The sequence below is a fragment of the Apostichopus japonicus genome, chromosome 13 (assembly GCF_037975245.1).
Source record: "Apostichopus japonicus isolate 1M-3 chromosome 13, ASM3797524v1, whole genome shotgun sequence".
Taxonomy (NCBI): domain Eukaryota; kingdom Metazoa; phylum Echinodermata; class Holothuroidea; order Aspidochirotida; family Stichopodidae; genus Apostichopus; species Apostichopus japonicus.
The window spans coordinates 23580013-23815153 of record NC_092573.1 but is presented as its reverse complement, the minus strand read 5'-3'; the positions used below and the strand labels follow the sequence as shown (position 1 = coordinate 23815153).

At 37.6% G+C, this 235141-nt stretch overlaps 15 protein-coding genes and 2 long non-coding RNA genes across 28 annotated transcripts; 5 read left to right on the top strand and 12 right to left on the bottom strand.

The window, feature by feature from the left end:
• The first annotated feature begins 664 nt into the window (after nucleotides 1–664).
• On the top strand, nucleotides 665–18113 carry LOC139978199 (uncharacterized). The gene is made up of 2 exons (XM_071988137.1): nucleotides 665–677; nucleotides 11751–18113. Exon 2 carries the CDS (start codon nucleotides 12266–12268, stop codon nucleotides 13742–13744), a length of 1479 nt encoding a protein of 492 aa, XP_071844238.1. The 5' UTR covers nucleotides 665–677; nucleotides 11751–12265; the 3' UTR covers nucleotides 13745–18113.
• On the top strand, nucleotides 5395–10980 carry LOC139979126 (uncharacterized). Its single transcript, XM_071989821.1, has one exon. The coding sequence runs from the start codon at nucleotides 5915–5917 to the stop codon at nucleotides 7391–7393; it is 1479 nt and encodes a 492-aa protein (XP_071845922.1). The 5' UTR covers nucleotides 5395–5914; the 3' UTR covers nucleotides 7394–10980.
• An 8-nt stretch (nucleotides 18114–18121) lies between the features above and the next one.
• LOC139978201 (uncharacterized) lies at nucleotides 18122–20379 on the top strand. The gene has a single exon (XM_071988139.1). The coding sequence runs from the start codon at nucleotides 18630–18632 to the stop codon at nucleotides 20106–20108; it is 1479 nt and encodes a 492-aa protein (XP_071844240.1). The 5' UTR covers nucleotides 18122–18629; the 3' UTR covers nucleotides 20109–20379.
• A 56-nt stretch (nucleotides 20380–20435) lies between these two features.
• LOC139978200 (uncharacterized) lies at nucleotides 20436–30334 on the bottom strand. Its single transcript, XM_071988138.1, has one exon. It carries the CDS (start codon nucleotides 30310–30312, stop codon nucleotides 28834–28836), a length of 1479 nt encoding a protein of 492 aa, XP_071844239.1. The 5' UTR covers nucleotides 30313–30334; the 3' UTR covers nucleotides 20436–28833.
• A 2368-nt stretch (nucleotides 30335–32702) lies between these two features.
• Nucleotides 32703–35286, bottom strand: LOC139978202 (uncharacterized). The gene has a single exon (XM_071988140.1). It carries the CDS (start codon nucleotides 34410–34412, stop codon nucleotides 32934–32936), a length of 1479 nt encoding a protein of 492 aa, XP_071844241.1. The 5' UTR covers nucleotides 34413–35286; the 3' UTR covers nucleotides 32703–32933.
• Nucleotides 35287–35961: 675 nt separating this feature from the next.
• Nucleotides 35962–55638, top strand: LOC139978203 (UDP-glucose 6-dehydrogenase-like). Of its 2 annotated transcripts, none has more exons than XM_071988141.1 (11): nucleotides 35962–36121; nucleotides 44179–44369; nucleotides 44884–45021; nucleotides 46530–46694; nucleotides 47599–47796; nucleotides 48396–48543; nucleotides 48849–48943; nucleotides 49945–50075; nucleotides 53544–53680; nucleotides 54593–54684; nucleotides 54884–55638. In XM_071988141.1, exons 2-11 carry the CDS (start codon nucleotides 44205–44207, stop codon nucleotides 55031–55033), a joined length of 1419 nt encoding a protein of 472 aa, XP_071844242.1. In that variant the 5' UTR covers nucleotides 35962–36121; nucleotides 44179–44204; the 3' UTR covers nucleotides 55034–55638. The 2 variants fall into 2 exon arrangements, with proteins under 2 accessions (XP_071844242.1, XP_071844243.1); XM_071988142.1 differs by lacking the exon at nucleotides 35962–36121 and adding an exon at nucleotides 41132–43595.
• A 2948-nt stretch (nucleotides 55639–58586) lies between these two features.
• Nucleotides 58587–73149, bottom strand: LOC139978198 (translation initiation factor eIF2B subunit epsilon-like). The gene is made up of 15 exons (XM_071988136.1): nucleotides 72952–73149; nucleotides 72087–72211; nucleotides 71154–71342; nucleotides 70165–70336; nucleotides 69307–69462; nucleotides 68491–68576; nucleotides 67388–67501; nucleotides 65946–66046; nucleotides 64590–64735; nucleotides 63806–64049; nucleotides 62917–63024; nucleotides 61886–62094; nucleotides 61227–61307; nucleotides 60742–60882; nucleotides 58587–60525 (listed from the first exon to the last, which is right to left on the bottom strand). The coding sequence occupies exons 1-15, from the start codon at nucleotides 73078–73080 to the stop codon at nucleotides 60463–60465; spliced, it is 2064 nt and encodes a 687-aa protein (XP_071844237.1). The 5' UTR covers nucleotides 73081–73149; the 3' UTR covers nucleotides 58587–60462.
• A 2404-nt stretch (nucleotides 73150–75553) lies between these two features.
• LOC139978375 (epithelial sodium channel subunit beta-2-like) lies at nucleotides 75554–86047 on the top strand. 3 transcript variants are annotated; one of them, XM_071988531.1, is made up of 13 exons: nucleotides 75554–75920; nucleotides 76607–77365; nucleotides 77600–77680; nucleotides 78463–78572; nucleotides 79651–79754; nucleotides 80091–80254; nucleotides 80859–80969; nucleotides 81279–81393; nucleotides 81898–81967; nucleotides 83143–83200; nucleotides 83627–83703; nucleotides 84081–84156; nucleotides 84585–86047. In XM_071988531.1, the coding sequence occupies exons 2-13, from the start codon at nucleotides 76769–76771 to the stop codon at nucleotides 84834–84836; spliced, it is 1815 nt and encodes a 604-aa protein (XP_071844632.1). In that variant the 5' UTR covers nucleotides 75554–75920; nucleotides 76607–76768; the 3' UTR covers nucleotides 84837–86047. The 3 variants fall into 3 exon arrangements, with proteins under 3 accessions (XP_071844632.1, XP_071844629.1, XP_071844630.1); XM_071988528.1 differs by having other exon boundaries at nucleotides 75557–75920; nucleotides 81895–81967; XM_071988529.1 differs by having other exon boundaries at nucleotides 75557–75920; nucleotides 76548–77365; nucleotides 81895–81967.
• On the bottom strand, nucleotides 85811–136322 carry LOC139978374 (laminin subunit alpha-2-like). Of its 4 annotated transcripts, none has more exons than XM_071988525.1 (52): nucleotides 136301–136322; nucleotides 134420–134804; nucleotides 130303–130536; nucleotides 129341–129454; nucleotides 128918–129137; nucleotides 128269–128400; nucleotides 127851–128017; nucleotides 125716–125821; nucleotides 124755–125013; nucleotides 123727–123862; nucleotides 122969–123265; nucleotides 122252–122361; nucleotides 121140–121360; nucleotides 120012–120148; nucleotides 119410–119628; nucleotides 119132–119272; nucleotides 117345–117524; nucleotides 116854–117047; nucleotides 116188–116314; nucleotides 115584–115725; nucleotides 114879–115059; nucleotides 114435–114628; nucleotides 113862–114149; nucleotides 113041–113193; nucleotides 112361–112617; nucleotides 111364–111684; nucleotides 110248–110397; nucleotides 109604–109796; nucleotides 108412–108556; nucleotides 107651–107714; nucleotides 107036–107216; nucleotides 106544–106669; nucleotides 105371–105559; nucleotides 104076–104511; nucleotides 103760–103910; nucleotides 103118–103147; nucleotides 98559–98750; nucleotides 97564–97681; nucleotides 96869–96975; nucleotides 95419–95585; nucleotides 94665–94812; nucleotides 94178–94327; nucleotides 93270–93418; nucleotides 92806–93006; nucleotides 91993–92253; nucleotides 91346–91550; nucleotides 90439–90612; nucleotides 89390–89469; nucleotides 88911–89002; nucleotides 88061–88191; nucleotides 87240–87462; nucleotides 85811–86602 (listed from the first exon to the last, which is right to left on the bottom strand). In XM_071988525.1, the coding sequence occupies exons 2-52, from the start codon at nucleotides 134795–134797 to the stop codon at nucleotides 86451–86453; spliced, it is 9123 nt and encodes a 3040-aa protein (XP_071844626.1). In that variant the 5' UTR covers nucleotides 134798–134804; nucleotides 136301–136322; the 3' UTR covers nucleotides 85811–86450. The 4 variants fall into 4 exon arrangements, with proteins under 4 accessions (XP_071844626.1, XP_071844625.1, XP_071844627.1 ...); XM_071988524.1 differs by lacking the exon at nucleotides 136301–136322 and adding an exon at nucleotides 136039–136254; XM_071988526.1 differs by lacking the exon at nucleotides 136301–136322 and adding an exon at nucleotides 136039–136254 and having other exon boundaries at nucleotides 121140–121357.
• Nucleotides 136323–143642: 7320 nt separating this feature from the next.
• On the bottom strand, nucleotides 143643–148907 carry LOC139978241 (uncharacterized). 3 transcript variants are annotated; one of them, XM_071988245.1, is made up of 5 exons: nucleotides 148763–148865; nucleotides 147450–147499; nucleotides 146672–146721; nucleotides 145406–145532; nucleotides 143643–145061 (listed from the first exon to the last, which is right to left on the bottom strand). In XM_071988245.1, exons 3-5 carry the CDS (start codon nucleotides 146701–146703, stop codon nucleotides 144891–144893), a joined length of 330 nt encoding a protein of 109 aa, XP_071844346.1. In that variant the 5' UTR covers nucleotides 146704–146721; nucleotides 147450–147499; nucleotides 148763–148865; the 3' UTR covers nucleotides 143643–144890. The 3 variants fall into 3 exon arrangements, with proteins under 3 accessions (XP_071844346.1, XP_071844345.1, XP_071844344.1); XM_071988244.1 differs by lacking the exon at nucleotides 147450–147499 and having other exon boundaries at nucleotides 148763–148907; XM_071988243.1 differs by lacking the exons at nucleotides 147450–147499; nucleotides 148763–148865 and adding an exon at nucleotides 147165–147271.
• A 5111-nt stretch (nucleotides 148908–154018) lies between these two features.
• Nucleotides 154019–158223, bottom strand: LOC139978240 (uncharacterized). Its single transcript, XM_071988241.1, has 4 exons — nucleotides 158027–158223; nucleotides 156255–156304; nucleotides 155006–155132; nucleotides 154019–154687 (listed from the first exon to the last, which is right to left on the bottom strand). The coding sequence occupies exons 2-4, from the start codon at nucleotides 156284–156286 to the stop codon at nucleotides 154475–154477; spliced, it is 372 nt and encodes a 123-aa protein (XP_071844342.1). The 5' UTR covers nucleotides 156287–156304; nucleotides 158027–158223; the 3' UTR covers nucleotides 154019–154474.
• Nucleotides 158224–167252: 9029 nt separating this feature from the next.
• Nucleotides 167253–174391, bottom strand: LOC139978242 (uncharacterized). 2 transcript variants are annotated; one of them, XM_071988246.1, is made up of 4 exons: nucleotides 174200–174387; nucleotides 170862–170911; nucleotides 169347–169473; nucleotides 167253–168610 (listed from the first exon to the last, which is right to left on the bottom strand). In XM_071988246.1, the coding sequence occupies exons 2-4, from the start codon at nucleotides 170891–170893 to the stop codon at nucleotides 168440–168442; spliced, it is 330 nt and encodes a 109-aa protein (XP_071844347.1). In that variant the 5' UTR covers nucleotides 170894–170911; nucleotides 174200–174387; the 3' UTR covers nucleotides 167253–168439. The 2 variants fall into 2 exon arrangements, 1 of the variants encoding a protein (XP_071844347.1); XR_011796930.1 differs by lacking the exon at nucleotides 170862–170911 and having other exon boundaries at nucleotides 174200–174391.
• A 3512-nt stretch (nucleotides 174392–177903) lies between these two features.
• On the bottom strand, nucleotides 177904–186092 carry LOC139978244 (uncharacterized). The gene is made up of 4 exons (XR_011796932.1): nucleotides 185936–186092; nucleotides 182322–182496; nucleotides 180408–180503; nucleotides 177904–179231 (listed from the first exon to the last, which is right to left on the bottom strand). It is a non-coding gene; the product is annotated as an uncharacterized lncRNA (long non-coding RNA).
• A 1109-nt stretch (nucleotides 186093–187201) lies between these two features.
• Nucleotides 187202–194665, bottom strand: LOC139978243 (uncharacterized). Its single transcript, XR_011796931.1, has 4 exons — nucleotides 194408–194665; nucleotides 190921–190970; nucleotides 189668–189794; nucleotides 187202–189349 (listed from the first exon to the last, which is right to left on the bottom strand). It is a non-coding gene; the product is annotated as an uncharacterized lncRNA (long non-coding RNA).
• A 2030-nt stretch (nucleotides 194666–196695) lies between these two features.
• LOC139978778 (SKA complex subunit 1-like) lies at nucleotides 196696–205919 on the bottom strand. 3 transcript variants are annotated; one of them, XM_071989267.1, is made up of 7 exons: nucleotides 205773–205919; nucleotides 204710–204801; nucleotides 203266–203405; nucleotides 202262–202374; nucleotides 201344–201469; nucleotides 200159–200328; nucleotides 196696–199187 (listed from the first exon to the last, which is right to left on the bottom strand). In XM_071989267.1, the coding sequence occupies exons 2-7, from the start codon at nucleotides 204795–204797 to the stop codon at nucleotides 199036–199038; spliced, it is 789 nt and encodes a 262-aa protein (XP_071845368.1). In that variant the 5' UTR covers nucleotides 204798–204801; nucleotides 205773–205919; the 3' UTR covers nucleotides 196696–199035. The 3 variants fall into 3 exon arrangements, with proteins under 3 accessions (XP_071845368.1, XP_071845369.1, XP_071845370.1); XM_071989268.1 differs by lacking the exon at nucleotides 205773–205919 and adding an exon at nucleotides 205699–205757; XM_071989269.1 differs by lacking the exon at nucleotides 205773–205919 and adding an exon at nucleotides 205735–205752.
• Nucleotides 205920–206527: 608 nt separating this feature from the next.
• On the bottom strand, nucleotides 206528–222697 carry LOC139978777 (complement factor H-like). The gene is made up of 15 exons (XM_071989266.1): nucleotides 222543–222697; nucleotides 222029–222061; nucleotides 219610–219792; nucleotides 216900–217085; nucleotides 216098–216274; nucleotides 215304–215480; nucleotides 214933–215109; nucleotides 214152–214313; nucleotides 213347–213520; nucleotides 211597–211764; nucleotides 210757–210947; nucleotides 209814–210205; nucleotides 209418–209526; nucleotides 208585–208768; nucleotides 206528–207921 (listed from the first exon to the last, which is right to left on the bottom strand). The coding sequence occupies exons 1-15, from the start codon at nucleotides 222586–222588 to the stop codon at nucleotides 207734–207736; spliced, it is 2547 nt and encodes an 848-aa protein (XP_071845367.1). The 5' UTR covers nucleotides 222589–222697; the 3' UTR covers nucleotides 206528–207733.
• A 1968-nt stretch (nucleotides 222698–224665) lies between these two features.
• LOC139978234 (RIIa domain-containing protein 1-like) lies at nucleotides 224666–234070 on the bottom strand. The gene is made up of 3 exons (XM_071988234.1): nucleotides 233152–234070; nucleotides 231455–231531; nucleotides 224666–227486 (listed from the first exon to the last, which is right to left on the bottom strand). The coding sequence occupies exons 1-3, from the start codon at nucleotides 233245–233247 to the stop codon at nucleotides 227342–227344; spliced, it is 318 nt and encodes a 105-aa protein (XP_071844335.1). The 5' UTR covers nucleotides 233248–234070; the 3' UTR covers nucleotides 224666–227341.
• Between the last annotated feature and the right edge of the window lie 1071 nt (nucleotides 234071–235141).

Sequence of the window (235141 nt, the reverse complement as noted above, 5' to 3'; positions counted from 1 at the left end):
TGTTAACGTATAGGCAATATGATGAAATGCCATCAGGATGTAAAAGTTTAGGCTATAGTTTAGGCTATGAGTGGCTATTATCTAACTCTCTAGCTTTTTTTAGGGGGCGCTGTACTGGTGACATGTTTTTGCCAAAAACTCAGAAGATAAGAGTTAAGATATAAATTCCACGATTTAGATTGTGACAATCTGAGAAGGAAAACTTGTTGACAAAGCAATAAGATTGCGAAGAAGAAGAATAATATGCGATATATATATATATATATATTCGCCGGGCTATAGCCTAACAAATGTAACATATTGACAGAGTACACTGTTATATCTGTATCGACAAAGTTTAACAACTTGACCTAACTACACAAATCTGACAAACGTTTCCTATTTGTTAAATGCATATCCTACATGTCTCTCTCTAGGGCTGAAGAAGAATATGCGATATATTTATATTTCGCCGGGCTATAGCCTAACAAATCTAACATATTGACAGAATACACTGTTATATCTGTATAGACAAAGATTCACAACTTGACCTAACTATACAGATCGGACAAACGTTTCCTATTTGTTAAATGCATTTACTACACGTCTCTCTCTCTTCATGTTACATGATTATTAGCAGACCTGGTGACTCGACCATGGACGACTGTACAAACATCCTGAACAGGAATACCCTGGAGGTGAGTTCGATTCAAAATCAGTTCACACAAAAATTATGCTTTGACAACATTTTTGTCATTGTCTGAGCAATTTATTGATATGCAGTTTAACCTTGGGGAAATGCCAAAGAAAAAAAAAGGAGGGACAAATAGGTCATATGCATATATAGGGAAAAACTATATAAAATGACACCAAATTACAACATTTTTTGAGAAATAAATGTCGCATATATACTTGACCTGACATAGGCTATATGAATAAAAATTTCAGAATTTCTTGCATTATCAGATTATGATGATCAGATGTTGTGAAGTAGATTTATCAGATAAATCACTTCATTTTTCTCACTCATATTCAAAGCCTTTCAATGTAATAAGTATTTTCTATCAATTCTGAAACTGGTATCTCAATTTAGGAACAAACGGAAATGAAGTTCGAAAGGTTTCCAAATTTTCCAAGTTTTCTTCTTCTAATAGTTTATGCATATGACGACTGTATATGCTAAGTATATACCTCGTCAGCTCTTAAAGTATGGTACCACTCAATGGATGATTTGCATGGGCTACGTATATGCATTGACCATACAGAAATACACGATAGAATACTAACATGTCTTCAACAGGGGCACAGCTGCGTTTTAGTCCCGCCCTCAAAGAAAAATCATTGGGGAAGGGTGGGGGGGGGGAGCCCACTTACTCCCCTAGGACAGTATATTTCCAAAAATGTACAGTGCCAACTACATGGTATTCAAATTCTTCAACTTTGTTTACAAACGTTATAGCACCATTTTCCATCTCAAGTTACCCAATTTTCTCAAATGGGAGGGGACACCACTCCCTTTAGACCCATCCCATCGACGACATAACACATAAGCCCTCCCAATTATACAAAAATGTTGGTTGTGCCCCCAGAATAAAACCATGACGGAGTAGGAGTAGTTGAGGGGGGTGGGGGTGGGTTCACCACTTTTCCTCACTGAACTGACAGATAAAACATAACAAATATACCTTAGGTGTTCCGTACAGGAAATTAATACGTTACTAAACTTGTGCGGCACAACCTACGCAGCAAAACAACCTACAACAACATGGTTTCTAAAGTATCAAAATATAGTACCAGTTTGTATCCAAGAGGGAGGGGAAACTAGTTCCATTAGACCTCTCCCATTAATATGACTTCTACTCCCCCTCCCCGACCCTCACACCCTTCTCCTGTACACAAATGTTAGTTGCTCCACTGATCTCACACAATATGGATGTAAGGTAATGGCGCTACACATCTTTGTGACCGAAGGCAACGTGAATAAGGCAACGTGAATATAACGTTTACAGACGGGCAAGGTACGTACCACGAGCACATTTTCAGTGACCCGCGAGTAGGTTTGCAACACTTTTCCAATGAAGGGGCCCGTAGAAAGTCATAGCAAGGGGAAACAATTACTTTGTGTAAGGTATAGCTTTTCATAATATATTTCAACATCTCTGATCTTTTATACCCTTTTCTTTTATATATGTGGAGTGGATCTGTGGAGTGGAGTGGATCTTTTATATATGTGGAGTGTTAGCTCAGTGGTTAACACCGGTGCCTTTCAATCATAAGGTCCCCGGTTCGAGTCACTCCCAGATTAATGTATGTCGTCCAGTTACAGAGTTGTTGACAATTAACAATTCATAATCATGGACGTTAAATATGAATGTGAGAGACTGACTTCGGTCAGCTTGCGGCTTTGATAAGCCAATTAGGCTTCTTCGCGAGTTCCTGCTTGCAGGAGGATCTAATATACATACATACCCCATTTTATGTCGTGTATCCGTTTTCGTCACAGACGTGGATTGGGTACTGTTTCACCCGTGGCCCGTTAGATCATTTTCGTGCCCCCTGGTTTACTAGTACCGTAGTAGCTTCGTATGACAACTGTACGATATATGCTACATCATTAGGCTGCCATGAATCATAATGCCAGTCAAGCCAACAGACACGCACACACGCACATACACACATATATATATATAGAGAGGGGGGGGGGGGGGGTGGAGAGAGAGAGAGTTGTCTGATGATCGCTCAACGCGTGAAACTCAGAGTAACAACTAATAGTATAGTCTCACTAGTCTCAAATAATTCTCGCCTATATATATATATATATATATATATATATATATATATAGGCCTATATATATATAGGCCTATATATATATATATAGGCCTATATATATATATATATATATATATATATATATATATATATATATATATATATATATACTGCCGTTTACCTTCTATCCATGCCTGGTGACGAACATGCACTTACATTAGACATTATAAAAATAAAATAATTGAAAACATTTCAATAGTTCAATTCAGTGGGCTATATATACTGCTTCTACCATTCAAATTATGGGTGAGTTAATGTGTGAAGTAAAATAAACTATTACGGGAAACTGATAGTGAGGACCTAACATTCAAACACCAACATGTTTAAACTTTAAGCTGTTCAGAATACTAGGGAGCTTAAGACTGTCGCTGAAAGTCTCAATTTTATTTACAGGGGATTTCCTCGATTTGTGCGTATGCACAAACCAATAGATGACTGAGAGAGTAACAGTTATAAAACTTAAAAGTCATTGTAGGGGCGTCCATTCGGTGATGTGATCAGCCACCCCCTTCCCTTCCCCACGTCCCGCCTCCCTGATAGTGGTTAAAGGTGGAGCAGCGATCTACATTGTGTGCTGTTTGGAATTTTGGTTCAGAGAAAATGGATATTCTGTCCTTCAGTGTTGCAAAATATCGAGTTTTAGCATCTAATTATAAACAGACCTAAGAAAGAATGACTTTTGTTTTTTATTATGATAACGAATGATTTAATCGGAGGCAAATAATTTGTGATGAAAAAACTCATTATCACTCGAGTTTTACTGCTTTATAAATGAAGCATCTTTTGTTGCAATATAAAAATCCTTCATATCTTGAAGGATTCGATAATGACGACCTTGGGTATAAGCCTATAGGTTATCTGATCTGTCGCGAATACCACATTATCTGATCACTTAGAACGAACGTAAAAAGAGCCTCATTAATTTCTGCTTTCACTACAATAGATAAGGGTTATTACCCCATCTGTCCAACCTAAATTTAAATTGGTTAATGTGAAGTGTCGTCCGTTATTTGTGAAGATGTGAGAAGGGTCGGTTGGTCAGAAGTCGACCAATAAGCGTTCTAGGTGGCGTGCGTGATCCGTGCCTATATGGCCAGACAGCCGAAACACTCTCTGCGACCGGCATGTATAAATCCCATTTCCACTACCAGACGTGGCGCTATTCTTCTAAAATGTGTACAAACGGAAGCTCACAAGTGCCATCTTAATATTTAATGTATTTACGAAACTATCACTTAACAAAAGATCCCTTTTGTCATTTCTCAAACCAAAACATATCTCTCTGTTAAAGAATTAAGAAAACTGTTACTATAGAAAGGGCCGTTTTGATGCAAAATTTAAAAACAAAAACAAATAAAGTGTCGTTTTGTTGAAAAACATTGCAATACTGGCTTATTGGGTACATAATGCACAGAGGACCAGTTTTTTTCGGGGCGTTCTGCGGTAATTTTGCTCATCCCCCTTCGAGTCGGCCTCCTGTCGCAGTCGGATCGTAGGCTAGAAATAACATAGAAAATATTTGCAAGGCAATGGATACAAGAACGAGGCCCACAGGGAGCACACCAGGGCATTATAAAAGAGCTACAGGTGCCCATCTAAAGTGTAGATGAAAACGTAATCACAGCATATTGTGTTGTAATTTTATCACATATTGTTAGGTTGGTATAGTTGATATATATGCCTACCAAGGTTAGGGACAATAACATTACATCTCTCGAGGTAAGCGCTAGCTTTTAAGTTCTTATTACTGTAATGCCGATGACTGGCGTCATACATCAGACAGGGCACATATCGCCAACAGTTTCAAAAGTTGAATCTACTGCTCATCAGTCCACATGGGGGTCGCCATTTTGACTTACAACCGTCACCTGATTTCAAAACGTTTCCTCATTGGCTATTCATTAGAATCCGATCGGAAACGTGTCATTAACAGCTGCATACTGCCAAGACTCGACTCAACTTCGACACAAAACCCCCGATGCCACAAACGAATATCAAACTGTTATATATGCCCGAAGCAAACTTTCCCGCAAACTGGACCAGTGTGCACCTGCCTTTAGAGCATGGGCCTATGTGTATATAATTTTCATCGTTAGTATACGGTAGAATATAGAGAATATGTTCTATATTCAAACTTATGCTCATTAACCTGTCTGTATTCTCTGTGTGTTTTTGTCCCTTCTGTTACTGTTACATGTCATTTAGACTTTGAAGCAAGGATCGAAACGTCAGGCCAACTTACGTTTACACAAACATACTGCCTATCAGACTGCGTCGAAGCTGCTTCATAATTTTAATCCATGTAGCAAAATCTTTCATATGTTTCCCAATTACCTATTCTCAACAGAGATGTCATTTTATAATGAAAATGTGTTTTCGTAAATGATACAAGCAGAAGCTGTACAGCTGGTTATTTGCTATCTAATTGAGACATCATGCAGGGCCAATTAAAATAAATAAGATATATAATATTTTTTTCTTAGTTTTGTTTTGTATCATAATGTGGATTGCAAAAATTAAAAATCTTCACACCTGCCCCACAGTCTTCAATATATGTATTGAAGTGAATTGTTTTTTCAGAATATTCTCAGATCGGTCCTAACTGGTTAGATGCCATCTTGTTTTACAGTGGGAGAAACGACTCTGTTTTGTCAAAGAGGATGAACTTGTTAAATCTATCTCATTACCTTTTGACGCTCGTCCAGAGCGGGACGCATTTACGATCGGAACTGCGATTTCATTTTGACCTGTTCTTCGTGATCATAAATAGTTGATAACTTTCTCTATATCTAATTACATGATCGTCGTTGGTGACTTTAACTTACGGATTGCCACAAGGAACCAAAGAGTAAAACAAATCGCCATTTTGTGGATGATCAAATGAAACTGACTGAGACGATAAAATCCTTAAACATAACGATAAGGAGTTAGAATCTTCACAAAGCAACTTAATACCGTATAACTAAACAAGTATCTAGTTTTGAAATAGATACAACAAGACGGGGACAATAATTTTCCTACCGCAGATGTGTCTTTTCAAAAGGTACACCTTGCAGAGAGACCTTGGAGGGAAAGCTGTCATATCACAAGAACACTTCTATCATCATGTTCTTAGCTAGACAGAATCTTCTCTCCTTGTCAATATTGTTCACTATTATCATCTCATTTCGTGTGGCAAGATGTTCTCAACAATGTGAGGGTGTGTTTTCTACGTTACACTGTAACGGGCAGACGAGAAATATTAGCACGTTTCCTTCGGAGTCAACCCTTGAAGGTTACGTAACAGTACTTGTTACTTTCACTAATATATCAAGTCTTCAGAATGGATTAGTGATCCTTCCACCATTGCCTCAACTAGAGAAACTGGTGTTATTGTCGAATGGTATTTTAGTCTTAAATGATTCTCTCGTTGAAAACAATCAACAGATTAAAGGTCTGCAACTTCAACATAATAAATTATCATCAGTACCGATCAAAGTATTAGAGAATCTACCAAATCTCACGTACCTTGATCTCTCCTATAATAACATACTAACTATTCCAGAAAATGCTTTTCATGCAAATCATAACCTTGAGATTCTGCTTGTAATAGGTAACGACTTAAATCAAGTCCACCCCGACGCGCTGAACGGCGTCTTCAGTTTGAAGTATATACATCTGTCCAGTAACATTTTGAATCGCTTTTCCTTTGAAATATTTCAAAGAGTACCCGAATTGACCAACCTTTTCGGCATTTACCTGGAAGATAGCAGTATCACGAAACTCTCCAATGTATCCGTCGAAGTACCTTCCTGTCAAACTCTAAACTTGAATGGAAATCTTTTGCAATCTTTGAAGGGCTTCTCTTTGAGTGGGTTTACTGGCCTTAAACTGCTATTTCTTGACAGAAATCAGATCTCTGTGATAGACCGATTTGTTTTCGGTTTTGAAGACCATTATAATCTCACTGTTCTTCGTTTAGCTCGAAATAACATTCATAGAGTCCCGGTATCATTTTTACGACAACTTCCCAGACTTGTTATATTAAATCTTGAACAAAACAAACTCACTCAACTGCCTAAGGGCGCTTTCCGATATAACATAAACGTAGAGGTCATAGATTTAAGCAAAAATCAGATCCATACAGTACATGGTCTCTCATTTATTGGTATCCAAAATCTTCGAGATGTCGATCTAACCGTCAATAACCTCTCAAGTTTACCAGAGCAGCTATTCGATGTCATGGATCCATTTGTGCTTGACATTGCATTTAATAATTGGACGTGCAATTGTAATCTCTTTGATTTCCTCACATGGTCATCTTCTGGTTTTATTCGCCCTACGTTAACAGTATGCGTTGACCCAAGATATGGTAATCAAAGTACAACTGTTGCTTTTCCTTTCCATATTTTCTGCGAAACAGAGATCACCACGGTAACCAGTCTTGATCCTGACGACCATACAGTTAGACCGACTTCAAGCGGTTTTGTGTTTTCGGAACGCGTGACTTTGATCGTTTTTGTGACGGTTGTAGCACTGGCCCTGATATTTTTAGCTTGTGTAGCGCATTTGATGACTTGCCTTTCAAGAAATGACTCTGCGTAGTCAGTCGAGAATGAGAGAGAAAGAGAGAGGTGAGGGGTTCAATTCCCCCTCCACGCACACATATTAATAACAGTTATCAAGCACAACTTCGCGTGAATACCTCATTTTGTGACCTATGATTTATAGTCTAAATGTGCCTCAGAATGCACCATTCACGTCTAAAAGTTTAGTTTCTATGGGGAAGAATCCTCCACTTGGCTCCTCCGGGGGGGAGGGGGGGGGGTACAACTCAAGTGATGAACGAGACCGTTGGCCGAGTGCAGCCGGCGATAGGGTTATACCATAATTAAGTCATTATACCCATCATTAAATACAGTTTATTCTTAATTAAAGTTACGCAATAAAAAGTGCAGTTGGAAACCTGACCTCTCGAATCGACAGTTATAAGCCTACGTAACTTTCAAGAAACGCAGCGCAAATCGGACTTTTACCAAAAAAGAAAAATAGATGCTTGCAAGGATGGAATTTCTGTTCCTGGCCTGATAATGAAATGTTTCTGAAAATCCAAGTTTTCGATGAATTAGCGAAAAAAAAAATTACTACACGATTCGTAATAGGTTGGTTGGTGGACCTTCACTTATATTTAATCGGTATCAAGAAAGTGGAAAAACCTTGATTAGAAATAACCCTTGCCAAGTTTGTGAAAAGTTGATTGGTTATTATGCTAATGCCTTCGATATTTGGACAATCGTGCAAGACTTGCTTTGTATGTGTATAGTTGTCTTGTAGAATTCTGTAATTGAGATTTAATCGTTATGTTTACTTATTGTAATTTCCAACGTTTGTTTGTTATATTGAATGAAAAAATTGTGTTTAAGGTGTTTAAGGTTTACTTGTTTTCCGATTGAAGAGGTGAATGTTATTTATTATTGGAATAAGTCACTTGGAGTGAGCTTATTGGGGCCGGTATGTAGCGACAGGTAAGCATTGATTCTTGCACGCAGTCCAGTATGGACTATACGGGTCAGAGGGTTAAACTCTGAGGCAACGGGTTAGACGCGGTCATGCGTGTCGAGTCATACGTGTACCTAGCGTTGGGCGTTGTCTGTAACGTATAGCGTTGTATCAGTATCGCACTGGAGACGGGAAGATGCAACGACTGGTAAATATGTTTTCTATATTTAGGTGGAGGTATTGTGTATATTGTTTTATAAGTTTTAGGTTGCAATTGGTAGCTACTCTCGTATTTCTGCAAACTGTATTCTTTGTATTGTTAACGTTTTAGTGCAATTCGTAGCCCTGTATTTAAATGATATTATATAATATGTATACTTTCTACATAGTTCCCGTCTATTTTGATAGCGTTTGATAGTTTACGCCTGTACTTTTATTTTAAAGTGAACGACATCAAAGTCTCAAAGGAAGAAGGCACTGTTTTGACTCAAGCGTTGTTCAGAGTTTCGAATGAGCTCGAAATGAGCCTACATGTAGGTATCTTTACTCGACAAAAGGGAAGGAAATGTTTATTAAGCCTGTATACGCACAAGACCAATCAGTATGGAAGGGCTTGAGTGGGAATCTTATGAGTGTAAGGTATTAATTTACGTCATGGTACGACTAATACTGAGAAAGGGATCATGCTAAGTACAAAGTTCTACTTGATGGGGTTATATAGAACGACATATCTCGATATTAAGTTATATGCCATAATACAATATGACACAAAAGAGTAGATGTGCTTCTTTAAAATCAACATAGCTGACCACGGGATTCCAAACCTCATTTGAAAAGTTCTCTTTTTTCGTTGAAAATTAGTGTTATGAGTAAATTTGTTTAACAAAGAACAAAATCAAATGAGCAAATTAAACTTTACTGTATTATGAATAAAATGTGAATATTTCTTGCGTTATATAACTAATTCTCGTTCTTCTTTATCACTCATGTTAACATGTGCGGATTATTTGAGCATATCATGTAGTAAATACAATGTATCATTGTTTAATGTATTTTTTTAACAGGCTAACAATCATGTAACAGAGTATATATGTATAACAAAACGTTCTGTAATATCGAAAATGTAGCTTACTGAATAGTGTAGTGAAAACGTGTTTTTCTGTTGAGACAGAAATGAATGAAACAAAGTTTGGAGTATGTTCATTTTGAAAAAAACACGAACCATATTTGATTTCATTTCTAGTTTGAATTGTTAGTTCTATTCTCATGCATTAGTTTGCACAAAATAGCAACAGGAATGTAAAAACACACAAATAATCGAATAAAAGCCGATATTATGAACCCTAACAGTGGTTCCAAAATAGTAATTTGGAATGGACGCACCCCCCCCCCTACCATGCAATCCAATGTTACAAATCAACTAATACATATAAATGATGTTGATAGAAGCAGGGAGATGAGAAGGGATCCTCGTTCTCGTCCTCACAGAGAGCATACCAGGGCATTATAATAGAGCTACAGGTGCCCATTTAAATTAGTTGATAACGTGTTCACAGCATATAATGTTGTAATTTATATCACATATTGTTAGGTTGGTATATTTGATATATAGGCCTACCAAGGTTAGGGACAATAATATTACATAATTCGAGGTAAGCTCTAGCTATTAAATTCTGGCGTCATAAAGGCAGGGCACCTATTGCCAACAGTTCTAAAAGTTGAATCTACTGCTCATCAGTCCACATGGGGGTCGCCATTTTGACTTTCTGCAACCGTCATCTGGTTTCACAACGCTTCCTAATTGGCTATCCATTAGAATCGGATCGGAGTCGTGTCGTTGACAGCCGTATACTGTTACGACCCGACTCAACTCCGACACACAAAAAAAAAAACCGATGCTACAAACGAATATCAAACATGCTTGATATGCTCGATCTGGTCGAGTGGTCGAGTGGTCCGTGAGAGCGTTGTGGTCAAGTGGTTAAGGCAGTGGACTTGGGTTCTAAGGATTACAGGTTCGATCCCTGGCCAGATCATTGCGTTGTGTCCTTGGGCAAGGCACTTTATCTCCATGCCTCTCTTCACCCATGTGTATAAATGGGGATTTGCGAGGTGACTTGTAAATATAGTTGCGCTGGTTTATGGTTGCACCCTATGGGAAGTCCCCCAGGAGACACGTGGCCGTGGTGCACTGTGGTGCCCCAGGAGAGATTGTATGAATTGTGCACACTTTGGTGTGTACTTGTGACAAGTTACCAATGACCAGGGTTAATTACAAGCGCATAGAACTCTTGGATTTTGCGCCATATAAATAACGGGGTAATAATCATAATAATCTGGTCACGACGAGAGCCGACTGTTGGATCGCGGTCGGGTCGGAAACAATCTTTCCCGCAAATTGGACCGACCTGACTGATTTTCGCAGTTGTGTCGGGTCGGTGCAGTGCAAAACTGCCTATAAGACATGGGCTTATGTGCACATATAATTTTCATTGTTATAATGCGGTCGAGTATAGAGAATATGTCATATTTTCAAACTTATATTCGAGATTCTTGTGTGTTTTTGCGCTACTATGTATTAATTACGTATACACATACCCGCTGGCAGCGAATTCAGATGGGACACTACCACATGTGGGACATAAAGGCATGTGATTAATCAATAACAATGAATATAGAGTAACTAAAAGCCAATTGAAAAATTAAATACATATTTAATACCAACAATAACGAAAAATACGAAGCCGTTTAGTATAATACGCGCCTTTTTTCGTAGGTAGGGTGAGGGGGGGGGGTGGGGGTAGTACGTCCATTCCAAATAGCTCATTCTAAAGAGCGCCATCTACTCTTAGGGTTCATAATATCGGTATTGTTTCGCATGTGTGTCTTTAAAGTCCTATGGATATTTTGTGTAAAATTATGCATAAGAAGAGAACTAATAATTCGAAGAAATGAAAGAAGATATGGTTCGTTTTTAAAACATTTACATACTCCAAACTTGTTTATTATTTTGTCTTCACAGAGAAACATTTTCAAAATAATGCAATAATCTACATTATCGATATACAGACAGTTAAAAAAAATTCTAGTACTTGTCCTTATTGATTTGAAATTCTCTTTTGGTTTACCACTTTGAAACTTAATTTATCTCCACTGCTATCTAATTGAGACTCCCGGGGCCAATTAAAATAAAAAAGATATGTAATTGTTGTTTTTAGTTTTGTTTTGTATGATAATGTGGATTGCAACAATTAAAAATCTTCACACCTGACCTACAGCTGGTTATTTGCTATCTAATTGAGACATCATGCAGGGCCAATTAAAATAAATAAGATATGTAATAGTTGTTTTTAGTTTTGTTTTGTATCATAATGTGGATTGCAACAATTAAAAATCTTCACACCTGCCCCACAGTCTTCAATATATGTATTGAAGTGAATTGTTTTTTTCGGAATATTCTCAGATCGGTCCTAACTGGTGAGATGCTATCTTGTTTTACAGTGGGAGAAGACGACTCTGTTTTGTCAAAGAGGATGAACTTGTTAAATCTGTCTCATTACCTTTTGACGCTCGTCCAGAGCGGGACGCATTTACGATCGGAACTGCGATTTCATTTTGACCTGTTCTTCGTGATCCTAAATAGTTGATAACTTTCTCTATATCTAATTACATGATCGTCGTTGGTGACTTTAACTTACGGATTGCCACAAGGAACCAAAGAGTAAAACAAATCGCCATTTTGTGGATGATCAAATGAAACTGACTGAGACGATAAAATCCTTAAACATAACGGTAAGGAGTTAGAATCTTCACAAAGCAACTTAATACCGTATAACTAAACAAGTATCTAGTTTTGAAATAGATACAACAAGACGGGGACAATAGTTTTCCTACCGCAGATGTGTCTTTTCAAAAGGTACACCTTGCAGAGAGACCTTGGAGGGAAAGCTGTCATATCACAAGAACACTTCTATCATCATGTTCTTAGCTAGACAGAATCTTCTCTCCTTGTCAATATTGTTAACTATTATCATCTCATTTCGTGTGGCAAGATGTTCTCAACAATGTAAGCGTGTTTTTTTCACGTTACACTGTAACGGGCAGACGAGAAATATAAGCACGTTTCCTTCGGAGTCAACCCTACAAGGTTACGTAACATTACTTGTTACTTTCACTAATATATCAAGTCTTCAGAATGGATTAGTGATCCTTCCACCATTGCCTCAACTAGAGACACTGGTGTTATCGTCGAATGGTATTTTAGTCTTAAATGATTCTCTCGTTGAAAACAATCAACAGATGAAAGGTCTGCAACTGCAACATAATAAATTATCATCAGTACCGATCAAAGTATTAGAGAATCTACCAAATCTCACGTACCTTGATCTCTCCTATAATAACATACTAACTATTCCAGAAAATGCTTTTCATACAAATCATAATCTTGAGATTCTGCTTGTAATAGGTAACGACTTAAATCAAGTCCACCCCGACGCGCTGAACGGCGTCTTCACTTTGAAGTATATACATCTGTCCAGTAACATTTTGAATCGCTTTTCCTTTGAAATATTTCAAAGTGTACCAGTTTTGACCAACCTTTTCGGCATTTACCTGGAAGACAGCAGTATCACGAAAGTCTCCAATGTATCCGTCGAAGTACCTTCCTGTCAAACTCTAAGCTTGAGAGGAAATCTTTTGCAATCTTTGAAGGGCTTCTCTTTGAGTGGGTTTACTGGCCTTAAACTGCTATTTCTTGACAGAAATCAGATCTCTGTGATAGACCGATTTGTTTTCGGTTTTGAAGACCATTATAATCTTACTGTTCTTCGTTTAGCTCGAAATAACATTCATAGAGTCCCGGTATCATTTTTACGACAACTTCCCAGACTTGTTATATTAAGTCTTGAACAAAACAAACTCACTCAACTGCCTAAGGGCGCTTTCCGATATAACATAAACGTAGAGGTCATAGATTTAAGTGACAATCAGATCCATACAGTACATGGTCTCTCATTTATTGGTATCCAAAATCTTCGAGATGTCGATCTAACCGTCAATAACCTCTCAAGTTTACCAGAGCAGCTATTCGATGTCATGGATCCATTTGTGCTTGACATTGCATTTAATAATTGGACGTGCAATTGTAATCTCTTTGATTTCCTCACATGGTCATCTTCTGGTTTTATTCGCCCTACGTTAACAGTATGCGTTGACCCAAGATATGGTAATCAAAGTACAACTGTTGCTTTTCCTTTCCATATTTTCTGCGAAACAGAGATCACCACGGTAACCAGTCTTGATCCTGACGACCATACAGTTAGACCGACTTCAAGCGGTTTTGTGTTTTCGGAACGCGTGACTTTGATCGTTTTTGTGACGGTTGTAGCACTGGCCCTGATATTTTTAGCTTGTGTAGCGCATTTGATGACTTGCCTTTCAAGAAATGACTCTGCGTAGTCAGTCGAGAATGAGAGAGAAAGAGAGAGGTGAGGGGTTCAATTCCCCCTCCACGCACACATATTAATAACAGTTATCAAGCACAACTTTGCGTGAATACCTCATTTTGTGACCTATGATTTATAGTCTAAATGTGCCTCAGAATGCACCATTCACGTCTAAAAGTTTAGTTTCTATGGGGAAGGATCCTCCACTTGGCTCCTCCGGGGGGAGGGGGGGGGTACAACTCAAGTGATGAACGAGACCGTTGGCCGAGTGCAGCCGGCGATAGGGTTATACCATAATTAAGTCATTATACCCATCATTAAATACAGTTTATTCTTAATTAAAGTTACGCAATAAAAAGTGCAGTTGGAAACCTGACCTCTCGAATCGACAGTTATAAGCCTACGTAACTTTCAAGAAACGCAGCGCAAATCGGACTTTTACCAAAAAAGAAATATAGATGCTTGCAAGGATGGAATTTCTGTTCCTGGCCTGACAATGAAATGTTTCTGAAAATCCAAGTTTTCGATGAATTAGCGAAAAAAAAAAATTACTACACGATTCGTAATAGGTTGGTTGGTGGACCTTCACTTATATTTAATCGGTATCAAGAAAGTGGAAAAACCTTGATTAGAAATAACCCTTGCCAAGTTTGTGAAAAGTTGATTGGTTATTATGCTAATGCCTTCGATATTTGGACAATCGTGCAAGACTTGCTTTGTATGTGTATAGTTGTCTTGTAGAATTCTGTAATTGAGATTTAATCGTTATGTTTACTTATTGTAATTTCCAACGTTTGTTTGTTATATTGAATGAAAAAATTGTGTTTAAGGTGTTTAAGGTTTACTTGTTTTCCGATGGAAGAGGTGAATGTTATTTATTATTGGAATAAGTCACTTGGAGTGAGCTTATTGGGGCCGGTATGTAGCGACAGGTAAGCATTGATTCTTGCACGCAGTCCAGTATGGACTATACGGGTCAGAGGGTTAAACTCTGAGGCAACGGGTTAGACGCGGTCATGCGTGTCGAGTCATACGTGTACCTAGCGTTGGGCGTTGTCTGTAACGTATAGCGTTGTATCAGTATCGCACTGGAGACGGGAAGATGCAACGACTGGTAAATATGTTTTCTATATTTAGGTGGAGGTATTGTGTATATTGTTTCATAAATTTTAGGTTGCAATTGGTAGCTACTCTCGTATTTCTGCAAACTGTATTCTTTGTATTGTTAACGTTTTAGTGCAATTCGTAGCCCTGAATTTAAATGTTATGATATAATATGTATCCTTTCTACATACTTACCGTCTATTTTGATAGCGTTTGATAGTTTACGCCTGTATTTTTAATTTAAAGTGAACGACATCAAAGTCTAAAAGGAAGAAGGCACTGTTTTGACTCAAGCGTTGTTCAGAGTTTCGAATGAGCTCGAAATAAGCCTACATGTAGGTATCTTTACCCGACAAAAGGGAAGGAAATGTTTATTAAGCCTGTATACGCACAAGACCAATCAGTATGAAAGGGCTTGAGTGGGAATCTTATGAGTGTAAGGTATTAATTTACGTCATGGTACGACTAATACCGAGAAAGGGATCATGCTAAGTACAAAGTTCTACATGATGGGGTTATAGAACGACATATCTCGATATTAAGTTATATGCCATAATACAATATGACACAATAGAGTAGATGTGCTTCTTTAAAATCAACATAGCTGACCACGTGATTCCAAAACTCATTTGAAAAGTTCTCTTTCTTGTTGAAAATTAGTGTTATGAGTTAATTTGTTTAACAAAGAACAAAATCAAATGAGCAAATTAAACTTTACTGTATTATGAATAAAATGTGAATATTTCTTGCGTTATATAACTAATTCTCGTTCTTCTTTATCACTCATGTTAACATGTGCGCATTATTTGAGCATATCATGTAGTAAATATAATGTATCATTGTTTAATGTATTTTTTTAACAGGCTAACAATCATGTAACAGATAATATATGTATAACAAAACTTTCTGTAATATCGAAAATGTAGCTTACTGAATAGTGTAGTGAAAACGTGTTTTTCTGTTGAGACAGAAATGAATGAAACAAAGTTTGGAGTATGTTCATTTTGAAAAAAAAACACGAACCATATTTGATTTCATTTCTAGTTTGAATTGTTAGTTCTAATTCTCATGCATTAGTTTGCACAAAATAGCAACAGGAATGTAAAAACACACAAATAATCGAATAAAAGCCGATATTATGAACCCTAACAGTGGTTCCAAAATAGTAATTTGGAATGGACGCACCCCCCCCCCCTACCATGCAATCCAATGTTACAAATCAACTAATACGTATAAATGATGTTGATAGAAGCAGGGAGATGAGAAGGGGCCCTCGTTCTCGTCCTCACAGAGAGCATACCAGGGCATTATAATAGAGCTGCAGGTGCCCATTTAAATTAGTTGATAACGTGTTCACAGCATATAATGTTGTAATTTATATCACATATCGTTAGGTTGGTATATTTGATATATAGGCCTACCAAGGTTAGGCACAATAATATTACATAATTCGAGGTAAGCTCTAGCTATTAAATTCTGGCGTCATAAAGGCAGGGCACCTATTGCCAACAGTTCCAAAAGTTGAATCTACTGCTCATCAGTCCACATGGGGGTCGCCATTTTGACTTTCTACAACCGTCATCTGGTTTCACAACGCTTCCTAATTGGCTATCCATTAGAATCGGATCGGAGTCGTGTCGTTGACAGCCGTATACTGTTACGACCCGACTCAACTCCGACACACACAAAAAAAAAAAAACGATGCCACAAACGAATATCAAACATGCTTGATATGCTCGATTTGGTCGAGTGGTCGAGTGGTCCGTGAGAGCGTTGTGGTCAAGTGGTTAAGGCAGTGGACTTGGGTTCTAAGGATTACAGGTTCGATCCCTGGCCAGATCATTGCGTTGTGTCCTTGGGCAAGGCACTTTATCTCCATTGCCTCTCTTCACCCATGTGTATAAATGGGGATTTGCGAGGTGACTTGTAAATATAGTTGCGCTGGTTTATGGTTGCACCCTATGGGAAGTCCCCCAGGAGACACGTGGCCGTGGTGCACTGTGGTGCCCCAGGAGAGATTGTATGAATTGTGCACACTTTGGTGTGTACTTGTGACAAGTTACCAATGACCAGGGTTAAGTGCAAGCGCATAGAACTCTTGGATTATGCGCCATATAAATAACGGGGTAATAATCATAATAATCTGGTCACGACGAGAGCCGACTGTTGGATCGCGGTCGGGTCGGAAACAATCTTTCCCGCAAATTGGACCGACCTGACTGATTTTCGCAGTTGTGTCGGGTCGGTGCAGTGCAAAACTGCCTATAAGACATGGGCTTATGTGCACATATAATTTTCATTGTTAGAATGCGGTCGAGTATAGAGAATATGTCATATTTTCAAACTTATATTCGAGATTCTTGTGTGTTTTTGCGCTACTATGTATTAATTACGTATATACATACCCGCTGGCAGCGATTTCAGATGGGACACTACCACATGTGGAACATGTGGGACATAAAGGCATGTGATTAATCAATAACAATGAATATAGAGTAACTAAAAGCCAATTGAAAAATTAAATACATATTTAATACCAACAATAACGAAAAATACGAAGCCGTTTAGTATAATACGCGCCTTTTTTCGTAGGTAGGGTGAGGGGGGGGGTGGGGGTAGTACGTCCATTCCAAATAGCTCATTCTAAAGAGCGCCATCTACTCTTAGGGTTCATAATATCGGTATTGTTTCGCATGTGTGTCTTTAAAGTCCTATGGATATTTTGTGTAAAATTATGCATAAGAAGAGAACTAATAATTCGAAGAAATGAAAGAAGATATGGTTCGTTTTTAAAACATTTACATACTCCAAACTTGTTTATTATTTTGTCTTCACAGAGAAACATTTTCAAAATAATGCAATAATCTACATTATCGATATACAGACAGTTAAAAAAAATTCTAGTACTTGTCCTTATTGATTTGAAATTCTCTTTTGGTTTACCACTTTGAAACTTAATTTATCTCCACTGCTATCTAATTGAGACTCCCGGGGCCAATTAAAATAAAAAAGATATGTAATTGTTGTTTTTAGTTTTGTTTTGTATGATAATGTGGATTGCAACAATTAAAAATCTTCACACCTGACCTACAGCTGGTTATTTGCTATCTAATTGAGACATCATGCAGGGCCAATTAAAATAAATAAGATATGTAATAGTTGTTTTTAGTTTTGTTTTGTATCATAATGTGGATTGCAACAATTAAAAATCTTCACACCTGCCCCACAGTCTTCAATATATGTATTGAAGTGAATTGTTCTTTTTCGGAATATTCTCAGATCGGTCCTAACTGGTGAGATGCTATCTTGTTTTACAGTGGGAGAAGACGACTCTGTTTTGTCAAAGAGGATGAACTTGTTAAATCTGTCTCATTACCTTTTGACGCTCGTCCAGAGCGGGACGCATTTACGATCGGAACTGCGATTTCATTTTGACCTGTTCTTCGTGATCCTAAATAGTTGATAACTTTCTCTATATCTAATTACATGATCGTCGTTGGTGACTTTAACTTACGGATTGCCACAAGGAACCAAAGAGTAAAACAAATCGCCATTTTGTGGATGATCAAATGAAACTGACTGAGACGATAAAATCCTTAAACATAACGGTGAAGAGTTAGAATCTTCACAAAGCAACTTAATACCGTATAACTAAACAAGTATCTAGTTTTGAAATAGATACAACAAGACGGGGACAATAGTTTTCCTACCGCAGATGTGTCTTTTCAAAAGGTACACCTTGCAGAGAGACCTTGGAGGGAAAGCTGTCATATCACAAGAACACTTCTATCATCATGTTCTTAGCTAGACAGAATCTTCTCTCCTTGTCAATATTGTTAACTATTATCATCTCATTTCGTGTGGCAAGATGTTCTCAACAATGTAAGCGTGTTTTTTCCACGTTACACTGTAACGGGCAGACGAGAAATATAAGCACGTTTCCTTCGGAGTCAACCCTACAAGGTTACGTAACATTACTTGTTACTTTCACTAATATATCAAGTCTTCAGAATGGATTAGTGATCCTTCCACCATTGCCTCAACTAGAGACACTGGTGTTATCGTCGAATGGTATTTTAGTCTTAAATGATTCTCTCGTTGAAAACAATCAACAGATTAAAGGTCTGCAACTGCAACATAATAAATTATCATCAGTACCGATCAAAGTATTAGAGAATCTACCAAATCTCACGTACCTTGATCTCTCCTATAATAACATACTAACTATTCCAGAAAATGCTTTTCATACAAATCATAATCTTGAGATTCTGCTTGTAATAGGTAACGACTTAAATCAAGTCCACCCCGACGCGCTGAACGGCGTCTTCAGTTTGAAGTATATACATCTGTCCAGTAACATTTTGAATCGCTTTTCCTTTGAAATATTTCAAAGTGTACCAGTTTTGACCAACCTTTTCGGCATTTACCTGGAAGATAGCAGTATCACGAAAGTCTCCAATGTATCCGTCGAAGTACCTTCCTGTCAAACTCTAAGCTTGAGAGGAAATCTTTTGCAATCTTTGAAGGGCTTCTCTTTGAGTGGGTTTACTGGCCTTAAACTGCTATTTCTTGACAGAAATCAGATCTCTGTGATAGACCGATTTGTTTTCGGTTTTGAAGACCATTATAATCTCACTGTTCTTCGTTTAGCTCGAAATAACATTCATAGAGTCCCGGTATCATTTTTACGACAACTTCCCAGACTTGTAAAATTAAGTCTTGCACAAAACAAACTAACTCAACTACCCAATGGCACTTTCCGATATAACATAAACATAGAGGTCATAAATTTAAGCAAAAATCAGATCCATACAGTACATGGTCTCTCATTTATTGGTATCCAAAATCTTCGAGTTGTCGATCTAACCGTCAACAACCTCTCAAGTTTACCAGAGCAGCTATTCGATGTCATGGATCCATTTGTGCTTGACATTGCATTTAATAATTGGACGTGCAATTGTAATCTCTTTGATTTCCTCACATGGTCATCTTCTGGTTTTATTCGCCCTACGTTAACAGTATGCGTTGACCCAAGATTTGGTAATCAAAGTACAACTGTTGCTTTTCCTTTCCATATTTTCTGCGAAACAGAGATCACCACGGTAACCAGTTCTGATCATGACGACCATACAGTCAGACCGACTTTAAGCGGTTTTCTGTTTTCGGAACGCGTCACTTTGATCGTTTTTGTGACGGTTGTAGTACTGGCCCTGATATTTTTAGCTTGTATAGCGCATTTGATTACTTGCCTTTCAAGAAATGACTCTGCGTAGTCAGTCGAGAATGAGAGAGAAAGAGAGAGGTGCGGGTGGCGGGTGGGGGGGGTCCCCCTTCCCCCTCCACACGCACCCAAATTAAAAATAATTATTAAGCACAACTTCGCGTGAATACCTCATTTTGTGACCTATGATTTATAGTGTAAATGTGCCTCAGAATGCACCATTCACGTCTAAAAGTTTAGTTTCTATGGGGAAGGATCCTCCACTTGCGAGTCCGCTTCAACGACATCAGAGCATCGTCCGTTTTCAAATTTTTGGCTCCTCGGGGGGGGGGGGGAGGGGGGTACAACTCAAGCGAATAACGGGACCGTTGGCCGAGTGCATCCGGCGATAGGGTTATACCATAATTAAGTCATTATACCAATCATTTAATACTGTTTATTCTTAATTAACGTTACGCAATAAAAAGTGCAGTTGGGAACCTGACCTCTCGAATCGACAGATATAAGCCTACGTAACTTTCAAGAAACGCAGCGCAAATCGGACTTTTACCAAAAAAGAAATATAGATGCTTGCAAGGATGGAATTTCTGTTCCTGGCTTGACAATGAAATGTTTCTGAATATCCAAGTTTTCGATGAATTAACGAACAAAACAAAAATATTTACTACACGACTCGTAATAGTTTGGTTGGTGGACCTTCAGTTATATTTAATCGGTATCAAGAAAGTGGAAAAAACCTTGATTAGAAATAACCCTTGCCAAGTTTGTGAAAAGTTGATTGGTTATTATGCTAATGCCTTCTATATTTGGACAATCGTGCAAGACTTGCTTTGTATGCGTATAGTTGTCTTGTAGAATTCTGTAATTGAGATTTAATCTTATGTTTACATATTGTAATATCCAACGTTGTTCGTTATATTGAAGAAAAACAATTGTGTTGATGGTGCTTAAGGTTTACTTGTTTTCCGATTTTAGAGGTAAATGTTATTTATTATTGGAATAAGCCACTTGAAGTGAGCTTATTGGGGCCGGTATGTAGCGCCAGGTAAGCATTGATTCTTGCACGCAGTCCAGTATGGACTATACGGGTCAGAGGGTTAAACTCTGAGGCAACGGGTTAGACGCGGTCATGCGTGTCGAGTCATACGTGTACCTAGCGTTGGGCGTTGTCTGTAACGTATAGCGTTGTATCAGTATCGCATTGGAAACGGGAAGATGCAACGACTGGTAAATATGTTTTCTATATTTAGGTGGAGGTATTGTGTATATTGTTTCATAAATTTTAGGTTGCAATTGGTAGCTACTCTCGTATTTCTGCAAACTGTATTCTTTGTATTGTTAACGTTTTAGTGCAATTCGTAGCCCTGAATTTAAATGTTATGATATAATATGTATCCTTTCTACATACTTACCGTCTATTTTGATAGCGTTTGATAGTTTACGCCTGTACTTTTATTTTAAAGTGAACGACATCAAAGTCTCAAAGGAAGAAGGCACTGTTTTGACTCAAGCGTTGTTCAGAGTTTCGAATGAGCTCGAAATGAGCCTACATGTAGGTATCTTTACTCGACAAAAGGGAAGGAAATGTTTATTAAGCCTGTATACGCACAAGACCAATCAGTATGGAAGGGCTTGAGTGGGAATCTTATGAGTGTAAGGTATTAATTTACGTCATGGTACGACTAATACCGAGAAAGGGATTTATGCTAAGTACAAAGTTCTACTTGATGGGGTTATAGAACGACATATCTCGATATTAAGCTATATGCCATAATACAATATGACACAAAAGAGTAGATGTGCTTCTTTAAAACCAACATAGCTGACCACGGGATTCCAAACCTCTTTTGAAAAGTTCTCTTTTTTGTTGAAAATTAGTGTTATGAGTAAATTTGTTTAACAAAGAACAAAATCAAATGAGCAAATTAAACTTTACTATTTTATGAATAAAATGTGAATATTTCTTGCGTTATATAACTAATTCTCGATCTTCTTTATCACTCATGTTAACATGTGCGCATTATTTGAGCAGATCATGTAGTAAATATAATGTATAATTGTTTAATGGACTTTTTTAACATGCTAACAATCATGTTACAGAGTATATATGTATAACAAAACGTTCTGTAATATCGAAAATGTAGCTTACTGAATAGTGTAGTGAAAACGTGTTTTTCTGTTGAGACAGAAATGACTGAAACAAAGTTTGGAGTATGTACATTTTGAAAAAAAACGAACCACATTTTATTTCATTTCTAGTTTGAATTGTTAGTTCTTATTCTCATACATAAGTGTACACAAAATAGCAACAGGAATGTAAAAAACACACACATAATGGAATAACAGCCGATATTAGGAACCCTAACAGTGGTTCCAAAATAGCAATTTGGAATGGACGCACCCCCCCCCCCCTACCATACAATCCAATGTTACAAATCAACTAATACGTATAAATGATGTTGATAGAAGCAGGGAGTTGAGAAGGGGTTCTCGTTCTCGTCCTCACAGAGAGCATACCAGGGCATTATAATAGAGCTACAGGTGCCCATTAAAAGTAGATGATAACGTGTTCACAGCATATAATGTTGCAATTTATATCACATATTGTTAGGTTGGTATATTTGATATATAGGCCTACCAAGATTAGGGACAATAACATTACATCATTCGAGGTAAGCTCTAGCTATTAAATTCTTATTACTGTAATGCCGATGACTGGCGTCATACAAGCAGGGCACATATCGCCAACAGTTCCAAAAGTTGAATCTACTGCTCATCACATGGGGGTCGCCATTTTGACTTTCTACAATCGTCATATGATATCACAACGTTTCCTCATTGGCTTGTGTGTACATATAATTTTCATTGTTAGTATGCGTTGGAATATAGAGAATATCTTCTATATTCGAGACTCTTGTGTGTTTTTGCGCTACTATGTATTATTAACGTATATACGTACGCGCTGGCAGCGATTTTAGATGGGACACTACCATATGTGGAACATGTGAGACACAAAGGCTTTAATATGAGTAATAAAGGAGAAGATAATTAGTTCTATTTAACGCAAGAAATATTCACAATTTATCCATAGTATACAATAAAGTATATATACTCGATATGTTTCTTTTCTTTCTTATTACACATCATTATATCTAAGAATAATTTTTAATGAGAAAGGAAACTCTTCAACTAAGGTTTTTAATCACGTGGTCTTTGTTGATTTTAAAGAAACACACCAACACTTTTGTGTCATATTGTATCATGCCATATACCCAATTATACAACACCTAATTATATTCCGGCCATTTGATTGGTCAATTGCTCGTCGATTGCATGCAAAATTCGTTCTATTGCACTCTATGAAATAGAACCATGGTTTTTACTTTTTTGATAGCACTTTTTTTCAATGGTAAGAGAGCAGAGAAACATGTCTGTTCAAAACAATCTGTTGCATGAGTGCATTTTACATCCAATTATATCCAAATTTGAAGGTGTTGTATAAAACAAATAATGAATGGTTTCCATTCGTGCAATAGTGCAAATATTTCATGATGTTGGTAGATGTAAGTTGTTCCATTCAACTCGGCTGCGCCTCGTTGAATGGAACAAACTACATCTTTCAACTCATGAAATATTTGCACTATTGCACTCATAACCATTCATCATGTGTATAATATCGAGTTATGTCGTTCTAACCCTATCATGTATTTTGTACTTAGCATAAAGGTATGTAAGTTGTAACAGTCTTTCGTGAGGGCGTATATGAAAGATTTTGTTTGCTTTAAATCTGAACCCATCATTTTTGCCCATCCGTGTTTCTTTGGAATGTAAAACTTTCCTGTACTTGTCCTCATTGATTTGAAATTCTCTTTATGTTCATCCGCCTTTGCAACTAAATTTATCTCCTGTCTAGCCACCGAAACAGTAATAGATTTTACTATAATAAGTGCAATAATACCCGTAGCTTGCCATTCAACTTTATATAATCTGGGGGTTCTTTTGTCATACCGTTGCATGTTCCTTGGTATCGACTCTGGAAAACCATAAATGTTTCTCTTCGTTGAAAAAATATCTTTTCATGCTAGGTTTTAAAATATCTTCTAATCTGTCACCAGCGATAGCAATATAGGCGGAGTCTTTATCCATTTCGACATATTCCCATTCTTGTTATCGAAATACCTACACAAACTGTCATAATAAAACTAAAGCATTCTTAACTTACAAACTAACTAACTAACAAAATAGGCCTTTTTGTAACGGCGGATCAATTTTGATCGTATTCTTAGCTAGCTCGACTTCGTGGTAATCATCTACAACAGGGTTTCCCTAACTTTATCCCCCCATGAACCCCCTCTGGGTGTCAGAGTTGTCCACGAACCCCCAACTTTTCGAGTCATTGTTATACTATAATACGCATATAACAGTGCTTCGTAACAGATCAAGTTCATAGTGTAATATTGAACTGTTATATCAGATTAAAACAGACTAGTAACTGCATGTTGTCACTCAACAATAATTTCCAAGCATGAATTTATGATAACTTTGCTTTGTGTCGGGCAAAATGGAGGTCATCTGGAATTCCAAAATAATAATAATTACTTTGGCCAACAGCTTTCAGTTACTCAGCTCTTTATCTTCACAGCGTACTGTCATGCGTACACCAACTTCACCAAGGTAATGCGACCTGTGTCAGTTTCATATTTCAATTATTGATCACATGTACGGTATGGTACTACTATGGCAACATATGTTTATGGAACGCGAAAAGAGTTAATTGATAGGTATACAACTTTTTTACATTACTAAATTATATGATATATCAGATTTTAGTTGAACAAAAAGTACTCTAGTTTTGACTTTCAGAAACGTCTCACGAACCCCCTGGGATGGACTCACGCACCCCTGGGGTTTCATGCACCCCAGTTAGGGAACCCCTGATATACAATATAATTTATATCTCGGAAAATTTGGGGTGAGTTGATGAGCTTGGAAGATGTTTGATGTTCGTATATTTCTCTCTATTTTTAATTATTTTACCATAGGAAGAGTTACCAATTATTTATTTTTTTCTGCTATGATAACCTTCACCAGACCGACGAATCTCGTGCATGCATCGCTCGATCTATACCCCCGTTCGTGCATTACACTGCGAACGTAGATTAACCGTTGATGTCCATTCATACAACACAATAAATAAACATTAACTTTCATCTCAGAATGTTACAATTTAATAAAAAATGCATTATTACTATTACTTTCCTCTTTCAATAAATATTTGAAATATTGTCACAAAAGCAACAAAAAAAAAAAACATTTTTCAACTCAAGTTATCAGCCGTTTGTTTTGTTAATCAGCTTCCCTCTTAATGCAAACAAAATGCATAAGAACACGACATGCACCTAACTCAAGCAGAATGACAAGACTACCAGGGGAGGGACCAATATTTTTTTTTTTTTTTGTATTCAAGTGTAAGTTTTTTTTTATATTTTGTTTTTGCCATCTTTTATTCAAACTTTGAATTCAATGTACAATTTTGTTTTTCCATTTTCGTAACTAAACAATAGCTATTTCTTAAATTGCGACCATAATTGTGAAAATTAAAGTGATCGATTAACAAAATATATTAGATTCACACGAATTTCGAAATATATAATAAACATTCCCACGTAGCAGATAATAAAGGTATAACTGAAATAGGACAAATACATAGTGACTCCGAAAACCTAAACATCAAAATGAGGAGAACAACTAGAAAATGTTGCGTAAATGTTATTGTTAGAAATGGGAGAGCGAGTTTCGCACTTATGAAGATATTTCTCCACCTGTAGTAAGAATTTGAACTTATTGAAGAATGCATTCGTATTTGGAATACCACTGTTCATTTTTTCCTGATAAATATAATACTTCATATGAAAGATAAGGAAATTCATAAGGTATTTTGCTTGAAGACGATAACCAAAACATATATCTTGCTTAGAGAAAAAAAAAATTGTCTATTTAATATTTTCTGCTAAACATTTAAAATAAAGTTGGAGGTAATATTACACTCCCAAAATAACTGAACTAGCGTTTCATCTCTTTCACCACAGAACGTACAACGTGGATAATCCTCCTTATTCATTAAAAAAAGTGAATAATTAGTGCCTAAAATACGATGTACAAAGCGAACTGAAAGTATTGAATCTTAGTATCTCTAAGTGACTGGAAAGGAATCTGAAAAATATCTCTCCACTGAAGCTCACCTATATTGAAGTACAAATTCTATTAAGAGATTGACTTCGGTGGTGTTACGAATCTCTGGATAGGCAGATGATATATATAACGTGAAAGGAATGGCATGTTATGAATATAATCTAGTAAAGACACCCCATTGTTATCACCCTGGGTTAATAACCCTTTTCCAATGACTGGGAATTGCGTGGATAATACCATAATACGTTGTAAGAGGACAATTAAAGTTATACTTTCTTGTCAACGACGAGTGTGATAAGAAACAATAGTTGTCATCTAATAAATCTTTTAAATATGTAATCCCCTTGTCCTGCCAGGCTTTATAAAAACAAACTTTATGATCAACTTTAATATAATGATTATTCCAAATGATTTGATCCTTGAAATTACAAATTTGGGTTCTTAAATGCAAAACGGGACCAGGCATGGATAACATCATTTAAAAAAAAATATTAGTTGTCTTAATGTCTTCATACGAATAATTACAAACAAATAAACGATGTTTGCCAAAAATTTCTTAGATAAACGGTGAAGCTTAATTTCCATAATGCAACACTTTTGTCATGATATCGCCTCACCCAAGTACACTTTAAACCATCAATGAAGCTGTTAAGATGAACTGCTTTTAACCCACCACTGGATATAGGAATTTTTTAAAGTAGTACGCCTAATTTTATCAGGTTTTCCTGACCAAATATACTTATAAATAATCGACTCAATCAACTTAATGAAATATTCAGGCGGATTCGGAAGATTCTGAAAAAGATAGACAAACTGCCATTAGTAACCACAATACCCAATACAGTGATTGGGCCATTGGTCTAGTTAAGATCATAACTATCTATAAAATAAGGCTTCCTAGTATTTTACTTTAAGGCCAGATGCCAAATCAAAATCCCTAAAAATATGAACAATCTCACTCAGAGAAGTGTGGGAACCATCAAGAAAAATTGTAGTATCATCTGCATACTGCATAATCCTAATCTCTTCATTAAGAATTGAAGTACCACGGCGAAGAGGATTTGAATTATCGCTTGCTATACTATGAGTTTCTTTCTATTGAGAGTATGGAGGAACGTGAAAATCTTTCGGCGTTTTTTATGCTGCCAAATTCCACGAACATTAAAAGTACTAACACATAACAAAGCCATGATGAAAAAAGTATATAATATTATAAAAGGCCACTAGATAACCTACTACAGTACAATTTATTGTACAAACAATAACACACCTTAGATGGCTTAACAAAAAATATGAAAAAATAATCAACTGGGTGAAGACCCCCCGCATTTATAACACGGGGGGGGGGGGTTCTTTTCACCCCAAATCAGATGAAGTGATTCAATGAACCAAAACAATAGCACTAGTATGGGCTCATATATAGTGAGGGTAGCCTGTACTACATGTGAGTCAAAAATAAAAGAGTATTGAATATACAACGGATAACTTACAATTAATGAGGACATACTGTCATTATGACACAACGATACAGGAGTCTATTGCCAATGAAATATAAGTTCAAAATGAATATGGCTCTTCACTGATGTCACGCAATTTCCCTCCTGTGAAACGTTATTTGGTTCCCTGATCGTAGAGGTTCTTCACCTGGGTAGACCATTTCTTCTTTTCAGTCAAATCTATTTGGTTAAGTCGTCGTCGACGATGAAGAATGTCTGTCCTACCAGCGCCGTCCGTCTGTTCGTCATAACGAAGACCTTATCCTTAAAGGAGTGACATCGAACCAGTATGTGAGGTGCTCTGTCCCCCTGCCCCCCCCCTGCCGTCTCTGTGGCATCGCTCGATGGAGATATTTGGAGCATCGGGAAGTAGAGGAGTTACCGTGCTTTTGACGATCGCTTCACAATCCTCCCCTTCAAATTGAGGTATGCCGACAACTCGGAAATCGTTCCGTCAGGCATCCTTTCCAGCTTGTTTGTGTCCGATGAGGTATTGTTCAAGGCCTTTTCGAGATGTGTTACTCTGTGGTTGAGTTCTTCGCATTCTTTGATTTTAGCCGCCATCTTTATTTCTAATGAGTCTAATCGTTTCACCTGAAATTCGAGGGCTTTCCCAAGCTGCTTAGGCGTGGTCTGGGATTTCGGCTGTGCAGAATTTTGTTTATTTGCCCATGAGAATCGGCCTCTTCTTCCATGTCCTGGCATTTTCACGAAAAGGGCAGTCCGATTATGTGGATTATTCTTGAAGAAATGCTCAAAAATGTTATACCCGTGTAAAAGAATGATTTTACTCACTGGAGCTCAGAAACTAACCCGCCATAGCCATGCTTGTAAGTCTTGGGGCCAATATTTCATTGACGGACGAGGCTCTGATGTCGTTGAAGCGGACTCGCAAGTGGAGGATCCTTCCCCATAGAAACTAAACTTTTAGACGTGAATGTTGCATTCTGAGGCACATTTAGACTATAAATCATAGGTCACAAAATGAGGTATTCACGCGAAGTTGTGCTTAATAACTGTTATTAATATGTGTGCGTGGAGGGGGAATTGAACCCCTCACCTCTCTCTTTCTCTCTCATTCTCGACTGACTACGCAGAGTCATTTCTTGAAAGGCAAGTAATCAAATGCGCTATACAAGCTAAAAATATCAGGGCCAGTACTACAACCGTCACAAAAACGATCAAAGTCACGCGTTCCGAAAACACAAAACCGCTTGAAGTCGGTCTCACTGTATGGTCGTCATGATCAGAACTGGTTACCGTGGTAATCTCTGATTCGCAGAAAATATGGAAAGGAAAAGCAACAGTTGTACTTTGATTACCATATCTTGGGTCAACGCATACTGTTAACGTTGGGCGAATAAAACCAGAAGATGACCATGTGAGGAAATCAAAGAGATTACAATTGCACGTCCAATTATTAAATGCAATGTCAAGCACAAATGGATCCATGACATCGAATAGCTGCTCTGGTAAACTTGAGAGGTTGTTGACGGTTAGATCGACATCTCGAAGATTTTGGATACCAATAAATGAGAGACCATGTACTGTATGGATCTGATTGTTGCTTAAATTTATGACCTCTACGTTTTTGTTATATCGGAAAGCGCCATTAGGTAGTTGAGTGAGTTTGTTTTGTTCAAGACTTAATATGACAAGTCTGGGAAGTTGTCGTAAAAATGATACCGGGACTCTATGAATGTTATTTCGAGCTAGAAGAAGAACAGTGAGATTATAATGGTCTTCAAAACCGAAAACAAATCGGTCTATCACAGATATCTGATTTCTGTCAAGAAATAGCAGTTTAAGGCCAGTAAACCCACTCAAAGTGAAGGCCTTCAAAGATTGCAAAAGATTTCCTCTCAAGCTTAGAGTTTGACAGGAAGTTACTTCGACGGATACATTGGAGAGTTTCGTGATACTGCTATCTTCCAGGTAAATGCCGAATAGGTTGGTCAATTCTGGTACTCTTTGAAATATTTCAAAGGAAAAGCGATTCAAAATGTTACTGGACAGATGTATATACTTCAAACTGAAGACGCCGTTCAGCGCGTCGGGGTGGACTTGTTTTAAGTCGTTACCTATTACAAGCAGAATCTCAAGATTATGATTTGTATGAAAAGCATTTTCTGGAATAGTTAGTATGTTATTATGGGAGAGATCAAGGTACGTGAGATTTGGTAGATTCTCTAACACTTTGATCGGTACTAATGATAATTTATTAGATTGAAGTTGCAGACCTTTAATCTGTTGATTGTTTTCAACGAGAGAATCATTTAAGACTAAAATACCATTCGACGAAAACACCAGTGTCTCTAGTTGAGGCATTGGTGGAAGGATCACTAATCCATTCTGAAGACTTGATATATTAGTGAAAGTAACAAGTAGTGTTACGTATCCTTGAAGGGTTGACTCCGAAGGAAACGTGCTTATATTTCTCGTCTGCCCGTTACAGTTTAACGTGGAAAAAACACGCTGACATTGTTGAGAACATTTTGCCACACGAAATGAGATGATAATAGTGAACAATATTGACAAGGAGAGAAGTATCTGTCTAGCTAAGAACATGATGATAGAAGTATTCTTGTGATATGACAGCTTTCCCTTCAAGGCTTCTCTGCAAGGTGTACCTTTCTTGAAAAATTACATCTGCGATAGGAAAACTATTGTCTCCGTCTTGTGATATCTATTTCAAAGCTAGATACTTGTTTAGTTATACGGTATTAAGTTGCTTTGTTAAGAACTCCTCGCCGTTATGTTTATGGATTTTATCGTCTCAGTCAGTTTCACTTCATGAAACGATATTGCGTTTATTTATATTATTTGGTTCCTTGTGGCAATCTGTAAGTTAAAGTCACCAACGACGATCATGTAATTAAATATAGAGAAAGTTATCAACTATTTATGATCACGAAGAACAGGTCAAAATGAAATGTTCCGATCGTAAATGCGTCCCGCTCTGGCCGAGCGTCAAAAGGTAATGAGACAGATTTAACAAGTTTACCCTCTTTGACAAAACAAAGTCGTCTTCTCCCACTCTAAAACAAGATGGCAGCGCACCAATTGCCCGCTCACATGTAGAACTGAACAATTCACTTCAATGCATGCAGTGACGACTGTGCGCAGGTGTGAAGATTTAAATTGTTGCAATCCATCATGATGAGACAAAACATCAAAATACCTCCTGGCACGGAGGAAAAATAAAACTATTACATATTTTGTTTTCTCTGAGGTCATTAGTGACCTCGGTCTCCATAGGATAGCAATAAACCTGTTGCACGTACAGCTTCTGCTTTGTATCATTTGCGAAAATACATTATCTTCTTCACTGTCAAGTGTTTCTTAATTTGTGAAACACTTGACATTAAAGAACTGATGGAACTGCTGATTAACAGCTGCGAACCTGAACTCCCGAATCGACTGTTATTACATTACTTTGCAGAAACGCAGCGCAATCGGACTTGAATGGAAATCATATGAGTTGTAAGTTATCAATACGTCATGGCCCGAATAATGCCGAGACAAGGATAGGCTTGTGTCGGCTACCAGTCGATCTGTACTGTATGAAGTTAGTACTGTCTTTCACTTGCAAGATTGTTACTATCATGGACGTGAATGTCGCATAAAAAAGAGGGAATCAAATTAAATGAAAAGATGGGCACTCTATGGGAACTATATATATATATATATATATATATATATATATATATATATATATATATATATATATATATATATATATATATATATATATATATAACATACTGACTTTTAAGTCCTACATACCAACCATGTGACACGCTGATGTTAAATGTAAACAATTGACTGTTATCGTAGCATTTTGATACCGATTCTTAATTTTGTGAAAAGAATGAAGCGCAGATAGGGGGAACCTGCTGCCAACCAAATTTATGTTGATTTAATTTATTTATTACAAAAATGCTGATATTAAGTTGTAACATGTCATAATGTGCTTTTCTTTTATTTGATATTGAAACATAACATGATTATTTTGCTGTTGAACATGATGATTTTAAATTGTAACACACTTAAATCACAGAAATTCATCGTATTCTTTCCTAACGTGGTTATACAGATGGCGTTCCGTAAGAAAAGTTTCCGAACTGTGGCAACATGATATGATAGAAACACTTCAGACCGCTATATATAACGGTGACGTGGATAGATTTCAGCTGTCCCAGGCCCAATTCTTATCAACGCAGAGGTGAATTGAGAAAATCTTGGCAATATTCATGTACCTGGTAATTAAGGCGATTTATTTATGTTATGAAACGAACTCCTCTAAAGTTAGGCCTAACAGTAAGGAGCTTGGATACGTACGCCAATTCATTTACTACATTTTCTACATTTTCAACAATGTACTACTAGCGAATCGCTGGCTTTCCACTCCAGCAGACTACAAACAACTTATCATGTGTGTACCTAGCCTAGGGGACCTAGGCTATATAAACCTAGCAATATATGCTGTCGTAGATCATCCCTGTTTTCAGTCATGCCAGTAACTTGTTGCCCAGCCCCGGTAGGACACTGTGCAACATTTATGAAACTGAATTTCATGTTATGCACCAAAGCACTTTGTAAGTATGAGTATTATAAATTTCTCGTTTAGTACGAACTATAGGTGTGGTCATGTCTATTCGACCGACAACAGGCGGAACAAGCACGGCAGTTGAATACAATACTATAGCTTCAACTGAAGTGCCCTCAATATTCATCGGGCTGTTGGGAGAACAAAAGAGTGCATCATCTTTTTCTCCTTTCAACCGGATGAATTAATAAGGACTAAAAACACTACCCGGCCTCGTGATTTTTCTGGCTGCCAGGCGAATATAATAATAATAATAATAATAATAATAATAATAATAATAATAATAATAATAATAATAATAATAATAATAATAATAATAATAATAATAATAATAATAATAATAATAATAGTAATAATAATAATAATAATAATAATAATAAAAATAATACTTAAATAGCGCGTTCATCAGCAACGCTGCTCGAAGCGTTGACATGCATGACATGTTTCTGTATGTATAAATGAGGTAATAAAAGAGGTACGGTATTCACGCGAAGTTGTGCTTAATAACTGTTATTAATTTGTGTGCGTGGAGGGGGAATTGAACCCCTCACCTCTCTCTTTCTCACTCATTCTCGACTGACTACGCAGAGTCATTTCTTGAAAGGTAAGTAATCAAATGTGCTACACAAGCTAAAAATATCAGGGCCAGTGCTACAACCGTCACAAAAACGATCAAAGTCACGCGTTCCGAAAACAGAAAACCGCTTGAAGTCGGTCTAACTGTATGGTCGTCATGATCAAGACTGGTTACCGTGGTAATCTCTGATTCGCAGAAAATATGGAAAGGAAAAGCAACAGTTGTACTTTGATTACCATATCTTGGGTCAACGCATACTGTTAACGTAGGGCGAATAAAACCAGAAGATGACCATGTGAGGAAATCAAAGAGATTACAATTGCACGTCCAATTATTAAATGCAATGTCAAGCACAAATGGATCCATGACATCGAATAGCTGCTCTGGTAAACTTGAGAGGTTGTTGACGGTTAGATCGACAACTCGAAGATTTTGGATACCAATAAATGAGAGACCATGTACTGTATGGATCTGATTTTTGCTTAAATTTATGACCTCTATGTTTATGTTATATCGGAAAGCGCCCTTAGGTAGTTGAGTTAGTTTGTTTTGTTCAAGACTTAATGTAACAAGTCTGGGAAGTTGTCGTAAAAATGATACCGGGACTCTATGAATGTTATTTCGAGCTAGAAGAAGAACAGTGAGATTATAATGGTCTTCAAAACCGAAAACAAATCGGTCTATCACAGAGATCTGATTTCTGTCAAGAAATAGCAGTTTAAGGCCAGTAAACCCACTCAAAGTGAAGCCCTTCAAAGATTGCAAAAGATTTCCTCTCAAGCTTAGAGTTTGACAGGAAGTTACTTCGACGGATACATTGGAGAGTTTCGTGATACTGCTATCTTCCAGGTAAATGCCGAATAGGTTGGTCAATTCTGGTACTTTTTGAAATACTTCAAAGGAAAAGCGATTCAAAATGTTACTGGACAGATGTATATACTTCAAACTGAAGACGCCGTTCAGCGCGTCGGGATGGACTTGATTTAAGTCGTTACCATTTACAAACAGAATCTCAAGATTATGATTTGTATGAAAAGCATTTTCTGGAATAGTTAGTATGTTATTATAGGAGAGATCAAGGTACGTGAGATTTGGTAGATTCTCAAACACTTTGATCGGTACTGATGATAATTTATTAGATTGAAGATGAAAACTTTTAATCTGTAGATTGTTTTCAACGAGAGAATCATTTAAGACTAAAATACCATTCGACAATAACACCAGTTTCTCTAGTTGAGGCAATGGTGGAAGGATCACTAATCCATTCTGAAGACTTGATATATTAGTGAAAGTAACAAGTAGTGTTACGTATCCTTGTAGGGTTGACTCCGAAGGAAACGTGCTTATATTTCTCGTCTGCCCGTTACAGTTTAACGTGGAAAAAAAACGCTCACATTGTTGAGAACATTTTGCCACACGAAATGAGATGATAATAGTGAACAATATTGACAAGGAGAGAAGTATCTGTCTAGCTAAGAACATGATGATAGAAGTATTCTTGTGATATGACAGCTTTCCCTTCAAGGCTTCTCTGCAAGGTGTACCTTTCTTGAAAAGTTACATCTGCGATAGGAAAACTATTGTCTCCGTCTTGTGATATCTATTTCAAAGCTAGATACTTGTTTAGTTATACGGTATTAAGTTGCTTTGTTCAGAACTCCTCGCCGTTATGTTTATGGATTTTATCGTCTCAGTCAGTTTCACTTCATGAAACGATATTACGTTTTTTATTATTTGGTTCCTTGTGGCAATCTGTATGTTAAAAACACCAACTGCGACAATGTGATTAGATATGGAGCAAGTTATCAACTATATGCTCATGAAAGAACAAGGTCAAAATGAAGTTGCAGTTCCGATCGCAAATGCGCAGCGCTCCGGCCGAGTGTCAAAGCGTAATGAGACAAATTTTACAAGTTTATCCTCTTTGACAGAACAAAGTCGTTTTCTCCCACAGTGACTGTAAAACAAGATGGCAGCTCACCAGTTGCCCGCTCACCTGTAGAACTGAACAATTCACTTCAATGCATGCAGTGAAGACTGTGCGGAGGTGTGATGATTTTTAATTGTTGCAATCCACATGATGAGACAAAACATCAAAATACCTCCTGGCACGGAGGAAAAATAAAACTATTACATATTTTGTTTCTCTGAGGTCATTAGTGACCTCGGTCTCAATAGGATAGCAATTAACCTGTTGCACGTACAGCTTCTGCTTTGTATCATTTGCGAAAATACATTATCTTCTTCCCTGCCTAGTGTTTCTAAGTTTGTGAAACACTTGACATTAAAGAATTGATGGAATTGCTGCGAATCTGACCTCCCGAATCGACCGTTATTACATAACTTTGCAGAAACGCAGCGCATTCGGACTTGAATAGAAATCATATGAGTTGTAAGTTATCAATACGTCATGGCCCGAATAATGCCGAGACAAGGATAGGCTTGTGTCGGCTACCAGTCGATCGTCACTGTATGAAAAGTTGGTATGGCCTTTCAATTGCAAGATTGTTACTATCATGGACGTGAATGTCGCATAATAAGAGGGAATCAAATTAAATGAAAAGATGGGCACCTTATGGGAACTCTCTCTCTCTCTCTCTATATATATATATATGTATATGTATGTATATGTATATATATATGTATATATATATATATATACATATATATATATATATATATATATATATATATATATATATATATCTAACATACTGACTTTTAAGTCCTACATACCAACCATGTGACACGCTGATGTTAAATGTAAACAATTGACTGTTGTCGTAGCATTTTGATACCGATTCAATGGAGCGCCGATAGGGAACCTGATTCCAACCAAATTTATGTTGATTTAATTTATTTATTACAAAAATGCTGACATTAAGTTGTAACATGTCATAATGTGCTTCCTTTTATTGATATTGAAACATAACATGATTATTTTGCTGTTGAACATGATGATTCTAAATTGTAACACACTGAAATCACAGAAATTCATCGCATTCTTACCTAACATGGTTATACAGATGGCGTTCCGTAAGAATAGTTCCCGAACGGTGGCAACATGATATGATAGAAACACTTCAGACCGCTATATTTAACTGTGACGTGGATAGATTTCACCTGTCCGCGACCAATTCTTATCAACGCAGAGGTGAATTGAGTAAAACTTGGCAATATTCATGTACCTGGTAAGGCGATTTATTTATTACCACGTATTGGCCCATGTTATGAACGAAATCCTCTAAAGTTAGGCCTAACACTGTAAGTTAGGAGCTTAGATACGTACGCCAATTCATTTACCATTATCAACCATGTACTAGTACTAGCGAACCGCTGGCTTTCCACCCCAGCAGACTACAAACAACTTATCATGTGTGTACCTAGCCTAGGGGACCTAGGCTATATAAACCTAGAAATATGCGGTCGTAGATCATCCCTGTTTTCAGTTATGCCAGTAACTTGTTACCCAGCCAGGTAGTACACTGTGCAACATTTATGAAACTGAATTTCATGTTATGCACCAAAGCACTTTGTAAGTATGAGTATTATAAATTTCTTGTTTAATACGAACTATGATGTGTGGTCATGTCTATTCGACCGGCAACAGGCGGAACAAGCACGGCAGTTGAATGCAATACTATAGCTTCAACCGAAATGCCCTCAATATCCATCGGGCTGTCGGGAGAACAAAGGAGTGCATCATCTTATTCCCCTGGCAACCGGATGAACTAATAAGGACTAACAACACTTGCACTATTTTACACCCTGCAGTTCGACAAATAATGCTTACTACCCTCGTTATTTTTCTGGCTGCCGGGCAAATATCAAGACATGTTTCTGTATGCCCCCGCAGCTGGACAAATATGGAACCTCATATTGAAAGCTGCATATTCGGTATCTAGTTAAATTCAAATAACAGTTAGAATCATGAACCTGTTAATTATTTGCACGTACATGTTAAAGGCATTGAAGACTTGCCCCAAACCGCAGGCCACGCTCTTGCAAGTGAAGTTTTCTTCTTGTCGCTACAAAATGCAGACAGAAATGAAACATGATACCTTGTTATCTTAAGCTGGACCTGAGATGTCCATCTCTGTATCGTTTGTACACTGTGCTGTGGGTATTGACCGCAGCTGTATGAACTGACTGTACACTAGTGTATAATTACCGACCGTAGCAAGCTGTGTGTGTTATGATCGATGGTGGTGTCTAACACTTCTGTTACACCTCATTCGAAACTAGGTCAGATTACCGGCATCAGACGTTTCTTTGTGCGCAAGTCTTCACTCCGGGCTTTAAGTTTAGTCTGCAACAGTGAGGAAATACCTGAACATTGCTCATATTCCTCATCACTTATAAAGGTTTCTTTTTGCATTTACTGACACCAGTCCATAAGGTTTTTCTATGTATTTCTGTGGAATGTTGTGTCTTCTTGACAAGCAATTTTATTTAGTGTCCACACTTCTATGTAGTGCTCAGTAGATAGAAACTTTATTGTCCATTTCAGAAAATAGTAGTTTCAAGCCTTATGAATATGGATCTCACAAATTGTTGCTCTGTAGAAAAGAACTGCCATCCAGGCATCTTGGCATTTTTATAGATATTTTGGCCACTTTGTTTAGCATTTTGCTTTGCTTTATATCTTTCTATATCTTTATATCGTTTTTCTTCATCTTATATTTCTTATCTTTTCTTCATATCTTTATACCTTTTTCATATCATAAAAGACCCTGGGTTCTTCTCCCTTCCCCAAAACACTTTTGATTCTGCCAACTCGCTCATGCCCCCCCCCCCCTCTAATTGATAAAACTGATCTAAGTGGCAAATATTATGACCTGTCTTGCCAAATATGTCACAAACAAATGATGTACATTCAACTTGTTCTTCTCAGTTATAACATATTGCTGAATCATGGTATTTGTGTGAGTGGTTTTTTACAGGACTATTATTCATTTACATACTGACTGTGTACCAAACTTCTAGAGTGTGTGCAGTACGTGAAGCATGACTCTCTGAATGAGCAAAAACCTCTTTATGTTCTTAAATTGTGAGCTAGGAAAGTAAGAAGAAAAACAAATAAAACAAAATAAAGGAAAGAGATCTGTCTGTGCGGTTCACACATACAGTATATGCTAACTTAACAGTGGAACATAAAAAGTGATACATTCCAGTCTTCTGTCAGTGCTGTGTATGCTTTATAGTCTCAATTATCGCATAAATTATGAAAACACTTTACCTACACATTTATCTTTTGTGAAATTTTGTTACTGGATATTTGGCTTCGTGTTCCTCGGAATACTTTGTGAAAACAACCCGTTCCTTCCCATACAACGTAAGGTTATGATGCTCAGTTTGTGTATGCAGTACGATGGTCAATGTAGAGTCAAATAACGGGAGGAATAGTTAGTCTATATGGTAATTGGGGGAAAAAAGAAACAGGGATTTTCATGAAAGCGGCGATATTCGAGCGCCGAACAAAAAACCGTATGTGCAAATTCTGCAACTTCCTTTTTTCGAAATGTGAATTTCCCAAGCCCCGGCTCTTTTTCTACTGGGGCAGTTCTTTGACTCGTCATTCTTCATTTTCGTGAGTGAAATCTGTACTAAAGCTTAAACACTGCATTGGGAAAGCGCAAAGTCAGCCGAAATTTCACACAGAATATTCTTCTGAAACAGAGTGGTTTTTGTGAATGAATTTTTTTTGTCACCATACAGGTTTGCTTGGGTAGTCCTTCTCTACAGTACAGTAGCAACTGACTTATTAATCTTGCAGTTTTCTGCCCCAATCAGGTGGGAAGGGGAAGAGGCTTGATAGGTGGCCAAACTCTTCATTAGAGTCATTTGGCATGTTTTCTGAATAAATTCAAGTGATAAAGTTTCAAGTTTATTCAATCCAGTATAAATACATGAAAGTACATATTTATAAATAGGATATGAAGAACAGTTAAGAGTCATTACTGTTATGGTAATGTTTAAACTTTCCACACGTCAGTCGCATTAATTAATACGCAGGGGGGCCAGGTGGAGGCCCTGGGAATAATTATGTCAATGGGCCCCAGTTTTGCTCTTTCCATTTATGATGTTCTTATGATAATGAGAACTATATCTTTATTCCATTATACACAGTCCTGTCCATCCTCCATGTTTTTATTGAGCCACAGATTGAGGTTGGGCTGTAGCTCCCCACCCACCCACCCACTTGCCAGGCCTGCAGGCAATGGGACTAACAATTTGAAGGCAAGGATCTGGCTGCCTTGCACAGTCACAAGAACCTATATAGGCCTGATGGCTTTATATTCTGTGCAATGAAAAGACAAGAAAACAAGTGAACACCATGCAGATGCTCTTTCGCTATACTGATTACCTAATTAACATAATAATGGGAAATTAATTATCAGTTCTCCAAATGCTGAATAATTATGTCATATTTAATTGTTTATGCCAGTCAAACCAATTTATACTACTTTAAAACTGATGAAGAACAGTTCTTTGTCGATATAGCACCTGAGGCAAGAGTAGCTGCCATTTTGTTATATACTGTAACCTCCATGAAAATATTTTTTCAATATGTTTGTCACTAGGTATCTGTCTGTCAAAAGCTGCCATAACATATTCTTTTGCAATTAGTTTGCAATTAGTTTTTTTGTCACAGATTGACTGGACTATGTAAAGATATAAGATTAAAAGAAAATTTTTTGCAATTTACAAATTTGCATCTGTTCCGATAACAACATGCTGTATTGATTGTATGAAATAATTTCACATACTTACTGCAAAAGAGATTTATAACACACCATGCGGGAATTATCACACACAATTTGTTTTATACTTTAATTTGCGATCACTGGAGAAGCTGTGGTGATTGCATTGCTTGTTGCAATACTATTGTGCAGTGCAGTGCTGTATCATGAAGTTAAATATTACATTTATACAAAACATTGAGATGTGCTGTGCTAATAGTTGTAGTAATAGTTGTCCTAATTGGATCATTTAAGTCAATCAATGGCGTTGCATACTTCGCAATGGCATTCGAAAGAAATGGACCTGATAATGAGTTATTCTTGACTGAACAAAGCTAATCCCTAAATCATCTTTTTGTTAATGAAAAATACTCCATTTGATTCCTTGCATCAGGCAAACCCAATCTATGAAATGGTTACAGTGTGTGTGTGTATGTGACACATGCTTGTATACATGGTATATAATTCAAAAACGTTCATGGCGAATTAAGTTTATGCTCGCTATGTTGATATGTCTCATTGAGTAAAAGAAACTTTTTTTCTGTGAAGGTTAAAGGTCATTTGATGTCAAAAACTTGTAAGCATGCACCAGATAACTCAAAAGGTACATCTCTGCTGAAGTTTTTTCTAGCCTAAGTTAAGGTCTGAAAACCTTGTAGAGACATGATAACCTCAAAAGTAAAGCTTGGATGATGAAAATTCTGATGATAGGTACAGTAGGTCCATATGTGTGCAAGAATCTTGCTGAGCACTGGAAGTCAATACATAAATCTCGTTTGAAGTGATAGTTTTTTCAATGCTCTGTTACAGGATTTGGCAGGATTAAAGGAATCACTAAAGCCAACTGGCTTTGTGAGTCAATATGCTATTGACACATGTATGCTTTTGTGCTGCAAAAATGACAATTTATTAAAAAATGACTTATTGTTGGAAAAAGTTAAAAAAAATATATGATGTAATTGTAAACTGAAATGACCTGCAATCGTTGGTCTTCCTGCAATGTCAGTTCCATGCAGACATTGGATGATGTTAAAGGGTGTGAAGACTCGCGCACAAAGAAACGTCTCATGCCGGTAATGTGACCTAGTTTCGAAAGAGGTGTAACAGAAGTGTTAGACACCACCATCGATCCCAGTAAATACACACACAGCTTGCTACCGTCGGTAATTAGACACTAGTGTACATGCAGTCAGTACATACAGCTGTGGTCAATACCCACAGCACAGTGTACAAACAATACAGCGATGGACATCTCAGGTCGAGCTAAAGATAATGTATATATCACGTTTCATTACTGTCTGCATTTTGTAGGGACAAGCAGAAAACTTCACTTGCAAGCAATGGAAAGTTAACTTTTTTTCAGAGCACGGTTTGGGGTGAGTCTTCAATGCCTTTAAAGAATTGAGTTTATAATGCAGGTATAGAAAAATCTACAGTGGATGTGAGGTAATCTCTTTCTGCTTTTTGGTTCCTTGCTTTAGCAAAAGGAACCTATGCAGTCAGGTTGGCGTGTGTGTGTATGTATGTATGTGTGTGTGTGTGTGTGTCTGTGACACTTGCTTAGGTACGCTCTATCTCAATAAGGGAATGTTGGATTGAGGCCAAACTTGGACTATAGATCCGCCATATGGAGAAGGTGTGCCCTATTGTTTCTGGTGCCCACAAAGGTCACCAAAGGTCAGTTATGGTCCAAAAACCGAAAATATTAAAACTGCAATAACTCCCAGTGCCAATGTGTGACAAGATTGATATTTTGGGACAAGTTGTGAACTGGTTAGGGCAGCATTTTCAAACTTAAGGGTCATGTGATCCGAGGTCACCAAAGGTCAATTAATGATAAAAAACTAGTATTTTTGCGATAACTTGAGAACGAAATGTCCGTTAGGGTTGGGAGTTGCTTCAATGTAATCCAATTGTCGACCCGCATCTGGGTGACCCTTGACCTCAATTTGACCTCTTGTGACCTTTTCGTGTTTTGTGGATTTTTACAGTTTCGATGCTATTTTCAGATGTTAAAGGTACCTTCTGATCATAAATGTCAATGGGTTGACCCCCGTCTGACCTTCGTGTGCGAAGTTATATGAGGTCAAAGTTAATTTTCACACATTTAATGCAATAACTCCCAGTTCCAAGTTGTGACAAGGTTGATATTTTTGGAGTAGTTGCAAATGGTATAGGGGAATATTTTCAAACTTAAGGGTCATGTGATACAAGGTCACCAAAGGTCAATTAATGATAAAAAAACTAGTATTTTTGCGATAACTTGAGAACAAATTGTCCTTTAGGGTTGGGAGTTGCTTCAATGTAATCCAATTGTCAACTCGCATCTGGGTGACCCTTGACCTCAATTTGACCTCTTGTGACCTTTTCGTGTTTTGTGGATTTTTACAGTTTCGATGCTATTTTCAGATGTTAAAGGTACCTTCTGATCATAAATGTTAATGGGTTGACCCCCGTCTGACCTTCGTGTGCGAAGTTATATGAGGTCAAAGTTAATTTTCAGACATTTAGTGTAATAACTCCCAGTGCCAAGGTGTTACACAGTTGATATTTTGAGACAAGTTGCAAATGGTATAGGGGAATATTTTCAAACTTAAGGGTCATGTGATCCGAGGTCACCAAAGGTCAATTAATGATAAAAAAACTAGTATTTTTGCGATAACTTGAGAACAAATTGTCCGTTAGGGTTGGGAGTTGCTTCAATGTAATCCAATTGTCGACCCGCATCTGGGTGACCCTTGACCTCAATTTGACCTCTTGTGATCTTTTTGTGTTTTGTGGATTTTTACAGTTTCGATGCTATTTTCAGATGTTAAAGGTACCTTCTGATCCTAAATGTCAATGGGTTGACCCCCATGTGACCTTCGTGTGCGAAGTTATATGAGGTCAAAGTTAATTTTCACACATTTAATGCAATAACTCCCAGTGCCAAGGTGTGACAAGGTTTATTTTTTTGGACAAGTTGCAAATGGTATAGGGGAATATTTTCAAACTTAACGGTCATGTGGTCCAACGTCACCAAAGGTCAGCTAATGTTAAAAAAGTAGTATTTTGGGGGGAGAAAATGAGCAAAGAAAAAATGTTTGAATTTTTACAGTCATGCTCTATTTAGGTCTCACCGATCAAAAATGTCAATAGGTTGACCTTCGGGTGACCTTTGTGTGTGAAGTTATGTATACAAGTTCAAAGTTAATTTTTTTTAATTTAATGCAATTAAATCTCAATGCCAAGGTGTGACATGGTTGATATTTTGGGACAAGTTGTGAACGGGGTGGTGGAACATTTTGAAACTTAAAGGTCATGTCATCTGAGGTCACCAATGTTATCATATCTGTTGACACGCTTGTAGGTCTCTTATATTTCTTACATTTTCGACGCCATATTTAGATCTCAAAAGTGCCTTTTGATCCAAAATCCGATCACATTTTGTGATCACAAAAGTGTTGGCTATAGTGTTGGTTACTTTATGGGAACATGTAGGACCACAATTACTTGGACTATTTGAGCCCAATCTTGCTTGATAATATTATGTGTATTGTCATATACCCCAAGCAAGGAACCACAGTGCCCTTGGGCTCTTGTTTAGTTTTGCTGGTTGCATCAACAAACGTTCTTTCTTAGAAGATTTGTTTGATAGTCTTTGAGTGTCTACTTCCTGAGAGTTGTCAGAAAGTGGCTGCTTGGTATGTAACTGATTTAGATGGATGTAAAAGAGAGGGTACTAACTATAACATTTATACATCAACTTAACAGTTAGACATAATTACAAGCTCGACAGAACTGGACATAACAAGACATCAGTATTATTTCAACTCATATAGTTTGGAAACCACCAGTATACTTTTCTCTTCTCAAGAAAAGCACATAGCATTTGAAACGAACCTTGCAGATCTAAAATTTGAATTTTGGTTTGAATTAGTTGGTAAGTATAGTTTACATGCGTGGAAAATAAGTAAGAACTACCACATCTTTTAGCCACAAATTGGTGAAATTTTGGTGGCAGATAGCATAAAACTCTTTGAATCTGATATTGAAGGGAGAATGCAGAGTGATTGTGGTTAAACAAGTTAGAAGTTGGTCATAAAGCCATCATTTTCTGTTGATTTTGAATAGTTCACTCAACTAAAACTAAAACTATTTGTTTGTCATTGTTAAGTTTTTTTAATAGACATTGGATAAACATTGGATTATTTCAAAGATCAGTTTACTTGTTTATAATCTATCTTGCTTATAATCTAACTTAATTTTACTTGAGGGATAGCTAGTATTAACTCAATTTTGCATAACAAATGTGACAGTAGAGAATTAATAAAGTACTAAATATATATTATTTCAAGGTTCTATTGTAGACAACATGTCATGCATTACTTCATTTGCATAGCAATTTTGGCCATTTGTATACATGTATACATTTTAACATGCTAAATACCAGATGATATGACTTCTATATTACTTGTGCATTAATCGTATCCACCAGTCAACATTTTCATTTTCTTTCCCCACAGAGACAGAGTTTTTTCCTCTATATACTATGAAGGTCAGTAAAGTGTGTTGCATAGGTGCAGGTTACGTGGGAGGACCATCGTGTTCAGTGATAGCAAGCAAATGTCCTGAAGTCACAGTAACGGTGGTTGATCTCAGTCAGGAACGAATAGATGCATGGAACTCACCCGATTATAATCTTCCCATCTTTGAGGTGAGTCTAGACCTCGGTTTTCTCTGCATTTTATGATGGTCCATACTCTACTTGCCCTCCTCATGCCCCATATCTATTATTCCTGTAAACGTTGTACTCTATAAATTTATAGTACACCCTTTGCTGACGTACCTCGTGCACCTTTGAGGGCAACCTGATACACACACACACATATATATACTGTATATATATATATATATATATATATATATATATATGTGTATATATACTGTATGTATAATGATAAGGAAGACAGGGTTTGGAAATACGATTTTGTAGGAAATGGGAGCTACGTATATCAGTATTAGCGAAATAGCCAAAGGGGTTAGATTCCATTGATAAATCAGCATACAAATAATGAGTGATCAATACATTTTTCAAATATTATTAATATCGATATTTTTAAATGTGCAGTTCCCTTCGAACAGAAACTCAAATACTGATTGAAGAAAGTTTATATTCACAGTTGGTACTGCATTAATACTTTGCCTTTGTTTTTTTTGCTTTTTTACAGCCGAATCTTGCAGACGTTGTCAAGAAGTGCAGAGGGAAGAATTTGTTTTTCTCCACAGACATAACCTCTGCCATTTGTGAAGCTGATCTCATCTTCATCTCAGTGAACACACCCACAAAGACGTTCGGTCTAGGGAAGGTTAGTTTAATGTCAATCTAAACTGTGCAGCTTATATATATATATATATATATCTATATATATCCATCTATATATAATATCTATATATATCCATCAATATATAATATCTATATATATCCATCTATATATATATATATATATATATGTATGTTCCTCAAAGAGATTCATATTTGTTGTTGAGCTAGTTCAATCAACATTCCAGAAGGTGGCCATTGTTTTTTTCCATATTTTTTCTTCTTATTAATTAGTGCATTTTCAAAGCAAACTCTCAAGAGATATACTTTGTGTCAGGAGACTCGTTACTATATTTTGCTGGTAGCCTTGCATCGTAATTAGGTCTCTAATGATTTACTGTAGTGGTCCTTTGTGGATGGTTATTCAAGTGATGATTGTTCTGGAAGTGATTCTGAGCTCTTTGAATTGTTTGCTTAGCAACAGCAACAACAGTCAACATGATGTTGAAGGGCATAGGGATTAATGGTGAAAAATAGCAAAAAGTTACATGTTAGGCTATAGAGATAGGCTCTTACAGGACTGAGTGATTCCAGAGTTTGTCAGCTTGAAACTAGCTTTACTAACGTCCTGATGTTGAGTTGGTCAATTTGTCCAAACTAGTTTAAAGCAAATCCTCCACATTAGATTTGTCTAGATCTCTGGTCAAATTCAGGAAAGATTAAAAACCAATGAGTCGCTCATGGCACATTAGAGGCAATGAAACTTAACATCTGGCCGGCCAAAGTACAGTAAGGTGGGTCTTTCATCCAGGAAATAAATCCACAGTTTCCCATCTGAAATGGTCTTCCAAATGGTAAAGATGTGCTAAAACTGTAACTTGGACAGCCACCCCAGCATGAATTGTAAGTAATAAGTCATGTTGCTTCTCCCCTCCTCTCCATAAAAGGCACTCCTGGTGTTAATTAGATTTACCCTGGCCTAGTACTGGACTTATATTGACACTTAACTATGTATTTTTGCAACGCCTTCCTCTATGGCTTTAGATGAAGTGATGCACGATGCCCCTGGCTTTCCATACCTTTTGACAAGCCTGCTATGTACCAAGTATGCTCTAGTATTGTCAATTAAATTCTAACCAAGATCGGCTATGTAATTACTTTACAGCTGGACCTGGTTGTATATTACCTAATTACTATGGTAGCATTATGTAATACATACACATTGTTTAAAGAACACATCACAATAATAAATGATCTTCGAGACGATTCTATTATCATGGTGATGAATTTTAACTTTATCATCTGATTAATCTATTAACCAACAGACTTAAAAAAATATAGTAGTAGAAAAAGAGAAAAAAAAGCCGAAAAGTTGATCAGTGATTGACAAATCTCAGCTAATATCTTTAACATTCAAACAGAATATCAAGTCGTACCCAACGTGTTCGCTTCAAATGAAGAAATTATCCTTTGTTCTTACATTAATATGATGTAAAAGCAACAGAAGAATCTCTCTCACAGATTTAACAAGAGAGTAACCGTTCTATTTGGCAGGGCAGAGCGGCTGATTTGAAGTACATAGAGGCCGCAGCACGTATGATCGCTGACGTAGCGATCGGAGACAAAGTGGTAGTGGAGAAGAGCACCGTACCCGTCCGAGCAGCGGAGAGCATCCAGAGGATATTAACAGCAAACACTAAAAAAGGTTGTGCTTTTGAGGTTAGCATAAGGAACGAAAATGGGGCAGTCTGTCAGACTCTCTATTTATTTCTTCATGTCTGTGGTTGGTTTTACTTGTTTGTTTGTGTTGTTAATTGTGTAATTATTCTTAGTTACCTATTACAAATATTTTATTTATCATTGGAAAGGTACTACCAAACCCCCCCCCCCACCCCCCAATAAAAAGGAAATGTTCCAATTGAACACAGCATTGCGTAGTGTGGAAATAAGGCCTGCAAATGTTGCTCAAGTTTGTGACACTAATTTTTTCCATGGACTGTAGAATGCAGAGACTTTCCTCTATGTTTTGATATCAAAACAACTTGGTTTTCTTTCATAAGTATACCCTTCATCTTTCATAAGCATACAACCTTCATAAGTACACTCTTTGTCTTTCATAAGCATGTTGTCTTTAAGGATACTTAACCCCCGGTTGAACTTGCATTACTTTGATCGATATTATCTATGAGGTCAATGAAGCACATTTTCTGGGTTGTCTTTAAGTATACTTAACCCCCGGTTGAACTCAAATGACTTAGATCCATATTATCTATGAGGTCAATGAAAGTTCATTTCCTGGAAACAGTTGCGGTTGTAGTCACTTATTACAGACAATAGTAGTTTCAGCCCTGATTCCTTATATTCAAAAGTACTAGTTGGCAAGGATGGGAACCCATACATACAGTGAAGGGTGTTGGTAGGACTAGGCTAATTGCTAATGTTTCTTCAGAAATGCAACATTATTTCTCAAAATCCTAACCATCACCCATGGCGGTATTAAAGTCAACATCATAACAATTTTGATCAGTTTTGATCAAAGTGCACCTGACCGGCCTCCAAATGCCCCCAGCTACTTGACATATGTACAAATCTTAAAATTGCTGTATCCATTTCTCTCATGAAGGTTCTATCCAACCCAGAGTTTCTAGCAGAAGGTTCTGCCGTGGAGGACTTGCTTCACCCGGACCGAGTGTTGATCGGCGGAGAGGAGACCTCAACCGGCAGAGCTGCCATGGAGAAGCTTGCTTGGATCTACCAACACTGGATTCCCAAAGATAACATTATATTAACTAATACTTGGTCTTCTGAACTCTCTAAGCTTGTAAGTATTAGTTTGCTCATTGTTATATGATTTATCCTTAGAAATCACTATATTCATAGTTGAAAGATTCTATAGCCTATTATTTGATCATTTCTTGTTCTTCTATAGATAAAAGGAAAAAAAGGAGAAAAAACAAAGAACTTGCTTCTTTTCATGTGGTAAAAATATGCAGGTTTTCCTCTCAAGTTAATGAACATAAAATTAAAGTCACTAAATATAAAGAGGCTGCTTTACAAGCAGGCATACAGGGACAATTTATTACTTAAAAAAACAAAATAACTGTCTGTCAGAATTTGCTGCAAACCTGCCTCTGATTAATTCTCTCTGTGACAGAATGACCTCTCGTTATCTGAGATAATTCATGTAGCTTGTACACTGCTTATAAACTATTAGAAGGAGCTTGGAATAAGTTCTTGTTTTCATACGTTAACATTTGTCTTCGCCGTACAAGTGACGCTTGAAGCTGAACGAAACACTTGACCGATACTCTGAAACCTTTTACGTCAACAATTTGTTGGTCTATCCACACAAAAAACAGAACAAGAATTGATCATAATAGTTTCTTCAGTCAGCTTAAATTATGTTTTAATTTTATACAGGCTGCGAATGCATTTCTAGCTCAAAGGATATCCAGCATAAACTCCATCAGTGCGGTGTGCGAAGCTACGGGTGCAGATGTAGCCGAAGTGTCTCATGCAATCGGGACAGACACACGGATAGGCAGTCAATTCTTGAAGGCCAGTTTAGGTAAGATCAACTGTAAAACTAAAGAAGCACATAAATTATCAACTGTGTTAGTTGACAACTCTGTTACATGCCACCATTGTGTAATTCCTAGGTTAACGTCTCCCAACCCCCCTTCCCACCCGTCTCCCTCAGAGGCTCTAATATCAATTCAACCATTCCATAGTCTAGTAAGCGGCCACTATTTTAGATTGATAATTACACAGACATTTTAATAGCAAACTTGCAGTTTTCATGTATCGTCCTCTGTATTTTTTTTTTAACTTGCAAAGGTATCAATGTTTCTTCTTCTTCTTCTCTTCTTCCAGGGTTTGGTGGTAGTTGTTTCCAGAAAGATGTGCTAAATCTTGTTTATCTTTGTGAAGCTCTTAATCTTCCAGAAATAGCCGCTTATTGGCAGCAGGTGAGATTCTCCTGTATACCTAGCTAATTTTAGAAAGTACCTAAAGACTCTGGCTTGATTTCCATCCTAAATTTGACATAACATAGCTCAATTCCCACCACCATATTCACTCAACAAGTACACCACTAGTGCTCCATCCCGAAAGACTATCTCTCAGGTTTAGCTCTAGGATTAGACCATCTTTTGTGCCCATTGATGTAATAAACTATGAATATGTTGTGTTCGTATAACATACATGTCGTCAAAAAATGACCAAAATGGTGTTAGTTCCTAGCTTCTGTTTTGCTTGAGCACTTTTGGACCATATTAAAGTATTAGAAAGTGAACCAGGACCAACCCTATGCAATGCCATTGGGTATCAGCAATATGCGGCTATTAATTCAGACAGAAATGTTGTCAGTTGGGACATTCTTTCTTGAGGTAAGGAATTGTCGATTCCAAACTTGAAGTGGTCTGTACTGCTGTCTAACCCTCTAGACACATCAGAATGGGGAGGGGGGGGGGGGGAGAGAGAGAATTTGACAATGTTATTTCTACCAGGTTCTTTCTAAAGAACGCAGAAGGAGTGCCGATGCGGAATCATTGGTACCTATGTGAGAGCATTGTGGTCAAGGCAGTGGACTTGTGAGCTAAGGCTTGCAGGTTAATGTCCTGGGCAGATCATTACGTTGTGTCCTTGGTCAAGTAACTTTATCTCCATTGCCTCTCTTCATCCAGGTGTATAAATGGGGACCTGTGAGATAAACCTGTCAGTTGGGCACTGTTTAGCCACTGCCATGTGGAGGGATTGTCTCTATGTTTGACAGGTTATCGTTGACCAGGGTAATATTTTGATGCGCCTTGAGCACCGTTATCGGGGGATATGTCTGTGCTTTATAAATCCTCATTATTATTATGATACTTATTATTATTATCATCATTATGATTATTATTATTCTTATCATTATGATGATTATTATTACGATTATTACAATTATTATTATAATTATCTTTGTTCTCAGGTGATAGACATGAATGATTTCCAGAAGAGGCGATTTGCCAGTAAAATCGTCAACTGTTTATTTAATACCGTCACAGACAAAAATATTGCAATCCTGGGTTTTGCCTTCAAGAAAAATACTGGTGACACAAGGTAAAAGATATTTCAATACCTAAATGTTTCTATGGTTTTGATACCTGTGTATAAACTAGTGTTTGCACAGGGTTTCTGGGTATCCGCCTGACACAATACTACCAGGTTCCTAATTTATTACCCGTTTCCTACTCGTTTATTACCCGTTTCCTCCTCAAAGTGTGAATTTTTATATTTGCAAACCGATGGTTAGGCTAGATTACCCCATTGACTTAGTGTAGTGTTAGGCAACCATGTGGTCGAAGATAACAGCAATAATGAAAGTCTTCCATGGATATCTTATAACTACGTCACAATTTCAGCGAATAAACAGATGGTTAGGCTAGATTTCCCCATCGACTTAGTGTGGTGTTAGGCTACTATGTGGAAGAAATTGAAAGAATTCTTACAAATTGGGCGGATCCAGGTTTTTGCCAAGGGAGGGGTTTGATCAGGCTCGTATCCAGGATTTTCTAACTTTGGTGGCGCAAATTACTATCTAAGCGGAGGGCCACCATCGGTTGGCGCGGAGCGTACAAGAAATTTTTGGGTTTGATACCCCTCAGATCACTGGAAATGGCACTTCCAGAGCATGAGAATGACCAACCCGATGTACACTTTGGCCTGAGAACCAAGTATTTCCCAATAGTTTTTTTTCATCCATAACCTTTTGGAAGATTGTCACCCGTCCCACATCATGTTTGACCTCATCGCATCTCCCGTGGATCAGTGCTGTTGTAGGTGATTCTACAGCCTACAATACCCGTCAGTTCCACTTTTCAAGGTTTTAATATTTGTTCAGAATATTAAAATTCACATTTCTCGTTAAATTTACTTCAAAACCTACCCATAATGTTGCACAATCATCAGTGGACAACCAATCAGGGACGTAGCTAGGATCAGATGATTAGGGGGTGAAGAAACTCCAAAATTCCAACTGAATAGATTATTTCCTACTGGGTGTAGGTGTGTTTGGAGAGGCCTAGACGGGTCACGACTTTGTGGGGTGTGGGTGGGGGGGGTAATAAAAAAGTGAGGGTCACTTGCTAAACATTGTCTAGCATCTGTGCAGGAGTGGGCGGTAGAAAACATGATAGAGTATAACGTTGCAGACAGTTTGACATCAAAGCAGGGCACCACCATTTGTTGGCCGGGCATTATTTTGCGAAAAGGTAGGCCAAGCTGATAACACTTACCAGCAGAAATGACACCTCCTAGCCGTGTAGATAAGTCAGGGTTTCCATGTACACTCTCAGAAAACTTCAAATGACGGTAGTAACTATAAAGCGCAGGAAGTTTTACAGAATGGCACCCCAAAAGCAGCCAAAATGGCAGCATCAGTGCATCTGCAGAGACCCCCAACAGTCATTATTGCAAGGACACTGGGCAACAGAACCCCTAATGATATTTAAGTGGAGTTTTCGTGTTCACTCTCAGCAAAATTGAAATGACTGGATTGGTAAAATTAAAAGTTTGTTGTTGCTTGGGCAATTAGTGATGGCCGTCCTAGGGGAAAGGTCTAAGGGGAGGGTGTTGTCCCTCTCCAGGTTTGAAAACATTGCTCTCAGGACGTGGCTTAGACGCTAAATGGTGCTGTCATCTTCTCTATACGTGCATGCACTAGAAATTACCCCTGCGGAGACTCCAAACAGTAACAAGATCTCCATACAATAAATATTTCCCAACTTTTATTCATGTCATGCCTCTTTGATCGGTACAGTGGTAAATGGTAAGTTGAACATAACATAACAAGGGGAGAAGGAATGGGGGACAGAAGAAAAGTTAGTCATGTCCTTCCTGAATGTTGAGCCCATGAGGGTGAATGGTGTGAAGGCGTTTGCATCCACAGCCACTCTCTGCTGATTCGTACTAGGTCAGGACGGCTACCTAAGGATTCAATCCCCTGTAGGGGCATGTCGTTAATGGTATGGTTGGGAAGGTTAAAGTGTTCTCCAACTGGGGTCTCAGTCTTCATGGTGTTGACTGTGGATCTGTGACCATAGAATCGCTTCTTGAGGGTGATTTTGGTTTCGCCAACATACTGGATGCCGCAAACTCTACAAGAGATCAGAGTCTTGTGTGTGAGTTACATGCTGTGGCTGGTGATGGAATTGGATTCAACAATGTGGTGGCTGCATCTAGAAGTACGATCACATTTGAAAGTACCATGCTGAATGGGTGTGGGGTTAGAAGTTAGAGGTGGAACAGCAGCACGCACAAGAAGGTCTTGTAGGTTGCGTGGTCGTCTGTAGGCGATGGTGGGTTTTTCAGGGACGGCTCGTTGGAGTCTATCTGAAGTGAGGAGAATGTTGTGGTTGTTAGAAGTGATTTGCTGAAGAGGAGGAAGATTTGGGTGGAAAGTAACAACCAGGGAGAGCAATTATTATTTATTCATGCGTTTATCTCATTGAAGGAAAACTGACAAGGAATTTTAAGAGATGTTACTAATGGATTATAGACGATAGACGCGATAACTAAAAAATAATAATCGCAAGTGGCTTTTTACTAAACGTTTATTCCAAATGCGATCGAATTGAGCGAATCGCGTGGCTAATGCGAACCCTGGGACTGCATAATAGATAGTAGTAGTAAAAACCTGTTTCAGAGCTAAATTGGATATTTTATATGGTCTGATCCAATAGAGGTGGAGAGTAAACATAAGCAGCGGCGACAGTGCGATGTTAGTAATGTTAATTATATGAAGTTTATTAACAAGTTAATGAAAGAAACAAAAGCAAATAGAAATTATTGAGGAAGGAAGAAATACCAGATTTTTTCCAAAAGAAGTCAGAGCATGGGAGTTGCCCATGGATGTGTTACACTGCAACGCATATTAGAACTAGATACAGACCTGTTGACAATTACCTTTGTGCTCCATAGCATGGTTCTGATTAGGTCATCAAAAAACATTGCAGTCGTACAACAAAATTTGAAATGATTTCAAGTTCTTTTATGGGATTCGTAACGCATGTAGTGTGGACAGTCTCACATACTTTTTCCTTTGTATTGTATCTTGTGGGTATGGTATTGGTACGTGACTGATGATCATTCACTGATGTGAAGGGGACTCGTTGAACTATCAGAGTTGCTATTTGGATAAAAGTCCATTCTTAATATCCATGAGAGAGAACGAACTTCATGCCTTCAACTCAATATCAACATGCTTTAAGTCCTACCCACTAAGTAAACCGCTCACCCTGGAATTATAATTCCAATTAGACTAGACGTGGCAGAATTTTTGTTTTATTTTATGGAAAAGTTGAGTATCGGAGCCATCTCTCATGGAGGAATGTGGAAGACTCTAGTTTTTCATTTCTTGCACATATGACTGAGGTAGTAGTTGAGAATACGAAAAGGTTCATCATGCGTGAAATTCCTCTCAACTCTGCTTTGTACAGGAAAACTCTTTCTGGTTGGATACGCTTCTGGCTTTAGTAATGTTACTATGACAACCAGCAATAATGCTATGCCGTTTTTCTTTGTATTCAGGGAGTCGTCGAGTATATACATCTGCAAGTATCTTATGGAGGAAGGAGCAAAGTTGAAGATTTTTGACCCCAAGGTGGAAAAAGAACAGATTTTAATGGAACTGAACCATCCTAATATATGTAATGATCCTAGCAGGGGTAAGTGTGTGGAAGAAGGAGAGTCATATAACAGGACACCGCACCCACCATTGTCTAGTAATAGTAGAGAAACTAATTAAGGTTACATGTAATTTGAATGAATGTTCCTGTAAAGTTGCATAATTTTAAGTATTTATTTTACAGGAGAGGTACAAAATAAAGCCACAACCTTTTAAGCTTTTTGAGTTTTTTTTGAGAATGATTCCAGTGTTTTCAGACTTTAATACATACATTATTTAGTGTTGTCAGAACCTTAACTATAATGACGATGCTGCAAACCAAAGTGATTCTTGTGATTGTCGGACTGTAAAGTGATTACGGTGCTTATGAACAAACATGATTCCAGTGTTGCCAAGTGCTAAACTGATGATAGTGTCTTTTAAGGAATCATAATTCCATAGTTGTCAGACCCTATACTATTGAGAAGGCGTCTAAGAAGCATGATTCCAGTATTTGTCAGCCAAAGTGATGACAGTGCTTTTAAAGGAAACAGGATTACAGTGTTGTCAGACCTCTGTATGATACTAGTATTGTGAAACCTTAACATGGTATCAGTGTTTGGAAACAAACATGATTCTAGTGTTGCTAGACCCTGAAATGATACTGCAGTGTGAGGCAAGCATAGAACTAATTTGTGAAACCTTAACATGGTATCAGTGTTTGGAAACCTTAACATGATATCAGTGTTTGGAAACAAACATGATTTTAGTGTTGCTAGACCCTGAAATGATACTGCAGTTGAGGCAAGCATAGTACTAATTTGTGAAAACCTTAACATGATATCAGTGTTTTGAAACAAACATGATTCTAGTATTTTTAGATATTCAAATATTTAAGAAATAGGTGAAAACATAACAGTTCAAACTATGATCCGTGTTTAACATTATCATGATGCCTTTCTCTCCTTTGCAGTTGAGAAGTTAGTGACGATCCATAAAGATCCATATGATGCTTTGAAAGGAACCCACGCCTTTGTTGTTTGCACTGAATGGGATGAATTTAAGGTAATGGAGATGCTTTTAAGCCTTTTGTGTTTTTATTTACACTGGATAGACTGAGTTTTTGTGTAGGTGAAATTGGACAGTGACAATAAAGGGTGTATTCCTCAAATGTGTGAGTACAAAAACATCGGATAAATTTATTTAATTTGTGGCATAATTAATGTTCTTTCCTCATCCATTATCTTTGTTTCTGCACTTTCAGAGCTATGACTATTCCAAAATCTATAACTCCATGCTTAAACCAGCTTTCGCATTTGATGGCCGAAGGATTCTAGATTGGAAGAATCTTCAGCAACTTGGTTTCCAAGTGGAAGTGATAGGAAGAAAAACATGGCTGAATGGAACATATTAACCAGCCCTTGGAAGTCCTCACAGGGAGTCAAGGCAAATTTCATTTGTTTTTCTTCCGATTTTTTTTTTTTTATATAGAGCAGCTAGCAGTGGTCTTTTTTTTCTGACCATCAGATGAAAAATTTGATTTTACACTTTGCCTAAATTACTAACCATTATTTAAATGACTATATTCAATTCTGTGTCCTGATAGATGTTACCATATTTAACAGAGGTAAACAACAACTTGGGGAAACAAAAGAAAAAAACAATCCCTAGTTAATGTGAAAAACAAATAGTAATCAAAGATGTAGACAACAAAATATCAAGGGCACCATGTCAAAGGTCAGACACTTAGGTTGCTGCTGCATCACTATAGCCAGGCTGTGTAGAATTAAAAAATTCTATATTGTCAAAATCCTTACCAATGTCATTTGGTAGATACCCACAAGTGAGTACTACAAAAAAGAGCTGGGAAAAACCCCTGATCTTCTGGTTCTCACTTAAAATCTGGACACATTTAATTCATTTTCTGTACATTAGTCAGATCGTTAAATGACATTTTGAGTAAATTATAGGGCAAGGAATCACAAAGTCTGCAGGCTATCTGGTTGTGTTTTGTATTTAGTGACTTTAAGTTTTTATGGCTTTTTGTTTTCTTTTTGGGTCATTTTATAACATATTTATGTTTATAACCTACTAACTTATGACAAGAATTTGTAGTACTTTCTATCCATTTAGCATCAGAAACTTTCATTTTTTAATAGTTTTTATGTTTTTTTTTTATGTTCAATATTTATTTTTTTCAAGTCAACAACTCTCAAGACATTTTGAGGCGGACATGTAAGTCAGCGTTTTTGGTATTCAGTTTCTGAAAAGTTTACAAAACCCACCAAGTTTTAGGCGAAGATGATATTGTAGTAGAGCTCATCGCCAGATGAACATTAAATAAGTGATTCGTTAACGAATCTGTCGATTTCTTAAACCTTGGTCCGTGCTCAGAAACAGTTTCATGTTTCTATGCAAAATGAGAATCAGGAAATATTTGCTAAAAATGTTTCCAAAATTTTTCAATTCTGTATCGCAAAATGCGTATCAGAATAAAATCCGATGCAAAGTAACAAATTAGGAAATTATCGAATTTTTGCCTTCATTTTTTTCAAATGACACTGACTAGTTCATTAAAACTATAGTCTTTTATTGTTATACAAAATATAAAAAATTAATACCAAAAATTGAGCAAAAATCAGTGCAATGTAGCATTCTTTGTGAGAGGCAAGAATCTTGTTTAATATCAAGACAAGAACTAGTTGATTTTAAAATGGATCTATTAAATCAAGGATTATTGATGATGGATCTCTTCAACATTGGGGAATAATATATTTTGGTATCATTTAGCAGAATGATATGCAAAATGGCCACAAAACTGCCACAATAAAATGCAAAGATGTGTAACTGTGAAAGCAGAGAACGATATGATTTACAGTGTATTATGATATAGAATAAATTTAAGGTAAATCAGTTAAGCAAATCAGTACCTTATATGTATATCAATGGTGTTTTTAGGAAAGTGGGAGAGTAAAACAAAAAAGAATTGCTATGGCAGTATGCTTTGTATAAGCATAGGTAACCACATTGATTGGCAGTATGTTTTGTACAAGTATAGGTAACCCAATTGATTGGTAGTATGTTTTATATGATCATAGGTAACTACATTGATTGGCAGTATGTTTTGTATCAGCATAGGTAACCCCATTGATTTGCAGTATGTTTGGTATAGGCATAGGTAACCCCATTGATTGGCAGTATGTTTTGTACAAGTATAGGTAACCCCATTGATTGGCAGTATGTTTTGTATAAGCATAGGTAACCCCATTGATTGGCAGTATGTTTTGTATAAGCACAGGTAACCCCATTGATTTGCAGTATGTTTTGTATCAGCATAGATAACCCCATTGATTGGCAGTTTGTTTTGTATCAGCATAGGTAACCCCATTGATTGGCAGTTTTTTTTTGTATCAGCATAGGTAACTACATTAATTGGCAGTATGGCAACCCCATTGATTGGCAGTTTAATTTGTATCAGTATAGGTAACCCCATTGATCGGCAGTATGGTTTGTATAAGCATAGGTTACCCAATTGATTGGCATTTATGTTTGGTATAGGCATAGGTAACTCCATTGATCGGCAGTATGTTTTGTACAAGCATAGGTAACCCCATTGATTGGCAGTTTTTTTTTGTATCAGCATAGGTAACCACATTGATTGGCAGTATGGCAACCCCATTGATTGGCAGTAAGTTTTGTACAAGCATAGGTAACCCTATTGATTGGCAGTTTGTTTTGTATCAGCATAGGTAACCCAATTGAAATGAAACCATTACCTAGCACATTCCTTTATATTGGTACGTTTACTTTATATATTTTGTATAAGCATACGTTATCCCATTGATTGGCAGTATTTTTTATAATCGTTTACTTTATAGAACGCAATTCCCAAAGAGGCTGACACCATTTCTGTTTCTAATGTAACATATATTATAAAGGCTGCTAATCACAATGTATTGTAACTGCATGTTAACATTTATGAACATGTACCATAGTTTTGTTTCAGTATTTCCAAGTGTTTGACATTGCATCATCTCATTTTCTTTGGTAAAATAACCTTAACACCCTCTTCTTATTCCTTCTGGAATTATCCTCGACAATGAAATGAAGAATGGGAGGTGAGGGAATAGGTTGGATCAATATTATGGTGTTTAGCTATATGCCCACAAACAAAATGGTGCTAATAAATGTAGAATATTCATTCCTGAAATGTGGCCAAAGGTTTCCAAATTTCTTTATGATCTATATGTAATTAATATCAGTAGAGGTCAAATATTTTGCAGGAAATAAAGATTATTTTAATATGGGAGGATCGTCTACTTCAAATATTTTATAACTTCAATTATTTTATAGAAGAGGTGCTTTTTCTTAACGCATGCATATTTTGACAACTCACGAATAGTTCAGGAAACCATTTTTAGGATCTTTGAAGTAATAAAAGAAAAAAAGAGTGTGCAAACAGAATTATACCAGTGTATATAATGCTGTCACAGTTGAAGTTGAATGAAGGTGAATGTAGAAAATAGCTGCTTCAAAAACAAGACAATAAATAAACAATTATAGATCACAATAAATCCATTACCTTTTTTATATGACTCTACGAATGTCATGGTTTCCATACATCATCCACACACTGGCAGATTGGACAAGACATCTTCCCCCCTCCCTCCCCTTCCCTCTTTCCAGCAACCCAACTGCCTTGTGAAAAGTCATATACACCAGGTGTACGGAGGTCAGGATACAAAATGCATCCTCTTCTCCAACGAGCAATTCGGGTTTGACACCAAAAAAAGTCATCTCTGCGAAAAATTTAATATATATATTTTTTTTGTGATGGAACAGCTTTTTTTTTTTTAGTTTTTTTTTTTTTAAAACAGAGGGTAGGAAGGACTGTAGCTAAATTTCTGGGGCACTTGATTTAATCTTTTTTGTCCCTTCTTTTGTGTTTTTTTTTTAGTGGGGAAGTAAGCGGGGAAGTGGGAAAGTAAGTGGGTAAGATCTTAATTCAATATCAGTTTATCTCCTATTGTTTGGAGAAGAAACCACCTACTGCCTTTGTGGATTTTTAAGGAAGGTTCTATGGTCTCTGGTTCACCTTTCAAAGTAATACCTGAGAAATAATTGTAACTTATTAAGGGTCGGTTAATCTGAAGAGCTTATTTATGACTTATTTGGCAATTTGTTTCTAATTCTTCAACTTGAGAATGGAGGAAGAAAAGGAGCAATTATAAAAAAAAAGGCTCTCTCTTGGATTTGAACTCTAGATAAGGAGTTTGTCTGACTCCCTTTAGTTACAGAGCACTAATCACTTTGCCACAGTAACTGTTAAGAAATAATGCTCATTTCTAATATTTCAACTTCCGAGAATGGGAAGAAGGATAAGAGCGATACAAAAATGCATTCTCTGGGGTTTGAACTCTAGACCAGGAGATTGGCTGACTCTCACAGTTACTGTGGCACTTTAACTGTTGAGAAGAAAAGCTTGTTTTTAATATTTCAACTTTGGAAGGAAGAAAAGAGTACAAGAAAAAAATAGCAGCTTTTTCTAGGTTTTGACCTCTAAACAAATTGATTTCATATTGTCAGTTTCAGATTACTAACCACTTTGCCACAGTAACGGTTAAGAAATAATGCTCAATAATGCTCATTTCTAATATTTCAAATTCAGAATGAAAAGAGCAAAGTGCTGTCTCTGGGGGATTGGACTCCTTTGAAATTTTGAAAACAGCCATTTTTATTATACTTAAAAAAAATTTACCCAATACTTGATGACTTTAAACTATGTATTCTGGTTAAAGGAAATCAGACGAAATTGATTTTCTTAAAAACTGATGTAAAATAAAAGTTAAAAAAAAATATGTTTAACAAAACAAGCTTTTTGTTTTCCTTCTTTATTTTCATATTAACAATGTCCTTGTAATAATAACAAAATCCACGAGCACAAGAAGAAACATCAGTGTGTGATTAGATACGGTGGGGTGATTCAACAGCACCCTGACAAATTTACTCTCAGATTTTAGTCTGCGTAGATTTCCATCATTATTTCTACTTCTGATGGTTTCATGAAGGTACGATGTACGTTATAACAGAGACGTAATAACAATGTACGTTACTAAAGTAGGGTAATGACATGAGAACCGAGTCCTTGGCTGACTACTGTATTTAATACAAACTGATACAGTATTTAATACTTTCTGAACATCGTTGTATTAAGTTTTCTTTGGAGTGTTAAACACTGCTATAAAACCATCAAAATTCAGTATTTCTTAATTGTTTCACATTCAGAACATTCTCTACATTGTCTCCAGAGTTTGAAATATCGACATGATCAAAAGTTCCAGATGATGTCATGGACACCAATGTGAGTTCATCCTCATAGTTGAGTAATGAAAAAAAAAAAATTGTTTTTAACCCCCGACTTGCACTTCACGGAAAAGCACAAATACTTAATATAAATCCTTAATACTTGGGAAGTGTCTTTACCGTTAGGCAAGCATAGATTGCTAAGTGTTATCTAGAGACAATAACTCGTTTCACCACCTTTCACAGCAGCAGAAATATCCAACTTTAATAATTGCAGCAAAGGCTGACCAATGGGATTTTTCAAACACCTCCAAAGGTACAAGAACTGAGCTCTTCGGTGGAGGAGCCATCCCCCCCAATTGACCCTTGTCATGTCACAGTTGTACCCCTGGCTCTGTAAAGGGTACAAGGGTAGTTTTCATGTTCACCCTGCTAACATGCAGTAGCATTCACTTATACTACAGTTCTACTCTAGCGCCGGTAGCGCGTGGCCTAAGGCTCGCTGTAAGTTGCGGATCCGTTCTTCCTCAGTCGTCTTTATCAGTCGTCTTCCTCCTCGCTCTCCTCGTCAGCCTCCTGGAGCCAAGTTATGAAAGGAGTGACCTGCAGATATGAACCGATCAAATATGACGGGTGATTAGGTCACAGGTAACTACAACATATCCTAAATGATCCAAGATGATTAACACCACACATACGGGGGGGGGGGGCACTGATGACATCAAAATGGAGGACACATCAAAATGGATGCAAGTAGATGGCTGTGTTCTCCAAGAAAAAATATACTAAAGAATCATGAAAGACAAACTGTATACTGACCACTTTGTGGACTTGATCTGAACTAGGCACCTGTTGATACCAACTGAGAATGACTTCTTCAGCCAAGACGTCTTCTTCGTAAAACATTAACAGAAACTTTGGAAGAATTGCCAATGTACTACTGTTGTGGCTGCAATGTTCCTGTGTGTAAGGAAAAAGAAAAGGTTTTCAGGGGAGTGGGTAAACATTGTAAAAACTCATATGGGATAAATATATGATTGATGAACACTACAGATTCTTTCATTTTAACTTCATACTGAGACATAAACAGCTTTGGTTACTTCCGATTGTGTCAAAGTCTTATCTTTTCAACACTGAAACAATTGTTTTTTAAATCAAACTAGTTTGGAAGAATAATAATGATTCTCTCATGTTTACTCCAGGTGAGAGAAAATACAATTATCTGAGGGTTAATTTTAATTCATTCAAAATTCAAAGTTGCATAGACCAAAGATAACATCATTCGCATAAATTATCTTTAATACCTGAATGACCCGAAGACAATCTAACTGAGACGCGGCATTCTTGAAGTAGTTGAGGAATAACGGCGACAATTTCTTCACAATCTGTTGAATAGATAACATATATATATTGTTTGCTTTACATGTTTACAGGCTGTCTGGTTTACTTCCTTTCACTTTAAAGGGTGTGAAGACTCGCGCAAAAAGAAACGTCTCATGCCGGTAATCTGACCTAGTTTCGAATGAGGTGTAACAGAAGTGTTAGACACCACCATCGATCCCAGAAAATACACACACAGCTTGCTACCGTCGATAATTAGACACTAGTGTACATGCAGTCAGTACATACAGCTACGGTCAATACCCACAACACAGTGTACATAACAGCGATGGACATCTCAGGTCTAGATAAAAGATAACAAGGTAACACGTTTCATTACTGTCTGCATTTTGTAGCGACACAAAAAAAAACTTCACTTGCAAGCAACGGAAAGTTAACTTTTTCAGATGGCGGCATGCGGTTTGGGGCGAGTCTTCAATGCCTGTAACGTATAATAATTTGTATAATAATTTCTATTTTTCGTACTCACTCCATGTACTCTACAAGTGATGGAACAAATGAATGTACGAATGTTTTGAGACCAGACAAGTAAATCTCAACAAATGGACATGGTTTCACCCACCTTCTTCATGGTCTGTAATAGTGGAGCTGGTTTCACCTGGCCTTTGATGTGAGGCAGTTCAAGAACAGCCTTCATCACCAGCTGGTTCAGTTCTTGTATCGATATATTGTAGGCATGTTTGGACGAGTTCACTTCCAAAATAAGATTATCTACTTTGACGTTTTCCTCCATGGTCCTCTGTATGCTCTCAAGAACCTCGAAGAAAAATACTGAAACACGAAAAAAAAACATGAAATATGTCGAAAATATAAAACTTCAAGATCCAAAGTAAATATCAGGTGGAAGGACTAAACTTTTTGTAGCTGTAATTTACTCTTCTGTAGACAGTGTAGACTGATTTCTATCTCCATACCCAACCTGAAGACAATATCTTTCTACACTTTTCAAAAACAGGTGATATGACCAGGTAATATTTAAAGGACATTGGAGATTTCAAGAATTTTTTTTCGCTCAGATGATGAGTATAGTAAACTGATTTCTTGAGTTGCATGAGCAGTTAAGCCATCATGATAGGGATAAAAAAAAAATATAAAAAAATAAAAAGATCGAAATCAGCTAAGTAGCTACACCTTAAAATCTACCATGACAACAAAACAAGGGTGCCAGAACAGATGGACCATGTGCGATGTCCCAATAATAAGGCAAATCAGAAGTACTTCTTAAGCTTCCTTACAATACCATCCAGTTTGCCACATTTTCCTTTAAAACATTTATACCATACAGACTAAGAACTTAAAATTGGAAACATTTTTTAACATAAATTTCCTTTAAAAATATAGCACCAATTTAACTTCTAATCACATATAATCATACCAAAGTTTCTCAAAGTGGAGGAGGAACACATCGCCCCATCCCTTACCCATCAGGACACATATTGTTATAAAGAGATCATTTTGCCCCTCCCAAATCACCACCCTGGATCACCCAGAGTCTAAGGGGTACCCCAACCTGAAACTCTCTCTAGCACGTCCCAATAATGGGACTGTCAGCTGAAGCTTCTAGTCGCGTAAATTATGCGTTGGATCACTTACGGGCGGTATCATCAGGAGGCGGTGATGAGCTGGGGGAGATGTACGAATCTTCATCAGAATCATCCCCTGAATCATCGTAGCAAGATGCATCCAGAGAAACATTTAAACCTGAAAATTATCAGAAGAAGAGGCGAGAAATGTGTCAGAAATGTCACACAAAAAATCCCTCTCTATGAATCAATTATCCGGTCATATGATCGAGAGAATCTTAAACAGGAAATGACTGACTTAATTCAGGCTTGAAGATGAACGTCTTCTAGTTATTTAATGCCGGGTAAATTTTTAAGGATTTTTTCTGGTTGCCTTTCGAGACAACCTGGTCTCACATTTTTGGTTGTCCGAACAGCAGAATGAAGTTGTCCGAAAAAATGTGGCAAAATGACAAAGAACCACCAATGTGTACATTGTAGAGGGGTTGTGTAGAACACCAGCTTTGAGCCAGCAAAATTTGACTTCTGGTTGATCATAGGCCTACCACTATGTTTGTTTCATTTGGTTATCTCCAGCGTGATGGAGGACAAATACCATTTTATCCTTTTATCTGTTTATGAATATGAATTTGATGTACACAACTGTAGTCATCAACTGAACGGCCCTCCAAAGCTGGCTAAACATTTACCCACAATGTGCAGCCATTTTTGTTCCTAAATTTCAACAAAACACAAAATTTTCTTCTGTACACTGCTTAACATTTAAATGACAGGCTCGAGGGGTGGGGGGAGGGGGGAGTTGAAGGGATGTCAATGCTTACTACAATAAAACATGTTATCAAGATCCTTATTATGCAGAAGATTTGAAGCAAACAGATATATACCAAAGTTTATACACAACAATTAAAGTTATCATTTATGTGTAGATGCTTCTCTTTGAAATCAGAGCAACTGCTCACCAAATGGTGGACCAACCAAATCCTCCGCCTCTTCTTCGTCTTCGCCAAAGATTTCTTGAGGAAGCCACACATGACCTTTGCCCTCGGCACCTACCACCGCTGGATTGGGATGAATCTCGTCTCTGTTGCCCAAGTCGCTTGTTTCGGTTTCCTCAAAGTCGTCCGAACTATTCATCACCTGGCTTTGAGGTCGACTGGTCAGAAGCGTACCGTGTTGGATGATGATATCGGGTCCAACTACCACCTGGAAAAATATTAATAATAAAAATAATAATAGTAATAATAATCATAATATATTTTATTATTATAATAATAATAATGATAATATTAATGATCATAATAATAATGATAATAATAAAAATAATAATCAAAATCATAATAATAATCATAATTATAATAATCATAATAATAATCATTATAATAACAGAATGACACTTATTCAATTTTATTATTCAAAAGGCATTACCACATTCCATTTCCACACTAAGTTCACAGTTATATTTTTTATTCATTATGCAAATTTTATAACCATTTTCCAGTTTCACCACGAAATGTCAGTCATGTTCGTTAACTGATTCATTATCTAACTTGTGTAAGCATACATCCACTTAAGTCTCACTCAGTTCACTCTAAATTTTTAATTTTCAAAGAGGGAGATATCAGGTTGTATGAAGAACACCCAGTTGGCAGCTCCTTTAGACATTCTTCCGTATCTTTCACACAGAATGTTTTTATTTAAGACAAATAAACTTATCTCTCATAAAAAGAAAAAGGAAAGACCTACCTGGAATGACAGAATGCATCCCTTTTGAATAGTGGATCCTGATTTGACTAGAACATTATTACAGAGAATAGAGAAGGTAACAGAACAGTCGTCTTCCACGGTAACTCCATCCCACAGGTAGGCATTCTCTAGTCGTACGTTACTTCCTGTCAAGGATGAAAAAATAAGCTGTCTGGTAACAACTATTAAAAGACTCTTTTAAAAACTCAGCTCGTGAAGAAAAAAATTCATTTGTAAAGCCGTCCCACACACTGCCCCACAGAACTCCATGAGACTCAACTTGACCACCATGACCTAGTTATCGATAGTCGTAAAAAACCACGCGGGTGTCAATGATGTATGTACATTGTATGTCTGATGAGCACATATTGAACTAAACGTGATCATTCACATTTGGTGAAACTAGGCAGTCCCAAACCTGCCATCGCACATGCACGCCCTTCACCAACTGCCAGTCGTGTAAATGCTGCATTCTGGGCTTCTCTGACTGAGGTTATTGTTAAGAGGGCCAAACTGAGTTGGGTTGTCTTGTTAGGTTTGGCAGTGTGAGGCACACGGTAAGGCCTCTCAAATCAATCCAAAAAAAGCTAAGCAGAGACTGGCAAATGTTGACAGGATATTGCAGCCAAAGAAATTACAATAAGACAACAGCTAACTCAAAGATATAACTCGGTATTAAAGCCTTTCTTGGCAAATGTCACTTGAAATAAAGTTGTGAAGAAAACACCAGTATTTGATATTGCAATAGCATGACAAGTCTTGTACAACACCAACCAGACTAGCCTGCATTAAAGTTGTGACCATCCCCGATTACATTGGTATTAAAATTCAGGGTGTCTGTGAAAGACCGTGTCAACATCATCTTGCTCATTAACCTGTCTGCATTCTGTGCGTGTTTTTGTCCCTTCTGTTACTGTTACTTGTCATTTAGCCTCTGAAGAAGATCCTGCTAGGATCGAAACGTCAGGTCAACTCACTTTTACACATTCTCTAACACAGGCTCTCTAGTGGATAGGCAGTTTGCTAACAGTTATATTTTATTTTAATTTCAAAATCATCTTGCTGGATCCCACGGGGTAGATCTTTTACACCATCTATTCAGAGTGTTCTCAACTGTGAAAATGAGCATGGAAGCTTGCTTAGTATAGTACTGTGAACTACTCACAATAGGAGGCTCATTTGCTGAAGCAAGGGCGACCTGAGTGTTCATTGGAGGCATGAAAACTACGAAATGAGGTGGACAATGGGAACAAATTTACCGAGTGGAGTCTGGCGGGGGAGCTAATCTTGTCGGAGTCTGGTTTCCTGGCACAATTTCTGCATTCTATCTATTTCTCTGCACCGTCATAAACTCACCTATTTTGCAGCCACTGCCTATGACCGAGTGGCTGATGAAGGTATTGTCTCCTATGACTGTGTTGCTGCCGACCAAAACATCTTCATCCAAGACACAATCCCTGAAGATAAAACAAGAACTATTACGATCGAGGGCAAGAAAATTCACCATTGGTGACCTTATATATTACTTCTACAAAGAATAGTTAACAAAAAAAATAACAGACAAGAGTAAGTGGAATCTAAAAAATGCAGTTGAAACATTGTGAGCATGTATATTGGTTGAAGCAGTTTCTTCTCATGTTACTGTGTTATGCTAAATGCTAAAAAATGTTAACAATACTGTATCCATGGATGTTGCTAGGGTCTTGTGATTAGGGAGGTGGGGGTGAGGAGGGGGTGTAGAATCATTATATTCCAACTAGAATAAGAATTTTGTAACTTGGTGGATTTGTAAGAGGTGCGGTACCACAAGTTCGAAATTTTCAGCAGCAAACATGATTGGGTTGTCAATTCTTTGTACCTTAAATATGCTATACCGGTACTTAGTAATATGTTAAGGTTCTCAATTGATGCCAATTGGCCAGATTCAGACAATTATAAAGTTAGTATTGTAGTATTTTCAACTTTGTTATGGGTTGTACAAGGAGTTAGAAACAAGATTTCGGTTAATTTTAAGTTCAAATGTCGTCAAATTGACAAATCTGGTCATAATCTAAGCCTAAAATTAGAAATATTAGAAACAGCCTAATGTTATCAATTCAGAAATCAGAATTATCCTGTCAACTTAAGTTATTTTAAGAGATGTTCCATAGATAAAATTTTCCAACTGTCATGTTTTGAACACGATTTTCCAACTATTGAAGATTCAAGCCAATTATTGGGTGGGGGGGGGAGACCCACCCCTAGCTGTATCATGAAAGTTTCAGGGCAAGCTGGTAACACGACCTGACCTCAATTTAAGTGTTAACAAAATAACATTAACACGAATGGATCATATCATGTTACATGAGATGTCACAGCACATATCATGACGTATGCAGTTATGATGTCGGATTCAGTTATGGTCATGATCGGCCGTCATTGTAACTACAGAAAACTACTGAAGGGTCTTATTGCCAACTTTTGTAACAAATATTCCGTTATAAATTACAACAAATTTCATACCTTCCTAGCGAGATATCTTTAGCTAAATACTGGGATCTGCCTGGGGTAAAAAAAATATCATGGAACTTTGCAAACATTGCAGTATAGGCTCCAGTTTGCGTATGCTACATTGTGTTAGGATAATAGTTTTTGTCCCCGAGGTAGAACAGAAATCACTGATATTAAGGGAATTCGGGGAAAAAGCTCATGCCTGTGAATTTTGGTTGTGTCTCCTGAGATACCTTTCCTGAGACACCTCAAATATTATTGCCAACTTTTGTAGCAAACATTGTTATGAATTACAACACATTTCATACCTTCCTAGTGACACATCTTTAGCTAAGTATTGGTTGTGTCTCCTGAGAGAGTAACCTCCTGGGCTTATGTGCTCTGGTACCACTGGAAATACCCATCTGTGGATCATATCCTTGCTGTGAGAGAAAACAATGAAAAACACACTTAAAGCACCTGCACATCTACAGCCCAGAGTCTCGTTCTATGCGACACCGGTAAAAGGCTGCGTACCATTACCATGAAAGTGCTGTAGTTGCAGAATTAAGACTCGATATTTTTTTAGGAAAAGTCAAACAGACCTTGTCGATATTTTCAAGATCACTTTTGATATTACAATTTGATCGTTCAGAGTGAAAAAAAATTGCTTCTGAAAGATGAACAAATTGTTAAGCATCCTGGTGAAGTTTGCATTCCATTTTTGGAGTTTTTGAGATAACAGTATTCGAAGTTGAAATTGAAGCAAACAGGTTTGATGCCATAGAAGGACACTGACAAATACTTCTATGTTTTTAGTAAAGATTTGACATCCAATTTCCTACTCCAATATTGGAATTCATCTCAAGATGAATATACCTCAGTCATTGACATATGGTTAAATTTACATAATTGTTGGAACTCTCATCGATCCAAGGTCAAAACAATACATTGAAAAAAAAAGAGCAAAATTTGCTGTCAGCATTCAACTATGACATCACACCTGTTTGCTTCAAGTTCACTTTAAGGTACAATCTGTGACAAGTTAAATTATCAATATCTCGAGAAAGCTATCAAGGAATTGCATGCAAATCTCTTCAGGATGAGTAGAAAATGTTACTCTCTTTTATCGGTCCAAAAAAAATGTTCTCCTCTGAACTTTTGATGCAAAACAAAGTAACAATATAACAAGAAGATCCACTCAGATGTTATAAGTTACCATTTTGTGACAACAACGCAGATGGTCGCGACTCATACCTTGAATTCTAGTTTAACTGCCAAAGTTTCTGCAGAATCTCAGATATGTTCTGCACTCACTACTATAAATGACTACAACAGACATCAAGATTGTTACGATAGACATCGAGTGCCTAATATCTAGAAACTGTCGTTGTGACATGTCCAACCTTCGAAAACCACGATCGGAACTTACCTTACAGAATCATACAAAGGTAGATTGGCGACTCTGGTAGCGTACTCATCACGTAAGACATGGAGGAAGAGCTTGTTACCTTCAATCTAAGGTGAGAAATCATGGCAAGATACTGGTTACGTCAGGTCCTCTGAGACTTCTATCCAGGCCCCCCTCCTCACTCCACCCCTACTCCCCGATCCTGAGATTTCTAGTCAGGGCCCCTCCTCACTCCACCCCCCCCCAATCCTGAGACTTCTAACCAGGGCCCCCTCCTATTCCACCCCCACTCCCCGATCCTAAGGAGAACGCCCCAAGAAAAACATATGTATATGAGGTATATGAGATGAAATACATCACTTATTCATCCCAATTCCACAACCCTGACCCTGCCGATAAGCTTGGATTGCTCTGAAAAATGTGAAAAAGTGGCACTGCATAAAGGTTGTGGTATACTTGAAAATGCCTGGCTCAGCATCAGTCACTCAGGTTTTAAATCTAACATGATATTACATGTCAATGCAGATATTAAAATAAAAACCATCGATGCAAGAAACTATACTTCAGCATTTTTTCTGTCCATATGTTTTAGTTTAACTGTGTTCTACAGGGAGTGACCTAAAACAAGTCTACCTTTTTCTTTCCTTTTTTTTTCCCTTTGCAATGTACATCAACATCGTATCAATTAATATTTATTTGTTCCACATGTGTACGTTGTGATAAAAAAAAAAAAATGAAATGAAAAATTTATATCTTTCATCTTTTATAGTTTTTAACCAAATCAACCATCAATGAATGTTCAATCATTAAATGACATTTAACCTCTTCCATTTTTACCTCTTCATTGATCAGAAGTCCGCGGATGAAATCGTTCTTGGTTTTGTAATCAAAGTTATCGACGAAGAGTTCCACCACCCTTGGGGTGCACACACATATATGAGTATCAATGAGATCATGGCGAACAGTCATGCTACTATGCTCCTGAAACAGATTCTGGAACAGAACAAAACATAGAAATAAAGAGCAGATTTTAAGACTCATTTGTACAATAATATCAGGGCCTGACAAAAACAAATGTGAAATGCTATTCTACTTGCAAAGTTTGGTATTACCAAAAACTGGCAGTGCTCTAAGGAGTAAAATAGTCATGCAGCATTATTAACTTTGTTGCCCTTTCATGCCCACACCGGACCAGACCAGACCCATTTCTCCTTCTTGAATGAGGTTTTTCCTATCATGTCCATATATATATATATATATATATATATATATATATATATATATATATATATATATATATATATATATATATATATATATATATATATATATATATATATATATATATATATATATATATATATATATATATATATGTATATATATATATATATAAATATATATATATATTTATATTACATATACATCAAAACATGAAATAAAAAAATTAAAATGTCACAGTCTTTCACTTGCGCAGCAAAATAAAAAGAAAACTTGAAAAATACTCATTGCTCATACTCATTCAGCAATGAGCCTGGTGTAAAAAAAAATCACGGAAAGCAAAAATCGTGGTATAGGCCCCAGTTTACATATGCTACAGTGTGTTAGGATAATACTTTTTGAGCCTGAGGTAGAAAAGAAATCACGGATATTCCGCGAATTCGCGGAAAAAGCTCATGCCTGCTCATTACATACCAATGGGAGTTTTAACTTCCTTTTCCCCTGCAGTCTTTGAAAGTTCAGCACCCGCCCGGACGGTCCCGTCACCATTAGAAACTCTTCCTCTCTGTTTCTTGTTCTGTGACCTGGCTTAGCTTGTTTGTTGATGAGAGTCATTACAGTGGACTTGTCTTCTAAGAATCGTTTTCTGTCAACAAATTGGAAAGTAAGACAAGATGTTACACACAAGAGCAGTATATATAATAATTGGTTTGTCTGACAGCCATGATGCCAGATGCCTAATTTTAGTAATGGATCGCTCAGTTAGGAGTTTAGGATGTTACGATGCTCGAATTTTGAACTGTCACCAAAACCTTGAGAAAGTATGAATGATGTACTTTTAATTTCTACCCATATTAGGGTGTCTCTGACTGACAAATTAAAAGTTTGTTGTATGCTTCCCTTGGTGAACACAACTAAAACAAACGAAAATTCTACATCCGTATCTATGATGTTGAAAGGTCTCATAAAATCCAGGTACGTATTAAACCCAAGATTTGACGTATTAGACATTTACCAAAGGTACATTGCTGGACTCTAACCAAAAGATGCTTCTCTCTTTATAACTAGAACACAAACCATGTACTTAAAGACTGTATTGTCTTGATAAGCACCAAACTGTGAAGCATGAGAACAAGTTATAATGTAGAAGGAAAGATGCCAGTGATATGAAATTGATATTTCAGACACACTAGTGACGCAAAGGAATAATTCCTAATGATTTCTTTTCGATTCCAAAACGACTCTTCATCCTTGAACTATTCGTATGGAACAAGCAGCTATTTTTCTTTTTCTTTTTTTTCCCCTTTATTATTTGAAATAAAACTTAAATACTGAAGCTAATGCACTGATATTGTCATGAGATTTTTAAATTGACAGATGGGTTTAGTAATTTACCAAAAATCACACGGTTTAAATTATGAAGGATTAAGTACTACATCAAAGCATCTTTAAAGAATACTGACTTGTGAATTTCGACTATGTCCTTAAGCTGCATATTTGAGATGACATCTCCGTTGACCAGTATGAAGTGAGATCGGAGCACCCCTTTCTTAGACTCCATCTCCCTGATGGCATCTCCCATCGACGTGCAGGTATCTGACACGATGGTCGTAATTGTACATGGAGAGTTGCTTTGATTCCACTTGGAAGAACTGGTGGGAATTCAAATAAAATAAATTTCTCCAAAGAAAGTAGTATCAACAGTAACCAAACCACAAAGGAATAGTGAAACAAACATGAAGTCCTGTACTGTAAATATGATCCACAACCACAATACTTGCTGATACCAATATAGCTTGATACATATCATTACAAAATCATTGGCAAATCACTAGCATGTAATATTACAAATGATAGATATCTATAATGCAGTGAGACTTGAGTAGATGGCCAGACTGAAAATTACTGGTACCGACTCATCTTGACCTTCAAATTACGTGACTCTGTTCACGAAAGAAAACTGTATTGATCATATGACTATATAGCAGCCAATGACCTTAATATCGGAACACAACAGATCAGCTCATAGTAATCATACAAAAAATTATTCACAATTGTTTAATTTCAGCAACATTATGGAAATATACCGTAATAAATGCTTAAAGGAATTCTTCAATCAGGCAAACCAATATTACGAGTAATTCGTTCAATGGGCTTGCATAGCCTATAAATGTAACATTAGGCTTGCCCCAATAGTATGGGCCCAGTTGGGTTATAGGTCGATTGCATAATGAACAGGTACCCTGGGGACCAACCAAAATTAGTGAACTGGTACCCAGGAGCAAATTTTTGAACTGTTGCAAACAACACTATCAATCACCCATGGTGGGAGGGGGGATGGGTTACATAATCTTTTGTTCAAGATAAGAGTGAAAAAGTTCAACAAAATGGCTTACTTGACATGGTCTTTGATTTGATCAGCATGAGCACAACAGAAAACGAAGATCTCTTGAACACCAGAGGATGCAAGAAACTCAATTGTGTAGTCAATCAATGGAATATTCACCAATGGCAACAAGACCTACATTGAAAACAAAATTGCTCAATAAGACAAGGCATATACAGATAATGTTTACTTCATAATGGAGAAGTATGTCTTAAACTTAGAGAATAGCCTGGGGTCAGATTAAACACCCAACATAGCCAGTCATACATCTTAGTACTATCTAGCCTGTTACCATTAGTTTTCACCACAGGTTAGGCACTGGCAGAAACAAATGTCCCTCTGCATAGTCTAGGCCTACTTGGTTAGACCCTACTAAACTTAAGCTAACTTTAATCGAACCTTTCTAGACTTATGTAGTGGGAACGCAGGTGAACAGATATGTCTGCTCACAATGCTTTTTGATCAACATTTCAGTCAGTCAGGAAGAAATATACAAGTTTATCTTTACCAAAGAGCAAAATAAATGATACATATTATGATATGATGTAATAGTTAGTATTATTACTACATTTCCTGAAATTTCAATCAAACTCCGTCCAAATGAAAGCATAACACACCTAGATAAAGGGCAAAATGTTTTTACCCCACAGAGATTGATTCTGAGATTGGAAAGGATACCATTTAGGAGATTCAATTAGACTACAACTAAAATATAACTTTACGCTTTTTGTGTAATTATGGGCAGCGAACACTACGATGTACGATGTTATGAACAGTAAGGCTTAGGTATATGCCCTGTTTACCGTTATTCCTAGGGATAGTCTACAGTAGGCTAGCCTATGTCAAGTGCTATGTGTTGACTGTAAGCAACCTACTCTTGGCTTCTCAACTGTGAGAGGCAAAAACTTTCTATTGAAGCTATCAGCGATCACGAGAGCTTGCAGAACATCTTCTTGCTCCAAAATTTCAGAGCTTCTGTTAGAATTATCCTTCTTAGAAGACATTTTCTCTCCATATGGTAACGGTTAAGTGTACAGCCGTAGTGTTTCTCGGTATTAATGCGTTTGTACTAGATTTGCGAAATTTAGCCGACAACGTGTATCCTTTTCTGACCACCTCTGTACGGTTTGTGACACGACGTTTGCTGCAACCATCTGCACTGCGAGACTATCAAGCTCCCCTCCAGGTGACCCCCAGTATAGTAAAAAAAACCTTTCCCATTATTCCCGTCCACATGGCCTCACCAGTGTTACCCAATGTAAAGTTGCCTTTGGTTTTACAACTTTCCTTCTCCTTACGGGTCAGTTTCGTAAGAAGCGAGGGTAGGGTGATAGACTCGGATACTCTTTTAGTTTTACTGACAAATGTGGCATTACTTGCGTGAACAACTTGTGAGGTCTTTCACAGACTAATGAGAAATATTGAACTTTATGTGGATTGCATATTCAACGTTTGTTAATATTTTCCCCTACATATTTTCATCTAGTATACAACGATCTCATAAATGAAGAGAACAATTAGAACATGCATGAAGGCAACCCATGGAGTTTCATGTCAAGACTCATGCCAGAGGCACATGGCCTTACACCTTGGAAGTATATGGGCATGCAGGCCTTACGGTATACGATGATTTTGTGAAACACTTCTCTTAAAACCTGTCAACTTCATTGACCTTCTGAACTTTAGCATTGTTTATTAATAAATACGCTCTAATAATTGAAAATCATTATTTTCTACATGGGCAAGGCACTTTCAACCATTCTGTCGAGTTGACATGAACATAATAGCCGCAACAGAACCTATAGGTATTATTTATGACCTCGACTTCGTACCTTTGACCTTATGACACCATCACTCTCAGAGACATGTCGGGCAAGTCTGAAGCACAAGTTTGCAACGCATTGCCTAAAAATTTCAGGAATTTTACCTGTAGTTTTTATTGACTAACTTCTTAACCTTTGACATTTTTTATAATTTTGACACGCTCGTAGTGACCAAAACATATCTATTACCGTGATATTGGACCTCTGACCTTTGAATCTATGCTCTTGGCCTTTCTTTTAAGGTGTCTACTCTAATGCCATTCGAGGACTCGCCCAACGCTTACTCTATCATGTCCTGTACGGGCGCAGATTTTGCCGGGGATAAGTATTGATAGTGGGGAGCTTCAGCGTTGAAAAGAGGGCGCTGTCATGTATGTTTACGCCACTGGGTCCTAATGCGCGTGATCGATCTGTTAACAGATCTGCAAGGATTCCTTAGTCCTCCATCCTTCAGTTCACCCCCACCCCCCCCCCCCTGACAATTTCATTCCCCCATTCAATTCCCCCAATTTAGTTCCCGTCAAATTCAATTCCCTCTAATACAATTCCACCAATGCAATTCTCCCAATTCAATTCCTCCTCCCTCGAATTCAATGCCCCCCCCCCCCTCCATTTAACACTGTACTTATCTTGAAATTAAAATAGCCTCCTAATTATGTGTTGTGTATTAACATAAAAAAATATGTATATTTATAGTTGGAATAAAACCTATGAAAACTTATTAAGTTCTACTAATATATCATCCTAGGTCAATAACCAATACATACATTAAAAACGAGGTGTATGGGATATGTCGAGGAGCTGATTTCTGCTATAAATGTTAACATGGTAAATTTAATTCACTTCTATTAAAGTAAAATTCGTGATAGGTTTAACTCATGAATTCATCAGCATTCAGTATATACAGATGGAAAGACACGATAAAAAAAATAGGCAACGTGAACGATTTCCAGTACACTTTTAACACCGGCCTCATGGAGGGCGATTTAGCGCTTATAGAGTGGTATAGTTTTATTGAAAGACCGTGAAGAAAGATGGACACCCATTCCGGGTTACGTGCGCGCGAAAGGAGTATAGAGCGCGCTATAGCGGAAGAGGGGGAGGGTGTAACACGTATTACCAGTCTACGGCAGGACCTTCCCTACGACTTGGTCTTTATTAGGTATCAAACACCGTCGTTTTGCATACTTAGTTAAGCCACTACAGTGTGATATGGCTACTCCCGTGACAAAATGGAAATATGACATTATGTGGGAAATAAATAAAACAAAAGAAACAAATTGCGGAAACATTCGCATCGTCCATATGCAATGCTTATATCAGCTATTACAAGCAGGCCCTATGTAAAAACTCCACCAAGTATGCATCCACGTTTCAGATATCACAAGCAGGCCCTGTGTACAAACTCCTTTAAGTATTTTCATGTACACAAGCAGGCCCTATGTGAAAACTTGTTTAGTTTTGTAACAAGGTGCAGTGGACCGCATTGATGGGTTTATGAAAACAAAAGAACCGCGGGCCGTTAATTGTAACTTTCCCCGAGGGGATCACTTTGTCCACCTGATATATATATATTCTGTATACAATTGGAACACCCCTCACCATACAAACTTGTAATCATTGTTACAGAGATGAAGATCAATAAATATACCATCATGCGATGGGAACAGCTTGTGGACACACTAAAGGAGAGAATCAGAGTTTGTTTAAAGATGAACTTTGAGTAAACTCGATCAGTGTTTCGTTGGTGTTTAATTTAAGAAGTACTTGCTAAAAGAATTCAATGGAGAGTGGACACAAGAACTAGAGAGGTGTTCCATCAAACACTTAATGTATAAAGAGCAATATTTGTACCGTTAAATGACGACGCATGTAAATGAAGATTGCATATTTCAGCACCCTTTATGCAGTTGATCATCAAAACATGTTGTCAACACGCGACTATATATATCTAATTGAACGACTCAACCATCACAACAACTCGGAAGAGAACATCCAGTTCGCTGAAAGGATATGACGAGGTAGGCTATATTATATACGTATAGAAGAAATATCAACTTATTGTTTTGCTGTTTGGTATACAAATCCTTTAATTACGGTTCCGGTTTTCTTGCTCAGCAATACCATTACGCTTGATTTGATATTGAATCAGTATAAAATACTTGATATGTGGTTAATTCTCTGGTTAGAACCGTAAATAAACTGAAAAAAGGCATTAATAAAAAACCAACTTGGTCTTGACTTCACAGTTATTATTATTACACTTGATTTGTTAAGTTTCCCATACCAACAGTAAAATAATGTATATAATAATGTTTAATTCTCTCGTTAGAATCATAAATAAACTTTAAAAACTCGAATAAAAAGAAACTCACCTATAAGCAAGAGCAACAATGTGGCTTAATGGCTTGACCGAATAATCAAGTTTCATTACAAGTGGTTAGATTTGGGGTTTTCAATTTTCACTTGTCTTCTCAGACTTAGTGAGAAGATTAAATGTGAACCGATAGAGTTTGAAATCAAGCTGGATTGTCGAAGTTCCGCTATTCTTGAACAGTTTCCCCGACAAGCAAATCCGGTTTAGTAAGAACTGCTTTTGTTATGCTTTCCTTCTGATTGTTTAATTGTTTGTATTTGTGTTTCTTTAGAATTATTATCTAAGCCACTAAAAACTTTAGGTGAAAGAACACCTCCTCTTCATCGGCAGGTAACTGGCTCGTAACCAATAACAGCCACAAGAGAGGAAGAGGTGGAGAGAGGTGGGGAGAGAGGTAAAGAGAAGGAGAGACACCCTTTGCAGCTTTGTTACATATATCTTGCTACAGTTTTCCATTTATCATTTACTTACGTATAAAAGAGTAAACCTGTCATGATGACGTCAATAACTGACCGCGAAGCACAGAGTCTGAAAGGCAGATTTACAAATCTGTTGGAAAATACGAGTGCTCATGGACTCGGTAGTATAGAACGAGCAGGCAACTGTGGATTTAGGAAGGTCTTCTGGACGGTGGTTTTCTCTTTTGCTCTGACAATGTTTGTCCTTCAGCTGTATTACATAGGCGTTGAGTACATATCCAAAGATGTGTCAATATCTGTAGACATTAAATACAGCAGGTATTTGAATTTCCCTGCGGTAACATTTTGTAATTTAAACCCAATCAAGTCATCCTCTTTGGAAAGAAGTGACCGCTTAAATGCTCTGTTAGGGAGTAGCGGTAGTTTGGATTCTGCGCAAACTGAGGCATCTTTGAACAATATCAACGACGCAAACACCCCACCATCACCAGGTGAAGAGATTGCAATGGTCACCGAAACAGTGGGTAATGACGTCACTGTGATCTCTATTGGGGAACAAACCACTGGTGATACAGTCAGCGCCCACACAACGACAGAGGAAGTATCCACTCTAGGAATGCCCCGACCACCAACCCCAATGGGAAAGAGAAAGAAAAGATCCGACATAGAGGTAAGCTTAGGCTACCAAGGGACGCTTCGAAGGACATATTATAAATAACAAAACGTCTGGGCCTGTTTTCAGTCTTCAGTTTCCATATACAGATGCTGTTTAGCTATAGGCTATTTAATTATATTTCCTTACTACAAAGAATCCTCTCGTTTCATGCAATGTGCTAGTGACGTCATCCTCATAATGACATATGACGTCATTATGCGGTAATGTGTTTGTTCTTCGTTGTCACAGACATCGAGACGAGCTGGATACGGAGACTGGACTTCTGTCAATTACGAAGCAAAGAATGATGATCTAGATCTATTACTCCAGGTAAACAAACAATTTTGATTAATGTTTTACGAAATGTTAATAACAATGAGAAACGAGATCCATTATTTTTCAAGTGCGGAAAATTACAGCTCTTTCTCAGTTACTGAACGTGTAATTGTCATACCATGATCTAATTCTTGACATTACACGGTCATGATAAGTCTCGACTTAAGGAAACTGGGAGTTGGAAGAGAATCAAGTTGTTTGGTTTTTCGTGCCAAGGCTCTATCGTTGGTGACTTTTCTTAACTTGTATTGACTCGGGCTTTGCTTCATTTACAGATTTAAGAAGCTACAATTTGGCCCATGAGAGATGAGTCTTAAATTCATCTGTATTGTTTGCCCACTCTCTTACCATGCCTTCCCCCTCTGCCAGCTATTCCCCCAATTTTAGCACGTGACGCTAAAAGTTCCAAACACTTTATTCCGTGCGGTTTGTATATAGTCCAATTTATTCCTAGTTATTCCGAAAGATATATATTAGACAGTTGTCTCCGGTAAGATACCCCGAATACGGTAACTATGAGTAAAATTTGATCACACCAGGTGTTCACTGAGCTTTTTCTGTATATGTGAGAGGGCAATAGCATTAACAAATTTACTGCCAATAATCAATAACGATCTGTCAATCTTCGTTTTAGATTTGTTTTCCCTTTGCGTTTATTATTTGTCTTGTAATTTGTATTTTAACTGTGAAGAAGAAAAAGAAGAATAAGAAAGGAAAAACCGAATGTACGGACAGACGAACGAACAGGATAATATGAATTTATGATACAATTGCAGGTAACTGACGGCATCGCAAGGATTCCTTACTCCGAAAGATACAGACTCGGTCATTCCATTGATGACATGCTCTTATCATGCACATGGAAAGGATTCACCTGCTCGCCAATGTAAGTCATAAATACTATACATTTTAACCATTTTCAGGTAAGCCTGCAGAAGATTTATGAAATTATCGGGCAACTATAGGCCTATGAGACATGAAATTCTGGCCAGGCATCATTTTAGTAGTTTGCGATTTCTCATTGTTCTTTGTTATATGTGATCCCTGTTGTCAAGGTTACAAAAAGTATAACATTCAATTATGAACTTGTTCTACTATAGCAGCCAGACTCGTAGCCAGAGTTCGAATTTTGGCTGATGTCCGTCCTTGGGAAGGGGCTGAGATGAAAATTGATGTAATCGTGTCCCTCATTACAACAACATATAGTACAAATAGATATGTTGCCAGTGTATATAATTTTAAAGTCATAAAGAACTTTTTGCCCCCACGCCAATCCCCACGTGGCTATGGGCCTGCTCCAGTGGATAAGTGGATTCTCTCTATATTATATTTTGTCGATTGTTCTGTACAATATCTTATACATTGCAAAAGTATTTATTCACGTCGAAAATTTTGCTGGCAAATAAGAGGCTTCACCAGGCCCGTCTCCTCCAATTAAAGACTAGGCTACATATGTTTATAAAGAATTATATGTTAGGCTACGTGTTGTCCAAAGTAAGAGGTGTTCTCAACAATTCAACCTTAATACCGTACGTCAGCGCGGATTTCTACATTATATATAATCTTGTTCGTTATGTCTAAAAGATGGGGAAAACTTGCCTTGCAAACACAAAACCAGCTTTTAGTAATTCATGTGATAAAATTTAACAAAGAGGATATTAATGCAGATGAAACAGTGCCGTGATCGGATAATTTGCAACTCCCTAATTTGATCCCGTCAACGAAACATTGAGCAATGTCACGACGGCAATGATTTACACCCTCCACGAAATTCCCGTTTGGATACATGGAAGCTATAGGCGACTGCACACAGATTTTTTTTTCCCTTCGTTCATATTGAACATTATCGTGACATAAAATAATAATAAAAAAGTGGTAATATGACACCCAACCCTTCCGTCCAGTACCCAAAATATCAGACTAAGAATGCTACATTGCTTCACTTACATAAATTGTTCTTTCAGTAACTTCACCCACTTCTTTAATTACAAACACGGTAATTGTTACACTTTTAACTCTGGACTGAACGGAACATATGAAGTATCGAGCAAGACGGGCCCTCTGTATGGTAAGTCTCTACCCCAGAAGTGACGTCACTAGAGGTTAGGTCATGGGGATGAAGTAAGGACACGGGGAAAGGTCTTGCGCCATTGTTTAGTTATGTTATACAACATTTTCATGGCAGGATGCAAACTGTATCTTCAAGGGTTAAATGTTTTGAAGCCGAGCGATGGAGGATGAAAACGTATTACTAAAGGAGGGGGTCGTGGAGGGAGAGGGATCGTGAAGGGAGAGGGGTCGTGGAGGGAGGAGTGAGGGGGAGCGTGGAGAAGATGACATTGGGGATTAGAGAGGTGTTCGTTTACTAAATTATCAAACTTGTTTTGTTTTTTACTTACATGAGGCTTGACGATGGAACTATACTTAGAGCAGACCGAATATATTCCTGCGATACAACAAGGGGCTGGACTTCGACTGAGCATACATGACCAGAAGACAATGCCATTCCCAGAAGACAACGGCATCAGTATCCAACCAGGGACAGAGACTTCCGTTGGAGTCAGAGCTGTAAGGCACCTAATTATCCCAGTTAAGCTTCAATAATATTGTAAATGTATACCCTTCATATAGAAAGAACACACTATTCGCATATATCCTTCACAACGAACAACATTTGCTACGCATATTTACCAACCAGGGTGTAGATTAGTGGGTGTGTAATGACAAAATCTCATGAATATTCATAAAAATAATTTATTTAAATCTTCAGTGCCGTCACGAATGCTTTCTATGTGTTTTGCTTAGTTGCTGTCTTTGATAACGGTGCGTTCTTTATATAATTCTTTGGACGTTGGATTTAAGAGCAGCTGTTCATGATTACTACGTGAAATTGATCTCCAGTCATTATCATTGTGCGCAAAATATGCTACAAGCTGTTTTCAATCTGTATGTCATAACAACACGAGAAAGAAAAAAACAGTAGTTAGTTGTTGCATTGTAGTTTGTTAGATTTTCGGGAAATGGCATTTTCGCAGGTGCGTTGATCTTTAATAATTTATATATCTGTCGTTCCACTTCTTAGGTTCTCTGACGCATATTTCGACTCAGACAAATATAGGCCTATTGTATTGAATATTTAACGATGTTGTACCGTTTACTATGTATGATATAGGTCCAACTAACAAGATTACCTGACCCGTATGGAGACTGCGTACCAGCCGAAACTACCAGCAGCCGTCAAAATATCTTCACGTCTTTCTTTGGCACAAACTACACGTTAGAGGTAAGCTGGAATATTTTATATTTTAAAGTTGTAACTAACCCCCCCCCCCCCTCATGCCCTCATTATCGCTATTTTGTACAGGTGTGGGTTGTAGGTAACTTGAGGTTCTGGTGGATTAGGGGTAGAGTTGGGGGCGGGAGTGGGGAGGGGGGGGGGGGGTGTGAGGGGCTTAATAGCCTGCTAGCGGAAACATATACTTTTCCCTAGAGAGAGTAATAAAGAGGAATGCGGAGCTTAACGGTCTAATCTTCTGCTTCTACGAGACCGTAACTTTCGGAAGTTTGGTTCTTTTTCTCGTTTTTGTTTTAGTCATGTGAGAAGAACTGTCTTCATGAAAATATCGTAGCATCATGTGGATGTGCAGATACGCGTTTTCAATACGATACATTGCACCCACCATGCCTATCAACGAATGATACACAAGGTAAGCAGTAAACTGCAGCATTCCCCCTTCACCCGCTAAATACATTACAGATGTCAAGTAAACCCGTCATCTCGTTCCTTCGGTTATTTTTGCCGTCCTCGATGTATTAGTCCTCACATAAGTGTTTCATTGTCTGCAACAGATGGGTATAGTTTCTTTGGTAAACTATGACGGAGAAAACAGTCAATTTTAGCATACTGAAACTTTGAACCAGTTATGATGATGAAGTTATGTTCAGAAGGTATTGAGTCATATTTTGTGTGCAGAATATCCCCCACCTTTCGAGGGGGTTGGGGGGGGGGGGGCGGGAGAACGATTCTCGTATTAGTTTCTCTTGGATCAGGGATCAATCTGGCTGCTCAGATTTGGGGGCGTAGTTCATATAAATCACTGTTTCAACCATGATTTTACATGTATTTATATTAATATCCTCAACCGGACATCTACATATCTATTATATTGTGATATTTTTTCTTATCATCTTTCATTTACCTTTATCAGTAGCTTGCCAAGAAGACGTCGAGGCTGCTTATGTCTACGAAGAGCTAAATTGTTCCTGTACTAATCCTTGCAGGTAGCACCCAACCAATAATTCGACCTATTACGCCTCGCGACCTGGATTATACACTATCAGCGCACAAACTGAAATACGTTTAAGTCGGGAGATTTTTTTTACATTCAGTCAGGGAAGAATAGGACCACTCCACCGGGCACAGAACAATCTCCAAAGCGGATCCAACGGGTGTGGGGTGTAGCATCCGCCCCCCCTCTTCACTGACCTAACAAGAATTTGTTTGGTTGCTGTATATTAATGTCTTTCATATGCGTCAAGCGCCCGTCGGGCAAGTGGGACCTCTCCGGAAATTGAAAAATCGATTATTTTTTCTTTTAGTCCTTAAAACGATCGTAAATTATCTTTTCGATATTCTTGTGGAATGATTACCATCGACATTTTGGCCACATCTTTCGTAAAAATCTAGAAACTAGGGAATTTGTACTGAAAAATTAACATATTTGGATTGTTTGGATTTCTTCTAGACTTAAGCCACAGAAAATATATATTTCTCGGGACGATTCATTTCGAGCCAATAAATATTGATAAAGCGCCCGTTATCTTTAGAAAGGGGACATATAGAAATATACAGACGTAAACATTTGCTTACTCGTAACAAGGATTTTCGTTACAATTTTGACAAAAAGCATGCCGAAATGAATGGTAACGATAGCAGTCTTTACATATAATTAGAAGGGCGCCCTGATCCATATGCATGATTTTGACAAGAATCGAAAAGTCGAGATTTTGGGCTAAAATTGAAAAAAAATCATAAGGCTATATAAAGCCTTACAAAAATTTGGGTATAATTTCTCAGAATTGGTCAGGGTGTTCTCTGTGGCCTCCCAGGGTCCCATATGAGTATTTTGCACCAATTTAAAGTAGGGTTCTATCAAATTCTCAGCCTGAAGTGTTCAATGTTTTACTGATCGTACTTTATTTCTTACAAAATGGATCATGGAAGGGTGATAAAATATTGCCCGATACTGTTAGTAAGCACATGTTTGCCCTCCACCTGAACCCCGCCCCTGCCCGTCCCTTCAAATTCTGATGGTTTCACTGCCTCTCTCAATTTTCCCCATTCCCAAATAAAAACGCTCTTCCGGCGATTTCACCTATATTTAGTGATCATTGCATCGTGTTCTCTTTTTCACCGTTCACATTCGCTATGGCCATTTTTCTCTTTCGAATTACAGTGAAAGGGTGTATGCCCTTACCACTTCATCGGCAATGTGGCCTAATGAACAATACAAGGTAAGCATATATGATCTGTCTAGTTTTCTTAAATCAAGTTACGATGTTTACTTATCTTGACTTGACCTGCACTTTTCCCTAATTTTAGACCTTTTTTCTTTATAAGCATATATAACAATACACACACCCACGCACACATATATATGAATATATATATAAAAATATTTAAATATATATATATATAAATATATATATATATATATATATATATATATATATATATATATAAATATAAATATATATATATATATATAAATATACATATATATATATATATATATATATATATATATATATATATATAAATATATATATATATGCTGTTGTTGTAGCTCTGATAACGGGTTACCTTAAGCCTGAGCTCTAAATACGTATATCTCTCCTCCTGCAGTTTTATTCACTATTGTTTCTTTTCTTTGTTAACAGCCTACCATTGTCTCTCAGCTGGGTGACGTATCGGCAGATATCAGGGCGAGTCTTAAAGCAGACGAAGATTTTATTCAGTAAGCAAATGGCTGCAGTCATACTGTCTTCTATTTTGAGTCAGAGTGTTGCTGTATTAATTGCATAACGTTCGGCCAGATACGATCAGTAGTGTACTTGTCCGGGATTTTCCGGGAACGCGAGGAGGGCGGTGGGAGATGATTGTGGCAAATAAGTCGGCCTATGATTGTAAATGGATAAAGACTGAAAAATAAACGATCACATTGACGATGGAATAGTGTTGTCGATAAAAATTGATTTCTACTTGTTTTCCTTTCTTGTAACTTCAGTGAATGAAACTGCTGGTTATTGTCTAATCGAGATGGAATTATTAGTATTAGTTTTGCCTTTTATCTGGGCTTGTGAAATTTTAAATATCTACCGTATCCATTTTCAGGAAGAATGTTCTCAAGTTAAACGTTTACTTTGAACATCTGAACTATGAATCCATAGAACAATCTCCAGCTTATACGGTAAGAGTTTTTTTTTTTTATCCTACTTTCATCTTCTGTTAATTTTCTTTTAATTTCCAAACTAATAAATTAATTAATCGTTTGATAAAAATGTAACAAAACGGCATGCCCAAATTAAATCTTTTATAGGGTCCAAATAGCATACACCCCCTTCCTAAACAGGCGGTGCAGATGGGTACGATGGGCGCTGAGAACAAACATCTCATTGGCTACCATTTAAAGGGTCGTCCTTTTCCTCTTAATTGTATATAATTAAGGAGTACATAATTCTGTATCCCATATTAATTACCCCCCCCCATACCTTATGGGCTTCTTGGTTGCCCCCCCCAGGCTGAACTTACCCCTCACCAGGCTTGTTCCTTTGAATATCTGCATCAACAAACGCTACAGACACCAGTATTTGGCATTGTACGCTTGGTTATTTTCAGGAGCTGGACTGTCTAAGTGACATCGGTGGTCAAATCGGATTGTGGATTGGTTTCTCAGTCATCACATGGTTTGAATTTGGCGAATTTATTGTCGATGCCTTGATTATAATTTGGAAGAAATCATTCAGATGTGGACAGCAACGTAAAACGACACCGACTGTCAGTGAAAACACCGATTTTACCGGGAGACCATTAGGGCCAGCGTATAACATGGACCGAGAGAAGACAGTTACTGATAAAGTAATGACCTAAGCATAGCTTCTCCAAGGGATATATATTTTAATTATAATTTAACACAACCTCGTGAAATCTTATTTAACTATTAAAGCAAAGATAAAAGTAAACCTACTTGTATATCAGTATCTGTTACTACAGTAAAACCGAAAATCACATCAATTAGAGGTCTTTCAAATTTATGCAAAATTTTGATAGGCTTATTACAACACTTCATTGTCTGTATTTGGAGGCAACAGTTTGTAATTCACTAATGAGCAGACAAATAATTTGTAACCAAATGTATCTCTTACTGCAATGTTTCTTTACGTTTTCCATTTCTCGCACCCCTCAGCAAATGCTTTCAGAAAACTTTTTGTCTATGCACTTAGCTATACCCCCTCCCCCCCCATACTGGAGTTCAGTGACTCATACCTCTAGGGGTTGTATGCACCCCACTTTCAGAACCCTGTCTTAGATCAAGGGGCATCCAACTCTGTGTAAATGTTACCTTATGTTTTAATTTTGCAATGCTAAAAAGGAAAGGGTTTGTTTTGTTCTGTATATGATTTTGTTCCAGTGCCAACAGGTTATTAGTACTGTTTTCTGTAGAAAAATCATGGGCAACCCTAAAACAGATCACATGCACTCTACCATACATATATATATTTTTTTAAATCATGATCTGAGAGTCATCAAATTGTATGCAGTTAAAATTTTCATGTCAGTTCATTTACGAGAATGAGAGGTTGTGGTGAGTCGTGTACATATAATGTTGATAAAATTTACAAAGCAGGGACGGGGAGATAGGTGGGTAACATGGGGGGGGTGCTGACCATACCTCTGCACTGCACGTAATTATCTCCAGAAACATATTTTTGGGCCAAAAATTGAATGTTTGTGTCGTTGTGAAAGTGGAACACATGGCCTATCTGTTTACATTTAGAAAGAATGGTTCAAAAACTATAAAACAACAGGAATAATTCATTCTTAGATGGATAAATCTCGCTTCCGTTTAGTTTATTATTAGAAATTACAAAGAGAATGATGAAAGATAGTTTTTTATAGTATGAAGTGTTACCAAATGACATGGTACAATAAATTGGAAATACATTTTTACTTTTCATTGGTTTATAAAGGATTCAGAAAAGCTGCTACGAAGAAATGATTGTTTTCACAAAATTTAAAATTGCTCTGAAGATTACTAATACAATGCTCTGATTTTTCTTGGTCCCTCTTTAATTTAAGAACAAATAAATTTGGTTCCAGATTCAACACAGTTTAAGCTTTAATATGGTAGACGATTTCACACCACGATGAATATCAATATCATTTTAAGTAAATAATCTACTGTATGTATGAGGTTTATCTGCTACATAAAAAGGTGTTACATAATAGACAACTTTTATAACATGATGAATTTCTCTTTTTGTCCATCTTATGTAAGTAATTTATGTTCCAATTCTTATTTTGGCTTTCTAAATCAAGGCTTCGATATACTTTGAAATGTTTCACCTTTAACAGTAAAAAAAAAGAAAAAGGACTGTTTGTCTTTGATAGGCAATAAAACAAAGTTTCACGGCAAACAACGATATTTAAGGCACAGGATGAGAACGAAAGAAAGAGAACTGGAAGGGTACTATGTGAGTAGCTTCATGGAATGGCAAGGGGACAACCTCTCCGAACTCCGGACTTGCTGAAACCAGCAGTCAAGTCTTGACCTTGTCCATTCAGAATCAGGGAAGAAATACAACCTTGTAAAGAGGCTGTGATGATACCCGTTGTTAATTCAGACTTTCTGTCGTCTGCAAATGAAATTGAAATCAAATAAATACGATCGTTAGTAATCAGAGCTTATCTTCTTCTGGATTCAACAATTAAAAATTGATCAGTTATTGCTCGCAAATATGCTAGAAAGTCAACTAAATGGTCAGTCATATTAATACTTCTACAATCATCTTACTTTAAAAGAAATCATCTCTCTATCTCTCTCTCCATGGGATGTTCTTTCGTGTAATGTTATGCTTTGCAAAATCTGGGCATTTTTGTTTTGGAGGATCACAATTTCAACGGAAACAATACCGAAAACTGCTAGCAACTTTAAATGCCCTAACTTTGCAAGCAAATACAAATGACTTTTGAAAGATGATAAAGAACACCTAGATATCTATCAGATTTTGAAAGCTATTAAGTGAATTAACAGCATGATGGAGCATCATTTGGCAATATGAAAAATTCTTTACTATTATTCTTTATTTATAACTTATTTTATAATTTTTATTTTATTTCTGTTTTTCATTCTTTCCTCATTTAACAAGATTTTGTCTTTAGAAACATAGCTATTCAAAACCTGCAATATAGTCATTGTAACTCGAAAAGCAATGTTACTTTAGAAAAAGCAAAGTAAAGATAAAAAATTCAACAATTTAACAGTTTTTTTACCTTGAATTCCTCCAATGAACATTGGACCTTGGATGTTAGTGGTCTGTCTCTCTGCAATGGCTGTCTCATCCATGGCTCCACCATCTATTGATATTTGAACAGAGGTCTCTGTGATCCTTAACGATACTGTGTGTGCTTTACCATCACAGATACCATATCCAACAAGTCCTGTGGCTCTCACCACGGTTGGCTGTGCTGTACCATAATTAGCAACCACTCGCACCTAAATATTCAAAACATTAATAAAATAAAAAAAGATGTTTCAATGATGTTTCAAGGGCAATCAGAATGTGTGGGGCAGGTGGCACATAAGCCTCACGAAAAGTTTGCTCGGTTATAGACCACCCTGTACCCTGCCAGAGTCTTAGCCCCACCAATCTCCAATATACAGCAAAGACCACATAACCACATTTCACTAAGCTTATCTTTCCATTCCGTCAAAGATTCTTCACCAGATATATATAGCTAATTTGTTTACATCATTATCACATTGCATATTTAAAATGATGACGACGTCTGTTAACTTTCAATACAATCATCAATACTATAAGTCAGGACCTACCACACTTTAGTAGCAGATGTACATAGCATAAGCTACTTTGCTTATTGGGGCTGATTTTGCTTATTGGGGTTAATTGGGGCTGAAGTTGTTATTGAATGTTGAGGCTATATACCAGATATTTGTACATATTCTTGAACTGGGATAAGGCAGTGAAAGACCAAACAGCTACATCTTAAAAAACTTTACAAAAAAAACACTTTATATATATATTGATTTATATGTAGTTTAGATACAAATATTATTAAAAAGGTTGACTCACTCCTCCATCGAATATATCTAAAGCAACAAAGGATGTCATGTTCTGGAGAACAACAAAAAGAAGAGCCTCCTTTTGTGAAGTAGTAATCTCCATCTCGACCCTAAAATTATCGGTGATAGTAACATCATCATCTGTGTAGAGGAGATGCAAAATATTATCAGGATTTTCAAACTTTACAAAAAGATTTGGAATTGAATGTCTGTAATCTGTGCATGTTTTTGTCCCTTCTGTTACTTGTCATTTAGCCTTGGAAGAAGATCCTGCTAGGATCGAAACGTCAGGCCAACTTACTTTTACACAGATCTCATGATAACAGGAAAAGAAGGTATTATACTAGCTTTGCAATTGACCAGAAGAAACAGTTCTTCAATGGACTTAACACAGAACAGAGATTGTTACTAAGTTACCAGTATAAGTCACAATTATGCATAAACATTAAGGAAAGTCAAAATTGAAAATTAAATGACTCAGAGAGGAAACATGCTTAGAAGACAAAAACTGGTGTCACTAGTCTAACTGCTTATATTGGATTATTTTCTTCAGTTTTCGCATATTTTTACTGATTCACTGTACACACACTTGTGAGGACAACCTCTTGCACAGCCAAGGTTTCTCAGAGATACTGATAAGTCAAACTCTAGTTCATTTAAGCAGTACATAATTTAAAGTTATAATAATAACAGAATAATTTACACAATACACCTTCATGAAACACAAATATGTTATAATTCTATACATCCAGCAAAAAAAGAAATGTCTTTTTACTTTACCTATCTGCTTCCTCAATTTGACATATGATATGAGGAAAATCATATTTATTGACAAAACAAAATTATTTTTGTTTACTTACACAGCTGTAAATATCCACTTCCATCAAAGTATGTATTCAGGTTAACATCATTCTGTTCACATAACTCAACATTCTTCCTTTCATCCGGTGAGCTACAAGAAGGATTAATGATCACGAAAGAAACATACGTATTGATTACAGCTTTGTCCCTAAGATTGGTCATGAGCATCAATAGAAAAGAGCTGGATGGTAGAGAGGAGGGTGTGGGGTGGAGGGGGGTGGCAAGTGGGACAACTGTGCCTCAGTGGCAGGGGTACTAATGACTTTATTTGGAAAGCTAATTTGCCAATGTGCGTCTCACATTGTCAAAAAGACAGATACAGATAAATCAAAATGTGTTTTGTGACATGAAATTGACCTAACATCAGGGCTGGAACGGGAAGAGAGGGGAGTGGGGTAGAGAGGGAAGTGGGGTAAAGAGGGGGGGTATGATGCATGCTGGGGTAAGGAGAAGACATCCATCTGTATAGTGTTCTTACCTTAACGGCAGTACCAATTCCCTTTCAAAGTTACCACTGATTTCCAGACTCCGGATGCAACCATCAAAGTAGCTTCCATTCTGTTGACAATATCAAAAGCAAATGTTATACTGCACTATGAACAAATATATGGGTATCCTTAACACACAGAAATGAGCTTTGCAAAGAAATGACTTAAATCAGAAAGGACCATACTCTCTAGGAAGAGTTATTATGTCATGACTGAAATCTGTCCTGCCCAGATCAAACCTTAGAAAGGTTGAGGTTGACTGCATCACAATTCTTTTCTATTTTTTTTTCAAATTTTTCTAATATTTGGTGATTGTATCTGGCAACAGCAGAATGATTGATGTAAGCATATGCAAATTGAGCTGTAAAATTGTTCATTTCATTTTTTTTCTTCATAATATTTTCTTCCCTTATCCACAGAGGAAAAATGATATTTCTACAGAATGTTTGCATAATCATGGCATTCTATTTTGGGGAGAAGATTTTCAAGTTAAACAAATATTCCAAAAATTAAAAAAATCAATCAACAAAAAGGTTACAATAGGAAAGTACAGCTTTGAAGAAAATCTACCGTGATGTAATCAGAAACCAGTCACAATAATCAATACCTAATTGGAACAATCAAGTGTTTATCCAGTCAAAATAGATGACTTTCAATTAACCATAACTCAAGTTATGGAAAATATATTTACAGGAGGTTTTTCAATGGTACATTAATAGTGTTTCTCTTTAGGTTATTAGTATAACAGTAACTACCACTGGAATATCCCTTTAACGTTTTTATGCTAAGCCTAATCACATCCTATGATTGAACTAGTCTACAAAAATCTGACACCTTTATAGAGACTTATAATGCCTTGTGTTATAAAACTATACGGCTTTACCACCCCCATTTTGCCCAGGGTTGTACTCCTTCCTATCCATAGCAAATATTCTCATGCTTTGTTAATTTATAAAAAAAAAAAATTTAAAAACACTTTCGTCGATGGTCACATCTCCTTTGACACTGTAGCCATCGTTACAAAACTAATAAAACTTACCACGGAAGATGAAATGAAACTGTTAGCTACAGTTGCTGGTATACCTCCAACATAGAGGTCAGTCCGAACGTTAATCTGTGACAAGTCGCTGGTTGTGCTTTGACCGTTGGACTCGTACTCGCCCGTCTCGTCTACTAAGATTGCAATAAATCTGTTGATTCTTAGAACTGTAGTCTGGGTAAGAAAGAAAAATCAAAATAAAACAAAAACTGTTTTTCGCAAAACTGCTTATATACTAAAGAGCCTGTGTCAGAGAATGTGTAAAAGGAAGTGGGCCTGACATTTCGATCCTAGCAGGATCTTCTTCAGAGGCTGATTGAAGAAGATCCTGCCTCTGAAGAAGATCCTGCGAGGATCGAAACTTCAGGCTCACTTACTTTTACGCATGGGTAAGAAAGAAGGCAGAGACAGTGGTATCGGTCAATTTGGAAAATAATGTAATATTAAAGCGAATTCAAAATGTAAATTCATTATTAGCTCTAGTTTCGATAAACAAGCATCTACATCAAGATTAAATGGAATAGAATTTTTTGACTTAGGTGAATATTTGGACAGAATGCAAATGATGCAACTTTTAGAGTTGGTCGAGTGAGTGTGTACTGAAAAGTACCTGATATAGATGTTAAGAATATAAAAATAAAAATAAAAAAGCCTTGAAAAAAAATTAAACAAAATCCTCACTTTTAAGGGAAAAAAGGAAAGAACAGAAAGGTAAATAATAACAAAATAATATAAGCTAAAAAATAAAAAAAAAACTTACTTTTACACAATAAAAAAAAACATGCACACAGAAACATAGGCAAGTATTAATCTTCCATTACTGAGCTTTCCCCTCATAACTCTATACCCAGACTATTAGAGTGATCCCTTATATTTAAAGATGCCACCTCTCAGAGAGCATCCTCACCTGGTACCACACTCCGGTGTCGTATTTCTTCTTGGTAGAAACGTTCAGTTCACCGATACTGGTGGAGCTGGTCATCATCCTGAAGGAAAGTTTGCCGTTGTCCAGCATCAGCGCGAACCACTCGGATGGGTTGGTCTTCTGGTCGGCACCGTAGTACAACACACCGTCTGAAACATGTGCTCGGAATTGTAACGTAATCACAAAACTGTAAGGACCAAAGGAAAGTTTTACAGGTACAATATCTGTCGTGTATTAATTCCTTTCGTTTGGTAGGTAGGTCTTGGAAATGACCAGTAACTGCTATTTGAAGCTACTGATGAGTCAAAATACACATTATGAGGATGGCAGGTGCTGGGGATATGATTTCTTGTTATGATGTGACAGTGATAAGAAGAATTTTATATAGTTTCTTATTGAAAATCTCTTTTGCATGCTTTCGCAATAGACATGTTTTGTGTCCAGGAAAAAAAGTTAGAAGAAAATAAAAACAGAAAACCTGTTACCAAAGTATTTTGAGATCAGTCCAGGCCAATGGACCGAGGAGTGTCACATGACCACAGTTATAATAGCAGCGAAAAACCATGAGACTCATTTCTTTGTTTTCAAAAATTAACAACTCCCGTCAAGTAAATTTGTGATAACCTCACCTTAAGAGGAAATAATCTGCTTGAAATGGTTCTAGCGTGAAAGCCAAATAGCTCTCTGGATCTATAGCTCCGAATCTGTAGACGTCAGGATATGGTACCGCCACAACGGGACTCTGGCAGCTCTGCGGGGACTGGGTACCCTGTCCTGGTGTATCCGTAGGGTATGGCAGGGGAGGGAGCTCCTCCACCTCGGGGGAAATGCCATTCAATACCAAACCCTTCTCCTTGATGACAACCTCCGGGTCATTGAGATTTGGTGAGCTAACGGAAAAAGAGGGGAGTAGACGTAGGAGTATAAAGATTAAATTTTATGAAATATTTGGGAATCTGAAATCAAAAAGGGAAGGAAATTATGCAATCAGTTATAAATATATTGGATATATTGTATTAAGTCTCTGGAAGTGTGATATTGGGTGTCAATTAATCAATCGATCAGACAAATCAATCAATCTTTATCATTCATCACTGTCTAAAGCCTGAGCTGCTTGACGGAAACGCAAAGGAAGAAAATATAACCGACAGGAGTGATAGTAATGACTTTTCCTAAAATTTGAGCAACGAGGTGAACGACCAAAATCACGCCGATACGTTTTGAATGCTTCTACTCGACTCGAGTGAGTACACTATTAAAGATTTGATGAAACTAAAAATGTGAGGGATTCAACTCGACAATCCAGACTGACTTGACTTGACAAGAGGTCTGTGATAACTTATGTAAGAGCACCGATTGGGTATGAATTTGTTCAAGTATGTGCCATCCTGTGTATTTTAATCCCAACAATTTTCACTACCAACAAGTTCAACATTACTTACAAGTTATTGATGGAAAACTGGTTCATATCTCCCGAGAGGGATTTTCGGATCGGAAATTGTCCTCCGATGAGAACTGGAATGGTTGCTGGGACTCCTCCTAGGTAAAGGAAACTGTTAGATAGTCCATTAATTTGGATACCATCTGTACCCAGCTGACGGTTACTGTAAATTGTAGCTTGGTTGTTAACTTTGAGAGACACGCTGAAGAAAAGAAAGAAAGAGAAAACTATATATAACTTATATTTATTTGCAGGATCAGCACCCAATCGATTTGTAGTTTAGATAATTTAAAATAAAACAGCCTAACAGTCATGTTCGTTGTTGATACATAAATAACACTGTAACTTGTGATAAACCAGTTCCACAATTGCTTTTTTTTATAATTTGTAAATCCACTGGAATGTTCACATAGTGATAGCAAAAAGGCGGACACATCCGAGGAAACCCTAAATTATAAAACGTACCTGAGAGCAGTAAACTGGATGGCAACAAGCTGCCACTGACCAGTGTTGAACTTTTGACCCTTGGTTTGAAGTGGTTCAGACAGTCCTTTTCCAACATTGTAATGCACAAAGATGTTGCCATGGTAAAGTGTTACGTAGAAAAGTTTGTTCTGTAAGGAGGAACAAAGCGAAGCTACAGTAAAGAAGTGAAGCAATACAAAGGTTTTAAACAGTATTCTAAATAAACAGTTTTTCAAAGAGTATGTTTCCTTTACTTCTCATCTCCTAGTTTTATTAAGAGCTATACTTGTATATAATTAGTCAGTGAATGAATCATATCTTCTTTCATTAATTAGTTCATTTGATTGATGATAAACTGTTCATTTGCTCTCTTTTGTTCATTTGCTGATTTGATCATCTTCTCTGTGGATTCGTTCCTCTTTTGTTGTATCCATTCACTTTCTCATTCCTTCATTCATTCTCAGTTTCATTACTCTTTTGGTCTGTTCCTCGGTTGATTGATTTACTGAATCTTTGACATCATCAATCTCACGACATCTAAAACAATTATGCCAATTACAGTGGCAATTCCAACCTCCCACGATGAAGTGAATCAACCCCCCCCCCAAAAAAGAAAAACTCTGCACTTCTGTGAGTAATTTTAAAATCATAAAATAATATAACAACTCTTAATTATTTTTCAAATTATTTTTATTTTTAAATAGACAATAAATTAATAATTTATATGTAATAAGTAATTATATGTAATAAATTTATTATATAATAAATTATATAAAATAAAAATATATAAAATAAAAATAAAATAATAAAAATAATAATAAATTAATTATATAATAAAAATAATAAATTAATTATTTTTCAAATAAAAATAATTTTTCAAAGATTGAAAAGTTAACAAAACAACTCACAAACGACTGAGAATCATAAGAGTAAGCAAGTATTCCATCAGGATGCTCTGTCTTGAAGTAAAACTGTAATGACCGAGTGAACTGCAGCTGATCTGGCAATGCTAACTGTGCATAGGCTAGATCTCCTCTGAAGCCGAAACCAGTGGTGACCTGTACACAGAGACGACGAGGAACATTTCATTAAGTAATTAATTTCTCCTCATTTTGAAATAACATTGTAGATTAGATTACATCACTTATTGATTATGCTCAAAATTAAATGTGCTATTTGAAAAAAAGCACTTAATCAAGAAAGAAATATTTCTTAGTCATTTTACTTGTCACTGTACTAAGGTCAGGAAAAGTTTTGTTTTGTTTGCCGGTTTGGAAACTCTCAGAACTCAGTCTGTACATGATCACTGACCCGTTCCCTTAACCTTTTTTGGAAACCTTCTCCCTCACAGACCCCTTTTTTCTACAGACACCCTAGGAGTTAGATTTTAAATACCTCTTCTAAACAGCCAGTAAACTCCACCCCTTCGGGGTTCACTGCGATGTCTGGAATAACTGCTACCTGCTCCAGAATTCCAGTAGTACTGTTGATAACATTTAGATTCCTCATACAACCAGCAAAACTAAGAGAAGTTGGTCCTCTCCTAAGGGAAGAGAAGACAGATAGAGAGAAAAAAGAGAGTTATTTTGATTATTAATTACATCTAGTTATTTGACTTGTCAATAATCGTTTCTTTAACAAGTCAATTCTTCCTATTATTAATGATCAACTTGGTTATGTCTGTTGTTTTAATTGTTATTAATTACACTGTTTTTCATGTTTTGCTAATCATGAGAGATAAAACTATGCAGAAAAAATCTTTTTAAAAAGAAAACATGAACAACTGTTCAACAAAACATCAAGATTCATGACATACACAGAAGTATCCCCAACTTGACCTTTATTCTATTTTCTTGGTATACAAGGTGTGTTGTTGCAAGCTTGGTGTTATCCTTGGTGCTTTTCTTGATAGCTTTTGATTAATCTTGGTGTCAGCTTGGTGTTCATTCTTCATCACGATCACTCACAAACATCCCTTTGCTTCTAGTGACTGTCATTTGCAATTTATTTTATGATGAGATCATTTATAACAACCTGTATTGGATTTCTGTGTGAGTACCTTAAAAACATCAAGTAGCTAATTTATAAGCAGAATGATTAACCCAAACTGTCTCGTTAGATCGTGATGTGTCTGACCATGTGGACTTACGTCGCCGAGTTTGCTGGATCTGCTGAACCGAGATAAACTTTTGGTGAATTCTTCAGATTTGGAAACGACAGAGGGTAGAGAGTTCTTCTTTCAATCAGTTCTCGTATGGTTCCATTGGTGTAACTGACCTCCATTTTATAATTTGTAGTATTGTAACTCACAAGAACCTGCACGCGATGAGATAACAAAGAGGAATAACAGGTTAAGAAGAAAAAGAAGAAGGACTAGATGGAGGAAGTAGGTTGGAGGAGGAGAAGGTGAAGGAGGAGGAGGAGAATGAGGAGTAAGAGAATGAGGAGGAGTAAGAGAAGTTGGAGGAGGAGGAGGAGGGGAGGGGGAGGAGGAGGTGGAGGAGAAGGAGGAGGGGAGGGTGAGGGGGAGGAGAAGAAAAGTTCCTTGTATGTGACCAGGGTTGTCACCACGCCGGGCGCCGCCGGGCGGTGCTACCCAGTTCTCAAAAATTCCGCCCAGTACTCAAGGTCAATTTCAGCCTTACCGCCCGGCACAAATTAGCCTACAGTACCGCCAATAAGTAACTTGGTAAAGATTAGCGCGATTCAGTGCAAAACGCAGCTTATCTGTAATTAACCCCGCTCCAAATAAAGGCACGCAAATTCCCCTCGCTCGCTATTCACCACCGACACAATGGGAGTGAACAGATCGATACAACGCTATTCATAGCGTGGAGGTAGCGTAAACCGATTGCTTGTAACCAACACACGTTATATGCAATTGTTTATTGTAAACATCCAGAGTAGGCCTACGAGTACGAGTACGAAGTTTACGAACTTTGACTGAAAGAAAGTTTTAAACAAGAATAGTTTCATGTTGAAGGGCAAAACCTTTTTATACATGTTTATTTTATTCCCCGATATGTTCTGGTTACCAGAAGTAATAAAAAGCAAGAAGGAAACTTCGTGCCTTATCCTTTCGGGGTAACATATCATTTTTAGTAGTAACATTAGGCCTCGCGTTTTGTGTGGACTTTAGGCACATTAGGCTAGGAAACGTTGCACTGAGTACTCCCCCAGGACGCGGATCACTGTCACAAATTACCCGGCTCTAAAAATGGTCTGGTGACAACCCTGTATGTGACATATATCTCTCTGGCATTGAAGCCCTCAATCCAGACTGCTCTCACTTACATTTATATGTTCAATCACTATGACATCACTATTTGTTCACATTTTGTTCATATTTGACAACAAAAGTGAAATAACTCATTTTATTGAAAGGTCATGAGGGCAGCAATTTTTTTGGTCATTGTGAAAACATTTGATCATCTCATTATTCTGAACCACACCTCTTACAAGTTTAACAGTGGCTACACAAGGGTGCTCAAGACCAACACAGTCCCTTTCATCCCCCCCTCTCCCTGGGCCTTCCCTCCACCATCCCAACTCTTCCCGTTATTTAGCTATGAAAATACTATGGTGCGCTCTTTTCTTACCTTGTACCAAGTAGCATCGTTGTACATCTCAGAGCTTGGTATAGTATATTTGGCATTCCCTGCGGTGTTGATTTCAAAGACGACTCGACCCCCACTAAGGAAAACACCTACGAGGAACATGATAGTGACATTGAGACAGGTCTCTCTGAGATGACATGGCAAGTGGGTTGTTAAAGTGGTTATGTTTGGAATAATGGAGATATTATTTCCAAGAAACCAAGGTAAATTTACAGCTTCACTTTGATACAACTGAAATAACACTGAACAGTACCTTATCATAGAGAGATTGAGGGGAAGAGAAAGGGGCCAAGGAAATGTAACTTTGTTTTGTTAAATTCCATTCATGATATTTATGATTGCATTCAGGAAAATCTAGAAGGAGAGAGTATGTAGAGCCACCACACTTCCCTTCTAACCAGAAGCTTAAGTTGAATTTGACATTTAAAATGTGGAATGGGAGGAAGGAGAACTCATTCCCCGTAAAAACAAATTCCACTTGAAGTATGACTATAGATAGATGCAATTATAAAAATATACGATCTAGAGGGAGGCTATAAACTGACACCACTTCCAATACCCCTATTTTATAAGCTAAATGTGATGGTTGGTTTTGTGTCTCTTTTAACAAACTTTCATTAGCAGTACAGAGGCCCCAAACCAACTCCTAAAATGTATTACTTTTCTTGCTGTCTTACCGATGTATGATATTAGATCAGGTCTAGTGACTGATAAGATGGTAGCCTCTGAGACAGAGGTTCTGAATTCCAGAGAGATGGTATTCTGTGACTGGATATCAAAATCTGGCAAGGATAGCTGTAAGAGGACAAAGAATAGCCTTGTTTTAAATAAAAACATTTCCTCTTTTAAAACTCCTTGAAGCTTCCATTAAATTAAAATTAATACAGCTCTTGAGTGCACTTTCCACCACTACTCCTCATTTTTTTTCTTGAAATATTGGGTGGAGGGTGATGTTTGAGTTACAAGTAAAATTAACATCATCGTCATTGTCATCATCATCCAGTAACAGGTTTACAGGAGATCTCAAACAACTTCTGTGATAATAATGCAACAAAGAAAAAGATGTTTTCCTCATTGTGGCAAACACAAGTACCCACATATCATACATTCCTTACCCCCCCCCCCCGCCTCCTCTTCTCCTATTACTCATGGACTCTATCCTATCATGACAAGAAAGGAAGGCACTTTAATTTGTTTGAAGTAGAAAGCTTGTAGAGTCACTTCCTATGCTTACAGTGTATCTTTTCATTTCATCGCATGTTTTTCCACTTAATGTTTAATATCTCTGATTAACATCCCCCCCCCTCCCAACCTCCCTGACTGCAATAGATACATAACAAACACAAATAGCAGTGAAATAATCAAGGTGCTTATAATACATTTAATGATCTTGAGAAGGAAGAAGTAAGTAAACTAGCTTAGAAAGAAACAGATTTTAAACTATATTAACAATAATCACAAAAAACCCACAAATGAAAGAAACTATTTTCCAAAGTTAAATCCTACTTCAACATCCCCCCCCCCCCCCCCAATATAATCTCATCTCAAGTATCACATTTGGATGATGTTTACTACCTTTGTTGGTATCCATATGAGTGTTTACCATACTGTTTGATCTATTTCTCTGTAGAGTTAAGACTTTCATTGAAGTAAAAGTAAAAGCTAAAATAACCTGCAGGGATCCAAAACCGCCAAAATTGATGCCATCGATAGACGAGGGCAGTGTTGGATCGACCTCTGCCGGTGCTGCGCAGCAGGAAGTGGACCCTTCTAGTTGGTACGGCTGCCAAAGATCAAACTCTTCCTTCTCGAAGCTAAAGTCGGAGATACAGCCGGTGAAGTCGTTGCTCAGAGCTAACGTCAACTGTGAGATGAAAAAAGAGAAGAAAAGAGATTAGTGAGATTAGTGAGATGAAAGAATTAGTGATATGAAAGAAGAGAAGAAAAGAGATTAGTGAATCCCGTCTTTGGGCAACACGACATCGTTTAAATTAGGTCATTAGGTTTCTCGTTTTGATTTGGTTTGCTGTAGTTTATTTGTAACTATTTGATTAAATTTAGTCTGAAACATAAAACAACTATTTATCAGAAGGATATGAAACCTCAAAAAACAAAGTGAAGTTGAGAAACCTGATTACTTATTGCAATGGCTGAAATACCCCGTCTGTATTAAAGCATTATATTTAATACGCTTTTTGAATTGTTCAAAAAAGTCAGCTGATTCATCATTTTTGAATGGATCGATATTACAGTATATCAAGATAAAAAGAAAATTAAATCAATTTGAATAACTGAAATTAAATGATGTAAAATTTTGTTACTTTTTGGAAATAAATGAATGAATGAATTGAATGAATGAGATATATCAGTCTAAGACCGCTGTTCCAATTTAAGATTAAAACTTAATGATCACTCTGCAAGAGCACTACCCAAGAAATCAAGCGTCATAAAATAGAAGAATAAATGAAGTATTTGAACCAGTTTGACATAACCTGGGAATACAAAAATTGTTTTAAATTAAATTTTCCTTCTTTCCTCTTGCAAGAAAAAAAAATTATAAGGGAAAATATGACACTCATCGAAGCAGGTGTGAACGAAAGAAAACAGAAAGGAATAAAAAACAGAATGATAAATAAAGAAAAAAACCTCCACAGGATAGTAGAACTGATTGAAATGGCCAAAATACCAGTTTAAAGCATTCAAGAACCCACTAGAGACACTCTCTGATAACAGACTAAAGAAGATAGGAATTAGTAACATATCAAGGTTTATTTTTTGCTCTTATTCTTTTCTACGACAGAAACCAATCTATCATTCAGATGAGCTTGAAAAATGGCATCGCAGCAAGAAGACTATAAATACTTCCCAGATACAAATGGTTCCATCAGTCTAACCAATTTCTCTACTGCAGTCTTGATTTCAAAAGAGATTTCATAAAAACTGTTTGGGAAGGAGAAACATCGTCCAAAAAAGTGACAGCAAGACATTGAGGAATTGAGCCTAATTTTTGGGCACACTGCAACTGTGCTACTTTATGCATAATTTACAATGTATGATTCAAAACCAAATACTGAGACGACCTTTATAATAATAATAATCAGCAATTATTTTTACTATGCTTAAGCGACCACATATGTGGGAGAAACATGCAAGGGCTTATGGATAACACCTTACACGTCGGGTGGCTTCCAATTCAACAGTTTAAAAGGATTGTCTGGTGGCCCAAAGAAGTTGCCTTAAAAAATAGTAAATAATTTTCCAAACATGTTGTCAAAGTATGAGAACGCTAATGTTGCGTTTGACAGAGAAACGATTTTTTAATCGTTATGGATAGACACTTCAAATATGATTTGAACAGTACAATACGTGACGTCAGCTCTGCCATAGCAGATTGCGTCATAACCCACCCTCCGCACAGTACCTATACGGTAATCACAACAAAAACAGCGTGTGTATACAGATAAATTTCTTCCTTAATTTCCGGTGAAATTTCTTAAAAATTAGATATGTTTTCAAAAACTCCTTAAGCCACCATGTACTTGAGCGGTGGTTCCGTGGTCTTTGTGTAACACAAGGTAAATTTTAACAGCAGACTCTGAGTTGTTCAGGCTATGCATCGCGCTATCCAGCTCCAACGCGAAAAATGTTCGCATGTAGGCTGTACTCAAACGTTGACAATCGGACAGTTCTGCGAAGCCTAAGCTTTTCAGCGCTATATTCTGCTCTGACAACGATTCGATCAATTTCTTCAATAATTTCCGGTGAAATTTCTTATAAATTAGATATGATTTAAAAAACTCCTTAAGCCGTAATATATTTAGTAGATCGGTGGTTTCGTGGTCTTTGTGTAACACAAGATAAGTTTTAACAGCAGGCTCTTCGTTGTTTATACATCGCGGTATCCAGCTCCAGCGCGAAGAATGTTCGCGTGTATAGGCTACTGTAACGTTTACAATCGGACAGTTCTGCGATGACATCGATCCCGCCAAGTTTCATCTTTCGGTTTAACGAATACTTTATAAGTTTCCTTTTACTGTTAATTTGATCCGTGAATTTTATTTCAGCGAGTTCGAAGAACAGTTAATGAACTGTGGTTTGAGTGTGAGTGTACTATGTGTAACGCTATACAAGTACACCAACTGAGCATAGTAGTATATACGTTCGCGAGTATGTACGTTATATATATGAGGCAATTCAATGTGCTTACACGTGAGTTAATTTGCTGCGGAATTGGGAGTGCTAACTTCAAGTCGCCTGTTTTGCCTATCTGCAAGCACTACGTCAAACACCATATTGAAGCGTTCGAACAAACGGTACTTTTGGTGAGAAACTGGTGAATTTGAAAACCAGATTTCTACAAGAAGAAAATGTCGAATGGGGACAATTTTTACATGGTTAGAAAGAGAAAAATAATAACTACAAGGACAATGTATCAAAATCTTCCACCAGACAATTCCTTTAACTCAAATTTGGAATCTTTTCAATTTAGAAAGTGATTTCAGAAGGGATAACCGTAGACTGCTCTTGGATGAAAAACCCACTTTACTAAGACCCAGCCGGGTATCAAACCCAAAACCTCATGAATGCTTAGCCTCATTGCTTCAAATGCCACCACCTTTATCCACTCGGCCACAGCACCTTACCTTTGTCACAAAAATATTAGCAAAAAATAAATCACGACCTTTTATGTCTTTGTAGTTGCACAGGGAATTATTCATCCAGTATCACACACGGAATGCTTCCTTTTTAAAAATGGTCAGATTGCTTTACAAAGAAGTTTGGCAGTCTTTTTTCTTTTAAACAGAATCAATAGTATTTTATAAGAGACAGAACCTCCAAACCTACTATGCAAACTTCAAACACTAAAATGAATCCCTGATGAACCTGTGACAAAATTTGCCCAATCTCATACTTGAGAAAAGAAAGAAAGGCAAAGGGTATTATAATTGGAAAGGATTCCTGTTCCCAGAGAAATGAAAAATTTCAAAGAAATTTATGAGAAATGGCTTTTGTATTGTTTTCCTTTGTTATTACAAGAAGAAGAGAAAAGAAGGGAGGATAATCATTTTAATAAAGGAGGAATAAAACCAAGAAAATATGAATCATAGTTTATTATTTATTATAAGACTCATTGTCTTATCAAAGAATAGTTTGAGATGTAGGTCAGTGATGTGTGTGACAAGAGTATCAACTATTTGAAGCAGATTTAATTTCCTGGATGACTATATTTGTTTAGTTGAAGATCACTTGAGATCTATTTTATATTCGGCCCATTCACTAAACTCTTGGCCAAACTATGTTCACCAAAAGAAAATCTTAGCATTGGAGAATTCACAGATTTATTGTAGCTTTAATTTTGGAGTCAATTTGTTTTTTACAAGGATTACATACTTTGACACCATATTGACGTCTATCAATTTCAATAGGGTTCTTGGTTCTTCTCACTAAGCTGGTTCTTACATACTAAGTATGAAGTTTCACAACTATATACTTTTGAGTTATCATGTTTACAAGGTGTTACAGACTTTAACCTATGTTGACCACAAATGACCTTTGACCTCCACCAATTTCAATAGGGTTCTCGTACTCACCAAGCTGGATCTACATACCAAGTATAAAGTACAACTAAGATGTGCTTTTTAAATTCTATTGTTCTATTGTTATCTCTATATTGACCCCAAATGCCCTTTGGCTTTCACAGAAAAGAACAGGATTCTTGTACTCAATAAGACGGATCCACATACCAAGTTTGAAGTTAATCCATCATGAGCTTTTTGAGGTATAGGTGTCACATACACATACAAATGCCATCACCATCCCAAAGATTCCTTCTGCCTCCAACAAGGAATCTAAAATGGTTCTAAATGTAAATACACTATGATGTGTATTGCGTAAATGCTTTGTACCTGGTACTCACTGATCTGCTGTGCTGCTAATGTGTACTTACTGGTAAATCATGCCAAGTTAGATGCAAGTACCAAAAAAAACCCCATCACAGATGCATCCAATAAAGTCTACATTTCAGCCATTTTATAAGGAGGATATTAATACTTCTTTATCATGGCTGTCCCATTCAAGGGGAAGAAGACATACTTTCAAGTAGATACAGAAAGGGAAAAAAAATTCTAGATAAAACTAAAACAGTTACCATGCACACATTAAAAAACCCAAACCACCACCAGATTCAGATATTGAAATCTCTTGAAAGTATGCAAAAACAAACTTTTTTACCATTTCTCCCGATTCCAAAGTGACAGTCAGCTGGATCAAATACAAAATTTATCTAAATTTCAGATAACATAGAACTGGATTCATGATGTAAAAAGTTTTTATTTATTTCAACTGTTCACAGAATACCATATCCATCTTATATCAGGTGGACATATCCAACTTAAAGATGATATATCAGGTGGACATATCCAACTTAAAGATGATATATATCGGGTGGAGTATATACTCAGTGTTCATCATTCTTTGGAAGCATGAACATCCCTAATCAATGTCACTGTGTTTGGCATTTGATCACAGACCATCACCACACAGATCACACAGTGTATGTGGAAGGGTGTATAGCCTACAAAGAATTGATCACTTAAACCTGTGCTGAAGTAGGTTCAGTACATGTCTGTATTTGAATGGTAACGGCACTGTTTAATGTTCATTAAAGGGCAAAAATATTATAAAATAGACACATTTTCAAGCACAACTTACAAACTGCACATGTGATATGTCTGTAGCTCTGGTTAATATACTGTACAATCCAATACAGCCTAAAACAAAAACACACTACATAGATCAGCTAAATTTGAGATTGGCAATATACTAGCAAAATTGGTTCTTAATGAGATTTCAACCAAGGAGTAGACTGCATACCTGGTAATTCCTTGGGATGCCACCAATGTAAAAGGTTGTGTTAGCCTCGAAGGGCATGTACCTCAAGAAGACGTTGAGGCTTCGGTCAAAGTTTGTGGAACTGCCACCGGTCGAGACTTTGGTGACGGTCAGCTCACCTTGATTTGCATATCTTTATTAAAAGACAAAAAAGCAAACAAAAATGAACCAGGAAAATGAAGTCATTCCTACATGAAAGTGGCATGTACATTTAAATAACAAAAATGAAACTGCAATCAGCAGACAAAAATATTTGCAAAAATGAAAACTAAAAAAATGGAAGAAATTTCATAATCACCTTGTGGCCAGAACGTCATACCATTCTCTACAGCAGACGTCGATCGGACTCAGAATCCTGACGATGTCGTTGGCGATCCGAAACCGGAAGACGACTCGGCTAGCGATTATCTCCAGGCTCATGAAACTGTCCCCGACCATGTTCTCCGTGAAGAACAACACGCCATCTCTCTTTTCAGTCTGGAAGCTGAGTCTAACCTCGTCGAACGGTGTCTGCAACGCCTCCGAGTCCCTCCTGATCGCCAGGGCAGTGGACCCTTCGAACCTAGCCGGCAATCTAGAATTAATCAAATGATGTTGGGCTTGTGCTAGCTTCTCCTTCAGAGCCGCCATCTTGTCGGCGATTCTGGATCGAAGTTCGGTGGTTTGGTTCGACAGTTGATAAAGTGTCTCTAGTTTCTGAGATACCTCGGCGTGCTTTGTCTCAAGTGATGTTACTGTAAAAACAAACAAAAATGTTACAGTGACAGATATTATCTTCAACAAATGTTTAACCAAAACTTCATAACTTTACCTTAATGTTAATATCCAAGAAAGTAACAAAAAAGTGAAACTGAATGGCAAATTATTGGGTAGAATGAGATGAAACCAGATACCTGGTCAAATGACATGTAAGCTAGCTCCAGACAATTGTTCCTATTTTTTGTACGTGGGTATAAACAGTCATGAAAACATTTGATGTTTTTACCAGCATGAAGCATTTCATTCAGATATATTTGCTTTTTAAAGCGGTGCAGGTCTAATGATAGGCTACAAACATGTAGACATGAACCTATCAAGCAAAGGTAACTGATCTCTTTTTTTCTTCTGAAGATACATCTCTTGGGAAATAATGGAGTTATAAACAACCTTTACTCATGTTATTAACAACATTCATTAAAAACAGTTATTAACAATAGTTTTTAACAACATTATTAACATATCATTAACCAAATTAATTAATGGAGAATTAACAACAAAATCTAGGCTCATGTTGTGAGGTACACTTTATGAATAAGATCAACTGAAGTGAACATTTGAGAATGCGCCCTTAAAATACCACTGCCATAACAGTTTACCTGCCTCAGGCATTTGAAAAGGCTCTCACAGTAGATCAGGGGAAATCTGAGCTGAGGAAGTGACTTTTCCATGCTGGTACCCTTTGCTAGGCTTGGCAAAATATGTAACACACAGGCTAATGTTTCAGACTAATAACCTTGAAAGGTGCAGAAGTCGCCAGTGGTGAAAAATGAACGGCAGTCTTACTAAAGGGCGGATTTATAAATGACATGATTCTAGAGTGTCAAACAGTAGTACCTCTGTCTGGTAGGTCGTTGATCATCGAGGTGCTCTGATTGACAGAAACCTGAAGCGTCTGGACGGTAGCTTGACCTTCAACCACTGAGGAATTGAGTTGGGAGATATTTCTCAGTAGACTGGTTGCGTATTCTATCGTGGTATTTGCGGCTTCGTCACCGATCCTGATAACTTCGCTGATGCTTGAATCTGCCAAAAGGTGGTGAAAAGATGACGATCACTGTGAACAGCAACTTTGTTATGATTAATTGGGGCAAAATGTCCCTGTCAGAGCTAATAATCCCAAAATGTTCTGATTTGATCTGTGGTAGATATCTTAATCCATCCATACATCACCATGGCAAATAACAAAATATTGTGTTGATAACATCCAAGCATAAAATCCCACAAAATCGAATGAAATTGTGTGAATGGATACTATCTTGGACTGTGAATGGGTACCATCTACTACATATCTACTATCTACATATCTACATACAAACTATCTATATATCTACTATCTACATACATACCGGTCCCCGGTTCGAGTCACTCCAAGATTAATGTATGTCGTCCAGTTACAGAGTTGTTGACAATTGACAATTCATAATCATGGACGTTAAATATTAATGTAAGAGACTGACTTCGGTCAGCTTGCGGCTTTGATAAGCCAATGAGGCTTCTTCCCAAGTTCCTGCTTGCAGGAGGATCTAAAAAACATACATACATACATACTATCTACATACATACTATCTACATACATACTACCAACTACATTGAAACATAGCTTTAGATGTGTGCTTCATGCTACAAACTGAGATCAAAAAAAGTTACCCTGAATTCATCTCTAGTATGAGTATATGCTGCAAAATTATGTCACTGTAGTTAAAAAATTCCATATAGTAGTCAGTGATAATATTTCACAAGATGTGTGGCAGCAGAAAGAAGAAAGATGTTGCTGTCGAGCATTACCATATCTGAATATCTGAATATGTAAATCTTTGATGACAGTTGTTCTTGCCCAATCCATCTGTTATCTTTTTCGTTTCATGAAACAACCTTTACTGCCTTTTTTTCTGGGTTTTGGTGTACCTATTGACAGCATTTAAGAATATTTAATAATTAATTAATTATCTAGGGGGGTAGTTGCTGCCTCAGTGATACACAATTGTTCATTTTTATGATTGTTCTCACCTGACACATGGGCTTGAAGATCCTGTACTGCAGACTCTAGAATGTTTGTACTGCCCTCAACTGATGACCACAGTCTTTTACCTTCTTCAACTGTACTGTTGGCTTCATTCAAAGTGGTTTCCAAGGCTACATGAGAGAAGGGTTTTTAGTACATTTAAAATGTTGTATGTAGATAGATATGACACTAAATCAAAGATGTCCGTCCAAACAAATGATAATCAGTAAACAGACTGAAGAAACAGGTTCACAAGATATTTAATTGACAAGACTATAATTAAAAATGTTACAAGAATGTTAATTTAATGTTACTTTTGAGAGGGAACTTTACTACCATCATACAAGCATGGTTGACTAAATTTATCATAAAAAAATAACTACATTTTACATAGTTTCACTGGAGTGTGGTGTGTGAATTGTGAGTCAAACTACGACTAACTTCAATGATAATCATTCGAAAGAAATGTCATCAATATAAAAAGTTCAATTTCATACCTGGAATATTAAGGTTCAAATTGTTGACTTGATCAAGGAGTTGTGCACTCTCTGTTTTCAAAGTCCGGGCCTCGGATTCCAAGGTAGCAATATTTCTGTCGTTTAAGTACTCTTGGACACTCTGTGAGACTGCGGTAGCATTCCTGGCCAAGTCACCTGCTTGGTTCACCACTGAAACAACCTGAACGATTTGAAAAATAAATGAGTTATGATTTATTTCCTTTGCTGCCCACTGCTGCAATTTTAGAGTAACAGGGTATGTTTTCTGGTGTGTATCTATCCATCAATGATGGAGAATGGTATGGAACAAGATTGTGGTTAATACCACACAGAACACTAGGGGCATATTATTCCCCCCCCCACCCCCATCCCCACCATTAATATAATTGATTGGTAACAGATCAATGCCCCTCCCCCCCCCATAACACTACCCTTCATCTGCCTGTGTCTTGTCATACTAATTTAAAACTGTGTCTGGAGCCCCTGAAAAATGAAGCTTTCAGAGAAACAGCTTCAGAGAACAGCATAAAAAATATGGGAGAGAAGTAGCTGAAATCGTGAAATGGTACACAATCTTAGTCAAAAAATAGTAAAGGAGAAAAAAAAACCTCTTACTTTTTGGAAAGACTGAATCGCTTGGTAGGCCATTTGGCTGACTGTGAGAGCATTAGCTAGGATGCTGTTGACAAAGATGAGACATCACTTAGTCATTACTCACTAACGATAGTTGGTAGATTTCAAATGAAAGTGAAACACCTATCAATTCTCAGAGGTAAAATTGTCCCACTCAAAATTAACAACTTAATAATGTGATGGTAGGTTTGACGTATGCAATAAAAAATCCTTTATCAAGACTTCTTTAACGCATCTTCCAGGTTCATCCTACTATAAAGTTTATGTACCCCAGATGACTCGCAACCAACACTCTCTACCAACATTTCATGCAGTCATACCCAGGTAGGAGCATTTTGACTTACAATGTAAGATTTACCTGTTCATGCTGATTATTTTAAAATTTTCATCATTTAAACATTGACCCTCAAAAATTGATGGTACCATAAATGGCCAACTTTTCAGCTATCCGATGACAGGTAGCATTTACCTAGTGAGAACTTCTATCTGGACTTTGAGACCACATTACTTGTGATTAAGTGTGTGTAAGTCAATGGGGCTTTTAATTGGCATATGCTACCATAGAACATGCGTATCCTATCATTATAATCAAGCAGCACATATAGTTCACATGTCTTGTGCCATGTAAAAACTAGACTTCCTATCTCTATTGTCAGAAGTTCTATAACTAGGCAAAAGAACTGATTACTGAGGTTACAAAAAAAGAGACAAGGTTGTAAAATGTTTTTGGAACCATCACATACTTCTGAGAAGATAAGGTTTCCAGTTCCAGAGTCTGGGCGTGACTCTCTGTGTTTATTACAAGAGGAGCAAGAAGTGTTTCTAGTTGACCAATCACAAGCAGCATATTTCTTACTGCCGATTCAGCTTCCGTCCAACCGTTAACATCTGCGGATTAACAAAGCAGACAACATATATTTTCAAGCTCAATAACATTGCTTTGTATTTCAAAGACTGCAGGCTCTGCTAAATTCAAAGGTAGGTATGACATCTTTGCCCCTAGTGTTTCTTTTCGGCTGAAGTCATTGATAATGAGTGGTGTATGGACATGAAATTAAAATAATAATGATAATAATAAACAGTTCTTATATAGCGCAACTTACAATAAAGTCTCGCCGCGCTGTACTTAACATTGGTAACTTGACACACCTACACACCAAAGTGTGCGCAATTCAAACAATCTCTCCTGGGGCACCACAGTGCACCACAGTCACATGTCCCCTGGGGGACTTCCCATAGGGTGCCGCCACAAACCAACCCAAGCAACTATATTTACAAGTCACCTCGTAAGTCCTCATTTGGAGATAAAGTGCCTTGCCCAAGGACACAGCGCAATGATCTGACCAGGGCTCTAACATGCAAGCCTTAGATCACAAGTCCACTGCCTTAACCACTTGAAGGCTTTTAAAGCTAGTTTTGGGTAATTTATACTTGATGTTAAATCTTTGTAGGGTAAAACTTCATTTAAGCGGTTGGCTCTCTGTTTTGCTTCTATATTTCATGTTCTGGATTGAAAACTTTAAAATGATTTTCATCATCTACTAGCTGACTGCTTGCTTATTACTGAACATTTTGTTGTCTGCCAAAGTTTTGATACTCCAGCAAGACAAGTTTCAATCACCTATCATAAATAAAGAAAAGAAAAAGCAAAAAGAAAAATTCAACCCCCCTCCACCCCCCCAAATACACAAAATTCTCTTTTGATATAACTGGTCTTGGTTTTAACATTGTAATACTTAAATAAACACATTGAAAGTCTACCACCTTACAATACAAACAAATCAAAAGGTGACGTGTTTACCATCCACTTTAAGATAAAACTTATCTGGTATAGCCTATGAATATTCAAAGAATGTGACCTGAATTATTTTTAATCTTATCTACATACGAGTTTACTCTTATTACCAAGAATATCTTTCTTCTAATGATACTTACCTCCCTGATCCAAAGTCTCTGGGACAGGTACACCTTGGTTCCCTGCTTGGCTTCCATTGAGGATCAGTTTTGTATCTACTAAGGCCTGGTTTGCCTCCCCCACTGCTATGCTTGTTTGATTTATAAGGGTTTTCATCAAAACAAGTTTCTCTTCTGTCTGTCCGATGAGATTCTCTGCCGCTTCTTCAAGTGCCTACAGGGAAAATTTTGAAAGGCAGATAAAGAGTTCAAGGTTGTACCACATTTCCATTTCACATTAGAAAGGAATTAATAGGTCAATGACAATTACAAGACGTTTTACAAAATGTAAATACTATCCCCCCCCCCTCCACTTAAAAAAAATATCAAAAATTCTCAAAATGAAATAAAGTTATCCAATTTATCATCTTTTGAGTTTTCATATTGTGGTCATGTCATCAACCAACAGAAGTTGTAGATTCCTAAAAGAAAATATATATTATTAATTTGATAATATGAGATTGCTTAATCACAAAGTGTTTCTTCTTGAATGTCACTATGGTAAAAGACAATGGACCATTTTGGCTGTAACTTCTTACAGTAAAGAGGCTATTTTACTCAAACTGTACCAATTAAATAAATTTTTTAAAAAAACAGCCCATTTTTTAGAGATGCATTTGACTTACATCTCTCTGGTTCAATAGACTATTTATCTGAAGTAAATCTCCGTCTGCAGTGTCTAGCGATCCTTGCACTGAAGCGATGCTGACTTCCAAATCACTCATACGCTGTCTGGTAGACTCCAGGAATCCAGAGAGGGAACTGGCCTCCACAGCCTGCAATGCAGAGAAGTCAAACAACAGTAATTTGTAGTTTCTTGAAAGTTTTTTTATTGGTAGAAGAAATGACAGAGTCCCTTTAGAAACTGCAGATAAAATTGCATTCTTAAGGTTCTAATGGGACAGGTTTTTGTTTAGCAATTCACTTAAGTGAATGACCCAACATACCATAAGGAAAGCGGTAATTATTATTGTGTTACATAAAAGAATTTGGTGCACAGCATAAAATAGGAGTGATCTTCCCTTTCTCGTGGAAACTTGCTCTTGGCCTTATTGGAGTCACTCTCCTATGGCTTCTCCAGCTGTATGAAATGAAACAGCATAGATTCTTGTGGAGGGGGATGGGTAGGGGAGGGGTAGGGATTTGGGGAGGTGGAGGGGAAAGAATGGGAGGGGATGGGCAGGATTCTGAAGGGTGAGGAACATATTGATTAACACTGCTATTGCAGACACATATATCAGCTTCAACCTAAAATAAGCTGTTATTTTAGGTGCTGTAAATATTGCAGACACATATATCAGCTTCAACCTAAAATAAGCTGTTGTACCATATCCAGATCTGTTGAGTGGTTGGTCAGAAGCTAAAATAAGGAAATGGAATTCCATCCTGCCCAATAGTTTCTTTGGTTCTTTCATAGCTCTGCTTAACAACAATGTTTTCCAAATCTTTCAGAAAAAATATACCCCTCGTTATGAACCCACCACAATCAGGAAAATTTCACCACTCGGGTGAGTAGAATTTCTTTGAAGCCTTCACACATGGGACAGCAAACTTTTGACTGGAGGAAGAAAATGACTTTATCGGGTAAGAAGGGCATTATCTTTTGTAATAACTTAATTATTTGATAACTACCAGCTGTTTCAAAGAATGGACAAAAAAATGGCTGAATCAAGACACAAATATGAAAACAAACCAACGAGCGAACGATTTTACAAAGGTCATAAAAGTCTTCTGATTCTAACCTGCTGATTGGTTTGACCGCTGTAGTTGGCGGCTCTATCAAGCAAACTCTCGCTCCTCGGCAGTTCCTGCAGGACTATCCTCTGGAGCATGTCGAAACTGACTTGGTTGATTGCTGCCAGTATGTTAGCTGCCTCTCTCGCCATCAGGTACGAGGTACTATTCAAATTACTTGCTACTGTGACATATCCATCAGCTGTCAGCGCCAGGTCTTCTGTGCTCTGCAAAGCTGATAAGACGTCTTCATTAATGATGGTGATTCTTCCAAACTCTGCTTGACTGTTACTGAGCTGGGTCTGCATTCCATTCACTGCCATGTTCACCTAACAATTACAACAAAAAAAAGAAAAAAGGAAGAAAGAATATTATAATAGCTAAGGATGGGTTGCGATTAATAGTAAAATAGAATTACACTGATCAAAAGTTATGAACACACTAATATGTTTTTGAGACAGTGAGGTTTGTTGATGCTAACCAATTTAAACCAACTACAGATACAATGAACATGGTTAACTATACAGTGAATGAATCTTCACAGATACTATGTTAAGTAAAGCTATAACATCATAATGGCTCGGTGTCTGATCTGCAACACAGTGGTCTAAAAAATTGATTCACACATACATTAAGGAACTAAAAATGTTGAATCGATACCATCTCAAGCCATGGGCAACTGGCAGCATACAATATACTAAAATGTAAAATGCAATGCCTGTTATGATGATTTCAGAATTTATTTCGTAGTCCTTCGGACTTGTAACTAGATTTTTCTTTAAATTAAAGGGTTGTCTCCCTGGGAAAATTGGCATTCTTACCAGATTTATTTAAGATCTGCCTTAAAAGATAAATGCTACAATATAAGCTTGAGGAATTTATGATGGAACTATGAAAGTTTGGCAGGGTATTATTACTTTGAATTCACTGGTTTTCCACATGAACAATAAGGTCGGATAAGCTTTGCTGCGGATACCCTTTAACATTGTGTACTGGACCTCTTACCTCATCACTAACATCTGTAGCGACTTGAGTTAGATTCTGTACATCTATGATCTCCAGTTCAGTCCTCAACAGAGTCAGCTGAGTGAGTAATGACCTCATCTCTAGCAGTGATTCATTGATCTGAGGTTCAAGGGTCAACAAGGTCTTGTCTCTCTCTGAGAACTGTTGTACCATATCCAGATCTGTTGAGTGGTTGGTCAGAAGACTGTCCAGATCCAGTATTGATGAGAGTAATGTGTCCACACAAAGGTCACACTCTGTAACCAAGCATAACGGATAAAGGCATATTATAAGCATTGATGAGTGTAATGTGTCCACACAGAGTTCACACTCTGTAACCAAGCATAAGGCATAAGGACATATCATAAGCATGTAAGGCAACCAGTATTGATGTGCGTAATGTGTCCACACAGAGTTCACACTCTGTAACCAAGCATTAGGCATAAGGATATATTATAAGCTTGTAAGGCATCCAGTATTGATGTGCGTAATGTGTCCACACAGATTCACCCTCTGTCACCAAGCATAAGGCATATTACAAACATGTAAGGCAACCACTATTGATGTGCATAATGTGTCCACGAAGAGTTCACACTCTGTAACCAAGCAGTGAGGTAATTTGAGAGATCCAATCACCTTTGGGAAAACTAGATCAGAGAATACAGACAAAATATACTTACTAGTACAAGCTCCATTGACAAAGTCGATGTACCCTGCAGCACACTGATTGCACTGTATACCGTTGACTCCGTCCACACAGGGACACTGACCGTCCACAGGATCACATATTGCACTGTTTCCACCGATGGTACCCAGAGGATCACAGGTGCATGCTAGAGGTACAAATAAACAATTGCTTATTTATTGTTAAATCATCGAAAGAGTTGATGTCGATAAGAATCAAGAGGTGTAACACTCAAAATAAAGCTGATTATTATAGGTACCAAATTTGAACAAATTTGGAAAATTCTTCTTAACTTTAAAATAAAGTAGATTGGTGGATGTTTTGAAATCTGAATTGTCTAAATGATTCCTAGACTGTGAGATATGTTCAATATTGTACAAACAAATTGCCTGTGGGGAAACAAGGAAAGAAACAAGTGGTGGCATTAATTAATTGGGAAAAAGAATGATCCCACAAATTTGGGGTCAAACCCTGCCATGAAAATCAAGAAAACTAAGGTATTTAAGTATGGCACATTTCACTCTTATATTTTTGTAAACCTCCGATATGTGAAACAATAAATCACTGACGATATTTGTTGCCACATATCATGAACAAAAAGAATTTATGAAAAAATGATCATCAAACAATGAAGCCATAGCACCAACCATTGTTATCAAAATTAGCATATCATTCACCTCCATTCTATCTTCATGAGACCACTGACATCACAAAACATCCAAATTGCTTTCCATTCATGAGACATTCAACCACTGAAGTTTTCATTGCCAATAGTCTTAGCAATATTAAGCTAAAAGTACTGCATATCATACTCACATTGACACTGGGCAAGAGGCAACCCATAGCTCCCCGGCAGACACTGATCGCAATTATCGCCTGTGGTATCGGCTAAGCATCGACACGTCCCGTTCTGAAAGCACTGGAGGTCGGCCGACCCAAACAGATTGCAGCTGCAAGGTTGACAACCGTCGGGACCGCCGTAACCGTAAAAATTTGGCAAGCATCTATCGCACTGCCTGCCGGTCACGTTTGATAGGCACGGACACTGGCCGTCGATTCCATCACAGATTAGATCAATGGATCCATCAGGCACACAGTTACAGTCTAAAGGGGGAGAGGGAGGAAAAGTTACAAACTGAGATGTTTAGAGTTTATCTATCATCATCCATAGGGAGTGGTGGTTCCGAGAGCAGAAATGGGAGCAAATATTGACAGTCCTGGGCTTGCTAATCACTTCATGTTCATATTCATCAACTTGAACAAAGACAATGCTTCATACATGCCATCTGTCAGTTTATTTTTAAGGGAAGTGAAACGAAAGCCTTAATTATTAGATAAACAACAAAGCAAAGAGGGAAAACAAAAATCATAGCTGAAAATTTGACAAACCTTGGCAGTCTCTCTGAGTAGCATTTCCAAAGAGAAATGTCTGACATCTTTCACAGTTAAACCCTTCTGTTCTGAATTGACAGTTGAGACACATACCAGTGGAGGGGTCACACTGGTCTGTGTTATTATTACAATCACAGGGAGCACAGAATCCTCCTGCCTGATCAGGCTGGCCATAGTAAAATTCTTCACATCTGTCAAAAGAGATATCAATCAAACACACAAAAACATTAGAAAAAGTGGCAATTGAATTCTCTCTTTATCTTGGGCGAGAAGTTATGATTATCTTCTGTAAAACTTTAGTTGGTGGTTATTAAAATACAAAGGGTGAGAAATATATTTGTACTTGAAATAAATATGTTGATCCTCAAAGATATTACGACATAAAATAGTGGTAGAATAAACGGCATAGTCTTATAAATTTAAACAGATTTAAACACTCACTGCTGACAAGTAGGTCCTGTGTGACCCTTAGAGCAATGCAGACAGACTAGTATCCCATTGATGACATCACAAGCTGGACCATCTGTTGTGAGGTTACTACAGGGACACTGCAGACAGTCCGAATCTGTTCCCATAGTAGCCTCCCCGTAATAACCGACTAAACAATGCTCACAGTTAAAACCTGAAGTGAGGGACAAGAAATTAGAATTATCAAATAGGGGTGAGATCTCCCCCCTTTTGGTACTTAACACTTTGGCCAATAGTTTGCACTATACTGCACGTAATTTCTTTGAAATGAGTTTGCAGCATATCGCACTAAATAAAGTTATCCAGCACTCCTTTAACCTGCCACACCCCCTCCCCTACCCTACTTTTCTCCCCCTTGCCTCTAACTAGTTGTTCTATGCCATTCTAAATTCACTCAAAACATATAAACAAATAATAGCAGAATAAATCAATAGCAGAATGAATGAATGAATGAATTGAATGAATTGAATGAAATAAAAGAATGAAGTGAATTAATTAATTATTAAATAACAGAGGTGCCTGTTGTATCGTGAAGTTATTGAGTACATTTCACTGACTCCCTCCCTTCCACCCTTTAATTTAAGTCTAATGCTATACTTTAATCACTTTAATCAAGTAAGCTTATATTAACCATCTTACAATAGGCCTTAGATTCAACAAACAGCATTATTGTGGTACCTTCTGTGTTATGAATGCATCCTACGCATTCACCAGTGTCTACATTGCAGTCTTCACTGTGTCCATTACACTGGCAAGGTTGGCACGTACCCAGAAAGGGATGACTACTGACATTTTGTCGGAAATATCCGCCAGCACAATACTGAGGAAAGAACATAATTGCAAAATTTATGTTATTAAATTTTTTGTTTTTTCCTTCCGATAAAGGAACACTTTTTTCTTGAAACATACACTGTGACATTAATCAAAATTAAACACTACACAAGTACAATCCATTCCAAGTTCCACAAAAAGTCACTCAGGATAGATATTCTTATGGAAACTGGTTTAAGTAAATCTGCCACAAAACTAATGTTGGAATAGCCTAATCTATGTTTTTCTTTGGGGGAGTGTGGGGGGGGGGGATGGGGCTCAAAGCTTCAAACCTTTTGTGAGTGATTAAACATCCATGTGCATATTTATACAAGAAATGAACAACAAATTTAAGCTCAAGTGTATATTATTGACCAAAGATGTTACCAATGATGTACCAGCAGTTTAATAGGTTAATTAGATACCAGTCAAATCAGTTTCAAATTATGCCAAGGATCGCCATAGCACAAACCTGGCATGACAGGCCCTCGTACCCTTGCCCGCAGGAACACTCTTCGACTGGAAAGGCCCTGGGCCCATTAGAGTCGTACATGGGTGACGAGGAAGAAACACCTTTGAAGAAATAAATCTCGTTGACCCTACAAAATAATAATAGAAAGAAGGAAACTAGTACAGATATAATACAGAGCTCAATGACATTTGTAAAATGACAATTCTCAAAGGAGGAAAGGGTACATACATAACAACTATTTTCATGATTCTGAACTTACAGATTTCTGCTTTACTATCTGAAAACAGCAATGCCCAGATGGCAACAAGAACAGTAGCAATTACATGATTATAATGTTTGGTCAGACAATATGACTTATCACAACAATTCATGATTGCATAGAGCTAAAAAAAAATTGTTATTCTCCAAATGGTGAAACTGAGCCAATTGATGCTGACATCTAATCTGTAAGGGAACACCTTTGTACATGTTATCTACGGACGAGATTAAAAAATGGACAAATATAAAAAAAAGGGCCCCAAAATATTGACAGTAAATTTGTAAGGGTACATTTGTATGACTCTGTATCAAACACATTTCCAATATTGTAGAATCAAGTTGATAATGTGTGATACTTTCAAAACACCTGGCCAGGCTGACTGTGTGCAGACCTGCAGAAATACTCACCTAGAGGTATGGGTTGAATCGGACATAGTAGCCGAGATAAACACACCCCTGACATCATATAATATCATGAGAAACTCGGATCTTGTTAATGGATCCGAGTTAGGTCTGAACCAAACACTTTCTCTCATAGGCACCATAAGAGTGGTTGTAGGATCAAGTAAGGACCCACCATAAACAGCATCATCGTCCGCACCCTTGAAATTAAGACAAAGAAAACTCTTGAACAAATGATGATTGTCTTTCCAAATGAAATTGGGGGACATTTTTAAACTTCCTTTTTACTAATATAATTTCTCTTTCTCTTTTGATGCACAAGAAAGAAGGGGCTTCTACGATTATGATGTGGGTGAGGGGTGAATAAAGTCGGGAACAGGAAGTATAGTAGTTACTCTTAAGATAAATAGGCATGGATGCACATGTTTAAAGTAATATGATGGGGATATAACTACATACTACATTACACAAAACAATCAAATTTGGCTACAACGCACCTTGAGGAGGACATTCACAGTGACGACAATTGGTGCAAATGCCTCGTAGGACACCATCAACACAAGCTCGCCTCCGTACATGCTGAGCAGATCACCGGCTAGGTAGGACTGTGGAATTTGCCACAACAGATTGGAGTTGACAGGCAAATTAGCAGGAACCACTCTATCGTCGATGGGGAACTAGAAAACAATAATTAATCAATTATATTAGAGTACATATATCTTTTTACAAACATATATATATCCAACATGGAGTCAATGACTTATACTTATATGTATTTATGTGTATCTATTATATATACATATAGATACATAGATATAGATACATAGATATATATATATATATATATAGATACATAGATATATATATATATATATATATATATATAAATATATAAATATATATATATATATATATATATATATATAAATATATATATATATATATATATATATATATATAAATAAATATATATATATATATATACTTATACTTATGTACTTATGTACGTATGTACTTAATTCTTTCATTCATGTAGAAAAATGAAAGTATTGTGCATTTTATCAAAGAAATTACAGTTGACAAGAGGTCACCGTGGATGGAAAGTACATGGTCATTACTTTTCATTATATGTATTTGAACATCCAGAACAGTGACAAGCTTCCAGCCTTCACCAGGATTCAAACCCGGACCCACGCTTTATATGCAGACACCCTAACCAACTAGGCCATGGCACTGATTGTATTAACCCTTATTGACATGTCTTTCAGAACATTACCATATCTGCTGAGCCTATAGTTACTGGTGGTTCATCTAAACTAGGTTTAAAGCTCTCTGTACACCATAGCTGACATCGCTCGTGTACGATGTATTGGTGTGTCCCCTTAATTCATGCACGGTGTTACACATATATGTAGCTGCTCTGATAGACACGGTAGTTGATGTGTTGGATAGTCAGATTCTGACCGATTTCTCAGTCGCAATTTTAATCTACAAAGCCTTAATGAAACGGCCAAAATTCCCACAGTGTAGCTAGAAACATCAATAATGTATTTTGAGTCAAACATCAATTTTGTATTTTGAGACACTTTCGTGGATATATTCCACCCATTTAGCAGGATTACACAGAAAACTTCAACTCTTGCGCCAACTTAGGGGAAATTTTTCCTTGCTTCGAGAAGTTTGACTTCCGACCTTTTAGAAGTATAGTTCTTTCCTATTTCTGACGGAATCTGGTCAAACCATCCATGAAATCACATAGCTGAAGGATAGAAGTAAACCACTGAGCAAACTAAGTGAGATCGTCATTGCTGCTATCCTATAAAGAAACGTTCATGCCCTTACTTTCAAGGGATTTACTAAATACCATCATATCTATTTAGAGAACTCCATTTTCAATGACGAAGGCATTATTGCATTTCTTAAACCATACACGATTGCAGAGAATAGTTCACCTATTAATGCAAACACCTTTTTCCAACACTCCCAGGAATCACAACTATTCCAGTTAATTAATTGTATTCATACTGATCTATAGAAGCAGGTCTGTATATTATACAACAGTTGTTGACTTACTAGGTATTTCCTTTTACCCCCCCCCCCCACTCTGCATGACTGACCACATTGTAGGGTCATTTGTGACCGGCAAGAAAGGCAAACAACAGGCAGGCATGAAATAAACTTGTACAGACTTCTATGGAACCTTCATCACGAGTTGAAGCAATGACAACATCGGAATTCCCTTTGTAGGGATAATGGTGTGTGATTAAACAAAGTTAAACTTTACCTGAGTGTACCGTTGGGAACTACTTCCACATTCCGTAGTTATTCCTGTACAGACGCACTCCAGGCAGCCATCTTGATTACTCTCGGAGAGGAAGAAACTTCCAGGAGTGCATTCATTGCAGGAGAGTCCTTGCACTAATGCCTACAAAATATTATTAAAAAAAAGGAAATTAACAAAAAAAAATTAAATCGGAAATTTCGTTTTTGTTCCAAACTTTTGGAACAAAGTTATCTTTAATGACATCTTAACTCTCTCTCTCTCTGTCTTGACCAGCTTACCTTACAATTGCATTGGCCACTTAATGGATCACAAACGACCGGTGGTTGGGATCCGGCGACATCACACTCACATGACTTACAGCCGTCACTACCAAACATCTTGTACCCCTGGAGGCACTGGGAGCATTCCCTGGTTCCTACACCACTCTTACAGGGGCACTGACCGGTCACAGGGTCACAGTTTAAATGGACAGAGCCCACTGAATTACAGAGACACATCTGTCACAAAAGAAAAAAAAGAGTCATATTTTTAACAATAGGGGGATAAATCAAAAGAGAAAAAAAAAATATGCAATAATGTTTAGGTCAGCATGTTATGACAAGTAGGCTTCATGGTACACAAAGAAAAAATAAAATAGAAGTCCAGGTTGCTGTTGTAGTTGGAATGTTCAATGGTAAAACAGGAAACGATAACCAATCAGATTCATTGAGAAAGTACCAAAATGTTGATCGACTTATCTCACAGTAGACAACTTTTCTTTCCATTTTTTTTTTTTTTTTGGAGACATTTTCTGCAGACCCATTGAGAATATTTTGTTTCAAAACAAGACTATATTTGGATTGATCTTGGATCATTCTTTCATGGTTATTTTCACACGTACCGTGCATCCGGTGACATTGTCATAACCGTAAGCAAATGTGACACACCTGTCACACCTACTGCCAGCAGTATTGGGAGGACAGTCACACTGGCCTGTCACAAGGTCACAGACTTTATTCTCACTTGAGCAGGAACATTCTGAAGAGTATAAACATTGATGTAAGTTGTGATATGTTGAATTCTAGTAGTACTATAAACACTGATTATAACAAGAATGCTATTTTATAACACTTAAAGTCAGTGATTAATTTCAGTACAACATTAATATTATAAAAATACATCTCAATGATTGTATTCAATTTTGCTTCAAAATTACACAGACTTTATTCTCACTTGAGCAGGAACATTCTGAAGAGTATAAACATTGATGTAAGTTGTGATATGTTGAATTCTAGTAGTACTATAAATACTGATTATAACAAGAATGCTATTTTATCACACTTAAAGTCAGTGATTAATTTCAGTACAACATTAATATTATAAAAACACATCTCAATGATTGTATTCAATTTTGCTTTAAATTTTTTTTTTTTTTTCATTTGAAGGTCACACATGTGTGTAATTCTACACGTCCAATTTAACTAACGGTAACACTCCAGTCTCTTTGATTTGGTTGCTAACAGACTTTAGCTCAATGGCACAACAAAAGCAATGGTTATTATTGTTATGGTTATTATCATCTTTTTATCGTTTTGTAGGAACCTCTGGGGTTTTTTTTTTCTGGCGGTGAGGGGGGGGGGGGAACAAACCGCAGGGTTTGATATCAAAATGCAAAGTTTTTATGTCCTCAATGTCTATGCATTTTCTGAGTACATGACAAAATAAAATTATATAGTAAAAGTGAAGTCCCAATGGAGGTATTATTTAAATGGTGCAATTAGCTTCAAAAATTGTCGTCAGATTTTTGTGCTGACTTTCTGACCTAATACAGATTCGATGTAAAAGTAAATGCTTATGAAGCTATAAAAATTATATTTATGAAACTTCAAAGGTAGTGGCATGATGCTACTTCAGTTTTAATTGGAATTCCCACTGCCACAACAGAATTATTTGGCAGGGTTAAACATCTGAGAAACAAGTCAGTTTAGAGGGGGGGGGGACCATTCTTGTTTTTTGTTTTTGTTCTTACCGGTACATCCAGTTGGTCCAAAAGCATAGAATTCGGGCAGACAAGTGTCGCATCTTCTTCCACCTACACCTGGTTTACACTGACACTGACCCTCCTGTACATCACATTCAATGCTCAGACTCCCCACTAGGTCGCAATCGCAGTCCAAAGTACCGTTAAAGTAGAACGTAATCAAAGAGAAGGCTTGGGCGGTGCAAAATGCTTCATGGCTGGTGCCCCTTCTTGGAAGGAGAAAACAAAAGAAAAAAAGAAGTGGTAGTCAATATATTGCATTAATCCTAGTTTCCTTGTTTTGTGTTTTTCCATTCTTCAAGAAATACAAATTTTACAAATGTAAATGGGGGAGTGTAAAGGGTGGAGAGGGAGAGGGTGGGGATGGAGAGAGGTTGTGAAGGGGACACATTTTCAAAATTAAAATCACTTTCCTGGTGCCTTTTTTTGAAAAGGATATATTCTAGATTAAAAATAGATCCAATTTGAATACTGTACTGTGGAGCTTCTCAATAACGTCCTTGGGAGAGCTAACAAGTACATAAAATATATACAAATACAAACAAAAATATATACAAAAATAAGGCAATTTATGCAACCGACTATAAAATATATACATAAGGAAGCAATTTATGTATCAGACTATAAAATATATACATAATAAAGCACTTTATGTCACCGACTATAAAATATATACATAAGGAAGCAATTTATGTATCAGACTATCAAATATATACATAATAAAGCAATTTAGGTTACAGACTATAAATTATATACATAATAAAGCAATTTATGTAACCGACAATAAAATATAAAATAATGAAGCAATTTATGTGACAGACTATAAAATATATACATAATAAAGCAATTTATGTATCAGACTATAAAATATATACATAATAAAGCACTTTATGTATCAGACTATAAAATATATACATAATAAAGCACTTTATGTCACCGACTATAAAATATATAGATAAGAAAGCAATTTATGTGACAGACTATAAAATATATACATAATAAAGCAATTTAGGTTACAGACTATAAATTATATACATAATAAAGCAATTTATATAACCGACAATAAAATATATAAAAATGAAGCAATTTATGTAACCTACCCTATTTCATTGGTCCGAACATCGCACCTAGATGAAAACTGGCTGGATCGATCGGCGCCGAGGACATCTTCTGTATTCAGAAATTCTATAGGCAGGGCTACAACCTGATCCTGTACAAAGTTTATGATAAACTGTGTTTATATGAGACCATGAGTTATGACAAAAAGCTATATATTTTAAAACTTGATTATCAGACTTAATTAATCTATTCATTTAACCAATGATTAGCTCGGTCACGCAGAGCAAACGACTTGCAATCCTAAGTTTGATTCCATCTGAAAATTACTCTTTCTTACTTTGCTGAATACTTCTTTTTGCTCAAAATGTTGTTCGTTCTTTGTTTGCTCAAAACTGTACTAAATATATACATGAAAAAACATATTAGGTTAATCATTAACATTTCTGATTAAAGTAGTTACTATCTACACACTTACTAGTAGGCACTTAAAACCCTAGTTACTTTCTCCACACTTACCAGGAGTGACTTAAACCCTAGTTACTTTCTACACACTTACCAGGAGTGACTTAAAATCCTAGTTACTTTCTGCACATTTACCAGTAGTGACTTACAACCCTATTTAGTTACTTTCTACACACTTACTAGTAGTGACTTACAACCCTATTCCGTTACTTTCCAGTAGTGACTCAAAACCCTAGTTACTTTCTCCACACTAACCAGTAGTGACGTAAAACCCTAGTTACTTTTTCCACACTTACCAGTAGAAGCCTTGCGCCTCCTTGGAGTGTCGTATCCACACGAACTTCCCATTCCCCTGGAGCAAGGAGAAATCTCTTTCCAAATACCGGATCTGAGTTGAATACCTCTCCCTCAGAGCACCAAGAGGGGCAAAGTGGGATGTTGGATGTACCCCTGAGAGGTGTTCCTTGGGTTACTCCAGAGGGTGTGATGGTAACTTCCACCCTTGTTAAGCCCTGGGTGATAACTCTGAGAAGGATCTCATACTCCCCGCTTACGGCAGATGAGGGGATTGTTAACGTAGTGGATGTCGATTCCTATTTTAATCGATTGCAAGGAAGAGAAAGGAGCAAATGTTTGTGACATCAATCATTTTCTATACAACATCATTCACATTGATAATTCAATACTAGTCATTCAGGTTAATAATAATAAAGATCAATTTTAATGGAAACTTGTTTTACATCCTTAAATAATGTATACATTGCAATATTGATATTGGCAAAACTTCTTAGCAAAATCTTATGTCATGAATAGCTAAAACTTGTTTGTTACTTTTTGATAAATGAAAGCCTGAATCCATATATTTACTTTGTGGAGGATAGACAGTACAGAAAACTGGGAATAAGAACACCAATGTTTGCTTTGCAGTTTGCACTACCTCCAAACCAATGCAGAAAGTTGAATCTGCCATCTGGTACTTGAAGAAAAAAAAAACTAATATTAGATTAAAAAATTAACAAAAAAAATAGCAAATTCAGAATTGTAAATGACTTACTACACCAGTGAGAGTAACATATCCAAAGTAATGATATCCAGCATAGAGAACATCCCTCTCAAAATGTGGATGACCAAAATATTCAAACTCGGCAGAAATGTAATGCAATGTTGGCACGAATGATTCTGCAGATGCCCTAAGTAATGAAAGAAAGAAAGAAAAGAGAACTGTTATCTGTTACACATTCAGGAATATTTTATATATTACGGAACATGTACAGAAAGGAATATATGTTATGACTGAAAATCCTGAAACCAGCAGGGCAAAAGTTATGGCCATTGGCAGCATCTCCCCCCCCCCCCACCCCACCATAGAATGCCATTTAACAGTGATTTCATCAAATATCACCCACCTTTTGTGAAGACCTTTTATCTATTATAGATATATTCAGTTACCATAAAAAATTGTTAAGCTCTGGTAAGCACAAGGTATATAGATGGGACTATTGTGTATAGAGTTAGTGTATGTACACACAACTATGGTTTAATAACCTTGACTGTATCAACCTTGAAACCGCTTTGAACTAGTGTTAAGAGAGTTGTGCTAAAGACGGAAGTGACAACCACTCCAATGCTCAGGTAGGGTTGGTTAGTTTACAGAATCAATCGCTGGCAAAGATTACAATGGTAACAAACCACAACCAAATCATATCATTTGCAAACGCAATCTACTTCTTCTTGAAGTTAGTATATATGCCACCTTTGCTCCCAATTACCTCTTTACTAGAAAAAATTCATCAATCTGTTAAATATCTCCTTCATTGAGGGCAGATTTTCATAGAAGGTGAAGATCAAAGGTATGATAGAAATCAAATGAGAAAATTATGAAGCATTAAATTTTTTTGATTTTTTTTATATTGTTGCTTTTGGCTTTTACATTTTTTGCCTCATTGGTTCTTTATATTTAATATTTTGGTTTTTATTACTATTTGTTTTTAGGTTTTACATTTGTAAAGCGCATTGAACAGCTTTGCTGATTATGCGCTATATAAATATTACTTATAATTATTATTAGATATGGTATCATACCTGCTACACTGTCTACCAGTCACACTGCGTCTACAACGACACTCTCCGGTGACCCGGTCGCATTCGAGAGAGGTCGATCCTCCGACATCACAACCGCATTCCGTGCAGCCGTTAGGATTCTCTGCCGAAAGATTAAAGTAACCAGCCAGGCATAGGTCACACTCTCTGTTGGTGGTCGCCATCTTACATGGACACTGGCCCGTTGTGGTGTTACATACGTCGGAGCTGTCGATGGTTCCCCGTGTGAAACAACCGCAGTCTGTGGGAAAATGACGTTGAAACATGCAGCTTGTAGAAACAGACAGTGCAGAGACCAGAGGGACCAATTAAGAAGATCAGTGGAATGTATGCATTGTATATCCATGAGTACACCAAATGATATAGACAGTCACCATAAGGGTTGTTTCAATCTGCCATTCTCAACACAGTTTACACCAGATTCATTCTCTTCAAACATAGCATTTTCATGTCTTCCATCTGGTTTACCCAAAACAAGGAGATTCTTTAACAACAACAACAATAGGACTGTACAGTATATATGCCTCTCTTTTAGAGAAACTGTTGCAGGACATCACATAATGATTGATACACCTACCTACACACAAAAACAGCAACAACAAACCTGAAACTAAATTATTTGATGCCTCTTATTCCAACAAATAACTTAAACTATTAATGATATTTTTTTGGACAAGAATTTGCAGAAAACCTGCATCTCAAACTAATGTTGTCCTTTTGTTAAGGATTTTACCATTTAAAAGGGTGGGGAATCAAGTTGATCAATCAAAATAAATTCCAGAGGACAGAGCCCCCCTCCCCCCCCCCCCATCCACTTCCCTCCCTCCTCTAGCTATTTCAGAAAGCCTCTCAAGCGTTCCTTTAAAATTCACAGTACCACAATGATGATGGCAAATTTAATACAAAATATCCATTTTAAGCCATTACATATTAGTTACTTTACCTATGCAACCATCAGGGTTAGCTTCGGTCAGTTCGTAGGTGGTAGGAGCGCATTGGTCACATCTTGGACCAATCACTTTAGATTTACAATAACAGTCACCAAGAGACTACAATGAAATAAAAAAGAAACAATGATTTATTCATATTACACTTTAAAAAGCAGAATTTCAAATAAAAATTGCTATCATTTTTTTTTTTACATTTGAAGGTACTGGAAGATTGTTTCAGCTAGCTAGTGTTTTACTTTACATAGTCAGGGGCGGACTGGGTCTTAAAACCGGCCGGGACATTTTGCACCTAGACCAGCCCATTATTCATTGATATGTCACTTACTAGTGATCGCCATCCTGGGGGAGGGTGTCTAAGGGGAGGGGGTGCCCCCATATATATATTTTTTGAAGTTAAGGAATGCCTAGATGCAAAATGGTGCTATATTTCTCAATTTTGTAGGTTACAATAATCCTTTAAAAGAAGACCCAAAAATAATTTCCAGAAGCAACACTTGATTAAACTGAGGAAAGTTAAAAACGTAAACAAAACTAGGTAAAAATATATGTTTTAGACTGGATTTTAATTAGTTTTTCAAGCATTTTGTGACAACATGCTTGAAAACATTGAAAAAAAACCTAAATAAAATCCATTAAAATATATATGTTCAATAACACAAGCAACATGTCATGTCTACGAGAGTAGGAGCCTATGCAGTTTGCTGCTTCTAGCAGCCACACCATCAATGATATTTTTAGTGTCAAGTTTGTCCAAGATCCTTTTTTCCACAAACATCAACATGAACGCCTCAAAATGTTCTTGTGTCATTGTACTTCTTCAAACGTTTTTGGAGTCTCTTCAAGGCAGAGAAAGAACGTTCACATGCCACTTGTGACACAGGTAGCAGTACCAGCAGCATGTAGGCAAGCCCAATGCTCTTGTAAGCATCGGTGAAAAGGTTCAACTTGAAGAGCACCTTGTAGCAGCAGAGACTGAGGACAGTCTTTACATGACTGATTCCCACAGTTAAAATATATATTTCTACACATCCCGTCTGTATTCTATTAACTTCTGTAAAAACGGGATGTAAATTTTACCAGGCTCCCCAGCCCAACGGTCCATTGGCCCACCAGGCATTGCCCAAATGCCTGTGTGGCCAGTCCGCCACTGCACATAGTACACATGTCTTAGCAAAGGAAGTATTTTTTAAGCCGGGGATGGGCTGCTGTTTTGCTTTAAAACAGAGAGCATGTATGTAGTATGAGTAATCAAGAATTACATTCTTTGGAATGATTGCAATTTTCCTAATAATTTACCCTTTTCTTCAGGCTAATTACCAACTTAGATCAGTATAGGCTATTGTTACAGTATAATCATACAGTCATCACACACTAAAAATACTAGTAACAGTTAAAAATCAACTGTTATTGAACATCCTACCAATAATGAAGCAATGGTTTTCATAGTGTAATGTAATTGTAAATTTAATTATCAATAATTAACTCCTGTAACCATGCATATCTAATTTTCAATATTGAAGAAACAGGTGGAATATTCAAAGGCTCCTCTTTGCATGCAATAAATACTAATGTGACTTTTTCTGGTGTTGAAGGAAATCAAGAAATAAATGCTGAATATGTCGTTCTTGATGACAATGTCCAGAAGGTTGCCTTGGGTTGATCACACTTATTGGATGGTTTTTCGTTCGATGAAAATGGCGGGGAAGTGGGAACCAAACAAAAATGGGGAATTGTGGTTGTATCAACCATTCAGTAAATTACTTTTCCTTTTATAAAAGTCTCAAACTCAAATATCAATTGGCAAAATAAAAATTTTCAGGACAGGTAATTCTATCAAAAATGTTGAACCCCACAAATTTGGGCCCAAAGAATGTGTCCCAAATGTGGAAATAAAATTTGGGCCCACCTGGCCAAAAAATGCACCCAGAATTTTTGGGGGGCCCAGATTGGTCCCAAAAAGTGTAGGTCTACATATGCCAGCTATTGACCAACAACTGTACACCAAGTCTGGCTACAATCTGACTTAAGGTTGCGGAGTTATTGCCATGTAAAGACTTTTACGTTGGATCCCAAACCACATTAATATGAATTTTCATAAGGTCCAAGACACAAAAAATAGAATACTAACCAGGCCTTGTAAATTGTTTTGATCAGTGACACAATCTCCCTTCTCTATGTCAAAGTCACTCCTTGTACCAGGAAGGAAGCAGTCACATGGTTGGCAGCCATCTTTGTCTGTCACAGATTTGCCCGCAGGTCGGAAATACAAAAGCTTGCACGACTCACAATTCACCCCTTAGGAGAGAGAAAGAATGTCAATTTACTTGTGGATCAGTGAGACTTCTTTTTTATTTCATTTCATTTCTTTCCTTCTCTTTTTTCTTGTCAAATAAAGGAGATCAACAAACAAAATTGCCAAGGAAAAGAGAAAAACGTAAGGATTCTTATGGACCCATTACAGTACCACCTTAATTACCATTTTGTCCCAAATAATGTATGCTTTTTAAGTGGCAATTATGAAATTTTTGAAAATTGATATAATTTACCTGCTGTATTATTTTTGCAGTTAAGACAGACACCTCCTCCAAACAGGTTGCCGAAACGGTCAAGACTTGCATTAACACTGCCGATGTCCGAATCAAAGACGCACTCTTGACTATGACCAAAGCAATTGCACTCTGAAAAACAATAAAAGAATAAAACAAAGCATTTCTTTACAGAGGTTTAGTGCTCTACTGAAAAGCTCAGCTTAAAACAATAATGAAGAGGCAGAACTGAAATTGCAAAAAATTGTGGGAGGAATCTGTATCTATGGTATTACACTACAGCATCATAGAGAATAGCTTACGTGGGGAGATAAGAATTCGTACTAGAGAATGGTTCTTGTAACCACAGAGGTAGTCTGTGACAAAATCATAAACAAATAACCTTTTGTAAAATATCCATAATTCATGTATAATTTATATAATAATAAGTTTGAAAACAATTTATTAAATTTTAACAAGAATTCATAGAAGAAGTCAAGTCTTAATAGGTCTCAAACTATAGTGACAAGTTATAAATCACATCACGTTGGGCTTTTGTTGTACCTGAATAAGTTCTCCCTCCCCTTTGTTATATGTCCAATATTCCAATTTAGAAACAGGCGTTATGACAGGTCAAAGCATTATTCAGCATACTAAATCTGACACTAACCTTGACATACATATCCTCTTTCTCCAGTTTGATAGGCAAACTGATTGTAGAATGGTAGACATTCCTGACAGTTTGCTCCGTTGGTATTCCCCTTGCATTCACACTGGTAGGTCTGTAGACTATCTGGATTGTCCGGGGAAGGCTGGAGAGTGCATTCGTCAGCATGACTGTTACAGTTGCAAGGGGCTAAGACCTCAATGTTACGTATCGTGTAATGGTGCTGAAAATGGGCAGTTAAAGGACGGTATTGTATTCATGCATAGTCTGGGTTTGATCAATTTGTCATCTGAAGAAAATGACTACAAGGAACATGATATATGTATGAACACCTCTCATATGGTTTATCAAAACAATAGAAGCAACTGGTTTATAACAAGAAAAAAGGTGCTCACTTTCACTAAATATTTAATAAAGCCAACTTACATAGACATCAGATAAGAATCCAAAGCTCAGAGGCATGTTGTAAAATGCGAACCGAACGTACTTGGCTTTTTGCCAATCTTTCAATGCTTCGGGCACGATGAAGTCAAATGATATCTGGAGGCAGGAGGAGTTTAAGAGGGAGAAGCTTAGCTTGTTGTAAGTCATGCAATTTAAAAAGCATTGGTAGATTAGTCTGACTGACATCATTCGTGTCACCTAGTGAAACACTCGTTATAACCCTTTACGATCCCATCGCAAACCTGCGACGATCGTTTAGGCAATTGAGGACATAAACATTGATGAAAGTGCAACTAATTCTCAAAATTTTCAACAGTTACAGTATAACACACAAATACACACACATACACGCAAGTACATTAACAAGCAATTGAGGAAGTATACAATTATACAATTATACAAGTATACAATATACAAATATACATACAAGTATACAATCATACAAGTATACAATATACAAATATACATACAAGTATACAAGTATACAATAATACAAGTATAATTTTCACTGAATCAGAGATACATGCTCTAATACCTGCACATAGTATACCTGTTAAGCTCTGTTTTAAAAAGCCATTTTCATACCCCTGTGGCATCCATTTGAACTTCCCTAGGTCTGATATCATAGAGAGATGGTGGATTGATAGGATAACAGTGATAAGCCATTTCCAATAAGTTTAACTTGTCAAGAACAGTACTTGACCCTGAATATTTGTACTGAACTTCTCCGGAAGTAGATTCTCTTTGAGTTATAAGGAGGGCTATAATATCTGAATAATTACCAAAAAGAGTTCATGCCCCATCAACACTGACACTGCACGGGTTGAAATTCAACAAGCACCTAAATTTGCTAAATTCCCTGTGCAAGTTTCAACATAACCCTTTGAACTCTGATTCATTTTAAATTGACTCAGTTGATGCTTCTTTTACTTCAGAGAACTTACAATTTCATTTCTAGGTTGTTCAACACTCGTGTACTGGCTACATATCACAGTCTCTGATGACTCAACTGCTGTGTTAGCAGAAGACACATCGAAGAGATTGAAACAGTCGAAATCGGAGGAGACCTTGTACTCCCACGGTGTGAAAGTAATCCCATCGTTAGACTTCAAGAGAGCCATTTGTTCAGGCCTCACCGAATCGCCCATCTGGATACGGACATGTTGAATGGTATAGATCTACAACATACCATGCAATAAAGAAAGGACAGAACGTTTTTGAAGATTTCAGTTATATATACAACCATAAATCACATACAGTTACATGAAGGTAAAGTTTCAATGACGGGACATCAAAGAGAACACATGTGGTATTTTAGGGGTCCACAAAAATTTACGATATTTTAGAAACAGACAGAATAATATCCATTTGTTACTCGTATGTACCTGTATTAGTGTAGTAAAGTGGAATTTCCAGAGTATGTTCTTGTTTTGGTCCCCCATGTCGCTTTAACTTAAACAGATCTCACCAAGGTTATCCAGGGTAGGCATGACTTGCTCCCTGTCAGTTGTTCACGCTGATATTAGTGGGCATCATACAATGTAGTGCCTGTATATTTTCTCTTAATGGGTTGAGGATCTTAGTATTTCTATGAATTTAACTTTCATTTATATCTAAATGATTGTTTCCTACCTTGTATTAAATGTTTTCCCCGTAACATTCTTGTTACTGGTTAAAATTGATAGTTACGCCATGTGATACGTCTAGATGCTCACATGCGGTGCTTGTGAGCTAATTGCTCTTTGTTCTTGCGCTTGGCCACTCACCGATCACTGAAGCGAGACGTCCGATTTCCGTGCAGAATATTGTTAGCCAAGAAGTGACTGTTTATCCAGTATTGACAAAATAGACCGACAGACCGTATACTTCCTGGTTGTGTGATTCTTCCCGAGGCTTACTACCTCAAATTTGCGTTCTTCTTCATTAGTATATATGCAATATAATATGATTTCAATTTTTGTAATGACATCACAGCACACATTACTGTAGATGATTTTGTATGTAAACATTTGTATAATAACTTGAGACTGGATATTGCCTTTAACTGTTTTTTGAATGTGTCTGCCTGACTCTGTAAACTTCTTCAAATATAATTTGTTTCATATAAATACACCATTGGATTATGGAACTAACATCGTTATGTTATTGATTACTGTATATATATATATATCGTATTCAGTATTTCTCACCCGACATGATCTTCATTGCATTAATTAGTACATTTAAAATGATTAAAACTTGCATAAACTTGAAATGACTCAAGGTGCATTATTACCACACCCAAATTCACAGAAATCAAGGTTCCAAGGAGCGACTGTGTGGAAACTGATATATACCTGTACAGTGCTATCTTTGTACATGTATATTGCTTCACTTATTGATTAATTCCATCTGTACTCCTACATGTCAACAGATCTCTTCATATTCAAACAAGAAACATTGATTGCAAGCACAGCAGCACTAAGCTGTTCAAATATTACTCATAAGTGACATAAAATTACCTCTTTTAAATCAATAAAATATCATGTCATGCAAATGCTTCTGAATTTTGGAAGACTCACTTATCAACAATTTTCAAAATGTAGGAATCATAGCACAGCACCACACAGGGACGTAGCCAGGGGGGGAGCAGGGGGAGCGACCGCTCCCCCCTTTCAGTGTCGAAAAAAAATGTTTAAAAACTGTCGTTTTTTTAGCATGGTATTTTGTCAGTGCTCTTTTGATCTTGAATACTCGTCAGCTCCGTTAACTCAATTATAATCGTAGTAACATTCACGCCTACTGATTCAACTACTTACTTAGTTTGGCAGATGCAATTAGCTAAATTTAGCCTATAGCCTATTACAAGCCTACAGTTGGCCACTGCGTAATAAAATACATATTGCCTACCTAACCGCACTCTATGGAATGTCACGAACCGTATGCACAACAACGTCGACAACGTTCGTTCTCATCCTTTCTATGATTCGTCCTAAGTTGTTGCACGAACAGCATGTTATGAAGCTAAGCTAGCAATCGTACGTGATACGCACTTCCTATAAATAATTATTACACTGCTAATACACTGCGATAACGATATTTGTTTTTAGGCCACTGCATATCTGGCTATATTCCAAAATATGAAAGTTTATATTGTCCATCAGTTAAGTTGGTCAAATGTATTAAAGTCCAGACATTGGAATAAACAAGAATCATCCTACTTGAAAAATTGTAAAAGAGCACTATGTTTGTCTTTCTGATATATTATGTAAAAGAACATGTAAAAGAATTCAAACAGGAAACAAAATCTGCTGATAATATGATATCATATGATCAGGGGCGTAGCCAGTATGTAGCACTGTGGGCCCGGGCCTACACTTTTCTTGGCCAAGTTATCTTTCTTCTAAAACACCCATATTTCAAATCCATAAGCATGCTGGACGAGTTTAAGAGTCTAGACAGGAATAACTATTGAAATGAACGTAGCAAGAATATGGCTTAATTAGGTGACCTAGTCTTCTAATTTAGGCTGTCATTTCTATCGCGTGCCGTTTCATTCAACACTCTACCCGCCGAAAAAGACTATAGGATCCGATCTTGTCAGTGTTGTAACATCTAGTTAAGAACCTGTTTACGCAGATAATATTTCAGTTGAGAAAACAGTTGAGAAATTTGAATCAGATGGCAATCGTCGGATAGCTCTCGCCTTCTCTTATTAGGCTAACTTAAACAACTGGCTATAGTTGTATCTAAGACATTTCTGGCCTATCTATATATGTAACTACAAGTATCAGCAGTTGAAAAGTAAGACTACTCTGTACATGTACCTTGCTAATTTTAAATACATTATGTATTTTTGAATTCTTTATGTATCTTAACTCGTTTGTTTTTTGGTTGAAAAGTGATATTGAATGAGGTGTCTCAAGTTAGGAAGAGGCCATGGAACCAGCATGAACACTCGAGAAGGGCAGTTTCCGGCCATCTGGGGGGTTTGTAAAACCAAAAATTTTCTTGTAGGCCTACGCTCCGCGCCAACCGATGGTGGCGCTCCGCTCAGATAGTCGTGCCTAAATTTTTGAAAATCGATATCAATCGCAAAAAGTGCTCCCCCCCTTTCAAATTCCTGGCTACGTCGCTGGCACCACAAATAATGTCAAAGAATTATACTGCATATGTACATTTTATTCCTTTGAACAGCTATCTAAATCCTATTTTCTCATCCTTTGTTCCATCCACAGAACCCTAGGGACAATCAAGTACATTTGTTGACCCCCAGACAAAGCAAGTAAAAACTAATGACCTCAGCCCAACCATGATTGAGACCATGGTTAGGAAATGTGATGTCGCGAGATCTCTTCTTAGTCCGTACTAACACTCATTGTCGACCAACCAATTCTTCTCTAAACATATCAATATCCCGTGATTGTCTCCACCTTTCCAACCACAATATTACTTATACAAAAATTATGGAATACCATTCCCGATAATTTAAAAGTCACTTGTTGTAGCGAATCCACCTTTAAGAATAAGATAAGATGTTACTTAAGTAGTCAATATGATCGCGATTAATGTTTTCATCTAAGGTAAACACTGTTTTGTGCTTGTGTTCACCTAGTCTTCTTGCTTTTTTATTGTTTTTTTTTCCACACTTCTTTTATGTATGGAGGGCCTTAGTTTACAACTTTAAAGTTTGTTAAGTTGGTATTTTATTTACAATTTTGTTACAACAAATGAGCTTTTAGTAAATGTTATGAAAATTGAAAAAATCAAAACTTTCCAATGACGCCATGGGGGTACATAGACCCCAGTTGGAGAAAGATGATGGATCTATATTTAACTCCAATAGAGGACAGAAAGACAAGAAATGGTCACCGTCGCACACACTTTAACAAGTCGTTTTACACACACTGCTTAAATAAGTTATAAGTAACTGTCAATTTTATTTTCTCCTCCGGAAAATGTATTCATGTAATTGGATTGTTGTGAATGAGGATCTAAGAACCTTTGGAAATTTTACTTTTTGCTGGAAGTAAAGTTCACTTTGCAAGAAACCTTCACTGATGATTACTTTTGAAAACTTACCTCTTGCAAGTCAACTGTAAAGATAGTGTCTGGATTGTTAAATCCCAGAGTCAGAAGATTATTCTTGGAAGTGCTCTGCCACCAGGTGTAATTCTCTCCGATTGAAGAATCTAAATCTACTGCATTGCTTGGAGGATGAGCCAATGTAGCGTTGGAGCTGTCACAGATAGAACGGACTCGGTCCTGGGCTAGTTTGCTAATTTCTTTGTGGGCGTAAAAATCTTCTATTGGACTACCACATGTAACATGGGCAGTCACCGGCTTGTTTAAGGCAACATTGACCATTGGAGTTTGACCACATACTTGGAAGTCCACATGAAGCATCACAAGGATGACAACCACCAACAATTGTTTGTAGTGTCTTGAGTCACTGGTCATCTTGTTTCTTGAAAAGCAAAGTACGTTCATTAATTAAACATTTAATTAATTAATTAATTAATTAATTAATTAATTAAACATTTAATTTTAATTAATTAAACATTTCATATGGGAGTAAAGCTAATGTACTGCATCTCCTTGCCAAAAATAAAACATTCAGCTTTAAATCAACGTTTTGGTTTGAAATCCTGACAAGCCTCTTTTGTAAATTGCAAACAAAGAACATTAATAATATCTTCCCAAGCACAGAGATGAACTATTAAATTGAAGTTTAAATAAATTATCGTAAAAGCATGGAAGAATGTTTTTGTACAGACTTTGACTAAAAAAAACTGCCAAATCCAAGGGCAAAATTAGCAGTTTGTTCAAGACATAAACGAAACGTACGGCAAAATCAAACTTGGATATTTGTTAATTAGGTTTCATAAATTAGGAGAGGAGTTTACATTAAGCTAAAGCAAGACCCATATATGGTACTGTATGTTCCAGCGTCTTTAGCCCAATACAAACATTGTGTTTTATCTTAATGTAGGCCCCAAAGCAACCTTCTTTCATGCAAAAATCATGTTGTTTACATCATTTCCATCATTTAATCACAAGAGATGAACAATTTCTTGGTTTAATCTTGAAACTGAAATTTTTGTGAATCGGTTTTTTCATTTGACTAGGCCGTATCAGTCAACAGCTTTTGAAATTCTTATCTTGAAACAAATTTAGTTGGCTTAGATTGAGCTCTGCACTTGTTTTCCAAGGCACAGTCACATGTTTGATCACAATTTCAGTAGGCCTAGGCTATATTTTGTTTGTTAACGATAAGTATATTTTGTCCTGATAAGCTGAGATTCTGACCAAAATAAATTGACGGTTCACATTACTCCAGTCTTGCATAAGCTATGCTGCTAATATAGGGTTACTGTTACAGTGTTACTGTTAGGCTTCGCCTATTGCGATCATTAATGTAAGGACTTTGGCCAATATCCCAGGTCTTCATGAAATCATGTGCCAATGGAAGCAAATCACCTGAATTGTATTCAATGCCAGAGCAAAGATCATAGGCCCAAATAAAGGACCTTGCTTTGGGCTTAACTTTAGCTTACTTATAATATATTACAAACCCACACGAACCATCTCATACAGAAAAATATGGCCTAACGCAAAGATTAACGTGATTGTGAGCCAAACCTGCGAAACAGCTCCTTTCTAAATATCAGGCTAGCCTAGGCCTAGCCAAGGAAACTTACCTTAAATTGGGCTAAGTTGTATTCTAATAATGGGAATGACTGTCACCTGCCACTAAATTCATCTCTACGAAAGAATAATGTTTCCGTTAAACTGAAACAATCAAATGAAAGATGCAAATAAATCTTAGTTTGCGTAAAGTAAACAACTTTCACTACCGACCGTTTTACGTAGCCTAATCTACGTCTGGTCGAATTATTAGATTTTGTACGTGATATTTTATGTATGCTGTGTGCTATGTATGCGTTCAGCGAAATGAAATACCTCTAACACGTCTCCCATTGGTTGAAGCGTCTACCTGAGTGATCTGTTGCTGTGGTAACGATTTCACCTTTGTGTAACAGGTGTGAATAATGAAATTCCAAAGTCGCTGGCATGCGATGACAAAACAATTTGATTTGAACGATCATGAAAAAAGTTAAAAACCTAGTTACAAAATTTACAAAGTCCATAGCTTAGTGGCTAGGGTGTTCGCATGTACAGCGTGAGGTCCGGGTTCGAATCGCGGTGGAGGCTGGAAGTTTATTTACTGTACTGGTCTTGATTTTCCAACTCATTACGATTTCAATTATATATATCTTCATTTGCCTTTGTCGTTTACCTCAATTTCATTAACATTAAGTCTGTTCAAAGTATCTCTTTAGAGATCCGGCTTAAGGAATCACAAATGATTTCGAGTTGGTTAGCATCATGTTTGATTTCTAGAGTAAGGCAGAATATGTCAACATAATATATATATATAGTAATGGGAAATAATTATTTCTCTTTTAATGGGAAATAATATCTCCAAATCAATGGTACCGCTATGAGCACTAAGATGGCACCATGTTACGCCAACATATTTATGCACGCATTGGAACAGGACATGCTATCCACTTCTCCTCTAAAGCCATCACATTATTATAGATACATTGAAGATATATATTCTTTGTCTGGCCGCATGGTGAGGAATCTATTAAGTCTTTCTTTGATCATGTTAATTCTTTTCATGACATCATTAAATTTTCTGTCGAAGTTTCTAAGGGTGTTACTAAAACGAATGACAATTGCGTTACACATAACGAATGACAATATGTTGTACACACTAAAAAAATGCGTTGACTAAAACGAATGACAATAATGACAGCACAGACATTTGCTTCAACCGGATATCACAGTTCAGACTTCGTGGGTATCTAGATCTAGTAAAGTACGGACAAGATAAAAACGCACCTTATAGTAAGCGAAATTGTAAGTCTGATTTTCAAAAGTAAATTTAACGTCATTTATCCAATATTAATTGTTAGAAACTAACAATACTATAATCTTGAAACGGCTTCAGTTATCTTTCTATATAAATCTACAGAGGTAAAAAGCACAGCACTCAAGCGCATTCTCACACAAAATGCTTTCCTGTGGTTTCTATCCGTAAATTACACCAAAACCCTACAACCACGTAACATGCGATTTTCCTCAAATCATTTTTGCGCAGAAAACCAACAACCGCATTTACTCCACTCCGTTAATCATTCTATCTCCACTCAACACTGTCATTCGTTGTCATTCGTTGTCATTCGCTGTCATTCGCTGTCATTCGCAAATGATAATTTACCCTGTACAAAGTCAATTGTCATTCGGTCATTCGCTGTCATTCGTTTTAGTTTGTCCCGTTTCTAAACATTAGATATCATTTCTAGATGTTCTGGTCAAGTTGGAAGGCAATACCTTAACCACTTCGGTCTATTATAATTAGCCCACTATATTTTTACACTTTAATAGTTTTCACCCACATAATCTTAAGAGTTCTATTGTTTACAGCCAAAGCCTTAAACTTAAACGCATTTGCTCCCACCCACCAGGTATCCATTCTAACTGGTTTTATATATATATATATATATATATATATATATATATATATATATATATATATATATATATATATATATATATATATATATATATATATATAGTGGGACTATTACAGGCTACCTTGGTTTGAACAAACTTATGTTTGCGGCTACTTATAATGCCAAAATCATTTCAGAAGCGGGAACCCACTCCCGGGCCTCTCTCTCTGTCCATCCACCCCTGATGAGATTATCAAATCATAAAAAAGAAACACAAAATTGTTTGCGATTATTACTTTTATATTTTCAGTAACAGCTGATACATGGACAAATTAATGATCTACATTTTGTTTTGGGGTTAAAGTACTCTACCCATCCACACCCACCCCCCCCCCACCACCTCAACTTAAAAAAAAGTCCAAAATAAACTTAAAAGCAGTCCTGTAAGTCATTAAGTCATAATCTTATAATTAATCCTCTGTGTTACTATACATGTTAGTGTTAACAGAAGAGAAAAATGTAACATGTCACCTTTAAATTCCGCGTATCATTAAAAAAAACATTCAGACCATGGGTTGATATCTTATTAAGATCAGTGAAGGGATTTTTCTCCTCCCACTCATCCTTCACCCTCTCCGGTTCATTTCCCAATCCCGTATTTGGAACCATATATATTTGGAACCATATATGTATATTTTTTCGGCGGGTAATATGAGAAATAATTCTAGCCCAAGTCATGATCATGGTATAATTGATCCTATACCGCAAAAAAAAAACTGTCCTGTAAACTTTTCCTCAAACCATTAAATTTCCAACATTCAAGGTCTACGACTTCCCTTCTTTCTTTGGGAACAAATATTAACACCGTGAAACAATCAGAATATCATGGGTTTTTTTTTCCTTCTTAAATCCTCTCTTCCGGATACTGCAAATGCCTTTCATGGAATCTGACATATCGACCTTCGATATAAAATTATAAAATTGCATACTCTTGACGTTCAAGAGGCATAACCAAATATGATGGTGTTATGAAAGATTCGTACCTGGTGTAAAATATTACGTTAAAAGTGTACATGTTTTGTACGCGATACGTTACCACAGCGACATGTGGTATATTGTTCCATTACTGACATAGGCGTAGGAGGCAGGGGATGGATGATGGATGCAGCCCCCCCCTCCCCCCCCCAACCAAATATTTTTGTGAAAAGTCGGACAATATGCTGAGAATTTTAGGGCACCTACTGAAAGAAAAATAAATTGCAATGATGCAGCTAAAGGAAATCAATAGTTTAAAAAAAATCCTTGGTTATTTAAATAAAGTTCTAAGCTTGCCCGACTAATTCGCCATTACTAATGTAAAAGAGATTTTTGACATAATTGGCCCTCCATGCTTTTTCTCCATAAGACATTTCGTTGTTTACATTAGGATCCCGCGGATGATGCGATGCAACGAGGTAAATGAATCTGGAGGATTCATGTCAATTGGGTGCGCGCGTACCATGTATGGAGGGTCATGTGATGTGTTCCAGGGTGGTACTATACTGATATTTCTCTGTAGCAGTTCGAGAACAGTGTTAGTGACTTCGTGAAAGATTGGTCGGTTCGGACATGGGAACTAACGGCATAAGAAGGTACTGGTACTTCAGGCCTACGAAATAGTGCTAATATGCTAACATTCAACCTTATTCTCTTGAATGAAGGCAGGCTTTCTACATAATCTTACTTATTAATACAGCTCTAGGGGCAAGCTTTGTCTCATATGGCCTAACGTTATTACTACACGCTATAAGTGAATGTAGAAATGGGAAATGTGGGGAAATGTTTAGTTCAGTGCAACTACGGAATTCTCCATGGAACAGAGCCTAATGCTGCTCGACGAGAATATAGCTATCACGTTAGGCTACAGGCACGGTTATTGCTAGGTAACGGGTGTCGTCTGCTGCCCTAGGCACGCAAACACATTTACGTACTAGTTGGGTGAAATCATCATGCGTAATAGGGACAGTAGTATATTAGTACCACCCTGGAACACATCACATGACCCTCCATACATGGTACGCGCGTACGCGAGTATTTACTGTGTGATAGTTTCTCCAGATTCATTTACCTCGTTGATGCGATGTGATAACCGATGCATGCTTATATTATATGTACATTACCATTTTCGGGCAAGACGTTACAACCCCCCCCCCTCACCCCCCCCCCCCGCCCCAATCAAATTGGGGTCCTACGCCTATGATTACTGATACACAGTAACATGTTTTGTTTACATTATCAACATATCTTCCAGAACAACACCATATCTAGCGAGCCTTTGGCTATAATGCCAAAATTGTCCAAACCCCTCAAACCCGTCCAATCCCCTCCCCTCCACCCACCCCAACATCAAGATAAACACTGAAATCAATCTCCAATATTTTTAGCGTGCTCCAGGATTGGGCGGCAATTACAATGGATGGTTTCACTTTTGAATTTGATGGTAGCCCGGTGGTGGGTCCTTTTGGACAGATTGAGGTGGAATTCCACCAGTTGGGACAGGGCCTTGCCATTGACCACCGTGAGCTTCCGAGTACATTTGATTCTCTACGCCATGAATCTATGAAAAAATGGGTAAGATATCTTGTAATAGTAAATGATAAATTAGCATACTCCAATGTATATTAACGAGCTATACAAACGTAGGCGAACCAAATTCGGACATTTTGCAATTAAGCAACCTCCATTTACCAAAGTTTCTCAAAGAGGAGGGGTGCCCCCGTCCCCTGGACGACTCAACATCCTAGCCCCTACCCCAGTTTGAAAAACAGTAGTTGCGTCCCTCATAGCAACACAAATTCAAATTTAAAAAAAATGGTTTTTACACATATGGGGCTCTGACGTAAATGAGAACCACATACATGATTCTTTTGTTTTTAATAAACTTAACATTTTGGGTACGGTAGTCCGTACACTAAATCATATTGTGAAAATAGTTGGGAAACGGGGAGGAGGGGGATTGGGGGGGGCTTGGGTTGAAGGGAGGAGTAGGAATAGGGAATGGTTCAATTGTGAGTATGGTGTTATTTCTACTGTCCAAATTTTCATTCTCAACCAACGTATGTAGAAAATGACAAATCGAGGCAACATTTATACTCCGGCATATGGCCTACAATTATTGTGTGTTTAATGTTCTTCGTATGGCGTTCCATGAAGACTTACCCCACTTCGATTTGCCGGCTGTTGAATAACAACGACTGTACGTTGTCGCGCAGCCCTTGTGGACCTGTAACGGATCCAAGAACAAACCAGCAGCAACTTTAACCCTAGTCTGCCCAAGAGTACGGTAGTTTGCAAATTATAACCCTGGCTGCAGTTCATCCTGAATGTGCCTTAGCCGACCTTTGACCTCCACCTAAAACAGCAAGGAGGTTCTACTACACATGGGGAAGTCAAATCAGCAAAAGTGTTTAGTTAAGATTCACATCTTTATTGAAACCTGACCGTTCGGAAATGTCGCAGGGTTTGATTTCTGCCAACCTTATGTGAACTTTCACCAAATAACAAATTGTGCAGTAATTTGACTTATCATTGGGGTATAATCTATCATGCATTCATGTGTTTTGAAGGTAAAGTTCTCAAGATGAAGTATATTTTTGCTATTTGTCATTTGGACCTCTGCTGACCGCAAATTACCTTTGACCCACCCAAAATTATAGGGTTCTTGTACTCACTGTAGGAAAGACACATGGCAAATATGAGCTATGTGATGTAAACTATCTTAGGTTATCGTGTTTACAAGGTATGTATTTATATGATTTTAAAGAGTGTGACCTTTGATGAGCCCCAATGACCTTTTGACCTCCACCAAAAACAATAAGGTACATGTACTCATTGTTGGGAAGCCAAAAACAAAATATGAGACCCAATAAGGTTTCTTATGTATATCGTGTTTACAAGGATTTCAAGTTTTGTCCCCTGGTGACCTTAAATGAACTCTGGCCTGCACCAAATTATGCAAAAAAAAAGTTACATTATGTAAGGCTGTCCTACCATGCATATATGAGTTCCTCTCGTTTTTAGGGTCTGGAGATACAGCGCTTTTGAGATTTTTACATTTTGCCCTCTCCTGACCACAAAATGACATTTGACCTCTACCAAAAGAATAGGGTTCTTGTACTAATTATAAGGAAGCCACACGCCAAATATGAGAACAGCAGAGTAACCAATCTTGAGAAATTATACCAGCCCACCCGCATCTTACATATTTTAACATTGCGCTCCTGAGCTTGCCAACCCAAAAAATCATTTTCAACTTACATCTTGTTGGAGCTAGATCTGGTAATACTGAAAATATGCTTTTCTATTTATTATTTTTTTTTAATTTATATAAATGTGACATTATACGGTGGGATTGCGTATATGACGGGGAGTGGGCAGAACGGAAAGACAGGTTTCCCGGTATGTTTTGTAGATAGGGACCCTAATGCATTTCGTCCCGTCCCCTCCCCCGCCCTTTTGCGGTTTGGATACCTTATTATTGGAGGGTAAAAAACATCAGCCCTCTCAGTTTGATACTTTAAATGTATTATTAATAACCTGCAACCACACAAACACAAAAGGCCAGGCAAATGGTCAAATGTTAATTTAAATAGTCAAGATATGAATGATCCCCTGAAAATTCAGATGATGTAGTTACCATTTGGCAAATAAATTTCGACATTATTTCATCAACAAAAAAACACAAAAAAATTGAAATAACTGGTGACAAAAATAAGCCGATATTTGCAGAGAAAATTGTCGTCGGGAGTCAGGATGAAATGCATGATCATTTATACTTGAATATAGAAAACGACCGTCGGTGGCAGGGATAACCAAACCGTAACTCGTGCAGCCGATACTCATAGCTAGTACAGTAACTATATACTGGTGCCACCTGTAACCAGGGACGTAGCTAAGGCCTGATGATTGGGGGAGTGGGTGTAGTGGCTGAAAATCCAACTGGATGGGTTTTGAAGCAAGAAAATTCCGACTGCTGCCTTCATCCCCCTCCCCCCCCCCCCGCTACTCGTCAACGATACGGTCAGTGTCAGTGAGACACCCCATCTTTCGCGACTGCACTTTTGTTCCGAACTTTTTTCGATACATTTGTACCCACTGGCACTCACTCCACAAAGTTATTATGCACCCCCAACCAAATATGTTTGTGAAAATTCGGGCAATATGCTGATAACTTTTCGGGCACCTACTGAAAGAAAGATAATTTGCAATGTGTTTTTTAATGGTTAAACTTATATTATTATTACCATTAATATTGTAACGACGGAAAATGATTGTATGTTATTGGCATGCGATGTATGAACCGATGCATGCCTATATGATATGCACATTAACGCGCGAAAAATTTTGGTTACATTTTTCGGGCAAGTCGTTATAGCCCCCCCCCCCCAAAAAAAAAAAAAAAATCAAATTGGGCTCTTACGCCTGTGACGGTAGTTCTATTAGGCATTGGTTTTGGAGTATTCAAAATCACACGAAATTTTGTATAGTGGAGTATAAGAATCGCGAGATACAATTTCTCAAAGTGGCAAGGAAAACGTGGTAAATATGACTCATTAAAAGGTCAATTTTTTTCCAACTATCGTCAGTTTTACCAAGTTTGGGGTGAGACACACCCCCACACCCCCTCTAGCGACGTCCCTGCCTGTAACACATATGAGTATCGGTTCACTCATGAGCCACGTGAGGCTGCCAGGTTGGTATTTAATATGCTGAAATATGTTATAGCAGAGATTGCAATCACATTTAATAGAAAAGGTACATTGCCAACTTTATTTATGTCTTGCGAGCTCTCAAATATCTGAAGTTTATTGTAAATATGGATTCCGTTAATTAAGCGCCGTTTGGTCACCTCTGTAAGATTTATATATATTGAACATGTTAATGTTTGGCGTTTCAAACAAGGAATGATTGTCTAAAACACACACCGTTGGAATTATTGAAATTTAGATATGACAATAAAGAAACAATAAATACCCCTAATTCCTTTTCACGTAAGGAAGACGTCGATTTAGTGATGTCGATATGGAATGGTTGTCCAGCTCATCATAATTCTAAACAAACATCTAGCAGTTATCGGGGTTGCAGTATAATGGTGCCGCTAATTTAACTATTCTCTCTAAGTCCCCTTTAGGTCGAATGGAGGTGTGCGCGGCAAGGTGAGGGAAGGGTGGAGTGACTATATGTTAGTAATTTAGTACGCTAATGTAATTGTTATAAACATAAGGTTTCCATAAACTGACCAATTTGAAAACTGATTGTAGAATGGCATGCGCAACGTTAATCAGGTTTGAGGCTTGACGAAGTATTGACTAACTCTACAAATACTAGTTTTATAGTGTATAGAAAGTATACTGTATACAAATACTAGTTTTATAGTGTATAGAAAGTATACTGTATACAAATACTATTTTTATAGTGTATAGAAAGTAGACTGTTAGATATCGGCAGCTAAGGCAATGAGTATACGGTCATGTAATTTTGGGGATATTTACGTAATTAACTCCATTACTGAAGTATGTATACATATATATATATATATGTATATATATATATATATATATATATATGTATGTATATATATATATATATATATATATATATATCATATGTGGATGTTAAGATGGCTGAATGTTTAACGCATATTAAAAATATAAGTAGCTACCATATAGGCTGACCATATATGAATGCTAGAACGCCCTAGTCACAATAGTATCCAACCCATTGTATGCGTATATACCTACATTACAAAAGGTTTCATTTCTATATAGGCTATGTATTAGTTAAAGAGATATAAGAACAAAAGCAAATATATATATATTTTCAACTAATGAACTTTCAAAAGTGGACTGTTACAAGTCTTTCAGTAAAACTTTTTGTCTTCAAAAAATATATGAATAAGTGAGAATAACTACAAAATCGAAGATTACAAATGTCTGAACCCAATTCTACATCGACAAGGGCTCATATATTACATTAAGATCCCCGGCGGACTATGCCGTAAGGTTTTCTTGTGGCATGGACACCCCCGTGGTCTTTGCTCTCTCTTCGTATCTCGGTGGTAAGTCTTGGGGAATAACACCGGGGGGTGCATTGGATGGATAGGGGCCATGCCATACTCCACCATGAGCTACTGGGTACATTGGGTTCTCTACGCCTTGAACCTGCAATGAGTAAAAAAAACAAATTATATAGATAGCCAAATGGATGGATGGATGAATGGGTGGATGGATGGATGGATGGATGGATGAATGGATAGATAGACGGACAGACAGACAGACAGATAGTATACAATTACTCATGCAAAGGTTTGCGAGCTGGGGTACTTCATAACTTTAACATTACTTGAGATGCTCAAAATTGCCCACCTTGTTACAAACGAGATCCTCAGTCTGCGTGATAGTAATGCCTTCCAGTCATAGTGTATACATGAAGCATTAATTCCTAATTGAAGCAGCCATATATAATGTTTTATATTTGTCGGTATTGGCGTTCCATATAGACTTACCACGGTTTGAGTTGGTTGTTGGACGACAACGAGTGTACGCCTTTGTACTCGATTTTTCCTAGTGCACCTAGCATAAATCCAGAGCGAATATATCAACACCTTTACCACAACCAGTATGACAATAAAACTGCAAAGAGATGAAGAATTCAGTGAGTGAGTCACCGAAAGGCTAACATTTACAACAAAGCCGAACACTATAAAAAAAAAAACATGGAATAATGATGTCAGTGAAATGCCGCACACTATTTCAATTGTGGAGGGGAGGAGCAAATTCCAATTTTTCCACCCCAGACTGATTTTGTTAAGGTTATCAATCTTTTGTGGACGGGCTGGAGGAGAATCAGAATTTAACGAATAACTGGTGTGGTTGTCGGTTCGTTGATTGCGACTCTCATTTTGGGGAGGGGTGTGGGTCAGGATGTGCATCATCCTGCAGACCTATCAACTCTCACGGTTTTACCGGAAGTCACCCGGTTTTTCGACCAATCTCCCGGCCACGATTTCATTTCCCAAACAGGTTTGCAATTACGAAGTTTTCAGCCAAACAGATTGCTCGTGACGTCTGCATCAATAATGACCGTCGCTTGGAAGTTCGAAAACATACCGACTGAGTTACACACTGACACTTTATTAAAGGGTGAGAAGACACGCGCTCAAAGAAACGTCTCATGCCGGTAATTTAACCTAGTTTCGAATGAAGTGTAACAGAAGTGTTAGACACCACCATCGATCCCAGAAAATACACACACAGCTTGCTACCGTCGGTAATTAGACACTAGTGTACATGCAGTCAGTACATACAGCTGCGGACAATACCTACAGCACAGTGTACAAACGATACAGCCATGGACATCTCAGGTCCAGCTAAAGATAACAATGTATCTTGTTTCATTACTGTCTGCATTTTGTAGCGACAAGCAGAAAACTTCACTTGCAAGCAACGGAAACTTTTTTTCAGAGGGCGGCACGCGGTTTGGGGCGAGTCTTCAGTGCCTTTAAGGTTGTGCTTATAACTAATTTTGAGGGGAAAATATGAATGTACCCCCAACACCCAAACGTTCAATATTAAATAATATTATTTGTGGATTCCTTTTCTTTGATAAGGTAATTGAGATTTCAACGTTTAAAAATATGCACCGAAAAGAAAGTCAGACGCCTATAGATCCCACTGGTTTGAGATACATACAGTTCAATGAAAGAAAGATGGAAAAACAATGATACGGTAGTTACCGGGAACTGTTTAAAATAGTCGGTATGGATACTCACATAGTTAACCCAGCATTATCGTAGTGCGACATGGTTAAAATAGTCTGGACCTGAAAGAGAAGGATATTTATTTAAATAAATATAGCTGTATACTATGAGCTGTCCTAAAGGCAAACGCTTGGTTCAGCGGTTAGAGTGTCCGCCTCACAATCCTTAGGTTCATTGAAACAGTGAATTGTATTTGGGAGAACTCATATATATATATATATATATATATATATATATATATATATATATATATATATATATATACATACGGTATTGTTACGGCTTGGACTTACAACTATACGTCCTATTATATGGTCCTACACATTATAAACTAGTTCAACGCAAGCAGCTCAAATGTATCGATGTTCCGTGGTTTTGTTTACGTCTTTGTAGAGTATTCGACTCTCCAAGTCAAAATATTATACAAACATACAAACATTACAAATTACTTAAAAATATCAATCGTCGAAATGGATATGAATAAGCTAGTTCTATGACTACTCACTTTTAAGTCTTGGCACAAAGACGTCTCCTGTAGTTACAATTATATGTAATATAGTCTCTACAACATTACTACAACTATACATGTTTAAGGCCCAGCAAGACTGCACGGCTGAGTGCATTGAATCTTTTGTATTTGGGAAAACAGAGAAGAATTCCCCTGTTACTTGAATACGTCATCAAGGTCAGAAAATAAATATTGACATTGTACATATATATATAAATATATATATATATATATATATATACATATATACTTTCTATATTATATAAATATGATGTAACATACACTGTATCAGTGAAACTTCCAGACGGTGTTAGAAGAGTTGGAAAGGCCGCCTATAGGTAGGTTATCCGAAACAGGAAGAATGTGGGTTATGTATTCATGTATTCATATATATATATAAATGAATATCGTAATGAGTTGGAAAATCAAGAACAGTGAAAAAACTTTCAGCCTCCACCGTATGTCCGTATGTTTCTTAAGAAACAGAATTTGTACCCCTTTATTAGTAGGCCGCCCTATATATATATTTGAAGAACATAATTCAATGCCTAAGATCAAGTCAAAAAAGACCATGCCCTGTCGAACAGGTTTCTGGAAAATATCTTAAGAATTCATATTAATTATGAAAACTTTAAAAATCCAAGAATATAAGTATTTAAATTTAGACTGAACACGTAACAATGAGAATATTATGAGAAATTTATAATCTCACTGGTAAATGATGATGAAGAATCGATTGGTAAATCCATTAGGAAAACCAAAAGGATAATCATTTTCATACTCACGCCACACATCCACCCCCCCCCCCCCCCACCAACACCGCACACAAACACCAAAAACCAAACTTTGAAACAAAAACAAAAAACTCAGAGATACTTTGAAAACTTTCTGTTTATTATTTTGTGATGTTCCATGAAATGCAATAGATTTTCGAAGCTGTTGCTATAGTTACTTAGAAAAATATTACATACAATGTTCATGCATTCATCCCGATTTTTCTTAATTTCACAATTTTTGGTCCAGTTTCGTCCAGTTCTTTACTACCATTGTTAAAGGTTAAGCTACAGTAAAGCTGCTACCAGGCGAGCATGAGATGTTTACTTCTACAAGTCTAATGTGATCCTGACTCATTGATTATACAACTCGCAGAGGGCCTGAGAGCACCCCTCCCCCAACCCCTAACATTCTGTCCAGGTACCCCTCCCCTACCCAAAAGTTACCTTGTAATCATAGAATAAATATCCATGATAGCCCTCCTTCATGAAAAGAACTAAATAACGTGGTGTCAATGGAAAGTGTAAAATAAATTTGTAAAGCATTGTGGACAAGAGGTTATGGCAATGGACTTGCAATCTAAGGTTTGCAGGTGCGAATCCTGGTCATATCATTACGGTCATAGCGCCATGCTTTTTGGTGGAGACAATAGATTGCTTTGCTCTCTCAAAGATGATGACAGCTTCGTACTAGTAAATTGGGTTGATTCGGTCTTATTTAAGTCTTATTAACAAAAGTTAGTGTTAATTCAAAACCAACCAAATTTATCACCTTGGCGTTTTCTATTGGACCACAGTATTCCGATAAAAACTACAACTTACCTTACACAGTTGTTCGTCAAATCTTTTCGATGTGTTGGTTCCTCGTTAGTAGGCCTATATGGGCTACAAAGGGACGTTTGGACTCTACAGTACGTTTTTCTTACCAACGCTGACTATAGCATTACATATATTTGTTCAAAACTCAAAGTTTGCTACGGTTGACGGTTTTATAAAACAAAAAGTCTTGTTCAATGCATTTCCCGTCTGTTGCTTTTTTACAATATTTGCGTCTTGAATAGAAGTTTTCATGCTTCAATGTTATCATCATAATTGTTGTGAACAAAACACTGCAGGAGCACGCGCACAAATTAAAGCCAGATCGTGATGATTTCTATTTCAGGTTATTTAGTTAACACAGCTTATATCTCATGTCTTCCTTTAACGGAGGACATGGGCCGGGGAAAGGGAGTCGTGAAGCAAATATCTCTGTCCACTTCTGTGGTAAATCTGACAAGTGCCGATTTTCATAATTAAGTACTCTTGTTTTGGATGAAAAGTATCAATTTCCATGTTTGTAAAACCACTATGACTCGTAAATGTGCAGCAGAAGCAGTACGTAATCATTATGGCAAATTGCCAGTTACCTTTGGAAACCAGAGGGAAACACCCCCCTCAGCGGTTACTTCATTTTAAATACATTACATAATTTGCAGCCCAAGAGTACGGTAGTTTGCAAATTATAACCCTGGCTGCAGTTCATCCCGAATGTGCCTTAGCCGACCTTTGACCTCCACCTAAAACAGCAAGGAGGTTCGACTACACATGGGGAAGTCAAATCAGCAAAAGTGTTTAGTTAAGATTCACATCTTTATTGAGACCTGACCGTTCGGAAATGTCGCAGGGTTTGACTTCTGCCAACCTTATGTGAACTTTCACCAAATAACAAATTGTGCAGTAATTTGACTTATCATTTGGGTATAATCTATCATGCATACATGTGTTTCAGTGAAGGTAAAGTTCTCAAGATGAAGTATAACTTCGTTTTTTGTCATTTGGACCTCTGCTGACCCCAAATTACCTTTGACCCACCCAAAATTATAGGGTTCTTGTACTCACTGTAGGAAAGACACATGGCAAATATGAGCTAAGTGATGTAAACTATCTTAGGTTATCGTGTTTACAAGGTATGTATTTATATGGTTTTAAAGAGTGTGAACTTTGATGAGCCCCAATGACCTTTTGACCTCCACCAAAAACAATAAGGTACATGTACTCATTATTGGGAAGCCAAAAACAAAATATGAGACCCAATAAAGTTTCTTATATATATCGTGTTTACAAGGATTTCAAGTTTTGTCCCCTGGTGACCTTAAATGAACTCTGGCCTGCACCAAATTATGCAAAAAATAAGTTACATTATGTAAGGCTGTCCTACCATGCATATATGAGCTCCTCTCGTTTTTAGGTTCTGGAGATACAGCGCTTTTGAGAGTTTTACATTTTGCCCTCTCCTGACCACAAAATGACATTTGACCTCTACCAAAAGAATAGGGTTCTTGTACTAATTATAAGGAAGCCGCACGCCAAATATGAGAACAGCAGAGTAACCAATCTTGAGAAATTATACCAGCCCACCCGCATCTTACATATTTAACATTGCGCTCCTGAGCTTGCCAACCCAAAAAATCATTTTCAACTTACATCTTGTTGGAGCTAGATCTGGTAATACTGAAAATATGCTTTTCTATTTATTATTTTTTATTCAATTTATATAAATTTGACATTATACGGTGGGATTGCGTATATGACGGGGAGTGGGCAGAACGGAAAGACAGGTTTCCCGGCATGTTTTGTAGATAGGGACCCTAATGCATTTCGTCCCGTCCCCTCCCCCGCCCTTTTGCAGTTTGGATACCTTATTATTGGAGGGTAAAAAACATCAGCCCTCTCAGTTTAATACTTTAAATGTATTATTAATAACCTGCAACCACACAAACACAAAAGGCCAGGCAAATGGTCAAATGTTAATTTAAATAGTCAAGATTTGAATGATCCCCTGAAAATTCAGATGATGTAGTTACCATTTGGCAAATAAATTTCGACATTATTTCATCAACAAAAAAAACAAAACAAAAATTGAAATAACTGGTGACAAAAATAAGCCGATATTTGCAGAGGATATAGTCGTCGGGAGTCAGGATGAAATGCATGTGTTACTTGATCATTTATACTTGAATATAGAAAACGACCGTCGGTGGCAGGGATAACCAAACCGTAACTCGTGCAGCCGATACTCATAGCTAGTACAGTAACTATATACTGGTGCCACCTGTAACCAGGGACGTAAGGCCTGATGATTGGGGGGAGTGGGTGTAGTGGCTGAAAATCCAACTGGATGGGTTTTGAAGCAAGAAAATTCCGACTGCTGCCTTCACCCCCCCCCCCCCCGCTACTCGTCAACGATACGGTCAGTGTCAGTGAGACACCCCATCTTTCGCGACTGCACTTTTGTTCCGAACTTTTTTCGATACATTTGTACCCACTGGCACTCACTCCACAAAGTTATTATGCACCCCCAACCAAATATGTTTGTGAAAATTCGGGCAATATGCTGATAACTTTTCGGGCACCTACTGAAAGAAAGATAATTTGCAATGTGTTTTTTAATGGTTAAACTTATACTATTATTACCATTAATATTGTAACGACGGAAAATGATTGTATGTTATTGGCATGCGATGTAAGAACCGATGCATGCCTATATGATATGCACATTAACATTAACGCGCGAAAAATTTTGGTTAGATTTTTCGGGCAAGTCGTTACAGCCCCCCCCCCCCCTCCCAAAAAAAAAAATCAAATTGGGCTCCTACGCCTATGACGGTAGTTCTATTAGGTATTGTTTTGGAGTATTCAAAATCACACGAAGTTTTGTATGGTGGAGTATAAGAATCGCGAGATACAATTTCTCAAAGTGGCAAGGAAAACGTGGTAAATATGACTGATTAAAAGGTCAATTTTGACCGAATTTTTTTAGGTCATTCACTATCACAGGAATATATGAATAGGCCAAGATAAACTAGAGTGCGACAGACGCACTCCATTTTTCCAACTATCGTCAGTTTTACCAAGTTTGGGGGTGAGACACACCCCCACACCCCCTCTAGCGACGTTCCTGCCTGTAACACATATGAGTATCGGTTCACTCGTGAGCCACGTGAGGCTGCCAGGTTGGTATTTAATATGCTGAAATATGTTATAGCAGAGATTGCAATCACAATTAATAGAAAAGGTACATTGCCAACTTTATTTATGTCTTGCGAGCTTTCAAATATCTGAAGTTTATTGTAAATATGGATTACGTTAATTAAGCGCCGTTTGGTCACCTCTGTAAGATTTATATATATTGAACATGTTAATGTTTGGCGTTTCAAACAAGGAATGATTGTCTAAACACACACCGTTGGAATTATTGAAATTTAGATATGACAATAAAGAAACAATAAATAGGGGGTAATTCCTTTTATACACGTAAGGAAGACGTCGATTTAGTGATGTCGATATGGAATGGTTGTCCAGCTCATCATAATTCTAAACAAACACATCTAGCAGTTCTCATGGTTGCAGTATAATGGTGCCGCTAATTTAGCTATTCTCTGGTAGGATGTCATATTTCCGTATTTTGGAAATTTAAAAAAAAATATAAAAAAATTCTTTCTTTCCGAGAAACTACAGAGGTAATTTGGTACATACAAAATGATACCTTAGAGCCTTGTATAACAACGAAGCAAAAGGAAACAGGGGAAAATCACAACAATAATTGTTTCTGTCAAACTTTATTGCCGATTTCGTATAAACGAGATATTTTCTCATTTTCAAATAATCGGAATCGGTACGATTATGAAAAAAATAATCGGTAATCGGTATTTTCTGTTATGCATAATCGGTTGAACACTAATTCTCTCTAAGTTCCCGTTAGGTCGAATGGAGGTGTGTGCGGCAAGGTGAGGGAAGGGTGGCGTGACTATGTTAGTAATTTAGTACGCTAATGTAATTGTTATAAACGTAAGGTTTCCATAAACTGACCAATTTGAAAACTGATTGTAGAATGGCATGCGCAACGTTAATCAGGTTTGAGGCTTGACGAAGTATTGACTAACTCTACAAATACTAGTTTTATAGTGTATAGAAAGTATACTGTATACAAATACTAGTTTTATAGTGTATAGAAAGTATACTGTTAGATATCGGCAGCTAAGGCAGTGAGTATACGGTCATGTAATTTTGGGGATATTTACGTAATTAACTCCATTACTGAAGTATATATATATATATATATATACACACATATATATATATACACACACATATATATATATATATGTATATATATATATATATATATATATATATATGTGTGTGTGTGTATATATATATATATATATATATATATATATATGTATATATATATATATATATATATATATATATATATATATATATATATATATATGTATATATATATTACCATAAATTACCATATTGTGGCCCTAGCAGTGATAAACTCGCTAAGACTTTAGGTAGTTACATTAAGGGGTTGTGTAATGACAATATACATATCAAAATAATTTTTCTGCAAAAGAAAATCTCTGCTCTGTTCAATTTTAAGGATGCTTATAAGTTAGATTATGCCAACAATGTTGTATATAGGATTAACTGTCCAGACTGTGATTCCTTTTATGTCGGAGAAACTAATAGACGGCTTAAGGATAGGTTCAACGAACATCTGATGAGCTCCTTTGGTGGTCAGAAAGGCGCTATTAACCTTCATTGTACTGCGCATAAACATCATCTGCCTACTTTTGTTGACCATTGTGCCACTATTGGTAATGAACCCCAGTGGTTCAGGAGGAAGATTAAAGAGAGTCTCCTAATAAAAGACTTAAATGCTGACCTAAATAGAAATGTAGCGAGCTACGGGTTGGAGATATTCTAATCCCTATTTACTTTTTATTGCTGGTTGTTCTATTCATCCCTAAGTTAAAAATATTCACTAAAAAAAAAAAAAAAAAAAATTTGCTGGTTGTTCTAAGTTTAAAAGTTTCTAAGTTTCTTCCTAGTTTAAAAATCACTCATGCTTATCACTATTGGCGTCCTTGGATGTATATTAGCCCTTGTATTTAATTGATCTTGTACTTTTGCCTGACGATGGAGTGGTGACCACTCCGAAATATAGCAGTATGTCGTTGTTAAAAATATTCGCTTGTTTATCTTTTATATTATATATATATATATATATATATATATATATATATATATATATATATATATATATATATATATATATATATATATATATATATATATGTATATGTATATATATATCATATGTGGATGTTAAGATGGCTGAATGTTTAACGCATATTAAAAATATAAGTAGCTACCATATAGGCTGACCATATATGAATGCTAGAACGCCCTAGTCACAATAGTATCCAACCCATTGTATGCGTATATACCTACATTACAAAAGGTTTCATTTCTATATAGGCTATGTATTAGTTAAAGTGATATAAGAACAAAAGCAAAATATATATATATTTTCAACTAATGAACTTTCAAAAGTGGACTGTTACAAGTCTTTCAGCAAAACTTTTTGTCTTCAATAAATATATGAATAAGTGAGAATAACTACAAAATCGAAGATTACAAATGTCTGAACAAATTCTACAACGACAAGGGCTCATATATTACATTAAGATCCTCGGCGGACTATGCCATAAGATTTTCTTGTGGCATGCACACCCCGGTGGTGTTTGCTTTCTCTTCGTATCTCGGTGGTAAGTCTTGGGGATTAACACCGGGGGTTGCATTGGATGGATAGGGGCCATGCCATACCATAGGGGCCATGCCATGGGGGCCATGATAGGGGCCATGCCATCCACCATGAGCTACTGGGTACATTGGGTTCTCTACGCCTTGAACCTGCAATGAGTAAAAAAACAAATTATATAGATAGCCAGATGGATGGATGATGGATGGATGAATGGATAGATAGATAGATCGACGGACAGACAGATAGTATACGATTGCTCATGCAAAGGTTTGCGGGCTGGGGTACTTCCTAACTTTGACATTACTTGAGATGCTCAAAATTGCCCACCTTGTTACAAATGAGATCCTCAGTCTGCGTGATAGTAATGCCTTCCAGTCATAGTGTATACATGAAGCATTAATTCCTAATTGAAGCAGCCATATATAATGTTTTATATTTGTCGGTATTGGCGTTCCATATAGACTTACCACGGTTTGAGTTGGGTGTTGGACGACAACGAGTGTACGCCTTCGTACTCGATATGTCCTAGTGCCCCTAGCATAAATGCAGAGCGAATATATCAACACCTTTACCACAACCAGTATGACAATAAAACTGCAAAGAGATGAAGAATTCAGTGAGTGAGTCACCGAAAGGCTAACATTTACAACAAAGCTGAACACTATAAAAATACAAAACATGGAATAATGATGTCAGTGAAATGCCGCAGACTATTTCAATGGTGGAGGGGAGGAGCAAATTCCAATTTTCCCAGCCCAGACTGATTTTGTTAAGGTTATCAATCTTTTGTGGACGGGCTGGAGGAGGATGAATTTATGGTTAGGTTGTCGGTTCCTTGAATGCGACTCTCATTTAGGGGAGGGGTGTGGGTCTGGATGTGCATACCAGACCTATAATCAACTCTCACGGTTTTACCGGAAGTCACCCGGTTTTTCGACCAATCTCCCGGCCACGATTTTTTCCCCAAACAGGTGTGCAATTACGGAGTTTTCAGCCAAACAGATTGCTCGTGACGTCTGCATCAGTAATGACCGTCGCTTGGAAGTTTGAAGACATATACTGAGTTACACACTGACACTTAAATGGATGTAAAGACTCGCGCCGCACAAAGAAACGTCTCTACCGGTAATCTGATCTAGTTTCGAATGAGGTGTAACAGAAGTGTTAGACACCACCATCGATCCCAGAAAATACACACACAGCTTGCTACCGTCGGTTCTTAGACACTAGTGTACAGTCAGTAGATACAGCTGCGGTCAGTACCCACAGCACAGTGTACAAACGATACAGCGATGGACATCTCAGGTCCAGCTAAAGATAACAATGTATCATGTTTCATTACTGTCTGCATTTTGTAGCGACAAGCAGAAAACTTCACTTGCAAGCAACGGAAACTTTTTTTCAGAGGGCGGCACGCGGTTTGGGGCGAGTCTTCAATGCCTTTTAAGGTTGTGCTTATAACTAATTTTGAGGGGACAAAATGAATGTACCACACCCAACACCCAAACGCACACTTTTAAATAATATTATTTGTGGATTCCATTTCTTTGATAAGGTAATTGAGATTTCAGCGTTTAAAAATATGCACCTAAAATAAAGTCAGACGCCTATAGATCCCGCTGGTTTCAGATACATGCAGTACAATGAAAGAGAAATGGAAAACAATGATACGGTAGTTACCGGGAACTGTTTAAAATAGTCGGTATAGATACTCACATAGCTAAACCAGCATTATCGTAGTGCGACATGGTTAAAATAGTCGGGACCTGAAAGAGAAGGATATTTATTTAAATAAATATAGCTGTATACTATGAGCTGTCCTAAAGGCAAACGCTTGGTTCAGCGGTTAGAGTGTCCGCCTCACCAACCTTAGGTTCATTGAAACAGTGAATTGTATTTGGGAGAACTCATATATATATATATATATATATATATATATATATATATATATATATATATATATATATATATATATATAAATATATATATATATATATATATATATATATAGCCTATACATATAGCCTATATATATAGCCTATATATATAGCCTATATATATATATAGCCTATATATATATATATATATATATATAGGCTATATATATATATATATATATTAGTGTTTACACGGGTCCAAAAATCGGGAAACGGGTACCCGAGGGCCGTTACCCGTCGGGTACCCGGGTACCCGGAAAATTTTGTTTACCCTCGTGTATCACGATTTTCAAGAAATTACATATTGGATGCTGTAATAAATGCATTATATTCTCTACTGACAATGTTTTCATGTTCAAATACGTAGGTGTAAGATAAGGTATTAAACCTCCCTCAATAATTTTTATTTGCTTCTGTTTCTTTCATTAACTTGTTAATAAATAAATTATTTAATTATAATTAGCATTACTACTAACATCGCACTGCCGCCGCTGCTTATGCTAGCTCGTGCACGTTTATTGGATCAAACCATATAAATATCCAATTTAGCTCTTAAACAGTTTTTAATACTACTACTATCTATTATGCAGGCCCATGGTTCTCATTAGCCGCGAGATTGCGCGATTCGCGCAATTTGATCGCATTTGGAATAAACGATTAGTAAAAAGCCACTTGCGATTACTATTTTTTAGTTATCCCGTCTATAATCCATAAACATCGCGTAAAATTCCTTGTCAGCCTTTCCTTCTTTGAAATAAACGAATGAATAAATAATAATTTCTTCCACATGGTAGCCTAACACCACACTAAGTCAATGAGAAATCTAGCTAAGCCTAACCATCTGCTTATTTTCTGGAGATGTGACGCAGTTATATAAGACATCCATGGAATACTTTCGTTATTGCTGTTACGTTCGACCACATGGTTGCCTAACACCACACTAAGTCAATGGGAGTAGTCTAGCCTAGCCATCTGTTTATTAGCTGAAATTGTGACGCAGTTATAAGATATCTATGGAAAGCTTTCGTTATTGCTGTTATCTTCGAACACATGGTAGCCTAACACCACACTAAGTCAATGGGAAATCTGCCTAACCGTCGGTTTGCCATTTTTTTTTTTAAATCACACTTTGCTTAGGATTCGGGTAATAAATTAGGAACCGGGTAGTATCACGTCGGGCGGGTACCCGGATAACCCGTGCAAACACTAATATATATATATATATATATATATATATATATTTTCATTTATATATATATATATATATATATATATATATATATATATATATATATATATATATATACACACATACGGTATTGTTACGGCTTGGACTTACAACTATACGTCCTATTATATGGTCCTACACATTATAAACTAGTTCAACGCAAGCAGCTCAAATGTATCGATGTTCCGTGGTTTTGTTTACGTCTTTGTAGAGTATTCGACTCTCCAAGTCAAAATATTATACAAACATACAAACATTACAAATTGCTTAAAAATATCAATCGTCGAAATGGATATGAATAAGCTAGTTCTATGACTACTCACTTTTAAGTCTTGGCACAAAGACGTCTCCTGTTGTTTAAAATTATATGTAATATAGTCTCTACAACATTACTATAGCAATGTGTAATGTGTAATGACAACAATGTGTGTCGTCTGGCAAGGGTATTGTTCAATAACAACTTCCTGATATGGACGTGTGCCGAGAGATTGGCTTCGGTCAGCTTGCTCGTCTACAAGCCTCCATGGCTTCTTTCGCGAGTTCCTGCTTGCGGGAAGATCACATATACATACATACATACATACTACAACTATACCAGGTGCCTATCCAGGGGGGGGGCGTTGGGGGCGCGCGCCCCCCTGGTTAGAAAAAGAGAAGAGAAAAAAAGAGAAGAAAAAAGGGAAAAAGAGGGGAAAAAAGAGGAGGAGGAGAGGAAGGAAGGGAAAAGAAAAAGAAGAAAGAGAGAAAAAGGAGAAAAAGAGGGAGTAAAGGCAAAACGCGAAGACACCGGGAAGAGAAGGAAGAACAGTGACATCATTACAGCGCTGAAGGGTAGCCAGTGACGGATCAATGATTTCGCAAAAGTGTGACTCACCCTACCCCTTACACCGACAACTCCATTTTTTGACGTTTCCATTTTCCTCTCTCACTAATGATCTATATATATACTATATATGGTCTAGCATAACGCGTGTGTAGAATTGTGCTATGAAACCAACTGTGGCTGGTCTCGAATTCGACCGTGTCGTCGGGCAACATGACTCATTTTGGGATGTGGGCGACCGCCCGCCCCCCCCCCCCATTCAGTATTTTTTTTAAATGATATCGCTAAGAAATTTCAAAATAGAAAGTGCTTAGAGGCAACTTACAAGGCCTGGGAAGTGTCATTTCCAGCGATCTGGGAGACATTTTCGGCCAAAATTTGCTTGTACGCTTCGCGCCAACCTATGGTGGCGCTACGCTTAGATAATTTGCCTACAGGCTTCTCCCCTCCCTTGGCAAATTCCTCGCTACGCGCCTGTTCGAATTTGTAACGCAAACAACAGATATCACATCATATCAGTGAGCATGAAAATGGCGTTCCAGGATGAAAAGCCTCAAAACTGTCCGACTTGCCTGAAAAAATAACCAAAAATTTTCGCGCGCAAAGCGCGAGTTCAACGTGTTCATGTCAATATCATATAAGCAAGCATCGGTTATTACATCGCATGCCATCATTTACCGTACGGTCCGTTAAAATTGCGCAGTATACCGCGGGATGCTAATGTAAACAACGACATGTCTCATGTAGATGTATAAAAAGCAGGGAGGTCCAATTATGTCAAAACTCTCTTTTACATTAGTAATGGCGAATTAGGGCCTGCACCCCCACCGCGCAGTGGCGGAGCGTCCATATGGTCAGGGGGCGGATGCCCCCCTGACGTACTCAAATGGACTGCCGACGCCTTTTTCAGCTCTTTACCACTTTTTACTTATTCTAGATTATTGACTTTTTTATTGCGCTCTCATCTACTTATTGACATTTGTCACATTTTGTTGGTGTAATTTGGTGATGACACCTTATTCTTCGTTTATCTGCAAATTAGTTAGGCCCGGAAAGGGTCATTTCCGGCGATCTAGGGAGTATCTTTACTCAAAAAATTTCTGTACGCTACGCGCCAACCAGTGGTGGCGCTTCGCTTAGATAGTGTCGGAAGCGCCCCTTCAGACCATTCTCGCCACTCCTGACAAATACCCCTAGCTCCGCCACTGCCGCCGCGCCTCCTACGCCTATGTGTGTAGTGTTCGGTTTCGGAAATATCTGCTATTTTTTTCATTTCCTTCAACCAAGTTTTATAATAGCCGTTATAACAGGTTTTAATATTTGTACACCAATAAATTAACTGTGTCTGAATTTTCGAAAATTTCTGACCAACATTCTACATCACACTTCCCTCTACTCGTGCAATTTTGACCGGTCTGTTCGGGGTTGAAGGAAGTTTTTTCTATATTGGTTGTCCATAGATGAAATTTTGTACAAAATTATGGGTATGTTTTGAAGTGAGTTTATTCACGAGAAATGTGAATTTTCAAATTCTGAACAAATATGGGGCTTAAAACCTTGAAAAGTGGGGCTGACGGGTATTGTGGGCCGCGACGTAGAATCACCTACAAAAGCAAAGACCCACAGGAGATGCGATCAGGTCGAACATGATGTGTGCCGGGTTGACAATCTTCAAAAAGGTTATGGATGGAAAAAAAAAACTATTAGGAAATACTTGGTTCTCAGGCAAAAAGTGTACATCTGGTTGGTCATTTCAAGCCCTAGAAGTGCCGTTTCCGGTGATCTGGGGGGTTTCAAAACAAGAAATTTTCTTGTACGCTGCGCGCCAACCGATGGTGGCGCTCCGCTTAGATAGTAATTCGCGCCCCCCGGGTTTGAAAATCCTGGATACGCGCCTGTATACATGTTTAAAGCCCAGAAAGACTGCACGGATGAGTGCATTGAATCTTTTGTAGTTGGGGAAACAGAGAAGAATTCCTCTGTTACTTTGAATACGTCATCAAGGTCAGAAAATAAATATTGACATTGTACATATATATATATATACAAATATATATATATATATATATATGTTATGCGCTGTCGACCGATTAGCGCCATCGATCGATAGCGCTGCGCTATCTATGGATCCGTTGTTAGCGCAAGCATCGGTAGATCGCGCAGGTATCGATCGACGGATTGTATGTCTAGTTTTGATAATGACAATGTTTTTTTCTTAAACTTCAGGACAACGCCAAGAGCTGTTTAATGGACACATCACCGATTTTTCCAAAAATTGCCCGTTTAATTATCATTTTCTATGTAAATATTTATGATAAATTCAATAAAATTTTACCAATTGACAGTGATACAATGAGTTCCAATAAATTGGTTGTATCATGGAGATATCCTCAATCCATTGCTGAATCAGGCATATATATCAGGTTAAGCAGTGGCGTAGGAAGGTACTTTTGAGTGGGGGGGGGGGGGGCTGCAGACTGATGGCCGGCCTGGGGGAGGGGTCTAAGGGGAGGGGTGTCCCCCTACCCTTTGGAATTTTTTTGCATTTCCAGGTGGCCTCAGATGCAATTTGGTGCAATATAGCATACTTCAACTCTCACTCCATTTTGTAAAGAATTTTGCATTTTCACCTGGCCTTAAATGCAATTTGGTGCTCCAAATGAGATTTTTTTCTCATTTTGAAATGAAAAAGGGGTTTTCTGACTTGTGGAGCGGGGGGCGGAATGATACTTCCGCCCCCATGTTTTTCACTGGGGGGGGGCTGGCGCCCCCCCAGCCCCCGGTTCCTACGCCCTTGTCAGGTTGTACCATATCACTTCAGGCCTTGGTTCTAAGAAATCTGCTAAATTACTGATATGATTGGGCCAACAGTGACTATCGACCTCATATAGTACTGATATATAGTGACGATATACGTAAAAATGGAAAAAGAGCCAGCTTTTCGAAAACACATGCAGGAGACCGTCGACCACCAAGCTGCTTCAACAAAGGGCCCAGTCATCAGCGCGGAGAAGTACGATCAGTGGCGTCGCCAAGGGGGGCCAGGGGGGCACGTGCCCCCCCTGGAAAACCTAGTGCCCCCGAGTGCCCCCCCCCCCCATCTGAGATTTGGGTTGGTAAAAAAATATATATATATTTTGTTATATTCAACTCCCATCATCTGAGTTGGTTTTTCATAAGGACAAAGAAGCACAGTAATTCGTATTTTCTTCAAATGAGCTGCGAAAAATGAAAATTTTTATCCTTGAACGTCGGGTATCGAAGTCGTAACCCGCGCCATCAACAACAGGTGTCGATATTTACATTGAATGTGTCAGTGCTCACGCCATACCAGCGGATATACACGTCCGCTTCGCGAGCTACATGACTGTGAGAAGGGAGGGTACTGCAATATGTTGCCTTGGTCTGAGGTTGACAGGTTAGGAGCTGACGAAATGTGAGAATGTGAGGGTCCGCAGGCACCATACTTGCCTATATTTCTGGACCCATATATTAACCCTGTTGTGTAGGGGGTGCAGAGGTCATTTGAGGTCAGATGCTTGTAGGAACAAATGGCGAATGTTCACCACTGCATACTGAGCCATACTCGATGTGTGATCAAACTTTGGATTGCATGGTGAGATCCCTGATAGGAGCCAATAACGATGCTGGAACCTGTTAAATCTTAACAGATAATGGGCGAAAACCGAGAAGGACAAGAAACTTTCTTGAAGAAAGGAGTCGAGGGTCATGCACACATTAATTCAACAAATGTAGGTTCTATTGATATAGGGTTAGGCATAATATCGACAGCATGTGGTTCATATCCTCTGAAAAATTCTGCGCCTTGTTAAAATCATTACCTCAAAAATAGCAATTTCTGGAGATAGCTTCAGATCGAATTTAGCATCAAATGTGGCAGCATTTTGCATCTAGCCCATCCTCCGTATGCGAAAATTTTCCAAAGGGGGAGGGGGCAGTGGCGGCGGAACCGGGGGGGGGGGCTTGGGGGATCACCCCCCTCCAATGAAAAAGTTGAGGGGGCAAATGCATGATAAGCATCCCCAATATTTACCAAGGCTCCGAAACGTGCATCTGCCCATTTTTCAATGCATACTTGTCGATCTGTCCGATGCACACGTACACTATATAGGTGTAATAATTTTAGTAAATGCTGGGGACCCTCGGCCCGTCCCCTGGCTATAGACCACATTGTCACCCCAACCGCGTCTTCACGCCCCGTGAAAAGTGGAAGCAGTGAGTGTGAGTACCGGTAAGCGCAACACAACTTCATCTTAGGCCAATGACTTGCTTCATTTCAGCCGGTTCTCCAACATCCCCTTACTACACTCAAAACGTCTTTGCGAGTACACTACGAGTAATAGCTACTCTCTTAAAACACCATCGAATATACAAATTACGATGTTTTTACAGACTTTTACGTGCAATCTGAGAAACTGCAGGCTTGAGACCCATATTTTAGGGCTAGGTATTCGCAGCATAAAACACTCGGGAAGTGCCGTTTCCGACCATCTGGGGGTTTGAAAAACCCAAAATTTTCTTGTACGCTCCGCGCCAACCGATGGTGGCGCTCCGCTTAGATAGTCTCTACACATTAGCTCCCCTCCCAATAATTTTCCCGTTCCGCCGAGCCTGGAGGGGCACCCCCTCCCCTTAGACCCCTCCCCGGGACGGCGATCCGTATCCACCTAAGTGCCCCCCCCCATCAAATGCTGGTGCCCCTCCTGTGCCCCCCCCCCCAGACTGAAAAGTCTGGTGACGCCACTGCACATGGGGAAGTCAAATCAGCAAAAGTGTTTAGTTAAGATTCACATCTTTATTGAGACCTGACCGTTCGGAAATGTCGCAGGGTTTGACTTCTGCCAACCTTATGTGAACTTTCACCAAATAACAAATTGTGCAGTAATTTGACTTTTCATTTGGGTATAATCTATCATGCATTCATGTGTTTTGAAGGTAAAGTTCTCAAGATGAAGTATATTTTTGCTATTTGTCATTTGGACCTCTGCTGACCCCAAATTACCTTTGACCCACCCAAAATTATAGGGTTCTTGTACTTACTGTAGGAAAGACACATGGCAAATATGAGCTATGTGGTGTAAACTATCTTAGGTTATCGTGTTTACAAGGTATGTATTTATATGATTTTAAAGAGTGTGACCTTTGATGAGCCCCAATGACCTTTTGACCTCCACCAAAAACAATAAGGTACATGTACTCATTATTGGGAAGCCAAAAACAAAATATGAGACCCAGTAAAGTTTCTTATACAAGGACGTAGCCAGGGGGGAGCAGGGGGAGCGACCGCTCCCCCCCCCCTTTCTATGTCGATTTTTTTTTTTAAACTGTTGTTTTTTTAGCATGGTATTTTGTCAGTGCTCTTTTGATATTGAATACTCGTCAGCTCCGTTAACTTGATTGTAATCGTAGTAACATTCACGCCTACTGATTCAACTACTTACTTAGTTTGGCAGATGCAATTAGATAAATTTAGCTTATAGCCAATTACAAGCCTACAGTTGGCCACTGCGTAATAAAATACATATTGCCTACCTAACCGCACTCTATGGAATGTCACGAACTGTAACGTCGACAACGTCGTTCTATGAGTCGTCCTAAGTTGTTGCACGAACAGCATGTTATGAATCTAAGCTAGCAATCGTACGTGATACGCACTTCCTATAATAAGTATTACACTGCTAATACACTGCGACAACGATATTTGTTTTTAGGCCACTGCATATCTGGCTATATTACAAAATATGAAAGTTTATATTGTCCATCAGTTAAGTTCGTCAAATGTATTAAATTCCAGACATCGGACAATAAACAAGAATCATCCCACTGGAAAAATTGTAAAAGAGCACTATGTTTGTCTTTCTGATATATTATGTAAAAGAATATGTAAAGGAATTCAAACAGGAAACAAAATCTGCTGATAATGATATCATATGATCAGGGGCGTAGCCAGTATGTAGCACTGTTGGCCCGGGCCTACATTTTTTTTGGCCAAGTTATCTTTTTTTTTAAAACACCCATAATTCAAATCGATAAGCTTGCTGGACGAGTTTAAGAGTCTATAGACAGGAAAAAGTATTGAAATGAACGTAGCAAGAATATGGCTAAATTAGGTGACCTATTCTTCTGTCATCTAGGCTGTCAATTCTATCGCGAGCCGTTTCATTCAACACTCTACCAGCCGAAAAAGACAGTAGGATCCGATCTTGTCAGTTTTTTAACATGTAGTTAAGAACCCGTTTACGCAGATAATATTTCAGTTGAGAAAACAGTTGAGAAATTTGCATCAGATGGCAATCGTCGGATAGCTCTCGCCTTCTCATATTAGGCTAACTTAAACATTTACTAGCTACAGTTGTATCAAAGACAACTACTGGCTATAGTTGTATCAAAGACATTTCTGGCCTATCTTTGTATCTACAAGTATCAGAAGTTAAAAAGTAAGACTACTCTGTACATGTACCTTGCTAATTTTAATACATTATGTAGTATTGAACTACGTACTATTTTAACTCGTTTGTTTTTTGGGTTTAAAAGTGATATTGAATGAGGTGTCTCAAGTTAGCAAGAGGCCAGGGAACCAGAATGAGCACTCGGGAAGGGCCGTTTCCGGCCATCTGGGGGGGTTTGTAAAACCAAAAATTTTCTTGTACGCTCCGCGCCAACCGATGGTGGCGCTCCGCTCAGATAGTCGTGCCTACAACTTTGAAAATCTATATCAATCGCCAAAAGTGCTCCCCCCTTTCAAACTCCTGGCTACGTCGCTGTTCTTATATATATCGTGTTTACAAGGATTTCAAGTTTTGTCCCCTGGTGACCTTAAATGAACTCTGGCCTGCACCAAATTATGCACAAAAAAAATTACATTATGTAAGGCTGTCCTACCATGCATATATGAGCTCCTCTCGTTTTTAGGTTCTGGAGATACAGCGCTTTTGAGATTTTTACATTTTGCCCTCTCCTGACCACAAAATGACATTTGACCTCTACCAAAAGAATAGGGTTCTTGTACTAATTATAAGGAAGCCACACGCCAAATATGAGAACAGCAGAGTAACCAATCTTGAGAAATTATACCAGCCCACCCGCATCTTACATATTTTAACATTGCGCTCCTGAGCTTGCCAACCCAAAAAATCATTTTCAACTTACATCTTGTTGGAGCTAGATCTGGTAATACTGAAAATATGCTTTTCTATTTATTATTTTTTTTTAAATTTATATAAATGTGACATTATACGGTGGGATTGCGTATATGACGGGGAGTGGGCAGAACGGAACGACAGGTTTCCCGGTATGTTTTGTAGATAGGGACCCTAATGCATTTCGTCCCGTCCCCTCCCCCGCCCTTTTGCAGTTTGGATACCTTATAATTGGAGGGTAAAAAACATCAGCCCTCTCAGTTTGATACTATAAATGTATTATTAATAACCTGCAACCACACAAACACAAAAGGCCAGGCAAATGGTCAAATGTTAATTTAAATAGTCAAGATATGAATGATCCCAAAATAAAAATAAATTTCGAAATTATTTCATCAACAAAAAAACACAAAAAAATTGAAATAACTGGTGACAAAAATAAGCCGATATTTGCAGAGAAAATTGTCGTCGGGAGTCAGGATGAAATGCATGATCATTTATACTTGAATATAGAAAACGACCGTCGGTGGCAGGGATAACCAAACCGTAACTCGTGCAGCCGATACTCATAGCTAGTACAGTAACTATATACTGGTGCCACCTGTAACCAGGGACGTAGCTAAGGCCTGATGATTGGGGGAGTGGGTGTAGTGGCTGAAAATCCAACTGGATGGGTTTTGAAGCAAGAAAATTCCGACTGCTGCCTTCATCCCCCTCCCCCCCCCCCCGCTACTCGTCAACGATACGGTCAGTGTCAGTGAGACACCCCATCTTTCGCGACTGCACTTTTGTTCCGAACTTTTTTCGATACATTTGTACCCACTGGCACTCACTCCACAAAGTTATTATGCACCCCCAACCAAATATGTTTGTGAAAATTCGGGCAATATGCTGATAACTTTTCGGGCACCTACTGAAAGAAAGATAATTTGCAATGTATTTTTTAATGGTTAAACTTATATTATTATTACCATTAATATTGTAACGACGGAAAATGATTGTATGTTATTGGCATGCGATGTATGAACCGATGCATGCCTATATGATATGCACATTAACATTAACGCGCGAAAAATTTTGGTTAGAGTTTTCGGGCAAGTCGTTACAGCCCCCCCCCCCCCCCCCTCCCAAAAAAAATCAAATTGGGCTCCTACGCCGATGACGGTAGTTCTATTAGGTATTGTTTTGGAGTATTCAAAATCACACGAAGTTTTGTATGGTGGAGTATAAGAATCGCGAGATACAATTTCTCAAAGTGGCAAGGAAAACGTGGTAAATATGACTGATTAAAAGGTCAATTTTGACCGAATTTTTTTAGGTCATTCACTATCACAGGAATATATGAATAGGCCTAGATAAACTAGAGTGCGACAAACGCACTCCATTTTTCCAACTATCGTCAGTTTTACCAAGTTTGGGGTGAGACACACCCCCACACGCCCTCTAGCGACGTCCCTGCCTGTAACACATATGAGTATCGGTTCACTCGTGAGCCACGTGAGGCTGCCAGGTTGGTATTTAATATGCTGAAATATGTTATAGCAGAGATTGCAATCACAATTAATAGAAAAGGTACATTGCCAACTTTATTTATGTCTTGCGAGCTCTCAAATATCTGAAGTTTATTGTAAATATGGATTACGTTAATTAAGCGCCGTTTGGTCACCTCTGTAAGATTTATATATATTGAACATGTTAATGTTTGGCGTTTCAAACAAGGAATGGTGTAAACACACACCGTTGGAATTATTGAAATTTAGATATGACAATAAAGAAACAATAAATACCCCTAATTCCTTTTCACGTAAGGAAGACGTCGATTTAGTGATGTCGATATCAGTGGAATGGTTGTCCAGCTCCTCATAATTCTAAACAAACACATCTAGCAGTTCTCATGGTTGCAGTATAATGGTGCCGCTAATTTAGCTATTCTCTCTAAGTCCCCTTTAGGTCGAATGGAGGTGTGTGCGGCAAGGTGAGGGAAGGGTGGCGTGACTATGTTAGTAATTTAGTACGCTAATGTAATTGTTATAAACGTAAGGTTTCCATAAACTGACCAATTTGAAAACTGATTGTAGAATGGCATGCGCAACGTTAATCAGGTTTGAGGCTTGACGAAGTATTGACTAACTCTACAAATACTAGTTTTATAGTGTATAGAAAGTATACTGTATACAAATACTATTTTTATAGTGTATAGAATGTATACTGTATACAAATACTATTTCTATAGTGTATAGAAAGTTGACTGTTAGATATCGGCAGCTAAGGCAATGAGTATACGGTCATGTAATTTTGGGGATATTTACGTAATTAACTCCATTACTGAAGAATGTATATATATATATATATATATGTGTATATATATGTATATATATATATATATATATATATATATATATATATATATATATATGTATATATATATATATATATATATATATATATATATATATATATGTCATATGTGGATGTTAAGATGGCTGAATGTTTAACGCATATTAAAAATATAAGTAGCTACCATATAGGCTGACCATATATGAATGCTAGAACGCCCTAGTCACAATAGTATCCAACCCATTGTATGCGTATGAACTTTCAAAAGTGGACTGTTACGAGTCTTTTAGTAAAACTTTTTATCCTAAAAAAGAATATGAATAAGTGGGAATAACTACAAAATGGAAGATTACAAATATCTGAACCCAATTCTACATCGACAAGGGCTCATATATTACATTAAGATCCCCGGCGGACTATGCCGTAAGGTTTTCTTGTGGCATGGACACCCCCGTGGTCTTTGCTCTCTCTTCGTATCTCGGTGGTAAGTCTTGGGGAATAACACCGGGGGGTGCATTGGATGGATAGGGGCCATGCCATACTCCACCATGAGCTACTGGGTACATTGGGTTCTCTACGCCTTGAACCTGCAATGAGTAAAAAAACAAATTATATAGATAGCCAAATGGATGGATGGATGGATGAATGGGTGGATGGATGGATGGATGGATGGATGGATGGATGGATGGATGGATGGATGGATGGATGGATGGATGGATGGATGGATGGATGGATGGATGGATGGATGGATGGATGGATGGATGGATGGATGGATGGATGGATGGATGGATGGATGGATGGATGGATGGATGGATGGATGGATGGATGGATGGATGGATGGATGGATGGATGGATGGATGGATGGATGGATGGATGGATGGATGGATGGATGGATGGATGGATGGATGGATGGATGGATGGATGGATGGATGGATGGATGGATGGATGGATGGATGGATGGATGGATGGATGGATGGATGGATGGATGGATGGATGGATGGATGGATGGATGGATGGATGGATGGATGGATGGATGGATGGATGGATGGATGGATGAATGGATAGATAGATAGACGGACAGACAGACAGACAGACAGACAGATAGTATATAATTACTCATGCAAAGGTTTGCGAGCTGGGGTACTTCATAACTTTGACATTACTTGAGATGCTCAAAATTGCCCACCTTGTTACAAACGAGATCCTCAGTCTGCGTGATAATAATGCCTTCCAGTCATAGTGTATACATGAAGCATTAATTCCTAATTGAAGCAGCCATATATGTTTTATATTTGTCGGTATTGGCGTTCCATATAGACTTACCACGGTTTGAGTTGGTTGTTGGACGACAACGAGTGTACGCCTTTGTACTCGATTTTTCCTAGTGCACCTAGCATAAATCCAGAGCGAATATATCAACACCTTTACCACAACCAGTATGACAATAAAACTGCAAAGAGATGAAGAATTCAGTGAGTGAGTCACCGAAAGGCTAACATTTACAACAAAGCTGAACACTGTAAAAATACAAAACATGGATGATAATGATGTCAGTGAAATGCCGCACACTATTTCAATGGTGGAGGGGAGGAGCAAATTCCAATTTTTCCAGCCCAGACTGATTTTTTTAAGGTTATCAACCTTTTGTGGACGGGCTGGAGGAGGATGAATTTATGGTTAGGTTGTCGGTTCCTTGAATGCGACTCTCATTTAGGGGAGGGGTGTGGGTCTGGATGGACATACCAGACCTATAATCAACTCTCACGGTTATACCGGAAGTCACCCGGTTTTTCCCGGCCACGATTTTTTTCCCCAAACAGGTTTGCAATTACGGAGTTTTCAGCCAAACAGATTGCTCGTGACGTCTGCATCAATAATGACCGTCGCTTGGAAGTTTAAAGACACACTTTTTAAGAAAAGTACTCAGAATACTGAGTTACACACTGACGCTTAATTAAAGGATGTAAAGACTCGCGCACAAAGAAACGTCTCTACCGGTAATCTGACCTAGTTTCGAAGGAGGTGTAACAGAAGTGTTAGACACCACCAAACCAAACTACTGAACGACTGATCCGCTTCCAACCCCAGTCCCCTTGCATCGGGACTGTGACTGTGTGATCATCGTCAGGTGTGTATCACCATTCCCTACAAGAACAGATACTACACATAGTGAAGACATATACTGAGTTACACACTGACGCTTAATTAAAGGATGTAAAGACTCGCGCACAAAGAAACGTCTCTACCGGTAATCTGATCTAGTTTCGAATGAGGTGTAACAGAAGTGTTAGACACCACCATCGATCACAGAAAATACACACACAGCTTGCTACAGTCGGTACAGACACTAGTGTACAGTCAGTAAATACGGCAGCGGTCAGTACCCACAGCACAGTGTACAAACGATACAGCGATGGACATCTCAGGTCCAGCTAAAGATAACAATGTATCATGTTTCATTACTGTCTGCATTTTGTAGCGACAAGCAGAAAGCTTTACTTGCAAGCAACGGAAACTGTTTTTTCAGAGGGAGGCACGCGGTTTGGGGCGAGTCTTCAATGCCTTTAAGGTTGTGCTTATAACTAATTTTGAGGGGAAAATATGAATGTACCACACCCAACAGCCAAACGCGCACTATTAAATAATATTATTTGTGGATTCCTTTTCTTTGATAAGGTAATTGAGATTTCAACGTTTAAAAATATGCACCTAAAATAAAGTCAGACGCCTATAGATCCCGATGGTTTGAGATACATACAGTACAATGAAAGAAAGATGGAAAAACAATGATACGGTAGTTACCGGGAACTGTTTAAAATAGTCGGTATAGATACTCACATAATGAACCCAGCATTATCGTAGTACGACATGGTTAAAATAGTCTGGATCTGAAAGAGTCAGTGATCTTACAGGGGGAGGGGGAATTGAAGTGAGAGGCAACAGGGTAACCAGGAAACTTGGATTTGATGGAGCGTAAGTGTTCGGTAATACGGTCTGCCAGTCTTCGCTTGGTTTCACCTATGTAAAGTAAATTACAACGTTTACATATGATAACATAAATTACATTAGTGGAAATACAAGAAAAGTGATGTTTGATTATAAAAGAGTTTTTAGGGCCAGTGATACGAAGCATAGTATTTGAGGTGACATATTTGCAGGTACCCTGTTGCCTCTCACTTCAATTCCCCCTCCCACTGACTTTTCAGTTACGTGTGCTCTGTCCCCCAAAGGCACTGATATCGATCGTCTTAAATCCGAAAATAGACTAATTTTCCGACTTGGCACCTTATCCCCTTATGGTTTAAACTCTAAATTCAATTTGTTGTAAGTCCTTTTACCCTGCTACTTTTCGCTTCTTTCATGTGTGTGCATTGGACCATTTTATCTTTCTTCGTTCGCTGTTTACAGTTTTAGTAGTCTTTTTGCTCACTTTGTTAAAGGGTTTATACCCGAAACGTCGTGTTTCTTTTCTTTATCATTAGCACTAGCAAACTTTACTATTTTTCTACTATATATATATATATATATATATATATATATATATATATATATATATATATATATATATATATATATATATACATATATAAGGGCGGCGGAACCGGGGGGCACAGGGGGCACGTGCCCCCCCCCCCCCACTTTTCCTCAGGTTAAAAATGTGCCCTTTTTCTACATAAAAATTGAGGTGTCTCAAGTTAGCAAGAGGCCAGGGAACCAGAATGAACACTCGGGAAGGGCCGTTTCCAGCCATCTGAGGGGTTTGTAAAACCAAAAATTTTCTTGTACGCTCCGCGCCAACCAATGGTGGCGCTCCGCTCAGATAGTCGTGCATACAACTTTGCAAATCCTGGCTACGCCCCTGACTTTTAATGAATTTCTGTGGGTCAAACTCAAAGCTATTTCGAATGGAAAAAAATTGTTAAGATATTGACAAGAAATAAACTCTAATTCGGAAGATTCTATACATTGGCAACTAGCATGATTTCACCTCACTTTGTCTCAAAAGAAAACTTGTTCCTTGTTTCCCAATTTGCACATTGGATATAGCAGTGCTAGTATGCATATTTTCCTTGGGGGAGGGGGGGTGTTGATGGAGTAATGTGTATACGCAAATAAGATAATACAATAAGAGTTATAAAGGGTACTAAATATAAGGCTGCATCACTCCAATCGAATTTCTGCAAAGTGCCCTTTGATGTCGGTGCCCCCCCCCCCAGATTAAAAGTGCTTCCGCCGCCCTTGTATGTATATATATATATATATATATATATATATATACCTACGGTATTGTTACGGCTTGGACTTACAACTATACGTCCTATTATATGGTCCTACACATTATAAAATAGTTCAACGCAAGCAGCTCAAATGTATCGATGTTCCGTGGTTTTGTTTACGTCTTTGTAGAGTATTCGACTCTCCAAGTCAAAATATTATACAAACATTACAAATTGCTTAAAAATATCAATCGTCGAAATGGATATGAATAAGCTAGTTCTATGACTACTCACTTTTAAGTCTTGTAGTTACAATTATATGTAATATAGTCTCTACAACATTACTACAACTATACATGTTTAAGGCCCAGCAAGACTGCACGGCTGAGTGCATTGAATCTTTTGTAGTTGGGGAAACAGAGAAGAATTCCCCTGTTACTTTGAATACGTCATCAAGGTCAGAAAATAAATATTGACATTGTACATATATATATATATAAATATATATATATATATATATATATATATATACATATATACTTTCTATATTATATAAATATGATGTAACATACACTGTATCAGTGAAACTTCCAGACGGTGTTAGAAGAGTTGGAAAGGCCGCCTATAGGTAGGTTATCCGAAACAGGAAGAATGTGGGTTATGTATTCATGTATTCATATATATATATATATATATATATATATATATATATATATATATATATATATATATATATATATATATATATATATATATATATATAAATGAATATCGTAATGAGTTGGAAAATCAAGAACAGTGAAAAAACTTTCAGCCTCCACCGTATGTCCGTATGTTTCTTAAGAAACAGAATTTGTACCCCTTTATTAGTAGGCCGCCCTATATATATATTTGAAGAACATAATTCAATGCCTAAGATCAAGTCAAAAAAGACCATGCCCTGTCGAACAGGTTTCTGGAAAATATCTTAAGAATTCATATTAATTATGAAAACTTTAAAAATCCAAGAATATAAGTATTTAAATTTAGACTGAACACGTAACAATGAGAATATTATGAGAAATTTATAATCTCACTGGTAAATGATGATGAAGAATCGATTGGTAAATCCATTAGGAAAACCAAAAGGATAATCATTTTCATACTCACGCCACACATCCCACCCCCCCCCCTCCCCACCAACACCGCACACAAACACCAAAAACCAAACTTTGAAACAAAAACAAAAAACTCAGAGATACTTTGAAAACTTTCTGTTTATTATTTTGTGATGTTCCATGAAATGCAATAGATTTTCGAAGCTGTTGCTATAGTTACTTAGAAAAATATTACATACAATGTTCATGCATTCATCCCGATTTTTCTTAATTTCACAATTTTTGGTCCAGTTTCGTCCAGTTCTTTACTACCATTGTTAAAGGTTAAGCTACAGTAAAGCTGCTACCAGGCGAGCATGAGATGTTTACTTCTACAAGTCTAATGTGATCCTGACTCATTGATTATACAACTCGCAGAGGGCCTGAGAGCACCCCTCCCCAACCCCTAACATTCTGTCCAGGTACCCCTCCCCTACCCAAAAGTTACCTTGTAATCATAGAATAAATATCCATGATAGCCCTCCTTCATGAAAAGAACTAAATAACGTGGTGTCAATGGAAAGTGTAAAATAAATTTGTAAAGCATTGTGGACAAGAGGTTATGGCAATGGACTTGCAATCTAAGGTTTGCAGGTGCGAATCCTGGTCATATCATTACGGTCATAGCGCCATGTTTTTTGGTGGAGACAATAGATTGCTTTGCTCTCTCAAAGATGATGACAGCTTCGTACTAGTAAATTGGGTTGATTCGGTCTTATTTAAGTCTTATTAACAAAAGTTAGTGTTAATTCAAAACCAACCAAATTTATCACCTTGGCGTTTTCTATTGGACCACAGTATTCCGATAAAAACTACAACTTACCTTACACAGTTGTTCGTCAAATCTTTTCGATGTGTTGGTTCCTCGTTAGTAGGCCTATATGGGCTACAAAGGGACGTTTGGACTCTACAGTACGTTTTTCTTACCAACGCTGACTATAGCATTACATATATTTGTTCAAAACTCAAAGTTTGCTACGGTTGACGGTTTTATAAAACAAAAAGTCTTGTTCAATGCATTTCCCGTCTGTTGCTTTTTTACAATATTTGCGTCTTGAATAGAAGTTTTCATGCTTCAATGTTATCATCATAATTGTTGTGAACAAAACACTGCAGGAGCACGCGCACAAATTAAAGCCAGATCGTGATGATTTCTATTTCAGGTTATTTAGTTAACACAGCTTATATCTCATGTCTTCCTTTAACGGAGGACATGGGCCGGGGAAAGGGAGTCGTGAAGCAAATATCTCTGTCCACTTCTGTGGTAAATCTGACAAGTGCCGATTTTCATAATTAAGTACTCTTGTTTTGGATGAAAAGTATCAATTTCCATGTTTGTAAAACCACTATGACTCGTAAATGTGCAGCAGAAGCAGTACGTAATCATTATGGCAAATTGCCAGTTACCTTTGGAAACCAGAGGGAAACACCCCCCTCAGCGGTTACTTCATTTTAAATACATTACATAATTTGCAGCCCAAGAGTACGGTAGTTTGCAAATTATAACCCTGGCTGCAGTTCATCCCGAATGTGCCTTAGCCGACCTTTGACCTCCACCTAAAACAGCAAGGAGGTTCGACTACACATGGGGAAGTCAAATCAGCAAAAGTGTTTAGTTAAGATTCACATCTTTATTGAGACCTGACCGTTCGGAAATGTCGCAGGGTTTGACTTCTGCCAACCTTATGTGAACTTTCACCAAATAACAAATTGTGCAGTAATTTGACTTATCATTTGGGTATAATCTATCATGCATACATGTGTTTCAGTGAAGGTAAAGTTCTCAAGATGAAGTATAACTTCGTTTTTTGTCATTTGGACCTCTGCTGACCCCAAATTACCTTTGACCCACCCAAAATTATAGGGTTCTTGTACTCACTGTAGGAAAGACACATGGCAAATATGAGCTAAGTGATGTAAACTATCTTAGGTTATCGTGTTTACAAGGTATGTATTTATATGGTTTTAAAGAGTGTGAACTTTGATGAGCCCCAATGACCTTTTGACCTCCACCAAAAACAATAAGGTACATGTACTCATTATTGGGAAGCCAAAAACAAAATATGAGACCCAATAAAGTTTCTTATATATATCGTGTTTACAAGGATTTCAAGTTTTGTCCCCTGGTGACCTTAAATGAACTCTGGCCTGCACCAAATTATGCAAAAAAAAAGTTACATTATGTAAGGCTGTCCTACCATGCATATATCAGCTCCTCTCGTTTTTAGGTTCTGGATATACAGCGCTTTTGAGATTTTTACATTTTGCCCTCTCCTGACCACAAAATGACATTTGACCTCTACCAAAAGAATAGGGTTCTTGTACTAATTATAAGGAAGCCGCACGCCAAATATGAGAACAGCAGAGTAACCAATCTTGAGAAATTATACCAGCCCACCCGCATCTTTCATATTTAACATTGCGCTCCTGAGCTTGCCAACCCAAAAAATAATTTTCAACTTACATCTTGTTGGAGCTAGATCTGGTAATACTGAAAATATGCTTTTCTCTTTATTATTTTTTATTCAATTTATATAAATTTGACATTATACGGTGGGATTGCGTATATGACGGGGAGTGGGCAGAACGGAACGACAGGTTTCCCGGTATGTTTTGTAGATAGGGACCCTAATGCATTTCGTCCCGTCCCCTCCCCCGCCCTTTTGCAGTTTGGATACCTTATTATTGGAGGGTAAAAAACATCAGCCCTCTCAGTTTGATACTTTAAATGTATTATTAATAACCTGCAACCACACAAACACAAAAGGCCAGGCAAATGGTCAAATGTTAATTTAAATAGTCAAGATTTGAATGATCCCCTGAAAATTCAGATGATGTAGTTACCATTTGGCAAATAAATTTCGACATTATTTCATCAACAAAAAAAACAAAACAAAAATTGAAATAACTGGTGACAAAAATAAGCCGATATTTGCAGAGGATATAGTCGTCGGGAGTCAGGATGAAATGCATGTGTTACTTGATCATTTATACTTGAATATAGAAAACGACCGTCGGTGGCAGGGATAACCAAACCGTAACTCGTGCAGCCGATACTCATAGCTATAGTACAGTAACTATATACTGGTGCCACCTGTAACCAGGGACGTAAGGCCTGATGATTGGGGGGAGTGGGTGTAGTGGCTGAAAATCCAACTGGATGGGTTTTGAAGCAAGAAAATTCCGACTGCTGCCTTCACCCCCCCCCCCCCGCTACTCGTCAACGATACGGTCAGTGTCAGTGAGACACCCCATCTTTCGCGACTGCACTTTTGTTCCGAACTTTTTTCGATACATTTGTACCCACTGGCACTCACTCCACAAAGTTATTATGCACCCCCAACCAAATATGTTTGTGAAAATTCGGGCAATATGCTGATAACTTTTCGGGCACCTACTGAAAGAAAGATAATTTGCAATGTGTTTTTTAATGGTTAAACTTATACTATTATTACCATTAATATTGTAACGACGGAAAATGATTGTATGTTATTGGCATGCGATGTAAGAACCGATGCATGCCTATATGATATGCACATTAACATTAACGCGCGAAAAATTTTGGTTAGATTTTTCGGGCAAGTCGTTACAGCCCCCCGCCCCCCTCCCAAAAAAAATTCAAATTGGGCTCCTACGCCGATGACGGTAGTTCTATTAGGTATTGTTTTGGAGTATTCAAAATCACACGAAGTTTTGTATGGTGGAGTATAAGAATCGCGAGATACAATTTCTCAAAGTGGCAAGGAAAACGTGGTAAATATGACTGATTAAAAGGTCAATTTTGACCGAATTTTTTTAGGTCATTCACTATCACAGGAATATATGAATAGGCCAAGATAAACTAGAGTGCGACAGACGCACTCCATTTTTCCAACTATCGTCAGTTTTACCAAGTTTGGGGGTGAGACACACCCCCACACCCCCTCTACACTCTAAGAAAATATGGTTCCACATAGAACCAAAACTGGTTCTTGGACTTGTCCCGTATGCAGAACCTTCAATGGTTCTTAACGAGAACCCTTTTCATGATGGTTCTAATAAGAACCCTACGAAATGGTTCTCGAAAGAACCATAAAAGGTTCTTTCATTTTGTCCCGTATGCAGAACCCCTAAGGTTCTATCAAGAACTTTTATGACTAAGGTTCTTTTGAGAACCCCTTTGAATGGTTCTCGAAAGAACCATAAAAGGTTCTTTCATTTTGTCCCGTATGCAGAACCCCTAAGGTTCTATCAAGAACTTTTATGACTAAGGTTCTTTTGAGAACCCCTTTGAAATGGTTCTCACCAGAACCATAAAAGGTTCTTTCAATTTGTAGCTGTGTGCAGAACCCTTAAGGTTCTACCGAGAACCTTTTCAAATATGGTTCCCAGGGGAACCCCTTTGAAATGGTTCTCAAAAGTTCTTTGGAAGGTTCTTACTTTTTACTGTTCACAGAAGCCATGAAGACCAGAAAATAGTATTAAGTTGCAGCTATTGTGAGATGTGTACAATTTTTGCTTAAAAATAATGTCAGAAGTCTGATGATGTTCTGTCAACTTGCAAATAACTTTATTCACTTTAAAATTCAGCAAACCACGAAACAAACAAATCTTGTCAATTATCTATTGCATGAAATATCAATTAGATTCAAAATGCTGAAATACAATAAAAAGACATTACCTTTCGTCATATCACAACAGCTTTGTGATTTACATCCAAAAATTGTAGAATGAGCTGATATACAATGTGGAATTATTCAATCACTTAACAGTTCTCTGAGGAATGCAATGTTGGGATTAGGCCAAATGCTGTATGCTTTGTACATGCACAATCATGAAATACAAACTAAAGAATAACTCAATAACAACTGCACTACACCACAAGATATTCAAACATGCAAGTGCATGTAAGTGAAATTAATCAGGTGAAACAATGTGTTCTCAAAGACTTCTCCTACATTTACTATAAGCTGTGTAGTGGTCATTTACTCATCCCTGCTAATTCGACTAGTATACTGCGATTCAGTGTGATATTACAATCCCACCTACAATTTTTGTGAACCAACACTGAAAGCTTTGATGTATGTTGTTCTGGCTTATCTTGTAGCAGTTACCTTATACCTCAATGGAATGTACATATTTCCAGCACTCCTATATGGTATCCAGAGCATGATAATAATTCTCTTCACCTGGTGAAAAGGTTAACCACTCAGTGGTTCTTCTGACTTTATAGGCAATGTAATGTTCTACAAATGTTTCTGCCATCATTATGCAGCTGCATATAAGCCACATATTACAAGAATATAAGATATACTTGACTTCAACAAATAAATGGGATTTCTTCTTCATGAAGCAACTCAACCACAAAGCAATCATTATGTTCCTCAGCTTCAGGTTCTTGTGAATGCCGAGCATTGTGGCAACGACGGATATGTTTTCTGTAAGATCCCATTTTGCGATATTGGGTTGATGTGCATGAGCTATTTCGAGGTGTCGACAAAGCTTCTGCAGTGAGAAAAAAATGCCTTTGACGAGTACCCCTGCAAAAGTCACAGTCATATGGAATATGCATTGTGCTGTGGAAATTTGATTCATATCAATGCAGAAAGCAGTCGCAGTATTGGAGTTGGTATTTTTGGCCCCTCATCTTCTTTCTTGATACTCATCATGTAACGTTGTAGGAATCCCAGAGTGTTGGCTGCCTCTGGGGGGTACTCGATCCCATGCGCATAGTACACGGCCATCAAGAGTATTACTCCATACCAGATGCTGGAAATCCCTTGACAGACTTGTCATCCTTCGGCCCATACAGAGATGGCATCAGGTTTGATGGTACTACACTGTAGCACTTAAACTGGTGATGGTGACACTATCTCCTGAAAAAGGAAATGATAGATAACAATTAGAGTACATTGACATATGGTTGACCACAAAAATTCCATTGTTAACTCTGGGACTGTCTTATGTGTCAGAGTTATGGTGGTACTATTTTTTTTCAATAGCTGCAGGCAATTTTGTGCCAAACATATTGTGAACATTTTGCAGGTATCGGCACTCGGCAGAGTTAGTAAAAAAAAACAATATACAAGTGAAAACCAAGCGGCTGATTCACATCTAAAGGCAGGACTGTTTGGGATTTTGAACGCAACTGCACGGTTAAAGTGAACATTGACACTGTCAATGTGTATTTTCTAATGGTAGTGATTACATTTCCCCATATACTGTGTTTTTCCCCTTTTCTGTTCAAATTCCAGTGTCTACACTGTATGTATTACAAGGGTAGAGCACATTGTTAGTAACGGCGGCCTCCGTGTGAGAAGTCAGACCATAGATCGGGGTCCAGACCTCTGAAGGGGGGGGGGGTTTCACTTCGCATACCCGATCACAGGATACTCCCTGACTGCCGGGCTGTTGGGTGCTCAGTGATTGCACTCTTCTGCTATCTCTAGAACACAGGGAGTCTGACCATGGGTGTTCCAGGAATACATTCGCTACCAGCTCCCAGAGCGGGTACTCAAGCTATACTGTATAATCATTGATCATTGTCAGGTCCTTTAGTTGGCTGGCGTCAAGCCTCACAATGCCAGATGCAGCCCTCCTTGGCATCCTGAAAATACGAGCCTTATACTTACAATAGACAATCTTTGATCACTCCTGAAGAACTGAGAGTTCCAAAATGACATAATCAATTGAATACAGGCACACCTTAAATGTTAAACAGCAGCAACAACCTATCTGCTCCTGGACAAATGGTCATTTTCACAGTAAATGGTGTAACTTTGCATTTTAAGACCTTTTGTCAGTAGTGGCCTCATGAAGCGACACAATTCAAGGACACTTTGCCACATGATAGCTTGTCAGGACATTCACAACTATTTTCATACTTTATGATGTAGTTTAAGCTTCATAAGTAGTTTTCCCCGATAATTAAGATATTTATGTACATGATTCTGGTGGAAATGTTCATGACAAATCATGTTGAAACTTTGGTGTCAGGGTGCGTCAATTTACACCCTTTACTGTGAAAATGACCATATACAAGAGGAACTTACCTTCTTGTCCGAAACATGCAAGAACCCAGGCTTCTCGTCGAAGATGTACGGTAGAGCCATCAGAGCGACAGAATACTCCAGGTCTGCCAATAAAACCTAAGATTGGAGAATAAAGTTCTGTATCACTACATTTTCAAGTGTTACAAGGCAGCAGTCATAATCAGACAATGAGCAATGTTGTGAGAGGTTACTACCACCATGGTACAATGTATGTATGTGTCTTTGCATTGCGGTAACTGATGGAGAAATACAGAGAAGGTCAAAGACAGCTGCAGCGTATCTTCATAGATCTGGAGAGTGCCCCAAAGCGAAGTATTGAAATGCCCAAAAGAGAAAAGTACATCCGGCTGATAAAGGATCTGTACGAGGGCAACCTGACCCAGGAGAATGTACCGCGAGAACCATAGATGCATCTGCCGTCACTGTCGGAGTCCACCGAGGCTCAACGTTAAAGACCGCATAACATGGCCATTCCATTATGTGTGCAAACAGAGTAGCTTTTTCCCTTTCCAACGGTACCATTTTTAAGCAAATGGGAGGTAACGTTGTTGAGAAAATTGATTTCAAACTGTGAATATCCCAGAGATGTCATTCCCAAAATAGAGCCAACAAATTCATAATTATGAGGCTTTGACGTCACCGAATGAACCAAATGAACACCAAATCTATACCCCCCCCCCCTGTGCTATTCCAACGGGGAAATGAATCAGTATCATTCGTCACTGAAATCATGAGATAGGGGGCATGAAGTCAAGATTCTCTATGAACCCTGTCCCCAATAACCATATTCTGTTGTCGGTAGTTCCAACTGCTGTGAAACCCACGATGAAGAGAAACAACATTATACTTGTGGTTTTATCGGCTACACTTTTTATTTCTGGCTAGTAACTGGGATTTCCATGTTAAAGATCCTTGCTGACTTTGCTCTGGACCGGCAAAAAACGAAGTTGCTTGTATGTGAATTTCACCCACCCCATTTCGAATCCTCATGAGCCAAGGATTCTAAACAACCCAATCATCACCACTCTCTGTCCCATATGCCTGAGATAATTTATCATAACTCGGACTGGAAGTTTATTTGTCGGCCCGACAAATAGCCTTTGAACAGTGATTTATGGAATTACATGAGCAGTTAGCACAAATATCCCCACGTTGGAGTAACATTGTAATTGACATTGTAATTGACGGGTTAATTGGGGTCAACTCATAGCATGCAAAATCGATCAGTTCAACATACAGAGAGCAGGCAGCAGTTCCTCTAAACTTTTTCCTCAACAACGACAGGGTTGTCGTTCGTGATTTGCACACACACTGTACATATGGAGTACTATGCCTATGTAGTATGTACTGTACAGTCAGTGTACAGTACGACAGTATGATATACGTAGGCATACTGTCAGTGTCAAATGCTGGTCGACTGCAGCTTAGCCTCTTTCTAATTACTTGTTGAATAGCAGATATCCAGTGTCTCAGAACCAACAAGTACAGACACCTTTTCATCCCTTATGCAATAACAGACCACCAGTACCGCCAAAAAGTAACTAGACAAATTTGAATGCAAAGAGGGCAATGATTGCACTGTGAGTACACTCTCCCTGCAATCCTAATTTCCTAACAATATTCCCCTTTCGATCAAAATTGTTCAGCTGCTCCTACACCCCAGTAAAGTTGCTCTGCTCACACCTTATGCTCACTTGTTCACCTAATTTCCCCGTTCTCTGTCTACAATAGAACAGAGTACATGGGAGTTTGATTGCAATTGTCTAGTTACTTTCAGGCAGTACGGTTTTTTGGACCAGTTTCTACCTAAATATCTTTATGGGTTCTCGCTTACCCTCCTGTAACTCCCGCCCATCATTTTCCACTCTGATCGACTTACTAGTAATTGTAAGGTAAAATTATGTGATAACATACACTTCTTGTCCTCTTCAAGAAGGACTTCCTCCTCCTACCGGTAGGCACGCATCAGCTCTTTTGCTTTGGTCTTCTTGGAACTGTTCTGGATTATCTTTGGTGCATATTTTTCTAAAGCAGTCTTCATTTCAACAACAACGTTCCTCCCTGTCAGCATTTCCAACTCATTGCAAAGCTGTATATGAAGATAAAAGTGAAATATATACCAAAATTAGACATGATTTGTTGAAAAGGCAGCCCATTGGACTCCCTCCAAGCCACACTGAAAAGGAATATCCACCTGACTGATTAATTAGAGATCAGTTTTCTACTCTGCTAAGGGGTCGCAGGGTTGTGTCAGAAGTCCAACTTGAAGCTCCCTCAGCAGGTCATTTGCAGAGCTGGGATGCACAGTGAAAGTCCTATTTATACTTCACTTCCTTAAATGGCGACGCAACGGCAAAATACGCCTATATCATAAACCTACTATAATATTTGTATATGAAGTACGCATATATACTAACTGCTATGATAAAGATTCGCTAAACTGATACCATGCACGGGAAAGCTCGTCTATGGTGGCACGCGCGTGAGTGGTATAAAATTGGCTAGCGAAGAAATAGATAAAACTTGGGGCTAAACTAATTCTGAGCTCAGAATACAGTAACACAATGGTGATATAGCCGGCAAATGTACGCTTAAACGCCTTTGAAATACTTCTAATGAAGCCTAATTTTAATACTATATCAAATGCTAGGGAGTTCGTATCTTAGTGACAAAATTTTACATGAATATACTTGCCCACGGCACTGGTTGGAGAGAATGCTATGAGCGTGTGTTTGTTTATATACCGTGAAGTTAGTTCAAATGTAGAGGACCATTCCATTATTGCGAACCGCTCCATTGACCTGGGCGCCCCCAAATCAATGTAGGTAGAAATGTGATTCACTATAGCCTAAGTATAATTAAAACTATAATCAGCCTTTATTTCATGTCTTTGTTTCCAATTACTGTGCAGTTATCAATTCCCATTATGGACAGGTTATTTCCAGACCTGATCGATCATTATTGGTGGAATAATTAGTGGAATAAATTGGTGGAATAATAATAATTAATAACAATCATAATAAATAATGATAATAATAATTAGTAGAATAAATAGTGAGGAATGTTTGTTTTTCGGCACTCTGAGTATTTTTTTATGAAATTAAAAATGTTGTTTTATTTCCATGGAGGGAATAACCAAAATATACTAGGTTGGGGTTATTTACAGCTTTATTAAGCAGCTGCAAAATGAGGTGGGCAAAAAATTATGTCGATGGTCTCTGTTCTGCGCAATGAGCATACAAAGGTCTGATTAGCCCAAGGGGTTAGTTGTAACATTTACTGCAGGGAATAGTTGGAACATGCACGCAAATTTGGTCATATTTGCCTATAATCATAAAAACATGCCAAAAACACTTAAAACTTAGACTGCAAGGCCAGCAGATGTTAAAATATTCTCATTCACCAATGTTGTCTAATTTCAATGGGCTGGGATGGAAAATGTCTCCAGAATTTTGGTAGCAAAGTTATATTCTCATTTACTTCCATATAGTGAGTCTGGCTTTAATATCATTTGATATATTATAATAGGCATATACCAAGGTATCAATGTGTATAGTTGTGATAAGTTCTCATTTATTTCTTTTGAGCAAGAATCCATCTTTCAACTAACCTACCACCCGTTCCAACTAACCCCATAGGTGGGGTTAGTTGGAACGCCTATCACCGACACCTCACTGGATTATCTCCTGAAATATCAACAAGAGTAGTGGTTTTATGGGCTTCATTTGTGACACACAGCACACACCCTCTCACTGGATTATCTCCTGAACTATCAACAATTGTAGCAGTTTTATGGACTGCCTATCCTAACAGGATAGGGCAGTGTTTGCTGAATTGATGTTGTTTCTGAAAATAGAGATTTTTGTGAAAAATGTTCCAACTAACGCCGCTCTTCCCACATACCCTATTCCAATACGAAGCAAACTTGCTAAATTGGGGAAGAAGAATAACACATCAGTGGTGATCCCTGGAATGTTTTATCCATTTTGGATAGCCTACTGTAGGCCTACGTCTTCCTTTATTTTTTAGCTTGATTGTTTGTTAGCCTAGGTGGTCAACACATGGTCACGTACACCAATAAGCCTTATTCCAGATGACGTATATTGACGCGATCGCAATGCATTGTGGTATAAATTATGCCAAATTGTGGCCAGAAACATTTTGATTTAATTTTTCCTCAATTTTCTGCGTGTTAGTGATGCATTCATTCTTCATGAGCTCATCATAATGTATTCTTTTTATTATTCTATGGTTTCAATCTGTTGGTTGGTCAAAAACATATTTTACGGATATTTTAAGGTTGACTAAAGTTGGAATGTTGTCTAAAAACTGACGTTTGCCCGTGTTTGAAGCACCCTCAGTAGCCTATATCTGGAATAAGGCTTAGGCTAGGACTATATAACAAGGTATCTGAATACTGCCGGTGCCCGAATACTGGGGACCTAACAATACGTTCCAATATTACCATAGCAACGTGTTCTAAAAGCGCTATGAACGAATAACAACTTAGCTACTTATTTTCAACCATAATATATGCAAAACAGGCTGGTTTTTCATCATCTTGACCAAATAAATCTAGATTTTGTATGATAATTCGAAATTTTCATTTCCAAGAAATTTTCGAATGGAATTGTTGTAAATTTACTCCAAGTTCTGCCTCATTCTTAGTCTTTTTTGCCGAGTACACTGCATCTGCTTAATCAGGTGTAAGCTAAGTTTGTTATTTAGGCCCCCCTCCCCCGTAACCCTAAAATTCCGGTAAAAACGCTTATTTTTTTAAAGGATATTACCGTATCAATACTGTAGTGTAGGTATAGCCTAGGTACTGTGTGCCTGTTCACAACCGCTTGTTCCATTAAGAACAGTAAACGGGTCTTTTTAGCAAACGTTAACTTGGAAGTTGGACAGAATTGTCTTTTTAATAGCTCCATATTTTACAATTTCGACCATAAAGATTCATATCAGGATTGTGAGTTTGTGTATCAGATGCTAAAGGTTCGGTACAGACATCATCTGAATTTTTTTAAGGGATTTTGAAGAAATTTGTGCTGAAAAAGCTTAGGGGGGCCTAGGTCTAGGTGCGCACTATACAGGCATCCCAATTCCCATGCTATAGTATAGGCTAGCCTAGGCCTACTCCATCGTATGTGGCTGAAACCCGGTTGAGCTGTGGCAGAGACAGTAAGGTTCTAGTGCTCTTTGAGACTATTATAATGTTATCGTGATTAATTAATTAAATGTCCGGTCTTCCTACAAATATGGCCTAGGCTAGGCCTATAGCCCTACAGAATTCTGTTGACTATAGAATGGGCCTAACGTTAGGCTATGCCCATACAATTATAAAGTAGGCCTAGTATACGTTAGGCTAGTCGAAGCCGAATATTATTTGCTCAATGGACATTAATGTCGATGAAGGAATCGTTTGGTATTCACGTCTATTCACCAAGGGTCGACCCGATAACTTATTAGCAAGGAGTTGAATTTAATTTTCGGTCTACATGTTTCTAAATTAAAACTGAAAAACTCACCGCACCGGGGCTTCAACTTCTACTCGAACATGATCGACGGTACGTGACACAAGAACTGCACGCAATATACATATAATGATGTACGTAGGTAGCACGTAGGTAACATACACAGTGCATATTATGTACGTAAAGGTGGCGAACTTCGGTGCACTCACTATACTATTACATGTAACATGTACGTTTGGTCAGACGGAACTTTGGAGCCCGCGAAAAGTGGTCGAAATTATTACGCAAATTCCACTCAATGCGTTGTATTCAAATAAACGATTTTGTTCACAAGTCTAAACAAATTCCATGGTAAAGTGAGAAAATGAGATTATTAACACTTCTATACACTTTATTATTCCCTTAAAATTACATTTCCCGATGAAAATTGCCGAACTTGTTTATTCATAGATCATGTACACACTTGTGATAAGTACGATTAGAACCCCTATTCGTGCAATTAGGGGTTCTTTGTGGAACCATCTTGTACCCAGAACCTTTTCTGTGTGGGTATGGAACCAAGTAGAAATCAATCAAGAACCTTTATGGGTTCTACAAGGGCACATGGTTCTGACGAGAACCATTCTTCATTTCGAGAACCCCCTCTAGAACCCTTTTTTCTTAGAGTGTAGCGACGTTCCTGCCTGTAACACATATGAGTATCGGTTCACTCGTGAGCCACGTGAGGCTGCCAGGTTGGTATTTAATATGCTGAAATATGTTATAGCAGAGATTGCAATCACAATTAATAGAAAAGGTACATTGCCAACTTTATTTATGTCTTGCGAGCTTTCAAATATCTGAAGTTTATTGTAAATATGGATTACGTTAATTAAGCGCCGTTTGGTCACCTCTGTAAGATTTATATATATTGAACATGTTAATGTTTGGCGTTTCAAACAAGGAATGATTGTCTAAACACACACCGTTGGAATTATTGAAATTTAGATATGACAATAAAGAAACAATAAATAGGGGGTAATTCCTTTTATACACGTAAGGAAGACGTCGATTTAGTGATGTCGATATGGAATGGTTGTCCAGCTCATCATAATTCTAAACAAACACATCTAGCAGTTCTCATGGTTGCAGTATAATGGTGCCGCTAATTTAGCTATTCTCTGGTAGGATGTCATATTTCCGTATTTTGGAAATTTAAAAAAAAATATAAAAAAATTCTTTCTTTCCGAGAAACTACAGAGGTAATTTGGTACATACAAAATGATACCTTAGAGCCTTGTATAACAACGAAGCAAAAGGAAACAGGGGAAAATCACAACAATAATTGTTTCTGTCAAACTTTATTGCCGATTTCGTATAAACGAGATATTTTCTCATTTTCAAATAATCGGAATCGGTACGATTATGAAAAAAATAATCGGTAATCGGTATTTTCTGTTATGCATAATCGGTTGAACACTAATTCTCTCTAAGTTCCCGTTAGGTCGAATGGAGGTGTGTGCGGCAAGGTGAGGGAAGGGTGGCGTGACTATGTTAGTAATTTAGTACGCTAATGTAATTGTTATAAACGTAAGGTTTCCATAAACTGACCAATTTGAAAACTGATTGTAGAATGGCATGCGCAACGTTAATCAGGTTTGAGGCTTGACGAAGTATTGACTAACTCTACAAATACTAGTTTTATAGTGTATAGAAAGTATACTGTATACAAATACTAGTTTTTATAGTGTATAGAAAGTATACTGTTAGATATCGGCAGCTAAGGCAGTGAGTATACGGTCATGTAATTTTGGGGATATTTACGTAATTAACTCCATTACTGAAGTATATATATATATACACACATATATATATATATATACACACACATATATATATATATATATATATGTATATATATATATATATATATATATATATATATATATGTGTGTGTATATATATATATATATATGTGTGTATATATATATATATATATATATATGTATATATATATTACCATAAATTACCATATTGTGGCCCTAGCAGTGATAAACTCGCTAAGACTTTAGGTAGTTACATTAAGGGGTTGTGTAATGACAATATACATATCAAAATAATTTTTCTGCAAAAGAAAATCTCTGCTCTGTTCAATTTTAAGGATGCTTATAAGTTAGATTATGCCAACAATGTTGTATATAGGATTAACTGTCCAGACTGTGATTCCTTTTATGTCGGAGAAACTAATAGACGGCTTAAGGATAGGTTCAACGAACATCTGATGAGCTCCTTTGGTGGTCAGAAAGGCGCTATTAACCTTCATTGTACTGCGCATAAACATCATCTGCCTACTTTTGTTGACCATTGTGCCACTATTGGTAATGAACCCCAGTGGTTCAGGAGGAAGATTAAAGAGAGTCTCCTAATAAAAGACTTAAATGCTGACCTAAATAGAAATGTAGCGAGCTACGGGTTGGAGCTATTCTAATCCCTATTTACTTTTTATTGCTGGTTGTTCTATTCATCCCTAAGTTAAAAATATTCACTAAAAAAAAAAATTTGCTGGTTGTTCTAAGTTTAAAAGTTTCTAAGTTTCTTCCTAGTTTAAAAATCACTCATGCTTATCACTATTGGCGTCCTTGGATGTATATTAGCCCTTGTATTTAATTGATCTTGTACTTTTGCCTGACGATGGAGTGGTGACCACTCCGAAATATAGCAGTATGTCGTTGTTAAAAATATTCGCTTGTTTATCTTTTATATATATATATATATATATATATATATATATATATATATATATATATATATATATATATATATATATATATATATATATATATATATATATATATATATATATATATATATGTATATGTATATATATATCATATGTGGATGTTAAGATGGCTGAATGTTTAACGCATATTAAAAATTTAAGTAGCTACCATATAGGCTGACCATATATGAATGCTAGAACGCCCTAGTCACAATAGTATCCAACCCATTGTATGCGTATATACCTACATTACAAAAGGTTTCATTTCTATATAGGCTATGTATTAGTTAAAGTGATATAAGAACAAAAGCAAAATATATATATATTTTCAACTAATGAACTTTCAAAAGTGGACTGTTACAAGTCTTTCAGTAAAACTTTTTGTCTTCAAAAAATATATGAATAAGTGAGAATAACTACAAAATCGAAGATTACAAATGTCTGAACCAATTCTACAACGACAAGGGCTCATATATTACATTAAGATCCCCGGCGGACTATGCCATAAGATTTTCTTGTGGCATGCACACCCCGGTGGTGTTTGCTTTCTCTTCGTATCTCGGTGGTAAGTCTTGGAGATTAACACCGGGGGTTGCATTGGGTGGATAGGGGCCATGCCATACCATAGGGGCCATGCCATGGGGGCTATGATAGGGGCCATGCCATCCACCATGAGCTACTGGGTACATTGGGTTCTCTACGCCTTGAACCTGCAATGAGTAAAAAAACAAATTATATAGATAGCCAGATGGATGGATGATGGATGGATGAATGGATAGATAGATAGATCGACGGACAGACAGATAGTATACGATTGCTCATGCAAAGGTTTGCGGGCTGGGGTTCTTCCTAACTTTGACATTACTTGAGATGCTCAAAATTGCCCACCTTGTTACAAATGAGATCCTCAGTCTGCGTGATAGTAATGCCTTCCAGTCATAGTGTATACATGAAGCATTAATTCCTAATTGAAGCAGCCATATATAATGTTTTATATTTGTCGGTATTGGCGTTCCATATAGACTTACCACGGTTTGAGTTGGGTGTTGGACGACAACGAGTGTACGCCTTTGTACTCGATTTTTCCTAGTGCACCTAGCATAAATCCAGAGCGAATATATCAACACCTTTACCACAACCAGTATGACAATAAAACTGCAAAGAGATGAAGAATTCAGTGAGTGAGTCACCGAAAGGCTAACATTTACAACAAAGCTGAACACTGTAAAAATACAAAACATGGATGATAATGATGTCAGTGAAATGCCGCACACTATTTCAATGGTGGAGGGGAGGAGCAAATTCCATTTTTCCCAGCCCAGACTGATTTTGTTAAGGTTATCAACCTTTTGTGGACGGGCTGGAGGAGGATGAATTTATGGTTAGGTTGTCGGTTCCTTGAATGCGACTCTCATTTAGGGGAGGGGTGTGGGTCTGGATGTGCATACCAGACCTATAATCAACTCTCACGGTTTTACCGGAAGTCACCCGGTTTTTCGACCAATCTCCCGGCCACGATTTTTTCCCCAAACAGGTGTGCAATTACGGAGTTTTCAGCCAAACAGATTGGTCGTGACGTCTGCATCAGTAATGACCGTCGCTTGGAAGTTTGAAGACATATACTGAGTTACACACTGACACTTAAATGGATGTAAAGACTCGCGCCGCACAAAGAAACGTCTCTACCGGTAATCTGATCTAGTTTCGAATGAGGTGTAACAGAAGTGTTAGACACCACCATCGATCACAGAAAATACACACACAGCTTGCTACAGTCGGTACTTAGACACTAGTGTACAGTCAGTACACACAGCTGCGGTCTATACCCACAACACAGTGTACAAACGATACAGCGATGGACATCTCAGGTCCAGCTAAAGATAACAATGTATCATGGTTTCATTACTGTCTGCATTTTGTAGCGACAAGCAGAAAACTTTACTTGCAAGCAACGGAAACTTTTTTTTCAGAGGGCGGCACGCGGTTTGGGGCGAGTCTTCAATGCCTTTTAAGGTTGTGCTTATAACTAATTTTGAGGGGAAAATATGAATGTACCACAACCAACACCCAAACGCACGCTATTAAATAATATTATTTGTGGATTCCTTTTCTTTGATAAGGTAATTGAGATTTCAACGTTTAAAAATATGCACCTAAAATAAAGTCAGACGCCTATAGATCCCGATGGTTTGAGATACATGCAGTACAATGAAAGAAAGATGGAAAACAATGATACGGTAGTTACCGGGAACTGTTTGAAATAGTCGGTATAGATACTCACATAGTGAACCCAGCATTATTGTAGTACAACATGGTTAAAATAGTCTGGACCTGAAAGAGAAGGATATTTATTTAAATAAATAGCTGTATACTATGAGCTGTCCTAAAGGCAAACGCTTGGTTCAGCGGTTAGAGTGTCCGCCTCACCAACCTTAGGTTCATTGAAACAGTGAATTGTATTTGGGAGAACTCATATATATATATATATATATATATATAAGTGATTGGAAGTAAAACAGCCAATGTTTGGTTTTTGCAGAGCTTTCGAGCAAAACTAGCTCTTCTTCAGTGCATGATCACCGAAAGTGACAAGGAGTAGCAGGAATTGAAACTGTTTTATAGAGAAGATGTCGGCATGGTTGTAAAGGCAAAGCGACTTACTGATTTCTGCTGAATAGAGCAGAAGTTTTAGAAATTCGGATTATTTTAATCCGCGTCGGATTATTTTAATCCGATTCCGTCGTAATTGTAAAGGAATTGTTTTGGTTTATCGAGTTTTGTACGTCAATGTAAACAAACTCGTCAAACCAGTTCCAAAAGGGTACCATTGGTTACTGAATTCCACCCTGGTCTCCCACCACTGGCTAATATCATTCAGAAGAATTTTCACCTACTTCAAGGCACCGAACGCCTGAAATCAGTATTCCCAGAATTACCTGTCATCGCTTTTAAAAGACCCAGCAACCTACGGGATATCCTAGTTCGGGCATCCTTTCGGGATGACACCCCATTAGAGGAAAGCAAAACAGAAACTACAGGATCATCGCCCTGTACACAAAATTGCAAAACGTGCTTACTTGTCGATTCGACCGGGGCCTTTCAGAGCAACCAAACCAAACGCACGTTCCAAATTCGGCACAAAATTAACTGCCTATCCAAAAATGTCATTTACCTCATCTACTGCAATATTTGTAACTTACAATACATTGGAGAGTCAAAAAACACTCTTAGAATGAGAATGACACAACATAGATCGGCGATCAAAACAAAAAAGATCTACCAACCTGTTGCAAATCACTTCAATCTCCAAAATCATTCAATTGAGAATTTGCGTGTTATTGCCATTGACCAGAACGATTCTTGGACAGATAAATCTAGGAAAGCGAAAGAAAATTTCTGGGAACTAAACCTAAAGACCACGGCACCATTCGGTTTAAACATCAGAAACGATTTGCCGTCCCAGATAAACCAAAACAATTCCTTTACAATTACGACGGAATCGGATTAAAATAATCCGACGCGGATTAAAATAATCCGAATTTCTAAAACTTCTGCTCTATTCAGCAGAAATCAGTAAGTCGCTTTGCCTTTACAACCATGCCGACATCTTCTCTATAAAACAGTTTCAATTCCTGCTACTCCTTGTCACTTTCGGTGATCATGCACTGAAGAAGAGCTAGTTTTGCTCGAAAGCTCTGCAAAAACCAAACATTGGCTGTTTTACTTCCAATCACTTACCTAATTCAATTATTGTATCTCACTCGAGATCCAGCCTTTCTCTAAATGCAGCATAGTTGTTTAACAGTTTTTCCGTTATTCCTATATATATATATATATATATATAGGCTATATATATATATAGGCTATATATATATATAGCCTATATATATAGCCTATATATATATATAGCCTATATATATATATATATATATATATTAGTGTTTACACGGGTCCAAAAATCGGGAACCGGGTACCCGAGGGCCGTTACCCGTCGGGTATCCGGGTACCCGGAAAAATTTTTGTTTACCCTCGTGTATCACGATTTTCAAGAAATTACATATTGGATGCTGTAATAAATGCATTATATTCTCTACTGACAATGTTTTCATGTTCAAATACGTAGGTGTAAGATAAGGTATTAAACCTCCCTCAATAATTTTTATTTGCTTCTGTTTCTTTCATTAACTTGTTAATAAATAAATTATTTAATTATAATTAGCATTACTACTAACATCGCACTGCCGCCGCTACTTATGCTAGCTCGTGCACGTTTATTGGATCAAACCATATAAATATCCAATTTAGCTCTTAAACAGTTTTTAATACTACTACTATCCAGTGTTACCAGAGTTAGCGTTTTTACACTAGATCTAGCGTTTTTAGTCATTTCTGGGTTTCTAGCGCACGTTTTTTCTAATTTTGGTAATTCTACCGTTTTTTGCCTAAAACTAGTTAAATTTACCAAAAATAGACCATTTTTCAGATTTTTTAGACAAAATTCTTACTTGGAGACCCATCCAAATTTATTTTGAGTATTTTTACCCAATCTTCGGAATTTCCTACCAAAAATTTCCATATTTTTTTCAAATTATCTGGGTCAGACTATCACTCAAATCAACTATTCAAAATCTATTTTGTGATCGGTGACCATTCATGCTACGAATCTGTGCTAAATTGACTCGAAACAACACGAAAGTTAGGGAAACTACCATTTAGCGTTTTCTAGGGTTTTATTTTCGCAAATCTAGCGTTTTTTCGTCAACTGTCGCTGGTAACGCTGCTACTATCTATTATGCAGGCCCATGGTTCTCATTAGCCGCGAGATTGCGCGATTCGCGCAATTTGATCGCATTTGGAATAAACGATTAGTAAAAAGCCACTTGCGATTACTATTTTTTAGTTACTCCCGTCTATAATCCATAAACATCGCGTAAAATTCCTTGTCAGCCTTTCCTTCTTTGAAATAAACGAATGAATAAATAATAATTTCTTCCACATGGTAGCCTAACACCACACTAAGTCAATGAGAAATCTAGCTAAGCCTAACCATCTGCTTATTTTCTGGAGATGTGACGCAGTTATATAAGACATCCATGGAATACTTTCGTTATTGCTGTTACGTTCGACCACATGGTTGCCTAACACCACAGTAAGTCAATGGGAGTAGTCTAGCCTAGCCATCTGTTTATTAGCTGAAATTGTGACGCAGTTATAAGATATCTATGGAAAGCTTTCGTTATTGCTGTTATCTTCGAACACATGGTAGCCTAACACCACACTAAGTCAATGGGAAATCTGCCTAACCATCGGTTTGCCATTTTTTTTTTTTTTTAAATCACACTTTGCTTAGGATTCGGGTAATAAATTAGGAACCGGGTAGTATCACGTCGGGCGGGTACCCGGATAACCCGTGCAAACACTAATATATATATATATATATATATATATATATATATATATATATATATATATATATATATATATATATATATATATATATATATATATATATATATATATATATATACATACGGTATTGTTACGGCTTGGACTTACAACTATACGTCCTATTATATGGTCCTACACATTATAAACTAGTTCAACGCAAGCAGCTCAAATGTATCGATGTTCCGTGGTGTTGTTTACGTCTTTGTAGAGTATTCGACTCTCCAAGTCAAAATATTATACAAACATACAAACATTACAAATTGCTTAAAAATATCAATCGTCGAAATGGATATGAATAAGCTAGTTCTATGACTACTCACTTTTAAGTCTTGGCACAAAGACGTCTCCTGTTGTTTAAAATTATATGTAATATAGTCTCTACAACATTACTATAGCAATGTGTAATGTGTAATGACAACAATGTGTGTCGTCTGGCAAGGGTATTGTTCAATGACAACTTCCTGATATGGACGTTAAATGGATGTGTGCCGAGAGATTGGCTTCGGTCAGCTTGCTCGTCTACACGCCTCCATGGCTTCTTTCGCGAGTTCCTGCTTGCGGGAAGATCACATATGCATACATACATACTACAACTATACATGTTTAAGGCCCAGAAAGACTGCACGGATGAGTGCATTGAATCTTTTGTAGTTGGGAAAACAGAGAAGAATTCCCCTGTTACTTTGAATACGTCTTCAAGGTCAGAAAATAAATATTGACATTGTACATATATATATATATATATATATATATATATATATATATATATATATATATATAGATATATATATATATATATATAAATATATGCGCTGTTATGCGCTGTCGACCGATTAGCGCCATCGATCGATAGCGCTGCGCTATCTATGGATCCGTTGTTAGCGCAAGCATCGGTAGATCGCGCAGGTATCGATCGACGGATTGTATGTCTAGTTTTGATAATGACAATGTTTTTTTCTTAAACATCACCGATTTTTCCAAAAATTGCCCGTTTAATTATCATTTTCTATGTAAATATTTATGATAAATTCAATAAAATTTTATCAATTGATAGTGATACAATGAGTTCCAATAAATTGGTTGTATCATGGAGATATCCTCAATCCATTGCTCAATCAGGCATATATATCTGGTTAAGCAGTGGCGTAGGAAGGTACTTTTGAGTGGGGGGCTGCAGACTGATGGCCGGCCTGGGGGAGGGGTCTAAGGGGAGGGGGTGTCCCCCTCCCCTTTGGAATTTTTTTGCATTTCCAGGTGGCCTCATATGCAATTTGGTGCAATATAGCATACTTCAACTCTCACTCCATTTTGTAAAGAATTTTGCATTTTCACCTGGCCTTAAATGCAATTTGGTGCTCCAAATGAGATTTTTTTCTCATTTGGAAATGAAAAAGGGGTTTTCTGACTTGTGGAGCGGGGGGGGGGGGCGGAATGATACTTCCGCCCCCCATGTTTTTCACTGGGGGGCTGGCGCCCCCCCAGCCCCCCCCCCCCCGGTTCCTACGCCCTTGTCAGGTTGTACCATATCACTTCAGGCCTTGGTTCTAAGAAATCTGCTAAATTACTGATATGATTGGGCCAACAGTGACTATCGACCTCATATAGTACTGATATATAGTGACGATATTCGTAAAAATGGAAAAAGAGCCAGCTTTTCGAAAACACATGCAGGAGATCGTCGACCACCAAGCTGCTTCAACAAAGAGCCCAGTCATCAGCGCGGAGAAGTACGATGCCATAAAATCTCATCTTCTTCATCCAAGCATCAAGGTGGACTCGCACTTCCGACATTGGGTCAAAACCGGAATTTTCAGATTGTCGACCTTCCTGGCCTTGAGGGAAGCGCCAAGTTCCTGCGAGTTGTCAATGCTGAAAACGTGCATTCGTAAACTGTAAAGGGTATTCACGTAGACGAGGCCTGCAGTTCCCCTTTAAATCTCATCCTACACGACCCACGAACTATCGATTGATAGCGCAGCGCGATCTACCGATGCTTGCGACAACGACGGATCCATAGATAGCGCAGCGCTATCGATCGATTGCGCAAATCGGTCGATAGCGAATAACATATATATATATATACATATATACTTTCTATAATATAAAATCAAGAACAGTGAAAAAACTTTCAGCCTCCACCGTGATTCGAACCACGGGCCTTCCGCTCTGTACGCGGACACCCTAACCACTAGGCTATGGATGCTGATTGTATGTCCATATATATAGGGCGGCCGACTAATAAAGGGGTACAAATTCTGTTTCTTTGAAGAACATAATTCAATGCCTAAGATCAAGTCAAAAAAGAACATGCCCTGTCGAACAGGTTTCTGGAAAATATCTTAAGAATTCATATTAATTATGAAAACTTTAAAAATCCAAGAATATAAGTATTTAAATTTAGACTGAACACGTAACAATGAGAAAATTATGAGAAATTTATAATCTCACTGGTAAATGATGATGAAGAATCGATTGGTAAATCCATTAGGATAACATAAGGATAATCATATTCATACTCACGCCACACATCCCACCCCCCCCCTCCCCACCAACACCGCACACAAACACCAAAAGCCAAACTTTGAAACAAAAACAAAAAACTCAGAGATACTTCAAAAACTTTCTGTTTATTATTTTTGTGATGTTCCATGAAATACAATAGATTTTCGAAAGCTGGTGCTATAGTTACTTAGAAAAAATATTACATACAATCTTCATGCATTCATCCCGATTTTTCCTAATTTCACAATTTTTGGTCCAGTTTCTTCCAGTTCTTTACTACCATTGTTCAAGGTTAAGCTACAGTAAAGCTGCTACCAGGCGAGCATGAGATGTTTACTTCTACAAGTCTAATGTGATCCTGACTCATTGATTATACAACTCGCAGAGGGCCTGAGAGCCCCCTCCCACTCCCTAACATTCTGTCCAGGTACCCCTCCCCTACCCAAAAGTTACCTTGTAATCATAGGAAAAAAATCCATGATAGCCCTCCTTCATGAAAAGAACTAAATAACAAGGTGTCAATGGAAAGTGTAAAATAAATTTGTAAAGCGTTGTGGTCAAAGGGTTATGGCAATGGACTTGCGATCTAAAGCCCGGGTCACATCTGCGCGATTCAACACGCGATTCAACTCGCAATACAATTGAAGGTTGAATCGCGTAGTTAGACACGGGTATCAACTTGTTGCGCAATAAAAGTTGCGCCGTCGATTTGGGTTGATTTGCAATAGAGCAATGTCCTATTCAGCGCAACTTTTCAGAAGCCAGAAGCAACTTTTCTGATTCGCGTGATTTTAGTTGCGAGTTGAATCGCGTGTTGAATCGCGCAGATGTGACCCGGGCTTAAGGTTTGCAGGTGCGAATCCTGGCCATATCATTACGTTGTGTCCTTGGGGAAGGTACTTAATCTCCATTGCCTCTCTTTATCCAGGTGTATAGATGATCTCCGTACGTGTTTGCCAACATTTAAACTTCGACCTTTTCAGCTTACTGCACTAAAAGCTGAAGTGAAAATGACACCTTCTTCATATGCAATTTTCATTTCAATATTCATTATTTTTATTGAGTTATCTGTCGATAAACAGATTGAGCTGAATTAAGGTCGCCAGATTTACTAACAAGTCCGTAGATTCTACAAACTTCAATCAAAATTTGCAAGCCCCATTCAAAAGATCATGCGTCAATCAAATCTCTCTGTTTTGTTAACGACCGACTTTCACTTTCGTGGCTAGCCTGTGTTAGGTCCCTTCTCTTGAAAAGTATCTTCTTTTTGGAAATGGTCAAAAAAGTGGACGATTCAAGTATATATAGGTTACATTTTTGTAATGAACATGCTGATATGGGCGGTCGCAGTGATTTTACGGTAAATCGTTCGCGCCATGAGGGCAACAGAAGATAAATTTCTTTCTCCCGATTACGACAGCTTTTCTCCAGTAAACCCACCTGTGCAGAGTGCATATAGAAGAACAAATCAGCAAACACGTATTGAGACTTTAATGTCAGTTCCGATTGTGATGTTTTAAGAGAGTAAACAGAAGAGCGATGGTTAGGATAACGAGGGATTTATTCTGATCACTCTTTGTTGTGAACTAATCTATTTCTTGTATTAGATTGCTGCCGTTTATTTTCTTTCATATGGCAGAGGGCAGTATTTACTTTTAGCATTGATGTAAACTAATCAAAACATTACACCGATCTTAACCAAGATTTGTCTTATTTGAAAAACAACTTTTTAAGCTATACAATTACATAATAACAAAAACAAATATATACATGTAGCAGCTAACTTTACCTACTAATCAGGCCTTGCAGTAGACAAGCAGTCTGTTAACGTTTTTTTTTGGTATAACTTTTCTCTCTTTAATTTGTAGCACAGATGCTCGATAGAAAAGCATCTCCTAAACAGAAATAAAAAAAACAACCATAACAGAAGACAAAATAAATACTCTTCAAGCAAACAATTCATTGTCAATCAGTTTCACTATTAAGCCAAAAGTCCATCGTAATACTAACTTGGTCATTCCTACGAACTATACAGAAAGTACACTTAAAAGTTTCCAACTCCAAGAAGCAGTTCAGTCGACGGATCCCTGACATGTTATAATCAATTTTTCTGTACATGGAAGTAAAGCACATTAACATATATATATAGTGTTAAATCCATCTATAAACTTCTTTCTCAACATGACCTGCAGGGGACTTTGCTAGAGAACTAGCATTTGTCGGATTTCTGTAACCAGACGGCTGAGTTGAGGGTCTCAAGAGAGACTAATCGATCTTGTGTTTAAATACATCATAGAAACACTAGAACGTGTCCATTTAAATCCCCATCGTAAACTTTTGCACTCAAGCACTCAAGCATTGGAGATCAAGCAGATGACTATATGCAGTGTTAAATGATCCCAGTGAAGATTCTTTCTCATATACCGTGGCCGCCAGGAGGGCTTTCCTAGAGAACTAGCAAATGTCGAGTAAGTCCCCCACCTCGGACTTCTCTGAGCCGGCCGCAGTGTCTGAGCATGGTTAACCGACTACGGACACTGCCATCGTTTCTCAGGCTGCACAACTTTGTCAGATCTTCCGGCACGAAGAAATATGCACCTGAGTCAAAAAAATAAGTACAATGGGGAAAAAAATAGGAGCTCAACATAAACTATAGGAAATTTCGTTTTCAGCCAACTTTCGTCTGACCCTTGTTAAGCAACAGAGTGTAGAATGATACCCCAGGGCCCGACAGTGCATACAAATGATACACCCGGCCCAACAGTGCATAGAATGATACCCCGGGGCCCAACAGTGCATAGAATGATACCCCAGGGCCCAACAGTGCATAGAATGATACCCCCGGGCCCAACAGTGCATAGAATGATACCCCGGGCCCAACAGTGCATAGAATGATACCTCGGGCCCAACAGTGCATAGAATGATACCCCTGGCTCAACAGTGCATAGAATGATACCCCTGGGCCCAACAGTGCATAGAATGATACCCCTAGGCCCAACAGTGCATAGAATGATATCCGGGCCCAACAGTGCATAGAATGATACCCCGGGCCCAACAGTGCATAGAATGATACCCCGGGCCCAACAGTGCATAGAATGATACCTCGGGCCCAACAGTGCATAGAATGATACCCCTGGCTCAACAGTGCATAGAATGATACCCCTGGGCCCAACAGTGCATAGAATGATACCCCTAGGCCCAACAGTGCATAGAATGATATCCGGGCCCAACAGTGCATAGAATGATACCCCGGGCCCAACAGTGTATAGAATGATACCCCGGGCCCAACAGTGCATAGAATGATACCCGGGCCCAACAGTGCATAGAATGATACCCGGGCCCAACAGTGCATAGAATGATACTCCTAGGCCCAACAGTGCATAGAATGTACCCCCGGGGCCCAACAGTGCATAGAATGATACCTCTAGGCCCAACAGTGCATAGAATGATAACCCGGCCCAACAGTGATTAGAATGATACCCCGGGCCCAACAGTGCATAGAATGATACCCCAGGGCCCAACAGTGCATAGAATGATACCCCAGGGCCCAATCAGGATTATGGAATTACCTTTGGTCTCTTTTGTCTCCTGTTCTTTGTACTTGATGTAATTTTTTCTCTTCTTATCAGTCAGTCGGTTCTTGGGTTTGGACATCAGCTGGTATTTCTTTCGGATAGTTTCGTTGATCACTTCCACCATGCTGTTGAGTTCCTCGTAGGATATTCTTCCTTTCATATACCTGGTCAAACAGACAAACCAACCAATGGGAACGTTTTCTTTTAATGTACATGATAGCCCACAAAGGTGTATTCCTGAGTCATTCATATACCAGTATGTCATATCGTATCTCTTTCGTGATCCCGCTTTAGGAATCACAAATGATTTCGAGTTGGTTAGCATCATGTTTGACTTCTAGAGTAAGGCAAAATATGTCACCAAAACAGAACTATTGTTCGATACAGGTGACAAATGCTTACAGTAGAGTTACGATCTTCCTTACAATCAGCATCCATAGCCTAGTGGTTAGAGTGTCCGCATATAAAGTGGGAGGCCTGGGTTCGAACCCCGATGGAGGCTGGAAGGTTTTCACTGTTCTTGATTGCCCAACTCATTACCATTACCATTTTAATTATATATATATAATTATACATATATAATATAAATATATTTATATTCAATGAGAAATCGACTGAACATAAATCTTATAAATAACAAAATAGGATCTTCCAAGAACATTTTGACTGCGATGACATCCATACAACCATTTATAAACCTGTGATTAATTTTCCGGCAAAATGAAAGGACATTTGGAAGTTATCTTCTATCAAACATAGCTGGTATACAAAATGTAAAATAGCTTTCTCGTATCAACTATGAGTCCACCACATTGTCTTACTGTGACTGTCTCTCCCGCCCCCCCCCCAACCCCTCTCCCGCCACTCTCTTCCTTTGAGCATTTGTTGACAATGACAGTTGGAATGAGTTTCTTCTTATGTGAAATGTCATTTTATGTTTTTGGTTTCACGCTTGTTTCCGTGTCTTTTTACGTTTGTTTCACGTAACATTAACCAGCCATTTCGATAGTTTTGGTTGTCCGCCAGGCATCCAGTAATTCACAATTTGACAAGTTTTAGTTGCCCGGCAGGTAATTTGGTCGTCTCGGACGACTGCTAAATTTACACACTGACAGGTATGTCTCAAAGTCACCACTTTCCTATCAAACTCAACATTTGCTTGTTTTATTTTTAACTTACTTTGGGATTGATGTGTACTCATCCCTCATGATGAAGTCCAGTCTAGGAGAAGCTGGCTTTTTCAGTTTTGGTAACTGGGGCAGGACATAAGTATCTTCCTGCACATGTCTCTCTTGCAAGGGCAGTCTGCTTGAAAACAACAAAATAAAAGCTAAACTAGCTCTCACTGTGCATCAATTAATCTGCCAAAATTGTTGGGCATGAAGCCACCAAATATCATCAATCCTCCCCCATCCACAGCAAGGTTGAAACAATCGATTATATGAACATTTAATATTCAGTTATCAATTTATAAATCAATTAAAGAACTGCAGCAAAAGTTATATTAAATTGACACCTGTACCTTGTGTGTACCCTGTTATGTTGATATTCATGGAGTAGGAGATGATGGGGCTATGAAGAAATAGGAGGGTGTTTCCAATTCTAAATGAATCATTACCAGAGATCAAACTACAGTCCTTAATATGAATATTTACATTATTCAGGCTTCAAACTAAACACCAATCTAATAAAATACAATTGCCTTTAATTTAAATTTGTTAATAGCTGCCAGCATAGACAACAGCCGAAATATATTGAGATAAGGGCAAGCATACCTTCGGTCATCAATGACTGATTTTACCTCCTAAAAATTACCTAGGTAACAGGTTTACAAAAGCAAAGCTTAAATGTTAAACCATCAAAAATCCACCAGTTAACTCAAACTGTAACAAGAGAACACACTATTTGGTTCTTGTTTTGACTACAGGGTACTTTCATTTTTCAGAGTGAAGGTGGGAGGGGTTGAGTGAGTTCCCCTTGCCCTCCCCTAGGGAGGCACATGTCTGACAGAGACACCACATCCACTGCATAACACATAGGGTTCAGGGGTCAAATATTGTGAATTTCTTAATCTATCAGGTGTAACTGAAAATTCACCTTTCTTGACACTCCTGTTGGTCATCTTTTTTCCTCACTTGCAGGTGATGTGGGACATTCTCCATCATATGGTTCAAATCTTTCACTAAATGATCAAGATCTTCATTCAGTTTCTGTGATGAAAAACAAAGAAGAAAAAAAAGAATACCAAAACAATAAAAAGGATGAATAAGTAAGAGAATTGACAGGGCACATTATGTATGCCTTTGTCTATTTTTCCACTGACAATATTTAAAGAAAAGCACACATCAGTAAGAATGTTCAATATAAAAAAAATCCGCTAAAAAGGGACATTTGATCAGAATTCATTTAATATGAAGGCAATAAGTTGGCTCGAAAAGAGAGGAGTATCATCTAGAACGGGATTCAAACCAGTGTAATCCTGTGCTATAACAACCCTGATCTATTCAGCTCTTAATTGGTGGGCAATGGTGGGTATATGCATAGGCGTAGGAGGCTGGGGGTCTAGGGGGGCTGCAGCCCCCCCAACCAAATAGTTTGGTGAAAATTCGGGCAATATGCTGAGAACTTTTCGGGCACCTACTGCAAAAAAAAAAATTTCCTTGGTAATTAAAATAAAGTTCTAAGCTTGCCCGACTAATTTGCCATTACTAATGTAAAAGAGAGTTTGGACATAATTGGCCCTCCATGCTTTTTCTCCATCTACATAAAACATTTCATTGTTTACCTTAGGATCCCGCTGTATACTGCACAACTTTCACGGACCGTACGGTACATGATGGCATGCGATGTACTAACTGCTGCATGTCTATATGATATGTACATAAACATGTTGACAAATTTTGGTTCTATTTTTCGGGCAAGTCGTTACAGCCCCCCCCCCAAATCAAATTGGGCCCCTACACCTATGGGTATATGGCCATCTCATTGCTGCAGCTGCCAGTCAGAAATAACAGAAATGGGGGTCAGGGTGTGGTGAAGTAAGCTATGTTGCTTGATAGATAAATAAATTAATCCAGATTAATCCAAAAACATTCACCGACCTGAGCTGTACTGAGCTCCTCTTTCTTTGTCTTGATGCATTTTCGTAGGCTCATCAAAATCAATTCCATTTCACAAAGGTCCTCATTTATAGAAGCCAACTGGTCCCTGCATTCTGTACCTCGTGTAGATGGGTTCAGAGCTGTTGTATTTATTAAGAAAGTATCGGGGAATGATATAATGATTTTAAGGAATAAATTAGTCAATATCTTGCGGGTTATAATTTAGTGAAAAAGTTTGGTTAGGACTTTTGAAGGCTATGAACTTTGCCTCTTATAAATTACTATGGTTCTTTAAAGTAAAACTGCTATGCATTTTGCACTGGGCATAGCAATATTCCCATTTTGCGATGGGCTAACAGATAAATTTTCAAATTTTCAACTTCTCAATCACTCAGGACATATACTCATATCCAGGGTAAATTTTGTCTAGTTTTTTCCTGGGACAACAAGATCTTACTCTTTATCTTGGACCACCGGACTGTCTGGACAATGAACCATTCAAAATTTGCCATGTCATCTCTACAACTCAACTGAGACACAGCGTGTACAATTTCAATTTGCATACTTTAATATTAATATTGTAAATATTAATATTGTCTCTTTTAAGTTGATAAAACATAACAACACTTGTAGAAAGAATAGACTTTTTTGTTGTTGTCCATACCACATTAAGTTTGAGGAACGACCAAGCGTTTAAACATCACAGGATCATCATTGAAGGTAGCAAAACTAGTTCAAATTGCATTACAAGGTTTCTAAGAATAAAATGGTGTTGGGTGTCATCCCTGAAATGGTCTGTTGACCGCTCATAAGCTAAAAATGACTACCTTTTGGTGTAAATATTAGAAATGAATAAAAAAGAAAAGAAAAAACATAACCAATTTTTTTCCAGACTTGAGATCAATTATTGATGAAGGTTTAAAGGGACCCCAAACTACACATATATTTAAGAGGAAAATATCCAAATAACAGGAACAAACATAGAAACATTGTCAAATATCCCTTTTCTGTTGGATCAGGTCATAACTTTTTACATCTACTTCTTGATAAACAACATGTTTGAAAATGTTGTCCCATGGAGGTTTTTTTTTCTTAGAGAATTATTATTTAGAGAAATATTAACACAAATTTCATATCGCAGTCTCAATTATCTTTCTCCAGAAGTCCGACAGTCCAATACTTTCATTATATCTATTTCACTATACTTTATAGTCCCTTTTTCCTTTAAACTGGCCTTTTCTCGAGGTCTAGAGCTTTATAGAAAACAATCCTGTTTTTTTCCCCCATCATATTCCAGTGACCATTAGTTGAATATATCTTACTGTAGCTTCATGAAAAGCACTGCACTTTGTTTTGGGGTACAAGGGAGGTAATATATCACATTCAGTACGAAATCTGCCGTGAAATGGATGAACTACTGTACTAGTAACAATGTAAGACATACCAACAGCAGCCAAGTCCATGCATGTTGCTAAACTCTCTAATTTACATCCAAAGTGGTCTTCTAGTTCTTGGATTGTTTGACAATGCATTTTTCTGTAAAGGAACATCAAATTGTAAATGATAATCAACTAAGCTCAACAATATACACAGCCAGCCCATAATTAACATAAATAGTTACGTATGTTAGTACTATTGTATCGGTTGAGATGCAAAGTAGATTTTGTAGCATCTACACAACTGGTCAGTACTTCAATCGGACGCATGGATCTTGTAATCGTTATTTAAGTTGCATAGACCTAGCCTATTGGCATTAGTTGTTTTGTTTTATATATTAAACCAGCCACTGCTGTTTGGCCAACTAGTATGCTATTTTATATACTGTGATCACAAACATAAATCAAGAGAATAAAGGATTATAAAGTAAACTTGCACTTTTAATCACCAGGAGACCTTTCTACATAGTTCTGAGGCATTTGGTATTATAGATGACTGGTTAGTCTATACCTGGCTATTGTAACACTTAAACTCAGTTATAAATAATTCTTTTAATTCCTTAAAAAGTCAAAGCAACAAGATGAAAAATCCACAATTCAGGAATGACTCAGTCAACCATACTAGGAATATTTTTGATCGGCATTGGATGAGTCACACTCACACAGTTGATTTTGGAGATGTTTATTTTCATTTTTCTAAATCTATCTAGGCCTAGGCTAGGCCTAGACCTAGCTATGGCAGTCTGGGCCACATACACTTTTACCGTTACAATAGGCCTAACTATAAAATCGTACGTTGGTTACAACTCAGTGGGCAATGTAAGCTATTTGACTGTTTTTGTATCTAGGATAGATACAGGCGAATCCAACGTTAGGGATCGCCTGTGAATTTAACTAGGCCTTCTAGCCTAGGCCTTAACACTCAGTAACAGCAAGCCTATGGCTAGGCCATAAATGTTAAGTCTTTCAGAGTTAGGGCAGACTTGGGCTTGTATACCTTTAAGGTACAAAACAACCACGACTGGAGCCTCACGTTTGAAAAATAGAGACCTATCTTTTACTGTAAATGACCTGAATTCGTGTTCGGCTTTGCCAAAATTAGGTCTAGCACTAGTTGTAGAAACGCAAATCCATTTCCTTCGGCTAACGTACGTAAGGTAGGCCTAGTAACACAACACATAAACACAACATAAATTGGTCCAGTCTATGAATTTTCAACTACTGTCGTATTTGAAATTGCCGGGTGTAGAGAGGGCAGCATGCAAGAACAACAAAAAAGAAGTTGGAAAAGTAGTCGAAACTCGAACTGAAGCAAGAAAATGAAGACTGAGATTAGCGTTAATTGGTCACTTTGTTTTCAAGATTGGAAGAACTAGACATTGTGTCATGATGACAACTTGTCCAGAGAAAGATGTGATAGATGCGCCGGGAGTTTTCTCTCAATTATAAGCCATTATTTGGTTAACACTGCATAGTTCAGAGGCCATTTACATAAACGAAAATTCACTTATTGCCCCACAGAGTGAACAACCGTTTCTAGGCCCTCGGTAACTTCAAAATATATTTGAAATTCTTACTGATTTCTATCTATACAGTTTTCTCTTCTGAAAACTGCCGACATACTAAGCCATATTCTTCAGGGGAGTGACGCACAACAAGCGGTGTATATGTTCGAGAAGAATGAATTTAATCACGAGGAAAACGAAAAAGTCAGTACAAAATCAAACAACAAATACAGTACATATGCAATCCTGTCTGTGTAAAAGGAAAAAGTCCCCCCCCCCCGCCCCCATCACCTCGAATAGTTCAATAGATGATCATGCTATTCTTCACAATTTGATTCCTGTCTAGAAAGATTCCTGCGGCATCTCTGCTTGCCCAGCCTTGAGCCCATATATGATCAGCTAATATTCAAGCCCACTCACCACAGAGAAACGTCGATCGCTTTTTCTATATATCTTTCATCTGTCTGGTTATAAAATTCTTATACATTTGCAGATTGACAAGTGATATTTAATGGCAATTCTCTGCACATTTGCCCCAAGTTTGGCAAAATTCACCTCTGAACGTTGAAGATACCATTTGTCTCTTCAAACGCCTGCAGGTGAGACTAGTGTGCAACAATGTGTAGGGCCCGATATCCAAGAGAAAGAAAAGCCTAATGGAATGGAAAGTTGAATATTGGAAATTGTGCACCGACTTCAGGGAGTCAAGACAGTGGAACATATGACTTTGCTTTTCAGGGACAAACCACAAAATTACCTCAAATCTTTCCAACAAAAGGAATCATTCGTGCATTCCACCCCACTTGAAATGCAAATATTTTCAATGATTTGCAATAAAGGGTTACTTTCAGTAGCAAAAAACACACAACAATAATGACATACATAAATGACAAACATGGGAAAGGGTATTTTTCATTAACAAAATGGCTGCTTTTAATTAATGAAAATGTGCACTATTCAGGTAGCTGATCTGGCCTATAATTATTTAGTTTATTGTTTATAAGTATAATAAAGGCAATAAAAGGACAAATGAAACGTTTGAAACAAAGGGATAAAATAAATCATTATCATGAAATTGTCTTGTATACCGGTCTATATATCAAGTATACTTAATACTTTATTTCCTTCTTTATGAACAGCATGTTGCTTCTTTTCGAAAGTCCGAAAATAATGATTAATATCTCCAGCTTGATATGTAAAGTCTTGATAAATTAATGTTCTAACCATTCCGTCCACCCAAGAATATCTATTATTCAGCGAATCTGCAAAACAACTCGGTAGACCAATTACATACTTTATGGCTTGCTGCACCCCCGTGCAGGTAGTTTCTAAAAGGTCTATTCAGATCAAATTCAATAAAAATGAATCCATTAATTATTGAGATTTTCAATGCTATGATACATTCCTATATGGCTATATAATGCAATAATATCAATTGAATGTTAAATGTTTACGTTTTGAATACAATCGGATTATAACATTCTTGCGATAATTAAAATATGAATCATAATATAACAGGCTTCGACATCAGGCACAGCGGCTTAAAGATAGATTTTTGCGATCTGAAGAAGCATCTGTTAGATCCGATGGACGTGTGGGTTTGCGGAAGACGGTAACGTAGATGGTAATAATCACCGATATTATCAGCAATGTAGACAAAATGTAGATGTAGACCGATGATGGGTTCACCAGCCAACCGACTGAATAAGTTCCATCTGAAAAGAAAACGCGTTAATTGGGTATAGAACGAAGAAAGGATACACTTAGTCAGCGAGATTGCCCAGCTTCAAAATCTGCATAAATGAAACCAAATATGTAGGAGGAACCAAATGATGTCAGGTTTATATAGGCCTATCCCAGCGCCCAAATAACCACACATACAAAAAACCTGTACGGTATTTCATGTTGATTATACAGTACATTGAACTGTGTAATGATAATATATCGTCATCTGGGAAGATATCAAGTATTCACCTTATATGTTAATGGCGGCGTGGGACATGTAGCGTCTTTCCACACCATGGTGTTACTTGCGGGGTTTAAAACGTAATCAAAACAATGCAAAATAATTTTTTAGTTATTCTTCTTTGGCGTCGGACGACTTCACAATTCAGAACGTGTCTAACCTTTTTAGTAACCGTTAGACCGTATATATATGCTGTTTTCAAGAAGGTAAAATCTCAGGCTACAAAATACTATTCGTTTTAATATGTCTCCACCAATATCAATCGTTGTGACATATAGACCGTAATAATGCGTAGCCTTTGTGTTTGTTTGTAAGGATATGCAGTCGTTTTATGATTCTAACCAGTCGTTACCGATGTTATATTACTATATACGAACACGTTTACTGATGAATGTATATTATTATGTCGTACATTCAGATTCACCATTCTCGGATGTGGCTTTGTGAAATCGTATGGGTCCAGCCACAACTTGAGTTGGGTAGTTCATTTGGGTGGACCTTTTGCGTCTATCGGCAGGGCAATTTTCAGGCAGCTGACAATCACTTGAGTTTGACAGCAATACGGGACATATTTTCAACTCACAATGGATGTAAATCTAGAGATGAAACAACAAACAAAGAAAAGAAAAATAGGAGCATAAGAATAAGAAACAATCAGTACACCTGGTGAGGAAATAAGGAGAGGTCCGAGGGGATGGGGGCAGGGGGAGGGGTGTCTCATGGGAGAAAAATGTAACTTAAATCATCATATAAGAACCTTATTTCTGTATATATGCTCTACCTATTATTTCGATAAAACAAGCATAATCATTTTTCCAGATTTATATCTCCATAGACAAATCTATTGAACGAACATTTGGTTTACCATGAAACATCTGACTTCGAAATGAACAAGAAACATTACCTAAGCATTTTATTCTTTCAAGACTGCATTTAGGATTGATTTAGAAAGACTATCGAACGATATATTCGTGTAGTGTCTGTGATTGTTAGGCTATGATGTAACTTTTTTTGTAAAAATATTATTTTACTTTAACAAAAGTCCCTGTCCGTGGCAGTGATGAAAGTTGTAGTTTCTTTTGATATACGTAAGAGAATATAAGAAACTTTTCATGATCCTGCAGTAACAATACATTTAATAGATTGAAATTCTGCAATTGTGATTTTTGGTGTTTTAATTTTAACATTCTCCTTCTTCATTCATATGAAATTCAAATATGAGAAGGAAAGAGTCTATGTCCGTACCGAATCACCGTCACTTGCAATGAAGCGGAATGCATGAATCTGGAAGGCAAAATTTGGCCGGGTGGATGCATCGATTCGAAGATGACTTGCATAGGTTGACACCGAACACCTGTAGGAGAAAGTATTGTGTGATAATAAACTTTATGAATGAAAGGGACAAAGAGAAAGCAGAGAGGGAGAAATGGGGGGGGGGTCAATTATAGGTGTTATTGAACGAAAACTCCTGATAGTACTTGTTAATGGTCTATCACATTTTAAACTTAGTTTTACTCATTGAGTCATAATATATATATGAAGCCCGGTAAAATCGGCGTAATTTCCTTCTATTTCCCCCCCCCCCCCCAAAATATTGTAGTTGCATGCATCGCTTATTATACAAGAGAGACAAAAACTCACCCTTCCTCAATTAAATCATAACTTTGTGTGAAATCTGCTGCAGGTTGTGGCGTTGCGTAACAACGACTTGGATACACGTCTACGTCATTCACGTACACTACCTCCGCACGGAGAAAGATGACGTCATTAGTATTGATCTCATCATTCGCTGTGATGACGTCATCATATCCACCATCGGTGTATGCAGAGAACATCATTTGATACCGGCCGGTATTTTGTAACTCATGACGAAGCTTTCGTTGTATGAGTGCCGACGAAGATACGAAGATATTTTGCTCAAAGATACATTCCACGTCGATGACAAAATCGGCCCTTGTCGTCACAACGTCGTCACCACTGTGTTCAGGTATTACCTTGTTTGTGTATATGACTCTCTGATTCAGATCGTCGACCTTAATGAAAATAAGGGGGACCATATGACTAAATAAAGGAGTAGCGACAGGGGTTCACTGAGGGGGAAGTCCCCCACCCCCTCCCACCCCCTCACTTTAAAATATGTGGCGGGAAGTAGCTCTCCTATCTTTTTCTAGTGATGCACTACACGACAGCAGTATAGGTCATTCTGAATTAGCAAAACTAGTGTCATGTAATGAAATATTCAATTTTGGTTTCATAGACACCCGTTGAAGTTTCAATCTTGTTTTCTGGAAATATTCGCAAAATTTTCGAAATTTTAAGTAATGTCGACTAAATGGTCGAAATGACGAGGAACTTTTGAGGCATTTTGAGCAAAGCACGTTCAAATTTGAAATGACCCCTGCAGCTTCCGCAAAACTTACAATATAAACTTACAATAAATGGTTTTAAACAATTTTGTATGTATGGTGACGTCTATATCTGTAATAAATCACGTCAAGCAGTACCATGAAGCTGCCACTTGCAGACTTGTACCCTGAATTACGTAAAACCTTGAATACAAATATGCAGGCCTCGATTGTCTTACCTCCGGGAACGTTCCACATTCATTGTAAGAACTATTTATGTATATGTAATCCCGCGTCCGTTGTGTTCCTATGCAACCACCCATGGAAACATCTCCTGCATCGGCGTAAATACCGAGCAGAATTCTGGGAATTTTTACAACAAAATCATCTGACTCGCAGCCAACGCTAAGATTTACTGCAAGTTCTTCCCCTGAAAGACAACATATCGAACACAACTTCAATATTTTAGATTTCTGGACATTGGCAAAAGACAATTCTATCAAGAAAAATATGCAATATTGCATTACAGTACCTTAAAAGATATTTTTTATGAAATCAAGAAAAGTGGCTCGGTGATGTCATATTTAGACTTGCTCAAGTCTCCATCTTGTCATTAAAATATGCATATCTTCTAAACTGATTAAGATATTTCAAATTTGTTTGAGGGAGGTTTACAAAACATGAGCTTCTATCTCGCAAATGCCATCAGCAAAGCCCGCAAATATGCTAGTAAATCAGATAATGGTCACAGATTTCAACAAGCATCTCTACTGCGACCCTCAATGAGACATCTCAGTATCTTATTGATCCCCGTAGAAAACGTTAAAGAGAGTCAAAGCCCTTTCGGAAAGTGCCTTTCAAAATTTGTAGTTATTTTAGCATACTCATTTTCTTGGGGAGGGGGAAGGGAAGGGAGGAGCCAATACTGATGGCTTTGCCAGTAATGATGTTTGAGTTTGCTCGTGTTTCCCGGAAGCTATATAAGCTTATATGTTTCCTATGTTATCTTTTGCTTGAATGAATATTGTACATTTGAGAGGTCAAAGGTTACAGTTTTTAGCCGTTTCGTATACACTTACCATGGCATACTGGTATTGTATCGTCTGACCATATCCCGTCTGAGCATGTAGCTAATTCAGACATATTGCCATCGTTTACACCGTCGCAACCGTAATACGCTGTGTCGCTGTGACGAGTGCCTCCAGACAGAACTCCGTTACTTATAGAAGGAAATTCCGGACAGTCCTCTGTGAGACAATATGGAGAAGTCGAATGCACATAAACTCTTGGGGTGGAGGGGAGGGGTTGAGGACCTTCGCACAGTCTATATATATATACTGTATATTCCCGAAGTTGTATTCCCCAAACGTTCATTTCCCCACTTTCATTTGCATGGCTGTATATACCTCCTGTACAGTTTTCGCAAGGAAGTAGCATAGAGTTGGAGACTGATAGGGTATAATAATTTGATTAAAACAATAGTAGATGAAAGATGATACATGAAATATTAAAAATGTTGCAGTTTACACGGGCTCCTGGCGGACTACCGCCAGGGCTCTATCCTCTAGACGAATATCCGTACCCCCCAAAAAAGAAAGGTGTATTCCTAATCAGAAATTCACTTCATGATATGCCATGCTGTCGTGTGTCACTTGCTAATGTCCATATTGCGTTATTAGTCATCATAGTTAGGTCTGGTTCAAAGTGGAATAGTTGGCCAAACGGTTTCAGCAAGCTGTCACAAGCACTGAATGTTACTATGCATTTTTTTTTAAAATCTGCGACAACGGAAAGAGTTTTTGTCAAGAATTGACGTAGCTTATAGTTATACCGAGGTACGCAGCTAAACCTGCAGATTTCGTGATTTTCTGTAAATGTAATCTGTCTAAGAAAAGTCACAGAAACTGAACGTGACAACCAAACATGAAAGTAAGATTGTCTCTAAGTCAACTAATCATTTGATCCGTCGAGTCAGGGACCACTTGTTGATCCCCTCTCTTAGCGATATCTTTCCAGTACATGTAGGCCTATACTTGTTTGTATAGTTAACGATAATATTCAAATCTCAATACGTGTTTGCTGATGAATTTCGGAAAACAAACTTCCGAAGCAAATTCAATGTTTCTTATTCTAAATGCACGCTGACCAGGTGGGTTTAATGGAGAAAAACTGTCGCAATTGAAAGAAAGACATTTATTTTCTGTTGCCCTTATGGCGCGAACGATTTACCGTAAAATTACTGCGACCGCTCATATCAACATGCTCATTACACAAATGTAACCTATATAAATACTCGTATCGTCCACTTTTCCTGACCCAATTCCTTGAGGAAACGTCTGAAAACACCTGTTTATTCATTGCAATGGAAGGAAATGACACAATTTTTCAAACTATATCGGTATAAGACCGAAAGAAAGATACTTTTCAAGAGACCTCACACGGGCTAGCCACGAGACTGAAAGTAAGATAGGCCTATAAAACGCTCGTAAACAAAACAGAGAGATTTGATTAAGCGCGCGATCTGTTGCGCGGCTTACAAATTTTGATTGAAGATTGTAGAATCTACGGACTTGTTAAAATATTTGGCCAATTTTATTCAGCTCCAAATGTTTAACGACAGATAAATCAATAAAAATAATGAATATTAATATAAAACTAGCATAGAACGGTGTCATTTTTATTGAGCTTTTAGGGCAGTAGGCTGGGAAGGTCGAAGTCTAAATTTGGCAAACACACATTGATACTCTAATGATTGAACACGGCTCAATTTCCTATTCTATACTCTGTATATACTGCTAAATGATTGATAAACGAAATATGCATACTTACTGTAACATTGTTCGGGTGTATCGGTTAATATACCATCATTACAAGTGATGACTACCTGTAATGCTCGGTTATACGAGTAACCGGAGAGGCAGTTGATTTCCAAGAACGAACCATGTTCAATTGTCGTAGCGATCTTAAGGTCAGAATTTTCCACACCATCCATTGGACATTGCGCTTGAAGAAGTGTAAAAGCAATTATACTGAGAATTTATTTAAACATAGTCGCTAGTGATAACATTGGATATTTTTATTTGCATGGTCTATGCGTTTACGTGAATGTATATCTCATCAGGGGCAAACAGGCAACTGATATAATATTTGATTAACCTAATTTATACAGAAACATGTTCATTTGTAAGGAAAGGTGAAACTTCACTCTTATTTCATTGAACTGAAGAGACCTCATTGTAGACACGAATATCTCATGAAAATGTTTTTTTCTTCTAAATCTTTGCAAATAAAACTTGTATGTGTCATTTTGAAGCATTTTAAATAATTGATGAATTGGGAGAAAGCCCAATCATCATTCATAAAGGTATAAAAAAAGACAAAAGTTTCGACAATATTTGATTAAGAGAACAACTGCTCTTCATCTTCTCCTACTCTGTAGATTGCAATATTTCATTTCTTGAAGCATTTATCTTTCTATTTCAATAAATCAGCTTGGTTTGAATCTGGACTTCGTTTTCACATTTTCTGTGAGTATTTGATTTGAATGTTCTCTTCACGGAAACTTATAGTCGTATGAAATGAAATATATGTAATGAATTCATGGGACGGATTCGGAATAAATCATGATTGTTACCATAGCAATGTGTTTCACTCCCCCAAGTCCCATTGAAGCATGCGGCAGCCGTCGATACAGCGTTATAACCATTGTCGCAGGTTATGTTTGCTGAAAATCCATGATAGAAAGGACCCGATGATGTAAGACGGCCATTGTTTATAGTAGGTATGTCACATGACTCTGCAGAAAAACAATGTTTAAATTCATTACGTTTCACTTCAGTTTTGCAGTTCTGAAATGTACCGAAAACTCGTCCACAACTTTTCATGTGAAAATATGCATATAACATAATTGTATCACGTACCCGATACACAGAAAGAACAAAGTAACTACTGTAAAATATGGATCGTGCTGATAAATATGATATATCGGTAGCATGTGCTATCCAGTTTGATGCATTTGTTTGGGACCAAGTTATACACATATCCTCAGTTCTTATTGTAAACCTAATAGCACATGCTACTTTCATGATTTATCAGATTTATCAGCACGATCCAGTTTCTACTGTGGTACAAAACTTTAAGATTTACAGTAGTTACTACAATCTCGGTGTGAATCGGTTGATTGTATCCATCATGCATCATCATCTAACTCGTGCACCCATGGTTACTGTCCTTTATCAAGTTTGTGATGTTTGTACAGAGGTATACCAACATCATGTATTAAAGAGGAAAGCGAACCAACAAGGAGTACGAGCGGGGTCGGGTGTGGGTCGGCTGGGGTGCGGTATAATTGAGATCAGAAGTTTGTGGTGGAGCGTCCTCGTCCAAACCGTCCTCCTTCGTTGACTTGAACTTACCGTAGCATTCAACTGGTACAACTCCAACAATAGTTCCGTCTTTACATTCCACCGGGAAATACGTCATTTGATTGTACGAGAATCCATTGTTGCAGACAATAGTCGCGTACGAACCATGAAGAAGCACTGAGCTGATAGGTGCGTTGGAATTTACGACACCGAGCAAGTTGCATTGTACTATATAAAGAAACACAGAAACATTGCATATTATTTATATATTATTTATATCAAAAATTTATATCTGAAAAAAGTTGTGCTTCGTGTCGCCATCATCAGTCATTATGTAGGCTATAGTTGCGTTTCGCTTTCCATTTTACAGAAGAATAATATATTCCACTCGAAAATTGCTATGTTTATAGGTTTATACTTACGATAGCATTTGTCGATCGGTACACCACTGACAACCCCATCGTTACAAGATAAAGAAAACGTTGTTTGTTGGTCGTATGAGAAGCCACTGTTACATACAACAGTCCAGCTACTTCCGTGGTTGAAAGAACGAGTGACGAAAGAGTTTGAATTAGTAATATTCTGTACTTCACATTGCTCTATATAGGAGGAGAAGGTAAAAAAAAGGTAAAAATGCAGTCGTCAAATGTTGAATTATGTGGCATATTCAGACTGCAAACAAAACCAAACACAGTCACACACTAAGAATAGGGAATCCAAAAATGTCAAGAAAAGGTAAAATGTAGGCTGCAACAACCTACTCTTTCCCTGGACGTATATTCAACCACCTCTGCCAAAATTGGAAATACTATTGCATGGACCAATATGGAACTTAATATATTTTTACGGCTATTTTCCAAGTGATTGCACATTGAGTTTCTACACAGTCTGTAACATACATTCAATTTGGCTATTTTAGTTGGATAAACTTTACCAAATCGTAACAGCTAGTAATCGGAAGCTGAGCAGTGTTTAAAGAATTTGCTAAAACTGTGTCTACGGTACGATTGACCTGAATTCAAGAGCAACAAAAGCAATATACATCAAAACAAAAACATATGAATTTTGTCATAGTATTATTAGTTGCGAACATGTTTAATGTCATTAAGCTTGAGTAAATTGACATTTTTTTTGGGATGCTGCAACTATTATATTTACTGTTTACTATATGTCTTCTGTCATTTGATTTCATAAAAGTAATGAAATTATAGCTTACCATAGCACTGTGGAATAGATCCCCATGCTCCGTCGTTACACTGAATGGTAGGTGAAACACCACTTGGTAAGTTGTAACCGCTATGACATATTATGGTCGTGCTTTGACCGTGGGCGATAGAACCAGTAGAAGAAGTGGCGCCGTTACTAACGGACGGTACTCCGCATGGGAGAGGGACTACCAAAATTAAAGCAGAAACATAAAAAATAAACCGTTTTCTCAGTTATGTTTTCCACATGAACATATTAGACTACTGTGCATGCTTTTTTCTTTTTTTTGTACCACCTCAACAAAATTAATAGCACAACCCGAACCAAACCATGTATTGCGGCTGTATGAGAAGAAATGTAGTAAAATGACATGTAAACATTCGCTGGAACAGCAATGACAGCCTCGTTGAAAGTGGTTATACGCATCAAGGAAAAAGAGCATGGAAATAACTAAAATCATTATCAAATTGCATCACTGTCAGAACCACTATCAACATATCTCGATGCGGTTTTCAAAATACGTTATATACAGTAATCAACAATAACGTTAACAAGCTATTTCCAGTTTGGTTTCAAACGTTTAATATCGCCGGTTAAGTATACGTAAGCAATAATAGACAGGTGAATAAAGTGAATGTCAGCATATATTACACCTTATGTTATCTCTAATACAAAGGGCAATACCAAGTACATCAGCTTACGGTACTGATTTGGCTTTCAAAGTACTGATGATTTTCAACCACTGAAAAGTAGTGTTTAATTGTATGCCTGCAGAAGTTGGCTTCGAATGGTCATGTATTTTGTATGCTTACTTCTGTTGCAGCGTGGGGTAGAACTCCACGACCCATCATTGCAAGAAATCGTCGAGCTGCCTGATAGTGCGTAACCGGAATTACACGTGGCCCTTGTTGTTCCCCCGTGGTTTACCCAGCCAGTCGGTGAAAAATACCCGTTACTGATGGAAGGTACAGAGCAACGAGCATGCACTACCGGCGGCGCTGGGAGTAAAATACATAGAAAATATTACTCATTTCTTTATATATACGTACAACCTGCCAGTAGCATATAGATACAGGGGCGGCGATCTGTTTCAAATATTGGGGGGGGGGGACATTTGCTTGGATGCAGGCGAATAACTATCAAAGCGGAGCGCCACCATTGGTTGGCGCGCAGCGTACAAGAAAATTTCTGGTTTTGATAGCCCCCCAGATCACCGAAAAAGGCACTTCTCGGGTTTGAAAATGACCAACCAGATGTACACTTTTGCCTGAGAACCAAGTTTTTCCTAATAGTTTTTTTTTTCATTCATAACCTTTTTTCAAGATTGTCACCAGTCACACATCATGTTCGACCTCATTGCATCTCCTGTGGATCATTGCTTTTGTAGGTAATTCTACGTAATGCCCCACAATACCCGTCAGCCCACTTTTCAAGGTTTTACGCCCATTATTTGTTCAGAATTTGAATAATAAATTCACTTCAAAACATACTCATAATATTGCACAAAATTTCATCTATGGACAACCAATATAGAACCCCCCCCCCCCCTCAACCCCTAACACACCGGTCAAAATTGCACGAGTAGAGGGACGTAATTGATGAAAAATGTTGGTCAAGGAATTTTCGAAAATTCAGACACAGTTAAATTATTGGTGGACAAATATTCAAACCTCTTATAACGGCCACTATAAAACTTCGGTATCATAGAAAATACCAAAAAAATATGCTCAAGGGGGAGGGCGGTCTCCACTCTTCACCCCCCCCCCCCTTGGCTACGCACCTGCGGTTAGATATATTGTAGGAAACAGGCCAAATGGAAACCCAGTGCACCCATATCGATGTGGATCATATGTATGATTGTACGTACTTACACTCATACACAAGATGCAAACCAAATTTCATTACGGATGCGTACCGTCTAGCTATTCATTTCGAGAAAAAAAGGTAAAAACTACGGTACTTTCGGTCATATATAGTAACAAATTGTGACACCTTTAGACAGGCGCCTTGCGAGGAATTTGCCAAGGGAGGGGCAAAGCTTGTACCCAGAAGCGTAGTGCCACCATAAGTTGGCGCGAAGCGCAAAAGAAAATTTTGGCCGAAAATGTCTCCCAGATCGCTGGAAATGGCACTTCCCAGGCCTTGTAAGTTGCAACTAAGGATTTTCTATTTTGAAATTACTAGCGATATCATAGAAACATACAAAACATATGCTTAAAAAAAATTATGCCACCAAATATTGGGGGGGGGGATATTATATACTATATCCCCCACCTAAAATATTGGGGGGGACATGTCCCCCCGTCCCCCCCCCCCCCATGTTCGCCGCCCATGTATAGATAACGATATATGATAGAAGTGGATCAGAGACTTTTTCAACAACTTACAACCTAAAATCACCACTTTGCGTTGATTTTGGTAAATATTCGATAATGAAATCCTATAACGACGTAGTTGGTTAGATAAATTAACCAATTTTCCTTACGTTATTAATCAGGAAGCATAAAACCAGCAGGCTTAGTGGCTCTGCTGCATTTTCTATCAACATTGTAAACAATATTTGACCATTGCTGATAGGAAAAGTTCTTCCAACATTACGGAACTGTATATATCAAGTATATAGTTCATCCAACATTTTACTTTCAGGATGATTGTGTTTACAAGGTTTTCAAACTTTTGTCTCTGTTGACCTCAATTGACTTCCACAAAAACCAATGGTTGCTTGTTCTCACTAAGGTGGATGTGTACACCTGTCAGGTTGCTTCGCATATATATCCTTTCTCTCATCTTTTACTGTCCTATCCTCTCTTTACTTATCTAGAGATCTCAATATCCCATAATATAACTTAAGCAAATGCTAAACCGACCTCATTAGTTCGTACTAACAAAGGTGAAATACATAACAAGTATATGTAGTTTAATCAAGGTGTAGGCTGCTATTGGAGTTGTTGTGTTTACAAGCAGGTATCACACGTCATGCATACATATCACCATAGTAGGCCGATTCAATAGATTCCTCTTGCAAATAAATTGGAAGGGCCTGTTTACATAGACTATAGATGGGCCCTACTTAATATTTAGCCAAAATTCCTGTACTGCGGGAAACAGCGATGAGGTTGTGTTGTGGCTAGTTTAAGTGTGGTTGATACGCGGTTGGGTTTGTATGTGACTAAGAATACGAGAGAAAACAGAGCAGCTGCTCAACAGATATTTTGTAATAACCGTACGGAGGTTCAGATTACTTAACGTTGAAAGTCTTTGAGGGGGCTGTATTAGCAGGCGCGGTTCCAGGTGTCCAGGTGGGGAAGCGAGGGGAAGGGAGGGGCGTACAAGCCCCAAAACACCCACACTGTACACAAAAAATAGTTGTTAACACAACTGTTTGCGTAGACCTACTTATATCTAGACCTTATTTATGGGCAGGATCCATCCCCCCCCCACCCCAACCCCACCTCACATGGAAGTCGCCTTCAACGAACCCACGTCCATAACTTCCGCCACAGAATAGGCCTATATACTTACCAACTACTGTTCTAGTACAACTTGGGATTGAACTCAACTCGCCCTCAGTACAATAAACCCTCGAGTTACCAGATAGTGTGTAACCAGAATCACATGTCACCGTTACCGAGTCTCGGTGACGAATCCATCCAGACGGTGAGACATTTCCGTTACTAATAATTGGTGCATGACAAGGTTCATGTCCTGCCAACAGTAAGAAAAAAATAAACGAAAGCTGTTGAAAGAGAACCAGCATCGAGTGGTCGTCATGTATCTACCGGTAACTAACCCTCCAAGACTTTTCTGGGCGGATTTGTGCCCCATAAAAGGACACATTGTATTTTTTCAACCCTTCTAGCTTTAGACTTGGTTTGAGTATTAGAATAAAGGTGAAATTTCTTGGGGGGGGGGGGGGCTACTGATGCTTATTTCCAAAATTTTGGTTCAAACTTTGTTTCGATTCAAAAAATGTGAACATTCTACATTTTGACCTTTTTTTCAAAATAAATCTAGGTTCCACTTAAACAGGCCAGCACCTTCGTAAATGTTCTAGAACAAGCCAACCGAAAAGAAAAACTAACACTGAAAATATCAGGGCTATAGAGATTTGGACAATTGAATTATCATCGGAATATTGCCAAAAACCCGTCCAAAAAACGAAAAAACAGTTCTTCAAAAACTCTTCTTTATTTAAAAAAAAAATCATATCTCGGTCACCCTACATCAAGCTTTTTCAAAATTTTAATGAATAATATGTTCTTTACAGGCTTCCTTACAAAAGTATAGCAATGAATCAGAGCCGTATACGGCTCTGCAATGAATATCAGCATTATGCCACCTGCTGCTGCTGCTGTTTTGCCATAGTCGTCATAGAACCGTCGGCATTCTCTTGTTTGCCTTTGCTCTTGCCACGGCCATTCCTCCATCTGTCCACTTCTTGATGTTATCGATCCATCCTGTTTTCCTACGACCTGGCCTGGCCTTCCCATCTACTTCTCCTTCTACTGTCATCTGAATTAGGCTATCTGATCGGCGCTTCCAATGTCCATACATGGACAGCTTCCTCTTCCTTAACTGGACAAGTAGACCTTCCTCTTCTGAAACTCCTACCCTTTGGCGGATCCAAGCATTTGTCTTTCTATCTTTCCAGCTGACCTGAAGCATTCTACGCCACACCCACAGCTCAAATGATTCTATTTTCTTCATGTCATTCTGTTTTAATGCCCAACTTTCTGCACCATAGATTGCTACACTCCACACAAGAGATTTCACCAGCTGTTTCTTCAGTTTCAGGCTGATCTCTTTTGCCTTCCACAATCCAATTAGTTGGCTGGTGGCATCTCTTGCAATTGCCAACCTAGTACAAATCTCTGGTGTAGAGTCTCCATCAATCCTTACCATTGAGCCAAGGTATTTGAAGCTGTCTACCTGGTTGATTGCACTTCCGCCAAGAAAGATCTGTTCTCTGCTACCATGAACCATAACATGAGTTTTGGCTGAGTTTATATGGAGACCAAAGGTGTGGCTGCATTTCTCCAATTTTACTGCTTGTTTTCCAGTTCCGTTTTTGAGCGTGCAATCAGTGTGGTGTCATCAGCATAGCGTATATTCCATATTGCTCTTCCACCAACAATGCTACCCGATCTTTCATCTAGTGTCTCTTTCACCTGTCGCAAGATGGCTTCACCACAGGCATTGAAAAGCAAGGGGGACACAATGCAGCCCTGACGAACTCCTTTCTCAAATGGAAACTGCCACCAGTTCGTTGTAAAAAATATTTGCAAAATGAGTACGGTGCACATGTGCGTCTATATACGTGTATTGTATATACCTGTATTGTTTATGTATTGTATAACCTGGAGGAGGGGGCGTACCTCCAGTTCTTATGCCAATACTTATATCTTGGTCATTTTTCAACCAAATCCCACTATTTTAATCCCAAATGATAGGAAATATTTAAGATACTAATAGTTTTACATAAAATTCACTAAATCAAAATATTGCATATTTTACATACATAATTAGCCCAAAATTTGTGAAACTTATCAGATATGAAATCGACAATTGTTACCGTTTTCATTGATTTTCTGGTGTATTGTACTGAAGTATGCTACAACAATATTGCCAATTATGGCAAAACATTGAACGTTTGGCCGAAAAGAAATGCATGTATCTCAGACCAGCACTACGTGCAGTCAGCGAAATGCAATTTTGAAATGTGCTACAAATGTTGACAGTTTGAGGTGCAACTGTGGTAGGCTACTATTTCTAGGAGAAAACGATGAATTTAACCCTTGTAAATATTTCCAAATGTATTTGTATTGAGAAACGTTTTAAGTATAACAAAGGCAAACTTAAATGTGTTGAGTATAATTAATGAAGCCCAATCATCCGATCTTCTCTTGCTAGAAAGATATTACGTTACGGTTGAAATACTTACCATCCTCAATAGGCGGATACCCATGCACAATGTCTGCAAGAAGGAAACAGTTTAAGACGTAACATGATTCTATGTTTTTTTTCGATCAACCATTGATTGAACAGGATCACCAATTTATTACCATTGATAATTGTTCTCTCGCTCTTTCTTGTACATGGCATTAACTTTCAATTGGTTGTTAGAGATTGAGTTTGTTTCTTTTGCTTTCGGTAATAAGTTTAAAATTGCATTAATTTGTGAACAGTTTATTTCACATATGTTCATTTGTTATTGATTTGTGATGTGCATTCTGATGTCCATCTTCTTAGTTGGACAATTGGTTCATTTAGCAACGTAAGGCATTCCAGTTCGTACTTTATTTTTGCAGTAACGTTTGCCCATATTTTCTCGGGCGTTTCAAAGATATACTGTACTTTTATATACCTTGAATGGTTATTTTTAAAGAACATCCATTGACACACTGAATAATATGGGTTTTGACAAAAAAAAGGAACAAAAAATGAAGGAAACTCACCAATTAGAACAAAAACAGCCAGTGCAACTAGTTTGAAGTTCCACATTTTCCAGATTCGATAAACCGTTTCTAATATATGTTCAAGCGCAGGTGTAATGTTGATGCAAACACAAACTTGCCAGGCTAATAAATGCACTAGATGAAGATGCGAATGATGAGACCATGTCGTAAATATTAAAATAATAACTGTGCGTGAGAAACTTTAAGTGTGATGTTTTGTTTTATTGTACAATAATGAAAGAGGGCTCATAGTTCGAAATCCCAGATATATGAGAATTAGTTTACTTTTCTTCCTTGATAAACATATGTATTGATCATGGAAAAGTCAGGTGTTATGATGTTATCTTTTAAGATCCGGGCAATAAAGCAGTAAATGAAATAGTTGAGTGTCGTATACGGTACTCTTATGCATATTTTAATTAGGGTGCATGGTCTTTTCACTTAAGGCTGCCAAGTTCAATTATTATCATATCAGCTTTATGACCAAAATGTACAATTTAAGCGATACTGAACGACTTGCGCTATGATATTTGAATCGTACTACAAAATTAGGCTCCTCCCAGATGTGTTGTCATTGTACTCAATGACAGTGAGCAAAAGAACATAACTATAATAGACGGTGGAGTTTTCATAGTTTATTCGTATTCACTGGCTAATATAACCCTAACATGTTTTACGTAATTTAAACTCCGTAAACCTTTTCATTTAATTCTCGTTTGAAAATTTGTTATTCATCAAGTTTGAATTAAGCATTAACAAACGGAGTAATATTTTAACAACAGTATCATGTATCATCAGGGCCATATTTAGACATGTGGAGGCCAAGGGGCAACCTTCAGTAATGGAGGCCCACAGCCTACCCCAGTGATCTCCGTCCTGGGAGAGGGGTCTAAGGGAGGGTTTTATTTTTGTTGTTGAATAATTAAGGGTGTTTATATGCAAAAATGGTGCAGTATTTTGAGATTTTTGAAGTAAATTAATGTTAAAGAATTTTCATTACGGTATGTAAGCCTGTTTACCTGCCCAATTTCCAGTACAAGTAAACCGGTTGCTACCACCTCTCTAGGTACAAATGAAGAAGTATACTCCAAAGGCTTTACACATTGACTAACTAAATCGTGGTCTTTAATTCCTTGGGAAATTTCTATTTATCTGTACCTCTCTCTGAAAAGCTGACACGTTAGGTCAATCATGATGGTACCCTTATCGTTCACGTCATGACCCTGTAGTGTTTGAACTATTAGATTGGAAAAATAATTGTCACTTTAAGCTATCGGGTGTCTTCATTCACCAGTAAACAATTCTCATGCGCTGCTCTTGGAAGGCCCAAAGTGGTCTAAATATTTCTCAGTTCCCCATATTTTTGCACCACACGTACTTCGACGTGTGTACTCTGTCAATCAACCCCCTTCCCCTCCCCTCCCCTCCCCTCAACAAAAAGTTTCAGTTCCTGAAATAGAAGACTCGGGCGGATTGATACCGCCCACGTTCACATACATGAAGAGAGAAGATAATGTTGACAAAACTTATCGCCTCGGAATTAATAACCAGCGAAGCAAAGAAAATAGTGAGGGCGCCCGATGACAAAACAAACTCTGATGCATGTCGACTTGGTACCGTCATATCTGTTTTTACCTCCATGATATGACAGGTGTATGGGAATGGTACGATGTGCCTCTGCGTGATGATGTCATACTAGTCAAAGGACGTACAACCAAATTTAAGTGATGACGTTTGCAGTTTCATGGATTGTTTACTTGTCAGTCTATTTCAGGCATAGGTCATAATGAGCACTGTAACGTAAGAAAACGTCATTACCGCATTTAGCAAATGGTCGAGGGCCACATTCTACTGGGCTTCTAAAACTAGAAGGCCAATTAAAATGAAAAGGGGGGGAGGGGGGAGTTAAATCGACCTATCAGAACGTTTCACCCAATATTTTATTCTGTCCCTAACTATAGGTTGTAGCCAGACCTGACTGGTGTTGGCAGCGGCTGGGGTGGGTTTTCAGGGGGACTGAAGAAAATATGGGATAAAGATAAAGCTCTTCAAAAGTGATAATACCGGTAATACCTGGTTTCTTATTGAGTGCAAACAAAAGACACCAAATGAGAGAAAAAATGTGAATTTTTTCTACTACTTTATTATTAAAAAAGAGAAAAAAAGTGAAATAACAGAAAACTTAACAATTTTGTACAACTGTAGAAATTCTCATACCAGTACCATTTTTCGTCTTCCATTTTTGTAGATTTTAGTTAAAATATGGAACTGTATATCATATCCATTGGCCTACTACCTAGCAAGCCTAAAATGATTTATGCACGTAATACGTGTACATGCATAATGTATCCTTTTACGAGTATATGCACTTGGCCGACTTCAACTGCCCACGTATGATCATTTTACATACCAGTGACAATACTTAATTACGGCTATGTTTCTGTTTTGGAAATCCAGAGGTGAACATTGTTCCAGAAATTTTACCAAATTTACTCATAGTTATCCACATTGTACACTAAGTACCCTGCTTTATGTAGTATGACAATGATAATATGATGTTGGAACATGTAATGCAATCAGTACATCATGAATTAATGATGTGGAAAAAAGCCAAAGATTTGTTTCAACAAAATAACTCCATTCTATATATACAAACCTTAAAAATGGTAAATTTTTTGTCTGAGAAAGATTGAGATGAGGCACAGAACCACCATTATGAAAGTCTTTCAAGATTAACCGATTTTAATATATAGAGAAATATCCAGTAACTCAAGCGTAAACATGTAATAAACATCAACATTTGAATAAACTGATACTTAATGTGCTATTGCAGTAACAGAGGACCCTGAAATTGCAAAGGCAGTTGCAGCCTCTTTGAAATGACAAAAAAAAGGTTTCGGCCAATTTTAAGTTTAATTATATTTCATTTAAGAAATCTTGCTGAACGCACACATCTAAATGTAATGTGACTCTTCTAAATGAAATAATTTGGGTTGTTTTTATCTCACTTATATGTGTGATGTTCGGCATTATATCACTTAATTTATTAGTTTCAAACAAGAACCTGACCAGTCAAACCCAATGTCCCATACAGTAATCTACGTATGTTAATAATTTCACATACACTATGTTTCAGTGCAGCAGACTTCTCCCTTTGAATGCAATATGCCTCATTAATAACAAGTTTTCATCCTTTCATAGAAACTGCTGATGACCTGTGCAGTAAATGAATATTCATATCTTTAGTTGTAAGGTCATCCAATTGGGATATTGTACTCTAGATAATGTTTTTATTTCATGCTTCATAGCACTTGTTTTGACAGTATGAGCAGTATGAATACCCTGTTCGCATTAGATAATGGTCCCAAACTGTTGATACTGTCGGTACAAGTGTTTTGAAGCATGATATCAGAGAACAGTATAGAGTGATAGTAGTGTTTACAAATTTGTCCCATCTAGCTGAGGTCTGTCAGCATATAATGCTGCAATGTAATGGAGAATCAATACAGTATTATTACAGCATTATTTCAGTTGTATGCAGCTCCTTTAAGGTGATTCTCCCCCCTCCCCCTTCTCATCCATATGCCCCATCTCTCCAAGGAACCACATATCAGCCTTCTTATTTATCCAATTAGAAGGGAAAAGTTAAGTTAAGGGAAGGTATCTCTACCTGTTCCTTATAGCTCTGGTACTTTTTAAGAAAAGTCACCCAAGAAAGAACCTGGGCACGAAAAACCAAACGACTGATCCGTTCTCAACACAAGTCTCTTTGCATCATACTGTGACTGCCTGATCATTGTCAGCTGTGTATCTCGGTTCCTCAATGCTACATGCATGAATAAGTTTTCCTGGAAGATGCTCAACTTCAAGGTGGTAACACTTTCAAATACACAACTAAAATGTCAAGAGAATATCTTGTTGGGATTTCTATCAAATTCTCAATTTTGTTTTCCACGAGATTTTTCACACCTGCAGCTCAACGGATCATTTTTCACCGGGCCAGACCTTCCCAAGAATGGACAGTTGACCTTCACTTTGATTCAATCACTTGTCACAGAAGGCAGGCTTCTGGATTGCTTTGATAATGCTACATGAATTGAATAGCTTGAAGATTCTGTATCTGAGTTTACATATCCACAGACCAATTTTGCGAAGGTAGAATTTAGAGCTTGAGTGCAGTTCAGCAACTCAGACTACTCAGTATGTATATACCTTTATGCGATAGTATCACAACCTGAATTTCACAAGGTTTGTAGATTCATAACATTTGTTCCGTCGTTCCTTAGGCAGTAATGTGGATTGCACTGCTTGAATAAATGAGATAGCAGACACAAATCTCATGATTCGATGAGCAGACCGTTTCATAACATGACAACAAATGGTTTGTCACAAGTGATGACACAATTTTCTCTTCCTCTAGAGGAGATTAAAGAAACTGTATGATAGTTCTTACCTTGGCCATCCTCCACCCCCCTCCCAACCCAACCCCCTTCCCCTGCCCCCTACCGGCCCACTCCTCATAAAATGGATTGTAAAAATTGATATACTGTAAGCTTGAACTTTCTAAATTGAGGAAAAATGTACTCATTCCATCTTGCAGCCTGTCTTTCAGTAAAGGGAGACCTACAGTAAGACACCATCCCATGTTAATCTGATTAATAGTAATCAGAATCCTCAACTTTCTCTCTACTTCATTGTATTAACTGGCTTGAGATTAGGCATCAATTCAAGATGATGATCAAATCGACGTGTGTTTCAAGTTTTGTCTGTCCCTAATAGTCCAATACAGTGTATATATCTTAAAGTTTTTGTTGAAATTTTTCATCTCGTAAGGCCGTTTCTCGTTTCTTAAGGTCTGTCTGTATCCTTGATGGCAGCTCTGGCTGTGTGAACCAATCTGCAGCAAAATCTCTTATGCTTTCTGGTCTTTTGCTCAGAACATCCCTGTGAATGAGAAAGAGAGAGATGAAAAAAAAAATATATCTATATATTTATATACATATAGTCACATGTTCCAGAAACTTAAGGGCAGTTTAAAAAATTACTGTAGCTTGGTTTTTAGAGAAAATCCACGTTTGCAGAGACTGGGAGATGTTTGTTATGAAGGTTGAACCGGTACAGGGGAAATTTGTAATGGTCATCCTGTCATTTCAGACAAGCAAATTTCTGACCAATAAAGTCAGCCTTAGACGACTGGTTATTAACATCAAATTCAGATTGTATTGTTACGAAATATCCCCCCCCCCCACCCCCGTATGATAAATTGGTAACACCTTCCGTCACTTTGAAGATATTGATATAAAACACAATTTGACCCCTGGTGACCTCAAATGACCTTTGACCTCCACAAAAACAATAGGCTTTTTGTACTCAAGGTGGTACTTCTACACACCAAATATGAAATTGGTCCGACCTTCCCTTCTTCAGATATCGTGTTAACGAACTAGGCGTCACAACGCACCCTCACACCCACGCCATCCATGCATGCAAAGATTACGATAATCATCGAAACCACAAAGCATCTGACTTTACTTAATGTCGACATCGTTTATCTATTGTGTTAACAAATCGTCATTTTAAGCAAACTACTTCAGCAGACGAGGTGACATAACTTATTCCAATTAGTTCTGTAGCATAACATGTTGACAGTAATTATGACATAAAACATGTCAAACAGACACTGCATAATTTATGGCATATCTTGTGCAACACTGTCACACCTCACAGTACAGTAAATTTACAGTGACAAGAGTGTAAGCATATTCCGTGACAACAGATCTGCCAGATAATCAATCATGAAACAGTTTTGTGAGCACGACCAAAGAAATTCATTAAGCCGCTGTTTGTTTGTGCTACTGAGACGGTGATGGCCTCTGTGCGGGGGAGAGAGAAGATCTGCCTCCCCTCGCTGTTGTTAGAACATTTCAATTATTTCACCCTGTCTTCTCTAATCGTATCCAAAGAGATCTTTCACCAACATTTTTCGACTGGTTACGGGGAGGGAAAGAGAGAAACCAATTGAGTGTGCTGAAAGATCGGTGATGCGGCACTGGTTAAAGTGTAATTAAATCTCGCTTCGCCAGCGTCTTGTTTCATACCGTTCGTAAACAAGATTGAGACGAGGAACGTCAGCAGTAGCAGCAGCTGCCGAGCGTGTGCGGTCAGCCGAGATGGAACTGTTTAATTGAGAACGGAGTGAGCTCGCTCTTCAGCTCGACCACCGGCAATGCCAAATATGTTATTAGTCGCACTCCATATATATATCGTAATTACACAAAGTCTGGGAGGACATGGTGCATGTCTACATGTAGGCATGATGTGTGCTTAGTTTGTTTATCTGAGGGGCTTCAATAACTCTTTAATCTACAAGGTATAAATAGATCTGCACCTTCCCGGAATCAACTCAGATACTGCTGACACTTAAATACAGTATATATACTGTATGTATATGTATAATATATGTATATATAAATATATGTATATATATATATATAACTGAAAATCGTAATGAGTTGGAAAATCAAGAACAGTGAAAAAACTTCCAGCCTCCACTGGGGTTCGAACCCGGGCCTCGCACTCTGTACGCGGACACCCTAACAACTAGGCTATGGACGCTGACTGTATGTCCAGATGTTCGAAACCGGTAAGGAAGGTCGTAATTCCACTGTAGGCGTTTGTCACCTGTATTGAACAATACTGTAACAACAATAACAATAATGTTTTTGGTGACATATTTTGCCTTACTCTAGAGATCAAACATGATGCTAACCATGCTGCTAACCAACTCGTATACATACTGTAGACATTGTCCAGACAATAAAAACTCCTAAGTTTAGTTCCAGTGTGTGAGGAAACATTACCTGTTTCGAATCTAATTCTGCAATTACGAGACTATAAAGTTGAAAAATTGTTCATGATTTTAGCACTATTTCTCTGCTGACAGACTACCGGGTCAAGCCTACTGTAAACCACTTGTTCAGGTGAGGCCTAAAAACTACAAACATGTGTGTTCACGACACACTTTCTTCAATATTTCTGAAATTACTGCACAAGTATTGTTCTAGTCTGAGACTTCTTAGAGAAAAGGGTTTGTACACATTGTTCAAGTGCAGTATTATAAGTCACTGTACCTCTTAGAATCCTTTGACTTTTTTTTCTTCTCCATATTTTTTTCATTCCTGTCATTTGTCTTAGGTTTGCTCTTGGGGTATTCTTTGTTTTTTACACAGACCAGTTATAAACCTACTGTACTCAGGGTAAGGTTTACAACACCTCCAAAAGCTTAAAGTTAAGATGTAAACTGTGCTCATTTTCTTTCTTGTGGAGAGTAATATAACTTCAGAAGGCCCACACCTCACTTTTCTTTGCCAATATCTTTTTTGTCACTACCTTAATAAAACATCAAAATCTACAGCTGAGGGATTACGAACAGTATTCTCCCCCCCCCCCTGCTCCCCCCCAAAAAACAACTTCTCCCCACTATTCCTTGCAAATCAATCCACCTGCTTGACTCCAATACAGTAGTTACTATTCTATATATAAAATAAAACATCAATTAAGACTATCAGTCTGTGGGTGTATGTACATTCAATCTGTCATTACTCATTCCCTATATTTTTCACTGTAACATAATGCCGAGAACTATTTTTAGACACATGCAAACAGTAAAACAGCAAATTGGAAATTATATATGATGTCAAATGGAACTAAGATGTTTAAAATAGCTTAACAATCGGTCTAAGGAAGGAAACTATTATCACACCCCCGAGTTCCTGACATAAGTACTATACACACCATGCTGATTAATATTGTGAAAGAGAGCATCTATAGGCACTATACATTAAAATTGTTCACAAGGTCATAATGTACTATATTTCAGAAATTTTAAGTTGAAAGTTATTAAATTACACAATGTTATTGTTCCACTGTGTATAATAAGTGCCTCTGTGGGATAAATTTTGTTTTAATATGGGATTTGGATATATTTACAAATTATGCAAGCTTACCTGTACCTGTTTCCTCCCAACATTAGCATTCTAGCTCTAGACACCATGTGTACACTGGTAGAACTAACTCTGGTAGAACTAACTGCTGTATACTCAAATAGTGGTCGGTCATTACCCTTTTCATTCTAATAGTCGAAGTTTCTAGAAGTGCTTACATTGACTTTGTTAGATACATTTGAATCTCCATCACAGGTTTTCATCAAGACAAATTTTGGTGTTCATCTTACACCTCAAGACAAATTTTGGTGTTTATCTGACACCTAAAATCTTGGAACATTGGTATTAGCAGCCCAATAAGGATCCCCATAGTTTTGGGAGGACAGCAATAGTGCTAATGTTGTGAGGAGACAGGTAAGCAAGGAGCTGCAAGCACTGTGCTCCAAAATCAGTCCTATAGGAATTTTCTTTAGATTTTATATTAGTACTTTCCACTTAGACCGTACAGTTCTGTACCAAGCTTTGGGAGAGCTCACAGATCACAAGCTGTAATGCACAAGTTGTGCAGTACAGCAGTGCAATACTAGGTACCAGCATTAAATGTAACCTAACAATTTTTTAAACCTAGAAATTGAACTGTGTAAAGTGAACATGAGAGCAGAGCTAAGTACTGTGCTGTACTTTTCCTTGAGAATGAATCCTATAAATTAATTTTCAAGCATTTGTGAGATTTCAAATGAAAAATTTAACTGCTTGAAGATACATCTCATTTACTTTTAGTTTGACAGAGAGTGAAGGGGAAGATATTTGATTACATCATGACACTGTGCATTATATATCTCTGGGGAAGTTGGTGAAACCTAACTGGAATGTCGACCTTCAGCTCTGTTAGATACCAGTTCTCCACTCAATTCAAAAGTTATATATAAGTTATATTACATCAATGATCAAACATATAGTCACCCTTACCCTAAAAACCCTAACAGCAGACAATCTACTTCTGGATGTTCTCGCAAGTACTGTTCGTTGGCTAATCTCGTCTGAATCTGGTGACCAAATGAAAATGGTAACAAACAGTTTTTAATGTTGTGCTTAAACAAAATTACAGTTAACAGTTTACATTTAATGGGTTTTTTCGTCGCAGAGCCCTATGTATACATGCTGTCATATCCACACAATAAACAGGGAAATTAAAAATGATGAAAAGGAAAAAAAACTCCATTGACACCTGTTGTGACATTTCAGGATTAGCACTTTATCAATTATTTTGCCTGCCTGAAGCTATTTTATTATACTAGGTGTGACATCGTACTACTATACATACTTAACACTCAAGAAAACTACATGAATGTAGCATGGTGAGGTGGAATTATGACACATGTAAAAAATGTAAAATATAAAAAACTGCCAATAAATAGTAATGTTGGGTTTTCTCAATCTATTTTCACCTTTGAAATGTTATGTATACACATACATGTATAATGTACCTAGAGCTGTATTTGACATATTATGATACAAAATTGCTGAATTTCTTGTCTAACGGTAGGAGGATCACCTCCACCAATGATAATTTAGTTAATAGGTATAATGTGCTTAATAAAATGGTGGTATACAGTATGGTTTCTTCCTGTGTCCCTTAAATTTGCATGTGCATTATAATATATGTAGCTGCACTGATAGACACTGTAGTTCCCATGTTTGTACGTCAAATTGTAACCAGTTTTTCAATCGAAACTTCAATCTACAAGCCTAAACAGAAAGGACTAAAAGTGCTATTGAAACAAGGAACATAAATGTTGCAGTTTGAGACGTTTTTGTGAATTACTCCACATAATTAGCTGAATTATATATACAGTTATCTTCAACGCATGAACGACTATTGGTAAATGTTTCCTTGTTTGGGCAGTTGACACCCAACCATCAATAAAATCACATAGCTGATGGATAGAATTAACCACTGACCAAATCAGCAAGATTATCATTACCCCTATTTTCAAATGAATATTATTACCCTTACTATTGCGAATTTACAGTAGCATGGTGGGCTCATAATTGACGCACTTAAGGATTTGATCAACGATGTCTATCAAGGAAAATTCCAAATCACTCAACTGTATGTGTTTTTCATATGTGTATTTCCTCAGAAATGTTATGATCTCAAAATATTTAAGGTTCTGTGCTTATGCACCAAACAATTGAGCAGAATATGACCACAAAATGTCTGCCGTGTTGTTCTTCCATACCCTTAAATTGACACATTCATCGATAAGCTAACTGTAGTGTAGGCCTTAGTATACATCCATTGACTTTAGATGCTGTTTACTATGCTCTGAGCCTCTAATCTCAGACAGGTCAGATCCCAGAGAGTTGTGTTATCATATTGAGGTAATGTTGGTTATTTTAAGGGTGTAAGATTTGGTAAGCAAATAGCTGAAATGGATTCAAACTCATGAAATATGTAATTCTGCTTGACTGCAAAAGTTCAGGTGGCTAGCTGTATCGTTGCTAGTAATAATTGAAGGTGCGTCAATTACAGGGGTGCGTCAATTATGAAGCCTTTACTATACAGCATACAACTACTAGGCTTGTGTCACTGGTTCACTTGAATGCCACTCTAACAAACTTATGCCATGACAATACTAAGTGTAACTAGCTACTGTACTCACTTTAAATTGGTTCAGTTTCTCCTGCTGTTCTTGGCTCAAAGCTCCTATGTCATAGCTTTCCATCCCCTTTGGTGCATTGTGATTTGGGACCGCCATAATAATGAAAGAAGTACTGTACCTGAAGGCTGAAAGACTGTAAATACTGCAAGTTCACATCGAATATTTACACATCTATTATAGAACGGTTTAACTGTTGTCCATAGACTGCAGTATGACTAATTTCGGTCAAGTGCCCTAACGATAGCAAGAGTAGTTCTTATATCGCCAGCTCTGTTACTTAAACTTGCAACCACAATACAGTAAAATGTGCTGCAGGCTACTTCGGCTAGTACACTTCACGTAAACTGTGCTAAGTCACTGTGTTGTTACCATACACGGTTAACCTGTCCAGCCATGAAATGCCCTTTAGGCACAACTGTTTGATAAAAATGAAGTTGATAAAGCTGACCAAGGTATGTCCTCAGCTTATCGTGGTTTACAACTTGAAGAAGCAAGAAAATGCCGACCACTTTACGAAGTTTATCGTCTTCCAAGTTCTAAGTGACATCAATGTAATGAAGACCTGTTTGAAATAATGTGTTCGTTGATCAGCGGCCTACGATACAAGCAGGCTACAAACATAGCAGTAGCACGATATGTCGTTTCCAAGGGAATCAACTTATCAAGCACTACTAGTGTGGCAGTATTGCGCTTTTGAGATTTAGTAGCTGTGTGGCAGACAAAAAGTTGATTTCAGATATTTACTTTCAAGATTCGACGCAGAAGACTAGTTTAGATTGGCACTACTCTATACAAAGAGTGCGCCCATCAATGTCAAAATCAAAAGTAAAACTTTACAGAAAACTGGTCATCCGGCGAAGTCATACATTTCAAAACAGCATTTTCGACTGTAGATCAGTAATCCCAAGCTACAATATAGTGCCAGTATACTTGTTTCCAATAGAAACGGACAATGACTCGGTGCAGAAATGCACAGTATCAGTGTACACCATATTAGTTCAGTGTAGCTGCCTCTATTTCATCCTGGAAATAGCTAACGTACTGAGTACTTGTCACTGTCTACGGTGACATTGAGTAATGGAAGATGGCTTTGCAAAATTCAAAGGCTAGCCGTGCTATCTTGACACCTCCGCATCTAACGAATAAATTGATAATTATCACAACTTTTTAGATAAACTTTTGTGGGGAGGGGCCAAGTAATGTAAGTTGAGAGAAGCAATAAATAGTAATAGGGATTCTTCCCGCATCAAAAATAAAATGAAGTTTATAAGTTTCCAATTACTCCACGAGAAAAAAACAAATGTTATGTTGTAAGCTCAAAGTCATGTACATCGGAGACAAAAGAAGAAGAAAAAATAAAACAGTTGCGCTCGAAAGAATTGTTTGCGCGCAAATTTTTAGTGATGTAGTTGATTCCGAATCAACATGCTCTTCTGGAAAATAATTCATCCCATGTCGTATATTATGGCCAGAGAGAGAACTTTACACCTATGCAAGTTACCTACATATCGTATATTTTATGGCCAGAGAGAGAACTTTACACCTCTGCAAGTTACGTACACATAGCCGTGGCAGCAGCTGCTGTGCCTATCATATATATTTGGGCTCTTGGCAGTTGATTGTACCTTACCACAGGGCAGTGGCGGACTGACCACACGGGCATTTGGGCAATGCCCGGTGGGCCGGTGGCACGATGGGCCGGTTGGCTTGGGAGCCTGGTAAAATTGACAGCCCATTTCACAGTAGTCAAAAGTCCTATATGATATGAAAATAGTGACTCGGTGATGAAACCTATCGCAGAGAAGAATTAAATCGAGGAGAAAATATTACAGCCTACATCTATCAACAGGATTAGCATGTACTATATACGCAGTATGCATATCTTAATTACGGAATATTACTGACGGAACTAAATTAATTAATACAGGCCATAAAGTAGTTATTTTAACGAACACGAATGTGGGAAAAGCCCGCAAGCATGGCTTACATC

Excerpts from the sequence above, each read along its gene's own strand:
- LOC139979126 (XM_071989821.1), top strand. The coding sequence starts at position 5,915 with ATGTTCTTAGCTAGACAGAATCTTCTCTCCTTGTCAATATTGTTCACT.
- LOC139978199 (XM_071988137.1), top strand. The coding sequence starts at position 12,266 with ATGTTCTTAGCTAGACAGAATCTTCTCTCCTTGTCAATATTGTTAACT.
- LOC139978201 (XM_071988139.1), top strand. The coding sequence starts at position 18,630 with ATGTTCTTAGCTAGACAGAATCTTCTCTCCTTGTCAATATTGTTAACT.
- LOC139978200 (XM_071988138.1), bottom strand. The coding sequence starts at position 30,312 with ATGTTCTTAGCTAGACAGATACTTCTCTCCTTGTCAATATTGTTCACT.
- LOC139978202 (XM_071988140.1), bottom strand. The coding sequence starts at position 34,412 with ATGTTCTTAGCTAGACAGATACTTCTCTCCTTGTCAATATTGTTCACT.
- LOC139978203 (XM_071988141.1), top strand. The coding sequence starts at position 44,205 with ATGAAGGTCAGTAAAGTGTGTTGCATAGGTGCAGGTTACGTGGGAGGA. Across the intron at positions 45,022-46,529 it reads AGACGTTCGGTCTAGGGAAG|GGCAGAGCGGCTGATTTGAA; the intron begins GTTAGTTTAATG and ends TCTATTTGGCAG. Across the intron at positions 54,685-54,883 it reads CTGAATGGGATGAATTTAAG|AGCTATGACTATTCCAAAAT; the intron begins GTAATGGAGATG and ends CTGCACTTTCAG.
- LOC139978198 (XM_071988136.1), bottom strand. The coding sequence starts at position 73,080 with ATGTCTTCTAAGAAGGATAATTCTAACAGAAGCTCTGAAATTTTGGAG. Across the intron at positions 68,577-69,306 it reads GACTTCTGATCAATGAAGAG|ATTGAAGGTAACAAGCTCTT; the intron begins GTAAAAATGGAA and ends TTCTCACCTTAG. Across the intron at positions 60,526-60,741 it reads CAGATCAAGTCCACAAAGTG|GTCACTCCTTTCATAACTTG; the intron begins GTCAGTATACAG and ends TCATATCTGCAG.
- LOC139978375 (XM_071988528.1), top strand. The coding sequence starts at position 76,769 with ATGATGACGTCAATAACTGACCGCGAAGCACAGAGTCTGAAAGGCAGA. Across the intron at positions 83,201-83,626 it reads GGCCTAATGAACAATACAAG|CCTACCATTGTCTCTCAGCT; the intron begins GTAAGCATATAT and ends CTTTGTTAACAG. Across the intron at positions 84,157-84,584 it reads AACAATCTCCAGCTTATACG|GAGCTGGACTGTCTAAGTGA; the intron begins GTAAGAGTTTTT and ends GGTTATTTTCAG.
- LOC139978374 (XM_071988525.1), bottom strand. The coding sequence starts at position 134,797 with ATGACCAGTGACTCAAGACACTACAAACAATTGTTGGTGGTTGTCATC. Across the intron at positions 125,014-125,715 it reads TAACCCTGATGGTTGCATAG|ACTGCGGTTGTTTCACACGG; the intron begins GTAAAGTAACTA and ends ATTTTCCCACAG. Across the intron at positions 123,863-124,754 it reads ACTGGTAGACAGTGTAGCAG|GGCATCTGCAGAATCATTCG; the intron begins GTATGATACCAT and ends TTCATTACTTAG.
- LOC139978241 (XM_071988244.1), bottom strand. The coding sequence starts at position 146,703 with ATGTCGCACTACGATAATGCTGGGTTAACTAT. Across the intron at positions 145,533-146,671 it reads GATAATGCTGGGTTAACTAT|TTTTATTGTCATACTGGTTG; the intron begins GTGAGTATCCAT and ends ATCTCTTTGCAG. Across the intron at positions 145,062-145,405 it reads AACAACCAACTCAAACCGTG|GTTCAAGGCGTAGAGAACCC; the intron begins GTAAGTCTATAT and ends TACTCATTGCAG.
- LOC139978240 (XM_071988241.1), bottom strand. The coding sequence starts at position 156,286 with ATGTCGCACTACGATAATGCTGGTTTAGCTAT. Across the intron at positions 155,133-156,254 it reads GATAATGCTGGTTTAGCTAT|TTTTATTGTCATACTGGTTG; the intron begins GTGAGTATCTAT and ends ATCTCTTTGCAG. Across the intron at positions 154,688-155,005 it reads AACACCCAACTCAAACCGTG|GTTCAAGGCGTAGAGAACCC; the intron begins GTAAGTCTATAT and ends TACTCATTGCAG.
- LOC139978242 (XM_071988246.1), bottom strand. The coding sequence starts at position 170,893 with ATGTCGTACTACGATAATGCTGGGTTCATTAT. Across the intron at positions 169,474-170,861 it reads GATAATGCTGGGTTCATTAT|TTTTATTGTCATACTGGTTG; the intron begins GTGAGTATCTAT and ends ATCTCTTTGCAG. Across the intron at positions 168,611-169,346 it reads AACAACCAACTCAAACCGTG|GTTCAAGGCGTAGAGAACCC; the intron begins GTAAGTCTATAT and ends TACTCATTGCAG.
- LOC139978778 (XM_071989267.1), bottom strand. The coding sequence starts at position 204,797 with ATGCATTGTCAAACAATCCAAGAACTAGAAGACCACTTTGGATGTAAA. Across the intron at positions 202,375-203,265 it reads AGGAGCTCAGTACAGCTCAG|AAACTGAATGAAGATCTTGA; the intron begins GTCGGTGAATGT and ends TTTTCATCACAG. Across the intron at positions 199,188-200,158 it reads GGAGACAAAAGAGACCAAAG|GTGCATATTTCTTCGTGCCG; the intron begins GTAATTCCATAA and ends TTTTTGACTCAG.
- LOC139978777 (XM_071989266.1), bottom strand. The coding sequence starts at position 222,588 with ATGTGGAACTTCAAACTAGTTGCACTGGCTGTTTTTGTTCTAATTG. Across the intron at positions 210,948-211,596 it reads TACAATACCAGTATGCCATG|GGGAAGAACTTGCAGTAAAT; the intron begins GTAAGTGTATAC and ends GTTGTCTTTCAG. Across the intron at positions 208,769-209,417 it reads TTGCAAGTGACGGTGATTCG|ATTTACATCCATTGTGAGTT; the intron begins GTACGGACATAG and ends TTTCATCTCTAG.
- LOC139978234 (XM_071988234.1), bottom strand. The coding sequence starts at position 233,247 with ATGGCGGTCCCAAATCACAATGCACCAAAGGGGATGGAAAGCTATGAC. Across the intron at positions 231,532-233,151 it reads AGAAACTGAACCAATTTAAA|ATTCAGACGAGATTAGCCAA; the intron begins GTGAGTACAGTA and ends TTTGGTCACCAG. Across the intron at positions 227,487-231,454 it reads CTGCTGTTAGGGTTTTTAGG|GGATGTTCTGAGCAAAAGAC; the intron begins GTAAGGGTGACT and ends TCTCATTCACAG.